This window comes from Oncorhynchus kisutch, linkage group LG3 (assembly GCF_002021735.2).
Source record: "Oncorhynchus kisutch isolate 150728-3 linkage group LG3, Okis_V2, whole genome shotgun sequence".
In the NCBI taxonomy this organism is placed as follows: domain Eukaryota; kingdom Metazoa; phylum Chordata; class Actinopteri; order Salmoniformes; family Salmonidae; genus Oncorhynchus; species Oncorhynchus kisutch.
Genome location: NC_034176.2, coordinates 71,768,697 through 71,974,544, shown reverse-complemented (window position 1 = coordinate 71,974,544; position 205,848 = coordinate 71,768,697). Strand labels below are relative to the sequence as shown.

Sequence of the window (205,848 nt, the reverse complement as noted above, 5' to 3'; positions counted from 1 at the left end):
ATTTCATACTTGCAGCTATCATTAATCTCTGATGGTCTGGATGATCAATAAGCCTATCTTCCAAGTAGCACATCATTGTTAGTGGGAAAGACAAGTTTAGTCTGGCCTGGAGGGATGGCTTTTGGCTCATTTCTATGTATTACCTTAAAAAATGGGAAGATATGCTGCAGCTTGACACTGTCTGTTTTCCACAGCTGTGAAGCGCTGTCCTCGCAGACACCGTTGGCCAATATCAAGGCCCCCAGAGTGAGAGCTTTCCCACAAAGGCACTTTGTCAACATATTTATGTTCTTAATTCCATTCATTTACTTAGATTTGTGTGTATTGGGTATATGTTGTGAAATTTGTTTGATATTACTTAGATATTGCTGCACTGTCGGAACTAGAAACACAAGCATTTTTCTACACCCGCAATAACATCTGTCAAACACGTGTATGTGAATAATTACATGTGATTTGATTTGATTTCAAGTGTGTGTGTGTGTGTGTGTGTGTGTGTGTGTGTGTGTGTGTGTGTGTGTGTGTGTGTGTGTGTGTGTGTGTGTGTGTGTGTTTGTTAGGGCTGAACTGAGTTCTGTAGCAATGGCATGCATGCGTGACCACAATGATCTTGGTGACGCACACAAGTGGGTCTATATTTGAGTTTCTGGAAGGACCTAAATGTTATATAGCTCCCAGACAGCGCATAGCAATACTTTATGTAATACTGGTGCATGTGTTTACATATCTACACTAAACAGAAATATAAACGCAACGAGGTGTTGGTCCCATGTTTCATGAGCTAAAATAAAAGATCCCAGAAATGGTCCATAAGCACAAAAAGCTGATTTCTCTCAAATGTTGTGCACAAATTTGTTTACATCCCTGTTAGTGAGCATTTTATAATTTGTCAAAATAATCCATCCAAGTGACAGGTGTGGCATATCAAGAAGCTGATTAAACAGCATGATCATTACACAGGTGCACCTTGTCCTGGTGAGAATAAAAGGCCACTCTAAAATGTGCAGTTTTGTCACAACACAATGCCACAGATGTCTCAGGTTTTGAGGGAGCATGCAATTTCCATGCTGACTACAGGAATGGTCCACCTGAGCTTTTGGCAGAGAATGTAATGCTTATTCCTCTACCATAAGACACCTCCAATGCCGTTTTAGAGAATTGTAGAGACCACATGTCACGAAGCCAGCCCAGGACCTCCACATCTGGCTTCTTCACCTGCGGTATCATCAGAGGAGGGAGATGCTGAAGAGTATCTCTGTCTGTAATAATTGTGATTGGCTGGACCTGGCTCCTAAGTGGGTGGGCTTATGCCCCCCCAGGCCCACCGCTTGCTGTGCCCCTGCCCAGTTTGTGAAATCCAGAGATTAGGGCCTAATTAATTGATTTCAATTGACTGATTTCCTTATATGAACTGTAACTCAGCAAAATCTTTGAACAGTAGATATGATTTTCCTTCATTTTCCCTCTGTCTCCTCCCAGGAGGGTTATTCAGCAAGATGTTGTATTTTAGACTCCTGAATGAATAAATTCCAATTGACTCCCACTCTGCGACGTAGTGCCAAAGGCATTTGAGGAATTTAAATGAACTGCTGAAATCACAGTCCACACAGCCTGCGGGGTAGCAGAGTAACAACAGGGGCGGTGCATGAGTCCCTCCACACTTCAGGAAATATGGCTTCAGTAGGTCACTTAATGGTTCTGTACCTATGTTATACTTCCAGGCCTAAAATCCTTATGTCAACAAAGTTAAAACGGTGAGGCTAAAGGGGAGTTCTGGATTGAAAAAGGGGAGAGATATTTGTAATGGAAGAACTCTTGTTGATTTACTGCGTTGTTGGGGGTCTCTTTTTTTCCATTCAGTCATTGTGATACCACACAAGCAGGGAAGTTTAAGAAAAATATGTGAATCACTGAAAAATCATTCATAATTTCTCTCCGATAACTATTCTGTGGTGTTGTATATCTGCAGATTTTAGGGTGAGATGAGGACTTGAGAGGAAAAGGACTTAATGATTCATCATGGGTTTTATTTGTTACTGTCTGAACTCTTCACTATAGGCCTAAAATCGTGTTTTTCAAACCATTTTCTTACAAGCAATCATTTCACAGTAATGTTGCTTTTAAACATGCCTCTCTCAATGAGAAACTAATGGAAATTTGGTAATCAAATTCAGAAAACATGCGTGAAGTGCTCACACATTCCAAATCTTTCCATACAAGGCAAAACGTGATGTTCTTCTTTCCAAGAAGCGAGGGAAATTGAGTGTCTATTCAACTTGAGAAGTTTTATATAATGGTGAGGTGGGAAAGGCAGTCAAAGCAATGTAAGTGTATGTGACTGCTTAGAAATTGACAAGGGATTTGATGCTGATCGCTCACCATTTCAAATACATAGCAAAGAATGATCTCACACAGCACGTTGATTGTGTTCACTCCACATTTCTATGACTTCAAATTTGGGACCTGGCAGAAACATACATTTTCACTTCATTGATGCAATTACTTGCAATTTACAGAAGCAACAACTTTTTTCCACAAACCTTTAACTAAGTTTTACTTTCAAGGAATTTGCATGCATCTGATACAATAATCACTTCGATGAGTCATTATCTGAATTATAAAGACAATAATGGGACATGAGATCAGCTAAGCTGCTTATTCAGAGGCAGCCCAATTCAGATCATTTGTTTGGTCAAATGACCAATTAGTGGCAAAAACGTAAGAATTGGGCTGCCTATGTATACACAGCCGTAGTGGATTGAATGTAAATTCAAACTGCATCCATATTTCATGGTTTAGTCTGACATTGCATTTCACTTTACTGTCATAACTTTTGTCAATGGCGTAGTTAAGGGATTGTGGATCCGAAGTTTTTCCTACCTCGCGTTCCTTTAGTGTGAGTAAAGAACGACTGAACATGCAAACAGCCCATCGTCTGACAAATGTTGGGAGTATGTTTTGTTATACATGTCATGTTTATTGAAAATGAAAGAAAGGCCAAGGATATCACTTGGAGGACAATAAGAGGGAGTTTCGTCCTGACACAGGAGGTGTAAAACCATTTCTCATAAAGACAGAACAGTACTTAATCAAAATGGCCATCAAAAAAATATTGTAGCGCTTTATGGCCAGAGACAGACGAGACTAGAGAGGACGAGCAGAAAGCACATTTCTTTGCAGATTAATCTTATCCAGTAATGTGGAGTTCTCAGTTGGACTGCTGGTTTTCAGTTCACTTTATACAGATGTTTTTTTCTGGGAAAGGTTGATCTTGTCACCCAGACTCAATGCCATACCCTGTAGAGAGAAGGGAAGGGTTACTTGCAATGTATAAACTTTAATAAACAATTCCACCCCGATGTTTGCATTATTCTATCATTACGTCGTCTGCATCCCATAAAGAGTGCACTATATAGGGAATAGGGTGCATTTTGGGATGTAGTCTGAGTGGGGAGTGAGTTTCTCACCTGGCTCTTGGCCCGGATGCGGATGTGTCCGTTGACAGGGGCATCAGGACCCAGGTGGATGGGCTTCTCAATGCTGACGTTGGCCAGGGCGTCTTCACCGAAGATGGAGCGGGCATACAGGTTGGCAGCCATGAAGCCACAGAAGCCAGAAAGTGCCTGGTTGTAAGGACAGACAAGGTTGTGTGAGTGAGCATCACATGCATTACTACCTATTTGACCCAGTAGTATGAGTATGAAATGTGCTGAGTTTGCTGAAGACAGGGCTATGACAAGAGAGTCAAGCTCATCTTAACTGTCTAAATCCATCAGTGGATTGATGAAGAACTTGATACAAAATAAATAGGTACATATTGCCTGTACCTCGCAGGGCGCCCTTTTCTTATCAAACGGATTGATTCAATCAGATAATTATAAAAAGCCATTTAGAAATCAAATCCTAACACTAAAAAAGGTAGCAGCAACAGAAAAGTTAGACGCTCTGACAACTTCCCCTCATTAGCCTTCCCATCTGCCAGGTTTTCTGTTCTACACATCATCGTCCTATTGATGTAGTTCTAACGGCAATACTCCACGACTACTGTACCTTCTCTGGGGTCAGGCACTTCATGTTGGTGGAGCTGAGGATGTGGTGGAGGTACTCATTCAGGTCTGCAATGTTGGTGTTCACTGTCACCTAGAATAAACAGTGTTATTACGATTATCCACTGAATACATTAACAAAACAAAACCAAATATGGACAGTTCTCTTATCTAGCAGTAGTACCTTATTCTCCCACTCAAACTCAGCCCACATCTGTCTGAACTCTGCATCTGTGCACGAGGCTGGCTGGATGTAGTCCATGATGTCAATGTGGATGTCACTGAGGACCACGCAGTTCCTGTCGCTGGCAGCTCCTGATACGTCATACACTGAGAGACAGACAGACATTAGAACTGATGTCGTACACATGGAGTGGAGGCTGGCATCAGATTATTCATGACAAGTATTCTGACAGAAGTTAGAAGTGATCCTCTTACCTATGTTGCCAAATATGATGCCATTCTCTGTGGACGCCACTTTGACGTTAGCCTTGATGTTGGCAAAGTCATGGGGTGCCAGAGTGAGAGGAGAAGGTTTCTCAACCAGCTTGAGGTCACCTGTTGGATTGAAAGGTTGATATCAGCATTAGACATACATCACCTATGGCAAACAAGAGAAATTGCCCTGAAACAACCCTTAGTAAGGTTGTAGGACTCTGCATATAGTCATTGGAACTATAGACTAGAACCTCACCCAATGTCGCCAGCTCCAGGGTGCAATTCTGAAGGGTGTCGTTGGTTTGGTTGACGACCAGCACGTCCAGCACAATGTCATACTGGTTGACATGGACATAGGCCTCAGCATAGACTGGATCTGAGAAACCAGTCAGCTGGGTAACCTGCAATACAACATACACTCAGAATGACATGGTCCTCACCAACCTGTTGTTATACAACGGAGCAACTGTCAATAACTACCTCAACAGCACTAATAGCTAAGATGAAAACGTACATTTCTGAATAGGATCCTGATACAATCCATGCCATAGCCTGAACCTAGAAATGTTATATTCATTCCCTCTTTTCATAGTCGTTCCTGTGGAACAGAACTAGAAAACACTGATTTCAATGGCTCACTGTCACGTTGGAAACACAAAGCCACCTGCTGGCAACTTGAGGTATATCACACATCTACTATCCAAAAAGGCACATGACCGTGTAATTTCACAAGCACACAATATTGTAATTCTGTAACAGAACAGTGTGTGTGTCTACTGGGTCCTTGTATGTGTACCTTGTTGAGTTTGGAGGCCATGGGGTCATTAGCCTCCTTCTTAAGAGTGGTTCCCATGGCAGCCAGTAAACTGAGCTGGAACTGGTCCTCCTTGGAGGACGTCTCGTTCTTGGCCGTCAGTTGCATAAAGGAAATGGGGTCGTCTGCCTGCACCAGCACGTTCCGCTTCTCTGACTCTTTCTGTGGATAAGAGCACAGAACACCATCAGCACATAGCAATACAATCCAGCAGTGTCCAAATGGATAGGCAGCTAGGTGAAGGGAGAACTAGAGTATAGCTGATTGAACTGGGAGAAGGCAGTGGTTTAGTGAGAAGAGTGGACTGGAAGCTATGGCCTAGTAATCTAGCAGCCAGCGCTCCTCCCTACCTTCTGAGATAGCTTCTCCTCCTCCAGCCTGACAGTGAGCATGTGAGACAGGGACTTGCGGCACTCCTTGTTAAAGATGTCGTTCATGAGGGGCGAACACTCGGACAGCACCTTGAGGCACAGCGAGATGCGATCCACATCGTCGTCTGTGATGGGCTTCTTGGGCAGAGAGGACTTGCCCAAGTGGAGGATGGTGGCCATGATCAGCATAGACTCAGCCACAAAGGACTGAAGGGGAGACGGTGATAGAGAGCATTAGAATCACTTCATGACTTTCAATGGACAGTGAACATGGAACACCTAAATCACAACTGTTTCACAACCGTTTCTATACTTACATTCTGTCTCTTTTTGTCTTGAACTATGGTGACATATCGCAGGGCCACTTTGGTCAGGGTTGTGGCTAAAGAGGCTGCCACATAGAAGTCTCCGTCCATCAAGAAGCCCCTGAGAGGAGGCCTACAGGGAAAGAGACGACAGTTTCATTTAGTGACATATCATCCACTTCTGAAAGACAATCACTGCAAGCTAAGAAACTGTGCATTTTAGACACAAAAGGTGATTTATTTTACCTGTCCTCTTCCTTCTTTGAGGGACGGGAGGAGCTGAGGGCGCTCTGTGTGACGTAGGTGCCCATCTCTGTCACCAGTTTGGCTGCTGGCGCTGCGCTCACCTCTTCTTCCGGCTTCCCCTCCCCAGCCTCTTTCTTGATCTCGTTCTCTACTATGGGAATCTGAAAAGGGGACAGACATGAGCAACTGGCATCAAGTATCACTCTGGTATTGGGCGCTGAAAGTGAATGAATAATCCATAAGCACACACACCTCACCAAGCGACCTGCGCACTTCTGTCATCACACTCTGAATGTCCTCTTTAGTGCTGCAGTATTCTCCCAGGATCCAAAGCGCTCCTCTGTAGATCCTAACACAGTTTAAAAGATTGGATGTCAGCATAATTTTTTAAATCAGTAATTCTCCAATTACGGTTGGTCTTGGTCTTACTTGACAGTCCTGATGGCGTGGAAGACTTCCAGCATCTTCTCGATGATGAGGGGCCTCAGGTTGTCGAACCTCTGAATGGCCTCCCTCACAAACTCCAGCACATCAGCCGCAGCTGCCTCATTAGTGTCACTCAGGAACTCCATCAGCTGAGTGACACACGTATGTTATTTAGAATACATCACAGAGGACAGAATGACCCTAGCTGTGTTTGATTTCAGGGTGTGTGAGAGAACAGGGTAGATCGGTAGACTCACCACAGGAATGACATTGGCCGCCATGTCAGGAAAGCGTACACTGCATGAGTGGAGGGTGCGCACCAGCAGCTGCCTGAATTTATCAGTGTCCTCATGCTCCGTCACATTGTTGGTCTTAATCACCTCTTTCTTCAGAACTATCACCAACTGGAACACAAACACACGAACACCTTAGTTAGAATAATCATCCTTTTACAAAATAGACAGGAGAGGCGAGTCCACAGAGACAGGAGAGGAGAGTCCACAGAGACAGGAGAGGAGAGTCCACAGAGACAGGAGAGTCCTGAGGATGACACCCCACCTCCTCTACGTTTCGGGATGAAACTAGGTCCAAGGCCAGCTGCAGGGTCTTCTTCCGGACCTCGAGGTCAGGCGTGCTCAAAACACGAAGAATATCCATCACCAGGTCCTGAGTGGACAGAGAACAGACATGTTAACCAGGTTATTATTACACTTCAAAGACTTAGTGGTACCTAACATGGAGTCTGTTCACCAGAAGCAACATTAATGAAAGTGAAGTTGGAGTACCTGGAGAACACGTTCATGAGTGGGATGCTCCTTCAGCTCTATCAGACGATCTAGGACAATCAGCTTCACGTTGTTGTCACTCTCCTTGATGATCAGGTCGATGTAGCACTGGGCAGCAGCCTAGAACAACCACACAAATGCCATTGAAAGACACACAATGCCAGACTAAAATCGACAGCAGTGCCGTGATGTAGATAAGTGAGAGGGGGGTACCTTGATGGCAGTGGGTGCGCTGGACAGCGTGACAAGAGTGCCAGCTGCCTCGTACTTGACGGCTGGGCTGGAGGACTGCAACAGGTTGTAGATGCAGCGGATGAAGCGGGCACGCTCAGACGGGTTAGCGTGGCACACCTAAACATTGAGGAAACAAGAGACATGGCAAATAAAAATGCTAGTACTTACGTGGATATAATTTTCAATTGAAGCTTCTTTTTTTTAGGCCTTTTTCTCCCCAATTTCATGGTATCCAATTGGTAGTTAGTCTTGTCTCATCGCTGCAACTCCCATTATGGACTCGGGGGAGGCGAAGGTCTAGAGTCGTGCGTCCTCCGAAACACAACCCAGCCAAGCAGCACTGCTTCTTGACACAATGTCAACTTAACCCGGAAGCCAGCCGCACCAACGTGTCAGAGGAACCACCGTACACCTGGCAACCGTGTCAGCATGTACTGAGCCCGGCCAGCCACAGGAGTCGCTAGTGCGGGATGAGACAAGAACATCCCTGCCGTCCAAACCCTCCCCTAACCCAAATGACAGTTTGGGCCTATTGTGTGCCGTCCAATGGATTCTTTACATATTTCTCAAGATAGATATCTGGGAGGTTTCTGGTGGGAAAATGTCTGAAGTACTCACCTTGTAAATCAGCTCCACAATGACCAACTGGAGAATATCTCCAAATGTATGCACTTGATCAATGCAGGTGCTGAGGTAATCCAGAGCTCTGTCCTGCACAGTGGAAATGACCAGTGTTAGTCCCAGACACAGAAAAATGTTGGTGATTGGTCTCTACTAAAAAAAGTGAAGATGCAATTGACCTGGTCTGCGTGAATGAGCATCATGAAAGCATTTCTCTTGCAGCTGGCATCTTTTTCATTCACAAGAAAATCATGGATCAACTCAGGGGCATCTGGGATAAGATTTTCAAAGTTCCTGAGATGGAAATAAAATTGCTCAAGTAAATGCCATGTTCCCCATTAAGGGTCATAAACAGTCATACGGGACTTCCATATTGTATCACTACAGTAAGTGTACCTGTAGATGGTGTAGATGGCCAGTACAGCATTGCGGCGAACGTAGCTGTGGCGGTGCTCCAGGCAGGCGCGGATGGCTGGCATGAGGGGCTCCAGCAGCTCAGACTCCTTCAACTTGCACAGAAAGCGCAGGGTGGATCCACGGATGAACTCGTTGGGGTGCTGCAAGTCCTGAAACAGACAAACATTCTCTTGAATAAGAGGCATTAAATGTAATGTAATGTACATGTACATGTAAATGTAATAGTCACATGTCATACTTTCTTGTGCTAATTATATAATGTATTTAACATTCAGACATGCAGTGACAGTACACTTGTGAAGTATGCTACCATACCTTTCTGTAGGCGTCACAGACAAGGATCATCTCCTGTAGCAGCTTGCCATCTGGAGTCGTTTTGGGGACAATCTCCCAGAAGACTAGCAGAAGCTTTTTAATGGTGTGGTCTTGAAGTGGGAGGACAAATCGGATGATGGTCATCAGTAGGCCTGGCAGCTTCTCTCCATTCAGTATCATGATGATTACCTTCTTCAGGGCCTCTGTCTTTGCCTTGATCTCTCCTTTTTCTGATATCAGGAAAAAATAACATTGTATTACTCTTAAAGTCACACTAATCACAGATCAGTCACACTGATAGTTTAGGGGCGGTTAAGTGCCTATTGCCAATGCAGATAGGGTCAACAGAGGATACTTACCCAAGTCTGCTTTGAGACTGACTTCCGATGGAGGTTCGGAGTCATTTGGAACATTGATCAAAGTGTAACAAACATTCTCTGCGGCTGTCATTTTGCCGGATGGATCCACTTTCCTCTTGCAGCACCCCAATCAACAAAACTGCTAAGATGATTCCTATGAAGTACCCATCAAGTAATGTTAATGCATAATCCGACAACTGTAAATAGGTGCTATTACACATAAGTTATTGAACACGATTCATGCTTTCGAATATTGCACTGCTGTAACTAAGAAATATGTGGTAGCTAGTCGACACATCACGTAGACAAGTCAGTTAGCTAGCTTGTACTATAGTAGCTAGGTTTTTTGTTGTTGTTGAGTAGCCAGTAAATGTTATTCATTCACACAGGCCGCCTCGACTGTTAGTTAGCTAGTACGCTAGTTATTGACAAGTCAATAGCTTAACGAATTATGCGGCTCAATCAGTGACATTCACAACAACAACAAAAATGCAATATGGCAGTATCACTTCACAGAGCCTAGTAAACTAGTCGGACGTTTTGTTATTGCAAATAGAGCAAGCTCAAACGCTTGTCGTCCATGACAGCTAGCTTTAGCTTGCAAATGGTGGATAGATACCAAAACATATTTGGAATACAATTACCCAAACCAATCCTTCCGCACTTGGTTACGATAGAGAAATAAGCACTTAGCTACCTTACTGCACGTTTACTATATTTCAAAATAGCCTCAGATGTCGCGTCTCTTATTTACTTGGGCATCTGTAAATTGCTCAGAGATCTTCTCGAGCTGTGCGTTCCCCACTTCCCTGTGACGTGGAAGATTAGCTACTTTCTGAGCCACATCACTGATACAGCAAGTGAAAAGGGACAAATAACCCGGATGTCTAGACGCGAAGACGAAATTCTAATTATGAGTGTTGCCCAATGTAACAATATTCTATATTGCCTCCATGGATGTACTGAACTGATGCTTTACATGTTTTTGCTACAAGTAATTTATACATTTGCTATTTATGAAATATTGAATTGTAGATTTTGTTTATAATTGACCCATCCGCCCATCACTTGGTATGGTCCAATCCAGAAGGTTGACCAAGCCACATTATATAAGGTTAACATTTCAGTTGGGTTTGTAAGTAGGTTGTCTTACCAATGATTACAATTAAATAAAGTCCATAGTAATCCTGGGTTAGTCATGAAGTTTGAACATCTTTGTTTTAATTTTTTTGTTCAAAAGTTCAGTTGGTGTTTAGGCATAAATAAACCCCCACTTTGGTTCCTACCTCTTTGAAAACATCCACCACCGAGTGGCCACATAAGAACAGAGGAGAACAGAGGAGTCACAAAAAGCAGAGATAAAATGAATCACTAACCTTTGATGATCTTCATCAGATGACACTCATAGGACTTCATGTTACACAATACATGTATGTTTTGTTCGATAAAGTTAATATTTATATCCACAATTCATTTTACATTGGTGTGTTATGTTTGGTAATGTTTTGCTTCCAAAACATCCGGTGATTTTGGAGAGCCACATCAATTTACAGAAATACTCATAATAAACATTGATAAAAGATACAAGTTTTATGCAGGTAATTATAGAGAAACTTCACCTTAATGCAACCGCTGTGTCAGATTTCGAAAAAGCTTTACGGAAAAAGCACACCATGCAATAATCTGAGTACAGCGCTCAGAGACCAAAACAAGCCATACAGATACCCGCCATGTTGTGGAGTCAACAGAAGTCAGAAATAGCATTATAAATATTAACTTACCTTTGATGATCTTCATCAGAATGCATTCCCAGGAATCCCAGATCCACAATAAATGTTTGTTTTGTTAGATGAAGTCCATAATTTATGTCCAAATACCTCCTTTTTGTTCACGCGTTTAGTTCACAAATCCAAATTCACAAGGGGCAGGCACTTAGTTCAGACGACAATTCCATTACAGTTCGTAGAAACATGTCAAACGATGTATAGAATCAATCTTAAGGATGTTTTTATCATAAATCTTCAATAATATTCCAACCGGACAATTCCTTTGTCTTTAGAAAGGAAAAGTAACGCAGCTAACTCTCACGGGCGCACGTGAGCCTGAGCTCATGGCACTCTGCCAGATACCTGTTTGAAACAGCTCTCATTCACTCCCCCTTTGCAGTAGAAGCCTGAAACAAGGTTCTAAAGACTGTTGACATCTGGTGGAAGCCGTAGGAAGTGCTAAATGACCCCATAGACACTGTATATTGGTTAGGCAAAGACTTGAAAACGTACAAACCTCAGATTTCCCACTTCCTGGTTGGATTTTTTCTCAGGTTTTTGCCTGCCATATGAGTTCTGTTATACTCACAGACATCATTCAAACAGTTTTAGAACCTTCAGAGTGTTTTCTATCCAGATCTACTAATAATATGCATATCTTAGCTTCTGGGCCTGAGTAGCAGGCAGTTTACTCTGGGCACATTATTCATCCAAGCTACTCAATACTGCCCCCCAGCCATAAGAAGTTTAACGAACCAGACAATTTCAGAAAAGGTTTGTCTTTAATGACAAAAAATATATGCAAACATTGAACCGTTCACAAAAATCATAGATAGTCGACTTGAACATACACAAGTATAATGGTAATTGTTCTCCATGTTGATCCAGTTACAAGTGAGTGTGGGTGGAATATTGACTGAATGAATCAGGGATAAGAGCGTTGTCATCTTCACACTGTCTGGGACACACTTTAATCTCAGAGCTCCATGGGTTCTTCTGGCTTCTCTGCTGCCGGCTCGTCATCTGGCTGGGCAACCTGCAGTACAACAAGAGGACAAGGCATGTGCATTGTCAGGTATGGAGATAATAAGATTATTGACGGTACATTATTCAGTTAAGGCAATAACCGTTCCTCTTGACAAGTTTCCTCAGAGAAAATATTTGTATTCAACATTTGCCAAGTTGTTCTTTACCCTTCTCTGTGGTCTCTCCTCAAGGCCTTCAAGGAATGATGCCACATCGCCATCATCGTAGATGGTAAACTCCATGTCCTTGCCAACAATCCCAACGGACACATTCTAAAAGGGCAGACATTAAGTTGTCAATCTGTGAATTAACTTGTGTTCCGAACCCCTACCCTTCTCTCTCAGAACCCCTCATGAATTTAAAAACACTGGATTAGTGTAAGAATGGCTAGAAGGTGTTTTCACATAGTAGTTATACCAGTCCATCCCATAAGGGGGAGCGAATGAGAGCCCACTTCAAGGTGAGGAGTAGATAATTGGACAGTAGCCTGATTTAAAAGTCTTAAGGTTACTACAAGCTTCACTCCGTTGATCTACGTGCACATGGGTGCAGTGGGATTTTTGGAGCAGGGGATACGTTTTGGTAACATGATATCCTTGCCGGTCCCACTCCCATTAAAATAAAATCTAATTTTATTTGTCACATAACGCCAAATAGAACAGGTGTAGACCTTAGTGAAATGTTTACTTACAAGACCTTAACCAACAATGCAGTTAAGAAAAATTATTGCAGTCAATAAATTATTTACTAAAATAAACTGAAGTAAAAAAATAAAAACATAAAACAAGAATAGAAAAATAACATAATTAAAGAACAATAATAAAATAACCGTAGCGAGGCTATATACAGGGTGTACCGGTACAGAGTCAATATGCGGGGGCACAAGTTAGTCGAGGTAATTGAGGAAATATTTACATGTAGGTAAATGGAAAGTGACTCACAAGGGGGCGATAGCAAAGTTTTGTAATATTTTCATTTTTATTAGTAGCTAGCTGGTAGCTGGCTTTAAACATAGGAAGCTAGCTAGCTTTTTTTTAACTTCCCACATCTATCTCCTTATGAAATAAATCCGATTTATAATTCAAACATATGCACTGGCAAATATTCGTATACTTGCAGGTTTAACTACTGATGGGGAAACAAAGCTTCCTGAAGCTGAGGTTTTCAAGACAATTGTGTCAAATAGGTTCATTTACTCAAGGCTTTAATCAACACAGTGTACACTAGTTACGTCTGCTGTTCAAAAATAATTTAGAGCAGCCAAATTAGCGTGTGCTCAGCATAGCCTTTTTGTCTTCTACCAAACCAATCAGGTGGTTGTTCGACGAAACGAAGCTTCATGTCATTAATCACATGCTTCTGATATTCGTGATACAGGCATTTGCACACTGCCTCGAAGTACACTTCTTAGTGATTTTGACTTATGCCTCAGAATTCAGGCATCAAACGTAACATCACTAAGTGTAACCCAAAACATTATCCCAGTTTGATATGCTGCTTGTGTATTAATTCCCATATCAGCTAAAAACAGAACATCATAATGTTTTGCTCGCAGAGAAAAAATCATATGGCTAGCTAGTTGGCTATAGCAGGTTATACAATTTCACACTAGCCTGATAGTTATAACTTCTAAACAAAATACCCTTTTGGGTGGATTCTTGTTGTTTGATTATCAATGCAAAATAGGCTAATTTGATTAATAACCTATAGATCGGATCGATGGAACCAAGTGACAACACTGCCTCAATTTTTAGGTAGTAGAAAAGTATGTTGAATGCCGGATGGTATTACAAGAACCCGCCCCTTTTGTGACAAAAAACGACATTCCAACATTGCGCTATGCTCTGAATCTTGCGTCTCCATAGAGCTTGCAGTAAGCTACCTTTGTGGTAAGATCTTGTTCTGCAGGTAGAGTTTCTCTCAGTCCCCGGAGGCCATGTTGAACCAGGTCATTCAGTTCACCTACAAGACAGAATGAAAGTTTTACAATGTGCTTACATCAGAAGCAGAGAAGAAAAGGCTTAAAATACTCACAGTCGAGAAAAGTGTCCATATGTCTTTCCAGATAGGTACGTGCAGACTGGGAGCGGGCCCCTATGGACATGGCCTTGCAATCAAAGTAGTTGGCAGAGGGGCAGGTCTGGAAAATGTGTGGCCCCATATCCTAGAAAAGACAGACAATATTAGATATGACATACTACTCCACTAATATTTACAGAGGAACAAACCAACCAATACATATCTTACATCATATCCTGCGATGAGCAATCCCACACCATAAGGCCTTCTTCCATATCTCTGTGTAGGGATCTGGGTTTCTGAGTGCTAGGTCAAGGTGGATTGTCTTAGTTGCAACGGTATAATAACTTTTCAAATGATCAATACAGACAATTCATGTTAAGCATCATAAAAACTACATTTGTGGTAAAAGGATACTGCTTCCAATTAGTGTGACCAAGCGGGACACAGGGAGAGGCCGATCAAACACGAACCTGGAGTCCAGGCACTCTTGACGCATAAAGTTGCTGAAGGAGTATGATGGAGGAGAGAAGTGTTAACCTCAGTCAGAAGAATACTGTCTAATTCTCTTCAAGAATATGAAAAACTATGCACAACAGATCCTCTTACCAGAGTAGCCTTGCATCAGCAGTGAGGCCAGCAATGGAGATGCCAATATGGCTGTCGACGTGTAGAATTTTCTTCTGATGGGCAGCCAACTCGGACTGAGCTCGCTGGACAAGAACACAAAATTAGGATTAAAAATAGACTACTTTTACACTGCTTTTCATATAATCATGTTCTTGAATGCAAATGTAAAATCAATGTAAATTGTACCTTCAGAGCCACAAGTACAGCATGACTGCGAGATTTCAGACCCACTGTGGCAGATCCTTGTTTCACTGCTTCCATAGCATATTCAATCTGATGAATACGCCCCTGAAACACAAGACAGTGACCTGTTATGAGTCACAAATATTGCAGCTGAAATTGCTGACTGTTACATTACCTGTATTTGCAGACTCTTACCTGTGGACTCCAAACGGTGACATCATTGTCATACTGGTTGCGGAACTAAGAAAAATACAAAAATGAGTCTTACAATCTAGAAACCTACATGTTGCTGTCGTCATAGGACAATATGTCATCATTGATTCCATAATAGAAATCAAGTTCCATTTAATGTTATCATGGAACCCATTATTGCTCCATTGTTTATATTGGCTGCCCAAAGCCCACCTTTTAATGGTAACAGTTACTTCTTACGTATCGTTAACAAGGCAATGACTCAGCTAAAATAGATCTGATTTAACTAACTAGCTAGCAACACAGATTGGACTTCACACAGTGAAGTTTGACTTCAAGTTGTGAACAACTAATCTAGGTAGGTAGGTAAGGTAGGTAGCTAGCTGAATGGATAACATTAGCTAGCTAGTTAGCTACCATTGATTAAAATGTTAGCTATGTCCAATAACATTAAGAAAGAAGTTAGCTACTACTATCATATTCTACCCAAAATATAGGATAGTCACAGGTTAGGGGTGCAGCCATAGCATTTGTTGTTAGCCTAGCCAGCTATTATATTTCATTACCTTTTTCTTAACCGGTAAGTTACAGCAGCGTGGCTAGTAAGCTTAACTAAATGCTTACTCATTGCTATGGATAGCTAGCTAAGTAGCCTTTCCATCCAACTACAGATAATAGAGATTTCTGGTGCATTTAATTATTACGTTTGCAGTCACTTTTGATATATCGTACATATTATATTATTTCTTCCAAGCTTACCATGATGATAGAGCTTTCCACCAACAAGCGCCTCAGATAACCGATTAGAACTTGATTACTTTTCCTATTGACGTCTGTGCAAAGGGAAACAAGTAGATTACAGATGTGATGTGAAATTCTTCACCAGACACTGCTGAATAAATCAGAAACCACCCACAATACACAAAGTAAAAGCGTGCAATTACTCAATACACCTAATGTTAAACATAATCTACAATCTCGTCGAAATCAACTATTTACCCCTGAAAATTTTTGAAGGTGCTTTTCTTATTCTTATATACATATCACTTGCTTTTTCCAAATAGAGTCCTCTGATATATGTAGTGCTCTAAAGATGCGATTCCGTGGAGGAACAATGCTTTCATTTACAAAGTCTCATTAGAACACATACAAAAATAGGTATTCTAAGATTAAACATATTTTCAAAAATGTAGTGGTAGATTTCGTTAGTTGAACATATTTGGAAATCTTTCAATATCACAGGCCTGCAAGAGTAACTAGGCCTAGATAGGGGTACAATAGCCTGGATATGTAATTACACTATAAAAAAATTGTAATAATAATAGTAATACTACTACTATTATTACTACTACTTCTACTACCACTAATAATAATGGCTAAACCTTCAAATAATGGGCCTTATTTTTGGCCAACATGTACTTTACCAATCCTAAAATCCCAAAGAAACAGATCAAGTTGCATATCTGTTTGAAAGCAAGATCATTTGACGTTTGGATTTTGTCCAAAGTAACGGTAACCAAAATCAGGTAAATTGATAAACGCACACTTTCTTTAACCTCACTGTCAACATGTTGACGTTGTGTGGTTGTTTTTAGCTGTATAGATTATCTACTTTTGAGGTTTTCAGTGTATTTTGAACGCGTTCAGACAATGCAATTAATTGTGATTTAAAAATGCGTGCACTAAAATGACAAAATGTTTACTCGAGCTCATTAACTCTGACAGTCTTAGTTTTTATATAGCAGCACTCTTCTACTGACAGACCATGAGAGTGCACGGTTTGTTTTTAGTGCTGCAGAGCGCGTGCCTGTGTCGATCTGTAGTTTTTGTAGCGGATTGTCACATCTAGGCGGCGACACAGAGTCCCTTTTCTCTAAAAACAACAACATTTCACCTTTCTTTCTTTTAGTCAAAATGCTTGAGCACGTTTGAGTGACCATGGAGTGCGTTTGCCGTCAGGTAGTTGAGAGTTAATACGGCGAGAATATTGGGAGAAGGAAACTTTTCAAGGAATCCAAGGAGCTACAGTTGGAAACATGGCTGTTCGCGAAGAAGGAGAGGTTTTGCACAGTAAAATCAGGCACCACGATGGGGTTGCCAATGCAAACAGCACAGAGAGCTTCAGGAACGGCTATGTGAAGAGCTGCGTCACCCCTTTAAAACAAGTCCATCAAAGGGGATTTTTGTTTAACGTCTGTAGGTTTTGCATTGAGGACATTCTGAATTCAAAAATATTTAGAATTTCTGGCCTATACCTGGGTGCATTCGCAATTTTTGCAGTTTCGTTGCTTATTTCCAGGAGCTTGCAAAGTGACTTCAGCTTTTGGGATTTGCGGACTTTTCTGTCGGGCTTCTCTCAGTCCATCAGCCCTCTCTTTAGCATAGGCTGTGCATTCTTCTTTTTGACCTTTTATTTAAGGAGGAAAAAGAGGGAAAGTAATAAATGTTGGCTTGTGTCACTGCCAGCATCATGTTACTTAGGGGATTTTTTTGTTTTGCGGTTTTTGCAGTGGGGAGAGGACCAACACCAGATGCAAATGATTGGCAGGTTGTTATTCGTGTTGGGGTGTGTGGGTCTCCTAACACTGATCCCCACTTTGAAACTCAAACACAGTGTTCTGATCCTGGTGTTTGCCAGTGTTGTGTGGTTGGTGTCTTTCACCAGTCTGAGCTGTCTGCCTGCACTCCTGAGACCCGTGTTTGCGTGTTTGGCGGGTGTCTCAGGCTCGCTCTTGTCTCTCTGTTTTGACCATTATTACCCGTCGAGGGAAACGCCGAATAGGATCTCCAGCAACGAGGAGAAAGTCCCTGTGATCAGACCCAGGAGAAGGTCCAGTTGTGTTTCTTTGGGGGAAACGTCGACCAGCTATTATGGCAGCTGTAAAATGCCTCGCAGACCTTCATTACCGTGCATATCCAGAGAGCAGGTAGGTCATGGGCTGGCATAAAGTTCATCATTGCCTTCATTAATTTGTGCAAAAAGTATCACTGACTGCTCAGAGTGAGCACACGTGCGCAAGAGTACACAACCTTGAACCTGTGGTCTCCAGCAAGGAGGCAATTAAACCCCATATCCAAAATGCATAGGCCTACAGTAGTCCAGACAGACAATCACCCCTACACTGCTGAACTATTCACCATCCAGGTCATTCACCTCTACTCACACAAATAATCGTCTCATGAAATAAACTAGTCTGATAGTCCTGCAATAATTAAACCCATATGACTATAACATGGAGCACACATGCACCATCAGTTAATTTACTTAAGTGATTTTTATTCAGACATCCTATTCTATTCTTGTTTGTTGAGAGAGTTGTGTTGATGACAGTAAAACCTGTCAAACAAGCTAAAGCGTGATCACTTATGGTAGAGTAAGCAATGCAATGATCATTATTTAGTAATACACTCACAGGCATAATTTTCATATAGGCTTAGAAAATAAGTGCTTAGTGCTACATATTGACTAATCTCTGAAGTTCTCTATAAGGTTATTATTTCACTGTAGTTAGGATATCCTGGTGTGAGGCCACTGCAATGGAAAGTGGGAGTAACATCAAGTGTATTTATTTGGCTTCAACACTCACTGTATTCCAGGCAATGTATTGTGACCACGGAGGATATTCATTCCCCAATAGTTCAAGATGGAAGACCTCCCCCCCAATAGTCAAACATCCTGTTCACACTTACATTTGATTGTAACAAACAACGTCACTGTGGCCCAGCTGAGCAAGGGCCACAGTGTATTTATACAAAAAAATGTACCCTTGATTTGATGAAGAAGACAACTTGGATGAAATGGCCTATTATTACTTTCTTACACAGGCCCAATCATAACATTCTTTGCAGGGATGTGAAATATTGCTAACTTGCTTACATTTTCAACATCTGAGCTCCAGAACCAATTGTGTATCAGAAAGAAGCTGTTTTTGGAAGGACAGGGCCGTCCACTCTGACAGTAAATAGACATCAGGCTTTGGCATCAAATGATGTTCCATATTTTAAAACCCCAAAGGAATGTAATTCCTTTAAAGATGTATAATAACAGGCAATTTGTGTATAGAAACTTTATTGATTGCAGTTTGGCTTTATCTTATTATCAGTGGTGGTAGTTGATTCTAGTTTATTTGTGAAATATTTAGGCAAAATGTCACACATTAATAATAAGAGTTTTCAAATCCAATGAGGGCAATATGTTCAGCTGACATTTTATTGTGTGCCCTGCCCTCTCTGACCATATTAGATTAGCCTATCATATTTTTCATTGTCAATTAGATTTATCCGAATTTAGTTTTGCCTCTGATTCTGTCTGAACCTGTGACGTTTTATAAAAGTGACCTGCCAAATATTGTTTCAGCAATAGCCTTTGTTGTAAACTGGACTACCTTAAAGATGGAGATTATTATGAAAAGATAAGACACATAAGCTGCATAAAGGATGTTTTATTACAGTGTTGTAATAGCACACTTCACTCATACAACACAACATTGAATTTGTTCTTTGTTCATTTGACTCATTGTCCTGCAGTGGATGTTGTCAGGAATAGATTGCAGACTCAAGTCTGGATACTACCATACAGGTCTGTTCTAGCAGTAATGTTGTCAGGCAGTGAGGGGCATTGGTGTAGACCAGTATTGATCAGTGAAATAAAGATGTCACTGCCTGTTGTCCAACTGTATTGACTTAACAAGAGAGGATAGGAGTGCCAGCATCACCCAAAACGTGCTACTGTCCTAACTGAAGGACCATATTTGAGTATTCCAGGCAAGGACTTTAAGAGTGTGATGATGTGCACGTCAGGTTCAGTGTCCACAGTCAAGTCCTGTATGTGACTCTTTGTCATGATGTAATGTAGAATAATAGTAATTAAGCCTAGCTCAAATGTGGTCTTAGCAGACACATTCAGTAACGGTTTCCACAAATTAATATTTACAAATTAACAACACCACCATATACGATCAGTGGTCAACCACATTTGGGTTTGCATACAAAGTTTAGACACGATCCTTGCTTTTGTCCTGAAGCTCTGTTGATATTGACATGATGGTATGCTGTGTGTCCTGTTCTGCGTTAGATCCATTTGTTGCCAGCCAGTGATGCATTTAGACCATGTCTGTTAATTGTTTCTAGTTTCCACGCAACAAAAGTTCAGTGTTAGCTGCCAGACACATATACCAACACCTTTTATATGAGACCATGTGCAGCTGAAATCCAAATAATTTAAAGTCTTTGAAAGACAACTCTGTTTTAATAGGCCTGTCTCTTGCCGGAACTCTCCCATGATAGCTATGTAGGCCTTGTTATGGCACACTATCTCATTCTGTTCAGGGCTCTACAGTGACCTTTTTCACAAGGAGCATGTGTGTGCCTAAGTTGAAAAATGTAGGAGCATACAAAGAAATTTAGGAGCACAATGAAAAGTATTTGAGGTAGTAATGGTGCAAGCATGACGGTCATGAATCTGAGCTCAGTGTATTTTCCACGGCACTTGGGGGGCTGCGGTATAGTGAAGTAATCATTGCAACAATTATCATCTGGGTGATATTTTTCTGGGGTTTCACAGCATAATAGGCCTACATACTGTGCTTGACACTCCTTTGTACAACTACTAATACAGTTCAAATAGTTATGATATAGGTCTACTTCATTATGAATTATATAGGCCAACAAAGGCATGACTAAGGAGGACCATAATGCAGAGAAGAGACAGTTTTACATCTCATTTGCATGTCTATCACCTCACTTTGTGTCATGTATTCTGAAACATCTGGTATTAGGTTAGACGTTCTGAGTGTAAGACTTAGTGTCCCAGTGATGAATGATCAGTGATAGGCCATAAGCACTGATACATTATTTCTTATTTTGGACTCTGATACCTTACATTTTTAAAGTTTGGTTTACATTGGCACATCAGTCATGTTTTTCATAAAGATACTGAAGTTTGGATTTCAGCTTGATAGTTCATGCTAAAAAGCAATGAATAGTACAGCCAAAACAGCCAGGCAAAAGAAGTCCAGATGTCGACTAGTTTGGCTCTTAAGTGTTGGACACACAGTTGGACAAATGTCTTACATTTCAAATCAGATCAAATCACTACATAATCATCAGTGTGTTATCTTATTTATTGTGTTGTTTTCAAGATTACTTGACATTCTTTGAAATTTATTGCAGTTTGACTTTAAGGGTGACGTCATCTGTCCGCAAAACAATCCTCACAGAGCGCAAATAGGCCTAGAACATAATACACGCAGTCGCAGTAGCCTTCTTTTTACGGTGTCTGTGGGAAGGCTGTGATCATTTATGAAAAGTTTAAGTAAACAGCGTAAAAGTGCTTTGCACATGACATTGCAAGCAGCATTAGGCCTATTCCAAACTATTTAAAATGTTACTTTTCTTGGGCATCTTTGCTTACATTGTATTTCGGACAGACGATGTAGCTCATTATCTTGTAATAGTACCCTACCTCATATAGATAGTACAATTGTCATACTTTCAGGGGATGTTACTGAGGAAAGGTACATTGAATCTGTATTATTTGCTGACTAGCAAATGGCTGTGAATGTGTTGTGTCTGGAGAGCGACATTAAGCTTATGAGCATCTTACCTGGTTGAGATTAAGGTGCCACACTCTGTCCTGTGATCTTATGATCTAGATAGTACACCACAACACCTCGGCCTCTCCTGCACTTCCTGATTCTCTTTGGAAACTTAGTCATCAAACATTACGCTTGCACTTTTGAAGTGTTTTAGCCATTTGGTAGCCATCAGACATCAGAACCCGTCAGAACCCGTTGTGGTTCCTAAACTGATGGACTGGCTAGCTACAGTGATAATCAGTGCAACGTTTTGTGGGAATATCTCATAGATGCGCGGCCTCACGTCATGTCTGGCCTCATGGCTTCTCCACCTGATGAGCCCAGCTAACAGGCCCTCTCCCTGGCCCCTGCCTGTGAGTCACAGCCTTCCTTCCCACAGTGTAATGGCTATGTGCTCGTCATCAGCGCAGCCTACTACGTCTTTAAACCCAACTACAGTGGCATGGACCAGAAGGTGCGTCTAGTGCTGCTTGAAATCTGTTTGACATTGAATTATTAGTTTGCATTGCACAAACTCAAAAGAAAGCAAAACCTAACCTGAAACTGTGAACAAGGGCCTACAGTAAAACAGGTGTAAAATCCTGGCCCCAGTGGTGGAGTCTTCTCTACCTGAAATGCAATTTTGGTAACAGAAAACAGGAGATTGACAAACACATTTGCAGTGCTTTGTCCTTTGAAAAAGAATACAATGAACAGTCTGCCTTGACTACTCCTATAGTATAATGTGCCAGTATTCCTATAGTATAATGTGCCAGTATTCCTATAGTATCATGTGCCAGTATTCCTATAGTATCATGTACCTGTATTCCTATAGTATAATGTGCTAGTATTCCTATAGTATAATGTGCCAGTATTCCTATAGTATAATGTGCCAGTATTCCTATAGTATAATGTGCCAGTATTTCAAATTATACTATAGGAGCAGTCAATAGAACAATTAAACAATTGAGTTCACACAGTGAGGTTTTGAACTTGTAATTGTATTAAATGCTTGATTTCTGTAGTAAGATGGACAGCCTACATGATTAGGCACTACTATATAGGCAGTATTATTCTGGAAGTATTACACAGTTGTTATCATGTTATTTTTTCAGTGATAGAATAATGGTAAAATACTGCACACATGAGAACGGTAGAAAGACCATACAGTGATTTTACCTGTATAGGTCACATTTCTCACAGAATAAAAAAGTCCTACATTTGTAGCAATGTTTTCATGGAACAGACATGTTGGCCCCACACTTCCTAAAGAGTTCACACAAATGAAAAACAGTCACTTCGTCTAGGCATAAACCAAAGTCGTTGCATGTCTTTTGGGAAAATACATCCATGATTTGGTAGCATACCATTTCTCTTTTTTTGGGTAGTGCTTGGGTGGTGTTTGGACTATCATGACAAAATCAGATTTTGTTTGTCTATTGTTTAACATGTGTGTCATTCCTGCAAAAGGGGCAGGTTGGATATCCTGTGTAGTGCACTGACATCCTGTGTCACATCACTACACTTTGTGGCATATTGGTAGGCTAGATATGAGGACAAATATAAAGTATTTAAAAAGAAAGTGATCCAAGGTTAATGAGTGACCTAAAGAGCTTGTGTCACACACACACACACACGCACGCACGCACGCACGCACACACAGCAATGTGTTCCTTTGACTAGGGAAACTGATTTGCTGTCCTTTGGTAACTGAGCTGTATGTTCTGTTTCTCCTGGTGTGAGTCTATGGGTAGTTGTGGCTTTATCGGTTTATCTTGAGCTCATGAGGAAGTTTGTCTGTGGGTTTGGCATTGTGCAGCTGGAGGCAAGTGGGTCGGTGTGGTGGGCGGGCGTTGACGCTTGCTGAGGGCCTGTTATCGCAGGTGTTTGGCTTCTCAGTGCATGACTGCTTTTGCTCTGAAAAGGACATGGCTGCATGGGCTCCAACAACTCCCTCAGTCACCTCCCTACTGCTCATTCAGTCCTATTGCCTCTCCAAATTGATTCTTAGATGTTTAAAGCTCTTTATTTGTATATACAGTGCCTTGCGAAAGTATTCGGCCCCCTTGAACTTTACGACCTTTTGCCACATTTCAGGCTTCAAACATAAAGATATAAAACTCCATTTTTTTGTGAAGAATCAACAACAAGTGGGACACAATCATGAAGTGGAACGACATTTATTGGATATTTCAAACTTTTTTAACAAATCAAAAACTGAAAAATTGGGCGTGCAAAATTATTCAGCCCCCTTAAGTTAATACTTTGTAGCGCCACCTTTTGCTGCGATTACAGCTGTAAGTCGCTTGGGGTATGTCTCTATCAGTTTTGCACATCGAAAGACTGACATTTTTTCCCATTCCTCCTTGCAAAACAGCTCGAGCTCAGTGAGGTTGGATGGAGAGCATTTGTGAACAGCAGTTTTCAGTTCTTTCCACAGATTCTCGATTGGATTCAGGTCTGGACTTTGACTTGGCCATTCTAACACCTGGATATGTTTATTTTTGAACCATTCCATTGTAGATTTTGCTTTTTGTTTTGGATCATTGTCTTGTTGGAAGACAAATCTCCGTCCCAGTCTCAGGTCTTTTGCAGACTCCATCAGGTTTTCTTCCAGAATGGTCCTGTATTTGGCTCCATCCATCTTCCCATCAATTTTAACCATCTTCCCTGTCCCTGCTGAAGAAAAGCAGGCCCAAACCATGATGCTGCCACCACCATGTTTGACAGTGGGGATGGTGTGTTCAGGGTGATGAGCTGTGTTGCTTTTACGCCAAGCATAACGTTTTGCATTGTTGCCAAAAAGTTCAATTTTGGTTTCATCTGACCAGAGCACCTTCTTCCACATGTTTGGTGTGTCTCCCAGGTGGCTTGTGGCAAACTTTAAACAACACTTTTTATGGATATCTTTAAGAAATGGCTTTCTTCTTGCCACTCTTCCATAAAGGCCAGATTTGTGCAATATATGACTGATTGTTGTCCAATGGACAGAGTCTCCCACCTCAGCTGTAGATCTCTGCAGTTCATCCAGAGTGATCATGGGCCTCTTGGCTGCATCTCTGATCAGTCTTCTCCTTGTATGAGCTGAAAGTTTAGAGGGACGGCCAGGTCTTGGTAGATTTGCAGTGGTCTGATACTCCTTCCATTTCAATATTATCGCTTGCACAGTGCTCCTTGGGATGGTTAAAGCTTGGGAAATCTTTTTGTATCCAAATCCGGCTTTAAACTTCTTCACAACAGTATCTCGGACCTGCCTGGTGTGTTCCTTGTTCTTCATGATGCTCTCTGCGCTTTTAACGGACCTCTGAGACTATCACAGTGCAGGTGCATTTATACGGAGACTTGATTACACACAGGTGGATTGTATTTATCATCATTAGTCATTTAGGTCAACATTGGATCATTCAGAGATCCTCACTGAACTTCTGGAGAGAGTTTGCTGCACTGAAAGTAAAGGGGCTGAATAATTTTGCACGCCCAATTTTTCAGGTTTTGATTTGTTAAAAAAGTTTGAAATATCCAATAAATGTTGTTCCACTTCATGATTGTGTCCCACTTGTTGTTGATTCTTCACAAAAAAATACAGTTTTATATCTTTATGTTTGAAGCCTGAAATGTGGCAAAAGGTCGCAAAGTTCAAGGGGGCCGAATACTTTCGCAAGGCACTGTATATATTGTCGACATGTACTTTACTATTCAGGTGGAAAATCTGGTCTTTCTCCATCTCAAACAGGAACCTTTCAGTTCAGCAGTTGTTGAATTGAGATAAATACTGTTAATAATACACATGTTGTCCTATGTCATTTCTGAACCACATTAACACAGCAAGGTGTAGTTACAACAACCTGTCAATGAATGGGCAGCATTCCTATGCTGCTTTCCATAGCCTGACTTACATGGCTCTGAAAGTGTCAAAATGGCCTTTTGTGTTTACCAGAAAACTGATCTCCCAAGTTTTCAAAACAATAAGCCGTGGCCCTGTGTTCATGTGACCTACCAGTCGGTATGTCCTGCAGTGCAGCTGTATGCTGACGTCCTCTGTGTGGAGTGAACACATCTGTCTGTTGTTGGTGAGATCCTTCAATGTGTCAGGCAGTCTGGGAGGGAAAGCCCTACTCAACACGGATGCTGCTGCTGCCATTTTAGAGATCTCACTGTGAACATAATGTATTAATGAAGTGATGGCGAGACTACTGATACATAATTCATGGAGCAGGATGGGAGGGATTTGTGTTTTTGTCTCAGCGAAGGTGTTCGTATGATTAAAAATGAAGTATCAGCTGAACAAAGTGAAAACATTTGCCCCCAAGAATATGGATAGGCAAAGTCACCAAGTCATAGGATTTCCCACAAATGACCTCAATGTTTCATCAGAAATCCACGGGAACTATTATCCTCACCAATTAAAGTCCTGAAAACAACCCCCAAACCATCTAGCTATAGTAGGGATGTGTAATATAGACATTCTGGGCTGACCTGATATTAAAAAGTCTTAATTGTTATTGAAGAATTTAGTGCTTATATTGGTATCTGAACAAATCATCCTCCTTTCCACTCTCTGCTAGCGGTCAGTTTTTAAAAGATAGAATTGTAGAAATACACTTTTAAAAATAATCCTGACCTTAATAATTGATAAATTATTAAAATGTCAGTCGTTGGTATAAGTGTGTAACCCCCAGATGTATTGCAATGCTGTTGCACTCTTTTTCTTCATCCTCATCTGGTCCGTAATAAAAGATGGAGTAATGAGGCGTAGAGTGTTAACACTGGCCCCTGACTAAGGAACCCAAGGCTCCTTGCCTGGATGTGACCCGCCTACAGTGTCTGTCTCGTATAGAGGTCAACCGATTATGATTTTTCAACACCGATATCGATTATTGGAGGACCAAAAAAAGCCGATACCGATTAATTGTCAGATTTTTATACATATATTTGTAATAATGACAATTACAACAATACTTTATTAACACTTTTATTTTAACTTAATATAATACATCAATAAAATCAATTTAGTCTCAAATAAATAATGAAACATGTTCAATTTGCTTTAAATAATGCAAAAACAAAGTGTTGGAAAAGTAAAAGTGCAATATGTGCCATGTAAGAAAGCTAACGTTTAAGTTCCTTGCTCAGAATATGAAAGCTGGTGGTTCCTTTTAACATGTGTCTTCAATATTCCCAGGTAAGAAGTTTTAGTTTGTAGTTATTATAGGACTATTTCTCTCTATACCATTTGTATTTCATATACCTTTGACTATTGGATGTTCTTATAGGCACTATATTATTGCCAGCCTAATCTCGGGAGTTGATGGGCTTGAACAGCGCAATGCTTGAAGCAAAGCGAAGAGCTGCTGGCAAATGCAGGAAAGTGCTGTTTGAATGAATGCTTATGAGCCTGCTGCTGCCTACCACTGCTCAGTCAGACTGCTCTGTCAAATATCAAATCATAGACTTAATTATAATATAATAACACACAGAAATATGAGCCGTAGGTCATTAATATGGTCAAATCCGGAAACGATAATTTCGAAAACAAAAGGTTTATTCTTTCAGTGAAATACAGAACCGTTCCGTATTTTATCTAACGGGTGACCTCCCTAAGTCTAAATATTGCTGTTACATTGCACAACCTTTGATGTTATGTCCTAATTATGTACAATTCTGGCAAATTAATTATGGTATTTGATAGGAAGAAATGGTCTTCACGCAGTTCGCAACGAGCCAGGCATCCCAAACTGCTGCATATACCCTGACTCTGCTTGCACAGAACGTAAGAGAAGTGACACAATTTCTCTAGTTAGCAGGCAATGTTAACTAAATAAGCATGTTTAAAAATATATACTTGTTTATTGATTTTAAGAAAGGCTTGACGTTTATGGTTAGGTACATATTGGTGCAACGACAGTGCTTTTTTCGCGAATGCGCTTGTTAAATCATCACCTGTTTGGCGAAGTAGGCTGTGGTTCGATGATAAATTAACAGGCACCGCATCGATTATATTGTAACGGCGTTCTTCGTTTGTTGAGAGAGAGTCGGACCGAAATGCAGCGTGGTGGTTACTCATGATCTTTAATGAAGAAAACGGCGATACATGAAATAAATTAATAAATACAAAACAACAAACGGAACGTGAAACCTAATACAGCCTATCTGGTGAACACTACACAGAGACAGGAACAATCACCCACGAAAGACAAAGCGAAACTCAGGCTACCTAAATATGGTTCCCAATCAGAGGCAACGAGAAGCACCTGACCCTGATCGAGAACCGCCTCAGGCAGCCAAGCCTACACTCGACACACCCCTAATCAACCACAGTCCCAATGCCTACAAAAACCCCCAATACGACAACACAATAACCCATGTCACACCCTGGCCTGAACAAATAATTAAAGAAAACACAAAATACTAAGACCAAGGCGTGACAGAACCCCCCCCCCCCCCAAGGTGCGGACTCCCGGACGCACCTCAAAACCATAGGGAGGGTCCGGGTGGGCGTCTGTCCATGGTGGTGGCTCCGGCTCGGGACGTGGACCCCACTCCATAAATGTCATAGTTCCTCCCCTTCGCGTCCTGGGATAATCCACCCTCGCCGCCGACCATGGCCTAATAGTCCTCACCCAGAACCCCACAGAACTGAGGAGCAGCTTGTGACTGAGGGGCATCTTGGTACTGAGGGGCATCTTGGGACTGAGGGACAACTCGGGACTGAGGGGCAGCTCGGGACTGAGGCAGCTCGGGACTGAGGGGCAGCCCGGAACTGAGGGGCAGCCCGGAACTGAGGGGAAGCCCAGTACTGAGGGGAAGCCCAGTACTGAGAGGAAGCCCAGTACTGAGAGGAAGCCCAGTACTGAGAGGAAGCCCAGTACTGAGAGGAAGCCCAGTACTGAGAGGAAGCCCAGTACTGAGAGGAAGCCCAGTACTGAGATGAAGCTCAGGTAGGTAGTAGGCTCCGGTAGATCCTGGCTGGCTGGCGGATCTGGAAGATTCAGGTTGACTTGCAGATCTGGAAGATTCTGGTTGACTGGTGGATCTAGCTGCTCTATGCAGACTGACAGCTCTGACTGCTCCATGCAGGCTGACAGCTCCTTGCAGACTGGCAGCTCTTTGCAGACTGACAGCTCTGACTGCTCCATGCAGGCTGACAGCTCCTTGCAGACTGACAGCTCCTTGCAGACTGACCGCTCCTTGCAGACTGACAGCTCCCTGCAGACTGACAGCTCTGACTGCTCCATGCAGGCTGACAGCTCCTTGCTGGCTGACAGCTCCTTGCAGACTGGCAGCTCCTTGCAGACTGGCAGCTCCTTGCAGACTGGCAGCTCCCTGCAGACTGGCAGCTCCTTGCAGACTGGCAGCTCCTTGCAGACTGGCAGTTCTGGCTGCTTCATGCAGACTGACAGCTCTGACTGCTCCATGCAGGCTGACAGCTCCTTGCAGACTGGCAGCTCCTTGCAGACTGACAGCTCCTTGCAGACTGACAGCTCCCTGCAGACTGGCAGCTCCTTGCAGACTGGCAGCTCCTTGCAGACTGGCAGCTCTGGCTGCTTCATGCAGACTGACAGCTCTGACTGCTCCATGCATGCTGACAGCTCCTTGCAGACTGGCAGCTCCTTGCAGACTGACAGCTCCTTGCAGACTGACAGCTCTGACTGCTCCATGCAGGCTGACAGCTCCTTGTAGACTGACAGCTCCTTGCAGACTGACAGCTCCTTGCAGACTGGCAGCTCCTTGCAGACTGGCAGCTCCTAGCAGACTGAAAGCTCCCTGCAGACTGGCAGCTCCTTGCAGACTGGCAGCTCCTTGCAGACTGGCAGCTCCCTGCAGACTGGCAGCTCCTTGCAGACTGACAGCACCCTGCAGACTGGCAGCTCAGGCTGCTTCAAACAGGCAGGAGGCTCCGGCAGCGCAGGAGAGGAGGAAAACGCTGGCTGCGCTGAACAGGCGGGAGACTCCGACAGAGCAGGAGAGGCGAGGCGCACTGTAGGCCTGATGCGTGGTGCGGGCACTGGTGATACTGGAGCGAGGACACGCACAGGAAGCCTGGTGCGGGGAGCTGCCACCGGAGGACTGGTGTGTGGAGGTGGCTCTGGATAGACCGGACCGTGCAGGCGCACTGGAGGTCTTGAGCACCGAGCCTGCCCAAGCTTACCTGGCTCGATGCCCACTCTAGCCCGGCCAATACGAAGGGCTGGTATGAACCGTACCGGGCTATGCACCCGCACTGGAAACACCGTGCGCTCCATAGCATAACACGGTGTCTGCCCGGTCTCTCTAGCCCACCGGAAAGCACAGGGAGTTTGCGCAGGTCTCCTACCTGGCATAGCCATACTCCCTGTAAGCCCCCCCCCCCCAATAATTTTTTGGGGTTGCTTCTCGGGCTTCCTTGCCAACCGTGTTCCCTCGTATCGCCGGCTCCTATCTCCTGCTGCCTCTGCTTCCTCCTTGGGGCGGCGATATTCACCAGGCTGAGCCCAGGGTCCTCTTCCGTCTAATATCATCTCCCAAGACCAGAAGTCCTTATATCGCTGCTCCTCATGATTAACAGGGAGAGTTGGCTCAGGTCTGACTCCTGACTCTGCCACTCTCTCCCTGAGCCCCCCCCAATACATTTTTTGGGGTGACTTTCGGGTTTCGCTCTGCGCCGCCGTGTTTTCCTTTTCGACTCCATTCGCCTATAGCCTTCTTCGCACTGCTCAAGCGAATCCCATGCGGGCTCCTGCACTCTCTCTGGGTCGGCCGCCCACCTGTCGATTTCTTCCCACGTCATATACTCCATGCCATTGCTGTCCATAACGTCCTCCTTTCGCTTTTCCTACCTGTTACCACGCCGCTCGGTCCGTATGTGGTGGGTGATTCTGTAACGGCGTTCTTCGTTTGTTGAGAGAGAGTCGGACCGAAATGCAGCGTGGTGGTTACTCATGATCTTTAATGAAGAAAACGGCGATACATGAAATAACTTAATAAATACAAAACAACAAACGGAACGTGAAACCTAATACAGCCTATCTGGTGAACACTACACAGAGACAGGAACAATCACCCACGAAAGACAAAGTGAAACTCAGGCTACCTAAATACGGTTCCCAATCAGAGGCAACGAGAAGCACCTGACCCTGATCGAGAACCGCCTCAGGCAGCCAAGCCTACACTCGACACACCCCTAATCAACCACAGTCCCAATGCCTACAAAAACCCCCAATACGACAACACAATAACCCATGTCACACCCTGGCCTGAACAAATAATTAAAGAAAACACAAAATACTAAGACCAAGGTGTGACATATATGCAACACAGGACAAGCTAGATAAACTAGTAATATCATCAACCATGTGTAGTTAACTAGTGATTATGTTAAGATTGATTGTTTTTTAATAAGATAAGTTTAATGCTAGCTAGCACCTTACCTTGGCTCCTTGCTGCACTTGCGTAACAGGTAGTCAGCCTGCCACGCAGTCTCCTCGTGGAGTGCAATATAATCGGTGTGCAAAAATGCCGATTACCGATTGTTATGAAATCAGCCCTAAATAATCGGCCAACCTCTAGACTCACATATGACCCTCTTATAAAGTACTACTCTTTTTTTCCCCACCTTTATTTAACCAGGTAGGCTAGTTGAGAACAAGTTCTACTTTACAACTGCGACCTGGCCAAGGTAAAGCAAAGCAATTCGACACATACAACAACACAGAGTTACAAATGGAATAAACAAACATACAGTCAATAATTCAGTAGAAAGTGTACAGTGTGTGCAAATTAGGTAAGATAAGGGAGGTAAGGCAATAAATTGGCCATGGTGGCGAAGTAACTACAATATACCAATTAAACACTGGAGTGATAGATGTGCAGAAGATGGATGTGCAAGTAGAGATATTGGGGTGCAAAGGAGCAAAATAAATAAATACAGTATGGGGATGAGGAGGTTGGATGGGCTATGTGCAGTGATCTGTGAGCTGCTCTGACAGCTGGTGCTTAAAGTCAGTGAGGGAGATATGAGTCTCCAGCTTCAGTGATTTTTGCTGTTCGTTCCAGTCATTGGCAGCAGAGAACTGGAAGGAAAAGTGGCCAAATGAGGAATTTACTTTGGGGGTGACCAGTGAAATATACCTGCTGGAGCGCATGCTACGGCTGGGTGTTACTATGGTGACCAGTGAGCTGAGATAAGGCGGGGCTTTACCTAGCAGAGACTTGTAGATGACCTGGAACCAGTGGGTTTGGCGACGAGTATGAAGCGAGGGCCAGCGAATGAGAGCATACATGTCGCAGTGATGGGTAGTATGCGGGGCTTTGGTGACAAAACGGATGGCACTGTGATAGACTGCATCCAATTTGTTGAGTAGAGTGTTGGAGGCTATTTTGTAAATGACATCACCGAAATTGAGGATCGGTAGGATGGTCAGTTTTACGAGGATATGTTTGGCAGGATGAGCGAAGGATGCTTTGTTGCGAAATAGGAAGTCGATTCTAGATTTAATTTTGGATTGGAGATGCTTAACGGGAGTCTGGAAGGAGAGTTTTCAGTCTAACCAGACACCTAGATATTTGTTGTTGTCCACATATTCAGAAACGCCCAGAGTAGTGATGCTGCACGGGCGGGCAGGTGCGGGCAGCGATCGGTTGAAGAGCATGCATTTTGTTTCATTTGCATTTAAGAGCAGTTGGAGGCCACTGAAGGAGTGTTGTATGGCATTGAAGCTTGTCTGGAGGTTAGTTAACACAGTATCCAAAGAAGGGCCAGAAGTATACAGAATGGTGTCGTCTGCGTAGAGGTGGATCAGAGAATCACCAGCAGCAAGAGCGACATCATTGATGTATACAGAGAAGAGAGTCGGCCCGAGAATTGAACATGTGGCACCCCCATAGAGACTGCCAGAGGTCCGGACAACAGGCCCTCCGATTTGACACACTGAACTCTATCAGAGAAGTAGTTGGTGAACCAGGCGAGGCTGTCATTTTAGAAACCAAGGCTGTTGAGTCTGCCGATAAGAATGCGGTGATTGACAGAGTCGAAAGCCTTGGCCAGGTCCATGAATACGGCTGCACAGTATTGTATATTATCAATGGCGGTTATGATATTGTTTAGGACCTTGAGCATGGCTGAGGTGCACCCATGACCAGCTCTGAAACCAGATTGCATAGTGGAGAAGGTATGGTGGGATTCGAAATGGTCGGTGATCTGTTTGTTAACTTGGCTTTGGAAGACCTTAGAAAGGCAGGGTAGGATAGATATAGGTCTGTAGCAGTTTGGGTCTAGAGTGTCTCCCCCTTTGAAGAGGGGGATGACCACGGCAGCATTCCAATCTTTGGGAATCTCCAGCTTTCTGGATTTGGATGAAGGAGAAATGGGAGAGGCTTGGGCGAGTTGTTGTGGGGGGTGCAGGGCTGTTGACTGGGGTAGGGGTAGCCAGGTGGAAAGCATGGCCAGCCATAGAAAAATGCTTATTGAAATGTGCAATTATAGTGGATTATAGTGGATTTATCGGTGATTTATCAGTGGGCAGCTGGGAGGAGGTGCTCTTATTCTCCATGTACTTTAGTGTCCCAGAACTTTTTGGAGTTTGTGCTACATGATGCAAATTTCTGTTTGAAAAAGTTAGCCTTAGCTTTCCTAACTGCCTGTGTATATAGTTTTTTTTACTTCTCTGAAAAGTTGCATATCACGGGGGCTATTCGATGCTAATGCAGTACGCAACAGGATGTTTTTGTGCAGTCAGTTCTGAAGGGAACCACGGGCTATATTTGTTCCTGGTTCTACATTTTTTTGAATGGGCCATGCTTATTTATGACCATGAGGAAGGCACTTTTAAAGAATTACCAGGCATCCTCTACTGACGGGATGAGGCCAATTTCATTCCAGGATACCCGGATCAGGTCGTTTAGAAAGCCTGCTTGGTGAATGTTTTAGGGAGCGTTTGACAGTGATTATGCTACATGCTATCTTACACTTGACACCCCCTCTCCCCATCAGGCCCTTTTTGAGTCTGCTTTCTCTCGGCCCCTGTCCCACAATGTCCAGCAGCCATATTTTAAGAATAGAAGTAACTGTATTTAAAGAAATGACAGGCACAATTAATAAAAATAATAACACCTCACCTAAATCATGCTCTATGGCAAGGTTCCTCATCTTTTTTAATGGTTGGACATAAAAGACTGTAAAAGAAAATTATATTCCCACACAATAGAGATAATAGTGAAGACATCAAAACTATTAAATAACTTTTAAGACATGAAGGCCAGTCAATCCGAAAATGTCAGGAACTTTTAAAGTTTCTTCAAGTGCAGTTGCAAAAACCATCGTGCGCTATGATGAAGCTGGCTCATATGAGGACCGCCACAGGAAAGGAAGACCCAGAGTTAATTCTGTGGCTGAGGATAACTTGATTAGAGATACTAGTCTCATAAATTGGCAATTAACTGCACCTCAGATTGCACCTCACAGAGTTCAAATAACAGACACATCTTAACATCAACATTTCAGAAGAGACTGTGTGAAACAGGCCTTCATGGTCGAAATTGCTGCAAAGAAACCACTACTAAAGGACACCAATAAGAAGAAGATACTTACTTTGGCCAAAAAACACGAGCAATGGACATTAGACCGGTGGAAATCAGTCCTTTGGTCTGACGAGTCCATATTGAGATTTTTGGTTCCAAGTGCCGTGTCTTTGTGAGATGCTTAGTAGGTGAACGGATGATCTCTGCATGTGTGGTTCCCACCGTGAAGCATGGAGGAGGAGGTGTGGGGGTGCTTTGTTGGTGACACTGTCTGTGATATATTTTGAATTCAAGGTACACATAACCAGCATGGCTACCACAGCATTCTGCTGCGATACACCATCCCATCTGGTTTGCGCTTAGTGGGACTAACATTGTTTTTCAACAGGACAATGACCCAAAACACACCTTCAGGCTGTGTAAGGGCTATTTTACCAAAAAGGAGAGTGATGGATTGCTGCATCATATGACCTGGCCTCCACAACCACCCGACTTCAACTCAATTGAGATAGTTTGGGATGAGTTGGACCACGGAGTGAAGGAAAAGCAGCCAACAAGTGCAGCATATGTGGGAACTCCTTCAAGACTGTTGGAAAAGCATTCCAGGTGACTACCTCATGAAGCTTTTTGAGAGAATGCAAAGCTGTCATCAAGGCAAAGGGTAGTCTACTTTGAAGAATCTCAAATATAAAATATATTTTGTTTAACACTTTTTTTGTTTCCTACACGATTCTAAATGTGTTATTTCATAGTTTTGAATTCTACTATTATTCTACAATGTATAAAATATAGAAAAAAACAAAAAAAACATTGAATGAGTAGGTGTGTCCAAACTTTTGACTGGTACTGTATAAATGCAAGCAAGGTATGTTTTAGTCAAACATTATTGTATGTCTGTTTGCATATTGACCGCAAGAAGCCCAGTCTACAAATGATTTGTAATTATGTTCCGACCCCCTGACCATTTGCTCGTGGCTGAATTTAGTTGATGATCCCTGCACTATGGATTTGTTTTGTCTTGTAGTAAGATATTCCACAAAAACTGTCAAATTATGATGTTCCGCTTTGTGTCATTACAGAAGCATTTATACTCAGCTCTGATGGACAGACCCGTAATTATGCTGTCGACATTATCCTTCTGTTTTCCACATCCCACTTTGAGTCCAACCCATGTGTTGATCAGGTCCTCTCTGCAATTCAGGGCAAAATGACTGTTTCTATAATAATCTAATTAAACACGGTTATTTAAAAGAGCATAGTATGAGCATAGTATGTCGTATGAAGGATGGCGTTTCAATGTAATATTCTAAAATATCCTGTAAGAACAGTTGCGATGTTCCTTGTCTGTATGGAGAGAGGGAAGGGTGGTTTAAACCTGGTCAGGCAAGGGTGAACCATAGATGGACCCCTGTTTGTGTGGTGTTAGTGCTCCTGGGTGTTTTGGGAGCCAGGCAGGGGTAAATAATGCTCTTAACTAATCTTAACTATACACATGAGGACAGTGCAGCAGGCTGCATATAGAGAAAGCAATAGAGAGAGGGGGGGGGGGGCAAAGCGGCGGAAAAGCAGAGCGTCTCTCAGCTGTCACGTTCTCTTGCTGTAAAGCCATGTGGAATGATATAACATTGACGTCACTACCCAGTGACGTACGAGTGTGACTGAAAAAACAACAACGTAGTTTTACTAATCGCCCTGTAGAATTTAGTGACTGCCTCTAGCTTCTGATGAGAAGGGGAGAAAATGCACGGAGGAAAATGCAAATACTATTTAACGTTGTATGTAGGATTGTTTAAATTAGTCAAATAAAATGTATAATTTATCATCATTTTTTACATTATTCTTGAGAGACCAAGGCGATTTCTTTTTTTTTTCTCACATTGAATTCTGTTTTTGTTGTTTTTTGTAAATATTTTTATGAAGATGAACATTAATTGAATAGAGCCAACTACCAAGTGTTGGTAGTTGATGGTCATTATATTTAGCCTAAACTGATTGTAAAATTGCTTGAGTGAATTTAACAAATTAGTGCTCTGATTTGACAAAGATGATGGATGACTTGTGTAATATCTAAAGTACTCTATATTTTGAGACATTTTGAGACAGTTAATGTTTTTCTATATAGTAAAATAATATGTCATTTACGTGCATGTTTCTGGAATACGGAACATCGTTTATTTGATTAAATATTAAAATAAGGCTACAACATGTCTTTAGTCGTTCTTTTGATAATTTCTAGCAATTCTGTGATTCTTGACTAAGGAAAAAATATATAGACCTACTTGTTGTTGTCTGTGATCCATCCAAATTATTTAGTCTATCTCCTCAACTCGTTTATTTCTGCGTAGTCTCAGTACATTATCTCCTATTGTGCTCAGCTGTAGTGGGCCCAGAGATAAGGGGCTCCTGAATGACTGAAAAACAAGTCCTAGAAAGCACTGATAGGATGACAAAATACAACAGTCTGCTGGAGCTAGCTACAATATATTGCTTATGGTGTTGAATTACATGTTCTATAATACCAAATACACCTTTTAACCTTTCACTGTCAATACTATTAAGATATTTTGTGAACAGAAATCCACAAAGACAAATATTGTAGCCTAACATTTGCTTGATAACAATGTAAGATGGTTCTCTCTTTTTTGGAATAGTAAATGTTATTTAAAAAATAAAAAATGACTTATGTAAAATGTTGGACTAAGGAAGTGAGTCACTCCTGCCTTGCACAAGTAAACGCATGAGTGGTAATCAAATTAGACCTTAAATTAAGGCCACGACACTACTCAGGCCTTTTCACATCACACATGGTCAGGATATTGCTGCTGCACGCAAACACACACACACACACGCACACGCAGCAGGCAGGACCTCTCCAATAAGGGCAGTAGACATAAATCGGTCTAATCAGACACAAGTCCTCAACGTTTATATTATTGTTACATGAATCATTTTTGAACTAGATAGATAATGGATAGGTAATAAAGGTACCACATCTCTTCCAGTGGCTATGAGTGAACAGATCTATGTCTATCTTAATCAGAATATTCACATCTCAGTGTGTGAGCTTGACAGTTAAATCCAAAAACTTAGTTTGCATTGTTACTTCAATTTATTGATACATAAGGTGCAGCCCAGCTATCGTTGCTGTCTGTTTTATTTTTTCACTATTAGATTAATAATAATAATAAATAATTAATAAAATACCCCAAAATGATCAGTCATGTTTTACATAATAAAAAATATATAATATTTTTATTAGGCTAATATTTTATTATTATCTTGTTGTATTTCAGCTCAAATTAAGACAAAACTCCTCATTATATACAGTTGAAGTCAGAAGTTCACATACACCTTAGTCAAATACATTTAAACTCAGTTTTTCACAATTCTTGACATTTAATCCTAGTAAAGATTCTCTGTCTTAGGTCAGTTAGGATGACCACTTTCTTTTAAGAATGTGAAATGTCAGAATAATAGTAGAGAGAATGATTTAGTTCACATTTGATTTCTTTCATTACATTCCCAGTGGGTCAGAAGTTTACATACACTCAATTAGTATTTGGTAGCATTGCCTTTAAATTGTTTAACTTGGGTCATATGTTTTGGGTAGCCCTCCACAAGCTTCCCACAATAAATTGGGTGAATTTTGGCTCATTCCTCCTGACAAAGCTGGTGTAACTGAGTCAGGATTGTAGGCCTCCTTGCTCGCACACGCTTTTTCAATTCTGCCCACAAATCTTCTATAGGATTGAGGTCACAACTTTAGAAGTATGCTTGGGGTCATTGTCTGTTTAGAAGACCCATTTGTGACCAAGCTTTAACTTCCTGATTGATGTCTTGAGATGTTGCTTCAATATATCCACATAATATTTCCTACCTCATGATGCAATCTATTTTGTGAAGTGCTCCAGTCCCTCCTGCAGCAAAGCACGCCCACAACATGATGCTGCCACCACCGTGCTTCACGGTTGGGATGGTGTTCTTCGGTTTGCGAAGAACAAACATAACGATGGTCATTATGACCAAACAGTTCTATTTTTGTTTCATCAGACCAGACGACATTTCTCCAAAAAGTACAATCTTTGTCCCCATGTGCAGTTGCAAACCGTAGCCTGGCTTTTTATGGCAGTTTTGGAGCAGTGGTTCTAAAAAAATAATTCTGAGGTCTTGGTTGATTTCTTTAGATTTTCCCATGGTGTCAAGCAAAGAGGCACTGAGTTTGAAGGTAGGCCTTGAAATACATCCACAGGTACACCTCCAATTGACTCAAATGATGTCTGTTATCCCATCAGAAGCTTCTAAAGCCATGACATCATTTTCTGGAATTTTCCAAGCTGTTTAAAGGCACCGTCAACTTAGTGTATGTTAATGTCTGACCCACTGGAATTGTGATACATAGAATTATAAGTGAAATAATCTGTCTGTAAATATTTGTTGAAAAAATGACTTGTGTCATGCACAAAGTAGATGTCCTAACCGACTTGCCAAAACTATAGTTTGTTAACAGGAAACTTGTGGAGTGGTTGAAAAACTAGTTTTAATGACTCCAACCAAAGTGTATGTAAACTTCCAACTTCAACTGTAGATAAAATATACACAGGTATCAGATTATTCTAGCAACTATTATTTACTTGCTAGTTAAATTGATAGTTGTCTTTTTTAAATTATGTTCTCTGTCAGTGCTTTGGTGTTAATTTTCTATTTGGCAGCAGACATCAGGACTTGTTGAATGAAAGGGTTAACAGCAGCAGCGAGGGAGCCAGCCGAGCGAGGTGCTCTGTGTGTTTGGCTGACTGCAGAGTGAAACAGGATGCAGCGACTGCATTGTCAGCCTGCTGGTGTGAGTGCAAACAGATGAGGAAATGCTGGAGCGGGTACTCTAAAACTTGGGTTACCTTGGAAACGGTTTGCGTCATGATCTCCAGCAATTAGCTTGCAGCTCTTTAGTTTTCAAGATAGGTCTACCAGGGCTTAGTCCAATGGCTGTTGCTAACAGCGAAAGGAATTGTCCTCCAAACAACGCTAGGAAATAATGATGCTTTTTACCTATATTTTGTCATGTCATTTTTTTGTTTTCAAAGACAATTAAAAGTTTATCTTATTTCATATGTTACATTTTTTACAGAATGTATATATTTTGAAAGTTACCTGAAGAGTGGTGTTTATTATAAAAGTGAGATGACGAGGCAGAGAAAGTTCCCATTAAATGCTCTTCTAATGAGCCCTCATTGACGTTCTTCTCTTATCTGTGTGTGTGTGTGTGTGTGTGTGTGTGTGTGTGTGTGTGTGTGTGTGTGTGTGTGTGTGTGTGTGTGTGTGTGTGTGTGTGTGCGCTGTATGTGGTCGAAGCACATGGAACGGTGCATAAAGTTCCCGAGTGGTCGGTCAGTGATGAGTAGTAGTATTTAATGGTTATATTTGAGAGTTAAGAGGCTTCTCTCTCTGGACCTGTGTTGAGTCTGTGGACACACCAACCAACTGCCATTTTTATACCTCCACTGATCACAGGGAGAGAAAGCCTACTCTGCTCAATCCAGGGGCAGATTGTTGGAACTGTATTAGCCATATACTCAGCACCTCTCATTTGTTTCAAGAGGAGCAGGGATTTTCTGCATGGCTCATCTGGAAAGGATTATTGCACCATAAGGTTCCCAACAGTTCAAACATTTAAGGTGGCCTGGTAGCTTTTAAGTCGACAAGGAGGTTGTTGAACCTTGCATGCGTCCTGTGAAGGAAAAAAAAAGATAAGAAGAAGCTGTTTGTTTAGCCCAGTGGCTGGGTTGGATAGGAGGGAGGGACAGCAGGGGAGACCATAATGGGGTTGGGAGGAGGGGTGGTTAGCTGAGATCAGAGATCGAGTGACGTACGTGAAAGATCTCAGTTGAGTTAGTTGGCTCGCTGGGGGTTGGAGAATGTTGGAGGAATGGGACTGCGAGGATGGTTAGTTTCTGTTTGCAGTGGTGTAAAAAGTACCCAATTGTCATACTTGAGTAAAAATAAAGATACATTTATTAGAAAATGACTCAAGTAAAAGTGAATGTCACCCAGTAAAATACTACTTGAGTAAAAGCCTAAAAGTATTTGGTTTGAAATATACTTAACTACTGAAAGTAAATGTAATTGCTAAAATATATTTAAATATCAAAAGTAAAAGTATAAAAATACAAAATAAATCCTTATATTAAGCAAACCAGACGGTACCATTTTCTTGATTTTTCAATTTATGGATAACCAGGGGTTATCTCCAGCCAGGGGTTATCTCCAGCCAGGGCTTATCTCCAGCCAGGGGTTATCTCCAGCCAGGGGGTATCTCCAGCCAGGGGGTATCTCACCTCTATACAAGCCCTATTGCTGTTTAGCTGTTTTGGCAATTACAGCGTATTTGCAGTGGTGGAAAAAGTACCCAATTGTGATACTTGAGTAAAAGTATAGATACCTTTATTAGAAAATGACTCAGGTAAAAGTGAATGTCACCCAGTAAAATACTACTTGAGTAAAAGTCTAAAAGTATTTGGTTCTAAATATACTTAGGTATCAAAAGTAAATGTAATTGATAATATATACTTAAGTATCAAAAGTAAAAGTATAAATAATTTCAAATTGCTTCTATTAAGCAAAGCAGACGCCACCATTTTATTATTTCAAAAATGTACAGATAGCCAGGGGCACATTCCAACACTCAGACATCATTTACAAATTATGCATTTGGGTTTGGTGAGTCCGTCAGATCAGAGACAGTAGGGATGACCATGTGTTCTCTTGATAAGTGCATGAATTGGATCATTTTCCTGTCCTGCTAAGCATTCAAAATGTAACAAGTACTTTTGGGTGTCAGGGAAAATGTATGGAGTAAAAAGTACATTATTTTCTGTAGGAATGTAGTGAAGTAAAAGTTGTCAAAAAATGTATAGTAAAGTACACATACCACAAAAAACTACTTAAGTAGTACTTTGAAGTATTTTTACTTCAGTACTTTACACCACTGCTTATTTGTGACTGAATAGCACCAATAATCCTGTCTGTCAAATTCAAGATGGGAACTGAACTGTTGTTCACTGTTCTGATGAAACATTTTCTTTCTCTCGCTCTCTCTCTCCTCTCTCCTCTCCTCTCTCCTCTCTCCTCTCTCTCTCAATTGAAAACAGTGTTAGCGCTGCCACTTTTACACCAAAAGGCTGTTGCTAGGTGACGGCTGACGTCAGTGGCAGCTACAGAGGAGGTCTTGTGTGTTTGGCTGCTGAGGGCAGACCCCACTGAAAAGGGCAAAACTATGAAGCACAATTAGTCATTGCAATGAAAACCTAAACTTCAGTGTCCAAGGATAGCCACTCTAAATAATTGTGAGCATTTCATGCAGACACCTCCTGTAAACCTGCGATCAGGAATTACAAGGTAAAAAAATAAGAAATTCTCTGTCAACCCTGCCAATACCCACCACCCCCTTTTATCTTTCTCTCTCCCTACTCCCTCGCTGTCTCCTTTTCTCTAACCCCCCCCACACAGGCTCAAATACCAGTCCAGGAACCCCCTCCGTTTTCAGAGCACATGACGTAAGCAATATTTTGTAGAGAGGGGGGAAGAATCAAGGTTGCCAAGGTTGCTCTGGAGCCTGCTTGCCATTGTTTAGTGTAACCAATTCCTGGGAACCTGTATCTCTCTCCCTCAATCCCTCTCTCTCTCTGGACTAGAACATCTGCCCTATTGGACAGCATAGATCAACACCGCACTGTGCATAGCCTAAACAAATTACACAAAAGTTAGGCTTGGCATGTTTGTTTATTTTAGTAAAGAAAGTTAACTATTCTGCTGAATGTAAGCAAAATAAATGACTAATTCACACAATATTTATTTCACTTAGAAATTGTAGAGTAGATTGTTTAGACCAGTGAAAAATACAATAATTTAATGCATTGAAAGTTCTGTCTAAGGCAACAATGTGATAAATGGGTTGAATTGGGGAAACCAGGTTACCGAGATTCACCGCCCAAACCCATTGTTCTTCTGCCCCTGAGCAAGGCAGTTAACACACTGTTCACCGGGCGCCGAAGACGTGGATGTTGGTTAAGGCAGCCCTCCGCACCTCTCTGATTCAGAGGGGTTGGGTTAAATGTGGAAGACACATTTCAGTTGAATGCATTCAGTTGAACAACTTTCCCTTTACCTCTGGATGAATACAGTGCCTTCAGAAAGTATTCAGACTAGACTTGGGCGGTATACCGGGGTATTTGGAAATAGCCACAAGATGTTTTTTCAATACCGTATAATAAAAAATTCAATAAAAATTCAATACATTTTAATATTTGTGTAATGGTTTTCTTCATCTGAAGGAGAGGCGGACCAAAGCGCAGCGTGGTGGTTATTCATATTCTTTAATTGATAAAGATACTACACATGAGATAACTAACAAAAACAACAAATGTGAGAAAACCTAAAACAGTCCCATCTGGTGCAAAACACAAAGACAGGAACAATCACCCACAAACACACAGTGACACCCAGGCTACCTAAGTATGATTCTCAATCAGAGACAACTAATGACACCTGCCTCTGATTGAGAACCATACTAGGCCGAAACATAGAAAACCCCAAATCATAGAAAATCAAACATAGACTGCCCACCCAACTCACGCCCTGACCATACTAACTAAATACAAAACACAGGAAATAAAGGTCAGAACGTGACAATTTGTAGTTACAGACAATACATTAGTGCAACACATACATTTGTCAGAAAATAGCTTCATTGTCATCAGATGACAACAGAAGTGCAACAACTATTTGGTTGGCAGCCACACAAGTAAATGTGCTCACAGTGAAAAAGCAAGGTCTTTTTTTGCTAAAAACTATGCATGGCCATCATATTTCGAATGTTTTTCATGGAAAGAATGTAACCAGTTACATTTCCTAATGTTTTGCATAAAGTTAATCTTGTATTTTACCGGATAAAAGTACCTGAGAAAAGTAGCTACACATCAGGGCTCCTGAGTGGCGCAGCGGTCTAAGGCACTGCATCTCAGTGCAAGAGGCTTCTCTGCAGTCCCTGGTTAGGCTGCATCACATCCGGCCATGATTGGGTGGCCAACAATTGGCCCAGCGTCCAGGTTTGGCCGAGGTAGGCCGTCATTGTAAATAAGAATTTGTTCTTACTTGACTTGCCTAGTTAAATAAAGGTTAAATAACAAAACAAAAGTCATAATGCTGTCTTTTGTTAGAATGTCTGTTCGTGAATTCTCATCCGAGTGGAGAGGTGCAACTGAAGCACAACATTTGTTTGATGCTGAGCAGAAATTACAATAAGAAGCATTTTAGATCTGCGTTTTCAAAACGCAAGAAGATATTTCTTATGCGTTTTAGTAATTATTTCCCGTGTAAAGAAAATGAAGAATTCTGCGTTAGGGCGACCCCTAAGTTTAACTTGCTAGTTATCTAAGTAAGTGGCTGAATTAATAAGTTCACAGGGCATCATATTGTGTTAGCTTTCTGCCGTGTTTGAGAAGTCAAAGCCCTTTGGTTGAGTTTTCTGTAAAGCTGCCACTGCAGCTTTATATCCTTGCGTTTTTTCTCCTCTCCGTTCTGGGCCCGTCTGCTCCTCCCCTATCTTCGCAGAGTAGCGAAGACAGGCTCGTTGCCCTTTCGACTCCTGGACTCCACACAGACACAGTGTGTGTATACAGTACTGTTCTTCCTTCAGACAAGCATGTGTCAAAACTTTGTTCATCTACACAATGTCTCTCCTTCACATTCACTTGTAAATGTCCAAACTCACCAAAAAGGACATTCGGTAACTCCTACCCATAGGAGCACTGTATATATATTATACAGTGCATTCGGAAAGTATTCAGACCGCTTGCCTTTTTCCATATTTTGTTATGTTACAGCCTTTTTCTAAAATGGATTACATAGTTTTTTCCCCCCTCGTCAATCTGCACACAATACCCCATAATGACAAAGCAAAAACCGTTTTTTTAGGAAAAAATATGACATTTGCATAAGTATTCATACCGTTTACTCAGTACTTTGTTGAAGCACCTTTGGTAGCGATTACAGCCTCTATTCTTCTTGGGTATGACGCCACAAGCTTGGCACACCTGTATTTGGGGAGTTTCTTCCATTCTTCTCTGCAGATCCTCTCAAGCTCTGTCAGGTTGGATGGAGAGCGTTGCTGCACAGCTATGGGACACTCAAGGACGTTCAGAGAGTTGTCCCGAAGCCACTCCTGCGTTGTCTTGGCTGTGTGATTAGGGTCGTTGTCCTGTTGGAAGGTGAACATTTGCCCCAGTCTGAGGTCCTGAGCGCTCTGGAGCAGGTTTTCATCAAGGATCTCTCTGTACTTTGCTCCATTCATCTTTCACTCGATTCTGACTAGTCTCCCAGTCCCTGCTGATGAAAAACCTTCCCACAGCATGATGCTGCCACCACCATGCTTCACCGTAGGGATGGTGCCAGGTTTTCTCTAGACGTGATGCTTGGCATTCAGGCCAAAGACTTCAATCTTGGTTTCCTCAGATGAGAGAATCTTGTTTCTCATGGTGTGAGAGTCTTTAGATGCCTTTTGGCAAACTCCAAGCAGGCTGTCATGTGCCTTTTACTGAGGAGTGGCTTCCTTCTGGCCACTCTACCATAAAGGCATGATTTGTGGCGTGCTGCAGAGATGGTTGTCCTTCTGGAAGGTTCTCCCATCTCCACAGAGGAACTTTGGAGCTCTGTCAGAGTGACCATCGGGTTCTTGGTCCCCTCCCTGACCAAGGCCCTTGGTGCACTATGAACAATTCCTTTCACCTCATGGCTTGGTTTTTGTTCTGAAATGCACTGTTAATGGTGGGACCTTATGTAGACAGGTGTGTGTGCGCGCCTTTCCAAATCATATCCAATCAATGTAATTTACCACAGGTGGACTCCAATCAACTTGTAGAACCATCTCAAGGATGATCAATTGAAACAGGATGCACCTGAGCTCAATTTCGAGTCTCATAGCAAAGGGTCTGAATACTTCTGTTTTTTATTTTTAATATATTTGCAGAGATAAAAAAAAAAGTTTTTTGAAATGTTCTTTCATTGTAGGGTATTGTGTGTAGATTGATGATGTATATCAAATCTGGATACCTCCAGACTCTAATTCACAACCCTTAACTTTTTCCACATTCTGTTGTGTTACAGCCTGCATTTAAAATGGATTACATTTAGATTTTTGGGTCACTGGCCTACACACCATAATGTCAAAGTGGAATTACTTTTTTTTAGACAATTTTACAAATTAATAAAAGATGAAATGCTGAAATGTTTTGAGTCAGTGAGCATGGCTACATGCACACAATAATGTGATTATTGTAGATAGTCAGGTTAATATACTACACTGAACAAAAATATTAAACACAATATTAGAGGTCAGCCGATTAATTAGGGCTGATTTCAAGTTTTCATAACAATCGGAAATCTGTATTTTTGGGCGTCGATTTTGCAGATTTAATTTTTATTTAAAAAATATATATTTTTAAATACCTTTATTTAATTAATTAGGCATGTCAGTTAAGAACACATTCTTATTTTCAATGATGGCCTAGGAATGGTGGGTTAACTGCCTTGTTCAGGGGCAGAATGACAGAGGGATCCAACAGGGGGATGCAATCTTGTAACCTTACAGTTAACTAGTCCAACACTCTAACCACCTGCCTCTCATTGCACTCCATGAGGAGCCTGCCTGTTACGCGAATGCAGTAGAAGCCAAGGTAAGTTGCTAGCTAGCATGAAACTTATCTTATAAAAAACAATCATAATCACTAGTTATAACTGATAGAATCTTGGTTGATGATATTACTTGTTTATCTAGCGTGTCCTGCGTTGCATATAATCGATGCAAAGCTAGGGGATGATTTAACAAAAGCGCATTTGCGGAAAAAGCACAATTGTTGGACGACTGTACCTAACCATAAACACCAATGCCTTTCTTATAATCAATACACAGAAGTATATATTTTTAAACCTGCAATCCAGGTTAGCAGGCAATATTAACCAGGTGAAATTGTGTAATTTCTCTTGCGTTCATTGCACGCAAAGTCAGGGTATAGGCAACAGTTTGGGCCGCCTGGCTCATTGCGAACTAATTTGCCAGAATTTTACGTAATTATGACATAACATTGAAGGTTGTGCAATGTAACAAGAATATTTCTACTTAGGGATGCCACCCATTAGATAAAATACCGGACGGTTCCATATTTCACTGAAATAATAAACGTTTTGTTTTCGAAATGATAGTTTCCGGATTCTACCATATTAATGACCAAAGGCTCGTATTTCTTTGTGTTCTTATGTTATAATTAAGCCTATGATTTGATACAGCAGTCTGACTGAGTGATGGTAGGCACCAGCAGGCTCGTAAGCATTCATTCAAACAGCACTTTCGTGCGTTTTACCATCAGCTCTTCGCAAGCACAGCGCTGTTTATGACTTCAAGCCTATCAGCCTAATGGCTGGTGTAACCGATGTGAAATGGCTAGCTAGTTAGCTGGGTGTGCGCTAATAGCGTTTCAAATGTCACTCGCTCTGAGACTTGGAGTAGTTATTCCCCTTGCGCTGCAAGGGCCGCTGCTTTTGTGGAGCGATGGGTAACGATGCTTCGAGTGTGGCTGTTGATGATGTGTTCCTGGTTCGAGCCCAGGTAGGGGCGAGGAGAGGGACTGAAGCTATACTGTTACACTGGCAATACTATAGTGCCTATAAGAACATCCAATCTTCAAAGGTATATGAAATACAAATGGTATAGAGAGAAATAGTCCTATACATACTATATTAACTACAACCTAAAACCTCTTACCTTGGAATATTGAATTCTCATGTTAAAATTAACCACCAACTTTCATATGTTCTCATGTTCTGAGCAAGGAACTTAAACGTTAGCTTTTTTACATGGCACATATTGCACCTTTACTTCTCCAACACTTTGTTTTTGCATTATTTAAAGGCTAAATAGATTTTTATTTAAAGGCTAAATAGATTTTTATTCATGTATTATATTAAGTTAAAATAAGTGTTCATTCAGTATTGTTGTAATTGTCATTATTACAAATAAATGTAAAAACATTGGCTGATTAATCGGTATCGGCTTTTTTGGTCCTCCAATAATTGGTATCGGTATCGGCATTGAAAAATCATAATCACAATTTTCCTGAAATATAGTTCATTTTAGGAAATCAGTCAATTGAAATGAATTCATTACTCCCTAGTCAATGGATTTCACATGACTGGGAGTCAGTGGCGGTCAGTGCTATTTAAGATGATGGAGGATTTGTATTTTTTATTTTAATGAGCATGTCCTTATTTCTATTACAGCATATTGGATGACTGAATATTTTTAGTATAGTTTTATCAAAAATTATTAAATTCACTGAGGAGGATGTTCCTCCCCTTCCTCCTCTGAGGAGCCTACACTGCTGGAAATACAGATATGCATCTGTTGGTCACAGACACCTTTTTTAAAAGTATGAGCGTGGATCAGAAAACCAGTCAGTAATTGGTGTGACCATAATTTGCCTCATGCAGCGCGACACATCTCCTTCGCATAGAGTTGTTGGTCGTGGCCTGTGGAATGTTGTCCCACTCTTCAATGGCTGTGCAAAGTTGCTGGATATTGGCGGGAACTTGAACACACTGTCGTACACGTTGATCCAGAGCATTCCAAACATGCTCAATGAATGACATGTCTGGTGAGTATACAGGCCATGGAAAAACATGGACATTTTCAGCTTCGAGGAATTGTGTACAGATCCTTGCGATATGGGGCCGTGCATAATATGGGGCCGTGCATAATTTATGCGTGAAGAGCACACTTCTCCAGCGTGCCAGTGGCCATCGAAGGTGAGCATTTGCCGACTGAAGTCAGTTACGACGCCAAATTGCAGTCAGGTCCAGATCCCTAGTGAGAATGACAAGCTTGCAGATGAGCTTCCCTGACAGTTTGTGCAGAAATTCTTCGGTTGTGCAAACCCAGTTTTATCAGCTGTCCGAGTGGATGGTCTCAGACGATCCCACAGGTGAATAAGTTGGATGTGGAGGTCCTGGGCTGGTGTGCTTACACGTGGTCTGCGGTTGTGAGGCTGGTTGGACATACTTCCATTTTCTCTAAAACGATGTTGGAGGCGGCTTATGGTATAGAAATTAACATTCAATTCTCTTGCAACAGCTCATGCCAATTGTATACTCCCTCAAAACTTGAGACATCTGTGGCATTCATTGTGTGACAAAACTGCACATTTTAGAGTGGCCTCTTTATTGTCCCCAGCACAAGGTGCACCTGTATATCATGCTGTTTAATCAGCTTCTTGATATACCACACCTGTCAGGTGGATGGATTATCTTGGCAAAGGATAAATTCTCACTAACAGGGATGTCAACAAATTTGTGCACAAACATTTGAAATATTTTTTTTGTGTGCGTATGGAACATTTCTGAGATCTTTAATTTGAGCTCATGAAACATGGGACTAACACTTTACACGTTGCATTTATATTTTTGTTCAGTATATATGCTTGATATGCTTAAGAATCACACTTCTGGTTTTGGCGGTGGGTTACTGGGGAGAAAAGGGATTTATTCACGGGAGGGAACATAAAAAAAACAATACTGGGAAAATATTTAACCCTAATAAATACTTTCTTTTGGCAATGTATATATCTTACCCTCAGCAATACTTTGATGGAACGCCTCTAGTTATTGATTGTTTTTGCACAATTGCATTGCTTGTATTGTTGTCGCTGTTGTTTTCGTTATTTCTGCTGCTGCTTTGGATGTTGTCCCCAGTTCAAGTTCTCATCAGTTCTCCCCTACCAAGGAGAGTCAGACAAAACATTTTGTTGAAGAGTCTCGAGCTCCCGGAAGCCTGGCCACCTGACAGTGAAGAGAACCGCCTCCCTACCTGCATACGGGTATAACCAACCATGCATCCTAGACCCTTCCTCTGTGGTGTCTGGCTGCCTGACTCCCTCCCCTGGGGGTTAACACATCCCAGCCCTGCCTGTCTGTCTCATTATGTTCCAGCCCTCCAGTGGTAGAATCTCACCCCTGTCCTGTTATACTGTCTGAGGCGCTGGCAATGAAACAGCCTTTTTAACACCATGTTATAGTGTTCCTACTCTACTGAGGCATGTATGTAGTGCTATTCACACGCTAAAGGTAAAAAACATTTGCCTGTGGTTTTGTTTTTGTTCAAATTTTTGTCTATATTCTCATAGCTCTACATTCTCATAGCTCTATTTTCTCATAGCTCTTTTACATGCTTGGAAAGGAACAGAGGGTTTTGTGTTTCTGAGAAAGAAGAGAAACAGCACTGATCATTCAGTAGTCTCTGTTTAATATGGTTCTCTCCCAGGTGTCTGTCTCTATCCACAGTCACTGGGTTTCTTCACTCTCTGCCTTTCAATCAGACTCACTGTCACACACTAAACTACACAGCGGAGATAGCAATGGGCCTAGATGAAAACTATGTCAACACTTGGAAAGAAAAGAGAAAAAAACAACTTATGAAGACATCAGTAGCAAAACACAAAAGCCACAACTGTAGTTGTCTGTGTCCACACTCTCGCCTAGCTCTGCCTAAAGAAGTGCGTAAAGCCTCCTGTCTTTGGTATGTCAGCAATGAATGACATGTGCTGTCACTAGAGATAAACCAGCCACTGTGTACTATGCCTGGAGGGGGCAGAGAGATAGGTGGATTGTGTACTGTCAACAGCACACAGTCACGTGGCCTGGTAGGGCTGGACAATGTATCACATTTATTTGATGAATTAGAATGTATGATTTTGCACAATATTCCAAATGCCTTTATCGAAAGAATCGAGTTTGTTATGATCGTTTATGTCTGCATGGTCACATGCTGTATTTTCGGTCTCATCTCTTTCGATCCTCTGTGCTGTGTGCACCTTCGCATTTACACCATAGATCTGTATATAATGAAGAGATGCACATCTCCACCCTAACAATGGGATTCGTTGTCCCAAAGGCGGAAAGGCAGGTGACAGGCTTAGTTCCAAAATAAGCCCATAGAAACGCATTGGCCCTATTTTGGACAGATTTGAGCGAGAGTGAAACCTCTTGCTTCGCCTCTATGGTTTACACACATATCAAGCCCACCCCCCACCCCACGCCTCTCACCCCAGCAAAGTTCAGAGATGTCATCTTCCTCTCTGACCAGCGGTTTCAACTCGCTATTTGCATTTGAGATTTGGTCCACCAAAACACATTGAGACATTATTTTACTGTAATAGAGGAGAAGTTAACTTTTTTAATGCTACCCTTTTTAGGTCACAATTACTCAAATTGTGCGCAGAGCAGACACTACTAAAACGAGAGTATCAATGAACATTGATTCTGGAAAATGAATGTTCAGTTTGTCCCGTGCAGCTGTGGGCTAGCAGCATTTTAGGCAAAGACTGTTTGTTATACTAGCTATCTGGTCTGTGTTTTATGAATGTGAAGTAAGCATAAAACACAATTATATGAAGAATTGGCAACTCGTTCTCATTCTGAGAAATAAGGTAGGCCACTTGATTTCAACATCTGAACAAAGTGGAGAGGCTAACATGCTTTTCAAACAGTTGGAGACTGACAGAAGAGTCTGTTCATAACAATTCAACTGTTAGCTAGCAACCTTGTTAGCTAGCAAACTGATTCAAGTTGTCTAAACTGGAATTATAAAGATTAGCTGGCTAATTACTGGCACGTGGTCTTGAGAGATTGTTGATGAGACCTGTGTTAATTTTCTATAGCCCGATGGCTGCTACAAGAAGTTAGTCGTTATTAGCGAATGTGCATTCTGCATGGTTCTGGTTACATTTGTAACAAAAAAGGGCATTATCATAGACATACTTTAAAGCCAGATTAGTGATTATTGCAATAAAAAGCAGGTTAAACTATTTTGATAAAATAATACAATTATTAGTGGGTGGTTATGGAAAGCTTATATTTGGCCTAGGTATAACTTCACAAGCCCCAAATTCATTAGATTATTGCTGATTGTGTGAAATGCAGTGTATTTTACCTTTAATTGTACAGCAACTCTTATTTTGAGAAAATATTTTTTTAAATTGATATATATATATATTGTGAATAAGTTTGAGAAGATCGAGATATAATTGTCAGGCCATATCGCCCAGCCCTATGGCCTGGACTCATAGCACAGAGGAGGTGATACTTGGGTGAGTTGTTAACTGAACTTTCCTGCCGTGCCCAATGTGCGCTAGTAGATCAAATCAGAGCTGTGACCCAACTGTCACAAATATCACACTCCGGGACCCAGAACTCACAGTAAGAGCTGGGCCAGAAATAAAAGACCAGCTACATGGATCTCTGGGAAATTCATTTATTTTAGGTGCAGGTAGGCTTTTTTTTTTACACCACCAGCCTGTATCGTTTACACCAGGCAGGAGCAAACCGTTTTCGTGAACGGGGTGGTGTACCTAAAAAACTGGCCACTGTAAATATGGCCACTGGCTCCAAAATTACTGGCACCCATGACTGGCAATGTACAAACAATACTTAAAAAAATATAAACAATATAATTATAGAGATAAACTCAAAATATCAACATGTGAAAAATACTGTACTTTATTAATGTTTCAATGTAACCAAACAAAATAATTTATTGATTTAATAAAAAATCATTGTCTTCCAAATCAAGGTTTCCCAAATAATGGCTTGAAAGATGATTGTAAATAACATCTACTAAAATTAAACCAGGAATTCAATTCCACTTATATAAGTGTATCTAAGTGTTAAGGAACTATATTGGCTAGGGTATAAAAATGAGGTAACAAGCATTTTGTCAAACATTACAGGAAAATACCATGCTGTTATCCTTGCCAGAGGTGGTGGCACTAAGTACTAAATGAAGAGCGCCAATAATTATGAAACCTTGATTTTGGTGAAATGTATTTTGTATTAAATAATTGTATGATTTTGGTGGGTTCCATTGAAACATTAAAAAAGTACAGTATTTCTTACATTGGTATTTTGAGTTTATCTCTATAATTATATTGTTTATATATTTTTAAGTATTGTTTGTGCATTGCCAGTCAGGGGTGCCAGTAATTTTGGAGCCCACTGTATATCACATATAACTAGGGTGTCACGCCTTGGTCTTAGTGTTTTGTGTTTTCGTTATATATTTGATCAGGCCAGGGTGTGACAGGGGTTTATGTTATTGTATTTCGTATTGGGTTGTAGTATTTGGGATCGCGGCTGATTAGGGGTGTTGTATAGGCTTGGCTGCCTGAGGCGGTTCTCAATCAGCTGTCAGGTGATTCTCGTTGCCTCTGATTGGGAACCGTATTTAGGTAGCCTGAGTTTCGCTTTGTATTTCGTGGGTGATTGTTCCTGTCTCTGTGTAGTGTTCACCAGATAGGCTGTAATTAGGTTTCACGTTCCGTTTGTTGTTTTTGTATTTATCGTTATTTCATGTACCGTCACTTTTTTCATTAAAGACATGAGTAACCACCACGCTGCATTTCGGTCCGACTCTCTCAACAAACGAAGAACGCCGTTACATAGGGATGCACATTGTCGGCAAAAAAATCGAATTGCGATTTTTGTTGTTGTAACTTTATGATTGCGATTTGACTTGTGATAAAGATCAAAACCCTTGGGTGAACTGTTGGAATCATAGACATGTAATGATTTATATTAAAGGGGAAGCTTACCTAAAATCCAAATGTTCCAAGTGATTCTGTACATTGATGTATCATGTGACTTGTGACGTGTTTTTGTACCCTGCTAGCTCTGCTCCGCTGTCAGTCAAAGAGCAGTTGAGAAATCTGTGAATTGTGGACATTCCTTCTTTTATTGAAAGCGCATAGCCGAATGAGTTCATGTTTGGAACAATCTGTTGACTGCATTTGACCTAACAGAACAGCATGCAAACTTCTAGTGAATCTAACAGCGGGGAGGAGGACCGCTTGTGTGACAGGGGGTGAGGCTTTGTTTGTGTGGGAAGCAGCCGCAAGAGGATAGAGGGAGAGAGATGACAGAGAACTATAAAAATGGATATTACACTGAGTGGCCTTTTCAGAATATTGCGATATGGGTATCTCTTGCGATATGGGTATCTCTTGCGATATGGATATCTCTTGCGATATGGATATCTCCTACGATATGGATATCTCTTGCGATATGGCATTGCACATGTCAATATTGAAATTTTAAATTTGATTAATTGTGCATCCCTACTATAAACCTAGGCAGAGCAGCCTAATACAGATCATTGTAGCAAAGTCCTCGGCTAATAATATTGAAATTGAGAATGATTTATTTCCCACTTCAGAAGTTGATTTTTCCCCTTTCTCTTGATATTGCAATTGGCTCACTGGTTTTGTGCAGTGCATTGTGTTTCCCTGTGTGCAAAGTGAGATTGTGAGTGCAGTCTGTTGGGCTGCTTCTGCTGTGTGTGGAATGATAGCAACAGCTGCTTTGTGTGTCTTTCTGTGGCCTGGCTCTCCTGTGCTGCTGCTGCTCCAGCAGAGGTTCTGTGATTATGGACTCTTGGTGCAATGGGCCTTGGTATTGGGCAGCAGGGATAGAGAGCAGCAGGAGCTGGTTGGGAGTTGAGATGTACCAAGCATCGTGTGTCCCTCATAGACAGGCCTACACTCTGACTAGACGGGGACATGACGTGACTACTATGGTACAGTAGCTAGCTAGGGTTATAAATAGCACAGTGAGAAAAGTCAGTGTTTGTTGACTGTGCCCAAAGTGATGTGATCTAATGTGCTTTGTTAAAATAACACTGTCCCATTACAGTGACAAATGGATATGGGGCACAGTTCCAAGCTATTTAAAATGTAATTTAAAGGCTAGCCTACAAGCTGTGGAATGTGCTTGATTTCTTTCAGATAACCTAAGACCCCTGAAAGCATGCAAATGTTTATTTCTGCTTTTATTTATACCTGTGCAGAGACTCTTGCAGCTGCTGGTCTAGGATCATTCATTACAGTTTTGATTGACCTATAATTCACCAGGCTTTCTTTCTGCTGTTGGTATTAGTGCTCTTTTCCCTTTAATCAATGTTCCAAGAGCCAGTGGGCCAGAATGAGATGTGGTGTTTCTGTCTGCTGCGCCGGCTGGAGAGGATGATGTGCAAATGGACGCCATGTGTGTCACTTTACTTTGGGGGGAGAGACAGGAGAAGACAAAGGGGGGATTTCTAGTGTCCCTAAGTGGTTGGTGGGGAAACCGAGAGACAGACATTCACTGCATCAATTCATAATTTCATTGAGACATCAGTCAGAAATATACGCTATCATTTACTCAAGTGTAGACATTTCTTCAAGAGAGCATGGCACTATCTTGATGACATAAAATGCCAAGTTATGGGAAAAATGTGTGCTGTGGATGTCATTTTCTTCTTCCCCCGGTTCAAGCGATGTTGTGTATTTTCTCACAGCTCAGATGTAGCATATACTAATTGTTCTTTACCGGTCTTCACAGTAAACCTCCTTCTACTGACACAGTAAACCTGCTTCTACTGACACAATAAGCCTGCTTCTACTGAGAGACAGAGAGAGAGAGAGAGCTAGCAAGAAGTGTTTATGCGCCATGCCGCGGTCTCTCTCTGGAGACAAAAGGCAGGGTTTGCCTCAGTCTGCACTCATACTTGGATGTTGCTCGGGCCCTCACTGGGTTGTGCTGTGCTCCAGACTCTGCTCTGCTCGGAGTCAACCCTGGATGTAGATGCTCAGAGATCTTTTATGATGAACTAGTAATAGTAATGGAATCTCCCTTGCCTTCACATTCCAAAGATGTGACTTTTGTATCTCCACCCAAGGCATTTTCCCTTCATGTAACACCCTCCCTGCTTAACAGAGCAAGGTATGCCCAATGTTTACATCCCCAGGATATGGGATTGTTGAGAATATGAGTGTATTTCATCTAAGGCTGCAAAGGGAGGGTCGATTTACTTGAAACTTTCTGAAGTTTACCAGTAAAACCACAATAATTTTGGTATCTTTCAAGGATATGAATAATACAAATAAAAAAATGACAAAATTACGATATATTGCCATAGATTTTCTGTTAATTACCAAAATGACTGAAGATTCTGATAAATTACATGTAGCTTTACAACTGTAATTACATCATGTTGAACTAGATGAACTTATCGTAGAACGTCCACTAACTCTTAACAATAAAACTAAGTTCACACCATGTCTGTTATCATAAACTGGCAAGACAATAACAAAGTTCCCTCTTCATTCAAGATTTATTGTCATTGTTTGTATAGTTTTTTCTGAAGTGCAAAGATATTTCAGGGGCTATTGTTGACCAAATGGATTGAAAGCTGGAAATAAAAAGTCAAGAAAACCAGTTAGCCTATCTGTTTTCACATTTTGAAATAGGCCAACTGTCAGTGATGAAAACTACTGAAAAGGCGGAACTATGCTATTGGAGCATCCTGTGCTGATAGACACTCAAATATATTTTAGGAACTGGCATTTAATGTTACCATATTACCATATTCTAGACCATTAGAGAGCGTGGGATTGTGGAATCTCATTCATAACAGGAAATGATGTATTTTTCAGTCTGACTGAATCTAAAGGATTGTGAATAATACATACTCATTCTCATAGACCAGGGGTGTCAAACTCATTCCACGGAGGGCCGAGTGTCTGCAGGTCAATTAAGACCTAAACAACCAGGTGAGGGGAGTTCCTTACTAATTAGTGACAATAATTAATCAAGTACAAAGGTGGAGCAAAAAACCCACAGACACTTGACCCTCCATGGAATGAGTTTGACACGTGCCATAGACTGAGCTGTCAGATGATGGTATTGATGCCATTGTGAGTAAGAGTTATGCTACCTCAGAGCACTGGCCTCGGATCAGATCAACCTTTCCTTCCTATGTCTGTTCTGAGTTATGAAGTGAAATGTACTCTGGCCTTGCTCTAAAGCCCTTCCAGTGAGTGATGTTGTGTTTGGTGACGAGTGTTCTTCTTCTTGTCTGTATGTATCCTTCCCACCCTGTCTGTCTGTCAGTCTGGCCTAGCGGCAGGGTCTCTGTGTTCTCCCATGGTAGTGTATGGCACAGGGCACATGGCAAGGGACTCTCTTTTTCAGTTCAGTTCAGTTCATGACATGTGCTGTGCTGCTGAACACCGGGGACTCAACACTCCCGATCAGCCCAAGCCCCATTTTATTCTCATAAAACATCAACTTAATACTCTCACACTTGGCCACAAGAAGGCATTTTTTTAGGTGTTTCGCAACATAGTTGTAAGATTCAAGCTGTTTTAAATCCCATGGAGCAGGAGCAGCTCTGACTAAAGCTGATCTGCTGTTTCCACTGTATCCTATTGGGTTAGAAGGGAATGCTCCATAGCTTTGTGTTAGAACTTCTCCCAGTGCCTGGAGGCCCAGGTTACAGGGCTGTGAGTTGTGCCAAGAGCCCAGACATCTTGTGTAGCCTACCACTGTGGCATTTTGTACTGCTCACACAGCACTGTGGCAGGCAGCAGAGCTGACCTTTATTTCACTGATTCTAGAAGGGCCTTAGTTTCCTTATGAAAGGTGAGGGTAACAAGCTATGTGGCCCATTGCTCTCATTGTGTAATGATGTGTGAGCATCATGAAAACAGGAGAAGTATAAAGTTTGTGTTTGTTTTAGTGTTGTTTTTGGTCACTTTAGGGCCTGTTGGCACCCAGAATGAGATGCACATAGAGAGAAAGCTGGAGGCAAGTGACCGCTGTAAAATAAAAACGTTGTGCCTGGGCCAGCGGTGGGCCCTAGTTTGTAAATCATTTACTTGACAACAGGCAATTTCACTCACTCTCACATCTCTCTCTCTCTCTCGTGTGTAAGATAGATGGTGGCTCTGTTCGCATGCTTGTTATTGGCCTGAGTTCCAGGGCTCAGGCGCTAGGCTTTGTTTATGAGAGGAGCCTGCTCTGATTCCATGATAAAGCCAGATGTTCCCTTACAAGGCCTCCAGCCTCCTCGATCTGGCACTCATGTCCATATCAGGTATAGTCTTCCTGTTGTACTCAAGCCTCCCAGGCTCAACACTAACTGCTGTCAGGCCTTTAATTGGGCGCCTCAATGCTTGGCTCTAACACAGCTGCATACGAAGGACACTAAGGAAAGTGTTTATACTTCAGTACAACAGAGCCTTTTTAATATACAACGTGTCAATTCTCCTCACCATGTATACTGTACATTGTAAAAAAGCCCTGTGTGTGAGTTCAAAGTAATAGGTTTAACAGGGTTATTTTCCAAAAGAACGTAAGCAGATACATGAGGAACCGGAAAAATTGAGCCCCACTTTCATTAATGTGTCTAAGTGCCTAACTAGTGTGTAAATACCTGTGCTGGATGTCCTTGTGAGTGATGTGCCTTACTTTCCCTGATCCATCTCTTAATTCAGCCTTTGATAAAGTATGGGTCGCAACCCAAAGTGGATCCCGGACCTGTTAATGGTTGGTCGCGACGTATCAGAGTAAATATATAATTATTTTATTTATTACTGGAATTGATTGGGCCAAGTGCAACTGCGGCCTCTGTTCAGTACGCTCTCTGCTTAGCAGCGGACTCTGCTCAGTTTGGCAGCTGCGCTAGTGGGAGAGGGAGATGCCTGTGTGCTTCGCGGTTTACCAGGTCTTTTTCTTAAAGATCACTCAGCAACACAGGCTGCGGCGCTGTCGTTCAGCAGAAGATGATGCACTGTCAGCTACCACTCGCCATCACTCACCGCTGTCATCAAAGGGACTCATGCTAGCAACAAGTTCTTAGCTGAGCTCAGTCGTCACAAAACGCAAATACACAGATGAGTTTCTCTCTCTTTCATACAAACTTTGAGAAATTACGAGGAGCGCCCACAATGTGTTTTGTGCGGGGAAGTGCTTAGTCATGAGTCAATCAAAACAAACAAATGAATGTAACGGCACGTCCTGACCAAACATCCACAGCATGATGGTAAACCCAGGGAGTTCTTTCAGAACAGGGCAGAATGCTTCAGGAAACAGTGCTTTAACATTGGAAAAGTAAGTCATCTAGCATGGCGTTGTTGTAATTTTATAACAGGTGATCGTTCATAAGCAGAAATTAGGGAAAATCTCATAGTAGTAGATGTGAGTTATTATATTCACTTTAAAGTTTAACTAAGTCATTGGCCCGCCCCCATGAGCACAGGCATGATCTGGCTCATGGGACAGCCCTTTTCTACTCTTACGAATAAAAACCCCTCCTGAAGAAATCCTCTTCAGACCATGCATACCTCGGTCAGCTGAGGGGGCAAAGGTTTGAGTAGAGACCACAAAAACCTCAGTTTAAGCTAAGGTTGTAATGGTTGTTGAATTCCTAACCATACCACGTGGAGCATTGGCTACACGGTGGAAAATGGTTAAACTCTGAGACTATCGATCCCGACAGAATAAGAGCAAATCTTAGATACTAATTACTAGTCTGCAGCTAGAAATTATGTCAACCTGGGATGCGAAGACCGACAACAGCCGAAACATCTATTCGATAAGAACATTTCTGAATGGTAGTCTGAAGTACCCATTCTAACCTGGGAAGACTTAAGGGAAGCAGAGAGACGCTCGGATGAACTTTCCAACAGAAGGCCTGACTATTCCAACAGAGATCACGACGACACACTGGGCGTAAATATACAGTGCTGTGAAAAAGTATTTTTGCACATCAGATCAAACCAATTTAAATACTACACAAAGATAACCCAAGTAAACACAAAATTCAGTTTTTTAGTGATGATTTTATTTATTAAGGGAAAAAACCCTAATAACTGGTTGTGCCACCCTCAGCAGCAACAACTGCAATCAAGTGTTTGCGATAACTGGCAATGAGTCTTTCACATCGCTGTGGAGGAATTTTGGCCCACTATTCTTTCCAGAATTGTTTTAATTCAGCCACATTGGAGGGTTTTCGAGCAAGAACTGCCTTTTTAAGGTCACGCCACAGCATCTCAATCGGATTCAAGTCCGGACTTTGACTAGGCCACTCCAAAAACTTGCTGGTGTGTTTTGGATCATTGTCCTGCTGCAGAACACAAGTGCGCTTCAGCTTGAGGTCAGGAACTGATTGCCGTACATTCTCCTTCAGGATGTTTTGGTAGAGAGCAGAATTCATGGTTCCATCAATCACAGCAAGTTGTCCAGGTCCTGAAGCAACAAAGTAGCCCCAGACCATCACACTACCACCACCATATTTGATTGTTGGTATGGTGTTCTTTTTCTGAAATGCTGTGTTACTTTTACGCCAGATGTAACGGGACGCACACCTTCCAAAAAGTTAAACTTTTGTCTTGTCAGTCCACAGAATATTTTCCCAAAAGTCTTGGGGATCATCAAGATGTTTTTGCCAAAAGTGAGACGAGCCTTTGTTATTTTTGGTCAGCAGTGGTTTTTGCCTTGGAACTCTGCCATGGATGCCATTCTCTTTCTTATGGTTGAATCATGAACACTGACCTTAACTGATGCAAGTGAGGCCTGCAGTTCTTTAGATGTTGTTGGGGGTTCTTTTGTGACCTCTTGGATGAGTCGTCACTGCACTCTTGGGGTAATTTTGGTAGGCCGGCCACTCCTGGGAAGGTTCACCACTGTTCCAAATTTTCTCCATTTGTGGATAATGGCTCTCACCGTGGTTCGCTCGAGTCCCAAAGCATTAGAAATGGCTTTGTAACCCCTTCCAGACGGATAGATGTCAATTACTTTGTTTCTCATCTGTTCCTGAATTTCATTGGATCACGGCATGATGTCTTGCTTTTTGAGATCTTTTGGCCTACTTCACTTTGTCAGACGGGTTCTATTTAAGTGATTTCTTGATTCAACAGGTCTGGCAGTAATCAGGCCTGAGTGTGGCTAGTGAAATTGAACTCAGCTTTCCAAAAAATTTGATTAACCACAGTAAATTCATGATTTAACAAGGGGGGGCACTTACTTTGTCACATAGGGCCATGAAGGTTCGGATAGCTTTTTTCCCTTAATAAATAAAATGGTAACGTCCTTCAGCTAGGAGGCACTATTTTTATGTTTGGAAAAATAAAGTTCCCAAAGTAAACAGCCTATTTATCAGGCACAGATTCTAGAATATGCATATAATTGACAGATTAGGATAGAAGCACTCTAAAGTTTCCAAAACTGTCAAAATATTGTCTGTGAGTATAACAGAACTGATATTGCAGGCGATAACCTGAGGAAAATCAAACCAGGAAGTGGCTTCTATTTTGAAAACTCCATGTTCCATAGCCTGCCTTCGCTCCATTTAAAGAGATATCAACCAGATTCCTTTTCCTACGGCTTCCTCAAGGTGTCAACAGTCTTTAGACATAGTTTCAGGCTTTTATTTTGAGCGAGAAAGATAACATCTCGTCAGGTGTTTGCATGAGTTTTGCTTGCGCAACAGAGCTTGGGCAGCCATCGTCTCTCCCTCTCCTACGGAAAAAGACAGTGCCGGTTGATATATTATCGAATATATATTTTAAAAACAACCTGAGGATTGATTATAAAAAACGTTTGACATGTTTCTGTGGACATTACGGATACTATTTGAAATTTTCGTCTGCGTTGTCGTGACCGCTCGAGCTTATGGATTTATAACGCGCCAAACAAATGGAGGTATTTTGGATATAAAAAATAATATTTTTGGAACAAAAGGAACGTTTATTGTGTAACTGGGAGTCTCGTGAGTGAAAACATCCGAAGATCATCAAAGGTAAGCGATTAATTTGATTGCTTTTCTGATTTTCGTGACCAAGCTACTTTGATGATAGGTGTTCATAATGTTTTGTCTAGTGATCGATAAACTTACACAAACACTTGGATTGCTGACAGGTGGATTAACAAAATGCTAAACTGTGTTTTGCTATATTGCACTTGTGATTTCATGAATATAAATATTTTTAGTAATATTATTTGAATGTGGCGCTCTGCAATTCAGCGGTTGTTGATGACAATTATCACGCTAAAGGGATTGGTAGCGTCAAGAAGTTAACTGTATTTTTGTGTTTGTGTAATATAAAAATGTGTTTGATCTGAAACATTTAAGTGTGACAAATGTGCAGATAAATAAATACTTTTTCACAGCACCGTATATTGATTGTAATTATTCCCAAATGAGTGAGCGTTCATGTACAAAGGATTAGCATTTCAATTAATATAATTATCAACTGTGTAGTGACTCTTTTTGTCTTTCCCGCCCTTCTCAGTCCACACCCACTTCCCTTTGTCCACCAAGCCGTCATATCGGCTTAGCCCACTAGGGAACCTTCCCTATCATTTCCTTATCTACTGTTTGTTTGTTTATGCATTTCTGTGATTATTTAGTTAGTTAGGAAATAAATGATTAAGACAATTGGTGTATGGATGATTCATTGTAAAGGCTGGGTTCGTGCAGATAACCAACAATTTACAATGTTTGGAATGAGACTAACGTGAGGTGAAGAATAATTAATTAATTTAGAAGACTAATTGATCAGATATTAAAATATCTGAAGACTTATATTAGGAAAATTATAACTTCGTAATCTGAAGATTTTCCTTGGTGCCCCAATTTCCTAGTTAATTACATTTACATGATTAGTTTAATCCCGTAATAATAATGACAGAGATTTGATAAAATAACAGTCTTCAATTTAATGATGCCAAAGACACGACAGTAGGATATCCTTGATCGGAGTTCATCCATTTTGTTATCCAATGATTGTACGTTGGCTAATAGGACTGATGGTAGAGGGGGTTTATTCACTAGCCTACGAACTCTCAGAAGGCAACTCGACCTCTGTCACGTTCTGACCTTTATTTCCTTTGTTTTGTATTTATTTAGTATGGTCAGGGCGTGAGTTGGGTGGGCAGTCTATGTTTGTTTTTCTATGTTTTGGGGCATTTCTATGTTTCGGCCTAGTATGGTTCTCAATCAGAGGCAGGTGTCATTAGTTGTCTCTGATTGAGAATCATACTTAGGTAGCCTGGGTTGCACTGTTTGTTTGTGGGTGATTGTCTATGTTGTAGCTTCACGGTCGTCATTTGTTTATTGTTTTGTATGCAGTGTCAGTACTTTCTTTATTAAAGATTTACCATGGACACTTACGACGCCGCATTTTGGTCCGACTCTCCTTTTCGCCTCTCCTCTTCGGAAGAAGAGGAGGAACACCGTGACAACCTCTCCTTTTCTTCACGCAAATTACGGGGATTTAGGCCTGTTCCAGAGAAAGCAGGATATCCTTCGCGTCGGACTCGCTAAAGAAAAATCTTGGTTTAGTTCGAGGTGAGTAATCGCTGTTCTTCCGGCGCCATTTCAGGAAACAGTCTCAATGCTGAACATGACCTCAGTGTTAGACTGTCAAAAACTGAGCCCAGAATAGACATGCTTATTGAAAACTTAAACCAGCCACACACCTCTCATTAGGAGTGTGTGTGTGTTTTCTGATGTGATCAATCAGTTTTATTTTGGTCCAGAATTTTTTTTAAATGTATTGTATAGATGTACAGCAACCAGCTCCAACCTATACTTTTTTCATCAATAATTTCTACAGTAAAATGTACAATAGGCCTGATCACTTTTCTTCTGTACTGTTATTTAAGGTTGCGCTATCAAAAAGTCTGTGTGTGTGTGTTCTGTTATGCATATTTGTGATGTGATCAATCAGTTTATTCCAGTTCATAATGAAAATGATGTATTTTAACAGCAACAGTTCCAACCTATACAGATATGGGTTGTTAATGGGGAAGAAATAAACAGGGATATTGATATTTGTTGTTTTAGGCATAAGGGCAATGAAATGTACCAATATTTATCTATAGTTGCATATTTTCTTAAGCTTGGGTCCCAGGAAAACACAGAATTTCTCATTTGTGTCCCAGTGTAATGGTTTTCTTCTGGGGAAAGAGAGGCGGACCAAAATGCAGCGTGGTTAGTTTTGTACATCTTTAATAAAGATGAGAGTACAACAATCTACAAAACAAGAACCGTGAAAAAACTAAAACAGTCCTATCTGGTGCCACAAACACAAAGACAGGAACAATCACCCACAAGAGACCTAAAGAATATGGCTGCCTAAATATGGTTCCCATCAGAGACAACGATAAACACCTGCCTCTGATTGAGAACCACTCTAGGCAACCATAGACTTACCTAGAGTACTACTCTAACCACAATCCCATAACTACAAACAACCCCAGACAAAACAAACCACATAAATCCCCATGTCACACCCTGGCCCCACACCAAAATACTAACAAAAACACAGAATACTAAGGCCAGGGCGTGACACCCAGGCTGAAAAGTTGAAGAACCCCTGTTCTAGATTGTGATGATCATTTCGGTATGTTTTTAAATGTCCTGTCATGGAATTGTCAAAATACACTTGAAGTTTGGTGTAAGGGCCACACCAGGCTGAAGTCAGCCAGCAGTATGTCACGATCGTCGTATGGAGTAGACCAAAGGGCAGCGTGGTTAGAATACATTCTTCTTTATTAATGACGAACACTTAAACAAAAACAACAAAACGAATAAGACGAACGTGACCTCTATATAAACAATGTGCTAACGTGCAACATAACATAGACAATAACCCACAAAATACCCCAAAAAGATGGCTGCCTAAATATGGTTCCGAATCAGAGACAACGATAAACACCTGCCTCTAATTGAGAACCAATCTAGGCAACCATAGACCAACATAAACACCTAGAATAATACAAAAACACACATATCACCCATGTCACACCCTGACCTAACCAAAATAATAAAGAAAACAAAGAATACTAAGCTAAGCAGCTCAGGACAGACGGGAGACTCTGGCAGCTCAGGACAGACGGGAGACTGGCAGCTCAGGACAGACGGGAGACTCTGGCAGCTCAGGACAGACGGGAGACTCTGGCAGCTCAGGACAGACGGGAGACTCTGGCAGCTCAGGACAGACGGGAGACTCTGGCAGCTCAGGACAGACGGGAGACTCTGGCGGCTCAGGACAGACGGGAGACTCTGGCGGCTCAGGACAGACGGGAGACTCTGGCGGCTCAGGACAGACGGGAGACTCTGGCGGCTCAGGACAGACGGGAGACTCTGGCGGCTCAGGACAGACGGGAGACTCTGGCGGCTCAGGACAGACGGGAGACTCTGGCGGATCAGGACAGACGGGAGACTCTGGCGGATCAGGACAGACGGGAGACTCTGGCGGCTCAGGACAGACGGGAGACTCTAGAAGCTCAGGACAGACGAGGCGCACTGTAGGCCTGGCGCGTGGTGCCGGCACTGGTGGCACTGGGCCGAGGACACGCACCTCAGGGCGAGTGCGGGGAAGAGGAACAGGGAGAACTGGGCTCTGGCGACGCACAGGAAGCCCGGTGCGGGGGGCTGCCACCGGAGGGTTGGTGCGTGGAGATGGCACCAGATAGACCGGACTGAGAAGGCGCACTGGAGATCTGGAGCACCGAGCCTGCCCAACCTTACCTGGTTGAATGCTCCCCATAGCCAGGACAGTGTGGCGAGGTGGAGTAGCCCGCACTGGGCTGTGCAGGCGAACCGGGGACACCATGCGCAGGGCTGGTGCCATGTATGCCGGCCCGAGGAGACGCACTGGAGACCAGATGCGTAGAGCCAGCTTAATGGTACCTGGCTCAATGCCCACTCTAGCCCGGCCGATACGAGGAGCTGGAATGTACCGCACCGGGCTATGCACACGCACCGGGGACACCGTGCGCTCCACCGCATAACACGGTGCCTGCCCGGTACAACGCCCTCTCTCTCCACGGTAAGCACGGGGAGCTGGCGCAGGTCTCCTACCTGACTTCGCCACACTCCCCGTGTGCCCTCCCCCAATAAATATTTGGGGCTGCCACTCGGGCTTCCAGCCGCGCCGCCGTGCTACCTCCTCATACCGGCGCCTCTCTGCTTTCACTGCCTCCAGCTCTGCTTTGGGACGGCGATATTCCCCTGGCTGTGCCCAGGGTCCTTTGCTGTCCAGAATCTCCTCCCAAGTCCAGAAGTCCTTTGATTGTTGCTGCTGTCCGCTACCACGCTGCTTGGTCCATTGTTGGTTGGTTATTCTGTCATGATCGTCGTATGGAGTAGACCAAAGCGCAGCGTGGTTAGAATACATTCTTCTTTATTAATGAAGAACACGAAGAACACTTAAACAAAAACAACCAAACGAATAAGACGAACGTGACCTCTATATAAACAATGTGCTAACGTGCAACATAACATAGACAATAACCCACAAAATACCCAAAGAAGATGGCTGCCTAAATATGGTTCCCAATCAGAGACAACGATAAACACCTGCCTCTAATTGAGAACCAATCTAGGCAACCATAGACCAATATAAACACCTAGAATAAGACAAAAACACACATATCACCCATATCCCTTCTGGTCAGGCTCCGGAGACGGGCACATCGCGCGCCACTCCCTAGCATACTACTCGCCAATGTCCAGTCTCTTGACAACAAGGTTGATGAAATCCGAGCAAGGGTAGCATTCCAGAGGGACATCAGGGACTGTAACGTTCTTTGCTCCACGGAAACATGGCTCACTGAAGAGACGCTATCGGAGTCGGTGCAGCCAGCTGGTTTCTCCACGCATCGCGCCGACAGAAACAAACATCTTTCTGGTAAGAAGAGGGGCGGCGTATGCTTTATGGTTAACGAGACGTGGTGTGGTCACAACAACATACAGGAACTCAAGTCCTTCTGTTCACCTGATTTAGAATTCCTCACAATCAAATGTCGACCGCATTATCTACCAAGGGAATTCTCTTAGATTATAATCACAGCCGTATATATTCCCCACCAAGCAGACACATTGATGGCTCTAGAACTAGAAGCACAAGCATTTCGCTACACTCGCATTAACATCTGCTAACCATGTGTATGTGACAAATAACATTTGATTTGATTTGTCACACCCTGACCTAACCAAAATAATAAAGAAAACAAAGAATACTAAGGTCAGGGCGTGACACAGTAGGAGTTTTCTCTTGGTTGTACAGTAGGCCAGGTTTCTGGATGTAACGTCACACCTATGAGCAGTGAAGAGTACAAACCTCTAATACTCTCCCCATCGTTCAGTGTAATTACAGTATAAATGCCTGCCTGTAGGGAGGGACTGTTTACCATCTGTCCTATCGAAAAGTTACTTCCACAAAACACCAGTAGGCCTAGGTTACATTTTGACTTGGACATTAGTGAGCTAGGGAGGTTGGAATTTCAGGACAAAAAGAGTTAGCAGTGTTGTTTTATAGTTCCTGTGTGTAAACACTTAAAAATGCCGAAAGATGTGCTGAAAATATTGTCAGCAAACAGGTTCTTCCTCCCTTCTGGCGAATGAAGAATCCAGGTTTGATGTTTCTGCTGGACTCATGGGATGTTGAAAGGAGAGTGGAAACAGTCGAGCCACTCAGGAGAGGACCTACAAAGTTATTTCACAATCATAAATTATCTGTTCATAAATTTCAGGTGATATATTAAAGCTGCCCGGGCTGTCGCACAAATCGTACATTTTGTGCGTCACTGGGTCAACATTCTCTTTCATAATTGCTTGTGTTAAAAGTAGATAAACCCGGGATATTTTTATGAAGACGCAGATCAGCAAATGAAAGTAAAGCAAAAAGGAGTGCTTATGATTGAGAAGGACTATTCCAGGTATTTATGCTGCCAGGGCACCCTGCCAATACTCTCCACAGATCATGGATCCCTATTTGCTCTAAAGCCCGTCGGCTGGTGCATTGCTGAGGTCCAGGTCGAGGGGATATTAAGCAAAGATGAAACTTAACGTGCATGAAACACAGCTCACTGCCTACAACTATTTATAGGACGATGATTTACTGAGCTGTCACCAATAAACTCTGGATCAAACTCCTCTCGCTGAGATTAAATCCCTTTTACTGGGAATATGCACTGTGTTTTTATCTAAGAGATATAAATTGTATTATCAGACCTATCTTCTCGGAATTGTGGTGTTTTTGTTATTTCCTTGTTCATAACTATATAAATGGAACCTCCACGTTTTGCCCCTGGGTTCTGTTTTGGATATTTCATGAAATTGAAAACACATTTTTCCTTGTTGCATTTTTCTAATTCTTCCACATCATTGCTCTTTTTTTTCTATTTTTTTTTCTCCCACCTTTATTTAACCAGGTGGGCCAGTTGAGAACATGTTCTCATTTACAACTGCGACCTGGCCAAGATAAACCAAAGCAGTGCAACACAAACAACAACACAGAGTTACACATAAACAAACATACAGTCAATAACACAATAGAAAAATCTATGTACAATGTGTGCAAATTTAGAAGATTAGGGAGGTAAGGCAATAAATAGGCCATAGAAGCAAAATAATTACAATTTAGCATTAATTAACACTGAAGTGATAGATGTGCAGATGATGATGTGCAAGTAGAGATACTGGGGTGCAAAAGAGCAAGAAGATAAATAACAATATGGGGATGAGGTAGTTGGGTGTGCTATTTACAGATTGGCCATGTACAGGTACAGTGATTGGTAAGCTGCTCTGACAGCTGATGCTTAAAGTTTGAGAGGGAGATAAAAGCCTCCAGTTTCAGTGATTTTTGCAATTCGTTCCAGTCATTGGCAGCAGAGAACTGGAAGGAAAGGCGGCCAACAGAGGTGTTGGCTTTGGGGATGACCAGTGAAATATACCTGCTGGAGCGCGTGCTACGGGTGGGTGTTGCTATGGTGACCAGTGTGCTGAGATAAGGCGGAGCTTTACCTAGCAAAGACTTATAAATGATCTGGAGCCAGTGGGTTTGGTGACAAACAAGTAGCGAGGGCCAGTCAACGAGAGCGTACAGGTCGCAGTGGTGGGTAGTATATGGGGCTTTGGTGACAAAACGGATGGATGTGATAGACTACATTCAATTTGCTGAGTAGAGTGTTGGAGGCTATTTTGTAAATGACATCGTCGAGGATCGGTAGGATAGTCAGTTTTACCATGTTTGGTAGCATGAGTGAAGGATGCTTTGTTGCGAAATAGGTAGCCGATTTCTAGATTTAATTCTGGATTGGAGATGCTTAATGTGAGTCTGGAAGGAGAGTTTACAGTCTAACCAGACACCTAGATATTTGTAGTTGTCCACATATTCCAAGTCAGAACCGTCCAGAGTAGTGATCCTAGTCGGGCGGGCAGGTGCGGGCAGCAATCGGTTGAAGAGCATGCATTTAGTTTTACTAGCATTTAAAAGCAGTTGGAGGCAACGGAAGGAGTGTTGTATGGCATTGAAGCTCGTTTAGAGGTTTGTTAACAGTGTCCAAAGAAGGGCCAGATGTATACAGAATGGTGTCGTCTGCGTAGAGGTAGATCAGAGAATCACCAGTAGCAACATCATTGATATATACAGAGAAAAGAGTCGGCCCGAGAATTGCACCCTGTGGCACCCTCATAGAGACTACCAGACAACAGGCCCTCTGATTTGACACACTGAACTATGTCTGAGAAGTAGTTGGTGAACCAAGCGAGGCAGTCATTTGAGAAACCAAGGCTATTGAGTCTGCCGACAAGAATGCGGTGATTGACAGAGTTGAAATCCTTGGCCAGGCCGATGAAGAAGGCTGCACAGTACTGTCTTTTATCGATGGTGGTTATGATATCGTTTAGGACCTCGAGTCGAGGCTGAGGTGCACCCATGACCAGCTCGGAAACTAGATTGCATAGTGGAGAAGGTACGGTGAGATTCAAAATGGTCGGTGATCTGTTTGTTAACTTGGCCCTCAAAGATTTTCGATAGGCAGGGCAGGATGGATATAGGTCTATACTGTAACAGTTTGGGTCTAGAGTGTCTCCCCCTTTGAAGAGGGAGATGACCCAGCTTTCCAATCTATGGGGATCTCAGACGATATGAAAGAGAGGTTGAACAGGCTAGTAATAGGGGTTGCAACAATTGTGGTGGATCATTTTAGAAAGAAAGGGTCCAGATTTTGTAGCTCAACTTGTTTGTAGGGATCCAGATTTTGCAGCTCTTTCAGAACATCAGCTGTCTGGATTTGGGTGAAGGAGAAGCGGGGGGCTTGGGCAAGTTGCTGCAGGGGGTGCAGAGCTGTTGGTAGGGGTAGCCAGGTGGAAAGCAAGGTCAGCCATAGAAAAATGCTTTTTGAAATGATCGATTATTGTAGATTTATCGGTGGTGACAGTGTTTCCTAGCCTTAGTGCAGTGGGCAGCTGGGAGGAGGTGCTCTTATTCTCCGTGGACTTTACAGTGTCCCAAAACCTTTGGGAATTAGTGCTACAGGATGCAAATTTCTGTTTGAAAAAGCTATCCTTAGCTTTCCTAACTGACTGTGTATGTTGGTTCCTGACTTCCCTGAAAAGTTGCATATCGCTGGGGCTATTCGATGCTAACGCATAACGCCACAGGATGTTTTTGTGCTGGTCAAGGGCAGTCTAGTCTGGGGTTTGTCTGTTGATTGTCATTGATTGGCAACTGAAATCAATCAGCCTGTAATAAATTATATGTGAATCAAAATATAAACTCACATACCATGTCAGAAAACAAAACCGTTTGTAGATTGAATTTATTTTCCTTTTTAAACAATGCTCAAGGAATGCTTTCATTGAAAAAAAGAGAATTGGCTCTCTGATCATGTACCATGGTTGTAGCTAATCTATTACGATATAGACCTAAAAAATACTAAATTGATTAGTGATTTTTCCAATAGAATCCTATAGGATTCACATATCATTTATTATAGGCTGATTTGATTTCAGCATTTTTTGATAATAAAATCTGAAAATACTCTAGATGATACATTTAGTGACATGATAAGAATATTCCAGGAAACTGTGGGGTAGGTGCAACGTAAGACAGGGTTTGAGTGAGAGGAATAACTGGTGTCTCCAAGTGGCCACGCGTCTCTCCAAGGTGTGCACAATTCCTAAGTCATTACAATGCACTTTTATGACTCAAAGAAGTGTCTTCACCTATAAAGAGTTGACATTTTCAACCCATATATGGTTACGAGTGTAAAGGGCTACAGTGAAGACCTGGATGCCAGCAGTGGGTTAGTGGTGCGTTTGGGCAGAGCTGTGGTCTTTTGCTTTGGCTTGGTGTGTAAAGGGAATAGCCTATATCTCACTCCTGTCCTATGTGTGACGGCTGGACACAACCCCTAGAGCTCCTCGGCTTTCCAGGAAAGTCCCATCTGGAATGATCACCTAGTCTCCTGTAAATCGTTTTGTTGTAAAAGGTGGATGTTCCAGGGGAGCTTATTTGACAGATATTCCATCAGGAATTTTATATCCAAAAATATATCAGAAAACATGACAAACTTTCTCTGGAAAGCATAAACTTTCTCTGGAAAGCATGAACTTTCTCTGGAAAGCATGAACTTTCTCTGAAAAAGACCATTTCAAACCATAGTTTTAGATCTACAATTCTCAGATTTGCCTTTTAATCAACTTTGTGAACAAATGGTCCAATCAGGCGTTCTTTCTCTAAGCTGAGCCGTGGTGGCTGTTCTTCTGTAGAGTTATGGTAGTGAGCACAGCAGAACTGTCTGTAATCGGCCATTTGAGACTGAAACATGCCATTGTGGGAAAAAGTTCATCATTGACGTAATATGGTTGACCTTACTCAGATTGTGGCATTTTTGTTGTTCCTGCAAAACACGTGTTTGTCATTAGGCAAACTCCGCTCCATCTGGCCTGCAGCCAGGAGCAAAACCTCAACTATGAGAAGCAGAGCTGACAGTTGAGCTGAGATTTTCTCCTCTAAGTAAGCTCTGCATTCCTGTTTCAACATAATACCCCGTCAGTCACCTCATCAACTCCTTTTAGCCTAAATACTGGAGGGAAGTCTGTCTTACACACGTACAGTGGGGCAAAAAAGTATTTAGTCAGCCACCAATTGTGCAAGTTCTCCCACTTAAAAAGATGAGAGGCCTGTAATTTTCATCATAGGTACACTCCAACCATGACAGACAAAATGAGGGGAAAAAATCCAGAAAATCACAGTAGTAGGATTTTTATGAATTTATTTGCAAATTATGGTGGAAAATAAGTATTTGGTCACCTACAAACAAGCAAGATTTCTGGCTCTCACAGACCTGTAACTTCTTCTTTAAGAGGCTCCTCTGTCCTCCTCTCGTTACCTGTATTAACGGCACCTGTTTGAACTTGTTATCAGTATAAAAGACACTTGTCCACAACCTCAAACAGTCACACTCCAAACTCCACTATGGCCAAGGCCAAAGAGCTGTCAAAGGACACCAGAAACAAAATTGTAGACCTGCACCAGGCTGGGAAGACTGCATCTGCAATAGGTAAGCAGCTTGGTTTGAAGAAATCAACTGTGTGAGCAATTATTAGGAAATGGAAAACATACAAGACCACCGATAATATTCCTCGATCTGGGGCTCCACGCAAGATCTCACCCCGTGGGGTCAAAATGATCACAAGAACGGTGAGCAAAAATCCCAGGACCACACGGGGGGACCTAGTGAATGACCTGCAGAGAGCTGGGACCAAAGTAACAAAGCCTACCATCAGTAACACACTACGCCGCCAGGGACTCAAATCCTGCAGTGCCAGACGTGTCCCCCTGCTTAAGCCAGTACATGTCCAGGCCCGTGTGAAGTTTGCTAGAGAGCATTTTGATGATCCAGAAGAAGATTGGGAGAATGTCATATGGTCAGATGAAACCAAAATATAACTTTTTGGTAAAAACTCAACTCGTCGTGTTTGGAGGACAAAGAATGCTGAGTTGCATCCAAAGAACACCATACCTACTGTGACGCAAGGGGGTTGAAACATCATGCTTTGGGGCTGTTTTTCTGCAAAGGGACCAGGACGACTAATCCGTGTATAGGAAAGAATGAATGGGGCCATGTATCGTGAGATTTTGAGTGAAAACCTCCTTCCATCAGCAAGGGCATTGAAGATGAAACGTGGCTGGGTCTTTCAGCATGACAATGATCCCAAAAACACCGCCCGGGCAACAAAGGAGTGGCTTCGTAAGAAGCATTTCAAGGTCCTGGAGTGGCCTAGCCAGTCTCCAGATCTCAACCCCATAGAAAATCTTTGGAGGGAGTTGAAAGTCCATGTTGCCCAGCAACAGCCCCAAAACATCACTGCTCTAGAGGAGATCTGCATGGAGGAATGGGCCAAAATACCAGCAACAGTGTGTGAAAACCTTGTGAAGACTTATAGAAAACGTTTGACCTCTGTCATTGCCAACAAAGGGTATATAACAAAGTATTGAGATAAACTTTTGTTATTGACCAAATACTTACTTTCCACCATCATTTGCAAATAAATTCATTAAAATTCCTACAATGTGATTTTCTGCATTTCTTTTCTAATTTTGTCTGTCATAGTTGAAGTGTACCTATGATGAAAATTACAGGCCTCTCTCATCTTTTTAAGTGGGAGAACTTGCACAATTGGTGGCTGACTAAATACTTTTTTTGCCCCACTGTATATTCATAACATCTGAAGTATATTTATTTATCTCTTTCTGCTCTGTAAATTGTTTCATTGTCTTTTTCTGTTATTTTCTAATCCTAAACAAAACTAAACCAGGTTGATGGTCCTTCCCCTGTCCACCCTCCAAAACAACAGCCCTCTAGTTTTATTGTAGTAAAGACATATGAGAGGGCAGAGAAGACTGCAGGTAGTAGAGTGAGGTAGAGATCTGCTAATAGGAGATGGGAAGTAAAACATCCCCAGGAGAAGAAGGCTTCAGAGCTGGGGCTTCACAGCAGAACAGAGCAACAGCACAACACTTTCACTTTCACTTTAGATTTACTGCTTGACTGGATTGAGTTTATCTCGCCAGGCGCCACAAACACTCGCTGGGCGTCCTGTCCCAGAGCCAGGCCCTGGAGGAGAAGGGCCCTTTTGACCTGTCTGGGCCCTGGCCCTGCTCCCTAGCCTTCTGGCCCATGCCCTGGGGCCACCCCTGTTCCACAGCTGTCAAACCTCTGGATAGACAGGGGCTGGAGCAGTGGCCCGGGCAGGGTCAGTCCCTAGGGGAGCTTAACGTGGGAGTCTCTCTCTCTGTGGTTCATTAATTGCTGTGGTGTGGGGTTTGAGTAGTGGTTTGGGAGGAGACGAGGAAGAGGGGGTGGTAGTGGTTAGGCTCCAGCAGGGGGAGACCTGGCCTTCTACAGGCCTGCGTCATCAGCATCTGTCTGAGCTGCGGGCTGCAGGCAGGTGGCCCTGGGCAGGAGAGAGGTAAATCACTGAGCTGCAGCAGCTGGGCACGCTCCTGGACCGGGTACAGACAGGCTTTTTCTGCCCCAGATGCACACACACACGACTGACTCCAATCAAAACCATGTTGCTGTGTACTACTATAATTTGGTGGCATTTGTATTTTTGTCAGGTTTATATATATTTTTTGCCTAGTTTAAAACCCATTATGAATTGTTTGTAGTTACAGTATGCTCCTGTTCTCTGTGTTTCTATGCTGTGCCAATAATGTGGAGAGGAGAGGCAGCTAAGGAGCAAGCTATGTGCAGAGGAAGGGCAGCCAAGACTGGGCGTGTCTGCCGTGACCGAGGACGCCCGCATCCATAACGGGTCCTGTCTGGGACAACCGAGACGGGACGCAGAGCCCATTGTCTCCCTCCCAGTCACCCTCTATGTCCATGTCCGACTCCCTGTCCAAGCTCCGTACCTGTCCCCATCCCATTCCCTGTTGCAGTCCCAGTTGCAGTGCACATCCATCATCACAGTGCTGGGATCAGTTCCTGGCTCTGGCTTAGGACACACTTTTCTATCTACTTTTCAGGAGTTCCATGTTGCATGACTGTTTTTCTTTCCCTTGGTGGTTTGTCTCTTGTCTGGTCTCTGGTGTTTCCCTGTGAGGGGCCACAGCTGGCCATCAGATCCACACACAGAGCCAGGAAACAGTGCAGAACCCCCAACCCTCCCCTCCAAAAGTAAAGTTGCCTTAAGTTGCCTTAAGTAGCCTTGTCCGAGCCATAACAGCCCATAGGGCAGGAGCATGTCCCCTGTTTCTGTAGCGTGAGACAGCTTGATGTACAAGTACAAGGCCTAGACTGGAAGGCAGTCTATTGCAGGGTCAACAGTATGTGTTGCTGGCTGTATTTGGATGCCGTGATTGCGCTGGTGGTGTTTGGTTTGGTGTCCTGGATCTCTCTGTCCTCCGTGTCCTGCTAGCTCATCTAGAGGTGGTTGAATCCTTGAAACTTTTCAGAGTAATAGGGTCCTCAATTAGCTTACAGACATAAGCTCTCTCTCTCTCTCTCTCTCTCTCATACACACACACACACGTATTGCCCTCAACTTTATTCATTTTGGGTTGATGAGATGGACAGTGCATTGTTCAATTTGAGTATAATCTCATGAAATGGACTTTGCTGGCAGATTTGCCTAAGAATTAGGACTCATTCATGGTAAGTTTGAGCGATCCTGTGACATACAGACATAATCACAAAGAGACCTTGTGATTAAAGGCTTTTGTTGTCCAGCCAAATAATGTTTTTTTGTTTTGTTTTTTTCCCACCTTTATTTAACCAGGTAGGCTAGTTGAGAACAAGTTCTCAATTACAACTGCGACCTGGCCAAGATAAAGCATAGCAGTGTGAACAGACAACAACACAGAGTTACACATGGAGTAAACAATAAACAAGTTAATAACACAGTAGAAAAAAAGAGGAAAAAAAGTCTATATACATTGTGTGTAAAAGGCATGAGGAGGTAGGCGAATAATTACAATTTAGCAGATTAACACTGGAGTGATAAATGATCAGATGGTCATGTGCAGGTAGAGATACTAGTGTGCAAAAGAGCAGAAAAGTAAATAAATAAAAACAGTATGGGGATGAGGTATGTAAATTGGGTGGGCTATTTACAGATGGACAATGTACAGCTGCAACGATTAGTAGCTGCTCAGATAGCAGATGTTTAAAGTTGGTGAGGGAGATAAAAGTCTCCAACTTCAGCGATTTTTGCAATTCGTTCCAGTCACAGGCAGCAGAGAACTGGAAGGAAAGGCGGCCAAATGTGTTGTTGGCTTTAGGGATGATCAGTGAGATACACCTGCTGGAGCGCGTGCTACGGGTGGGTGTTGCCATCGTGAACAGTGAACTGAGATAAGGCGGAGCTTTACCTAGCATGGACTTGTAGATGACCTGGAGCCAGTGGGTCTGGCGACGAATATGTAGCGAGGACCAGCCGACTAGAGCATACAGGTCGCAGTGGTGGGTGGTATACAGAGCTTTAGTAACAAAATGGATGGCACTGTGATAAACTGCATCCAGCACAACAGTGTATTTGAAGGAAATAAACAACTGTTTATTTTTGGCTGAATTATCGACCATAGGCTATATGCGCATACCCCTCAACATTTTAATGGTTTCTTTAGACATATTTCATATGGTAAGAATCCAGGTTAATATGACAATATTTCCATAGCTGGTGTTGTAGTCAGTGTGTGTGAGAGAGAGAGAAGAGCCATGGGGGGGACTGCCTGCTGGGTCTTGGTCTGGGGTATCACAGTGCAGCCCCAGATCAACACCTGAGAGGAGAAGTGGTAGACGGGTGTGAAAAGTCAAAGATGACGCTGTCCTCCAACCCCATTCCCCACTCCAAGAATGTTCCATGGTCCTGCCAGGTCGCCCTGGCGACACGTCTGAGGCTGACACCTCCGACTGGTCCCCTGCGCCCCCCTCTACACCAGTCAGTCAGTCCCCCTGCCAAGGCTTTGGATTACAATCCAGGCCATCCGTACCAGGGGGGAAGAATAGAGCAGCAGAGACTGACTGCAGGCAGGCTACAGTGATCTACTTAGCTAAACGTCAACTATCTGAGCAGCTAACCGATCGCTGCAGCTGTACATAATCCATCTGTAAATAGCCCACCCAATCTACCTACCTCATCCCCATACTGTTTTTATTTTATTTACTTTTCTGCTCTTTTGCACACCAGTGTCTCTACTTGCACATCATCATCTGCTCATTTATCACTCCAGTGTTAATCTGCTAAATTGTAATCATTTGCTCCTATGGCCTATTTATTGCCTACCTCCTCGTGCCTTTTGCACACAATGTATATAGACTTTCTTTTTTCTACTGTATCATTGACTTGTTTATTGTGTTATTGGCTTGTTTATTGTTTACTCCATGTGTAACTCTGTGTTGTTGTCTGTGTCACACTGCTTTGCTTTATCTTGTCCAGGTCGCATTTGCAAATGAGAACTTGTTCTCAACTAGCCTACCCGGTTAAATAAAGGTGAAATAAATAAATAAAATAAGGACATCTCTTTTCACAGCGATGCAGACTAGTGTAGAACCACCCTATGGATATATTTGTTCTTGTGTCTCCTTCTGCCATTTAGGCTACTCAGTGTCTCTTTTATTTTTGTATTATCTCTGTGTGTGTGTGTGTATGGTGCGGTGTGTGTGTGTGTGTCTAAAGAGGGCTGCTGACGCGCTGTGTGTCGCTAGCGGCTGACGTCAGCACTGACCTGCTCCTCTCCATACAAATCCCATGCTGCCTGTTTCCCCCTTCTCGCATTCCCCCTCGCACTCATTACCCTGCTTTTATGATTTCTACCCTGTCTGATCTGATCTCACACTCAGTACTAGTGGAGGGGAAATATAACAAACAGGTCAGTGTAAGACTGGTTTGGACTGATTAGCAGCTCAAATAACTGCTGTGTTTTAGGAGAATATTCAGGACTAAGTTATGATAAAGATTAACCCAGTAAGCAAAATGACGTCTTTTAGACATCTCTTCCAGACATCCTTTTCCAGATGTTGACGTCAGGTGCGTTTTAGGTGCTGAATGAAAGGTGAAAATACGTATTTTCGGCCTCCCGGGTGGCGCAGCAGTCTAAGTGCTTGAGGCGTCCGGATTCGATCCCGGGCTGTGTTGAAGTTGGGCCACGACCGGGAGACCCATGAGCAGCGCACAATTGGCTCGGAGTCGTCCGGGTTGGGGGAGGGTTTGGCCGGCTGGGATGTCCTTGTCCCATCGCGCTCTAGCGACTCCTATTGTGGGCCGGGCTCATGCACACTGACACGGTCACCAGGTGTACAGTGTTTCCTCCGACACATTGGTACGGCTGGCTTCCGGATTAAGTGATCAGTGTGTCAAGAAGCAGTGAGGCTTGGCAGGTCGTGTTTTGGAGGACGCATGGCTCTCGACCTTCGCCTCTCCCGAGTCCGTATGGTAGTTGCAGCGATCGGACAAGACTGTAACTCCCAATTGGATGTCACAGAATTGTGGAGAAAAAGGGATAAAAGCTAAAAATATTACGAATTTTCCGGACATTGAAAATACATAATTTACAGATGTTGAAAATACATCTTTCAGTCATTGATTCTATGGACACATTTTAACTGCACATACTCAATGAAGTAAACATTATATCACAATAATCATTCTTCAAGCCTCTTAATATAAGAAAGTGGAGCCAACTGAAGAGCTCACCAGAATATTTATTATTGCTCACATCTGTCACGTGCCTTGATGGTAGCTTTTTCAAAAGCTTTAGAACTGTCAGCAATGATGTTCAAAGTCATCCAACCTACAGAATAAACCAACACACCCAATAACAGCAGTTACAGTTGAGCGGGGCAGCTCAACATGGCAGAAATTTGACGGACTGACTTGTTGGAAAGGTGGCATCCTATGACTGTGCCATGTTGAAAGTCACTGAGCTCTTCAGTACGGCCATTCTACTGCCAATTTCTGTCTATGGCAGTGGTTCCCAAACGTTTTATAGTCCCGTACCCCTTCAAACATTCAACCTCAGCTGCGTACCCCCTCTAGCACTAGGCTCCGTGCACTTTCAAATGTTGTTTTTTGCCATCATTGTAAGCCTGCCACACACACTATACGATACATTTATTAATCATAAGAATGAGTGTTAGTTTTTGTCACAACCCGGCTCGTGGGAAGTGACTTAGAGCTCTTATAGGACCAGGGCACAAATAATAATCAATACTTTTTCTCTTTATTTAGCCATCTTACATACACTGCTCAAAAAAATAAAGGGAACACTAAAATAACACATCCTAGATCTGAATGAATGAAATATTCTTATTAAATACTTTTTTCTTTACATAGTTGAATGTGCTGACAACAAAATCACACAAAAATGATCAATGGAAATCAAATTTATCAACCCATGGAGGTCTGGATTTAGAGTCACACTCAAAATTAAAGTGGAAAACCACACTACAGGCTGATCCAACTTTGATGTAATGTCCTTAAAACAAGTCAAAATGAGGCTCAGTAGTGTGTGTGGCCTCCACGTGCCTGTATAACCTCCCTACAACGCCTGAGCATGCTCCTGATGAGGTGGCGGAGGGTCTCCTGAGGGATCTCCTCCCAGACCTGGACTAAAGCATCCACCAACTCCTGGACAGTCTGTGGTGCAACGTGGCGTTGGTGGATGGAGCGAGACATGATGTCCCAGATGTGCTCAATTGGATTCAGGTCTGGGGAACGGGCGGGCCAGTCCATAGCATCAATGCCTTCCTCTTGCAGGAACTGCTGACACACTCATGAGGTCTAGCATTGTCTTGCATTAGGAGGAACCCAGGGCCAACCGCACCAGCATATGGTCTCACAAGGGGTCTGAGGATCTCATCTCGGTACCTAATGGCAGTCAGGCTACCTCTGGCGATCACATGGAGGGCTGTGCGGCCCCCCAAAGAAATACCACCCCACACCATGACTGACCCACCGCCAACCCGGTCATGCTGGAGGATGTTGCAGGCAGCTAGAACGTTATCCAGGGTGTCTCCAGACTCTGTCACGTCTATCACGTGCTCAGTGTGAACCGGCTTTCATCTGTGAAGAGCACAGGGCGCCAGTGGCAAATTTGCCAATCTTGGTGTTCTCTGGCAAATGCCAAACATCCTGCACGGTGTTGGGCTGTAAGCACAACCCCCACCTGTGGACGTTGGGCCCTCATACCACCCTCATGGAGTCTGTTTCTGACCGTTTGAGCAGACACATGCACATTTGTGGCCTGCTGGAGGTCATTTTGCAGGGCACTGGCAGTGCTCCTCCTGCTCCTCCTTGCACAAAGGCGGAGGTAGCGGTCCTGCTGCTGGGTTGTTGCCCTCCTACGGCCTCCTCCACGTTTCCTGATGTACTGGCCTGTCTCCTGGTAGCGCCTCCATGCGCTGGACACTACGCTGACAGACACAGCAAACCTTCTTGCCACAGCTTGCATTGATGTGCCATCCTGGATGAGCTGCACTACCTGAGCCACTTGTGTGGGTTGTAGACTCCGTCTCATGCTACCACTAGAGTGAAAGCACCGCCAGCATTCAAAAGTGACCAAAACATCAGCCAGGAAGCATAGGAACTGAAAAGTGGTCTGTGGTCACCACCTGCAGAACCACTCCTTTATTGGGGGTGTCTTGCTAATTGCCTATAATTTCCACCTGTTTTCTATTCCATTTGCACAACAACATGTGAAATGTATTGTCAATCAGTGTTGCTTCCTAAGTGGACAGTTTAATTTCACAGAAGTGTGATTGACTTGGTGTTACATTGTGTTGTTTAAGTGTTCCCTTTATTTATTTGAGCAGTGTATAAAACTGTATTTGTTCATCAAAAATGGTGAATAACTCACCACGGGTTAATTAGAAGGGTGTGCTTGAAAGGATGCACATAACTCTGCAATGTTGGGTTCTATTGTAGAGAGTCTCAGTCTTATATCATTTTCCACACACAGTCTGTGCCTGTATTTAGTTTTCATGCTAGTGAGGGCCGAGACCTCTGACCTCTAACCTTTGTATGTTATGATTCCAAAACATCCGGTGATTTTGCAGAAATACTGCACAGAAATGCACAGAATTAGAGATATACTTCTCCTTCTCCTTATACTTCTCCTCACCGTGCTTCTACACCTGCATTGCTTGCTGTTTGGGGTTTTAGGCTGGGTTTCTGTACAGCACTTTGAGATATCAGCTGATGTACGAAGGGCTATATAAATACATTTGATTTGATTTAATGCAAACGCTGTGTCAGATTTTTTTTTAACTTTACGCAAAAAGCAAATCATGCAATAATCTGAGTACGGCTCTCAGACAACATATCAAGCCATACAGATATCCGCCATGTTGGAGTTAACAGAAGTCAGAAATAGCGTTATAAATATTCACATACCTTTGATGATCTTCATCAGAATGCACTCCCAGGAATCTCAGTTCCACAATAAATGTTTGATTTGTTCGATAAAGTCCATCATTTATGTTCAAATACCTCCTTTTGTGTGGGCGCGGTCCAGGTGAAAGTTCAGGAAAAAAGTCATATTACAGTTTGTAGAAATATGTCAAACGATGTATAGAATCAATCTTTAGGATGGTCTTATCATAAATCTTCAATAATGTTCCAACCGGAGAATTCTTTTGTCTTCAGAAATGCAATGGAACGCAAACTCTCACATGAACACGCGTGACCAGCTCGTAGCACTCTGCCAGACCACTGACTCATTCAGCTCCCATTACCCCCTCCTTCACAGTAGAAGCATCAAACAAGGTTCTAAAGACTGTTGACATCTAGTGGAAGCCTTAGGAAGTGCAATTTGACCCCATAGACACTGTATATTCGATAGGCACAGAGTTGAAAAACTACAGACCTCAGATTTCCCACTTCCTGGTTGGATTTCTTCTCAGGTTTTTGCCTGCCATATGAGTTCTGTTATACTCACAGACATCATTCAAACATGTTTTAGAAACTTCAGAGTGTTTCCTATCCAAATCTACTAATTATATGAATATTCTCGCTTTTAGGCCTGAGTAGCAGGCATAAGAAGTTTTTAAAGCTAGGCCCCTGAACTCCTGTGTATTTTCTGCATTATGAAATGATATGGGCAGCGAACATGTAACATATTTACAACATACAGAAATGCGTTGGTTATCAATGGGCAAAGTATTGACATGTTTTTTTTAATTGAGAGATGAGCTGAAAGTTTTCTTTACTGACTATAATTTTCACTTGTCTGACCGCTTGCATGATGACTGGTTTCTCACACGACTGGCCTATCTGGGTGATGTTTTTCTCGCCTGAATGATCTGAATCTGGGATTACAGGGACTCTCTGCAACTATATTCAATGTGCGGGACAAAATTGAGGCTATGATTAAAAAGTTGGTGCTCTTCTCTGTCTGCATTAACAAAGTTAACCATTTTCACTGTAGTGTCCAAAACGTCTTTCAAGCTGCAAGAGCCTCTTGGTGGATGCTGCAGTGTACCCAAGTGGCGTAGGGAGCAACTGCTTGCATGCACGTTACCACTCCACTATGTCTCCCTGTCATGGCTTTGCGCCATCAGTACAGATACCAACACATCTTGACCACCAAAGTCCATTTGATGTCACAAAAATATCCTCTCATGTTGTCCTGGTATCCAGTGGTTTTCAGAAGACGATGTCTTCCATGATTGACCCCCTGTAAATGTAACAGACATATACCAGGAGCTCTGCCAGGCCTGCCACGTCTGTTGACTCATCCAGCTGTAACGCATATAATTCACTGGCTTGTATGCAAAGCAGTAATTGTTTCAAAACATCTCCTGCCATGTCACTGATGCGTCGTGAAACAGTGTTGTTTGATGAAGTCATTGTCTGTATAGTTTTTTAGGCCTTTTCCCCCAGTATTGTCCCAGCCAAATCCGCTGCAGCGGGAATAATGAAGTCCTCCACAATAGTATGGGACTTGCCTGTCCTAGCCACTCGGTAGCTCACCATATAAGACACTTCTAGCCCCTTCTTATTAATGGTATCTGTTGCTTTTATACATGTCTTTCTACTCAAAAGTCGTCTTTATTCTCGCTTCGGTTATATTTAGCTAAATGTGAAATAGTGTTTTTTACATTGGATAACATGGAGACTCAGAGCTAGAAAATGGTACATCATACAGTGCAGTTGAGAAACAATGGGGAAGTAATTCTGCTTTGAAAGTTGATACATTTGTAAACACACTTTTGAGAAAATGGTCCTTGAATATTTTGGTACACCTACTGGAGAGTTCTTCTTTGTCTACACCCATTCATCATCGTTCACACCGTCTTAAACCTTAGCCCCACCCATCTCTTTGAGGATTCACGTGTGAGGCCATGTGCAAAGCAGAGTGAGTAGTGTTGCAAAAAACAAAGATTTCAAGACTAGGTAATAGCCTACGATAAGGAAAAGCTCCATGTACAAATACTCTATCTAGTCCTTGGTCTACATCCTAATCTGATTTTGGTGCAGGTCATGTTCTTCACTTTACCGTCTCTGGTAAACACACACTATATCAAACTAAATCTAAGTGTATTTGTCACATGCCCAGGATAGAGAAGGTGTAAACAATACAGTGAAATGGTTACTTTCACAGTAGCAATATCAAAGACAGAGAGTGTCCAGATAAAACTATTTGATGAATTATGTTTGGGAATACTTTGGAACATATTTCCAAAATTCAAATACATTTGAGCAGACTTTTGTTTTGCTCAAACATGGTTTTATTTGGGGGCCAAATAAAACCACGCCAGCCACCAGTTGGGGAACTCTGGTCTATGGTGTGGCAAGCCGTCTGTCTGCAGACTGCAGCAGAGTAGTTAGATGTCAGTTTTGGTTGTGGGGATGTGGCTGACTGTGGTGGTGAGATTGACGATTAAGGCCAGGCAGCCATCAGTCATCAAAGGATATGGCTGGTGTTGCCACAGGACCAGGGTGTGTTATAGGGTGTTGTTTTGGTGTTCTTCCCTGGCTGGCCCTGGTTGGCGGGTGTCGTGGGGTGGGTTGGGTGGGCCCGGTTGAGGGCTGTAGCGTGTCAGTGTGGAGTTATTCGGCTCCCTGTCATAACCCAGGGCTAGGGGCAGGCAGGTGAGAAACGCACATGCTGACACGTTCCCCTCTCCCAGCCACTCACAACAGACAGCTCCCACCTCACAAATACCTCACCTCACCTCACCTCACACCAAGAGCAAGAACCAAAACACCTAACAAATCTCCTCAATCAATGAACTATTTGAGATGTTTTATTACACTGAACAAAAATGTAATATAAACGCAACATGCAAATTGTTGGTCCTTTGTTTCATGAGCTGAAGTAAAAGATCCCAGAAATGTCACACAACACAATGCCACAGATGTCTCAAGTATTGAGGGAGCGTTCAATTGGCATGCTGACTGCAGGAATGTCCACCAGAGCTGTTGCAAGAGAATTGAATGTTCATTTATATACCATAAGCCGCCTCCAACATCGTTTTAGAGAATTTGGCAGTAAGTCCAACCTCCTCATCCCTCTTATTCACCTACAGGATCATCTGAGATCAGCCACTTGGACTCGGTTTGCACAACCGAAGAACTTCTGCACAAACTGTCAGAAACTATCTCAGGGAAGTTCATCTGCATGCTCATCATCCTCACTATAGGTCTGGACTAGAGGTCGACCGATACGATATTGATTATTGGAGGACCAAAAAAGACGATACCGATTAAACTGACAATTTTTTTAATATATTTTTTATTTGTAATAATGACAATTACAACAATACTGAATGAACACTTATTTTAACTTAATATAATACATGAATAAAAATCTATTTAACCTCAAGTAAATAATGAAACATGTTCCATTTGGTTAAAATAATGCAAAAACAAAGTGTTGGAGAAGAAAGTAAAAGTGCAATATGTGCCATGTAAAAAAGCTAACGTTTCAGTTTCTTTCTAAGAACATGAGAACATATGAAAGCTGGTAGTTCCTTTTAACATGAGACTTCAATATTCCAAGGTAAGGGGTTTTAGGTTGTAGTTAATACATTATTTTTAGGACTATTTCTCTCTATACCATTTGTATTTCATATACCTTTGACTATTGGATGATCTTATAGGCACTTTAGTATTGCCAGTGTAACAGTATAGCTTCCTTCCCTCTCATCGCCCCTACCTGGGCTCGAACCAGGAACACATCGACCACAGCCACCCTCGAAGCATTGTTACCCATCGCTTCACAAATCCGCGGCCCTTGCAGGGCTACTACTCCAAGTCTCAGAGCGAGTGACGTTTGAAACACTATTACCGCGCACCCTTCTAACTAGCTAGCCATTCACATCGGTTACACCAGCCTAATCTCAGGAGTTGATAGGCTTGAAGTCATAAACAGCTCAATGCTTGAAGCACAGCAAAGAGCTGCTGGCAAAATGCACGAAAGTGCTGTTTGAATGAATGCTTACGAGCATGCTGCTGCCTTCCACCGCTCAGTCAGACTGCTCTATCAAATATCAAATCATAGACTTAATTATAACATAATAACACACAGAAATATGAGTCTTTGGTCATTAATATGGTCGAATCCGGAAACTATCATTTCGAAAACAAAACGTTTATTATTTCAGTGAAATACGGAACCGTTCCGTATTTTATCTAACTGGTGGCTTCCATAAGTCTAAATATTGCTGTTACATTGTACAACCTTCAATGTTATGTCATAATTACGTAAAATTCTGGCAAATTAGTTCGCAACTAGCCAGGCGGCCCAAACTGTTGCATATAGCCTGACTCTGCGTACAATGAACGCAAGAGAAGTGACACAATTTCACCTGGTTAATATTGCCTGCTAACCTGGATTTCTTTTAGCTAAATATGCAGGTTTAAAAATATGTACTTCTGTGTATTGATTTTAAGAAAGGCATTGGTGTTTATAGTTAGGTACAGTCGTGCAACGATTGTGCTTTTTTTGCAAATGCTCTTTTGTTAAATCATCCCCCGTTTGGCGAAGTTGGCACCGCATCGATAATATGCAACACAGGACACGCTAGATAAACTAGTAATATCATCAACCATGTGTAGTTAACTAGTGATTATGATTGATTGATTAATTGGCCATTCCGATTAATCGGTCAACCTCTAGTCTGGACCTGACTGCAATTTGGTGTCGTAACCGACTTCAGTGGGCAAATGCTAACCTTTGATGGCCACTGGCACACTGAAGAAGTGTGCTCTTCACGGCTGAATCCCAGTTTCAACTGTACCGGGAAGAAGGCAGACAGCATGTATGGTGCCATGTGGGTGATCAGTTTGCTGATGTCAACGTTGTGAACAGAGTGCCTCATGGTGGGGTTATGCTATGGGAAGGCATTAATATGGACAATGAACACAATTACATTTTATCGATGGCAATTTGAATGCACAGAGATACCATGACGAGATCCTGAGGCCCATTGTCCTGCCATTCATCTGCCGTCATCACCTCATGTTTCAGCATGATTATGCACGGCCCCATGTCGCAAGGATCTGTACACAATTCCTCAAAGCTGAAAATGTCACAGTTATTCCATGGCCTGTATACTCACCAGACATGTCACCCATTGAGCATGTTTGGGATGCTCTGGATTGACGTGTAATGTCTTTAAGTAAAGATGGACTGTCGTTTCTCTTTCCTTATTTGAGCTGTTCTTGCCATAATATGGACTTGGTCTTTTACCAAATAGGGCTATCATCTGTATACCCCCCCCCTCCACCCCACCCACCTTGTCACAACACAACTGATTGGCTCAAATGCATTAAGAAGGAAAGAAATTCCACAAATTTACTTTTAAGAAGGCAGACTTGTTAATTGAAATGCATTCCAGTTGACTACCTCATGAAGCTGATTGAGAGAATGTCAAGAGTGTGCAAAGCTGTCATCAAGGCAAAGGGTGGCTACTTTGAAGAATCTCAAATATAACATATATTTTGATTTGTTTAATACTTTTTGGGTTACTACATGATTGTGTTATTTATAGTTATTTCTAGTTTTGATGTCTTCACTATTATTCTACAATGTAGAAAATAGTTCAAAATAAAGAAAAACCTTGAATGAGTAGGTGTTCTAAAACTTTTCACCGGTAGTGTGTATTAGGCCCAATATTGTGAATATATTAGGCTCTATATTCTGACTATTGTGCCTATATCAGGCCCTATATTGTAACTATATTGTGACTATTGTGACTTTATCAGGCCTCAATTGTGACCCTCTCATACAGATAAGAATGTCCCAGTATGTTTACCTCCATTTGGATTTACAAGTAGAGTTGTGTTAAAATAGGAGAGGATGTAGCATAGCTTGATTTACAATCCTCCATATTTGCATTGGTACTGTTGTACACAGTATTGTACCATGTTACAAGATGCTCTCTTTTGACCTAAAAACGGGTGAATCTGTAATTAGGCAGGTGTGCGTGTGTGTGCGCGCATAATGTTGTTGTTACACACACAGGGGCTAACTAATAGGCCTGTGTATTGTGGCCATTGAACTCTGCTGTTGACCCACATTCCCCTGTCTCTGAAACTGTTACATTCACTGTCAAATCATGTGTGAACAGAGCTTGGCATTTTTCGTGTGAGACGACATGTTGAGGTGAAGATGAACATGGAGTGTACAGCGAGATACGAACAGAACGTACATGTGTATGTGTGTGCGTGCGTGCTCACAGAGGTGTGAACAAAGCGTCACAGGGACACACGTGTCTGAGGAACACACTCTCTAGCTCCAGTCTGACAGCCAGGCCAGCAGCATGTCTCGACTGCGTCATCCACTACACTCCATGGCAGCCTCTCATTCTCCCTCCCTCTCTTTACCTCTCCCTCTCTGTCACTCCCTCTCTCTCGTCTCTCCCTCTCTCCTCACTCTCCCCCTCCCTCCGACCCATCTTTCTCTCTCCTCCACCCCGCTCTCTGTAAACAAGCAGACGTCTGACAGATCTTTCCTCCGGCCCTCTCCCGCCATCCCGTCACCATGGCGTTTGGAGCATTGTTTGCTGGGCTCTGTTGAGTTGCCATGGCAGTGCTTATTTGCTGTACTAAATGTTTGGCTGCGTTGTACAGATTCTGATGACAAACACGGAGCATCCCGGTCTGATCAATGAAACTGCCCCTGATTGGAGAGGAAGGAACGAGGCATCTAACCTAATGAATGGCCTCGTGTTATTTGTGTCTGGTGTCTTTTGATGCAGATAAAATATGTTTTGGGATGACATTCCCCTGACATAAATACTTTGGTTTCTGTGTTCATTCAGAGGATCTCTGGTTGCAATTATTGGTCTCTGATACTCAATTATTATTTAGAACAACACTGGTATCACTCACACTCCCAGGGTGCATCACTCCTCACTACACCTGCTCTCACACTCTGTAGAAGTCTACTACTGAACACACAACCTAGACTAAGGGTCTTGTGCAATCACAAAGATATCCTTATTTACTCCATTAGTTAATGAGGATTACATGTTGGATTTAATGTGATTCATGTCAACGTTTACAATTATGTGAAACAAAGAGACCTGGATAATAAATGCTTTCTTACATTGCAGAAAGGAGGTTGTTTTTATATCCCTGCACTATGTTCCAGTGCATTGGGAACCAGTGAACTAACACTTGAGCTAATGTTCTCTAATTTTCTCTCAGACAGTTGAGCTTAGTGCATACTGGTCTACTTCAATCTTACATAATGACTGCTTGGGATTGGGCTTTGTGTCTATTTAGATGTGAATTGCTGTGTTTTTTTGTGTTTAAGTCTGAGAGGTGGTCTGTGACGAAAGACTAGAGAGAGCAGAGGCCTTGAAGTGTGTCCATCCATCCACATGCCTCTAGCACACACCCTTGTGGCCAGTAGAAAGACTACATGCTCTCTGAGTCTTGCGGGAATGAGTGTTTGCTCTCTGGGTTTAACCTGGCGACTAACCTGTGTTCCTTTCTCCCTGAGAGGACATGTATAGTGATCACCCAGTATGATGGCAAACTGCTCCCAAGACGTATTTACTTCAGGACAGACTGTTCTGCTCTGTCTAGACTATAGATCATCCACAGATACTGTTGGGTGTTTGTTGCTATTATTTTATTCTTCCCAGAAGTGGTAGTTTGACAATTTAAACAAATGTATATGCAATATCCTATTTAAAATGTTTTATTGGAGTGAAAATACTGTTCAAGATGCAGGCAAACTAGTGAATTAAATAATATCAACAAATGTCAAAAATGGTATCGTTAGCGTTCGTTTCTAGAGGTTGTACTGTAGATCTATCTAAACCAATTCACATATATTCAACATCAACTGTAGATCTAGTTGTTGCAGTGTGTAGTAAGTAAACCTACGACCCAGTATGTGACAACGGAAGTTTAACACTCGTGGCATAGTACCAGTTTGTCTGTGTGAGACTGTGAGCTCCTGTTTGGTGACTTTTCTCTGACAGATCATGTGGAAATGCTGGTCATTGACGTAATGGGGGCGAGATAAGATCAGAGCGCAACATTGTTGACGTTTCATTGTGGTCAGCTGGTTGCGGTGGTTTGCTTTTTGTGTTTTTCCTTTCTACAAATGGCATAAGTTAGACACAATAGCTCTCTCTGTGTGTGTCGGCCTAAATAACACTCTACAGCAGTTGAAAGTCCACCGTTTGGTAATTCGTCTATGTAAGCTGTTTGACCTGATTCTATCTTACCCTCATGTGTTTACTTTAGGTTAATTACTAGAGGTGAATAAAGTAACAACACTATCTCGTTGACCTCTTTAATATGGTACAACAGTTACACTATGTCTAATACTGTAAAATAGACTGTTTCTCGTTGACCTCTTTTAATATGCTACAACAGTTACACTATGTCTAATACTGTAAAATAGACTGTTTCTCGTTGACCTCTTTAATATGCTACAACAGTTACACTATGTCTAATACTGTAAAATAGACTGTTTCTCGTTGACCTCTTTAATATGCTACAACAGTTACACTATGTCTAATACTGTAAAATAGACTGTTTCTCGTTGACCTCTTTAATATGCTACAACAGTTACACTATGTCTAATACTGTAAAATAGACTGTTTCTCGTTGACCTCTTTAATATGCTACAACAGTTACACTATGTCTAATACTGTAAAATAGACTGTTTCTCGTTGACCTCTTTAATATGCTACAACAGTTGCACTATGTCTAATGTTGTAAAATAGACTTTCTCATTGACCTATTTAATATGCTACAACAGTTATACTATGTCTAATACTGTAAAATAGACTGTTTCTCATTGACCTCTTTAATATGCTACAACAGTTGCACTATGTCTGTGGTAAAATACACTGTTTCTCATTGACCTATTTAATATGCTACAACAGTTACACTATGTCTGTTGTAAAATACACTGTTTCTCATTGACCTCTTTAATATGCGACAGTTACACTATGTCTCATGTTGTAAAATACACTGTTTCTCATTGACCTCTTTAATTTGCTACAACAGTTACACTATGTCTAATACTGTAAAATAGACTTTCTCATTGACCTCTTTAATATGCTACAACAGTTGCACTATGTCTAATGTAAAATAGACTGTTTCTCATTGACCTCTTTAATATGGTACAACAGTTACACTATGTCTAATACTGTAAAATAGACTGTTTCTTAATTACCTATTCAATATGCGACAGTTACACTATGTCTAATGCTGTAAAATAGACTGTTTCTAATTTACCTCTTTAATATGTTACAACAGTTACACTATGTCTAATACTGTAAAATAAACTGTTTCTCGTTGACCTCTTTAATATGCTACAACAGTTACACTATGTCTAATGTTGTAAAATAGACTGTTTCTCATTGACCTATTTAATATGCTACAACAGTTACACTATGTCTGTTGTAAAATACACTGTTTCTCATTGACCTATTTAATATGCTACAACAGTTACACTATGTCTCATGTTGTAAAATAGACTTTCTTCTCATTGACCTATTTAATATGGTACAACAGTTACACTATGTCTAATGTTGTAAAATACAATGTTTCTCATTGACCTCTTTAATATGCTACAACAGTTACACTATGTCTAATGTTGTAAAATAGACTTTCTTCTCATTGACCTATTTAATATGGTACAACAGTTACACTATGTCTAATGTTGTAGCATATTAAAGAGGTCAATGAGAAACATTGTATTTTACAACATTAGACATAGTGTAACTGTTGTAGCATATTAAAGAGGTCAATGAGAAACATTGTATTTTACAACATTGGACATAGTGTAACTGTTGTAGCATATTAAATAGGTAAATGAGAAACAGTGTATTTTACCACAGACATAGTGCAACTGTTGTAGCATATTAAAGAGGTGAACGAGAAACAGTCTATTTTACAACATTAGACATAGTGTAACTGTTGTAGCATATTAAAGAGGTAAATTAGAAACAGTCTATTTTACAGCATTAGACATAGTGTAACTGTCGCATATTGAATAGGTAATTAAGAAACAGTCTATTTTACAGTATTAGACATAGTGTAACTGTTGTACCATATTAAAGAGGTCAATGAGAAAGTCTATTTTACAGTATTAGACATAGTGTAACTGTTGTAGCAAATTAAAGAGGTCAATGAGAAACAGTGTATTTTACAACATGAGACATAGTGTAACTGTCGCATATTAAAGAGGTCAATGAGAAACAGTGTATTTTACAACAGACATAGTGTAACTGTTGTAGCATATTAAATAGGTCAATGAGAAACAGTGTATTTTACCACAGACAGTGCAACTGTTGTAGCATATTAAAGAGGTCAACGAGAAACAGTCTATTTTACAGTATTAGACAGTGTAACTGTTGTAACATATTAAAGAGGTCAACGAGAAACAGTTTATTTTACAACAGACATAGTGTAACTGTTGTAGCATATTAAAGAGGTCAATGAGAAACATTGTATTTTACAACAGTTACACTATGTCTGTTGTAAAATACACTGTTTCTCATTGACCTATTTAATATGCTACAACAGTTACACTATGTCTGTTGTAAAATACACTGTTTCTCATTGACCTATTTAATATGCTACAACAGTTACACTATGTCTCATGTTGTAAAATAGACTTTCTTCTCATTGACCTATTTAATATGCTACAACAGTTATACTATGTCTAATGTTTTAAAATACAATGTTTCTCATTGACCTCTTTAATATGCGACAGTTACACTATGTCTCATGTTGTAAAATACACTGTTTCTCATTGACCTCTTTAATATGCGACAGTTACACTATGTCTCATGTTGTAAAATACACTGTTTCTCATTGACCTATTTAATATGCTACAACAGTTACACTATGTCTAGTATTGTAAAATAGACTGTTTCTCATTGACCTATTTAATATGCTACAACAGTTACACTATGTCTGTATATAGCCTCACTACTGTGTATAGCCCTGCTGTTATTTCACTATCTTTTTACAGTTGTTTTTATTTATTTTCTTACCTATTGTTCACCTAATACCTGTAAGTAAGCTTTTCACTGTAAGGTCTACACCTGTTTTGACAAATACACTTTGATTTGATTAATGAATACCTGCATGAGTATATATATATATCTATATATCTGTAACACACAAGGCCTAGCAAGGCCTCCTGACTGATGTGTGTGTTTCTCTCGTTCAGATGATCCTATGGGACTGGGACCTGAAGCAGTGGTACAAGCCCCAGTATCAGGTTAGTGTTCTCTTTCTCTCTCTCTCCCCCTCGCTCCCCCATCTCTCTCTCACTCCCCCATCTCTCTCTCTCTCTCTCTCTCTCTCTCTCTCTCTCTCTCTCTTTCTCTCTCTCTCTTTCTCTCTCTCTTTCGCTCTACTTTCTCTCTCTCTCTGAATATTCTCATCTGGATACTGGTACAGTATATCATATACTCATCTGGATACTGGCTACAGTATATCATATACTCATCTGGATACTGGCTACAGTACATCATATACTCATCTGTATACTGGTACAGTATATCATATACTCTTCTGGATACTGGTACAGTATATCATATACTCATCTGGATACTGGCTACAATATATCATATACTCATCTGTATACTGGCTACAGTATATCATATACTCGTCTGGAAACTGGTACAGTATATCATATACTCATCTGGATACTGGTACAGTATATCATATACTCATCTCTATACTGGCTACAGCATATCACTGTTAGAGCACATGTGCAGTCTATCATTCACATTAGGGTTGGGGATCATTTCCTATTTTACTTTCAATCCATCCATGGAATGAATTGTAATAACATGAATACAACTATAGATCATCAACCCTCATAGTGTAACAAGTGTCCTCACAAGTGAATCAGATTTCCCAGAGAGGGCATTGAATTGACAAAATATAAGTAAAAATGGATACTGAATAAAAATGGTATAAGTGTAGCTCACTGTAATTTAGTCATATTTCAAAGAATTGAGGCTGGAATTAATAAGTAGAGGGGAGATTTTTTAAACTAACTCCAACCTTTTAGGAAATCAGATGTATCTCGATACATTTTGGAGAGCCTCCATATAATCTTTCTAATCTAGAATACTGGCCTTGTGTTCCAATATATTGTCAAATCGCTGACACACGTTTTATGCTAGGTCTACTTCATGCATCGTAAAATGGAAGCATCAGTGTTTTTTGTAAGCTTGTGTGTGTGTGTGTAGATGTTTGGACTGTGTGTGTAGGCCTGCCTATGTGTGTGTGTATTTTGTGCCTTGTATGTGTTGTCATCCTGTTGGGGTCCACAGTGTTTTGCAGACACGCTCTACAGGTAGATCAACAGGAAGCAGTGCTCCTCTGACTGACATCTGCCCCACTCATCACTCACCACTCATTGTGGCCACAGAGCCGGGCCTTCAAAAGTAGCCTAGTTCTCCAAACCCTCTAGTATTTTATATGGTGTCTATCAGCACAGGAACAGTCAGTAGTATGGACAGGGTGAAGAGGGGTAGGGGTGCAGGCAGGATTTTTTTATAAATTTTTTATTTCACCTTTATTTAACCAGGTAGGCTAGTTGAGAACAAGTTCTCATTTGCAACTGCGACCTGGCCAAGATAAAGCATAGCAGTGTGAGCATACAACAAAGAGTTACACATGGAGTAAACAATTAACAAGTCAATAACACAGTAGAAAACAAAGGGGGGGTCTATATACAATGTGTGCAAAAGGCATGAGGAGGTAGGCAAATAATTACAATTTTGCAGATTAACACTGGAGTGATAAATGATCAGATGGTCATGTACAGGTAGAGATATTGGTGTGCAGAAGAGCAGAAAAGTAAATAAATAAAAACAGTATGGGGATGAGGTAGGTGAAAAGGGTGGGCTATTTACCAATAGACTATGTACAGCTGCAGCGATCGGTTAGCTGCTCAGATAGCCGATGTTTGAAGTTGGTGAGGGAGATAAAAGTCTCCAACTTCAGCGATTTTTGCAATTCGTTCCAGTCACAGGCAGCAGAGTACTGGAACGAAAGGCGGCCAAGTGAGGTGTTGGCTTTAGGGATGATCAGTGAGATACACCTGCTGGAGCGCGTGCTACGGATGGGTGTTGCCATCGTGACCAGTGAGCTGAGATAAGGCGGAGCTTTACCTAGCATGGACTTGTAGATGACCTGGAGCCAGTGGGTCTGGCGACGAATATGTAGCGAGGGCCAGCCGACTAGAGCATACAAGTCGCAGTGGTGGGTGGTATAAGGTGCTTTAGTGACAAAACGGATGGCACTGTGATAGACTGCATCCAGTTTGGTGAGTAGAGTGTTGGAAGCCATTTTGTAGATGACATCGCCGAAGTCGAGGATCGGTAGGATAGTCAGTTTTACTAGGGTAAGCTTGGCGGCGTGAGTGAAGGAGGCTTTGTTGCGGAATAGAAAGCCGACTCTTGATTTGATTTTCGATTGGAGATGTTTGATATGAGTCTGGAAGGAGAGTTTGCAGTCTAGCCAGACACCTAGGTACTTATAGACGTCCACATATTCTAGGTCGGAACCATCCAGGGTGGTGATGCTAGTCGGGCATGCAGGTGCAGGCAGCGACCGGTTGAAAAGCATGCATTTGGTTTTACTAGCGTTTAAGAGCAGTTGGAGGCCACGGAAGGAGTGTTGTATGGCATTGAAGCTTGTTTGGAGGTTAGATAGCACAGTGTCCAAAGACGGGCCGAAAGTATATAGAATGGTGTCGTCTGCGTAGAGGTGGATCAGGGAATCGCCCGCAGCAAGAGCAACATCATTGATATACACAGAGAAAAGAGTCGGCCCAAGAATTGAACCCTGTGGCACCCCCATAGAGACTGCCAGAGGACCGGACAGCATGCCCTCCGATTTGACAAACTGAACTCTGTCTGCAAAGTAATTGGTGAACCAGGCAAGGCAGTCATCCGAAAAACCGAGGCTACTGAGTCTGCCGATAAGAATATGGTGATTGACAGAGTCGAAAGCCTTGGCAAGGTCGATGAAGACGGCTGCACAGTACTGTCTTTTATCGATGGCGGTTATGATATCGTTTAGTACCTTGAGTGTGTCTGAGGTGCACCCATGACCGGCTCGGAAACCAGATTGCACAGCGGAGAAGGTACGGTGGGATTCGAGATGGTCAGTGTCCTGTTTGTTGACTTGGCTTTCGAAGACCTTAGATAGGCAGGGCAGGATGGATATAGGTCTGTAACAGTTTGGGTCCAGGGTGTCTCCCCCTTTGAAGAGGGGGATGACTGCGGCAGCTTTCCAATCCTTGGGGATCTCAGACGAGATGAAAGAGAGGTTGAACAGGCTGGTAATAGGGGTTGCGACAATGGTGGCAGATAGTTTCAGAAATAGAGGGTCCAGATTGTCAAGCCCAGCTGATTTGTACGGGTCCAGGTTTTGCAGCTCTTTCAGAACATCTGCTATCTGGATTTGGGTAAAGGAGAACCTGGAGAGGCTTGGGCGAGGAGCTGCGGGGGGGGCGGAGCTGTTGGCCCGAGGTTGAAGTAGCCAGGCGGAAGGCATGGCCAACCGTTGAGAAATGCTTATTGAAGTTTTCGATAATCATGGATTTATCAGTGGTGACCGTGTTACCTAGCCTCAGTGCAGTGGGCAGCTGGGAGGAGGTGCTCTTGTTCTCCATGGACTTCACAGTGTCCCAGAACTTTTTGGAGTTGGAGCTACAGGATGCAAACTTCTGCCTGAAGAAGCTGGCCTTAGCTTTCCTGACTGACTGCGTGTATTGGTTCCGGACTTCCCTGAACAGTTGCATATCACGGGGACTATTCGATGCTATTGCAGTCCGCCACAGGATGTTTTTGTGCTGGTCGAGGGCAGTCAGGTCTGGGGTGAACCAAGGGCTGTATCTGTTCTTAGTTCTGCATTTTTTGAACGGAGCATGCTTATCTAAAATGGTGAGGAAGTTACTTTTAAAGAATGACCAGGCATCCTCAACTGACGGGATGAGGTCAATGTCCTTCCAGGATACCCGGGCCAGGTCGATTAGAAAGGCCTGCTCACAGAAGTGTTTTAGGGAGCGTTTTACAGTGATGAGGGGTGGTCGTTTGACTGCGGCTCCGTAGCGGATACAGGCAATGAGGCAGTGATCGCTGAGATCCTGGTTGAAGACAGCGGAGGTGTATTTGGAGGGCCAGTTGGTCAGGATGACGTCTATGAGGGTGCCCTTGTTTACAGAGTTAGGGTTGTACCTGGTGGGTTCCTTGATGATTTGTGTGAGATTGAGGGCATCTAGCTTAGATTGTAGGACTGGCGGGGTGTTAAGCATATCCCAGTTTAGGTCACCCAACAGAACAAACTCTGAAGCTAGATGGGGGGCGATCAATTCACAAATGGTGTCCAGGGCACAGCTGGGAGCTGAGGGGGGTCGGGAGCAGGCGGCAACCGTGAGAGACTTATTTCTGGAGAGAGTAATTTTCAAAATTAGTAGTTCGAACTGTTTGGGTATGGACCTGGAAAGTATGACATTACTTTGCAGGCTATCTCTGCAGTAAAGGATCTCCGTCAGTGTCATGACATACACACAGCCTCCTAGCTGTCGTCACTGGGCGCTGCACTTTTACTCCACACACAGGCACCATGCCCAGCCAGCACCATGGCCTGCCAGCACCATGCCCTGCCGCACCATGCCCAGCCAGAATCATGCCCAGCCAGCACCATGCCCTGCCAGCACCATGCTCTGCCGCACCATGCCCAGCCAGCATCATGCCCTGCCAGCACCATGCCCTGCCAGCATCATGCCCTGCCAGCACCATGCCCAGCCAGCACCATGCCCTGTCAGCACCATGCCCAGCCAGCACCATGCCCTGCCAGCACCATGCCCTGCCAGCACCATGCCCTGCCAGCACCATGCCCAGCCAGCACCATGCCCTGCCAGCACCATGCCCTGCCAGCATCATGCCCTGCCAGCACCATGCCCAGCCAGCACCATGCCCAGCCAGCACCATGCCCAGCCAGCATCATGCCCTGCCAGCATCATGCCCTGCCAGCACCATGCCCAGCCAGCACCATGTCCAGCCAGCATCATGCCCTGCCATCACCATGCCCAGCCAGCATCATGCCCTGTCAGCACCATGCCCAGCCAGCACCATGCCCTGCCAGCACCATGCCCAGCCAGCACCATGCCCTGCCAGCACCATGCCCAGCCAGCACCATGCCCAGCCAGCACCACTCCCCTTTATTACTGACATCACTGGTCCAAACAGCCTTTCAATTACCCAGCATCAATGCCATGAGCTCAGCAGCGAGCCTGTCTTCCCTTCACACTACCCTCTACTGCTGTAAGAGGAGGAGTGACAAGTACAGTCCCATCACAATGAGGCCAGCAGTGTCCTGTTACAGCTATCTGACAGTCTATCTGCGTATGTGTGATACCTGTAGATGTCCTGGGCCCAGATTCACTAAACACTTTTTACGCAAAAACTTAAGAAGCTTCTTTAGAAGAAGAAAAATAAGTTCATTAGTGCAGATCCTCAAAAATGTCTTAAGAATTAATGATTTTTCTCATGAACTTCTCAGATGTCTTCTTACGAACTTCTTAACTATCTTGAGATGTTTGTCGTTAGGCAACCCAGCCAGCTAGCTGTCTATCTAGCAATGGCAATCATGTTAGCATATTTCTAATTGGGATTACTGGTCTAAAATGTTCTTGGCTTAAAAGTCAATTGAACATGTTCAATAGCTTTCATTAGCATATTATTTCACTGCCATGTGTTTAAGACAATGGTTTAGCTATCTGGGAATTCCAAGAAGAAATTACATTACTTTATTTTCAAGCATCTCATTTATACTTCACAAGGAGAAACACAAGAAGTAACATAAAAACAAGAACCTTTTGGAGGAATAGCACCTTCGCTTAACTTTCTTCATAAGTCCATAGTTAAGCTTCTTCAGAAGCTTTTCTGTTTGGTCATTTAAATCCAATCTGGGTTCATTGGAAACAGTGTAAAGGAATGAGGAAAGGACACCAGTCTCTCTTCTCTAGTACAGTATCTACTGTATGTTTGTGCTCTGCTGAATGAGGCATCTCTCTGACATGTGTCCCCTTGTCTCCTCCATGTCCCCAGGGAGCGGTAAGTGGTAACGGAGTGGACCTGTCGGTCATCAACGAGGCCAGGAACATGGTGTCTGACCTGCTGATGGACTTGTCCCTGTCGCCACACACCGTCTCGTCCCTGCGCAGTGTCAGCAGCCTCATGGGGACCTTCTCTGGCTCCTGTCGGCCCAGGGTCAACCCCTTCACCCCCTTCCCAGGTTTCTACCCCTGTACCGAGGTGGAGGACCCTGCAGAGAGGGGCGACAGGAAGCCCCTGAAGGTGGGCCCTCCAGCAACCTTCTGAATGTGATACTAGCAGGTCATAACTAACACACAGACAGAAGCCTGCTGAGACTAGCAGGCCAACACATTATCCACTAACACATTATCCACTTATACATGGTATCTTATCCTCATAATGAATGTTCCTCTTCTATGTGTTCACCAGTGTTACGTAGATTTAGTTTAGTTGTTTTTAGTTGTACACCTGCTCTACTCTATGTAACCTGGTGGTGAGCTGAATATAGATCTGCCTTTGACTGTGTTATAGCATCATTGACCATAATGTAATAATGTCTCCCTGCTCCCCTCCACACACCTAGGGTCTTAGCAGCAGGAACAGCCTACCAACCCCCCAACTCCGCCGCGGCTCCACCTCCTCCCCTCTCCCCCCTCTGGAGTCGGCCTCCTCCCGCTGGGAACGCAACAACGGCAAGAGACCGGGACCCCACCCTGACCTCAATATGACCAGGTACGACCACACACACCTTCACCTCAATATGACCAGGTACGACCACACACACACACACACCCTGATCAAAATATGACCAGGTACGACCACACACACCTTGACCTCAATATGACCAGGTACGACCGCACACACACACACCCTGACCTTAATATGACCAGGTATGACCACACACAGATGGGACTTCAGAGTTCAGACACCAGGTTAAAGGTTAAAGACATGCCCCGGTAATTTGACGACTAGTACTTTTTAAACCTCACGTTTTCGGCTGGATGTGTCAATGTGTAGTTCATACATGGATAATCTATGAGCAGAATATTGGCCATGAAATCCCTAGTTTCAAAGCAACTTTCTTCTGGAAGCTGTGCGGCGTCATTTTCCCTAGATTTATCCCAATGTGGGCTAGTCCCCTAGCAATTAGAGTTTTAGCAAATGAGCTTCAGCCCCTCACCATTTGAGTGACAGCTAGCAAGACACTCACACAGTAGAGAGAGAAAGGGAGTAATGACGTGGTGCACATATCAACACATTTGCAGGGTAGTACGGAGTTTTTCGGGGACCACTTTCTGCTCGCGGGCACTACTTTCTGAACTACTGGCTAAAAGGTATATAAAAGTACTGAAGAATATCTTTCAAGGTCAAGTCATTTTCAACATGGCACACTCCCCATCTTTACCCTGATATGAACAAGCAGGCCCTCCCTCAGCAACACATTCTTTACCATCTGTCCTTGATTAAACTCCCTGAAGATGTGGTTCCGCTTTATATCCACTGGGGGGCAGTAGTGGTCAAGCTCTGTAAACTGATATGCCTAACAGATAATGACCATAACATTCCTTCATTCTGTTTGTTCCAACACTGTTTAGATGAGTCACTTGATCTTTTATGGATCTTTGTCTTCTTCAAGGATACAGTTTCAACATTGATTGTCATTGTCTTACTTTGAGCACCAAATTAGTTATATAATTAGTGTTACTGTATGCTATGTAACATTTCTCTAAGTTCTTCATTATATATAAGAGCAGGTGTGAAAAAGTTGAACTTTATAATGGTGTAGATTGAATATGAAAGCATTTTAACTGATGTTGTCTCATTAGTTCTAGCAGTAAGTGCCATTTGTTTGTGTGTGTGTGTGTGTGTGTGTGTGTGTTCCAGCACGGGTTCTCTGTCCAATGGGCCCAATGCTAACCTGCTGACCATCCCTAAGCAGAGGTCCTCCTCTGTGACCCTGACCTACCATGCCGGGCCCAGGAGAGCAGGTGAGAAAATGAGGATTTACTGTACACACAGGTCTGATACACTGTGTGGAAGTGGAATATGTTTTTAAGTTGTTTGACTATCTCTCTCATTTCTCTTCTATCTCTCTCGCTCTACAGGTGCGTCCCCCAGTCTGAGTCCTGTCAGCTCCCCCAGCCACAGTCCTCAAGGGGGAGGTCTCTCCTCCCAGGTCACGCGCCCCCCGGTGGAGTTCCCCGACACAGCTGACTTCCTCACCAAGCCCAGCGTCAACCTGCACAAGCCCCTGGGCTACATCCTCAGCTCCGCTGACTTCCAAGGGCCTTACCGCAGCCCCGCGGCAATGTGCACCAGGTAGGGCAATTTACTACCCCCTTCCACTACCCCCTCCATTATCTCCTGGTGTTGTAGAGCCAGTTCAGCTGTAGAGTAGAGTTGCATTTCACCATGTGTGTTGATGATAAGTGCGGCTGTGTTTGTCCCTCTGCTCACCCTGTAGCTGTGGTCGTCAGATGCTGAAGAACATGCCCAGTATGGAGGCGGGGGAGGGACACCTGCCATTCACTGGTCATGCTGAGGCCCAGCGCAGACGCTCAGGTATGACACCTGCTGGAATGTAGCCTCACTCTGTACAGACATAGGCTGCACAGTGTTTTTGGGCACATTCCCATGGCTTAGCTTACTGTTTCCACTCTCAAATGACTGAAAACCATTTGGACATGCTGTACCAGAGAGTCAATTCATTAGAATAATGCTTCCCACCTAAATGTGAAACCAGTGGTCATCTCACTGTTATTTGCAATTTGTCTCCTCCACAGCAGGTGAGGGGTCAGAGTTCATGGGGGAGGCACTGATCAGGGAGGAGAGTGTGGAGGCCGAGTCGATGGGGGACAGGAATCCAGACGCAAGGAGCCGGGGCCAGACAGACGAGGAGGAGCAGAGCGCCACCACAGAGCAGCAGACTCAGGAAACAGAGGTATGCAATGCTACAGTATGCTAAGGGTGCATTCCCACACAAGCTAATGGAGGAGTATGAGCTATGTACCTTTGTGAGAGTGTTTTGGTAGTGCGTTGTTTAGCACAACCTCATGCAACCTGACACGCCTCCCCTCTGCTACTCCAACGCACCTTCCCCATTGAAATACATTGTGTTGGCTCTGTCATTTTACTCTGTGTTGCCCTCCCTGTGTGAATGCACCCTACTGCTAGGCTAACATCGCCGTGCTGCAGACTTAAGAAACAAAGGTAGGCTACGCTGTTACATAACAGTAACTTTGAAGGGATATGTCTCAGTCAATGCTAACACCTTACAGCGATTGTTAGCCTTCCTGTGTGTAGCATTGCTGCCACTAAACTATCCCAACCAGGAGACTCCCTCTGAGTGAGATAACACACTCAGGCCAACACATGTAACAGTGTAGCTAGCTATAGGATGTGTCCTCTAGTTAGTTCTGGGAACACAGTAAAGGTTTTCCTCAGACACTCATTGGGTGCATGTCTTTCAGTCTGTTGTGATGTATCTAACAGCCGTGTAAAACCAGTGTGATGGAGGGTAGTGTTGATCTGGCTCTGTCCTGGAATGCCCCCGCCGTTTACTTGGGCTGGGCGCTCACTTTCTTTATTGGACAAACCAAGCATTGTTAAATCAAGCCAGCTGTTAAGACAACTGTGTAGGGTTCATCTGAGGATTCTGTGGGGTAATTCAAAAGCGAATTATTCAAAAGCAACGCATACATAGTCAGTCTGGAGCCTGCTTCCATCCCCTTAACAGAGGAATGAGATTCATAAGATTTACGATGTGGTGTTTTGAATAGTCTGGTTGTCTACGGGCCTGTGTGTGTATGTGTTAATGTGTGTGTGTTTTAATGTGTGTTTGTGTGTGTTAATGGGTGTGTATGTATGTGTGTGTTAATGGGTGTGTATGTATGTGTGTGTTAATGGGTGTGTGTGTTAATGTATGTGTGTGTTTGTGTGTGTGCATACGCGTGCGTGTGTGTCTGCCTGCCTGCCTGCATGCATGCATGTGTGTTTATCTAAACGTGTGTGTGTGTGTGTTTGTTTAAAATGTGTGTGTGCTGTGGTCCTCTCCTGCCTGTAGGGTGAGTTCAGACTAGACCCCCTGCTGGAGAACCACGATGACCTCATGGAGAAGATCAACAGCTGGAACTTCCAGATCTTTGACCTGATGGACAGAACAGGAGGGAAGACAGGAAGAATACTCAGCTACGTCAGTACAACCACATACCAACCATATAGCAACCATCATCTATCTGTCATACGCCATGATCTGTTACATCAGGTATTCCCAAACTGGGGCAATGCCGTCGGGGGTACGCCAAATAAAAATATGATTCAAATGTTCTTTTTTATTTTACTTTTGAATTGTATTTTTAAAATTTTATAATCTTCACATTTTCAAACAGTACATTGATATTTTCCAACGGGGCTATACATTTGGGTGAGGTTTTTCTCTCGCCTGAGTAGCCTCGGTTCACTGCCAAAAATAACATGAAACCGTCTAGTGTTCAGCCAAATAACAACACAATGTCAAATACAGGAAGCCTCGTCAAATAATTAACATCCAATCACATTAACCGTTACTTTCTCACGGGAATTCCACTAACGGTCCTTACGTAGCTGCTGCTCATGTTGGTATCTGTACTGATGGCACAAAAGCTGTGACAGGGAGACATAGTGCAGTTGCTCCCGACGCCACTTGGGTACACTGCAGCATCCACCGAGAGGCTCTTTGCTGCCAAGGGAATACCTGACAGCTTGAAAGACGAGCCAGGTTGTGACAAACTCTCACTCATTCTTATGATTAATAAATGTATCGTATAGTGTGTGTGGCAGGCTTACAATGATGGCAAAAAACAACATTTGAGAGTGGACGGACCCTGGTGCTAGAGGGGGTACGCAGCTGAGGCTGAATGTTTGAAGGGGTACGGGACTATAAGAAGTATGGGAACCACTGTGTTACATCAATTAATATTTGAATAAGCAACACCTGAGTTGTATTCCAAATGGCACACTATTCCCTATATAGTGCACCAGAACCCATAGGACTAAGAGTAGTTTTGTGAAGCAGCCGTTGAATGTATTTATTTGGAGAAACTCACTTGAATGATTGGTTTAAATTTTGAGAACGGTATGATCCCCATTACTGATATTTGCCTGAATGATATCCCGAATGCTCATGGTGTTCTTGGCGATTTCTCTATGTGCTATTTTGAGTATACTGTTCTCCCAGTGTCTCACTGTCTGTGTCTGAGGGGAATGACTTGGTTAATGTCAAAAAAAAAAAGGGTTTTAAATTAATCTAGGTGTTTTATTTGTTGTCTTTCTCCCCAGGTGACCTACACTCTGTTCCAGGACACTTGTCTGTTTGAAATGTTTAAGATCCCTGTGAGGGAGTTCATGTCCTATTTCTGTGCTCTGGAGAACGGCTATAGGGACATTCCCTGTGAGTATAGTGCTGCCTGTGCTTTCTTCAGTCCAGGCACAAAGCCCATATTAACACTTGGTGTATTGTCTACTCAGATGTAGAAATGATCAGACCTGGGTGAAAAACATGAAGGTATGGGCCTCCCGAGTGGCGCAGCGGTCCACTTCATTGCAGTGCTTGAGGCGTCACAACAGACCCGGGTTCGATCCCAGGCTGTGTCACAACCGGCCGTGACCGAGAGTCCCATAAGGCGGCGCACAATTGGCCCAGCGGCTTCCGGGTTAGGGGAGGGTTTGGCTGGGGGGGCTTTACTTGGCTCATCGCGCTCTAGCCGGGCACCTCCAGGCTGACTTCGGTCATCAGTTGAACTGTGTTTCCTCCAACACATTGGTGCGGCTGGCTTCTGGGTTAAGCGGGCAGGTGTTAAGGAGCGCGGTTTGGCGGGTCATGTTTCGGAGGACGCATGGCTCGACCTTCGCCTCTCCCGAGCCCGTTGGGGAGTTGCAGCGATGAGACAAGATCGTAATTGGATAATTGGAAAATTGGGGAGAAAAAAGGGGAGGTAAAAAAATATATCAAAAATCAGAATTTGAAAAAGTATTTTAATGGTGTTTAATTTAGCTTAATTACGCCAGTTTAGAATATTCCAGGCAGATAAATCATTCCCACTTCAAGTATTATTTTAAATGATATTCCCAGGTTGTCATGAAGTAGAAATGAATCCCATAATAGGTCTACAGTTCACTACATACAGCAACACACCATACAGACATGCACCATCATATGTAATAGTAGCTTCTACCTCATGTACATGATGCGGTGAAGTATTACTGTGACTGATGTGTGATGTCCAGTGTGAATCTCTGCCTGTACTCAGATCATAACCGGGTCCATGCCACTGACGTGCTCCATGCTGTCTGGTACCTGACTACCCGGCCTGTCCCAGGATTCCAGCAGATCCACAATGAGCATGTGACAGGAAGTGACACAGGTAGCACTATTTCTGTTCTCTTTATTTCATTTTGTATAACTCTGGACTTCCCCAAGCCCTCATTTATTACCATAATATACCACAATATGCCACATATTTATTAGCATAATTAGTGTGCTTGCTGAAGGCAAGACCACTCTAGATTTCATACATACTTCCTATTATTAGTGTGCTTGCTGAAGACAAGACCACTCTAGATTTCATACATACTTCCTATTATTAGTGTGCTTGCTGAAGGCAAGACCACTCTAGATTTCATACATACTTCCTATTATTAGTGTGCTTGCTGAAGGCAAGACCACTCTAGATTTCAATACATACTCTTATTATTGGATTTCTATCGTTTTTTAACACGAAACCAACTGTGCAAAATGTGCAAACTGCCCCAACTTAGATTTCTTGACAAAATATTTGTTATATCATTTATAATTTTGTAACTACAACAATATTTAAAATAATCTCCAAATGCATTTCAATAGCAAACATTTGAGACCTATCTCCTCTTTCACATCTTAAGCTATCAATGATAAACCAATGTTCAGACTGACCCTGATTAGATTTGATATAGATATATATTTTTTTTAATTGTACCCCTTTTTCTCCACAATTTCGTGGTATCCAATTGTTAGTAGCTACTATCTTGTCTCATCGCTACAACTCCCATACGGGCTCGGGAGAGACGAAGGTTGAAAGACATGCGTCCTCCGATACACAACCCAACCAAGCCGCACTGCTTCTTAACACAGCGCGCATCCAACCTAGAAGCACCAATGTGTCAGAGGAAACACCGTGCGCCTGGCAACCTTGGTTAGCGCGCACTGCGCCCGGCCCGCCACAGGAGTCACTGGTGCGCGATGAGACAAGGATATCCCTACCGGCCAAGCCCTCCCAAACCTGGATGACACTAGGCCAATTGTGCGTCGCCCCACGGACCTTCCGGTCGCGGCCGGTTACGACGGAGCCTGGGCGCGAACCCAGGGTCTCTGGTGGCACAGCTGGCGCTGCAGTACAGCACCCTTAACCACTGAAAACCTTTTAAATTAGCATAGATTTACAAAACATGGATTCATTGCCAACCATAGTAACACCGTGGTAGACATTTGAAATGCTACTGCTTTTTAACCATTTCAACTACAAACATTAAAACAACTTAAACATTTTCCAAGCAAACTATTTAAATTAGCGACATTAGTATAAAATAACCCACCAACAGCTGGTGGGAGGAGCTATAGGAGGACAGGCTCATTGTAATAGCTGGAATGGAATCAAACACATCACGTATATGGAAACCACATGGTTTTCGTTTACCTTTATTTAACTAGGCAAGTCAGTTAAGAACACATTATTTTTTCAATGACTTCCTAGGAACAGTGGGTTAACTGGTCTAGGAACAGTGGGTTAACTGGTCTAGGAACAGTGGGTTAACTGTCTTGTTCAGGGGCAGATTTTTTACCTTGTCAACTCGGGGATTAGGTCTTGCAACCTTTTGGTTACTAGTCCAACGCTCTAACCACTAGGCTACCTGCCGCCCCATGTTTGACTCCTTCCCATGAATTTCATTACAATTTCATTACAAGCCATTACAATGAGCCCATTCTCCTATAGCTCCTCCTACCGTCCTCCTATAGCCCCTCCTCCTCCAGCTTGTCCCAATCAATCCTTCTATCCATCTATACTTATTCAACTGAATTAATTAACATGGGGTTTGAATGAGAACCATAGAAATACACTGTTAACAAAATTAAGTTACAAGACCACCTTTAAAACATTCAGGCTATCCTAACTTAACATTTTCTAAAACACCTTCATAAACAATAAACAGTTTTCATGTATAAAAATTAGCATACCATTTAATGAATTCAATTTCAACCATGATAATACAGTGGTATTCATTTCAAATGCTACTGTTCTTTTTGTAGACTTAAATCTCGCTCACTAACTTTAAGCATCAGCTGTCAGAGCAGTTTAACGATCACTATACCTGTACACAGCCCATCTGTAAATAGCACACTCAACTACCTCATCCCCATATTGTTTTAGTTTTTTTTCTCTCTTTTGCACCCAAGTATCTCTACTTGCACATAATCATCTGCACATCTATCACACCAGTGTTAATGCTAAATTGTAATTATTTTGCCACTATGGCCTATTTTTTTGCCTTACCTCCCTAACCTTACTACATTTGCACACACTGACTGTACGTTTGTTTATCCCATGTGTAACTCTGTGTTGTTTTTGTCGCACTGCTTTGCTTTATCTTGGCCAGGTCACAGTTGTAAATGAGAACTCGTTCTCAACTGGCCTACCTGGTTAAATAAAGGTGTTCTCAACTGGCCTACCTGGTTAAATAAAGGTGTTCTCAACTGGCCTACCTGGTTAAATAAAGGTGTTCTCAACTGGCCTACCTGGTTAAATAAAGGTGTTCTCAACTGGCCTACCTGGTTAAATAAAGGTGTTCTCAACTGGCCTACCTGGTTAAATAAAGGTGTTCTCAACTGGCCTACCTGGTTAAATAAAGGTGTTCTCAACTGGCCTACCTGGTTAAATAAAGGTGTTCTCAACTGGCCTACCTGGTTAAATAAAGGTGTTCTCAACAGGCCTACCTGGTTAAATAAAGGTGTTCTCAACTGGCCTACCTGGTTAAATAAAGGTGTTCTCAACTGGCCTACCTGGTTAAATAAAGGTGTTCTCAACTGGCCTACCTGGTTAAATAAAGGTGTTCTCAACTGGCCTACCTGGTTAAATAAAGGTGTTCTCAACTGGCCTACCTGGTTAAATAAAGGTGTTCTCAACTGGCCTACCTGGTTAAATAAAGGTGTTCTCAACTGGCCTACCTGGTTAAATAAAGGTGTTCTCAACTGGCCTACCTGGTTAAATAAAGGTGTTCTCAACTGGCCTACCTGGTTAAATAAAGGTGTTCTCAACTGGCCTACCTGGTTAAATAAAGGTGTTCTCAACTGGCCTACCTGGTTAAATAAAGGTGTTCTCAACTGGCCTACCTGGTTAAATAAAGGTGTTCTCAACTGGCCTACCTGGTTAAATAAAGGTGTTCTCAACTGGCCTACCTGGTTAAATAAAGGTGTTCTCAACTGGCCTACCTGGTTAAATAAAGGTGTTCTCAACTGGCCTACCTGGTTAAATAAAGGTGTTCTCAACTGGCCTACCTGGTTAAATAAAGGTGTTCTCAACTGGCCTACCTGGTTAAATAAAGGTGTTCTCAACTGGCCTACCTGGTTAAATAAAGGTGTTCTCAACTGGCCTACCTGGTTAAATAAAGGTGTTCTCAACTGGCCTACCTGGTTAAATAAAGGTGTTCTCAACTGGCCTACCTGGTTAAATAAAGGTGTTCTCAACTGGCCTACCTGGTTAAATAAAGGTGTTCTCAACTGGCCTACCTGGTTAAATAAAGGGGAAATAAAAAATAAATAAAACTATTACAGCTACATACATTAAAACAACTTCAAAACTTTGTAAACCATAACAATTCAAATGAGCATAAATTGGCTGTTACTAACCCACCAACAATAATAACTCTTGAAATGTTCAAGCTAGAGACACCAAACCAACTTTCACCAACTTTCATGTTCAGGGTAGGCTATTCAATCAATCAATCATTCAATTCTCCCATCTAGCTACTTTTCCTACTTTATGAACCAGTCAGTACCATTAGTATTGTATTCACTATAACTACTCTAACTTATTTCACAACCATAAATACTTTAAGACAATTCTAGTTCTATGATAGCCTCTTGATGTACCAGTGTAGGCATTCCTGTAGTGTTTGGCCTTTTCTCGGCAGACACCAGATGGTTTAGTTTAAAATGGCAGTATCCCCACTCCCGTCCCTGCTAATTATATTTTATGTACTGCATCTTTGATCCATCGGAAATGATTTAAGGCTCGCTTGCTGACTGATCCTTCAGTAGCTGCCAGAGGAGCAGCTGCCTTCTGATAAAGAGAGGGTGAGGGAAGGGTGGAGAAACAGAGAGGGGGGAGATGGGGTGGTGAGCAAGCCTCTGTCGTGATAGAGATCTGTCTGTGCTGAGCTCAGCATGTTTATGGCTTATTTTGGCCCTTTTAATCTTTCAAATGGAGTGCAGTAGTCTGAGTCACTGTGCCACCAGCTTAACCTGCCTGTAGAAATCCTACTCTACATACTTTGTTCTTAATGTGACACTAGTTCGCTGTTTTCACTTTATAACACAGTCAAGTCTTCTCCAGTAAACTCCAGTTATGATGTAGTTCCAGTGTGAGGCCCCAGTATGTCGTTGCTGAAAGCTGCTGCTCTTCTCTCTAGATTCAGACAGTGGGATCTCCCCGGGCCGGGTATCATACGCCTCCTCCAAGAGCTCGTCCATCTCTGACGACAACTACGGCTGCCTGGCGTGGAACATCCCTGCTCTGGAACTCATGGCACTATATGTAGCAGCTGCCATGCATGACTATGACCACCCCGGTCGCACAAACGCCTTCCTCGTAGCCACTAACGCAGCTCAGGTAAGTATTATTATCCCAAAAGCCTGTTCAACAGTAAAACCTGTATCAGGAAGAGAAAGTTCAACCTATCCCGTCTCTTCAGTAAGTGTTCCCATTTGTGTTCCCACACGCTGTTAAGTCCTAGGAAAGGGGAAGTGTTGTGCTTGTGTCACAGACAGCATTCATTTGGTCCCTGTGACTCATGGATGAGATCTTTATTGGCCTTAAACCTTCTACATAGACAGGTTCTAATCAGCCTTGGATCTCATGGTAAAAGCAATGAAGTGAGGGACTGGTATAATATTACACTTAGTTCACATGTCAGGGAAAAGTTCCGACAATTCCTAAGAATTCAGCCAATACCTTTTCTTGCTACAACATTACAGCAAAGGTTGACAAACAAACTATATCACTGTATAAATAGTGTTTTGCACTGTCATGACCTAATTATAGCACTGTGCATACTGTCTAGGTTGTGTTTTCCAACCCTGATCCTCCAGTACCCCCAACAGTACACATTGTTATTGTAACCCTGGACAAGCACACCTGATTTAACTTGTTAACTAATCATCAAGCCCTCAATGAGTTGAATGAGGTGTGTTTGTCCAGGTCTGCAATGAAACTGTGTAATGTTGGGGGTACTGTATGACCAGGGTTGGGAAACACTGGGCTATGTGATATGTGAAGCAACAGTTCTGGGTAGGCTATGTGATACTGTATTACAGGATGGCATGGTATTGCATTACATTGCTAACCTGACATGTGGGCCATGCCTTCCTCGTAGCCACTAACGCAGCTCAACCCTGACATATTGATTGACAGTATGTTGGCAGTCAGTCAATCACCCACCTGTCCACCAACATGTCTAGACCGTCTGCATTATTTAGTCTGAAGCACACTGACCCAATTTCCTTTCCCCTGCTCACCCCTCCCTCTTTTACCGTTCCCTTCTTCAACCTCCTCTTTCCTATTTTACCCTCTCCTTTCTTCTTCTTGTCCTCTGACCCACCCGCATCCATCTCCACTCGACCTACCCTTCCTCCTACTCACTCTCTTCTTCCCTCATCCACTTCTCCTCTACCTCTGTCTCATCCCTCTGTTCCCCAGGCGGTGTTGTATAATGACCGTTCGGTCCTGGAGAACCACCACGCTGCTTCAGCCTGGAGCCTCTACCTGTCCCGGCCAGAGTTCAACTTCCTGGCCAACCTGGACCACGTGGAGTTCAAACGTTTTCGCTTCCTGGTCATCGAGGCCATCCTCGCCACAGACCTGAAGAAGCACTTTGACTTCCTCGCCGAGTTCAATTCAAAGGTTTGAGATGATGATGACGAACCTCACATTTTCAGAAAATCTGTTTCCATTCTGTTGATACTTTGTTTTTCCTGTCATATCGATACTGGCAAAGGCAATAACAATACGCCTTATCTTCATGGCTAATAGAGTTGATACTTAAAGGAACATGCTGGATCTCTGTTAGAAATGAGGAGCCTGGCAGTTATAATCACTGTGTGAATGTTTGTGTTGCTATAAATAGGTGAATGATGTGAACAGTCCAGGAATCGACTGGACTAATGAGAATGACCGGCTGCTGGTGTGCCAAGTCTGCATTAAGCTGGCAGACATCAACGGGCCAGCCAAAGGACGCGATCTGCACCTCAAGTGGACAGAAGGCATTGTCAATGAGTTTTATGAGCAGGTATGGAACCCCTCCACTCAGCATGGCCCACATGTCAGGTTTGCAATGTAATGCCATGCCATGCCTTCCTGTTATACAGTATCACATACCCTACTAGCCGAGACTGATGCTTCACATATCACATAGCCTACCCGGAACTCTTGCTTCACATATCACATAGCCTACCCGGAACTGTTGCTTCACATATCACATAGCCTACCCGGAACTCTTGCTTCACATATCACATAGCCCAGTGTTTCCCAACCCTGGTCATCCAGTACCCCCAACATTACACAGTTTCATTGCAGACCTGGACAAACACACCTCATTCAACTCATTGAGGGCTTGATGATTAGTTAACAAGTTAAATCAGGTATGCTTGTCCAGGGTTACAATAACAATGTGTACTGTTGGGGGTACTGGAGGACCAGGGTTGGAAAACACTGACATAGCCTACCCAGAACTGTTGCTTCCTTTTCTGCTGTCTGTTACTGCTAGAATCAACACAATGTCACATTTATCCCTTTACGAAGTGAAGTGAAATTAGATTAATGACTAAAACAATCTTAATTGACAAATTAGTGAAAATGTTTGTCTGCCTGTCTGTCGATCATCTACAGGGGGATGAGGAAGCCACTTTGGGATTACCCATGAGCCCTTTCATGGACCGCTCCTCTCCCCAGCTGGCCAAGCTGCAGGAGTCCTTCATCACACACATCGTGGGGCCGCTCTGCAACTCGTACGACGCCGCTGGCCTGCTCCCTGGCTACTGGATCGACGAGGAGCGCTCTGAGGATGAGGATGAGGAAGAGCAGGTGGAGGACACAGAGACTGACGAAGACGAGCTGGAGGAGGAGCTCGAACCAAGTAAGGCGTCATTTTCTACCCTTCTGAATTGATATATGATCATGAGTTGATACATGTATAATTTTAACATTGAGCATTTAACATTTCCATCAAGAGCAGGAGGTTTTTTTTCTTGCTATTGCGACTAAAAAGCTTTGGGATGTTAAATCCTTTTTTGTGTGTGGTCCCATGCAGAAAGGAGAAACGGCCGGCGTCAGCTGTTCTGCAACATCATGCAGCACCTGACAGAGAACCACAAGGTGTGGAAGAAGACCATCGAGGAGGAGGAGAAGAGCAAGGAGAAGCAGCAGGCCGACAGCCTGCCTCTCAGCCTGTCCCCTTCGCCCTCCGACGACCAGATCCAGGTCATTCAGGAGGAGGAGGAAGGAGAGGAGCGCCAGTAGCATGATGAAGAAGAGGAGGGACAGAGCCAGGATGCTCGGCAAGGGCGGAACAGTGAAGGCGAAAGTCCTTCAACTCCTCCCTCTTACACGCTCACACAAAAATATTTATACACAACACATAGGTGCACACACGTACTATAGACATATACACAAACACATACACACACAGGATGACCCTGCTGGATCTCCACACGTTGAAATTGTCACTGTGCCGACACGCTAATGCAGTCATGTTGTTTTGAAAAAAGGCCTTACTACTGTGAGGGGATTCTTGCTGCAATGGTGGGAACCCCACTCCTATGCACTTTCACCCCATGGAGAGTAGACCAAGAACAAACACCAGAGCTGAGGACACTGGTGTGGAGAGGAAGAGAGAAAAAGGGTCTGGATGTGCCCCCCATGGTGATCTGGCTGTAATGCTGCCTTGAACGCAGAGCACTTAACTCTCCCTTCGGTACTAAAACAAATCCTATGATTTCAAATAAAGGAAAATAAAAAACACCTTGACGTGGTTGACATCCGTTACCAAAGCGAACAGTTCAAACGTGGAAACAAGAGACTGAGACTGTTTCAGGCTCACTGTCAGGAATATTCTAGATTTATATATCAAATGTGCCTGTCTGAACCTTTACTGAGTCCCCTGGTCCAGACCCTAGGTTGGTCTGTGCAGTCCTCTCCCCTTGCTGGAGACACCAAACACTGTATCACTGACTCAGTCACAGAGACGTTGTGGAGATGTTGACTGAAAATGAGCATTATACCTGCATCGTTTTTGATGCCTTTTATTCATGTGTACCACCTGCCTTTTATGTTTCCTTCTTTTTTTTATTGGTTTAATTTAGTTGGCGTGAGCGTGTGTATGTGTGTGTGTTTTCTTCAGGAACGCTTGGTCGCAAGTCATTGAAATGTTGTCGGAGATGAGATGTTCTCTGTTGTTCCAATGGAGTGCTGTTCCAATGGAGTGCTGTTCCAATGGAGTGCTGTTCCAATGGAGTGCTGTTCCAATGGAGTGCTGTTCCAATGGAGTGCTGTTCCAATGGAGTGCTGTTCCAATGGAGTGCTGTTCCAATGGAGTGCTGTTCCAATGGAGTGCTGTTCCAATGGAGGGATGTTCCAATGGAGTGCTGTTCCAATGGAGGGATGTTCCAATGGAGTGCTGTTCCAATGGAGGGATGTTCCAATGGAGTGCTGTTCCAATGGAGTGCTGTTCCAATGAAGGGATGTTTTTTTCTTTTGATTATATCTATTTTTTCCACGGTTACTCAGGATTCTCGTGAAGTTGAATAATTATTTTGCAAGAATTTAAGTAATTGACTTTAAAACAAAGATAATTAAATCTCGGTGATTGAAATAGTTTTTAAGCTTTGTAAGAACAACTAGAAAAACAAACACATTCAAGCAATTGAACTGCTCCTCTGTGATAGAGCAAAGTATGTCCTGTGTTTCTGTCAAACTCCGCTGCCCCGCAGGCAGCGCCGTTGGCTTGATCTTCTAAAGACCTCACTGTAGAATTGGGATCCTTGATTGTCAGTTGACTGTAAAAGACCTGTTTGCAGCAAGGCAACATTTTGTACAGTAAAATCCCATGATTATTCATGTACCAGTATAGGTAAAGGTGTTTTTGAGTGCATTGCTGTTGGCATTGTTTTTACACATACTCTGTCTAGCTAACCTCTTCATTTCATTTGTCATTCTACAGACACTGATGTTTTGACAAAAACTATAGATCTTTGCCAAACCCACAACCAGGCCAGGACTTAAGTAATCCAGGTTTTCACCTTTGTTTTGGTTTTATAGTGTCCTATTCTCTGTACCATAAGACGGTGTAATACTAATGGTTCTATATTTCTCTCTGTAAAAACTCTAGGCATTCCACTAGAAAAAGAGTTTAATGAAAGAGATGGCAGACCTGCAAGCCGAACTCACTTATCACCCTATTAAGTCATTTTCTCTGGAGAAGGAAGTTCTCAAATAGGCAGTGTAATTCAAGCTAGTATATTTAAAGACAAAAAATATATATATAAATGTCCACATTTTACTACCAAACAAGTGTTTAGCTCTGCACAAAAAAATATCTGCATATAAATATAGTGTATAAATATATTATATTTTTTAATTAATCAACAGAATGCATCTGTTTTCTACACACAGCTGACATATTGTACAGTGAGACCCTGTAATTCTCATCCTGTTTCCAGAGTTTTTATCTGATACTACAGATGTTGAACTGTGGGGTTTGGTGTTTTTCTTTTGGGTTCAGCATCTCCCTGCTCCTTATCATAACCACTTTCTCAACTCTTGTGTCTTGTGTTGTCTACTCAGTCCACCCAACCAGTGCCAAACTGTCCCTGCTCACTGCCCAACCTCTGGGCCCTCATACACTGGGCATGCTATGGTTGGACCCAGAGGTCTCTCTGAGCTCCATGTCCCACAGCAGGCTCAAAGTGATGCTGGTGAACCCAGCCCAGGTGTTGTATGAGAGCTCACGACTCCTAACCGTGGCCCTTCAGTCCGTTCGGGTTGAGCGACACTGCATCTCTTAAGTTCTGATGGTGAATTGTGATGCCTCTGCCACCTCCCCCCACATTGTATGGCTCATTATGTTGTAAAGGTTTGTTTGTTGGCTTGTCACTGTGCAGTCTCACGAACCACAGTGTCCTCTAATGTTCTTGTCATAAAAGTCTCTATGAATGGCTGTTACCCTTATGTAGCATTGAGATATTGTATGTGTTTTAACTGTTCAACCATATCAAAATTGTGGGGGAAATGATTTTTGTTATTTATAGCTGTCATAAAAGACCATCCCTAAAATAACTGTTCTCTCAAATGATTTTATTGATACATAGACACACATACTCAATTGTAACTGTGTGTGTGTGTGTGTGGCATAAAAATCCCCTTGAATGTAACTGTACTATAACTTTGTCCTTAAAGTGTTTAGATCCTCCTGCCAACAACCACAGTTGGAACAGTGATGTTTGCTGAAATGACTGCAATGTTACAGTTTCAAACGCACACAAACAAGGCGCTCATCCAGGCGAATTGGCAGTCTGTCTACCTCAGCATAACTTTCTGAGAAGTGCAGTTAGTAGTTAGAGGTATGCTGGGTGCCAAAAATAGCCAGAGACCATTACATCAATATGAAATATTACCCACTAAGTCTGATGTATGCACAGCACAGCATTGCATTGGAGGTTTTTTTCTAGCCCTTTGGTCTGTTGAGTAGAAGTGAGAGGTCACTTAAGGAAATGGGTGACACCCCCCCAGGCTCAGCTCCAACCACATGAAGATTATTTATAGTGGCTGTATCCCTGGACGACCCAGTCTGGACACAATCTGCCGGCTCACTGCAAAAGTCCATGTCTGACTAGTCCTGTACTGTAGTTTAGATAGACCTATGTTTTCTCTCCAGAAATGTTTCCTATAACCTATTAAGAGAAATACTGTCAGCATGTTGAAGAAAAAGATCAAGCTGCATAAAACATATGTCTTAGGAAAGGCACACCATAAACATTGTAAAAAAGGTAAGTGGAGTACCAAAACGGCATTGTTCTTATTACAAAGTATGACCATAATAGACAAAAGTCAAATTTACTTAAATCACAAAGGACAGCATCACAAAGACATTTTCAACCGATATTGCAGTAGCTTTCTGAGAGAAGGCTTTTCCATGGAAGAATCCCTAGAGATCGGGTTCATTGTTAGTTCAGACTGCTTGATATGGCAGAGATCCAGACTAAACACCATGTCCAGAGCCTTCTAGGAAAAGCTGGCTGCTACTTATTTTCACTGTGCTGTAGAAACAGCTGAAACTACCCACTGGGAACAGACATCAATTCAACATCTATTCCACGTAGGTTCAATGTAATTTCATTGAAATGACATGGAAACAACAATGATTCAACCAGTGTGTGCCCAGTGGGTAATGTTCCCATTTCTCATCTAGGCAGGCTGTGAGAGAGAAGACAGGGCTGTGAACCATCATAGAGGTCCATCCTGTCAATCATTGATGTAATCCCGCAGGGAAGATGAGACATTTGATTATAAGGACACAGATAAAAAGTAAATTCTAATTCAAGGTTAATTCATAGTATATATCTGCATGTATTGTTTAAATATTCACACTTCTTATCTTCTCGATTAAACTTACTGAGAAGTTCCACCTGATATTTCAGGATCTCGTCAGTAACATTTCTGGTGATCCTGTGACTTTGCAAATGGTGCTGTGCAAACATGCAATTTCTCAGAAACAACCATCAGCTGATGTTTAGAATTCTAGTAGTTCTGTGTAAAACACAAGGTAGGAGTCCAAGCTCTAGACCCCTGTTCTGTTCTGACTAAACCCCCAAACCCCCCCCCCCCCCCCCCCCCCCCCTTCGGGCTGTGCCTCCTGAGAATCTGTCACTGCTGCCTGCGGACGGCACAGATGGAGTAAGGCAGCGGCTGCAGTGTCATGCCCAGTTTGGGGGTGAGGCTTGGCACTGTGCCGGGGGGGAACTGCAGATGGAAGCGCTGCAGCATGGTGGTGAAGAACAGGAACATCTCCATCCTGGCCAGATGCTCGCCCAAACAGTGACGCTTCCCTGAGGAAAAACCACACAACATGGATTGAGTTTTGTGAAGATCATGTCATACTTTGTATCATCTACTCTACTCAGAGGAGGCTGGTGAAGGGAGGACTGCTCGTCGTAATGGCTGACATGAAATCAACGGAAAGGTATCAAAACATTCCATTCCAGCCATTACAATGAGCCGTCTGCCGATTTAGTGACACCAGCTACTGACTACTGTTTTCCAGTGAACATTCAACCAATACAACATATCTATTGTACCCAATGTATCTGTTAAGTGATAGTAAAGGTCCTTTACTATCACTGTTATCAGCTGTTTAGTGTTTACCTTATTAGGATATAGGTTATGGCTGGGAAAAGGTTTACACTTGCATACACAGCGCAACTTGAGCAATAGAGGGAACCACATGTATGGGTGGTATGACTGAGAGAATTTGTTTTGTTTGAACTGACATGGTGGTGTTTTTCTGTCTTAACAGTACTTTCCTTTATTAATGGCAGCGTTGTAGTCTGCAATAGCCCCAGGGACAGGCTTGCTCACCAGTCTATTAATTAAGTGCTCAAATAGATTACTGGGCCTTCATACCAGAGATGCTCTAGCTTTTATTACATTTGACTCATTGTAGGTCAAATGAAATGAGATCATAGCTGGGGTATACAGTTAAAGACATGCTCCGGTACTTTGGCAACTAAGAAAGTATTTTTCAATGTGTAGTTCATACATGCATAATCTATGAGCAGAATTACTGCCTCACCTCAATTAGACACGAAATCCCTAGTTGAAAGCGACTTTTATTGAAGCTGTGCTGCGTTATTTTCCCTACATTTCCCTCCACGTGGGCCTGCCACCTAGCAATTTGAGTTATAGCCAATGAGCTTCAGCCTCTCACATTTGAGTGACAGGTAGCAAGAGGCCTGCCCAGCATTATCCAATGAGGTTGCAGGGTGGGCCCAGCTCAGTGGAAACAGCAGAGAGAGAGAGAGAGAGAGAGAGAGAGAGAGAGAGAGAGAGGAGAGAGAGAGAGAGAGAGAGAGAGAGAGAGAGAGAGAGAGAGAGAGAGAGAGAGAGAGAGAGAGAGAGAGAGAGAGAGAGAGAGGAGAGAGAGAGAGAGAGAGAGAGAGAGAGAGAGAGAGAGAGAGAGAGAGAGAGAGAGAGAGAGAGAGAGAGAGAGAGAGAGAGAGAGAGAGAGAGAGAGAGAGAGAGAGAGAGAGAGAGAGAGAGAGAGAGAGAGAGAGAGAGAGAGAGAGAGAGAGAGAGAGAGAGAGAGAGAGAGAGAGAGAGAGAGAGAGAGAGAGAGAGAGAGAGAGAGAGAGAGAGAGAGAGAGAGAGAGAGAGAGAGAGAGAGAGAGAGAAGAGAGAGAGAGAGAGAGAGAGAGAGAGAGAGAGAGAGAGAGAGAGAGAGAGAGAGAGAGAGAGAGAGAGAGAGAGAGAGAGAGAAGAGAGAGGAGAGAGAGAGAGAGAGAGAGAGAGAGAGAGAGAGAGAGAGAGAGAGAGAGAGAGAGAGAGAGAGAGAGAGAGAGAGAGAGAGCAATGACGTGGTGCACATATCTGCATAAATGTGACGTAGTATGCAATTTTTGGGGACCATTTTTGGCTCATGAGTGCTACTTTCAGAACTACTGCCTAAAACGTATACAAACATACAGAAGAATCTCTAATATATTGGAATTTCATGCCCATGATGACTATTAACCCTGTTTTTAAGCATTACCATTTAGATTAGGCAAGAGGAGAGTCATTCAAGTGAGAGGGTGTACACAGTATGTGTGTGAGAGTCTGTGCTACTCTCTTTGGGGGCCTAGGAGTGGAAAGAAGCCAGACTCACCCAGAGAGAAGGGTAGGAAAGCTTCCCGTCGGACAAAGTTTCCATTGCTGTCCAGGAAGCGATGTGGTGAGAAGGTTCCAGGGTCGCACCAGTACTTCTCATCAAAGTGCACAGAGTACAGGTTGGTGATGACCATGGTGCCTTTGGGGATGTTGTAGCCGCTCACCAGTGTGTCCTGAGTGGTGGCGCGGAAGATGCCCAGGGGCACGATGTTACAGAAGCGCAGGACCTCATGTAGCACCGCTTCCACATAGGGCATCCTCTTTTTGTCCGCCAGCGAGGGGGACTTCTCACTTCCCAGCACACTGTCCAGCTCCATATGCACCTTCTCTACACAGAGGAAACACCAGCAGCAAACTGTCAATACCTTTTCATCACAATGTGCTTTCTGCTTCCTAAACTCTTATCTAGTATCTACAGAAATAAGAAAACCTTTCATATGTTTGCACCCCAGGAAGAGTAGCTGCTGCCAAGGGGATCCCTAATAAATACAAATCCTTCCCACAGTTGTGTCAAGTTGGCTGGATGTCCTTTGGGTGGTGGACCATTCCTACAATACATTGGAAACTGTTGAGCGTGAAAACCCCTGCAGCATTGCAGTTCTTTGTACAAACCGGTGCGCCTGTGTAACGGATGTGAAACGGCTAGCTTAGTTAGCGGTGGTGCGCGCTAAATAGCGTTTCAATCAGTGACGTCACTTGCTCTGAGACTTTGAAGTAGTAGTTCCCCTTGCTCTGCAAGGGCCGTGGCTTTTGTGGAGCGATGGGTAACGATGCTTCGAGGGTGACTGTTGTTGATGTGTGCAGAGGGTCCCTGGTTTGTGCCCGGGTATGGGCGAGGGGACGGTCTAAAGTTATACTGTTACACCTGGCACCTACTACAATACCCCATTTAAAGGCATTTAAATATTTTGTCTTGCCAATTCACCCTCTGAATGGCACACATATATAATCCATGTCTCAAGGCTTAAAAATATTTATTTAACCTGTCCCCTATCCTTGTTTAGTTTATTAATTCAACCATTTAAAAAACAAGTACACACAAAACTTGACAAACCCATACATGCACATGAGTAAAATCATGGAGGATAACACACAATAAAGTCTGGGACTTATTTTCATTGTGGTCCTCTTGAAACAAGATGGCTAGGCAAGATCGAACACAGTTAAACGCAGAACGGCATTGAAACAAAGAATCAGAACATTATCTCATCATTGCAGTTACATTGTAGGGGTTATTCATATGGGCACAGAAGACATCAAAACTTGCTGCCCAGAGAGGACGTTGTTTTTATGGGCAGAGGCAACTCATTCCATTCTGAGGCTCCAGAATACAAGAAAGTTCTACGCTGTTCAATGCTGAATAGTGTCCAGCTGTCTAATGGACCGCATCATAGTACTGAGACGGCACTCGTGAAGGTGGTAAATTACCTTTTAATGGTGTCAGACCAAAGGCTCTGCATCTGTCATCGTGCTCCTAGACCTTAGTGACGTTTTTGACACCATTGATCACCACATTCTTTTTAAGAGATTGACCCTCTTGGTCTACACGGAAAAGTTCTTGCCTGGTTTAGATCTTATCTGTTGGAAAATATAGAATTGACTCTTTGGATGGTTTGCCCTTTCACAAATCAATTGTATGTTTCGGTGTTCCTCAAGGTTCCATTTTAGGACCACTATTGTTTTCACTATATATTCTACCTCTTGTTGATGTCATTCAGAAATACAATGTCAACTTTCACTGCTATGCGGACGACCCACAGCTGAACATTTCGATTAAACATGGTGAAGCCCCAAAATTGCCTACCCTGGAAGCCTGTGTTTCAGACATAAGGAAGTGGATGGCGGAAAATGTTTTACTTTTAAACTCGACAAAACAGAGATGTTTGTGCTAGGTCCCAAGAAACAAAGAGATCTGCTGTTTGATCTGAAAATGGATGTTGATGGTTATACAGTCTCAAATAAAACTGTGAAGGACCTCTGCATTGCGCTGGACTATCTTTTGACGAACATATCAAGAATATTTCAAGGGCAGCTTTTTTCCATCTTTGTAACATTGCACAAATCTGAACCTTTGTACAAAAATGATGCAGTAAAGCTAATTTGCTTTTGTAACTTTTAGATTAGACTACTGCAATGCTCTCCTCTCTGGCTATCCGGATAAAGCAATACATTAAATTCAGTTAGTGATAAATACAGACCACCATAGTGCCTGTGCCCAAGAACACTAAGGTAACCTACCTAAATGACTACCGACCCGTAGCACTCACATCTGTAGCCATAAAGTGCTTTGAAGGGCTGGTCATGGCTCACATCAACACCAATATCCCAGGAACCCTAGACCCACTCGAATTTGCATACCGCCCCAACAGATCCACAGATGATGCCATCTCTATTAGAGGTCGACCAATTATGATTTTTTGACGCCGATACCGATACCGATTATTGGAGGACCAAAAAAAGCCGATATCGATTAATCGGACGATTTTTTACAGTTATTTGTAATAATGACAATTACAACAATACTGAATGAACACTTATTTTAACTTTATATAATACATCAATAAAATCAATTTAGCCTCAAATAAATAATGAAACATGTTCAACTTGGTTTAAAGAATGCAAAAACAAAAAGTGTTGGAGAAGAAAGTAAAAGTGCAATATGTGCTATGTAAGAAAGCTAATGTTTAAGTTCCTTGCACAAAACATGAGAACATATGAAAGCTGGTGGTTCCTTTTAACATGAGTCTTCAATATTCCCAGGTAAGAAGTTTTAGGTTGTAGTTAATATAGTATTTATAGGAGTATTTCTCTCTATACGAGTTGTATTTCATATATCTTTGAATATTGGATGTTCTTATAGGCATTTTAGTATTGCCAGTGTAACAGTATAGCTTCCATCCCTCTCCTCGCCGCTACCTGAACCAGGAACACATCGACAACAGCAACCCTCGAAGCAGCGTTACCCATGCAGAGCAAGGCGAACAACTACTCCAAGTCTCAGAGCGAGTGACGTTTGAGACGCTAGTAGCGCGCACCCCGCTAACTAGCTAGCCATTTCACATCGGTTACACCAGCCTAATCTCGGGAGTTGATAGGCTTGAAGTCATAAACAGCGCAATGCTTAGAGCTGCTGGTAAAACGCACGAAAGTGCTGTTTGAATTAATGCTTACGAGCCTGCTGGTGCCTACCATCGCTCAGTCAAACTGCTCTATCAAATCATAGACTTAATTATAACATAATAACACACAGAAATACGAGCCTTAGGTCATTAATATGGTCGAATCCGGAAACTATCATTTCGAAAACAAAATGTTTATTCTTTCACTGAAATACGGAACTGTTCCGTATTTTATCTAACGGATGGCATCCCTAAGTCTAAATATTGCTGTTACATTGCACAACCTTCAATGTTATGTCATCATTACGTAAAATTCTGTCAAATTAGTTCGCAATGAGCCAGGCGGCCCAAACTGTTGCATATACCCTGACTCTGCATGCAATGAACGCAAGAGAAGTGACACAATTTCACCTGGTTAATATTGCCTGCTAACCTTTCTTTTAGCTAAATATGCAGGTTTAAAAATATATACTTCTGTGTATTGATTTTAAGAAAGGCATTGATGTTTATGGTTAGGTACAGTTGGAGCAAAGACAGTCCTTTTTCGCAAATGTGCACCGCATCGATTATATGCAACGCAGGACATGCTAGATAAACTAGTAATATCATCAACCATGTGTAGTTATAACTAGTGATTATGATTGATTGATTGTTTTTTATAAGACAAGTTTAATGCTAGCTAGCAACTTACCTTGGCTTCTTACTGCATTCGCGTAACAGGCAGGCTCCTCGGGAGGCAGGTGGTTAGAGCATTGGACTGGTTAACCGTAAGGTTGCAAGATTGAATCCCTGATTGAATCTGTCGTTCTGCACCTGAACAAGGCTGCACTGTTCCTAGGCCGTCATTGAAAATAAGAATGTGTTCTTAACTGACTTGCCTCATTAAATAAAGTTGTAAAAAATGTAATTAAATTATAAAATCGGCGTCCAAAAATACAGATTTCCGATTGTTATGAAAACTTGAAATCGGCCATTCCGATTAATCGGTCGACCTCTAATCTCTATTGCACTCCACACTGCCCTTTCCCACCTGGACAAAAGGAACACCTATGTGAGAATGCTATTCAATAACTACAGCTCAGCTTTCAACACCATAGTGCTTTCAAAGCTCAGCAATAAGCTAAGGACCCTGCGACTAAACACCTCCCTCTGCAACTGGATCCTGGACTTCCTGATGGGCCGCCCCCAGGTGGTAAGGGCAGGTAACAACACACTGTGCTGATCCTCAACACAGTGGCCCCTCGGGGGTGAGTGCTCAGTCCACTCCTGTACTCCCTGTTTACTCATGACTGCATGGCCAGGCATGACTAACACCATCATTAAGTTTGCCGATGACACAACAGTGGTAGGCCTGATCACCGACAACGACAAGACAGCCTATAGGAAGGTCAGAGACCTGGCCGTGTGGTGCCAGTATAACCTCTCCCTCAACGTGATCAAGACAAAGGAGATGATTGTGGACTACAGGAAAAAGAGGACCGAGCATGCCCCCATTCTCATCGATGCAGTAGAGCAGGCTGCAGTGGAGCAGGTTGAGAGCTTCAAGTTCCTTGGTGTCCACATCTCCAACAAACTAACATGGTCCAAGCACACTAAGACAGTCGTGAAGAGGGCACAACAAAAACTATTCTCCTTCAGGAGACTGAAAGAATTTGGCATGGGTCCTCAGATCCTCAAAAGGTTCTACAGCTGTACCATCGAGAGCATCACTGCCTGGTATGGCAACTGCTCTGCCTCCGACCGCAAGGCACTACAGAGGGTAGTGCGAATGGCCCAGTACATCACTGTGGCCAAAATTCCTGCCATCCAGGACCTCTTTACCAGGCGGTGTCAGGCTGTTCTCTCTGCTACCGCACGGCTAGCGTTACCGGAGCGCCACGTCTAGGTCCAAGAAGCTTCTATCCCCAAGCCATAAGACTCCTGAACACCTAATCAAATGGCTACCCATATGGGTATCACCTATGCATAGTCACTTTAATAACTCTACCTACATGTACATATCACCTCACCTAACCGGTGCCCCCGCCCATTGACTCTGTTCCGGTACCCCCCTGTATATAGTCTCACTATTGTTATTTTACTGCTGATCTTTAATTAATTGTTCCTTTTATTTCTTATTCTTATCTGTGTTTTTTAAACTGCATTGTTGGTTAGGGGCTCGTAAGTAAGCATTTCACTGTAAGGTCTTGTTATATTTGGCGCATGTGACTAATACAATTTGATTTGAAATATTGCTGCTAGAATCTTGATTAGAACCACAAAATTTGATCATATTACTCCAGTACTGTTACTTCCTGTTAAGGCTAAGTTCAATGTTTTACTGCTAACCTACAAATCATTACTGTAACAATGAATCTGAGTCACAAAGCAGGAGAAACGTTTAATAAAGCAACAAACATGAAACGAGACAAGGTAATGGAGTCCAGGTGAGGACAGGCTTCCATCTGCAGGTGCGTGTAATGATGGATACAAGGTGTGCGTAATGATGGATCGCAGGACCGGTGGTTAGTAGACCGACGACACCGAATGCCAGAGGGGAGGAGCGTGAGTAGATGTGTGAATTACATGGACTTGCTCATACCTATCCTCTGATTTGGTAATGCTGTACATACTTACACATACTCTACGGTAACAAGGTAGGGCTTTCTCCTTTAGAGTTAAAGTTTTACGTAATGGTCTGCCTATCCATGTGAGAAACACCGATTCGGTCTCGACCTTTTAGTCTTTACTGAAGACTCATCTCTTCAGTTGGTCCTATGATTCAGTTTAGTCTTGGCCAGGAGTGTAAAGGTGAACTGCAAGGCACTGGCGTGACGAATCCCCCTTGCTGTCTCTGTCTGGCCGGCTCCCGGCTACCGGGATACACGCTGCACCGGCAAGATAGAACAGCACACTCTGGTAAGACGAGGGGGGGCAGTCTGTGCATATTTGTAAACAACAGCTGGTGCACGAAATCTAAGGAAGTCTCTAGATTTTGCTCGCCTGAAGTAGAGTATATTGTGATAAATTGCAGGCCACACTACTTGCCTAGAGAGTTTTCAGCTATACTTTTTGTGGCTGTCTATTTACCACCACAGACAGATGCTGGCACTAAGACCGCACTCAGTCAGCTGTATAAAGAAATAAGCAGGAAAGGAAACCACTCACCCAGAGGCGGCGCTCCTAGTGGCCAGAGACTTTAATGCAGGGAAACTTAAATCAGTTCTACCAAATTTCCATCAACATGTCAAATGTGCAACCAGAGGGAAAAAAAAGTCTAGATCCCCTGTACTCCACACACAGAGATGCGTACAAAGCTCTCCCTCCATTTGGTAAATCCGACCATAACTCTATCCTCCTGATTCCTGCTTACAAGCAAAAAATTAAAGCAGGAAGCACCGGTGACTCGGTCTTTAAAAAAGTGGTCAGATGAAGCAGATGCTAAACTACAGGACTGTTTTGCTATTACAGACTGGAACATGTTCCGGGATTCTTCCGATGGCATTAAGGAGTACACCACATCAGTCACTGGCTTTATCAATAAGTGCATTGAGGACGTCGTCCCCACAGTGACTGTACGTACATACCCCAACCAGAAGCCATGTATTGCAGGCAACATTCTCACTGAGCTAAAGGGTAGAGCTGCCACTTTCAAGGTGCGGGACTCTAACCCGGAAGCTTACAAGAAATCCTGCTATGCCCTGTGACGAACCATCAAACAGGCAAAGCATCAATACGATTGATTGAAGGCTAAGATTGAATCATACTACATCGTCTCTGACACTCGTCTTATGTGTTATAGACTACAAAGGGAAGCACAGCCGCAAGCTGCCCAGTGAGACGAGCCTACCAGACAAGCTAAAATCACTTCTATGCTCGCTTCGAGGCAAGCAACACTGAGGCATGCATGAGAGCATCAGCTGTTCCGGACGACTGTGTGATCACGCTCTCTGTAGCCGATGTGAGTAAGACCTTTAAACTGGTCAACATACACAAGGCTGCGGGGCCAGATGGATTACCAGGACGTGTGCTCCGGGCATGTGCTGACCAACTGGCAGGTGTCTTCACTAACATTTTCAACATGTCCCTGATTGAGTCTCTAATACCAACATGTTTCAAGCAGACCACCATAGTCCCTGTGCCCAAGAACACAAAGGCAACCTGCCTAAATGACTACAGACCCGTAGCACTCACGTCCGTAGCCTTGAAGTGCTTTGAAAGGTTTGTAATGGCTCACATCAATACCATTATCCCAGAAACCCTAGACCCACTCCAATTTGCATACCGCCTCAACAGATCCACAGTTGATGCAATCTCTATTGCACTCCACACTGCCCTCTCCCACCTAGACAAAAGGAACACATGTGAGAATACTATTCATTGGCTACAGCTCAGCGTTCAACACCATAGTACCCTCAAAGCTCATCACTAAGTTAAGGATCCTGGGACTAAACACCTCCCTCTGCAACTGAATCCTGGACTTCCTGACGGGCCACCCCCAGGTGGTGAGGGTAGGTAGCAACACATCTCCCACGCTGATTCTCAACACTGGAACTCCCCAGGGGTGTGTGCTCAGTCCTCTCTTGTACTCCCTGTTCACCCACGACTGCATGGCCAGGCATGACTCCAACACCATCATTAAGTTTGCAGACAACACAACAGTGGTAGGCCTGATCACCGACAACGACGAGGCAGCCTATAGGAAGTCAGAGACCTGGAGGGTGGTGCCAGAATAACAACCTATCCCTCAATGTAACCAAAACTAAAGAGATTATTTTACTACAGGAAAAGGAGGACCGAGCACGCCCCCATTCTCATCAACGGGGTTGTAGTGGAGCAGGTTGAGAGCTTCAAGTTCCTTGCTGTCCACATTAACAACAAACTAGAATGTGTTTGGACCACCAAGACAGTCGTGAAGAGGGCACGGCAAAGCCTATTCCCCCTCAGAAAACTAAAAAGATTTTGCATGGGTCCTCAGATCCTCAAAAGGTTCTACGGCTGCAACATCGAGAGCATCCTGACTGGTTGCATCCCTGCCTGGTAAGGCAATTGCTCGGCCTCTGACCGCAAGGCACTACAGAGGGTAGTGCGTACGGCCCAGTACATCACTGGGGCTAAGCTGCCTGCCATCCAGGACCTCTACACCAAGCGGTGTCAGAGGAAGGCCCTAAAAATAGTCAAAGACCCCAATCATAGCCTGTTCTCTTTAATACCGCATTGCAAGCGGTACCGGAGTGCCAAGTCTAGGATAAAAAGGATTCTCAACAGTTTTTACCCCCAAGCCATAAGACTGCAGAACAGGTAATCAAATGGCTACCCGGACTATTTGAATTGTGTGCCTCCCCCAACCAACCCCTCTTTTTACACTGCTGCTCTTCTCTGGTTAACATATATGCATAGTCTCTTTAACTATACATTAATGTACTTACTACCTCAATTGGGCCGACCAACCAGTGCTCCCGCACATTGGCTAACCGGGCTATTTGCATTGTGTCCAACCCACCACCCGCCAACCCCTCTTTTACACTACTGCTACTCTCTGTTCATCATATATGCATAGTCACTTTAACCATATCTACATGTACATACTACCTCAATCAGCCTGACTAACTGGTGTCTGTATATAGCCTCACTACTTCTATAGCCTGTCTTTTTACTGTTGTTTTATTTCTTTACCTACCTATTGTTCACCTAATATCTTTTTTTGCACTATTGGTTAGAGCCTGCAAGTAACCATTCCCCTGTCCGGGGGTACCTGTTGTATTCAGCGCACGTGACAAATAAACTTGGATTTGATTTGATTTAGTAAACTGGTGGGCTGTTAATATCCCTCTAGTGGTGTGGGGGCTGTGCTTTGGCAAAGTGGGTGGGGTGATATCCTGCCTGTTTTGCCCTGTCCGGGGGTATTGTCAGACACGGCCACAGTGTCCACTGACCCCCCCCCCCCTCCCTGTCTCAGCCTCCAGTATTTATGATGCAATAGTCTATGTGCCCGGTGGGCTAGGGTTAGTCTATCCTATCTGGTGAAATTCTCCTGTCTTAACTTAAGTGTGCTCCCTCTAATTCTCCCATCTCTCTCTCGGAGGAGGACAGGAGCCCTAGGACCATACCACAGGACTACCTGGCCTGATGACTCCTGGCTGTCCCCAGTCCACCTGGTCATGCCGCTCATCCAGTTTCTGCTGTTTTGCCTGTGGCTATGGAACCTGTTCACCAGATGCTGTTTTTCGACCCTCTCCCTCCATCTCTCTCTCTACCTCACCTGCTTTCCTCGACCTCTGAAAGCTCGACTACATAAAGCCAACAGACATTTACTCCTGACGTGCTGACCTGTTGAACCCTCTATAACAGGCCTGGGCATCGGCCGTCCCGGGGGCGGTACGCAGCCCGCGACCTGATTCAATACCGCCCCCCGGAATCATGCTCAGATCACAAAGAATTTGCGATAGTAAAGTTTTGAAAAACGTATTTGTTATTCAAATTAAAAACTCAATGAATACTCGCCTTTGTGTAATGATTTAACTCCCACCGCTTGTGGGACATTTATTTTGAAGGCTCGTATAAATAACAACTGCACAAGGACAGACACTGACTGACAGGCTGACACACACACGTCACAGTTATAAATAGTAGCTCGCTAGAAATTGTGCAAAAATTAGTTTTTCAAAGAAAAGGAATGTAGACAATGAATGTAGGGTGTTCCAGCAAGAGTGGACATTGAAATATTTATTTATTGAGCTATCAGGGAAAGCTGTGTACTTAGTGTGCAAAGAGAACATCTCTGTCTTGAAAGACGCCAACTTGTCCCGACACTTCCAGACGAAGCATGCAGAGAAATATAGGAATATGTCTTCTGAGCAGAGGGCAAGTGCATCAAAAGAGTTGCTTTCTCAGTTGCAGAAGTAGCAAGGACTTTTCACAAAACTGCTTTCAGAAAACAATGGAATTGCCACAAAATTGCTAAACATAGCAAGCCATTCGCTGAGGGCAAATTCATTAAAGAATGTTTAATTGACTCTGCAGCAATACTTTGCCCCGACAAGAAGGAGCTGTTTGAAAATGTTTCCCTGCCAAGACAAACAGTGACACGGAGTGTTGAGGATATCGCAGAGAATATGGAACAACATTTGAAAGACAAAGTAAAGGAATTCACCTATTTCTACAAACTACAAGGGAAGGGCCTTTTTGCACATCAGATGTACAGCCTTGTCAAAGCCTTCAAGGGAAAACTACTCCTCCTGACCCACCAAGTAAAAGCCAACAATCTCACCCATCTTCCGACACTACTAGTCTGTTCCCTATCAGATGACCTGTGGGAGAAGTATACCTCGCTGCTGCGTGCTTTGAACGGTGAGTTCTCATCGTTTTGAGGATTTCAAAGTGTTGGAAAATGACATGCTGTTGGTTTCCTCTCCTTTCACCTTCAATGTGAATAACGCTCCCACTGACCTGCATCATGAACTTATAGATCTTCAGTCTGATGCAGTGATTGGAGAACTACTCAAAACAATGTCACTGATGAGGTTCTATGCCTCTCTCAATGAACAAAACTTTCCAAGGATTAGGAGTCATGCTCAAAAGATGTTTGTACTGTTTGGGTCAACCTATGTATGTGAACAGGCATTTTCAGTGATAAAATATAATAAGTCAAGGCACAGATCATCTGTTACTGACTTTCGCCTCCCAGCAATTTTGCGCATAGCGATGTCAAAACTATACCTGACTTCACTGCTCTAGTCAATGCCCATCAGAGACTTCACTCCTCACACTGATTGAGTAGTTTAAATGTAACGTTGAGCTCTCTTTCTTTCTTGTGTTTTTGTGCATACCCGTTAACAAGAGTTCTGTCCGTGGTGCTGAATGCACAGTGTACTTTTGTATAATGTATAATGTACATTATGTAAAATGTATAATCCTGAATATATGATATATTCTAATGCTCTACAACCACTGGGATTATTATTTGAGCCTGCTGGTCATCTATGAACGTTTGATCTTGAAAATCGATCTGGCCTTAATGGCCATGTACATTTATACATTTTTTGTCATTTAGCAGATGCTCTTATCCAGAGTGACTTACAGTAGTGAGCGCATACAGTTTAGTACACTTATAATCTCAACCCGGCACATCCAGAAGAGGACTGGCCACCCCTCAGATCCTGGTTCCTCTAGGTTTCTTCCTAGGTTCCTGCATTTCTAGGGAGTTTTTCCTAGCCACCGTGCTTCTGCATCTGCATTGCTTGCTGTTTGGGGTTTAAGGCTGGGTTTCTGTATAAGCACTTTGTGACATCTGATGATGTAAAAAGGGCTTTATAAATAAAATTGATTTAATTGATTGAAGTGGATTTAACAAGTGACATCAATAACCTGGTCAGTCTGTCGTTGAAAGAGCATAATGTTTTACACTCAGCGTATACCTTAGTAGTGAAATAGTTTAAACAAAAATCTATTAAAAAAATCTATTATTAATCACCTACAAACATACACTCCCCTCCGTATGTATTTGGACAGTGAAGCTAAAATTGGCTGGTGTGTTTACGGACATATTCAATCAATCCCTATCCCAGTCTGCTGTTCCCACATGCTTCAAGAGGGCCACCATTGTTCCTGTTCCCAAGAAAGCTAAGGTAACTGAGCTAAACGACTACCACTCATTTCCGTCATCATGAAGTGCTTTGAGAGACTAGTCAAGGACCATATCACCTCCACCCTACCTGACACCCTAGACCCACTCCAATTTGCTTACCGCCCAAATAGGTCCACAGACGATGCAATCTCAACCACACTGCACACTGCCCTAACCCATCTGGACAAGAGGAATACCTATGTGAGAATGCTGTTCATCGACTACAGCTCGGCATTTAACACCATAGTACCCTCCAAGCTCGTCATCAAGCTCGAGACCCTGGGTCTTGACCCCGCCCTGTGCAACTGGGTACTGGACTTCCTGACGGGACGCCCCCAGGTGGTGAGTGTAGGCAACAAGATCTCCACCCCGCTGATCCTCAACACTGGGGCCCCACAAGGGTGCGTTCTGAGCCCTCTCCTGTACTCCCTGTTCACCCACGACTGCGTGGCCACGCACGCCTCCAACTCAATCATCAAGTTCAGGGAAGTCCGGAACCAATACACGCAGTCAGTCAGGAAAGCTAAGGCCAGCTTCTTCAGGCAGAAGTTTGCATCCTGTAGCTCCAACTCCAAAAAGTTCTGGGACACTGTGAAGTCCATGGAGAACAAGAGCACCTCCTCCCAGCTGCCCACTGCACTGAGGCTAGGTAACACGGTCACCACTGATAAATCCATGATTATCGAAAACTTCAATAAGCATTTCTCAACGGCTGGCCATGCCTTCCGCCTGGCTACTTCAACCTCGGCCAACAGCTCCGCCCCCCCCGCAGCTCCTCGCCCAAGCCTCTCCAGGTTCTCCTTTACCCAAATCCAGATAGCAGATGTTCTGAAAGAGCTGCAAAACCTGGACCCGTACAAATCAGCTGGGCTTGACAATCTGGACCCTCTATTTCTGAAACTATCTGCCACCATTGTCGCAACCCCTATTACCAGCCTGTTCAACCTCTCTTTCATCTCGTCTGAGATCCCCAAGGATTGGAAAGCTGCCGCAGTCATCCCCCTCTTCAAAGGGGGAGACACCCTGGACCCAAACTGTTACAGACCTATATCCATCCTGCCCTGCCTATCTAAGGTCTTCGAAAGCCAAGTCAACAAACAGGTCACTGACCATCTCGAATCCCACCGTACCTTCTCCGCTGTGCAATCTGGTTTCCGAGCCGGTCATGGGTGCACCTCAGCCACACTCAAGGTACTAAACGACATCATAACCGCCATCGATAAAAGACAATACTGTGCAGCCGTCTTCATCGACCTTGCCAAGGCTTTCGACTCTGTCAATCACCATATTCTTATCGGCAGACTCAGTAGCCTCGGTTTTTCGGATGACTGCCTTGCCTGGTTCACCAATTACTTTGCAGACAGAGTTCAGTGTGTCAAATCGGAGGGCATGCTGTCCGGTCCTCTGGCAGTCTCTATGGGGGTGCCACAGGGTTCAATTCTCGGGCCGACTCTTTTCTCTGTGTATATCAATGATGTTGCTCTTGCTGCGGGCGATTCCCTGATCCACCTCTACGCAGACGACACCATTCTATATACTTTCGGCCCGTCTTTGGACACTGTGCTATCTAACCTCCAAACAAGCTTCAATGCCATACAACACTCCTTCCGTGGCCTCCAACTGCTCTTAAACGCTAGTAAAACCAAATGCATGCTTTTCAACCGGTCGCTGCCTGCACCTGCATGCCCGACTAGCATCACCACCCTGGATGGTTCCGACCTAGAATATGTGGACGTCTATAAGTACCTAGGTGTCTGGCTAGACTGCAAACTCTCCTTCCAGACTCATATCAAACATCTCCAATCGAAAATCAAATCAAGAGTCGGCTTTCTATTCCGCAACAAAGCCTCCTTCACTCAAGCCGCCAAGCTTACCCTAGTAAAACTGACTATCCTACCGATCCTCGACTTCGGCGATGTCATCTACAAAATGGCTTCCAACACTCTACTCAGCAAACTGGATGCAGTCTATCACAGTGCCATCCGTTTTGTCACTAAAGCACCTTATACTACCCACCACTGCGACTTGTATGCTCTAGTCGGCTGGCCCTCGCTACATATTCGTCGCCAGACCCACTGGCTCCAGGTCATCTACAAGTCTATGCTAGGTAAAGCTCCGCCTTATCTCAGCTCACTGGTCACGATGGCAACACCCATCCGTAGCACGCGCTCCAGCAGGTGTATCTCACTGATCATCCCTAAAGCCAACACCTCATTTGGCCGCCTTTCGTTCCAGTACTCTGCTGCCTGTGACTGGAACGAATTGCAAAAATCGCTGAAGTTGGAGACTTTCATCTCCCTCACCAACTTCAAACATCAGCTATCTGAGCAGCTAACCGATCGCTGCAGCTGTACATAGTCTATTGGTAAATAGCCCACCCTTTTCACCTACCTCATCCCCGTACTGTTTTTATTTATTTACTTTTCTGCTCTTCTGCACACCAATATCTCTACCTGTACATGACCATCTGATCTTTTATCACTCCAGTGTTAATCTGCAAAATTGTAATTATTTGCCTACCTCCTCATGCCTTTTGCACACATTGTATATAGACCCCCCCTTCGTTTTCTACTGTGTTATTGACTTGTTAATTGTTTACTCCATGTGTAACTCTTTGTTGTATGCTCACACTGCTATGCTTTATCTTGGCCAGGTCGCAGTTGCAAATGAGAACTTGTTCTCAACTAGCCTACCTGGTTAAATAAAGGTGAAATAAAAATAAAATAAAAAAAGTTTGCGGACGACACAACAGTGGTAGGCTTGATTACCAACAACAACGAGACGGCCTACAGGGAGGAGGTGAGGGCCCTCGGAGTGTGGTGTCAGGAAAATAACCTCACACTCAACGTCAACAAACTAAGGAGATGATTGTGGACTTCAGGAAACAGCAGAGGGAACACCCCCCTATCCACATCGATGGAACAGTAGTGGAGAGGGTAGCAAGTTTTAAGTTCCTCGGCATACACATCACAGACAAACTGAATTGGTCCACCCACACAGACAGCATCGTGAAGAAGGCGCAGCAGCGCCTCTTCAACCTCAGGAGGCTGAAGAAATTCGGCTCGTCACCAAAAGCACTCACGAACTTCTACAGATGCACAATCGAGAGCATCCTGGCGGGCTGTATCACCGCCTGGTACGGCAACTGCTCCGCCCACAACCGTAAGGCTCTCCAGAGGGTAGTAAGGTCTGCACAACGCATCACCGGGGGCAAACTACCTGCCCTCCAGGACACCTACACCACCCGATGTTACAGGAAGGCCATAAAGATCATCAAGGACAACAACCACCCGAGCCACTGCCTGTTCACCCCACTATCATCCAGAAGGCGAGGTCAGTACAGGTGCCTCAAAGCTGGGACCGAGAGACTGAAAAACAGCTTCTATCTCAAGGCCATCAGACTGTTAAACAGCCACCACTAACATTGAGTGGCTGCTGCCAACACACTGACTCAACTCCAGCCACTTTAATAATGGGAATTGCTGGGAAATGTAAAATATATCACTAGCCACTTTAAACAATGCTACCTAATATAATGTTTACATACGTATACATATGAGATGAATAATGTAGGGTATATACTGTACTCTATATCATCTACTGCATCTTTATGTAATACATGTATCACTAGCCCCTTTAGCTATGCCACTTTGTTTACATACTCATCTCATATGTATATACTGTACTCGATACCATCTACTGCATCTTGCCTATGCCGCTCTGTACCATCACTCATTCATATATCTTTATGTACATATTCTTTATCCCCTTACACTTGTGTGTATAAGACAGTAGTTTTGGAATTGTTAGTTAGATTACTTGTTGGTTATTACTGCATTGTCGGAACTAGAGGCACAAGCATTTCGCTACACTCGCATTAACATCTGCTAACCATGTGTATGTGACAAATACAATTTGATTTGATTTGATATCAAATCTAAAATGGTGAATTATAGAGACACATTTACAATTGTAGCTTCACTGTCCGAGGGGAGGGAGTGTATAACTTTGTACAGTTGAAAGAAAAAAGATATACCTTAGTTGCTGTATATTATGGCTTGGAGAAAGGTTAAATAAGGACGAGGCAAGTCCCTTTACTGGACACCAGAGGAGAAAGAAAGACCAAGGATGACCTGTTTGTGAACCGTTGAAACTGAGCTTAATACCAGAATAGGCCTCATCTGAAAAAGAGAAACAAAATAGAAAAGGACAGGAAGAGATGGAGGGACGTTGGAGGTCTTATGCACCACTTGGCCTGAGTGAGGACAAGGCAGGGTGCTATGAGGCCTGAGTAAGGACAGGGCAGGGTGCTATGAGGCCTGAGTGAGGACAAGGCAGGGTGATATGAGGCCTGAGTGAGGACAAGGCAGTGTGATATGAGGCTTGAGTGAGGACAAGGCAGGGTGATATGAGGCTTGAGTAAGGACAAGACAGGGTGCTATGAGGCCTGAGTAAGGACAAGACAGGGTGCTATGAGGCCCAAGTGAGGACAAGACAGGGTGCTATGAGGCCCAAGTGAGGACAAGGCAGGGGACTTGGTGCTGAGGCCTACTGTGCTATAAGGCAGCACACTGACCTTGAATGTTGGGGTAGAGGGCCATGTAGAGCATAGCCCAGCGTAGGGTGTTGGTGGTGGTCTCCGTGCCCGCGATGATGAGCTCGCCCACAGAGTAGATTAGGTTCTCCCTGGAATATGGGGTGCCCAAGTTGCCAGCACTCTTGTCCAACTTGTTCAGGTAGTCATCGATGTAGTGGCGCGGGAAGTTGCACACTCTGCCCTCCGAGAAGCGCCTGATGATCTGCTCCAGGAAGTTATAGACCTTGGCTGCGTTGCGGAACAGCTTCTGGTGCTTTCCAAAGGGGAGGTACTCGATCCATGGGAAGGCGTTGTAAAGGAAGGCCCAGCCACTGACGGCCAGCTCCACATTCTCACTGAAGATCTCGATCATGTGCTGGAAGTCACAGTTGTCGTACGTGAAACGCTCGCCGAAGATGATGAGGTTGGTGATGTTGGACACAGCATTGGTCACCAGGTGCTTTGGGTTAAAGGGTTTCCCTTTGTGTTCGTCGATGGCATCCACAAAAAACATGCACTCTTCCAGGATCTTCTGGTCGAGGGGCTTTTGAAAACTTCCAAAGTAACGAAAGGAGTTGCTGGCTAGTTGACGATGTTCAATCCATCCGTTGCCAAATTTAGCATTCAGAAGTCCTGAGAAGGAAGATATTGAGATTAGAGCAGACATAATGAGACCTTACTGAGCATGTACCATAAAATAGCCTAGAGAGTTCGATAACACCAAGCTTGTATTTGCATGTAATATCTAATCACAATATAACAATATCATAATGTCCATATTCAGAATACATTATAACTGACTTTCTTACCTCCCATTTTGGTCATTTTCATAAATAAAGGCAGCGATGGCCGGTCAGAAAAGACATCACCCTGGTGGTACAGGCATTCTCTGATGGCATCATATCCATTCAGAACCACTGCTGAGTAGCCTCCCAAATCAAGACTGAAAATCTGAGATAAAATACTTGAATAAATAGACATCCAAAATAATATGCCATTTATTTTCCCAAAATATGTTTCTTTTTTTTTTCTTTGAAAAAGTAGTATGACATAACATCTAAATTGCAAATGATATATTAGGCTAGTTTAGAGGTAGTCTAGCTCTATTTGCCGAGGCATGCTGACTAAGCGTACCTTCGCCATTTTTCGAAACCCTGCAAGCGCAGCTGGAGCCTGCCAACACTTAGCGAATAGCGAGCCTCTTTTGTTCAGTTTTCTGAGTTTTTTTTCTAGGCTGACGCAAGATATAGGGACAAGAATGGAGCGTCCATCCTAACTAATATTTTGACACACATAAGAAATTCTGGTTGTGTTTCGGATCATTTTTATTTATTTTTTTACCTTTAACTAGGCAAGTCAGTTAAGAACAAATTATTTTTTACGATGACAGGCTAACGGTGAACAATGTGTTGACTGCCTTGTTCAGCGGCAGAATGACACATTTTTACCTTGGCAGCTCGGGATTCGATCTAGCAACATTTCGGCTACTGGCCCAATGCTCTAACCACTAGGCTACCTGCAAACTTTATTTCACATGTATTTCACAAGTTTTTTCACGAATGAAATTAAAGCAACTTTGAGATTCTGTTTTGTAATGAAAAGCGCTATATAAAATACATATTGTAATGCAAAAATCCGTATTCATAAATGAACACTCAATAGGCTAAACCGCAATAGTTAAACCGGTTTGAGCACAAGAAGACTAGCCTACATGGGGGTGCACACAAGTAGCCAACACAAAAAAATGCCTAGGTTTAGTCAAGCCACTTTGACACAATAAGGTAAGTACCGTACCTGCCCATGGATTTCACTCTGTTTCTTCATAAAGACGTGCGGTTCTGTTGCTAGAGACATAATGTTCCCTATGACAGGGATAGGTGACGGTCCAGGAGGGAATCCTCGTGGTCTCCTCTGCTTCACAAGCTGTCGGATCAGCAAAAGAACAATAAGGGAAATAAGTAAACTACACAGACCTAAGAAAGCCTGTCCATGCGACACTTCTGAGACTAGGGATGATAACTGAATGAATACCATTTTTCTCTCTCTAACTTTGCTGTCTGTACTAAGCTCTCCTCTGTGAAAGAGTTATGTAGGCTATATCATCTTGCACATGTTTCTATCCCCTGCCTCTACCCAATAGGATACTTCTCCCTCTACAAGGCTAAGTTTGGCTGGAAGTTTAGCTGTGATGACTATCGATGAACTTTGATCAGCCTTCGATCAATTCTAGCAATCAACAAATCGTGATTCTGCTATTTCTGAGGATTTGATTTCCCAATGATGATTCCTGGCCATTTGTTGGCATGCAGCATAACTTGCCGGCCAGCTGGCACCACACAGATCAAGTTGGTTAAAAAAAAAGCTATATTTTTTCACCGCTGATTCAGCCTGTACTCAGACTAGACATAACATAGTAAACGAAACTTCGGGACACTCAATTTACCATGATATATTACATTTGTTATGGTTACATAAGACAGAATGTTACTAAAGGCAAAAACAAAAGGCTGGTGGATAATTAGCAACTTTGCAACTAGCATGTTAGCTAACCCTTCCCCTTAACCCTAAACCCAACAACCCTTTAATCTAACTCCTAACCCCAACTTCTAACGTTGGCATTAGCCACCTAGATACATTTAGCCACAACAAATTGAAATTCATAACATATATGTATTGAAAATTCGTAACATATTGTCACAAATTAATAGATACCATACTAAACCTAACATATACTAATTTGAGTGTCTTGGAATATAGATTTTTTTCTGTGTTACGTCTACCCCTGAGTCCAAATTGGCTGATCCCATTGTCATAGCATACTGTCTTATATCTAGACACATTGGCATTATGCAGCAAAAGCAAGGTTCATGTTTGATTCAAGAGAGCTAGTTCTATAACTCATAGCCTAATACTGTATAATAAATACAATATTTATTTCAAATTCATGTGATATAACTCATAGGCCTAACCTTTAAAACAATTTTTAAATACCTAGGTCATGGGGTAAAACATGTCCTTGTCTGCATTAGGATAAACGTCGCCCTATACTATGTTGTTGCATTAGGATAAACCTCACCCTATACTGTGTTGTTGGAACACCCTACAATCAGTAGGATACAAGAATAGATCAATCACTTTATTCACAATTGTGCCATTCTGTCTGGGATGTGTTCTTTTTGGTAGGCTACACCAGCACCAACATGCAGTCTGGGTTGTACATTAACAGTATTACAATATAAAGATTGTATATCTTTACCCAAGTGTCCCACTTTAGTGTCAATCATTAATGCAAACAACTTGCAAGCAAATGTGTAGAATGTCTGTCTATAAGGGCAAAAGGCGAGACCCAGATGCAGACAAAGAAGGCAGATGGTTAGAGACTTTGTACGTTATTTATATTCCAAAAGGAGGATGCAAGAGAATGGTCATGGACAGGCAAAAGGTCAAAACCAGATTCTGAGTCCAAGAGGTAAAGAGTGGCAGACAGGCTCGATGTCAGGGCAGACAGAAGGGGCAGGCAGGCAGGTACGGAGTCCATAAAAAAACAGGCAAGGGTCAAAACTGAAGACTAGAAGAAGAGAATAGAAAACAGGAGCACGGGAAAACACGCTGTTTGACTTGTATGTTTTCAAGACGAACTGGCACAGAGAGACAGGAAACACTGGGATAAATACACCAGGAAAATAAGCGACACCTGGAGGAGGTGGAGACAATCACAAGAACAGGTGAAACAGATCAGGGCGCGACAGTACCCCCCCTAGGGATGCCACCAGGCATCCTACCTGGGTGCATACCTGGCTGACCGGGGTGCCGGCGGTGAAAAATCAGTGATGAGGGCCAGGTCCAGGATGTCTTTAGCAGGAACCCAGCACCTCTCTGCCGGACCATAACCCTCCCAGTCAACCAGGTACTGGAAACCCCTGCCCCATGGTTGAACCCTCGGGAAGCATCTCACCGTATACGCTGGCTGGCCATTGATGACCCAGGGGGGAGGGATGGGCCTAGAAACGGAAGACAGAGGACTGTGAGACATGGGCTTAATCCTGGACACATGAAAACTAGGGTGAACATGGAGGGTACGAGGCAACAGCAGACGGACGAATGACTAGAAATGGGGAAAGGACTAATGAAATGCGGGGAAAGTTTATGGGATTCTATCCAGAGGGGTAGGTCCGATAGCGAGGAGCCAGAGTCCAGTGGCGGTCTGCTTGTCGACGATACCAGGAGGTTGTCTTGAGAAAAGCCACAGCTACGGACGAACATCTGGGCTGAAGGTATCTTGCGCAGGGAAGAGCGGGGGCTGATATCCCATGTAGCATTCGAAGGGGGATAGTCCAGTAGCCGAGCAGGGGAGTGTTCCTGGCATATTCCATTCAGACCAGTTGCTGACTCCAGGTGGTGGGGTTACTGGCAACAAGACACCAGAGTACCGTCTCCATATCTTTATATGCTTGCTCCGACTGGCCGTTGGACTGGGGATGAAACCTGGAGGACAGGCTGGCCGAAGACCCGATAAGGGTGCAGAATGGCTTGCAGAATCAGGATGTATACTTGGGACCCCGATCAGGATGGTGGTGTTGCCATCTGACGGAGGAAGCTCGTTGACAAAATTCTGGGAAATATGAGACCAGGGGCGATGAGGAACAGGAAGTGGCTGAAGGAGACCAGACGGAGATTGCCGCAGAGTCTTGCTTTGGGCACACACCATGCATGAGGCAACGAAGGCCGAGACATCAGGAGCCATGGTGGGCCACCAGAAGCGCTGTCGGAGGAAAGCCAGGGTATGATGAGCACCAGGATGACAGGTAAGCCTGGAGGAGTGAGCCCATTCCAGAACTTGGGACCGGATCAGGAACGAACATCCAGGAACGTTGTGCTTTGCGAACCAGAGCCTCAATACCCCAGACAACCACAGCCGCCAAACATGAGGCAGGGAGAGTGGTCTCTGATACCGAGGGTGTGGCAGCAGAACTGTACAGGCGGGAAAGTGCATCCGGCTTCACATTTTTGGACACTAAGCGGTAGGAAATTGTGAAATTAAACCTAGTGAATAACATAACACACCGGGCCTGCCTTGAGTTAAGGCACTTGGCTGTGCGAAGATATTCCAAATTCTTGTGGTCGGTCCAAACCAAAATGGGATGTTCCGCCCCTTCCAACCAATGCCTCCACTCCTCCAGGGCCATCTTTGCTGCTAGGGGTTCCTGGTTGCCAATGTCATAGTTCCTCTACGCCGAGTTGAGATGATGGGACATGAAGGCACAGGGATGAAGTTTTTGGTCCTGGACGGATCGCTGGGAAAGAACGGCCCCTACTCCCACTTCGGAAGCGACAACCTCCACCACAAACTGACGGGTCGGATCCAGATGGATGCGGATGGGGGCAGTGGTGAATCGTTGCTTCAAATCCACAAAAGCCTTGTTTGCTATTGGGGACCATGAGACCGGTACCTTGGGAGAGGTGAGTGCAGAGAGGGGAGCCGCCAGGTTTGTGTAGCCCCGAATGAAACGGCGGTAAAAATGAGCAAACCCCAGAAACCGCTGGAGCTGCACCCTGGATGTGGGTTGGGGCCAATCCGTCAGCGTTCACTTTTTCCGGATCCATCTGAACATTCCCTTCAGAGATGATGTATCCCAGAAAAGTGATTGTGGACCAGTGGAACTCGCACTTCTCCGCTTTAAAAAAACAACTGGTTCTCCAGAAGGCACTGAAGAACCTGTCGCACTTAGAGAACATTTTCTCCCGTTCCTGGGCAGAACGGGAGAAAACCAGGATGTCATCGAGGTACACAAAAACAAACCGATTCAACATGGCCGGGAGCACATCGTTATCCAGGGCTTTCTCAACACCAAATCAATCTGTGTTTTAGAGCAACAAGTCACCCTGGTTGGCCCTTTAACTAGCTGTGTAAGGTATTTGTGATCCGTTTGAGGGTTTTCCTACAAGACTTGTCTTCATAATTAATATTAAAATCTCCCATTAAGATGACCTCTTTCCCAAAATCACATTCCCTAAGCATGTTATTAAACTGATAAAAAACAGACTTTTGGTGGAAGGTGGCCTATACATTCCAATAAGGGTAAAAGACATTTGGGGAGACAGTGTAACGTTCAGGCCAACACATTCTAGTTCATTATCACATGACCACTCAATTTGTTTACATCGGATATGTTCTTTAATATAAATCAGACCCCCTCCTCTTCCTTCAATTCTGTTTCTCCTGAAGACATTGTAGCCAGGCACAATCAAAGCAGCATAAGGAGAGGTTTTATGGAGCCATGTCTCTGAGAGGCAGAGGAATAGTCTGTGAGTAGATGTTGAATTGGATCACTTTTTGGAATGACTGTCACGCCCTGGCCATAGAGAGGTTTTTATTCTCTATTTTGGTTAGGCCAGGGTGTGATTAGGGTGGGCATTCTAGTTTCTTTATTTCTATGTTTGTGTGGTTCCTAATCAGAGGCAGCTGTCTATCGTTGTCTCTGATTGGGGATCATATATAAGTTGTCCTTTTTCGTTTGGGTTTGTGGGTAGTTGTTTTCCGTCTTGTGTTTGCACCTGACCGAATTGTTTAGTTTTGTTCAACTTTGTTATTTTGTTGCGGTGTTCAGTTTGATTAAAAATCATGAAAGCTTACCACGCTGCACCTTGGTCTCCTTTTTCAACCGACTACAGACGTTACAATGACACTACGAATGTTCAAGTGCCCCCCTAGTCGTCCCTTGGGCTTAGCTCGAGGTCCCAGATGGCTCGAGAGTGATTGACACATTGAAAAAAAGTTAAATTTCCTGTGTTTTCTGACGGCTGGGTTTAGGCAGTTTTGTTTAGTTTTGATTAGGGGCAGTTCGGTAGCGTAATTAACAATCCCTCCCGCCTGCGCTGGATGAGGGGAACTAATTAAAACAGCTTGCGTACCAGAAGCAGAGTCAGGGATCTCATATAGCGACTTGTATGTTTGAAGAGTCAAAATATATCCTGGAGCCGGGTGAGTCGAGAGAAACCATGGGACCATAGCACTCACCCACTTCCACAGTGGCAACGATCAGTGGAGGAGGCCATCCACTGTTTTCCACTCCGGTGAGTATCGCTGGCTCGGTGATGTTAGGCCCAGGACTGAGTAGGAGGGTAGTGAACAGGTAATTAAAAAGTTTCCGATAAATGTTGGATTTGTGTTTGTTACGCCTAAGCGGTTCAGTGGAATAGGGAGCGAGGTAGACTTGGCCATTATACAGAACATTATGGTATGCTGTGTACTGTCCTCTATGGTGTTGATATTCTCCGGTAGTAGACTGATTGTGTCATCCCAGCAAGGATGCACTGAGATTATCAGTAGAGCAGCTACATAACTGACAATCATGGCAAAGTACTGGAGATAAAACACATAATTGCACTTTAACTCTTTGCATGAGTTACTTAGCTGGGGTCGGCGTACACCTGATGTTTTAGATAAAATAAAAACATTCATACGAGAAGTGGCACCTGCCGCACCACCCTGTCTTCCATCTGCCATTATCCACCCTGTCCACCCATGAGGACATAGAGCGTTCAATGTTAGCGTTCAGTCAGTGCAGAGTGAACCCTGAAGGCAGACGTTTAGGGGAAGGGTGCGCCGCCTTTAGGCAGTGTGAGTGACAGAACGGGCTCCAACCCAGGATTGAACCTGTGGTCCAGTCAATATTGGGATTGTGCTCCTGGAGCCAAGAAAATCCCAAAACTATAGGGATGTGGGGAGACAATGAGAAGCAGCTGTATTGACTCACTGTGATTACCAGATGTCCGCAGAGTCATGGGAAATGTGCTTTGATTGACTCTGCCAATGGAACGGTCATCCAGTGCTCTGGCATCCTTGGGAACGGAAAGGGGTTGAGTGGGAATACCTAGTTCAGATACCAGGGTAGCGTCCATGAAACTCATCAGCCCAGAGTCAATGAGCACCCGAAAGGACTTTGACTGGTCTCCACACAGCAGAACAGCAAAAGGGGTACAGGTAATTGGAATTAGGGAATTCCCAGTCTGACTCACCAGAGTACTTGTACCTACTAATGATCTAGGTCTCCTCACAGGACAGGTAGCAATGAAATCATACGTGAACGTTCCCATGGCGATAATCTAGCTCTTCCCAGTTGCATAGGTTATGGTGTTTCAGACTCACCCATTGTCGATGATTCTCGAGGGAACTCGGGTGGCTTAGGATCCTCTCCGAAAAACAGCCTTTGGAGACTTCTGGATTCCTTCGAAAGGTGAGCGAGCCATTGCAGATGAACGAATGTGCCCGAGACCAGACCTTCTCTCACTCCTGCGTTCCCTTAGGCATCCATCAATTCTAATGGTGAGGGCAATGAGGGAGTCGAGGTCCACCGGTAGTTCCTGAGCAGCTAGCTCATCTTTTACCACCTCAGATAATTAGTGAAGAAAGTATCAAAAAGAGACTCTGTATTCCAGGCACTCTCAGAGGCCAATGTGTGAAAATCAACCGCGTAGTCTGCTACACTACGGGAGTTTTGACGTAATTCAAGAAGTTTACTGGCCGCCTCTCTCCTGGATTATGTAGAATCGAATACCTTCCTCACTTCTGCCATGAAATCCTCCAGAAGACAACAAATGGCGGATTGTTGCTCCCAAACTGCCGTATCCCAGGAGAGTGCCCTTCCCGACATTAGCGTAATAACATACTCTATTTTAGATTGGCCTGAATGAAACGAAGATATCTGTAGCTCAAAAATAAGAGACCACTGAGAAAGAAAACCCAGGCAGGTACCGGGATACCCAGAATATCGCTCCTGAGGTGGTAAGCGGGTTCTCGGGGAGCCGGGGTAGGCTGTACAAGCTCACCACTAATAGGGGAAAAAAATACTGTGTGGTTGGGGTTTCTCAGAGGTAGGAGGCAGCCTCTGAGCTAATTCCCTGATTTGCTCCATAATCTCTTTAATCCCTTGGTTTTGGCATTCCGTCAAGGAACGGAGCCCTTCCAGAAGGTCCTGTAACAACTCCTCATGTCTCCCAAAAGTGGCTCCATTCAGGGAGACAGTGTGGCGGAGCTGGTCCAAGTCTGCTGTGTCTGTCATGGCCAGTTCGTACTATAAGGGCACAAGGCGAGACCCAGATGCAGACACAGGAGGAAGATGGTTAGTCTTTGTAGTTTATTTATAATCCAAAAGGAGAAGTCAAGAGGCTGGTCTTGGACAGGCAAAAGGTCAAAACCAGATTCTGAGTCCAAGGGGTAAAGAATGACAGACAGGCTTGATGTCAGGGCAGACAGAAGGGGCAGGCAGGCGGGTACGGAGTCCAGAATAAACAGGCAAGGGTCATATCTGTGAAGATTGGACAAAGAGAATAGAAAACAGGAGCATTGGAAAACACGCTGGTTGACTTGAAAACATATAAGACAAACTGGCACAGAGAGACAGGAAACACTGGGACAAATACACTGGGGAAAATAAGTGACACCTGGAGGAGGTGGAGACAATCACAAGAACAGGTGAAACAGATCAGGGCGTGACAATGTCATATCATGTAAACAATCACAAATTATTACAATAGCAATGCTCATGCTATATGGCACATTTCTTCCTACATTAACCTCCTGTGGCTCTATGCACTATAATGAACCTTGTCACAGCCCTTTGGAGCATCGAGAGAACCTGAGGACATCATTCAGATCAGAAACTGACCCAGGGTATATCGAGTCTCCAGTGGCGTAAAGTAATTAAATGAAATACTTTAAAATACTACTTACTGTAAGTAGTTGTTTTGGGTATCTTTACTTTACTATTTCTATTTTTGACAACTTTTACTTCACTACATTCCTAAAGAAAATTAACTTTTTACTCCATACATTTCCCCTGACAACCGAAAGTACTCGTTACATTTTGAATGCTTAGCAGGACAGGAAAATTGTCTAATTCATGCACTTATTAAGAGAACATGTGGTCATCCCTACTGCCTATGGTCTGGTGGACTCACTAAACACCAATGCATCTTTTGTAAGTAATGTGTGAGTGTTGGCTATCCCCCTGGCTATCCATACATTTTCAAAACAAGAAAATGGTGCCGTCTGCTTTGCAGAATTTGAAATGATTTATACTTTTGATACTTAAGTATATTTTAGCAGTTACACTTACTTTTTATACTTAAGTATATTTAAAACCAAATACTTTTAGACTTTTCCTCAAGTAGTATTTTACTGGGTGACTTTCACTTTTACTTGAGTAACTTTCTGTGAAGGTATCTTTACTTTTACTCAAGTATGATGATTGGATACTTTTTCCACCACTGCAAGTCTCCAATAGGTTACGTTGGGGTGTGGAAGGAAAGCCTACTCAGCCATTTCAGTGAAGTACTGTACCACACATTTCTCCAGTAGTGTGTCTTACACGGAACCCAAACCGTCTGTGCGCGTGTGCCATCATGCGCCATTGTGCATAAATGTATGTTGTCCCCCCACAACAAACGTGATCACGACACACAGGTTAAAATATCAAAACAAACTCTGAACCAATTACATTAATTTGGGGTTAGGTCAAAAAGCATTAAACCTTTATGGCAAGGTAGCTAGCTTGCACTTGCTAACTAATTCGTCCTATTTAGCTAGCTTGCTGTTGCTAGCTAATTTGTCCTGGGATATAAACATTGAGTTGTTATTTTACCTGAAATGCACAAGGTCCTCAACTCCAACTATTAATCCATATACAAAACGGTCAAACTAATCGTTTCTAGTCATCTCTCTTCCTTCCAGGCTTTTTCTTCTCTTGACTTTGCGATTGGCAACTTTCATAAATTAGATGCATTACCGTCCCCGACCTCGTTCGTCTTTCAGTCACGCACGTGGGTATACCTGCTTCTATAAACCAATGAGGAAATGGGAGAGGCAGGACTTGCAGCGTGATCTGCGTCAGAAATAGGACTGACTTCTATTATAGCCCATGGCAATGCAGACGCTCGTTGGCGCAATAATTGAATAATATAGATTTCTAAATGTATTTTGCAACTCTCACGCACGCGATGCGAGCGGTGTAGTCAGCCTGTTAGGCCCTGCAGATAGCAGTATAGGTGGAGTAGAGGTTGTGAAAGGGTCTGACTGGATCGAGAACGTATACAAAAACCTTTCTGCAACCACCATGGTTCTACTGTGATCAAATTTATTTATATAGCCCTTCTTACATCAGAGAAATACTCCAGATATAACAGACTGGCCCTAGCCCCCCGACACATAAACTACTGCAGCATAAATACTGGAGGCTGAGACAGGAGGGGTCAGGAGACACTGTGGCCCCATCCGATGATACCCCGGACAGGCAGGATATAACCCCACCCACTTTGCCAAAGCACAGCCCCCACACCACTAGAGGGATATCTTCAACCACCAACTAACCATCCTGAGACAAGACCGAGTATAGCCCACGAAGATCTCCGCCACGGCACAACGCAAGGGGGGGCGCCAACCCAGACAGGAAGACCACATCAGCGACTCAACCCACTCAAGTGACGCACCCCTCCTAAGGAAGGCATGGAAGAGCACCAGTAAGCCAGTGACTCAGCCCCTGTAATAGGGTTAGAGGCAGAGAATCCCAGTGGAGAGAGGGGAACCGGCCAGGCAGAGACAGCAAGGGCGGTTTGTTGTTCCAGAGCCTTTCCGTTCACCTTCACACTCCTGGGCCAGACAACACTCAATCATATGACCCACTGAAGAGATGAGTCTTCAGTAAAAACGTAAAGGTTGAGACCGAGTCTGTATCTATCACATGGGTAGGCAGACCATTCCATAAAAATGGAGCTCTATAGGAGAAAGTCCTGTGATGGCTAAGGGAAGCACAGGCTACATCCCAAATTGCACCCTATTCCTTTTATAGTGCACTACTTTTGAGCATTGCTCTGGTTAAAAGTAGTGCACTATATAGGGAATATGGTGCCATTTGGAAAGAAGCACAGTGTCTGAGGTGGATTCAGAACATCACTGCCTGGTGGCATCAGACAGAACAGGACTGACTGGTCAGGACTGGTTCAGGGTTGTCACAGTCATCATAGCATGGGAATAATTGAAACCCCCTTAAAGAATTACCCTCTAAAGCATTATGCTGCACATCCAGTTATAGTTGACCTGGTTTGATTGGACTCACATTTATGCTCTGTCCATAGGCTACTGGCAGAAATTAAGGACATTAATAATGGGATCATTTATTAAGCGGTGCCTGTTCACTAACCACACACCTAAACACAGATCTGGGCCTGTATTTATAAAGCATCTCAGAGTAGGAGTCCCGATCCAGGATCATGTCCCTCCTATGTCAAAACCGACCCTAGATCAGCATTCTGGTATGCTTTATGAATATGGGCCCAAATCTGGATCAAATAGTAGTGTGCCCGTTGATTCTGGAGGTCCTCTGTATCGACTGCCTGTCCACTCAGTGTGTGGTGACTTGCTCCTCATTAGTACCAGTGATGTCTGTTTACCCAGCCAGACATTCCTTCTTGTTGAGGCAGCTGGCAAAGATGCTTCTTTTTTTCTCCAAATGTAACAAACCCGTCTCCCCAGACCTCACCCAGTGATTTGGATTTGTTATCGCCATTTAATCAGGACATTCAAGGAAACTGCTTTTCTACTTCCTGCCAGCCCCCCAGATACAACAAACTATCCAGGAAGCATTTTATACATCAATCAAAGACATCATTGAATTAACTTGTTCTCACTGTTGAATGGAAATGTCCACTTGTGACTGTGTTGGGAAGGGCAGACCAACAGACCTTGTGCTTACTGGAAATCACCCCTACTACTTGAATACTGTAGGCACAACGTCAAACCCTTAAGATGTCAGCTGCTAATTTTCAGATTTACACCACATAAACACAGCCATTTTCACTGGACTATCTGTTGCTATCTGTTGCTGCCCAGTCATTATTTCCCTGGGTTAGCCTTGCAATAACCAAGTGGTGAGACACATAGCCCTCTATATTTAAATGTTTCAGGTACACTCCGATAGATGTCTGCGTCACATACAGTATCTTCTATTGACATTATCTTCTATTGTCTGTCCTCGTGTGTCTGTTTTTCAGCATAAAGTACTCTGTAGCCACTTGATGATGATTATGATGACTGACCGTGTTAGAATAAAAAACAAGGCTTAATCATGCTCTCTCTATCCATCACTCGTCACTTGTCTGCAGGTATATTTTGATGTGAGAGAGGAAGCCAGTCCCGTCATCGCCACCTCACCCACTCTTAAGATAGCCTTGGGCCCCCAGTTGGCCCGAAGGTTGGTTAGGAGACACTGCAATTGTGATGAATTGAGAGAATATTAGGGTAGCACTGTAATTAATTAATCATACGCTGTCTGCCGCTGTTCTTACCTCTTTCCCTTTCTGTCTTCTACACATCTTTCCCCACCTCGTCTTTCTTCCTCGCTTTATAATGCACAACATATGTACATTGAAGTACAGATTGAACTTGTATTTATAATATTACAATGATCATAATTATAATGCATTTATTATGTATTTATAACACCTGGATAATGAACTTCTTTCAATAAAGCGGTTCACATTCTCCACTGGTTGAAATGAAGTATCTCATTGAAATACTATCCTGTGTCCTCAGATTAATGCAGGGAGTTACATATGCATAGTTTTTTTCTATATATGAATTACAAATCAATCCTAGTCTATTGCATAGTTACAATGTGTAATCATTGAGGTCCCAGGAGCAGGAGTGGTAAACACTGTTGAAGTGTACAGTATAATTGTAATACATACATGCAGACACAGCATCATTCAAATAATGGAGTTTGATATGACTGAAAAATAATGTCTCCGATTCATACCTGAACCGCACCTTTATTTGCCAAGGAAGAGTACATGATCAGTGAATATAGTCAATGTACAGGCTACAATGTGGGAATCTCATGCGTGGGAATAACTATAGTACATGTATATAGGACGTGCATCCTTGGCAAAATTAAGTTATTATAGTTGAAGTCGGAATTTTACATACACCTTAGCCAAATACATTTACTCAGTTTTTCACAATTCCTGACATTTAATCCTAGGACAAATTCCCTGTCTTAGGTCAGTTAGGATCACCACTTTATTTTAATTAAGAATGTGAAATTATAAAGAATAATAGTAGAGTGATTTATTTCAGATTTTATTTCTTTCATCACATTGTTTAATTTGGGTCAAATGTTTCGGGTAACCTTCCACAAGCTTCTCACCATTCCTCCTGACAGAGCTGGTATAACTGAGTCAGGTTTGTAGGCCTCCTTGCTCACACTCGCTTTTTCAGTTCTGCCGACACATTGAGGTCAGGGCTTTGTGATAGCCACTCCAATACCTTGACATTGTTGTCCTTAAGCCATTTTGCCACAACTTTGGAAGTATGCTTGGGATCATTGTCATGGTTTTCGTAGGTGGAAGAAGGTGTGAACCAAAGCGCAGCTATTTAACTGAACACTGAAATACAAAACAACAACGTGAATAAACGAAAAAACCGAAACAGTCCTGTAAAGTGCAGAAAAACACTAAACAGAAAATTAAACACCCACAACCAAAATAGGGAAAACAGGCTACCTAAGTATGATTCTCAATCAGAGACAACGAACAACATCTGCCTCTGATTGAGAACCATACTTTGCCAAACACATAGAAAAAAGAACATAGACTACCCACCCCAACTCACGCCCTGACCAACCTAAAAGACATAACAAAGGAACTAAGGTCAGAACGTGACAATCATTGTCGATTTGGAAGACCCATTTGCAACCAAGCTTTAACTTCCTGACTGATGTCTTGAGATTTTGCTTCAATATATCCACATAATGTTCCTTCCTCATGATGCCATATATTTGCAGTTGCAAACCATAGTCTGGCTTTTTTATGGCGGTTTTGGAGCAGTGGCTTCTTCCATGTGGAGCGACCTTTCAGGTTATGTCGATATAGGACTCGTTTTACTGTGGATATAGATACTTTTGTACCTGTTTACTCCAGCATCTTCACAAGATTCTTTGCTGTTCTGAGATTGATTTGCACTTTTCGTACCAAAGTACGTTCATCTCTAGGAGACAGAACGCTTCTCCGTCCTGAGCGGTATGATGGCTGCATGGTCCCATGGTGTTTATACTTGCGTACTATTGTTTGTACAGATGAACGTGGTACCTTCAGGCGTTTGGAAATTGCTCCCAAGGACGAACCAGACTTGTGGAGGTCCACACATTTCTTTCTGAGGTCTTGGCTGATTTCTTTTGATTTTCCCATGATGTCAAGCAAAGAGGCACTGAGTTTGAAGGTAGACCTTGAAATACATCCACAGGTACACCTCCAATTGACTCAAATGATGTCAATTAGCCTATCAGAAGCTTCTAAATCCATGACATAATTTCCTGGGATTTTCCAAGCTGTTTAAAGGCACAGTCATCTTAGTGTATTTAAACTTCTGACCCACTGGAATTGTGATACAGGGAATTATAAGTGAAATAATCTCTCTGTAAACAATTACATACTGTAGCTAGCTACACATCCATAGGCATACAGTTATTTTTATCCTCCACTACACAATACGCAAGTAAATAGTTAGCTAGCTATGTTACTTCAACTGCAGTGCAAGGCAAGCTTACACATTTGTACATTCAATTTGCAGTAAATGCTTTGGCTAGCTAGATTCTTTACATTCACTGTTTCACAAGACAACACCTGGTTTTCTGGTTTTCTCAGGAGTCCCTAAAACATGAAACAACCTGAATTACAAATTCATTCTCCTAACATTAGTTAGTTGGCTAATGTTAGCAAGTCAGCGATTTTTTTCGTAAATTAACTTGATGACAAAAAAATATGCACAAACGTTTGTCTCTACATTAACTAACATATTCCTCTCACTGTACATTTTTTGCTTGACTCGTTATGACGTTATAATTACTTACATTTGGTTCCACCATAATGTTTAGTCAGCCATCGTTGTTGTGCCTTATTACTATTATAAACTGGTTACCAATGTAATTAGTGCAAGAAAAATACATGTTTTGTCATACCCATGGTATACAGTCTGATATACCACAGCTTTCAGCCAGTCAGCATTCAGGCTCAACCCCACCCAGTTTATAATCACACTTATACAATGGGTGGGTCTAATCCTGAGTGTTGATTGGTTAAAAGCGCATTCCAGCCAGTGTCTATTACACAAGTTACCAATAAATCTATGACATTAAAATGCTTATTTACTCTGTTCCATCTGATTGCTCAATCCACTGTCTCATCAGCCAAGCCAGGCTTGATCTCCACTATAAAAAGCATCTAGACATTATCTCACATTTCTTTTAGACTAACATTTAGTTTTCAACTGCAGAGATTTGTATAAACCTTGCTTTCTGTCTCTCAGACATTTGCAACATTATTAAAATATTCAAATTCGATGTCCAACTGTCTCATAGTAATGAACGTCTAGTGGTCTGGAGTCAGGACGAGACAGGCAGTCAGCGTTTCTCAACCAGTCGAAATCATGAATCAGCTGGCATCATTTTTATGGATATATACAAAGAAATGTTAATTGAAAAAAGGTCCAACTAAACAAAGTGCAGCTAATTTGCAGTCTTTACAGCTTCAGTGTTTGTAGTGATTGTGTTAGCTGTGTTGTTGGTTAGCTCCTCTGTACAACAGTGTCCTGACGAGAGAGCACATGCCAAGCAAAATCGCGCCTCATTAGCTCATTGTTATGGATGTATCCAAATAAATGTCACAGCCTATGCAAATGCAGCTATTGTTGTTATTCTTCTTTAAACTTTTGACATGACTGTAAGTTAGCTGTAGTTAGCTAGCATGCAAGGGATAAGAACATTGCCAGCCAGTATGGCAATGGGACATTTAGAACAAACGACTGTGTCACGTCCATAGATACAGAACAAAAAGGCTGAACGACTGGGTCGCCTCTCTGGCAACCGAACCGATAGAACGAACGACCAGCCGGCTTGGGTAGCAACCCTAGATTTGTGTCGGCACTATATCTTGTGGAAGGATGAAATAGTATGAATAAATTAATCAAATAAATTTTTTAAAATATGTCAATCATTATTTGAATATGTTGGTAACCCGTTGTATAAAAGTGATAATGCCCTCGAAGCCGGTGTTTGGTGGATATATTGGCACGGTTTCCCGGTCCGAGACCAATACCAGTGCCAATATATCCTCCAAAAACGGGCTGATTTATTCATACTATTTCATGCTTCCACAAGATATAATCCCTACACAAATCTAGTGTTGCTACCCAAGCCAGTTTTCAGTTCGGTTGCTAAAGTCGTTCCGTCTTTTTGTTCTGTATCGTTCTAAATGTTACATTGCCATACTGGCCGGCAATGTTCTTATCTCTTGACTTAGTCATGTCAGAAAGAATAACAGCAAAGTAGCTGCATTTGCATTTGTTTAAGCTTTTTTCTAGAGACATTCATTTGGATACATCCACAACAATGAGCTAATGAGGTGTGATTTGGCATGGCATAGAAAATGTGCTACTGTCACGCCCTGACCTTAGAGATCCTTATTTATTCTCTATGTTTGGTTAGGTCAGGATGTGACTCGGGTGGGAAAATCTATGTTTTCTATTTCTTTGTTGTTTTGCAGAGTGTGGTTCCCAATCAGAGGCAGCTGTTTATCGTTGTAACTGATTGGGGATCATATATAAGTTGTGATTTTCCGTTTGGGTTTTGTAGGGTGTCATTTTCTGTGCCTGACGGAACTGTTCGCTTTCGTTTTTTTGGATTTCTTATTTTTGTTTGAGTGTTTCTTGAAAATAAATATCATGAACACTTTCCACGCTGTGCTTTGGTCCACTCTTCCTTCCACCGACGACGAGCATTACAGCTCACTTGTCAGGACACTGTTGTTCAGAGGAGCAAGCAAACAACACAGCTAACACAAACCCTTCAAACTGGAGCTGGAAAGACTGCAAACTAGCTGCATTTAATTTCGTTTTACCTTTCTTCAATTTACATTTATTTGTATATATCCATAAAAACTATTGAAAACTAAATGTTAGTATAAAAGACATGTGAGATAATGTCTAGATGCTTTTTATAGTGGAGATCAAGTTTATAAATTGCTTGGCTGGGCTGATGAGACAGTGGATTGCGTAGTCAGATGGAACCGAGTAAATAGGAATTTTAACGTCATAGATTTAGAGGGTGGTAAATTGTGGAATAGACAATGGTTTTAACCAATCAGCATTCAGGATTTGGCCCACCGTTGTATAATGTCTTCTGTTATATTCTATTGACTTCTATTGACTTCCATTGTCTTCTATTGTCTTCTATCGACTTCTATTGTCTTCTATTGTGCACAAACCAGCTCTAGTCAGCTACTCCCATAGGACTATGTACCCATGACTCACAATGACACAAACAATAATGTAATTTCATAAATCTAAATATTAATACAAATATCATAAGCTGCTGTTTGGTTCTCACAAGTATAATTTTAGCACAGGCGTTTAACTCGGTTCTCCTCATTATGCCACAGGAGAAGAGAGTCTCACCAGCCCCATGCAGAAAGAGAGAGAGCTGCCATGGCCAGGCCAGGTCGTGGCTGCATCCTGCAGTGTGATCACACAGAACAGAGGAGCTCTGATTGATGGGTAACCTAGGCTCTGTGATTACATCTCATTTCCTTAAATGTCCCAGCAAGAATGCACAGTGCAAACTTTCCTGTTTCCACCAGAGATGAGGTAAGTTCCATTTCAAAGTGGATTCTAAATAACATCCATCCAATTCCCTAGCGAAGCCCTGACAGGACAGCCAGGTCAAGTGTACATGTTTAAGTCTGTAATCCCTGTGTCACCACAGTCTCCAGGTGGTCAAACCTATCCATGGAGAGCATCAAGTGGCGGAAGCTTGTGTCAGTCTCCAGTCTTTATTCCATGTAATCAAACATTGTCAATTCCCTACTTTGTGTAGGATATGCTTAGCCTGCCATACAGCATGTATTGAGTGCCATTAATGTTTGCATTCAGACACGTATGATACAGTCTCATTCTTTGACATTGACATGATCTTTCCTATTTTGGCATTGATATTGTATTCCAATACCATAGTGTGGTATTGATTTGGGAGGTGTAATGAATGTGTGTTTCTGTCATCTCAACACCCTTTCAATAGATACAACCAACCTTATATACAGTACAGTGCATCATGTCACATGTCAGTGTTCCCTCCCTCTCTGTTTCGATAGACAATGATTATCTGTCTCCTGATATAACTTACACCAGGTTGATGCACCGTGAGATACTCTGACCAAAATAGATTGGAAAGGTTACTGTATTGAATTGAAAGTTAGAAACAGGGAACAGAAAGTTGAGGTAGGGACTGAGATGACCCATAGATATTTGGTCATGCTACATCTGTTCACATATAGTTAGGCCTTTATTCGGAAGTGGCAATACAGGCAAGCCTGTACGCCTACACAGCCTCGGTTTCCGACGTCTCCGGGAGCACCGAGGGGGGAGGACCCTGGCTCTGTCCAATTTCCCTGATTTTGTGGTTCCGTCATAGGCCTTGCACTCTGTTCAATAGTCCTAAAAGCCTCATCCACACTAATGGGGTTCCTCCGTGACGCAAAAGAAGACTCTTGGGCAGGATGCTTTACGATACCTTACCCAATAATGTAAAGTAAGGGGAACAAGATGATGCCCAGAGACCAACAGCTCTGTAATTAGGTCTGAGAAATTGGGCCGACAATTGTCAGCCACACCATCGATTCCCTGAAAAGAGCAGTTCACAGAGGAGTCAGTAGTGTGCTGTATGGGGAAGGGGATGGGAATTGATTATGGTATATGATGTATTAACTATGTCATTGTTCCAAAACTACCACAAGACTAATGTCCAATCATTTCACAGAGCTATTTTAAACTGCCAACATCTTTGAATTTATTACGTCTAAAAAGTTACACATGTCGTCCATTTTTGGTTGTAGAAAAGTCCTAAGCATGCTGTATATTCTGATAATCTGGTCATTATGGCAATCAAAATTAAGCAGCTTGACCAACTCAACAATTATGTTTCAATATCATCAATTAAAATATTATAACAGTTGTTATCAAATAACCCAAACATGTATATTTTACATTAATATAACAACACATGATTGTGGCCTGATAATTCTGTAGTACAGCGTTTCCCATCTGCTGTCCTTGAGTACCCCCAACAGTAGATATTTTTTGTTGTGGCCCAGGACAAGCACACCTGTTTTTGTCCGGGGCTACAACAAAAATGTGTGCTGTTTGGTAACTGGAGGACCGGAGTTGGGAAAACAAAGCACGGTGTAGTACACAAAAAAATGTCTCAAGAGTCGGAGAGCTGCTGTGTGCCTGTTTGTACAGTAGGTGGCTCTGCCAGCAAGGCCAATGAGGATGTATTATTCTCTTGATTCTTCAAAAACACAACACAATGTAACATTGTTGGGACCTTTAAAATATATAGAACGATTTTAGGATGATTTCTGTATCTGCCAGTCTGATCTGGCCCGGTCCTCAATGCAAGTTGTGATATCAAATGGTGCAAATGACTAGCAGATTTTTGTGAATGGAGCATTTTGTGACAGAACAATTACGTAATTTGTGTTCTATTGTCTTTACTGGTTTGTCGTAACCGCTGGACGATACCTGATTGGCTAGTGGATGGGGCTGAACAATCTGATTGGCTAAAATTAGATCATTAAACAACTACTTAGTCAGTACAGAAACCCAAGTGGTAGATATATAAGACAGGACATTGTAGCAGGGTGCAACAGATTCACAAGTTGGTCTAAAACTTGAAGTACCTCAACTCATTCCATTGTTCGTCCAAGAAAACAACCAATCACAGTAAGTAGAGAATTTAAACCAATTTTCTGTGTACACGATGCATTGGGCTAGCATGGATGGGATGTCATTTCTGTGGCTATTAGATATTGTGCTAATTCTTCAGAATGTTCCAGTGATGATAGGGGGGACAGAATGAGATAGCGTAAACTTTGCCTAGGCCATTGACCCGGTGTGAGATGCTGTTGAGAAATGCAGTTCAGATGGCTTTTCAAGGGTAGATGAGGTGATTGTGAGAGGGGGGCTGGGTTTAGACTACAGCTCATTCCACTAATGCATGGGCTCCTGTGGGAGCCGCTGGCTGGCTGGCTGGGGCTCCAACTCATAATCTAGATAGTATCACTAATGCCTTCCTCAATGTCTGTTACTGCGTCTCCAAGCCCAGCTCTTCTCTTCAGTTAGAGGGGAGCACTGAGACTAGATGGCTCACTCTGATAGCAGGGTACTAGGGACTTTGGTAGGACTGTCTCATCGCAGAAGGGAAGAGAATTCTTTGGGACAGGGAGAGTGAGATGGGGAGCTTCTTCACTCCCAGTAGAATAGTGAGCAACTGAACTGAGATGGATGGAGCTTACATGCGATAAGTCATGTGTAGGGACAAACAAAGATGTTTGTTTTGATCCGAATTAAATGCTTGTCCTATTCTGCTTTGAGAGGAATGTGAATGTTTTTAAAGCCAAGTTTCTGTGGTTGTGGATGTAATGTGTTTTACAGCAGGGACCATGGTTATGATGAAGCTCTCTGCCCTCCTCATTGCCTGTTTCCTGGTCATTTGTCAGATGTACAGCTCACATGCAGCTCCAGCCAGGTGAGGATCAAAGCACGTTATATACACTGTAATGTCCAGTCAGTCACTGAAATGTATGTATAGACTACAGAGATGTTCATTTGTAGTAATCCCAAAAGGAAACACCATTGATCCATTGGGATACTTCCAGCTTTCTAATAGTAATTGTTGTTATTTCATATGTCTTGGCAGCCACATATATCTTATGCATGCTAATTTAAATTCTTTTGTTTTCAGATAACATGATGTGATTACAGAAATCCATACATTACGTTACATTAAATGCCCTTTTTTCAGTAAAATGATCCAATTGGATTACGATATCGTAAACTAATCAATCCGGTGACTCATAAAGCCATTCTATGTATAACCTCCTAACCACTTCTATCCATTTGGAAACAATCCAACTTAATGCCACAGCAATAGGCTAAGATGATTGCTATTGCATGTAGAATATTTCCAAGTGGTTGTAGAATGCATGAGTGTTCAATATTCCGGATAGAGAGACCCTGGTCACCGTTCTTACTACAATATTGATTTAGTCATAAAGCTCTAAGTTGGCTACCTGTCAGCTTTCTAAAAGGAACACTTTTAGAATATTGTTTTGAGTTTGGCTCGTGTCCCTTAAAGCAGGAGTCAATGGCTTTTAGCTGGAGCAAACTCACATAACCTACGTGCTGGTGCAGTTCCAGTCTGATCAACCTAATCGTCAATGTGTTTTCAGAACTGGTTTAGAGTCTATAACAGACCAAGTCACGCTAACTGACTATGAAGCCCGAAGGCTACTCAACGCCATCGTCAAGGAGTTTGTTAAAATGACATCAGAGGAACTGGAGCAACAAGCCAATGAAGGAAATAGGTAGGTACAGATCTTCTCATCTCCACAACTTGTTTTTAACAACATTCATTTTCATTTTATCTAGGTTTACTTGGTGTATACTATATGGATCACACATGTTCCTATTATTCAAGAAAACATATAACCCCAAATGTCTTATGAATATGTGGCCAGTCTTTTGCTGCCTCCTGTAGCAGTCAGAGCTATGGGTATTTATTAAAGACAGAGGTATGGACATCGCCCAACCATCAACAGGGAGATCTAGAGTTAAAGCATATGTTCTCTGTGTTTATCTATGCATGGGTTTTTGGAACACTTCATTTTAATGTATTCATTATTTAAGCATTGTTTATGAGAAAGCCTGTTGAGGAATGCTAAATGATAAAAAACCCTAAAGAATGGAAGAAAGCATGGGAATTAGTGCAAGAGAAATGAGATGCATGACAGCAGTTTGTTATAATTTAACTACGATGCTATTAACAGGATTGCCGCATGAGCCTAAGTAACTGAGGTCATTATAGCTATAGACTATTTAATTGCCTGTGTTGGACTTGATAGCATGACTTTAAACTGTATTTTTTTTATATAAATGCAAGTAAAAATTGACTTTGAAATGCATGATGTTGGAATACAGTGTTATTACTGTAGCATGTGGATAACAGCAGGATGCATCTGCATGCCATGGTTACTATGAGCCTGTTTCTGCATGTTGTCTCTCTCTCTAACAGCCTGGATAGACCCATGTCCAAGCGTTGCTCCAACCTCAGCACCTGTGTGCTGGGCAAACTGTCCCAAGAGCTGCATAAATTGCAGACGTACCCCCGCACCAACACGGGAAGTGGCACGCCTGGCAAGAAACGCAGCTTGCCTGAGAGCAACCGCTATGCAAGCTATGGAGACTCATATGATGGAATCTGAGCGGTCCTCCCCTCCATCAGCCCTAGCTAACCTGACCCCTCTGTTCCAGCCTAGCCTGATGATTGCTGATGCATGTGAATCTTGCTTGACCGACTGCAGAGAAACCTTGATGTCCCGCAATGTCCCTGCTCTCTTTTTCTTTAGTTAAAATCCCCCTTTTTGACAGAGAATAAAATATATAAGTACAAAGCAGAGTCCAATCCTTTAGATTTAGAAAGTGAATAAGGATTTAGTAGCACTTCCCTATCTTAAGGTGTATGATATCCCTTTACTATACAGATAATTTACAATATATACAAAGTCTTAATCAAAACCAAAATTCTTAATCAATGCTTCTTTCAACTGTGACTAGGGTTCTTGTTTAATAAACTTTTTTTTTATACCAGAACATATTTTCCATCTTAATTATTCAAGTGAAACAAAGCCTTTTAACATCTTTAATAGTTCACAACAGTTTAAACAATAATGGTGAAGCCCAAGTGTATATGCTATGTAAACGTAAATTCACAGTGCATTTGAGGTAAGTTGAATAACTCATTTGAGCTGAATCTCATCGTTTAGATCTCTGAATGTCTTTATTTTCAATTTGATGATATATTTTATACATTTTCTCCAGAAAACAGTAATTTATTACCTTTGTTATTTTTATTGTAATTCATACATTTTGTATCTTTGTAATAAATCCTGAATTTAGTAGAGGTTTGTATGACCAGTCCTTTCTCTTCCTAAAAGCAGCGTTACAGCACAGAAGCGTGCGTGTAATACTGCCACATGTGTCACCCACCGCCTGGCTGACTTCCTGAACAGATCAGGAGGAATGGGCAACAGTAACTTCGTCCCCACCAACGTGGGCGCCAAGGCGTTCGGACGAAGAAGGAGAGACACCCCCAAGACAGCACCAATGTGAATGTGTTAACAGTCCTCAGGGATTTGGTATAACAACATTCTACACTCCTCTCTCTTCCCAATGCTGTGCCTCTAACTGTCAACCTCTGTCTGTCTCTACTGTATCTCTAATGCTCTTTCCCCAGCCTCTGTCTTTCAACATCTATTCTATTTCAGTACTCTTCAGACAGTCTCTTTGTAACTTTGCCGGCCTTCAAATTTGGTCTATGTCTTATGGATGAATACAAGTTGGGAGTTTGAGTTCAGTAGAAAGGAGGATAACCAGTCATTTCCTTCCATTTTCTCTCCCTGCAGAGTATGAGTCCTTAAGTGAGACAACAATACATCCTGTCCTGAACCAACTACAGACATCTAGAAATGACAACTCTTCACTGTTTTAAAAAAACAGCCTTCAAACACAGGACTGATTTCCTGCATACCTCTTGCATACTCTGTGTTACCGATATTCATTTGCTCTATGACCATGAGGAAATACAACCTAGAAAACATTACAGCAAAAAATAAAGAACAAACGTCTGTTATGTCTATTTTCACCAGATCTTTACCCTGTACAAGCCAGTTGGTTCTGTCCCGTTTTGGCTTAGAGCACCTGTGCAGTTTGATCCTGAGTCCCCACCCCTCCTCTCTCCTGTGTCAGCAGCACACTGCAGGGGGGCGGAGACTACATCAAGCTCCGCCCCCACAAGCTTCCTTGACCATGGCTGTGTCTTGTGCCTTGATGTAGACCACTTCTTCACATTTCATTAATTGTACAGTATGTTTGAAGAGTGAAAGGAAAACGATTGAAGAATATAAATATTGTAACAATTGTGAATCTAAGCAAGATTAAAATGTATTTTAGATACATATGGGTCGGTGTACTTGTTTTATTCTGCAATGATCTATCTAAGCCTTTAGATCACAATATCTACTAAGCTAACATATGGAATTGTTTTAAGATGGTCATAAAATGGATCATTTAGCCATTTGATTTAGAAGGTTAGGATTCTGTAGATATCAAAAAAATATATATACATAAAAAAATGATTTGATGAAATATTGAATTTAGTCTTTAATGCTATAGCCCATAGAAACACATTAAAGACCACGTTTGTATATGACAAAACAGACAGTCAAAAATAAATAATAAGGAATAAGGTTTTGAAGTGACTGTCCTATATCTGGCAATCTGGTCATGTTAATAGTGGCACATTTTGCTGTTTTTACAACCCGGTATTGGGTTACTTTCAGACTACTCCCCTGAAGCTTGTGTGTGTCTTAGAGCAGAACAACCGACACCTTCGTGTTTAGTTTGTAGCTCTGACTGTTCAGTCGAGACAGTCAGTTTTTTGAGAAGACCTCTTCGAAATGAGGACGTTTGCGACAGAGAGTTCAGCTTGTGGATGTCGTAGAGCCAAACAGTCGATTCTGGCTATGAACCCTGTAATGTGTGTCTTTCGATGGTGGTGACTTATTAGTTTGTAGCTCAAATGTTCAGGTTTTACATATGATTTTCGTGTCTGGATCCTCTCGTGTAGAAAAGATTGCTTTCATAAGCCCCATTTTATGGAATAGGCGTAACCTTTATATCAGCGGAAAGAGGGGATTGAGCTACAACCACTACAAGACATCTCTAGCATAAACACACTTTCCCTTAGATATTCAATATTCAAATGATGTCACCTTGTGATGCATGGATGTGTCAATCAACTCTAGGGGATTTTAATCGTAAAGAGCAGACAGAGCTGATGGTACACGACATTTAACATTTCCAACATGATTAGTATATTATGGTACATGACTTAACATTTCCAACATGATTAGTTTATTATGGTACATGACTTAACATTTCCAACATGATTAGTGTATTATGGTACATGACTTAACATTTCCAACATGATTAGTTTATTATGGTACATGACTTAACATGTCCAACTTGATTAGTTTATTATGGTACATGACTTAACATTTCCAACATGATTAGTTTATTGTGGTACATGACTTAACATTTCCAACATGATTAGTTTATTATGGTACATGACTTAACATTTCCAACATGATTAGTTTATTATGGTACATGACACTTAATTAACATCTTAATTTCCAACGTATCATGCTGTATATGCTCAGATCATCAACATAGCCTTGATCACAATGCAGTGTTCCACATTACATCCCAAATATTCTTTCATTGAATTTGACCTAATGGTTACAGAACAAATATCACTCATTTATCCAAATGCATGATTTAAGAAATGGTATATAGTGTTTATACACTGATCTTTCCAGGACAAAAGCAAAAGGCTATTTTACATACCACAACCAAATCCAGGACCATGTTGATATTGTTTACTCATTCTTACTCTCTAAACACAACAAATGAGTACCAACAATAAATTACTTGTAGTTGTTCATGTTGTCTGTCTGTAATTTGTTTGTAATGACTTGGTGCTGCCTATCTTGGCCAGGGCGCTCTTGAAAAAGAGATTTTAATCTCAATGAGCCCTTCATGGTTAAATAAAAGTTTAATAAAAATAAATAAAAACGATACAAAGAACCGTAGTCTATACCAAACGTTCTAGTTGTATTCTCCATTGAACTATAACTATAAAGACATCCTTTTTCATATTTCATACTGATGTCACCAATAACATGTTAAAACGTTTCAGATCAATAATTACTTTAATAATGGCACACATAGGTACATATGTTTCAGTAACATAGGCCTATATGTGGGATCTTGCACTAGTCTATGAGTTAGGTATACTGATCTAGAGTATTTTCAGTGTATTTCTGAAAATACTTTCAGGTCCACGCCCAGCCCTGCCAATATGATTTAGACAGCATCTCCATTAGCTTTGCTTTCCCCCATTTAATCAAGCGCCCGCATGGTCTCTCCAAGATACAACACCCTACACTGCTAAATCACACGTCACAGAGCCACACATCGCCCTCTGGGATAACTATCCTGTTATATTTACATTTCTCCATGAATAAAGAATAAATATATTTTCATAGCACTGTTATTTTATTGCTTCAGTTATTTTGAGGTACATTCTATTTCGGGGTGAATAAAAAGTGCAGTGATTGACTTTGTTAATAATATTTCTGAAATATAATGGGACTGAGCATAAAAGTAATGAAAAGCTTTTCTGGGATACATTACACCAAATGGAAGAATGGAAAGAGGCTTTACAATCCTTAGCAATAGTACAGCTTCCACATCAGAGTTGTGTACTGGCTTTGTGAGGCAGTGATTTGCACGTAAAATATATTCTGTCATAAAGATGGCTACAGTTACTCTGACCTCTTGTCAAGAGATTGCAGACAATTCACAAGGCTCACATGTTATTGCCTTATTGTCTCCTTTGTGCATTGTTAAAGGCAATGTGGTCTCCTGGGTCTCTGTGAAGACAGACTGAGTTGCAGAGCTTCACGCCTGCTTGTCTTCCCTAATTGACGTGCTTGTTTTCCCACTACTTTGACCTCTCTTTTCAGTTCCTCTTCTGGGAGAGGAGGCTCTGGTTTGTTTTCACAAGTATCAATTCATTTCAACCCCCTAAGGAGCTCTTAATAAGGCTGTTCTTTTTTTTTACACCACCGAAGGAGTTCTATTATAGTAATAACAGGTTTATCAGCTTTTAATATATCCAGTGGGGAATATTGTAGCATGGCATTAGCGGTAGCAAAGCTGTTGGTTTGTATGAACTTCATGTATCTGTATCATGGATAAAACCACAGTACATGGATGTTGTATATGGTTTTTGGTATTTTATTAGGATCCCCATTAGCTGTTGCAAAAGTAGCAGCTATTCTTCCTGGGGTCCACACAAAACATGAAATAATACAGAACATGAATAGACACGAGCATCTCAAGGACAGAACTACATATGGATGTATACTGACGTGTGCATTGTGTTGCATTGGAGTCATGTACAGAACGGTCGTCATATACAACACACAGTGCATACTATAGGTCTGTTTCTCCGTCATCTGAATTACAAATAGCCCTCATTCTGTGCTTCATAATTCTCCCATCATCATAATCTTCAGCAACAACAACAGCCATCACAGGTGTTGTCCTTACTTCACCCTGGTGGTGAAATGTATCCCATCCAGGAGCTGAGGCTTTGTTGATTAATCTGGATGTTCTCATATCATAGTAGTGACTCAGTTCATAATATGACTCTGCTTCATCTCTCCCACACCCTCCATCCCCCAGCCCTCCATCCCCCCAGCCTTCCATCCCCCAGAACTCCATCCCCCCAGCCCTCCATCCCCCCAGCCCTCCATCCCCCAGCCCTCCATCCCCCAGACCTCCATCCCCCAGCCCTCCATCCCCCCAGACCTCCATCCCCCAGCCCTCCATCCCCCCAGCCCTCCATCCCCCCAGCCCTCCATCCCCCCAGCCCTCCATCCCCCAGCGCTCCATCCCCCAGACCTCCATCCCCCAGCCCTCCATCCCTCCATCCCCCAGCCCTCCATCCCCCCAGACCTCCATCCCCCAGCCCTCCATCCCCCCAGACCTCTATCCCTCCATTCTTTGTCTTTCTATAGTTTTACAGGTTCTTGTGCTGCAGATGCTTTACCACCCACGCTTCCATAATAATTTGTCAGTTGACAGTCAACAGGTCCTAACTATTTCAGGGATTAATTTCTCTGTATCTATGTAATGGCTTGTATCCAAATTTTGGGGGTAATTCATGTGCAACTATCATCTTTCTTTCTCATTGAGCTCATCTTAGCCATGAAATAGAGCTCATCTCATTGATCTCATCTCTGTTCCTCTGAGGTAACCATCCCATCCCATTTGATGGTGCTGTCTCATATGAGAGATGTCTTTTCTCCAACGAAATATGGTTTTAACAACCTAGGCTTTGGATTGAACGTGGGCGACTAAAGATATAATACAACATGGTGCATGCCATATCATTCAATGTTGTCTGAGGAATAGCACAATCCAGAAACAATGTCAACAGGATCTCTTCTCACTTGTCATTTGCTACAGGATAGTGTAGAGGTGAATTATTTATTTTTGTTCCGCAATCAGACACACACCGTTACCTGGAGAATTTTACCTCACAAATATTACAACACAGTTGGAATATGACTACAGGTATATTAACTGTGACAGCAGCTTCAAGAGGCATACTGTCATTATAGACAATCAGTAACGTCACTGAGGCATTGACTCACAGGAGTGTGAAATGGACACAGAAACAGTGCTGCAATTATTTATTTATTTCAATAAAATGTCCTTTATTATTTTCCCCTAACCCTACCACCCCTCCTGTCACGATGTGCGCAACTGGTTGAAGGTAAATCAGGTGCAGGTGTCACGACTTCTACCGAAGGTAACTCCTCTCCCTGTTGGGCGGCGCTCGGCGCTCGGCGTCGCCGGTCTACTAGCCGCTACCGATCCCTTTTTCTTTTTCTGGTTGTTTTGTCTGTGTTCCTTTTCACACCTGGTTTTCATTGCTTTGATTTCTGTGGGTATATAGGGCACCTGTTACCTGCCGTAATTCGTGCAGGATTAGACTTGTGTGCATTGCGCTCGAGTGTATTTGATGTTTGTTGTTTTTTCGCTATTACGCACGTGTATGTAAAGTGTCGGAACTGTGTTTGTTCCTCCGTGCGTTTGCAAGAGTTTCTGATTATTCGAGAGCGTAGTTTTGGGGTTTTGGTCTGTGCCGTTTTTGTATTGCTGGACTATATTATTAAACACGCTTCTCAGACATCCCTGCTCTCTCCTGCGCCTGACTCCTACACCTCTCACCAAGACGCATGTTATCACAGCAGGAGAGCAGAGATATGTGATAACAGGTGCACTTTATTCATGCCCAAGGAAAACAGCGATAACGGCCAAAGTACACAAACAGTACAATAAACAAAACACACGGGTCAAACATATACCCGGCGCAAATCAGCCTGATGCGAATAACACGTAACAAACAAACAATTCCACACACAGACATGGGGGGAACAGAGTGTAATATACATTTAGTCAGATGAGGGAATGTGAACCAGGTGTGCGGAAAAGACAAAACAAATGGAAAATGAAAGGTGGAGCTGCGATGGCTAGAAGACTGGTGACATCGACCGCCGAACACCGCCTGAACAAGGACCGACTTCGGCGGAAGTTGTGACAGTACCCCACCTTGACGCGCGGCTCCAGCAGCGCATCGACACTGGCCTCGGGGACGACCCGGAGGGCATGCAGGACGATCCAGACGAAGATGGTGGAACTCCCGCAGTATAGAAGGGTCCAAGACGTCCTCCACCGGGACCCAGCATCTCTCCTCCGGACCATACCCCTCCCAGTCCACAAGGTACTAAAGGCCCCTCCCCTGACGCCTTGAATCCAGTATGGAGCGAATGGAGTACGCCGGGGCCCCCTCGATGTCAAAAGGGGGTGGAGGAACCTCCTGCACCTCAGACTCCCGGAGCGGGCCAGCCACCACTGGCCTGAGGAGAGGCACATGGAACGAGGGGTTAATACGGTAATCGGGGGGAAGCTGTAGCCGGTAACTAACCTCTTTCAGTCTCCTCTGGACTTTAAATGGCCCCACAAACCGTGGCCCCAACTTCCGGCAGGGCAGGCAGAGGGGCAGGTTTTGGGTCGAGAGCCAGACCCGATCACCCGATGCGAACACCGGAGCCTCACTGTGGTGGCGAAGGCGCCCAGGTCTCCTCTGCACTCCTGAACCAGTCGTCCACCGCAGGAGCCTCGGTCTGACACTGATGCCAAGGCGCGAAAACCGGCTGGTACCCCAGTTCGCACTGGAAGGGGGAGAGGTTAGTACAGGAGTGGCACAGCGAGTTCTGAGCCATCTCGGCCCAGGGCGCGAACGCCGCCCACTCCCCCGGCCGGTCCTCACAATACGACCGCAGAAACCTACCCACATCCTGGTGAAAACCCCAGACGCTCCATGAACGCCCTCCAGACCTTCAAAGTGAACTGGGGACCCCGATCAGACACTATATCCTCAGGCCCCCCCCCGTAGTGCCAGAAGACATGTGTAAACAAGGCCTCCGCAGTCTGTAGGGCCATAGGGAGACCGGGCAGAGGAAGGAGATAGCAGGAAATGGTCCACAACGACCAGGATCGTGGTGTTCACCTGTGAGGGAGGAATATCGGTGAGAAAATCACCTAACAGGCCGTTGTAGAATGGGTAAGGAGTGTAGCTTACCTCTGGGCCTGTGCCTAGGAGCCTTAAACTGGGCGCACACCGAGCAGGAGGAAACAAACCCTCACGTCCTTAGCCAGGGTGGGCCACCAGTACTTCCCACTCAGACAGCGCACCATCCGACCGATGCCTGGGTGACCAGATGGTTACATGTGGATCCAATAGATCAGCCGGTCACGGACAGCAGACTGAATGTACAGACTCCCAGCGGGACACTGGAGGAGAGCGGGCTCTGCACGTAAAGCCCGCTCAATTTCAGCGTCCAGCTCCCATACTCCCGGTGCCACCAGGCAGGAGGCCGGGAGTGTGGGGGTAGGATCCATGGACCGCTCCTCTGTGTTACACAGCCGGGACTGTGCGTCGTGGTGGGAGTCGGCTTAACATTCTGGGAACCTGGTCTGAAAGGGTGAACACAAAACAAAACGGGTAACATCTTGCCTGACGAGGATTCAGTCTCCTCGCTGACTGGATGTACTCCAGGTTGCGGTGGTCAGTCCAGAGGCGAAAAGGGTGTTGAGCCCCCTCAAGCCAATGTCTCCACGCCTTCAATGCCTTGACCACAGCCAACAGCTCCCGGTCCCCCACATCATTGTTTCGCTCCGCCGGGCTGAGCTTCTTCTAGAAGAATGCACAGGGGCGGAGCGTCGGTGGCACAGGGGCGGAGCGTCGGTGGTGTTCCCTAGCGCTGAGAGACCACGGCTTCTATTCCAGCCTCGGATGCATCCACCTCCACCGTGAACGCCAAAGAAGGATCCGGATGCGCCAGCACGGAAGCCGAGGTAAACAGAGCCCATAGGTGACCAAAAGCCCTGTCTGCCTCAGCCGATCACTGCAAACGCACCGGGCCTCCCGTCAGCAATGGGGGCTGCTACCTGACCAAAACCCCGGATAAACCTCCGGTAGTAATTGGCAAACCCTAAAAATAAAAAAATGCTGCACCTCCTTTACCGTAGTGGGAGTCGGCTAATTACGCACTGCTGAAATGTGGTCACTCTCCATCTCCACCCCTGAGGTGGAAATGCGGTGTCCTAGGAAGGAGACGGACTGCTGGAAGAACAGGCATTTCTCAGCCTTGACATACAGATCATGCGCCAACAGTCGACCAAGCACCCTGCGCACCATAGACACATGCTCGGCGTGTGCAGCGGAGTATATCAGAATGTCATCGATATACACCACTACAGCCTGCCCATGCAGGTCCCTGAAAATCTCATCCACAAAGGCTTGGAAGACTGACGGAGCATTCATCAACCCGTACGGCATGACGAGGTACTCATAATGCCCTGAGGTGGTACTGAACGCTGTCTTCCACTTGTCTCCCTCCCAGATACCCACTAGGTTGTAAGAGCTCCTCAGATCTAGTTTAGTGAAGAAGCGTGCCCTGTGCATTGACTCAATCGCTGTGGCTATGAGAGGTAGCGAGTAACTGTACTTCCGTGAACTGGTTTAGGGCTCGATAGTCAATACACGGGTGCAGACCTCCCTCCTTCACAAAAAAGAAACTCGAGGAGGCAGGTGAAGTGGAGGACCGAATGTACCACTGACGCAGCAATTTGGAGACATATGTCTCCATAGCCGCCGTCTCCGCCTATGGAGGGTATACACGTGACTCCTGGGAAGTGCGACGTCTACCTGGAGGTTTATCGCACAATCCCGACGATGGGGTGGTAATTGAGTCGCCTTCTTCTTAGAGAAGGCAAGAGCCAAATCTGAATATTCGGGGGGAAATGCTCACACAGTGGAGAACTGGTCTGGACTTTCCACTGTAGTAGCACCAACAGAAACCCCTAAACACCTCAGAGCTAATCAAATGGCTACCCAGACTATTTGCAGCCCCCTCCCCTAACGCGGCTGCTACTCTGATATTATCTATGCAAAGCCACTTTAATAACCCTACATGCATGTACATATTTACCTCAATTACCTCAACACCGGTGACCCCACACATTGACACATTGACTCTGAACCGGTACCCCCTGTACATAGCCCTGCTATTATTATTTACTGCTGCTCCTTAATTATTTGTTTCTTATCTCTTACTTTTTACCAGTATTTTCTTAACTGCATTGTTGTTTAAGGGCTTGTATGTAAGCATTTCACTGTAAGGTGAAATTTGGCTCATTTTGTATTCTGCGCATGTGACAAATAACATTTGATTTGATTTGTATGCACTCCGTTTGTTCTTATTAAACTCACCGACTGCACCTGCTTCCTGACTCCCAGCATCTATGTTACAGCTCCCCTAATTGGAGGAAACTAACAGACAACACTTAGGCTTCTACTTCCAGTTTATACGTACTATATACAGTTGAAGTCGGAGGTGTACATACACTTAGGTTGGAGTCATTAAAACTTGTTTTCAACCACTCCAAATTTCTTGTTAACAAACTATAGTTTTGGCAAGTTGGTTAGGACATCTACTTTGTCAATGAAGAAAGTCATTTTTCCAGCAATTGTTTACAGACAGATTTCACTGTATCACAATTCCAGTGGGTCAAAGGTTTACATACTCTAAGTTGACTGTGCCTTTAAACAGCTTGGAAAATTCCAGAAAATTAAGTCATGGCTTTAGAAGCTTCTGTTTGACTCAAATTATGTCAATTAGCCTATTGCAGGTGTAACTGTGGATGTATTTCTAGGCATACCTTCAAACTCAGTGCCTCTATGCTTGACATCATGGGAAAATCAAAAGAAAATCAGCCAGGACCTCAGAAATTAAATTGTAGACCTCCACAAGTCTGGTCCATCCTTGGGAGCAATTTCCAAAGGTACCACGTTCATCTGTCCAAACAATAGTACGCAAGCATAAACACCATGGGACCACGCAGCCATCATACCGCTCAGGAAGGAGACGCATTCTGTCTCCTAGAGATGAACGTACTTTGGTGCGAAAAGTACAAATCAATCCCAGAACAGCAAAGGACCTTGTGAAGATGCTGGTGGAAACAGATACAAAAGTATCTATATCCACAGTAAAACAAGTCCTATAGACATAACCTGAAAGGCCGCTCAGCAAGTAAGCCACTGCTCCGAAACCGCCATAAAAAGGACAAAGATCATACTTTTTGGAGAAATGTCCTCTGTTCTGATGAAACAAAAATAGAACTGTTTGGCCATAATGACCATCGTTATGTTTGGAGGAAAAAGGGGGTGGCTTGCAAGCCGAAGAAAACCATCCCAACCGTGAAGCACAGGGGTGGCAGCATTATGTTCTGGGGTGCTTTGCTGCAGGAGAGACTGATGCACTTCACAAAATAGATGGCAGCATGAGGATGGAAAATGATGTGGATATATTGAAGCAACATCTCAAGACATCAGTCAGGAAGTCAAAGCTTTATCGCAAATGGGTCTTCCAAATGGACAATGACTCAAGCTTACTTCCAAAGTTGTGGCAAAATGTGTTAAGGACAACAAAGTCAAGGCATTGGAGGGGCCATCAAAGCCCCGACCTCAATCCTATAGAACATTTGTGGGCAGAACTGAGAGCCTGTGTGAGCAAGGAGGCCAACAAACCTGAGTCTGTTACACAAGCTCTGTCAGGAGGAATGGGCCAAAATTCATCCAACTTATTGTGGGAAGCTTGTGGAAGGCTACCCAAAACGTTTGACCCAAGTTAAGCAATTTAAAGGCAATGCTACCAAATACTATTTGAGTGTATGCAAACTTCTGACCCACTGGGAATGTGATGAAAGAAATAAAAGCTGAAATAAATCACTCTACTATTATTCTGACATTTCACATTCTTAAAATAAAGTGGTGATCCTAACTGACCTAATTTTTTACTAGGATTAAATATCAGGAATTGTGAAAAACTGAGTTTAAATGTATTTGGCTAAGATGTATGGAAACTTCCGACTTCAACTGAACATTTTACGGACACAGTATTTCTTACATTAGTTATGTTTTTTTTGTCCCTCAAGCCTCCCTCAGGTCTCTGAACACCATCCAGTTTTGATATCTATTTGCCATATAATTGTGATATTTTACAAAAGTAATGAACATTTCTATTCTCGTAGTTTCTGCAGATTATAAATTAAACATTTTTGCTAAGTGTATTATTAAATTATTGATCGATTGATTATGACTTTTCAAATCACCCATCAGTGCTATTTGCAGAGTTAGCTCCAGGTAAATGTTGCAATTCTTCAGCCATTCCTGAACCTGCGACCAAAAACAAGCTACATATGAAGCTACTTATGGACAGTAACAAAACAAATTATCTAATGATTCTCTCTCTTCGCTGCAAAATCTGCAGAGCTGGGATGGTTGTATCCCTCATATAACATTCTAATCTAATTGAAACTCTATGTTTTGAATCCGGTGTCATTTTGTGTATAAGTGCATAAATCAGAGTGTAAAAGGTTAGTTACTATTCACAAGTCAGTGTGTAAGTCAGCGGGCTAATCAGAGCACCAAATCAGAGCACCAGAAACGGAGGAACATTACCTCTTGAGTATTCTGGAAACTCCCAGTGTTATGACTGGATGGGAATTATAGATGGTTATGATTTTATGGAAGTCTGTAGGTTATTCGAGGTAAGTGTATAAAGTACAAACTGCAAAATCAATATCCCGAAGAAACAATTGATGTACACTAGCAGTGCCTCCTGTTAATGTTACAGTGTGAAAAAACGGATACAACCTCAATTACTCAGTGAGATGCACAGTCCCGTTTCGAAAAGAGCCTTGTAAAATGAACATACAGTATGTGCTAATTGTCCCATTTACCGTAAACAGCAATGCTGTGATTTCTCTACCGCAGGATGTCATTAGCTAAATGGACCACAATAAGTCTTCACCTCCACGCCTCACTGTTGGAGAATAAAAAGATCTAAACGGGATCGATCAGTAAAGGCAGAATTAAGTTGTGAGCACTTAAGAGAATCAAGCTGAGGAGTCACTGAGTGGAAGGTGCCAATTAATTTGAATATAACAAATATGATTATTCTGGCTGGTTGGACACTGTTACTGCAGCTTAAGAGGCTAATTTTCTAACATAGGCCTATACCATTACCCCATAGAAAAACTTATACATACGAACAGCAACTTACAGACACACACAATGACTACATCTAATCTGCCCAGACCCGCATGCTCACACCTCCATCCCTAGTGCCTGCATTATTGTTTGCCACTTGGCATAAATTGTTCCAAGTTATTGTTCTCGGTCGCGCATGCTATTTTTGAAGGCATTCAGTTGTACAACTGACTAGGTATCCCCCTTTCTCTTTCAAAATGTAAATAATAAATCATTAGATCTTTCCTTTGTGTCAATGATGGCTGGTTGATTGACTTCCAAGTTTTTAGTATACGTTTTTTCAAGATGAGTGATGAGAAGAGAATCGTCCAGCCTATTGGGTATCTCACCACCATATGCCATGTCTTGAACAGTGGAGGCTTCTCAGAGGAAGAGGAGGACCATCCTCCTCAGTTAATTTCATAAATATTTAAATTGTAAAACATTTAAAAAATGATCATTTTTAGATAAAACTATACTAAATATCACATATCTCTAAATAACTGATTAAAACACACCATTTTGCAATTTTTTTGGAAAAATAGTAAAAAAGCACTCTGTAGGGTAGAACCATGGTGTAGCCGGAGGACAACTAGCTTCCGTCCTCCTCTGGGTACATTGACTTCAATACAAAACCTAGGAGGCTCATGGTCCTTCCATAGACTTACACAGTAATTATGAAAACTTCCGGAGGACCTCCTCCAGCCTATCAGAGCTCTTGCAGCATGAACTGAGATGTTGTTCACCTAATCAAAGGATCAGAGAAGTAATCTAGTACTGAAAGCATAAGCTACAGCTAGCTAGCACTACAGTGTATAACATGTGGTGAGTAGTTGACTCAAAGAGAAAGACAATAGTTGAACAGATTTGAACAAATTATTTTCTTCCAAAATGAAGAAGCAAGTGAGAAATAGAGAGAGAGTAATTTTTTCACTTACTTAGCTAGCAAATGCAGCTAGCTAGTTTAGCCTACTGAAACACCCTGCTCAAACACAGGGATGCAATGTTAGCTATAGCTGGCTATGACTTTGCAACACAACACTGGAACTCTTCCAAGTCGAGGTAAGCTTTGTATTGTATTGTATTGTCCGTAATGTATTGCCACCGGGGCCCGCCTGTGTAACTGTACTGATTGTACACCAACATTACTGCATGATTGTAGCGAGTTTACTAATGTGTTAGTTCTATTAGCTATGCTGACTATGTGTCTCCTGACCCCTCCTGTCTCAGCCTCCAGTATTTATGCTGCAGTAGTTTATGTGTCGGGGGGCTGGGGTCAGTTTGTTATATCTGGAGTACTTCTCCTGTCCTATTCGGTGTCCTGTGTGAATCTAAGTGTGCGTTCTCTAATTCTCTCCTTCTCTCTTTCTTTCTCTCTCTCGGAGGACATGAGCCCTAGGACCATGCCCCAGGACTACCTGACATGATGACTCCTTGCTGTCCCCAGTCCACCTGGCCATGCTGCTGTTCCAGTTTCAACTGACCTGAGCCCTAGGACCATGCCCCAGGACTACCTGACATGATGACTCCTTGCTGTCCCCAGTCCATCTGGCCATGCTGCTGCTCCAGTTTCAACTTCCACCTGACTGTGCTGCTGCTCCAGTTTCAACTGTTCTGCCTTATTATTATTCGACCATGCTGGTCATTTATGAACATTTGAACATCTTGGCCATGTTCTGTTATAATCTCCACCCGGCACAGCCAGAAGAGGACTGGCCACCCCACATAGCCTGGTTCCTCTCTAGGTTTCTTCCTAGGTTTTGGCCTTTCTAGGGAGTTTTTCCTAGCCACCGTGCTTCTACACCTGCATTGCTTGCTGTTTGGGGTTTTAGGCTGGGTTTCTGTACAGCACTTTGAGATATCAGCTCATGTACGAAGGGCTATATAAATACATTTGATTTGATTTGATTTGATTTGATTTGACTATGACATTACTTTAGCTAATATGGTGACAACGATGTATGCAGCGATTTGGTTTGGAAAGGTTTTTTCGCCTGGTCACGTACAGCTGATGTGTTTTGCATTGATGTCCACAAACGAAGGGAGGAGATGAGGATGTGTTTAAGCGTGATTAGGGGTGTATTCATTCCACCGATTCTGTTGAAAAGACGTTTCTTAAACGGAAGCAAACTGAGCAAAACGGGGATAAACATACCAGAATGTGTCCAATAGAAACTCTAATTTACAACTGTTGGACTAATGATTACACCCTATATCAACTAGATGCAGGCAAGAGTGTACAAGGCGGCATTGAATGTCACAGTCTGTCCATGTGTCATTGTCTGTCATCATCAAATGTCTCTCGACCTGTGTGCATCTACGTTGTAAACGTTCATTCATAGGCTAGCTTGTAGCAACCGCATGATGGGTATAGGGACAATTCTAGTATCATGTAGTAGCCTAATCCTATCCCTGTTACATTGAACTGGGTGAATGAAATGTGAATGAGAGTCATCCAATATGCTGTAATAGAAATAAGACCATGCTCGTGATTTTTTTTTTGTCCTCCCTCATCTTAAACGGCACTGACTTCCACTGGTCTTTAAGTATGCAGACAGACGGATTAAAATTATGTTTACATTGTAGTACTTCTGACAGCCTACTTTCTAGCTCACTTTCAGACCATTCTCTTTTCTCTATCGCTCCAAAGAAAATACCACTACCTTTAATTGGTACTGTAACAGCAAACACACTTTAGTTTATGTAATGTCTATGCTGGTCCCTATGCAACAGTCATCTGTATAACATGGATATACTGTATGTCTGTAGTTATAGAGCATACAGCATTGTAAGATACTTGTGGCTTTAAGGATGTTGACTCAAACATAATGACACCAATGAGATGAATGTGTAACGTTGGTTGTTTGAAGGAGACCAAGGCGCAGCATAATTTGTGGTCATCAAATTTATGAGAACCAGCAACAAAATAAAGTGAAACCAAAACGAACGTACCGTTCCGTAGGCTACAAGAGCTGTACAAAAACAAGATCCCACAACATAGGTGGGGAAAAAAGGTTTGATTCTCAATCAGAGACAACGATAGACAGCTGCCTCTGATTGGGAACCACACTCGGCCAAACAAAGAAATACAAAACATAGAATGCCCACCCCACATCACACCCTGACCTCACCAAATAGAGAAATAAAATAAAATAAAATAAAATCTAATCAAATGTATTTATATAGCCCTTCGTACATCAGCTGATATCTCAAAGTGCTGTACAGAAACCCAGCCTAAAACCCCAAACAGCAAGCAATGCAGGTGTAGAAGCACGGTGGCTAGGAAAAACTCCCTAGAAAGGCCAAAACCTAGGATGAAACCTAGAGAGGAACCAGGCTATGTGGGGTGGCCAGTCCTCTTCTGGCTGTGCCGGGTGGAGATTACGCACACTTAGATTCACACAGGACACCGAATAGGACAGGAGAAGTACTCCAGATATAACAAACTGACCCCAGCCCCCCGACACATAAACTACTGCAGCATAAATACTGGAGGCTGAGACAGGAGGGGTCAGGAGACACTGTGGCCCCATCCGAGGACACCCCCTGGACAGGGCCAAACAGGAAGGATATAACCCCACCCACTTTGCCAAAGCACAGCCCCCACACAACTAGAGGGATATCTTCAACCACCAACTTACCATCCTGAGACAAGGCTGAGTATAGCCCACAAAGATCTCCGCCACGGCACAACCCAAGGGGGGGGCGCCAACCCAGACAGGATGACCACAACAGTGAATCAACCCACTCAGGTGACGCACCCCCTCCAGGGACGGCATGAGAGAGCCCCAGCAAGCCAGTGACTCAGCCCCTGTAATAGGGTTAGAGGCAGAGAATCCCAGTGGAAAGAGGGGAACCGGCCAGGCAGAGACAGCAAGGGCGGTTCGTTGCTCCAGAGCCTTTCCGTTCACCTTCCCACTCCTGGGCCAGACTACACTCAATCATATGACCCACTGAAGAGATGAGTCTTCAGTAAAGACTTAAAGGTTGAGACCGAGTTTGCGTCTCTGACATGGGTAGGCAGACCATTCCATAAAAATGGAGCTCTATAGGAGAAAGCCCTGCCTCCAGCTGTTTGCTTAGAAATTCTAGGGACAATTAGGAGGCCTGCGTCTTGTGACCGTAGCGTACGTGTAGGTATGTACGGCAGGACCAAATCAGAGAGATAGGTAGGAGCAAGCCCATGTAATGCTTTGTAGGTTAGCAGTAAAACCTTGAAATCAGCCCTTGCTTTGACAGGAAGCCAGTGTAGAGAGGCTAGCACTGGAGTAATATGATCCAATTTTTTGGTTCTAGTAAGAATTCTAGCAGCCGTATTTAGCACTAACTGAAGTTTATTTAGTGCTTTATCCGGGTAGCCGGAAAATAGAGCATTGCAGTAGTCTAACCTAGAAGTGACAAAAGCATGGATACATTTTTCTGCATCATTTTTGGACAGAAAGTTTCAGATTTTTGCAATGTTACGTAGATGGAAAAAAGCTGTCCTCGAAATGGTCTTGATATGTTCTTCAAAAGAGAGATCAGGGTCCAGAGTAACGCCGAGGTCCTTCACAGTTTTATTTGAGACGACTGTACAACCATTAAGATTAATTGTCAGATTCAACAGAAGATCTCTTTGTTTCTTGGGACCTAGAACAAGCATCTCTGTTTTGTCCGAGTTTAATAGTAGAAAGTTTGCAGCCATCCACTTCCTTATGTCTGAAACACATGCTTCTAGCGAGGGCAATTTTGGGGCTTCACCATGTTTCATTGAAATGTACAGCTGTGTGTCATCCGTCATTATGTTTTCGAATAACATCCCCAAGAGGTAAAATATATAGTGAAAACAATAGTGGTCCTAAAACGGAACCTTGAGGAACACCGAAATTTACAGTTGATTTGTCAGAGGACAAACCATTCACAGAGACAAACTGATATCTTTCCGACAGATAAGATCTAAACCAGGCCAGAACATGTCCGTGTAGACCAATTTGGGTTTCCAATCTCTCCAAAAGAATGTGGTGATCGATGGTATCAAAAGCAGCACTAAGGTCTAGGATGGTGTCTAAAACCAGACTGAAGCATTTCGTATACATTGTTTGTCTTCAGGAAGGCAGTGAGTTGCTGCGCAACAGCCTTCTCTAAAATTTTTGAGAGGAATGGAAGATTCGATATAGGCCGATAGTTTTTTATATTTTCTGGGTCAAGGTTTGGCTTTTTCAAGCGAGGCTTTATTACTGCCACTTTTAGTGAGTTTGGTACACATCCAGTGGATAGAGAGCCGTTTATTATGTTCAATATAGGAGGGCCAAGCACAGGAAGCAGCTCATTCAGTAGTTTAGTTGGAATAGGGTCCAGTATGCAGCTTGAAGGTTTAGAGGCCATGATTATTTTCATCATTGTGTCAAGAGATATAGTACTAAAACACTTGAGCGTCTCTCTTGATCCTAGGTCCTGGCAGAGTTGTGCAGACTCAGGACAACTGAGGTTTGGAGGAATACGCAGGTTTAAAGAGGAGTCCGTAATTTGCTTTCTAATAATCATAATCTTTTCCTCAAAGAAGTTCATGAATTTATCACTGCTAAAGTGAAAGTCATCCTCTCTTGGGGAATGCTGATTTTTAGTTAGCTTTGCGACAGTGTCAAAAAGGAATTTCGGATTGTTCTTATTTTCCTCAATTAAGTTAGAAAAATAGGATGATCGAGCAGCAGTAAGGGCTCTTCGGTACTGCACGGTACCGTCCTTCCAAGCTAGTCGGAAGACTTCCAGTTTGGTGTGGCGCCATTTCCGTTCCAATTTTCTGGAAGCTTGCTTCAGAGCTCGGGTATTTTCTGTGTACCAGGGAGTGGTAGTTTTTAGGGGTGCAACTGCATCTAGGGTATTGCGCAAGGTTAAATTGAGATCCTCAGTTAGGTGGTTAACTGATTTTTGTCCTCTGGCGTCCTTGGGTAGGCAGAGGGAGTCTGGAAGGGCATCAAGGAATCTTTGTGTTGTCTGTGAATTTATAGCACGACTTTTGATGTTCCTTGGTTGGGGTCTGAGCAGATTATTTGTTGCAATTGCAAACGTAATAAAATGGTGGTCCGATAGTCCAGGATTATGAGGAAAAACATTAAGATCCACCACATTTATTCCATGGGACAAAACTAGGTCCAGAGTATGACTGTGACAGTGAGTGGGTCCAGAGACATGTTGGACAAAACCCACTGAGTCGATGATGGCTCCGAAAGCCTTTTGGAGTGGGTCTGTGGACTTTTCCATGTGAATATTAAAGTCACCAAAGATTAGAATATTATCTGCTATGACTACAAGGTCCGATAGGAATTCAGGGAACTCAGTGAGAAACGCTGTATATGGCCCAGGAGGCCTGTAAACAGTAGCTATAAAAAGTGATTGAGTAGGCTGCATAGATTTCATGACTAGAAGCTCAAAAGACGAAAACTTCTTTTTTTTGTAAATTGAAATTTGCTAAAACGGCTCTAAGGTCAGGGCATGACAGAATGTCTGTGTACTATGGTAAATTGTGATTCAGTTAGCTGCTCTAATAATATTCATAACGATATTTAAACTATCTAAACCCAAGTGGTCTTCTAATACAAAAATCACTGAAGCTGGAGACATACAGTTGAAGTCAAAAGTTTATAAACACTTAGGTTGGAGTCATTAAAACTCATTTTCAATCACTCCACAAATGTCTTGTTAAAAAAACATTGTTTTGGCAAGTCGGTATAGGACATCTACTTTGTGCATGACGCGAGTAATTTTTCCAACAAATGTTTACAGATTATTTCACTGTATCACAATTCCAGTGGGTCAGAAGTTTACCTACACTAAATTTATTATGCCTTTAAACAGCTTGGAAAATTCCAGAAAATGATGTAATGGCTTTAGAAGCTTCTGTTGGGCTACTTGACATAATTTGAGTCAATTGCAGGTGTAACTGTGGATGTATTTCAAGGCCTACCTTCAAACTCAGTGTCTCTTTTCTTGAAATCATGGGAAAATCAAAAGAAATCAGCCCCCCAAAAATTGTAGACCTCCACAAGTCTGGTTCATCATTGGGAGCAATTTCCAAATGCCTGAAGGTACCACATTCACCTGTACAAACAATAGTACACAAGTATAAACACCATGGGACCAGGCAGCCATAATACCGCTCAGGAAGGAGACGCGTGCTTGAACGTGCTTTGATGCGAAAAGTGCAACTCTATCCCAGAACAACAGCAAAGGACCTTGTGATGATGCTGAAGGAAACAGGTACAAAAGTGTCTATATCCACAGTAAAACAAGTCCTATATCGACATAACCTGAAAGGCCGCTCAGCAAAGAAGAAGCCACTGCTCCAAAACTGCCATAAAAAAAGCCAGACTACGCTTTGCAACTGCACATGGGGACAAATGTCGTACTTTTTGGAGAAATGTCCTCTGGTCTGATGAACATAAAATATAACTGTTTGGCCATAATGACCATCATTATGTTTGGAGGGAAAAAGGGGAGGCTTGCAAGCCGAAGAACACCATCCCAACCGTGAAGAACAGGGGTGGCAGCATCATGTTCTGGGGGTGCTTTGCTGCAGGAGGGACTGATGCACTTCACAAAATAGATGGCAGCATGAGGATGGAAAATGATGTGGATATATTGAAACATCTCAAGACATCAGTCAGGAAGTTAAAGCTTGGTCGCAAATGGGTCTTCGAAATTAACAATGACCCCAAGCATACCTCCAAAGTTGTGGCAAAATGGCTTAAGGACAACAAAGTCTAGGCATTGGAGTGGACATCAAAGTCCTGACCTCAATCCTATAGAAAATTTGTGGGCAGAACTGAGAAAGCCTGTGTGAGCAAGGAGGCCTACAAACCGGAATCTGTTATACAAGCTCTGTCAGGAGGAATGGGGCAAAATTCACCCAACTTACTGTGGGAGGCTTGTGGAAGGCTGCCCAAAACGTTTGACCCACGTTAAGCAATTTAAAGGCAATGCTACCAAATACTATTTGAGTCTATATAAACTTCTGACCCACTGGGAATGTCATGAAAGAAATACAAGCGGAAATAAATTACTCTACTATTATTCTAACATTTCACATTCTTAAAATAAAGTGCTGATCCTAACTGACCTAAAACAGAGATTTTTTTCCTGGATTAAATGTCAGGAATTGTGAAAAAATGGAGTTTAAAAGTATTTGGCTAAGGTGTTTGTAAACTCCTGACTAACTGTATATCTCTCTAACTTTAAGCATCAGCTGTTAGAGCAGCTTACCGATCAATGTACCTGTATACAGCCGATCTGTAAATAGCACACCCAACTACCTCATCCCCATATTGTTATTTATCTTCTTGATCTTTTGCACCCCAGTATCTCTACTTTCACATCATCATCTGCACATCTATCACTCCAGTGTTAATGCTAAATTATAATTATTTTGCCTCTATGGCCTATTTACCTGTTTGTCAGTGTCTTCGTGGAGAATATACGTAGGCCTACTTGGGCAAAAGAGATGAATAATAACGTATATTCTTCCTTATAAATCCAAAGTATGGACGCTATGAAAGTGACATGAATAGGAATATTACGAAATGTTTTCAACATGTCCCTGTTTCACAGAAACATCAAATCATTATTACTGCACCAGGCCCTTCAATGCTAATAGGGTGACAGCTTACAGTGTAGAATTGCAACGGTTCAGTGAATAAAATGGGATTGTGTTTTTGATACCATCTTCAACTGAACGCCACGGAGTCCGTACAGAGTGGATATCAACACAAGCCCATGCAACTAAACTGAATGTAATCCCAGTTAAACTAATGTCTCATTAGACCTGAACTCTGCACGGAGGACCTCACCTGATCACTACCTGTTCAAAATAATAACACACATGTCCATTCCAAACTATAATTGGATTGTTCAGATTGACTTAAAAAAAACGTTTTTGATTTATTGAAAATGGATTCATGTTGCGATTGTGGCATTGCATCAATTAAATATCATTCTTAATGTGAAGTTCACACACAATCCTCTGGTTTTTCCTATATGCCTATTGTTTGATTAAACCAGAGGACCAAAACTAGTGTATAAGAGATCATACAAAATATTTTGCTGTGGCTCTTATGTGGACGATGTTAAACAGTTGTTGGCCTGATGTGATTTATAAGGAACATGCTGCACTTGATTAATTTATTGATAAACATGCACCTGTTAAGAAACTGACTGTTAGAACTGTTAAGGCTCCATGGATTGATGAGGAATTGAAAAACTGTAAGGCTGAAAGAGAATGGGCAAATGGAGTTGCTAATAAGTCTGGCTGCACATCAGAAACAAACAAAATATAACTATTGTAAAATAGATTGTCTGTAAAATTTGTATAAGATGTATTACCTGACAGTAGAAGCCTATGTGTTTATTAGTTTTCTCCAATTGGGGGAAGAGTGGTAGGGTTTGCAGGGAATAATAATGGTATATTCTTAAAAAAAGGTGTGTGTATGTATATATACTGTATATATTTACCTCAAAATTACGGGGGATTGGAAATGATGCGGACAATTACATTGATGAAAGCAACAATCTTTCCTCAATATTAAGCTGATCCACCCCTTAAAAATACAAATAATTTAGAAAGGTCTGGCTGCACATCTGACTTACTGCAAATTTGAGAAATTATGTAACTAAACACAAAGAAGAAACTATATTATGAAGCCAAGATCAATTATATAAAGAATGATGTAAAAAAAAACGTTCAATTAAATTATGGGCAGAAAGACAAATTCAAATCCATCTTTCATCGAATCAGATGGCTTATTCATCTCAACACCATTTTATGTTGGCAATTATTTGAATGATTACTTCATTGGCAAAGTGGGCAAATTTAGGCAGGAAATTCCAACAATGAACAGCGAGTTATCGTAGTCATTTTTAAAAACAATTTTTAAAGCTAGTCTGGGAGAGGTGGAGAAATTATTTTTATTGATCAATAATGACAAACCTCCTGGCAATGACAACTTAGATCGGAAGTTACTGAGGATGGTAGCTGACTATAGCCACTCCTATCGGCCATATCTTTAATCCGAGCCTCAAGGAAAGACTTTGTCCTCAGGCCTGGAGGGAAGCCTCAGTCATTCCACTACCCAAGAGTGGTAAAGCGGCCTTTACTGCAGACCTGTCAGCTTGCTGCCAGCTTGCTGCCAGCTTCTAGTCAACTGTTTGAAAAAATGGTGTTTAACCAAATACAATGCTACTTCTCTGTAAACCAATTAACAACAGACTTCCAGCATGCTTATAGAGAAGGGTGCTGAACATGTACTGCACTGACACAAATGACTGATGAATATTACGGGAGCTATACTGTTATATTTCAGTGCAGCCTTTGATATTATTGACCATAATTTACTTGTTGTTGAGAAAACTTGTGTTATGGCTTTTCAATCTCTGCCATATTGTGGATTCAGAGCTATCTAATAGAACAGAGGGTTTTCTTTAATGGAATCTTCTCTATAATGTAAACATTGTAGAGTGTGGTGTACCGCAGGGCAGCTCTCTAGACCCTCTACTCTTTTCTATTTTTACCAATGACCTGCCACTGGCATTAAACAAAGCATGTATGTCCATGTATGCTGATTATTCAACCATATACACATCAGCAACCACAGCTCATGAAGTCACTGAAACCCTTTAACAAAGAGCTGCAGTCTGTTTTGGAATGGGTGGCCAGTAATAAACTGGTCCTGAACATCTAAAACTATGAGCATTGTATTTGGTACAAATCATTCCTTAAGTTCTAGTCCTCTGCTGAATTTCGTAGTGAATGGTGTGGCTGTTGAACAAGTTAAGGAGACTAAATTATGTGGTGTTACCTTCGATTGTAAACTGTCATGGTCAAAACACAGATTCAATGGTTGTAAAGATGGGGAGAGGTCAGACTAATACAGAGATACTCTGCTTTTTTGACACCACACTCCGCAAAGCAAGTCCTGCAGACTCTAGTTTTATCTTATCTTGATTATCGTCCAGTCATGTGATCAAGTGCTGCAAAGAAAGACTTAGTTAAACTGCAGCTGGTCTAGAACAGTGGCACGTCTTGTTATTCATTGTAATCAGAGGGCTAATATTAAAACTATGCATGCTAGTCTCTCTTGGGTACAAGTTGAGGAAAGACTGACCGTCACTTCTTGTTTTTATAAGAAACAATGTGTTGGAAATTCCATGATGTTTGCATAATCATCTTAAACACAGCACTAACACACACACACACACACACACACACACACACACACACACACACACACACACACACACACACACACACACACACACACACACACACACACACACACACACACACACACACACACGCCACCTGGGGTTTTTTCACAGTTGTAATGGATGTCTTCGGGAGAAAGAGAGGAGGACCAAAACGCAGCGTGGTAAGTGTTCATGATGTAATATTTAATGAAACGAACTGAACACTGAAGTACAAAAACAATAAAGTGAACGAACGAACGAACGAACGAAAACCGAAAAAGTACCGTGTGGACCAAACACTCAGACGGAAAACAAACACCCACAAACCAAAAGTGAAACCCAGGCTACCTTTGTATGATTCTCAATCAGAGACTACTAACGACACCTGCCTCTGATTGGGAACCATACTAGGCTGAACACAAAAACCAACATAGAAAAACAAACATAGACTGCCAACCCCAACTCACGCCCTGACCATACTAAAACAAAGAATAAAATAACAGAACTATGGTCAGAACGTGACAACAGTCCCCAGGTCAAGAACAAATTCAAGGAAATGTGCAATATTATACAGAGCCATGAGTGCATGAAAAAATCCTTTCATCTTATATAGCACAAGTGGAACAGCAAACCTGGTTTAAAAAAACAAATAAAGCAACATCTCACGACACAACACATCTCTCCCATGTGGCCTACTTGTTGTTGTGTGTGTACTTTGTAACTGATAGATGCACACACACTACACTACATGTAAATTGTAATGTCTTTTTCGGTATATGTCAGACCCCAGTAAGACTAGCTGTCAACATTGATGGCTAATGGGGATCCTAAATTATCAAATCAAAAACCACAACCAGACTTATCTCTTCAGTGGGTCATATGATTGAGTGTAGTCTGGCCCAGGAGTGGGAAGGTGAACGGAAAGGCTCTGGAGCAACGAACCGCCCTTGCTGTCTCTGCCTGGCCGGTTCCCCTCTTTCCACTGGGATTCTCTGGGATTCTCTGCCTCTAACCCTATTACAGGGGCTGAGTCACTGGCTTACTGGGGCTCTCTCATGCCGTCCCTGGAAGGGGTGCGTCACCTAAGTGGGTTGATTCACTGATGTGGTCATCCTGTCTGGGTTGGCGCCCCCCCTTGGGTTGTGCCATGGCGGAGATCTTTGTGGGCTATACTCAGCCTTGTCTCAGGATGGTAAGTTGGTGGTTGAAGATATCCCTCTAGTGGTGGTGGGCTGTGCTTTGGCAAAGTGGGTGGGGTTATATCCTTCCTGTTTGGCCCTGTCCGGGGGTGTCCTCGGATGGGGCCACAGTGTCTCTTGACCCCTCCTGTCTCAGCCTCCAGTATTTATGCTGCAGTAGTTTGTGTCGGGGGGATAGGGTCAGTTTGTTATATCTGGAGTACTTCTCCTGTCCTATTCGGTGTCCTGTGTGAATCTAAGTGTGTGTTCTCTAATTCTCTCCTTCTCTCTTTCTTTCCCTCTCTCGGAGGACCTGAGCCCTAGGACCATGCCCCAGGACTACCTGACATGATGACTCCTTGCTGTCCCCAGTCCATCTGACCGTGCTGCTGCTCCAGTTTCAACTGTTCTGCCTTATTATTATACGACCATGCTGGTCATTTATGAACATTTGAACATCTTGGCCATGTTCTGTTATAATCTCCGCCCGGCACAGCCAGAAGAGGACTGGCCACCCCACATAGCCTGGTTCCTCTCTAGATTTCTTCCTAGGTTTTGGCCTTTCTAGGGAATTTTTCCTAGCCACCGTGCTTCTACACCTGCATTGCTTGCTGTTTGGGGTTTTAGGCTGGGTTTCTGTACAGCACTTTGAGATATCAGCTGATGTACGAAGGGCTATATAAATACATTTGATTTGATTTGATTTGAACCAAAAAGGGCATCCCCAATATGACTTATACTGTACACAATCAATTGACAGGACCTTTTTACCAAGACACCTCCATGGTATGTATTTATCATTTATTGTAGTGATTGTAAGAGGTTTTATTTATAATATAGCTATACTTAAACAGAGTCTGTAGACCTACAGTCATGACATGTCTCAGTGAGTTCCTCACTCCCTTTGCTTTACCAATTGGCTGATCTGAGAACTCCTGAACCATTAAATTGCGATGACTCATAGTTTGTCCATCTTCCTTCAACAATTCATATTCTGATTACCAATAAGCCATGAAATAGAGGAGAATAGACTCTCCATGTACCTTGATCAAATGCACTCTGAGTAGGAGGAACTAGTGTTGCATGAGGGACATGACCTTAACAGGACTTTATTCCTCAAATGGCTTTTTCAAAATCTTTGCTAGTTGGATTGGATCATCTCATTCTGAATTCAAGCATTAATGCTCCATATCAACCATAAAACATGCATTTTACAAACCAATGAAATAATGCTTAAATTCATTACTAACTGGGGTCGTCCCCATAGCCTCAGGCATCCATGTGTAATAATTGGAATGGCATGCTCTAAAATGCTCATCTCATTTGCGTTGGCTTTACTTTGTGGTAATAATTGTTATCGAAATGCCACAGGGTGCTAGGAGAAAATTACTGGTTAAATGATCATAAAAAATCCCATCAGAATCATTTACATCCAATGCATACTTACAGTCAATTTATGCAGGATCTGGTTTCAGAGGGTAAAGAATCGATCATGTTAGAACACAGTCAGTCTTTATTCTGATTAATGTTCTATAGCATTTAACACACAAACCTTTAGATTCTGAATATAGATATACATGTACCAAAGTATGACAGGCTATGTCACCCCATGGGAAAGAAAAACACACAAAAAACAAATGTTTCCTGAGCAGGCCAGGAAGAGCAAGCTGGACATGATTCATCTATAATACGTGTGTGACACATGAAGCAGCCAGGAAATGTTTAGAAGAGGAGAAACAGAAGAGAATACTCCCATATTCACTTACTATCATGTCTCCACTTACTGGAGATGTGGTGTCTCCTTCAACAGTTTCTGACAAATAGTTTCCGTTCATCCAGGCTCTCTGTTTGGAGAAAAAAATATACAATGAGCCTTTGCGAGTAAATAGCAAGGGTGGTTTCTTTATTGAATTATTATTTTCAGCAACACTGATGTTGATCATTTACTAGAACTAATGATATAAAGACAGACGTTGTTTTCCTTCAAGTAATATGGAAAATGTCAGTGGACTGGGAGCAATGTTCTGTCAACCCCGCCCAAATGCCCAACATATCACATCATGGCCTTTCAATGACCAGATAATACAATTGCAAAGAATGTGAATGTTACAGATATATTTTTCAAGCTATGAGATGAATATGCTAATTACATTTTAATTGACTGGGCCTCCTATTACTTATTACTCCTATTACTTATTACTTATTCAGTAGTTAATTAAATGAATTACATCTGAATAATCTGTTTTTTATGTGAATAAACTACAGTGTTGAGTCATAGACTCTTTTTTTCTTTTTTTCTACTGTGTTATTGACTTGTTTATTGTTTACTCCATGTGTAACTCTGTGTTGTCTGTTCACACTGCTATGCTTTATCTTGGCCAGGTCGCAGTTGTAAATGAGAACTTGTTCTCAACTAGCCTACCTGGTTAAATAAAGATGAAATAAAAAATTATAAAATATATATATTTTTTTAACCCAGCCCATAATGGCTTGATCAGGGACTGCTCTTTCTAGAACCCAGTGTGTAGACGGTCCATCTCACCTTACCCTTCAATCTCTCACTCACCCAAGTAAACCTCTTATGCGGTTAAGGACAAAACACACCGGGCCGACTAATGGTTAAAAGCAGCGAGTGATTGTCATTTTCTGTTAGTTTTCAGACTATTCTACGTGTTTAATCGCAGCATGTGATCTATTGTGCACGGCCAATGTTTGTTATGGTGTGTTGCCTCTCCTATTGTCTGTCTGTCTGTCCATATAGACGAATAGACCCTATAGCTCCATGGAGATAAGAAGGTCCAGGTCAAGTGTTATGAACACCCAGATACCATTAGTAGAGCAGTGTTTCACCTGGCCAGTCCACACTCTTGATAAGTCTTCCTGTACTGTCTTTAAACCCACACACCCATCCTCCGTTAGATACACAAGCAGCATCACAGTCGGCCGTGCACCGGGACTGGGAGAGACTGTTTGTGGGGTGGACAGTCCTATTTTTAAGCCGATTAGAGGTAAAACGCGTTATTCCACATTTGACACCTAACATAGAAAAGTGTGTCCATTTCCTGCTCTAAGACTTTATGTAGACCAGACATATGATTTCCACATTGAAATCAGCTGTCTGTGTGCTTTGGCGCTCAGGCCAGAGGTTGGGCTCTCTGAAACAACTGTCCCTGTGGATTGTGGAGGCTATTTGTTTGAGGGGTGCATGGAAGGGTTGTGACCATGTCCCTATGGAGGACATCTGGGCCGAAGTCAGCTGGTGATCGCTATACACTTCAGTTCAGGTTTCTAATGAGGATGTTCAAAGGTTCTTCTCTGACACAAAGTATTGGGAATGAATGTAGTTGGTGGGTCTTTCATGCTTGCTGCAGGATGCACCACCAGTGTGCCGCTTTGCCTGTATGGCCCTTTATATTTGACTTCCTCAATGAGCTGACCCAATGAGCTGTGGATGAACACATGTAGGTTGACATTTTATTGATCAACTCTTATACTAAGTGAAGGGCACTCATGGGTAGTGCGCAAGCCTATAGCCTACATTAGACTCACTGTTTGATATTTCCCTAGGCCTACCAATTACACAGCAAACTATCAACAATAATTAGGCTATATTTAGAGTTGGAGAACTAACCACTTCCTCAGGTGAGGAAATAGTCACACATTAATGATCTTATCTGATGTTAGTGTCCAAAAAGGTATAGGCAAATCATCTCTATATTGAAAAAACGTATCTGAACATTCTGGAACCCTATTTTGAATTGTAGGCCTATAGTCAAACCCAACATTTATGACAGTCACTGGGTTTAGATAAAATCATTAGACTACAATATATTGCCTGACCCCGCAAAAAAATCTTGACGTGACCAAATCGTAAACTTGTGCCACCAATTAAAAACTTAAGGAAAACATTAGTATGGAGCACCGTGATGCTCTCACACACAGAATATAAAACATGTGAATTATGAAATCTGAATGCTTTCACACTAACCATGTCTGTAAATAGTAATGTTACTACATGTAAATGAAATAATGAATGGCATGTTTTTTAAACGTTTTAAAATATGGGTGTTAGAAGTTAAAGTAATCCAAAAGTAATCAGATAACGTTACTCATTGTGACTCAGGATTACGTTACTTTTGACTTTATTTTTCATGTAACTGTAATCAGTAATGGATTACATTTTGAACTATTTTACTGCGGAGAGTTAAACACTTAGACAGGAGCTTGTGATTATTTGATTTAGCATCATTTTATTTAAAGAAATGAACACATATTGAATTAGTTTGACGGTTCATAATAAGTTCAAGCCTAATTGTATAACAGTTGAAATAAGACTCCATTAGTGAGATTGGTTCTGATGACACTATAACGATTAGGGAAAAATGTCATAAATTGGTACTGCTCAGTAGCACTGTACATAATTGTGGAGTGGACAGCAATAATTAATATTTTCAGTTTCCAGCACTGTTTCTTGGGTAAACTACTTCTCGTCTGTTTTGGAAGTTTGAGTGTTTTGGAATTCAAATGCATATCAACTTCACTGAGTTCATGAGCAGAAGATATACTGCCCTGTTTTGGCTAACAGACAACAATTCTATCAGGTCTTTCAGGCGAGCTGTGGGCATATCTGTTAAAAAAGCCAGTCATTACTCCTAAAGGAACAGGGACAGTACGGAGGACCAAAACAACATCTGACCTGCCACCAAGCGACACATGAGAAGAGACACACTAGGTACGTAGTGTGATATACACCACTGGTGTACATGGCCAAAGAACTCTGTTTTCTTGGCATCCAACAAATGTAAACACCTGGAGTTTATGAAACAGCATTTGGCACTTGGATTGAAACCGGTGCTTTAGTCAGATGACATGAAAATATAACTCTTTGGCCACGCTCACCAATGATGGGTTTGGCGTCGAAATGAGAATGCATGCATGAGCAGACAAGAACCTCATACCTACTGTAAAATATGGTGGTGGATTGTTGATGTTATGGGGCTATTTTGCTTCCACTGGCCCTGGGGCCTTTGCTAAGGTCAATGGCATCATGAACTTTACCAAGTACCAGGACATTTTAGCCAAAAACCTGGTTGCCTCTGCCAGGAGGCTGAAACTTGACCGCAAGTGGATCTTCCAGCGAGACAGTAACCTCAAGCACACATCAACATCTACAAATAATTGGGCACAATATCAACATTTTGCAATGGCCATCTCAGTGTCCGAAATTGAAACCCGTTAAAAACCTGTGAATTGAAGAGGGCAGTTCATAAGTGCAGACGAAAGATATCAAGGATCTGGATGGATTCTGTATGGAAGAATGGTCTAAGATCCCTCCCAATGTGTTCAACTCATAAAACATTTTAGAAAAAGGCTCAGTGCCATTATCCTTGCAAGGTGAGGATATTGAAAATAGGGGTGTCAACCCCCTACCTTTTTGAGAGAAAAAAAGTATTACTTTTTCAACAAAATCTCTTTCTTTGAGTATTAGTACAAAATAAAAATATTTTTTTTTGTTGCATACAATACAGCTCAGTATTTGTATTATTTATTTTATACAGTAATTTTTTCTGATCTTTATCAAGGATGTCAATAATTTCAGACCCCACTGTGTATAGCATGACGTAGGGTTTGATTTCCTCACAAATCTATAGATTCTACAAATAACGTTTTGGGTGCACACTGTCTACACACCACTAGTTTGGCTCGCTCTGCTGAACATATAAAATCAGGAGCATCACTCAGTCAGGATAATGAAAAGAGACTATTCCCATACATTATTCATCCACCCTTATACTGAGATAAAAATAACATCACTCCACAGAAAATAGTGCCCTCCACCACTGCCAGAAGAGGTATTTCCTCTCTTATCCATCAATTGAATTAATGCATAAAGGCTTGTGAAACATAATGTAAGATCCTCCATTTTGTGTCTCATTAACTACATATTTAACTAGGGCTAATAAAGTTTTTCCATCACTTGTAATATACAGATATCATCACATAGCAAACTATTATTGATTCAAATCAGAAGAATATGAGTCTCACACATCAGTGAACTCTTAGTGCAGGACAGGGGGGCTGGCTATGTTGTTTTACCAGGGCAGCTTCAGGTTGGGCAGGAAGCTAGGCCCCGAGACCCACTACCTGTGAGACAGAATGTGGAGGGCTCTCCAGTGAGCGGAGAAGAATTAGTGGAGAAAATACTGGGTTGGTGAGGAAGACCATTAGACAGGGCAGCCATTCCCTCTCCTCTCTAAAAAACCCAATACCAATGTGTCCATGCTTTGTCAGCTGTATAATGGGTCTTATTATGATAATAGCAGCAGTTTCCTCCTCATGTTAGGAGTAATTCTGCTGTGACGAGAGCAAGTCCCTTTGTGGAAGGGTGCCACTTGCATAGACACATTCAAGCATGTTTGGTTTTGCAATTCCATGGCACTTCAGTGATGATTTGTTTTTGTATTTTACATGCCGCTACAAATCAGGTCAGAGTTACTCACAGGGACCCAGAGATGGTGAATGAGAGTAGCTGTGTGTGAAAGCAGCACCAGTGATAATGAAGGAGGAGGTGGTGGATGTTACAGCTAGTTCCCAGACCCAGAGGAGCTGTCCAAGGAGCTTCTTGCCTATCTCTGTGTCTGTCTGGGGAGCAGCATCTGTCACAACACCCTCATCAACAGACTACATGACAACTGGATGTCTAGGGAGCGAGTTTGTACAATATTCAATTAGTTTCAATACATCCTTAGTTCAGGCTAGTTATTCGACCACAAGTTGTTCAACTGACTATCAAGGGTCATAGCGAATTGATTGGACTGCTGGAGGCTGAGAAGTTGAACAGAGAGTAGTCTGGGGGGAAGTTTAGAGTCTTCTTCTGTGGGCGGGTGGGATATGACCCACACATTGCTGTGCGTCACAACTGACGGTGCAGACAGCTGACATTATCAAAGGCCTCCCAGAACATGACTTGAGACTGACCCACCATGTCACCGATGATGCGCCCAGTACACAGTCCAATATGGACTGGACCCTTGGAAAGATGATCTTCCTTCCCCTCCCTCTAAAGTTATTACCTAATTATATTACCTGATGAAATTACCATTTAATACATATGCACAGAATAGGTTTTAAACATGTTTATCAAATGAAAACTGTGTGAGAAATTATTTTCTTCCAGAAGCTTTGTTTCACTTTTGTTAAACTACATTCCTAGGATGTGTATTTCTACTCTGACACCCACATGCTTGTCCTCTCTGTTCATTGAGCCTCATTTTCAGAAATCACACTGCAAAAGCCCACAGTTTCCCACCTCTCATCTCTCTTTCAAATGCTATGCTGCATCGCCACCATGTGGCTTAAACAGTGTAGTGTTAAAGTCATGCCCTTTGTCACACACTATGTGAATCTCTCTTGATTAATTGCACATCACAGCAGCACATTGTGATAGAAGACAGGGTGTCACCAATATGAGATAAGACATAACCCTTTATAAGACAGCTCCTCATACAGGTTGTGGGATGAGGTTTAGTATGGAGGTGGAGGATCATCAATCACTATGACACATTGTCCTGCTCTCCCTGGCTGCCCATCCTCTGACGTACACAATTACAATCAATAAGACCGAAAATAAGAGGAGGGCACTCTGCCAGGCTTGAGCCTTCTTGAGTAAGTTATTATAAAAGCGCTGAGGTCAGTGGTTTCCCTGCACTATAAAAGAGCTTCAATTACATTAAACTGCTTGCTGAAGCTAAATGTATCATGAGGCGATTAAAGACATTGGGCCTGAGCCAAAATGGTGGCGAGAAAGCAAATTCAGTTTGACCAAGTCTGTGGTAGGTGAGAAAGGGCTACTGTATGCATATAAACTGTAAGCAGAGGCCTCTCTATAGACATGATCTGAAAGTGTAGACCTGCAACACACAGTGGCATACATGCCACTGTGCAGTGCACACATACAGTATTACACAACTGTTTTGATCTCGCTAAAATATTCTACTTAGAATGTATTGAATAAATGAGCAGGGTTAATTAAAACAAACTATGCTACTCAGAAAGTGAACATCTTTCTGGTCATCCATTGACCAAAAGTAAGACCTTCAAATATTACCGTATGAACATAGCCTTCACACTTTTTAAAACTCAAAACACACCAGTCTCTCTGCTCTGTCCGCCTCCATTCCACCTACAAGAGGAACCTATTCAATAATACAACGCATTCATATTATATTCATAATGCACCATGATGAACACTGGAGTCTGCTGGGTTTCATTTCATGGCCTAATTTGCCTTCCTGCATGTCAGTGCTGAATGAAACTTTTGTATTTGATCTGGATATCCTCCAATTGGAGTTTCCAAAGACTTTCAAGATTTTTAAGATGAACTCTGAAATTGCTGCGCATGGCATTGAACTTAAAATAATCATAACCCATTGGATTTAATTGTGCCCCGATAAAATGAGGATTTCTATATCAAAAGAGAGGAGTGAGATGAAGAGCAAATACATTTGTCTTGAAATTGTGCATTAGTGACCGGTTTGGTACTGTGAGGGCCAAAGGCATTTTCTCATAATCTATTATCAGATATACTCAATTCCAAATGACCCTTATCCGTAGTGAATGTACACACCATTACTTAGCCACATTTCCCTGTCTAACATGTAATATCAGATCCAGCTATTCCACAAGGAGAGAGTGAGAGGATGGCCACATTCAATTTAAATACATTAGAAATAAGAGGAAGCTCAGAGATAGTGATAACCCTCGGAGCCCAAACATGTGATACCCATCAAACCCCTCAGGGTGGGAGCAAAGAGCCATGCACCTCCATAATTTCACCCTACGTAAGACCACAAATCAAGTCAGTGTTGTTGGGGTACTATTTGTTCATTTTTCCTTTTGCTACATTGCCAGATTTATGACATATATTTTTTTATACAAAGTTCATCTTCTTAGGATGAATTTAAAAAACTTCCAGTAGGAGGGTTACTGAGGTAAGAGCCCTAAGATGCTTTGGAATCACAGAAAATCTCTAAGGTGTTGTAACTGTGTGTATTTTTCTGTTTTACAGGCAAGGATGCTTTTGATTAGTGTGATTGGTATGTGTTGTCTTGCAGTAAGAAGACTTTTACACTGTTGGAATGACCAGGGAAGAGGACTTTTACACTGTTGGAATGACCAGGGAAGAGGATTTTTACACTGTTGGACTGACCAGGAAAGAGGACTTTTACACTGTGTTGGACTGACCAGGGAAGAGGGCTTTTACACTGTGTTGGACTGACCAGGGAAGAGGACTTTTACTCTGTTGGAATACCCAGGGAAGAGAACTTTTACACTATTGGACTGACCAGGGAAGAGGACTTTTACTCCGTTGGAATACCCAGGGAAGAGAACTTTTACACTGTGTTGGAATGACCAGGGAAGAGGACTTTTACACTGTTGGACTGACCAGGGAAGATGACTTTTACACGGTTGGACTGACCAGGGAAGAGGACTTTTACACTGTGTTGGACTGACCAGGGAAGAGTAATTTTACACCATTGGAATACCCAGGGAAGACGACTTTTACACCGTTGGACTGACCAGGGAAGAGGGATTTTACACTGTTTTGGACTGACCAGGGATGAGGACTTTTACACTGTTGGACTGACCAGGGAAGAGGACTTTTACACTGTTGGAATGACCAGGTAAGATTACTTTCCCACTGTTGGACTGACCAGGGAAGAGGACTTTTACACTGTTGGACTGACCAGGGAAGAGGACTTTTACACCGTTGGAATTACCAGGGAAGAGGACTTTTACACTGTTGGACTGACCAGGGAAGAGGACTTTTACACTGTTGGTATGACCAGGGAAGAGGACTTTTACACCGTTGGAATGACCAGGGAAGAGGACTTTTACACTGTTCGACTGACCAGGGAAGAGGTCTTTTACACTGTTGGACTGACCAGGGAAGAGGACTTTTACACCATTGGAATGATCAGGGAAGAGGACTTTTACACTGTTGGAATGACCAGGGAAGTGGACTTTTACACTGTTGGACTGACCTGGGAAGATAACTTTTACACTGTTGGAATGACCAGGGAAGAGGACTTTTACACTGTTGGACTGACCAGGGAAGAGGACTTTTACACTGTTGGACTGACCAGGGAAGAGGACTTTTACACTGTTGGAATGACCAGGGAAGAGGACTTTTACACTGTTGGACTGACCAGGGAAGAGGACTTTTACACTGTTGGAATGACCAGGTAAGATTACTTTCCCACTGTTGGACTGACCAGGGAAGAGGACTTTTACACTGTTGGACTGACCAGGGAAGAGGACTTTTACACCGTTGGAATTACCAGGGAAGAGGACTTTTACACTGTTGGACTGACCAGGGAAGAGGACTTTTACACTGTTGGTATGACCAGGGAAGAGGACTTTTACACCGTTGGAATGACCAGGGAAGAGGACTTTTACACTGTTCGACTGACCAGGGAAGAGGTCTTTTACACTGTTGGACTGACCAGGGAAGAGGACTTTTACACCATTGAAATGATCAGGGAAGAGGACTTTTACACTGTTCGAATGACCAGGGAAGTGGACTTTTACACTGTTGGAATGACCTGGGAAGATAACTTTTACACTGTTGGAATGACCAGGGAAGAGGAGTTTTACACTGTTGGACTGACCTGGGAAGAGAACTTTTACACTGTTGGACTGACCAGGGAAGATGACATTTACACTGTTGGTATGACCAGGGAAGATCATTTTTACACTGTTGGACTGACCAGGGAAGCGGACTTTTACACTGTGTTGGACTGACCAGGGAAGAGGGCTTTTACACTGTTCGTATGACCACGGAAGAGGACTTTTACACCGTTGGAATGACCAGGGAAGAGGACTTTTACACTGTTGGACTGACCAGGAAATAGGACTTTTACACTGTTGCTATGACCAGGGAAGAGGCCTTTTACACTGTTGGACTCACCAGGGAAGAGGACTTTTACACTGTGTTGGAATGACCAGGGAAGAGGACTTTTAAACCATTGGAATGACCAGGGAAGAGGCCTTTTACACTGTTGGACTGACCAGGGAAGATTACTTTTACACTGTGTTGGAATGACCAGAGAAGAGTAATTTTACACCATTGGAATGACCAGGGAAGATAACTTTTACACTGCTGGACTGACCAGGGAATAGGACTTTTAAACCATTGGAATGACCAGGGAAGAGGCCTTTTACACTGTTGGACTGACCAGGGAAGATTACTTTTACACTGTGTTGGAATGACCAGAGAAGAGTAATTTTACACCATTGGAATGACCAGGGAAGATAACTTTTACACTGCTGGACTGACCAGGGAATAGGACTTTTACACTGTTGGAATGACCAGGAAAGAGGACTTTTACACTGTGTTGGACTGACCAGGGAAGAGGGCTTTTACACTGTGTTGGACTGACCAGGGAAGAGGACTTTTACTCTGTTGGAATACCCAGGGAAGAGAACTTTTACACTATTGGACTGACCAGGGAAGAGGACTTTTACTCCGTTGGAATACCCAGGGAAGAGAACTTTTACACTGTGTTGGAATGACCAGGGAAGAGGACTTTTACACTGTTGGACTGACCAGGGAAGATGACTTTTACACGGTTGGACTGACCAGGGAAGAGGACTTTTACACTGTGTTGGACTGACCAGGGAAGAGTAATTTTACACCATTGGAATACCCAGGGAAGACGACTTTTACACCGTTGGACTGACCAGGGAAGAGGGATTTTACACTGTTTTGGACTGACCAGGGATGAGGACTTTTACACCGTTGGACTGACCAGGGAAGAGGACTTTTACACTGTTGGAATGACCAGGGAAGAGGACTTTTACACTGTTGGACTGACCAGGGAAGAGGACTTTTACACTGTTGGAATGACCAGGTAAGATTACTTTCCCACTGTTGGACTGACCAGGGAAGAGGACTTTTACACTGTTGGACTGACCAGGGAAGAGGACTTTTACACCGTTGGAATTACCAGGGAAGAGGACTTTTACACTGTTGGACTGACCAGGGAAGAGGACTTTTACACTGTTGGTATGACCAGGGAAGAGGACTTTTACACCGTTGGAATGACCAGGGAAGAGGACTTTTACACTGTTCGACTGACCAGGGAAGAGGTCTTTTACACTGTTGGACTGACCAGGGAAGAGGACTTTTACACCATTGGAATGATCAGGGAAGAGGACTTTTACACTGTTGGAATGACCAGGGAAGTGGACTTTTACACTGTTGGACTGACCTGGGAAGATAACTTTTACACTGTTGGAATGACCAGGGAAGAGGACTTTTACACTGTTGGACTGACCAGGGAAGAGGACTTTTACACTGTTGGACTGACCAGGGAAGAGGACTTTTACACTGTTGGAATGACCAGGAAAGAGGACTTTTACACTGTTGGACTGACCAGGGAAGAGGACTTTTACACTGTTGGAATGACCAGGTAAGATTACTTTCCCACTGTTGGACTGACCAGGGAAGAGGACTTTTACACTGTTGGACTGACCAGGGAAGAGGACTTTTACACCTTTGGAATTACCAGGGAAGAGGACTTTTACACTGTTGGACTGACCAGGGAAGAGGACTTTTACACTGTTGGTATGACCAGGGAAGAGGACTTTTACACCGTTGGAATGACCAGGGAAGAGGACTTTTACACTGTTCGACTGACCAGGGAAGAGGTCTTTTACACTGTTGGACTGACCAGGGAAGAGGACTTTTACACCATTGAAATGATCAGGGAAGAGGACTTTTACACTGTTCGAATGACCAGGGAAGTGGACTTTTACACTGTTGGACTGACCTGGGAAGATAACTTTTGCACTGTTGGAATGACCAGGGAAGAGGAGTTTTACACTGTTGGACTGACCTGGGAAGAGAACTTTTACACTGTTGGACTGACCAGGGAAGATGACATTTACACTGTTGGTATGACCAGGGAAGATCATTTTTACACTGTTGGACTGACCAGGGAAGCGGACTTTTACACTGTGTTGGACTGACCAGGGAAGAGGGCTTTTACACTGTTCGTATGACCACGGAAGAGGACTTTTACACCGTTGGAATGACCAGGGAAGAGGACTTTTACACTGTTGGACTGACCAGGAAAGAGGACTTTTACACTGTTGCTATGACCAGGGAAGAGGCCTTTTACACTGTTGGACTCACCAGGGAAGAGGACTTTTACACTGTGTTGGAATGACCAGGGAAGAGGACTTTTAAACCATTGGAATGACCAGGGAAGAGGCCTTTTACACTGTTGGACTGACCAGGGAAGATTACTTTTACACTGTGTTGGAATGACCAGAGAAGAGTAATTTTACACCATTGGAATGACCAGGGAAGATAACTTTTACACTGCTGGACTGACCAGGGAATAGGACTTTTACACTGTTGGACTGACCAGGGCATAGGACTTTTACACTGTGTTGGAATGACCAGGGAAGAGGAATTTTACACTGTTGGACTGACCAGGGAAGAGGACTTTTACACTGTTGGAATGACCAGGGAAGAGGTTTTTACACTGTTGGACTGACCAGGAAAGAGGACTTTTACACTGTGTTGGACTGACCAGGGAAGAGGGCTTTTACACTGTGTTGGACTGACCAGGGAAGAGGACTTTTACTCTGTTGGAATACCCAGGGAAGATAACTTTTACACTATTGGACTGACCAGGGAAGAGGACTTTTACTCCGTTGGAATACCCAGGGAAGAGAACTTTTACACTGTGTTGGAATGACCAGGGAAGAGGACTTTTACACTGTTGGACTGACCAGGGAAGAGGACTTTTACACGGTTGGACTGACCAGGGAAGAGGACTTTTACACTGTGTTGGACTGACCAGGGAAGAGTAATTTTACACTGTTTTGGACTGACCAGGGATGAGGACTTTTACACCGTTGGACTGACCAGGGAAGAGGACTTTTACACTGTTGGAATGACCAGGGAAGAGGACTTTTACACTGTTGGACTGACCAGGGAAGAGGACTTTTACACTGTTGGAATGACCAGTTAAGATTACTTTCCCACTGTTGGACTGACCAGGGAAGAGGACTTTTATACTGTTGGACTGACCAGGGAAGAGGACTTTTACACCGTTGGAATTACCAGGGAAGAGGACTTTTACACTGTTGGACTGACCAGGGAAGAGGAGTTTTACACTGTTGGTATGACCAGGGAAGAGGACTTTTACACCGTTGGAATGACCAGGGAAGAGGACTTTTACACTGTTCGACTGACCAGGGAAGAGGTCTTTTACACTGTTGGACTGACCAGGGAAGAGGACTTTTACACCATTGGAATGATCAGGGAAGAGGACTTTTACACTGTTGGAATGACCAGGGAAGTGGACTTTTACACTGTTGGACTGACCTGGGAAGATAACTTTTACACTGTTGGAATGACCTGGGAAGAGAACTTTTACACTGTTGGACTGACCAGGGAAGCGGACTTTTACACTGTGTTGGACTGACCAGGGAAGAGGGCTTTTACACTGTTCGAATGACCACGGAAGAGGACTTTTACACCGTTGGAATGACCAGGGAAGAGGACTTTTACACTGTTGGAATGACCAGGTAGGATTACTTTTACACTGTTGGACTGACCAGGGAAGAGGACTTTTACACTGTTGGTATGACCAGGGAAGAGGACTTTTACACCGTTGGAATGACCAGGGAAGAGGACTTTTACACTGTTCGACTGACCAGGGAAGAGGTCTTTTACACTGTTGGACTGACCAGGGAAGAGGACTTTTACACCATTGGAATGATCAGGGAAGAGGACTTTTACACTGTTGGAATGACCAGGGAAGTGGACTTTTACACTGTTGGACTGACCTGGGAAGATAACTTTTACACTGTTGGAATGACCAGGGAAGAGGAGTTTTACACTGTTGGACTGACCTGGGAAGAGAACTTTTACACTGTTGGACTGACCAGGGAAGATGACATTTACACTGTTGGTATGACCAGGGAAGATCATTTTTACACTGTTGGACTGACCAGGGAAGCGGACTTTTACACTGTGTTGGACTGACCAGGGAAGAGGGCTTTTACACTGTTCGTATGACCACGGAAGAGGACTTTTACACCGTTGGAATGACCAGGGAAGAGGACTTTTACACTGTTGGACTGACCAGGAAAGAGGACTTTTACACTGTTGCTATGACCAGGGAAGAGGCCTTTTACACTGTTGGACTCACCAGGGAAGAGGACTTTTACACTGTGTTGGAATGACCAGGGAAGAGGACTTTTAAACCATTGGAATGACCAGGGAAGAGGCCTTTTACACTGTTGGACTGACAAGGGAAGATTACTTTTACACTGTGTTGGAATGACCAGAGAAGAGTAATTTTACACCATTGGAATGACCAGGGAAGATAACTTTTACACTGCTGGACTGACCAGGGAATAGGACTTTTACACTGTTGGACTGACCAGGGCATAGGACTTTTACACTGTGTTGGAATGACCAGGGAAGAGGAATTTTACACTGTTGGACTGACCAGGGAAGAGGACTTTTACACTGTTGGAATGACCAGGGAAGAGGTTTTTACACTGTTGGACTGACCAGGAAAGAGGACTTTTACACTGTGTTGGACTGACCAGGGAAGAGGGCTTTTACACTGTGTTGGACTGACCAGGGAAGAGGACTTTTACTCTGTTGGAATACCCAGGGAAGATAACTTTTACACTATTGGACTTACCAGGGAAGAGGACTTTTACTCCGTTGGAATACCCAGGGAAGAGAACTTTTACACTGTGTTGGAATGACCAGGGAAGAGGACTTTTACACTGTTGGACTGACCAGGGAAGAGGACTTTTACACGGTTGGACTGACCAGGGAAGAGGACTTTTACACTGTGTTGGACTGACCAGGGAAGAGTAATTTTACACTGTTTTGGACTGACCAGGGATGAGGACTTTTACACCGTTGGACTGACCAGGGAAGAGGACTTTTACACTGTTGGAATGACCAGGGAAGAGGACTTTTACACTGTTGGACTGACCAGGGAAGAGGACTTTTACACTGTTGGAATGACCAGGTAAGATTACTTTCCCACTGTTGGACTGACCAGGGAAGAGGACTTTTATACTGTTGGACTGACCAGGGAAGAGGACTTTTACACCGTTGGAATTACCAGGGAAGAGGACTTTTACACTGTTGGACTGACCAGGGAAGAGGAGTTTTACACTGTTGGTATGACCAGGGAAGAGGACTTTTACACCGTTGGAATGACCAGGGAAGAGGACTTTTACACTGTTCGACTGACCAGGGAAGAGGTCTTTTACACTGTTGGACTGACCAGGGAAGAGGACTTTTACACCATTGGAATGATCAGGGAAGAGGACTTTTACACTGTTGGAATGACCAGGGAAGTGGACTTTTACACTGTGTTGGACTGACCTGGGAAGATAACTTTTACACTGTTGGAATGACCTGGGAAGAGAACTTTTACACTGTTGGACTGACCAGGGAAGCGGACTTTTACACTGTGTTGGACTGACCAGGGAAGAGGGCTTTTACACTGTTCGAATGACCACGGAAGAGGACTTTTACACCGTTGGAATGACCAGGGAAGAGGACTTTTACACTGTTGGAATGACCAGGTAGGATTACTTTTACACTGTTGGACTGACCAGGGAAGAGGACTTTTACACCGTTGGAATTACCAGGGAAGAGGACTTTTACACTGTTGGACTGACCAGGGAAGAGGACTTTTACACTGTTGGTATGACCAGGGAAGAGGACTTTTACACCGTTGGAATGACCAGGGAAGAGGACTTTTACACTGTTCGACTGACCAGGGAAGAGGTCTTTTACACTGTTGGACTGACCAGGGAAGAGGACTTTTACACCATTGGAATGATCAGGGAAGAGGACTTTTACACTGTTGGAATGACCAGGGAAGTGGACTTTTACACTGTTGGACTGACCTGGGAAGATAACTTTTACACTGTTGGAATGACCAGGGAAGAGGACTTTTACACTGTTGGACTGACCTGGGAAGATAACTTTTACACTGTTGGACTGACCAGGGAAGATGACTTTTACACTGTTGGTATGACCAGGGAAGATCATTTTTACACTGTTGGACTGACCATGGATGCGGACTTTTACACTGTGTTGGACTGACCAGGGAAGAGGGCTTTTACACTGTTCGTATGACCACGGAAGAGGACTTTTACACCGTTGGAATGACCAGGGAAGAGGCCTTTTACACTGTTGGACTGACCAGGGGAGAGGACTTTCACACTGTTGCTATGACCAGGGAAGAGGCATTTTACACTGTTGGACTCACCAGGGAAGAGGACTTTTACACTGTGTTGGAATGACCAGGGAAGAGGACTTTTAAACCGTTGGAATGACCAGGGAAGAGGCCTTTTACACTGTTGGACTGACCAGGGAAGATTACTTTTACACTGTGTTGGAATGACCAGAGAAGAGTAATTTTACACCATTGGAATGTCCAGGGAAGATAACTTTTACACTGCTGGACTGACCAGGGAATAGGACTTTTACATGGTTGGACTGACCAGGGCATAGGACTTTTACACTGTGTTGGAGTGACCAGGGAAGAGGAATTTTACACTGTTGGACTGACCAGGGAAGAGGACTTTTACACCGTTGGAATTACCAGGGAAGAGGACTTTTACACTGATGGACTGACCAGGGAAGAGGACTTTTACACTGTTGGTATGACCAGGGAAGAGGACTTTTACACTGTTGGAATGACCAGGGAAGAGGACTTTTACACTGTTGGACTGACCAGGGAAGAGGTCTTTTACACTGTTGGAATGACCATGGAAGAGATCTTTTACACTGTTGGACTGACCAGGGAGGAGGACTTTTACACCATTGGAATGATCAGGGAAGAGGACTTTTACACTGTTGGAATGACCAGGGAAGAAGAGGACTTTTACACTGTTGGACTTACCAGGGAAGAGAACTTTTACACCGTTGGACTGACCAGGGAAGAGGACTTTTACACTGTTGGAATGACCAGGGAAGAGGACTTTTACACGGTTGGAATGACCAGGGAAGTGGACTTTTACACTGTTGGACTGACCTGGGAAGATAACTTTTACACTGTTGGAATGACCAGGGAAGAGGACTTTTACACTGTTGGACTGACCTGGGAAGAGAACTTTTACACTGTTGGACTGACCAGGGAAGCGGACTTTTACACTGTGTTGGACTGACCAGGGAAGAGGGCTTTTACACTGTTCGTATGACAACGGAAGAGGACTTTTACACCGTTGGAATGACCAGGGAAGAGGACTTTTACACTGTTGGACTGACCAGGGAGGACTTTTACACCATTGGAATGATCAGGGAAGAGGACTTTTACACTGTTGGAATGACCAGGGAAGAAGAGGACTTTTACACTGTTGGACTTACCAGGGAAGAGAACTTTTACACCGTTGGACTGACCAGGGAAGAGGACATTTACACTGTTGGAATGACCAGGGAAGAGGACTTTTACACTGTTGGACTGGCCAGGGAGGAGGACTTTTACACCGTTGGAATGACCAGGGAAGAGGACTTTTACACCGTTGGAATGACCAGGGAAGAGGACTTTTACACTGTTGGACTGACCAGGGAAGAGGTCTTTTACACCGTTGGAATGATCAGGGAAGAGGACTTTTACACTGTGTTGGAATGACCAGGGAAGAGGACTTTTAAACTGTTGGAATGACCAGGGAAGAGGCCTTTTACACTGTTGGACTGCCCAGGGAAGATTACTTTTACACTGTGTTGGAATGACAAGGGAAGAGTAATTTTACACCATTGGAATGACCAGGGAAGATAACTTTTAAACTGCTGGACTGACCAGGGAATAGGACTTTTACACTGTTGGACTGACCAGGGAAGAGGACTTTTACACTGTTGGACTGACCAGGGAAGAGGACTTTTACACCGTTGGAATTACCAGGGAAGAAGACTTTTACACTGTTTGACTGACCAGGGAAGAGTACTTTTACACTGTTCGACTGACCAGGGTAGAGATCTTTTACACCGTTGGACTGACCAGGGAAGAGGACTTTTACACTGTTGGAATGACCAGGGAAGAGGACTTTTACACGGTTGGAATGACCAGGGAAGTGGACTTTTACACTGTTGGACTGACCAGGGAAGAGGACTATTACACCGTTGGAATGACCAGGGAAGAGGACTTTTACACTGTTGGACTGACCTGGGAAGAGAACTTTTACACTGTTGGACTGACCAGGGAAGCGGACTTTTACACTGTGTTGGACTGACCAGGGAAGAGGGCTTTTACACTGTTCGTATGACAACGGAAGAGGACTTTTACACCGTTGGAATGACCAGGGAAGAGGACTTTTACACTGTTGGACTGACCAGGGAGGACTTTTACACCATTGGAATGATCAGGGAAGAGGACTTTTACACTGTTGGAATGACCAGGGAAGAAGAGGACTTTTACACTGTTGGACTTACCAGGGAAGAGAACTTTTACACCGTTGGACTGACCAGGGAAGAGGACATTTACACTGTTGGAATGACCAGGGAAGAGGACTTTTACACTGTTGGACTGGCCAGGGAGGAGGACTTTTACACCGTTGGAATGACCAGGGAAGAGGACTTTTACACCGTTGGAATGACCAGGGAAGAGGACTTTTACACTGTTGGACTGACCAGGGAAGAGGTCTTTTACACCGTTGGAATGATCAGGGAAGAGGACTTTTACACTGTGTTGGAATGACCAGGGAAGAGGACTTTTAAACTGTTGGAATGACCAGGGAAGAGGCCTTTTACACTGTTGGACTGCCCAGGGAAGATTACTTTTACACTGTGTTGGAATGACAAGGGAAGAGTAATTTTACACCATTGGAATGACCAGGGAAGATAACTTTTAAACTGCTGGACTGACCAGGGAATAGGACTTTTACACTGTTGGACTGACCAGGGCATAGGACTTTTACACTGTGTTGGAATGACCAGGGAAGAGGAATTTTACACTGTTGGAATGACCATGGAAGAGGACTTTTATACTGTTGGACTGACCAGGGAAGAGGACTTTTACACTGTTGGACTGACGAGGGAAGAGGACTTTTAAACCGTTGGAATGACCAGGGAAGAGGCCTTTTACACTGTTGGACTGACCAGGGAAGATTACTTTTACACTGTGTTGGAATGACCAGGGAAGAGCAATTTTACACCATTGGAATGACCAGGGAAGATAACTTTTACACTGTTGGACTGACCAGGGAATAGGACTTTTACACTGTGTTGGAATGACCAGGGAAGAGGAATTGTACACTGTTGGAATGACCAGGGAAGAGGACTTCTACACCGTTGGCATGACCAGGGAAGAGGACTTTTACACTGTTGGACTGACCAGGGAAGAGGTATTTTACACCATTGGACTGACCAGGGAAGAGGACTTTTATGCTGTTGGACTGACCAGGGAAGAGGACTTTTACACTGTTGGACTGACCAGGGAAGAGGACTTTTACACCGTTGGAATTACCAGGGAAGAAGACTTTTACACTGTTTGACTGACCAGGGAAGAGTACTTTTACACTGTTCGACTGACCAGGGTAGAGATCTTTTACACTGTTGGACTGACCAGGGAGGAGGACTTTTACACCATTGGAATGATCAGGGAAGAGGACTTTTACACTGTTGGAATGACCAGGGAAGAAGAGGACTTTTACACTGTTGGACTTACCAGGGAAGAGAACTTTTACACTGTTGGAATGACCAGGGAAGAGGACTTTTACACTGTTGGACTGGCCAGGGAGGAGGACTTTTAGACCGTTGGAATGACCAGGGAAGAGGACTTTTACACCGTTGGAATGACCAGGGAAGAGGACTTTTACACTGTTGGACTGACCAGGGAAGAGGACTATTACACCGTTGGAATGACCAGGGAAGAGGACTTTTACACTGTGTTGGAATGACCAGGGAAGAGGACTTTTAAACTGTTGGAATGACCAGGGAAGAGGCCTTTTACACTGTTGGACTGACCAGGGAAGATTACTTTTACACTGTGTTGGAATGACCAGGGAAGAGTAATTTTACACCATTGGAATGACCAGGGAAGATAACTTTTACACTGCTGGACTGACCAGGGAATAGGACTTTTACACTGTTGGACTGACCAGGGCATAGGACTTTTACACTGTGTTGGAATGACCAGGGAAGAGGAATTTTACACTGTTGGAATGACCATGGAAGAGGACTTTAATACTGTTGGACTGACCAGGGAAGAGGACTTTTACACTGTTGGACTGACGAGGGAAGAGGACTTTTAAACCGTTGGAATGACCAGGGAAGAGGCCTTTTACACTGTGTTGGAATGACCAGGGAAGAGGACTTTTAAACCGTTGGAATGACCAGGGAAGAGGCTTTTTATACTGTTGGAATGACCAGGGAAGAGGACTTTTAAACCGTTGGAATGACCAGGGAAGAGGCCTTTTACACTGTTGGACTGACCAGAGAAGAGTAATTTTACACCATTGGAATGACCAGGGAAGATAACTTTTACACTGCTGGACTGACCAGGGAATAGGACTTTTACACTGTTGGACTGACCAGGGCATAGGACTTTTACACTGTGTTGGAATGACCAGGGAAGAGGAATTTTACACTGTTGGAATGACCATGGAAGAGGACTTTTATACTGTTGGACTGACCAGGGAAGAGGACTTTTACACTGTTGGACTGACCTGGGAAGAGAACTTTTACACTGTTGGACTGACCAGGGAAGCGGACTTTTACACTGTGTTGGACTGACCAGGGAAGAGGGCTTTTACACTGTTCGTATGACAACGGAAGAGGACTTTTACACCGTTGGAATGACCAGGGAAGAGGACTTTTACACTGTTGGACTGACCAGGGAGGACTTTTACACCATTGGAATGATCAGGGAAGAGGACTTTTACACTGTTGGAATGACCAGGGAAGAAGAGGACTTTTACACTGTTGGACTTACCAGGGAAGAGAACTTTTACACCGTTGGACTGACCAGGGAAGAGGACATTTACACTGTTGGAATGACCAGGGAAGAGGACTTTTACACTGTTGGACTGGCCAGGGAGGAGGACTTTTACACCGTTGGAATGACCAGGGAAGAGGACTTTTACACCGTTGGAATGACCAGGGAAGAGGACTTTTACACTGTTGGACTGACCAGGGAAGAGGTCTTTTACACCGTTGGAATGATCAGGGAATAGGACTTTTACACTGTGTTGGAATGACCAGGGAAGAGGACTTTTAAACTGTTGGAATGACCAGGGAAGAGGCCTTTTACACTGTTGGACTGCCCAGGGAAGATTACTTTTACACTGTGTTGGAATGACCAGGGAAGAGTAATTTTACACCATTGGAATGACCAGGGAAGATAACTTTTAAACTGCTGGACTGACCAGGGAATAGGACTTTTACACTGTTGGACTGACCAGGGCATAGGACTTTTACACTGTGTTGGAATGACCAGGGAAGAGGAATTTTACACTGTTGGAATGACCATGGAAGAGGACTTTTATACTGTTGGACTGACCAGGGAAGAGGACTTTTACACTGTTGGACTGACGAGGGAAGAGGACTTTTAAACCGTTGGAATGACCAGGGAAGAGGCCTTTTACACTGTTGGACTGACCAGGGAAGATTACTTTTACACTGTGTTGGAATGACCAGGGAAGAGCAATTTTACACCATTGGAATGACCAGGGAAGATAACTTTTACACTGTTGGACTGACCAGGGAATAGGACTTTTACACTGTGTTGGAATGACCAGGGAAGAGGAATTGTACACTGTTGGAATGACCAGGGAAGAGGACTTCTACACCGTTGGCATGACCAGGGAAGAGGACTTTTACACTGTTGGACTGACCAGGGAAGAGGTATTTTACACCATTGGACTGACCAGGGAAGAGGACTTTTATGCTGTTGGACTGACCAGGGAAGAGGACT

At 43.0% G+C, this 205,848-nt stretch overlaps 5 protein-coding genes across 13 annotated transcripts; 2 read left to right on the top strand and 3 right to left on the bottom strand.

Annotated features, from left to right (window-relative positions):
- Window positions 1–2,952: 2,952 nt before the first annotated feature.
- On the bottom strand, window positions 2,953–10,219 carry copb1 (COPI coat complex subunit beta 1). Of its 3 annotated transcripts, none has more exons than XM_031813658.1 (22): window positions 10,132–10,219; window positions 9,378–9,531; window positions 9,019–9,248; window positions 8,683–8,852; window positions 8,466–8,580; window positions 8,284–8,376; window positions 7,645–7,782; window positions 7,432–7,551; window positions 7,205–7,312; window positions 6,904–7,050; window positions 6,650–6,795; window positions 6,473–6,569; window positions 6,221–6,381; window positions 5,987–6,107; window positions 5,649–5,876; window positions 5,281–5,460; window positions 4,741–4,885; window positions 4,485–4,604; window positions 4,231–4,376; window positions 4,051–4,140; window positions 3,468–3,623; window positions 2,953–3,297 (listed from the first exon to the last, which is right to left on the bottom strand). In XM_031813658.1, the coding sequence occupies exons 2-22, from the start codon at window positions 9,466–9,468 to the stop codon at window positions 3,238–3,240; spliced, it is 2,862 nt and encodes a 953-aa protein (XP_031669518.1). In that variant the 5' UTR covers window positions 9,469–9,531; window positions 10,132–10,219; the 3' UTR covers window positions 2,953–3,237. The 3 variants fall into 3 exon arrangements, with proteins under 3 accessions (XP_031669518.1, XP_020335223.2, XP_031669511.1); XM_020479634.2 differs by having other exon boundaries at window positions 10,022–10,204; XM_031813651.1 differs by having other exon boundaries at window positions 10,075–10,204.
- A 1,687-nt stretch (window positions 10,220–11,906) lies between these two features.
- On the bottom strand, window positions 11,907–16,250 carry LOC109873198 (proteasome subunit alpha type-1-like). The gene is made up of 11 exons (XM_020464797.2): window positions 16,193–16,250; window positions 15,953–16,026; window positions 15,197–15,241; window positions 15,005–15,106; window positions 14,798–14,901; window positions 14,606–14,694; window positions 14,417–14,487; window positions 14,204–14,333; window positions 14,052–14,131; window positions 12,337–12,441; window positions 11,907–12,179 (listed from the first exon to the last, which is right to left on the bottom strand). Exons 1-11 carry the CDS (start codon window positions 16,233–16,235, stop codon window positions 12,120–12,122), a joined length of 903 nt encoding a protein of 300 aa, XP_020320386.2. The 5' UTR covers window positions 16,236–16,250; the 3' UTR covers window positions 11,907–12,119.
- Window positions 16,251–17,024: 774 nt separating this feature from the next.
- Window positions 17,025–114,100, top strand: pde3b (phosphodiesterase 3B). The gene is made up of 16 exons (XM_031813598.1): window positions 17,025–18,120; window positions 91,635–91,685; window positions 97,543–97,791; window positions 98,114–98,262; window positions 99,415–99,518; window positions 99,636–99,849; window positions 99,995–100,092; window positions 100,314–100,471; window positions 101,594–101,794; window positions 102,847–102,958; window positions 103,818–103,931; window positions 108,229–108,428; window positions 109,515–109,718; window positions 109,942–110,103; window positions 110,703–110,949; window positions 111,124–114,100. The coding sequence occupies exons 1-16, from the start codon at window positions 17,230–17,232 to the stop codon at window positions 111,330–111,332; spliced, it is 3,363 nt and encodes a 1,120-aa protein (XP_031669458.1). The 5' UTR covers window positions 17,025–17,229; the 3' UTR covers window positions 111,333–114,100.
- Window positions 111,666–136,386, bottom strand: cyp2r1 (cytochrome P450, family 2, subfamily R, polypeptide 1). Of its 3 annotated transcripts, XM_031813615.1 has the most exons (6): window positions 136,063–136,386; window positions 135,826–135,954; window positions 134,841–134,982; window positions 134,032–134,664; window positions 117,730–118,059; window positions 115,690–115,915 (listed from the first exon to the last, which is right to left on the bottom strand). In XM_031813615.1, exons 1-6 carry the CDS (start codon window positions 136,063–136,065, stop codon window positions 115,734–115,736), a joined length of 1,419 nt encoding a protein of 472 aa, XP_031669475.1. In that variant the 5' UTR covers window positions 136,066–136,386; the 3' UTR covers window positions 115,690–115,733. The 3 variants fall into 3 exon arrangements, with proteins under 3 accessions (XP_031669467.1, XP_031669475.1, XP_031669481.1); XM_031813607.1 differs by having other exon boundaries at window positions 111,666–115,915; window positions 135,826–136,354; XM_031813621.1 differs by lacking the exons at window positions 135,826–135,954; window positions 136,063–136,386 and adding an exon at window positions 135,166–135,243.
- Window positions 136,387–154,731: 18,345 nt separating this feature from the next.
- Window positions 154,732–158,678, top strand: LOC109873175 (calcitonin-1-like). 5 transcript variants are annotated; one of them, XM_031813581.1, is made up of 5 exons: window positions 155,251–155,443; window positions 155,567–155,660; window positions 156,364–156,498; window positions 158,128–158,328; window positions 158,596–158,678. In XM_031813581.1, the coding sequence occupies exons 1-4, from the start codon at window positions 155,440–155,442 to the stop codon at window positions 158,300–158,302; spliced, it is 408 nt and encodes a 135-aa protein (XP_031669441.1). In that variant the 5' UTR covers window positions 155,251–155,439; the 3' UTR covers window positions 158,303–158,328; window positions 158,596–158,678. The 5 variants fall into 5 exon arrangements, with proteins under 5 accessions (XP_020320358.1, XP_031669441.1, XP_031669450.1 ...); XM_031813590.1 differs by having other exon boundaries at window positions 155,253–155,443; window positions 158,131–158,328; XM_020464769.2 differs by lacking the exons at window positions 155,251–155,443; window positions 158,128–158,328; window positions 158,596–158,678 and adding exons at window positions 154,732–154,855; window positions 157,206–157,783.
- The last annotated feature ends 47,170 nt before the right edge of the window (window positions 158,679–205,848 follow it).

Coding starts and splice junctions, on each gene's coding strand:
- cyp2r1 (XM_031813607.1), bottom strand. CDS start 136,065: ATGGTATTCATTCAGTTATCATCCCTAGTCTCAGAAGTGTCGCATGGA. Junction 118,060..134,031: donor CCTCTACCCCAACATTCAAG/GTCAGTGTGCTG, acceptor TCCTCTGTGTAG/AGAAGGTGCATATGGAGCTG. Junction 115,916..117,729: donor TTTCCTACCCTTCTCTCTGG/GTGAGTCTGGCT, acceptor GTTTTTCCTCAG/GGAAGCGTCACTGTTTGGGC.
- pde3b (XM_031813598.1), top strand. CDS start 17,230: ATGGCTGTTCGCGAAGAAGGAGAGGTTTTGCACAGTAAAATCAGGCAC. Junction 91,686..97,542: donor GGTACAAGCCCCAGTATCAG/GTTAGTGTTCTC, acceptor CCATGTCCCCAG/GGAGCGGTAAGTGGTAACGG. Junction 110,104..110,702: donor TCAATGAGTTTTATGAGCAG/GTATGGAACCCC, acceptor GATCATCTACAG/GGGGATGAGGAAGCCACTTT.
- LOC109873198 (XM_020464797.2), bottom strand. CDS start 16,235: ATGTATATAAGAATAAGAAAAGCACCTTCAAAAATTTTCAGGG. Junction 15,242..15,952: donor TGGAAAGCTCTATCATCATG/GTAAGCTTGGAA, acceptor TATTTTTCTTAG/TTCCGCAACCAGTATGACAA. Junction 14,132..14,203: donor TATGGACACTTTTCTCGACT/GTGAGTATTTTA, acceptor TCTGTCTTGTAG/GTGAACTGAATGACCTGGTT.
- copb1 (XM_031813658.1), bottom strand. CDS start 9,468: ATGACAGCCGCAGAGAATGTTTGTTACACTTTGATCAATGTTCCAAAT. Junction 9,249..9,377: donor CAGTCTCAAAGCAGACTTGG/GTAAGTATCCTC, acceptor TCCTGATATCAG/AAAAAGGAGAGATCAAGGCA. Junction 6,570..6,649: donor CACGCCATCAGGACTGTCAA/GTAAGACCAAGA, acceptor AAACTGTGTTAG/GATCTACAGAGGAGCGCTTT.
- LOC109873175 (XM_020464761.2), top strand. CDS start 155,554: ATGTGTTTTACAGCAGGGACCATGGTTATGATGAAGCTCTCTGCCCTC. Junction 155,661..156,363: donor TCACATGCAGCTCCAGCCAG/GTGAGGATCAAA, acceptor ATGTGTTTTCAG/AACTGGTTTAGAGTCTATAA. Junction 156,499..157,205: donor CAAGCCAATGAAGGAAATAG/GTAGGTACAGAT, acceptor TCTCTCTAACAG/CCTGGATAGACCCATGTCCA.